The sequence below is a fragment of the Miniopterus natalensis genome, chromosome 22 (genome assembly GCF_054644295.1).
Source record: "Miniopterus natalensis isolate mMinNat1 chromosome 22, mMinNat1.hap1, whole genome shotgun sequence".
In the NCBI taxonomy this organism is placed as follows: domain Eukaryota; kingdom Metazoa; phylum Chordata; class Mammalia; order Chiroptera; family Miniopteridae; genus Miniopterus; species Miniopterus natalensis.
Window position 1 is genome coordinate 2,432,612 of NC_142102.1, and position 242,531 is coordinate 2,675,142.

The following is a 242,531-nucleotide window of genomic DNA, read 5'->3' on the forward strand; positions in this document are numbered from 1 at the left end:
AAACGGATCATTATGAGTTGTTCAAAACAAATTATTGTTTGGGCTAGGACTAGAGGGGCAGTTTTTAAAAGGTGTACGTTGGCATTTTTCAGGTTATGGGGGTTGAGGTAAGTACCCATAGAAGGAAAAGCAGAAACCAGAATTCCTTTCCAAGCACGCCCTTCCCCACCTTGGCTGTGGCTTTGTCTTTGGTCTCACTTGGGTTTGGGAGTCAGGGTCAAAGGCAGCTCTGCCAGCTTTTTGTTTTTGTTTTTATTGTTACCCAAGGATATTTTTTCCATTGATTTTCAGAGAGAATGGAAGGGACAGAAGGAGGGAGAGAGAGAGAAACATCGATGTGAGAGAGACACATCGATTGCTTGCCTCCCTCATGCACCCTGATCAGATTGAACCTGCAACCCAAGTATGTGCCCTTGACCGGGAATTGAACCCATGAAACTTTGGTGCTCGGGCTGATGCTCTAACCACTGAGCAACACCGGCCAGGGTGAACCACTGGATATTTCTATTAAAATAAAAATCCATGCTGTGTCGAAGCTCATTATTACTACGGCTGAGCCGCCAGCTATTTTGATTAGATCTTCGTGAAGCTTAATACTTTTCAGAGCAGACTAGGTTCTTACCTTGGTAATACCGGAAACAGCAGGCGAGCAGGTAAGGGCAGAGCTCCTCCAGGTGGGGGCAAAACGTGCAGAAAGCCTTGGGCCCCTTGGAGCAAAGCTTCAGAATAAAACCCTCCAGTCTCTTCCCACCGCAATCCCAGGACTCGGGCTCGCGGTGCTCCCACAAGGAGAACACACCACCGTATAGCAAGTGTGCGAGCCCCTGGCTCCCGGTGAGTTCCTTCAGGAGCTTCTCCGTACAGGGCAGGGGCATTTCCAAGAGCCGCCTGCTCCCCCGCTCCTTCCTCTCTGTGCCACTGCCTCACAGGAACAGCACCACGGCCTGTTCTCAGCCATGTCGCCTCGTGGGGAGCTGGTGAGGTCTCCCCTCTGGGCCTCAGTGGTCAGCATCTGCACCACATGGACATCTGGAGGCAGCCTCCCCTGCCTTCTGCAATTGCCACAGATCTGCAGGGAGAGGGAGAGCCTGGGATTAGACACGAGGAGCTGACCATTGTAGCCTGAGAGGATTGTGCTGCACAAATTAGCCCCTTGGGGCTGTTAATTTTCAAAGATGAAAATGAGACTCAATTGGCAGCTTCCTGTTTGGTTGCAATTCTTTTTTCTTTTTGTCAATCCTCACCTGGAATTTTTTTCATTGATTTTTGTGTGTTTTTGATAGAGAATGGAAGGGGGGGGGGAGAAGCATTATTGTGAGACACATTGATTGGTTGCCTCCTGCAGGCCTGGGAGCCCTTGACCTGGAATCGAACCTGTGACCCTTTGGTGCTTGGGCCCACGCTCCAGCCCCTGAGCCACACTGGCCGGGGCTAACAGTGTTTAAGTTTTATTAAACTGCCTACTGAGCGCTATTTCTTGGTGGAATTGTCCCTTTTAGAAATTTGAACACTGCGCGATCGCCTGGTTACATGATTCAACCGTGTAAGTGACCCTCTCCTCCGATCCGGCCCGGTGTCCACTTAATGAAGCCAGATTAGAAGAAAAGATTATCGCTGGCTCAGGCGGGGCCTCGATGGCGCGGATATAACACGATAGCTCCGAACCAGCCTCTGTGGGCCACCTGCCAGGGACCTCCCAGGCCCTGGAGCAGCCTCAGGACACTCCTGGCTGGCTCTGCCATCGCTGCTCTCCCGGGGTGCTCTCCATCCTGTTCCCCGCCGTGTGCCCACGCGAGTGCCCATGGCCTCGGGGGCCTTCTGCCACTCACACCATAGTGTCCCCTCTCTAAGGGCCACCCCGAGGCCACGCGCAGGCCGCAGCCATGAGTTCAGGAAGGCCCAACACTTCTTACTTTTTTCCAGTTAGCAGATTAACCAAAAGATCTGTGCTCATTGTAAGACTCTTGCCAGTTTGGTTTATAGGAACAATTAGATATTTGTCCACCGCCTTTGGGTGGAAGATTTATTGTTCAGAAACCAAACCTCCCCTGGGGTGGTCTGAGGATCCCGAGCCCGCACCCTAACCGCCTCCTGTGTCAGGGCCTCGGGCTTGGGGCCACCATGGCCCTGCCCTAATCGCCCCTCAGCCAGATGCCGGACAAGTGGGGCAGCCCCTGTCCCCCAGAGTGCGGAATTCAACCCAGCGCATCCTAAGCCTGCCTACCCTGCCTGCCTGCTCCTCCCCACAGAGACTGATATCCAGGCTCTTACACATCTAAACGTTTCCCCCACCCTGCCTCCTGACCCCCCGCGACGCTCCCGGGGTGCCCAGCCCCCCCTTGGGAACCATGAGTAAACAGTCTTCCCAATGGCAGTGGTCTCCCGTTCTGTCGGCCCCGCCACACGTTAACAACAATGAAGCTACGTTTTAGAGCCGTCCCCGGGGAGCCCACGCCCGGGGCCGGCGGGGACAACAGTGTGAAGCGCACTGACCGCGGGAGGACCGGCCAGGCCGCCCAGACCCCGCCCCGCGGTCACCGGGCCGGCCGCGAATTCTGAGGGAGACGGTGCCACCTGGTGGCGCTTTGCAGTATCACAGGCCGTTTTCTCCTTAAGAGTATTTGTGAAGCGCTTAGACGCGTCTGCCACATTCTAATCCCTAAGAATGTGAGGAAAACCCCATCTTTGCTCCTCCTGCGGGGGTCGGTGCTCCTGGTCCTGAGAGACGGCGCAGGCGCGGGGCCTCTGCTCCGGCCGGAGGACGGGGACCGCCGCTCAGGTTTAAACGCCGCGGGGCTCTCCTTGCGGCCGGGCCAGCGGCGCCCGCACCCGGCCCGCGGGCCCGAGGGGGCTGCTCTCAGCGGCAGCCGCTACGAACCTCGGGGAAGCTGAGGGGAGGAGAGCGGGGCTCTCGGGCTCAGACAGGAGGCTTCGGGAACGGGCTGTCAGCCTTCCCGGTTGTGGGCGCTTTGCGGTCAAAACCCACGGACGGCGGCGACAAACGCACAGTCCTAAAAGTGCCCTGCGCTCACTCCGGCCCCTGGGCACGCTCGGCGCCGAGGCCACTGTGAGGTCCCTCACCCAGGGACGCGCCAAAACCCGGCGACGAGCCTCAGCTCCGCCCCTGCGTTCTACTTACCCGTCGCCCCGCCTCTCCGATCCCATAGCCCCGCCCTTACGTCGTACGTACACGCAGCCCTGCCTCTCAGTACCCATAGCCCCGCCCCTGCGTTATACGTAACCGTCGCCCAGCCTCTCCGTTCCCATAGGCCCGCCCTGGGGTGCACGTACCCGCAGCCCCGCCTCTACCTGTCGCTCCGCCTCTCCCTTTCCCAAGGCCCGCCCCTGCCGTGTACGTAACTGCAGCACCGCCTCTTCCGTTCCCATAGTCCCGCCCTTCAATGTACGTACCGAAGACCCGCCCCTAAGTTGTAAATGCCCGCAGCCCCGCCTCACCCTTTCCCATAGCCCCGCCCCTGCCGTGTACGTACCCGCAGCCCCGCCTCTCCCGTTCCCATAGCCCCGCCCTGCGGTGTACGTACCGGCTGCCCCGCCTCTCCCCGTCGCCCCGCCTCTCCCTTTCCCAAGGCCCGCCCCTGCCGTGTACGTAACTGCAGCCCCGCCTCTTCCGTTCCCATAGTCCCGCCCCTACGTTGTACCTACCCGCAGCCCCGCCTCTACTTGTCGCCCCGCCTCTCCCTTTCCCAAGGCCCGCCCCTGCCGTGTACGTAACTGCAGCCCCGCCTCACCCTTTCCCATAGCCCCGCCCCTGCCATGTACGTACCGCAGCCAAGCCTCTTCCGTTTCCATAGCCCCGCCTCTCCCCATCGCCCCGCCTCTCCGTCCTCATAGCCCCGCCCCTGCATTGTACGTACCGCATTTCCGCCTCTCCCCTTCCCATAATCCCGCTCCTGCGGTGTATGTACCGCAGCCCCGCCTCTCCCAGTCGCCCCGCCTCTCCGTTCCCATAGCCCCGTCCCTGCGGTGTACGTACCCGCAGCCCCGCCTCTCCCCGCAGCCCCGCCTCTTCCGTTCCCATACATACCCGCTGCCCCGCCTCTTCCGTTTCCATAGCCCCGCCTCTCCCCGTCGCCCCGCCTCTCCCGTTCCCATAGCCCCGCCCTTCCGTGTACGTACCCGCAGCCCCGCCTCTTCCGTTCCCATAGCCCCGCCCTGCGGTGTACGTACCCGCAGCCCCGCCTCTCCCGTTCCCATAGCCCCGCCCCCGTGGTGTACGTACCGCAGCCCCGCCTCTCCCGTCCCTATATCTCCGCCCCTGCGTTGTACGTACCCGCAGCCCCGCCTCTCCCGTTCCTATAGCCCCGCCCTGCCGTTACGTAACGCAGCCCCGCCTCTCCGGTACCCATAGCCCCGCCCCCGTGGTGTACGTACCGCAGCCCCGCCTCCCCCGTCGCCCAGCCCGGGGCCGTGGTCCCGTCGCCTCTCCCTCTACCTACCGCCCCGCGCGGCGTCTCCTGCGGCGGGAGCGGGGGCCATGGCGGCAGAGGCGGTGGCTTCGCGCCTGGAGCGGCAGGAGGAGGACGTCCGCCGGCTGTGGGCGGAGGTCCAGCGCCTGAGGGCCGAGCAGCTGAGCGCGCCCGAGCGGTGCCCGGCGGAGGGGCCGAGCGTCACGCGGGCGGTGGCGCAGCTGCGGGCGGAGAACCGGGACCTGCGCCGCCACCTGCAGCGCCTGCGGCTGAGCCTCGCCGCGGAGCCGAGCCGGCGGGCGGCGCGGGGCGCGCAGGTAGCGGGCGGCGGGACCCCGGGGGCGCGGGGGGCGCCCCCTCGGCGCCGGGCGGCGTGCGCGCGACTCTGCGCGTTTCCCCCCGAAGGACAGGTGCCCCGTGGGGTGCGCGGGGCCGCTGCCTCCCCAGCCATCGCCAGGCCCCTCGGGGGCACTCGCTCAGCTCTCCCTTCAAACCGCTGCCACGCATTTTCTTTAGGGGCAGAAATAGCATTTTCCTTTGTTTGGAAAAAGCGCTGGAGTGTTTAGAGCCCTGTTCTGTACTTGGGCAGGTTGGGGTTTTGCCCTGAATACGGGATTTTACTATTTTAATGAAATTGAGCCTTTAAAGCCTCTGGGGGCAGCTGCACAACCGTTTCCAGCGACCTGTGTCTCAAGTTTAGGGGGAATCTTTAAAATACAGTAAATGCATTGATATTTAAAATGCATTAAGTATATTAAGAGGTATTAGTACCGTTCTTGGCAAGGAGGTATGAAAACGCACAGACAGGAAGGACCGAACCTCAGAAAACAGCTTGCCCATGGAGGGCTGTGCCCAGGGGAGCCCAGCCAAGAGCCTCGAAAGGGGGACCCTCGCTGCCTGCTGGCATGTCCCCCTCCCTCCGCGCGTTTCGGGTGTGTTGCTCTTTCTTGTCATGGGTATGAGTTGTTTACAGTTTTACCTTTATTATTTCTCAGTCTCCTTCCAGTCAAATCGAAGAAAAAGACATTAAAAAGCAGGAGGAATGGGAGCCGGACAGTGAGGTAAGCCGTTGCTATGGAAACAGCATAAAACACTGCCTGTCATTGAAATGTGCTCGTATAGTTAATTACCCAGGGTTTTCCAATTAAAGCATAATTACTAATTACATTACCATGTGGGGCACAACTGTATATTTAAAACTTTCCAGTCCTTAGATTCAGGATGCCTTCTCTTAGAGATGAGCTAGCCACGCAGCTATGAACTGCACCTTAATTCAGATAGTAGAGCTCTTTGTGTTAAGTAAACTGGCTACTTCGACTTTTTTATGTAAATTAGCATTGAGCATGGGCCTATGATCCCCGAGATCATGTTGGATTTCCCCTGGTCAGGGCACATGCCCAAGTTTCGGGGATGATTCCCAGTAGGGGGCGTGCAGGAGGCAGTCAATCAATGACTCTCATCATTGATGTTTCTCTTTCTTTTCCTCTCTCTGAAATCAATAAAGATATATTTTTAAAAAAATAAATAAATAAAAATAAAATAAAATAAAACAGTATCGAGTGTCACCCTTTGGTAGGAGCAAAGGAGAGATATGTGGCCTCAGAGGGCTCCCTCTCATTGAGTTCAAGCAAAAGCTGGAGTAACAACTAGAGAACAAAGGAAGATGGTATATAAGTGTGTTGAATTATATGCCTACGTGCATGTGTGTTAGGTGTGTGGAAAAGGGAGATGCCAGTGGGTGTAGTAGTTGGAGGCTCTGGGCTCTGAGCTGGACCTCGAGAGCTGGGAAGGAGATAAGAAAAGTCTCCTGGAGGTGACAGTGGGAAGTGGAGTGATAGAGACTGGTGCTGGCAATGACCTAGGGCTGCTGAGAAGGGGACGGGACTTTTTTACAGCTGAGCAGTTAGAAAAAAGTGGGCTGTGTATGCTAACCGTAATGTATTCTCATGATTTTCAGGCGAAAAGTCAACCAGACTACGTAAAGGAAAGATTGAAGCTTTTTGAAATATTGAAGAAAGATCATCTACTTGCCATTTATGAAAAAAAGGGGACTCCAAGCAATGTAATCACAGTAAGAGTGGCTGATGGGAAAACAGTGGAAGGGGAAGCCTGGAAAACAACACCTTACCAAGTGGCCGCTGATATTAGGTAAAGCATAGTTTGGAGGAGAAATTCAGGATTGTGTTGTGCCAGAGCTTGTTGAAAACGTGGTGTTCTTAGGGACTGCGAAAATCTTTTTTTTCTTACTCATTGAATAAATGAAATGAAGTCAGTTAATTTTTTCCCTCTGGCTTCTAACGAGGCCATTTAAATAAATAGTTAAATATCAGAACACTATCTCCTCTTCTTGAAACATCCAAACTTAAAGATTCTAGTAGAAAGTTATAGTAGAGGGAAAGGTATAGTCCTCGACAGGCCACACACACACACACACACGGAAAAGTAACACCTCAATAGAAAATAGGCCAAAGAATGGACAGTTCATAAAAGTAAGAACAACCAGTAAATATTTACTGAAGTTAATAATTGAGTAAGTCGAATTAAAACGATCTTCAGCAGCACATCGGAAAAGATTTAAAAAACCTTTTAGGATATGTAGAAGCGTGCCCTCAGACAGTATGCGTCGGAAATCTTTCAAAGGCACGTGTCCTGTGACCTGGCAGTTTCACTTCCGAGGGCTCATTCCCAGAAAACAGCCCCAGAGGACACAAAGCGGCCTGTGCCCAGGTGTCTGGGAGCAGTGGAAGCTCACCTAACCGAGTGTGATGCTTCTAGACTCTTGGAAGTCTATCTGATCACATGGCTGTCAAAAAGCAGGCTATAAAATTATCATGGCAATTATGTATTAAAAAAAGAGGTGTGTGTGTGTGTGTGTGTGAAGGAGGGGTGGGTATAGAAAAAGACTGTGACCAAAATGGTATAAGTAGTTATCTCTGGGTGGGCAGATGTATATGTGATCTTAATTTTATTCTCTGTTCATTCTCAGGAGCATATATTACTCTTAAATGGTACAAAATAAAAGTTTTCGGTCCCATTTAGTTTGCATTCGTCCTTTCTACCTGCTTAAAAAAAGAAACAACCCCTTGCAGTTATTTTAATCTTTTGTTTTAATGGATCGTGATAGCCTGTGATGAGATTAACTGCCAAGTGACTTTTCTGTCCTAGCCGAGACCTGGCTGAAAGCACAGTAGTAGCCAAAGTCAATGGGGAGCTGTGGGACTTGGACCGTCCCCTGGAAGGGGATTCCACTCTTGAGCTGCTGACGTTTGATACCGAGGAGGCTCAGGCTGTAAGTATTGAGCAAGCAAGGACCAGACTTTGGGTATTTAATTTGTAAACAACATGTGCAAAGTCACATATTAAAGTCAAGAATGAGGAGTTGTGTGGCCACCTAAGGTTTAAAATGTGTACATCGCCGTTTAATAAGTAAGCATTCAATACGTTTTTATGACACCAGCACCAAGCGAATGGCTCTGATGCAGTTGCAGAGAGGGCTCGGAAAATATTCTCTTCTGGGTGGCATCAGAGATTTTCTCCTCAAATTGACGTTGCCCTGTGTCCTGGTGTTTGTCCCCGTTAGCTCAGTTTACTAATACGTTTGCGTGACGTGATGTGATAGCGAGCGGCTTGTGCCCTGTGCCCTGCAGGTGTACTGGCACTCCAGCGCTCACATCCTGGGGGAGGCCATGGAGCTCTACTACGGAGGCCACTTGTGTTACGGTCCGCCCATCGAAAATGGATTCTATTATGACATGTTCATCGAAGACAGGTAACACCACTGAGGATCCACTTCGGAGTGCCTGTGTTTTGGGCTCATTGTTTTATAACGGTTACATGTCAGTTTAGCAACTATGTGTTGTATAATATAATTATAGGTTGGTTCATTGTTTTTGAAAAAAAATTTTAACAGGTTTAGGTTTAAGGGTACCTTGTCACATTTTTTTCTTTATTTTCCTAGAAGGAAGTGATATACTATTTAATCTGGGACTTGATAGAGCATGGCACTAATTAACACCAGAATTTCAAGGTTAATTAATCCCTAGAGAACAGTTAGTTCAGTTTCTCTCCGTGATGACTGAGGGCACTGTCCACCTTGGTCAGACATCTCACACGGATGAATATCAGATGGAGTGGTTCACAGAGGCCTCACGTTCAGCAGGTCTGTGTGTGAAATCAGCAGTAGGGCCAGTCCCAGCCTGCCTCCGTCCCTGTATTCCTTACACATAGTTCTTAAGGACACTCCCAGCTGCCAAAACTGAAACCTGAGGGTCCTTTCAATCCCCACCCTGCTCTTCACCCCACCCCACCCCACCACCCAGTCTTCAATCCACTTCTGCCAGTTTTATTTCCGAACTAGTTCTCCCACCCACCTCTCCTCTCTCTTCCTGCCTTCATTTAGACCCGTAGCATCTCTTGCCTTTGCCTGTAACCTCCACGCTGTTTAAATGATCCCTCTGACCAAGCATTTAGTCCTTTGTAGCTCCTGCTTATGGGCTCATCCAGTTTCATCTGTTACCACCAACCCAAGATTCAATCCACAAAATTTTGACTGCCTACTATGTGCTCTGTGCTTGGTTGTGGTGATTGAGCAGGGAACAGATCAGTGTGTCCTTATGGAGCTGACTGTCAGTTGGGGGAGACAGACAGTAAACAAAGAGCCATCTGCTGTCAGTGGGGTGAGTGCTATGAAGGGAAACTCGCCAGGTATGGGGAGGTCCGTGCCAGGGCAGGCAGAGGGGTCAGGAAGTGGGACAGTGACACTGAAGGGGGGCCAGAATGAAGGGAGGGAGCGAGCTCTGAGGCTAATGGGGGGATATTTATGGACAGTTAGGGGGAGAACATTACAGGCTCTGTGAGGCAGCCAGCGTAGGAACATGTGTGGCTTGCTTGAGGAATGGCAAGGAAGCCAGTGTGGCTGGAGGGGGTGGGTGTAAACCAGGCAGCAACAACAGGGAAGTCAGTCGTTGCCTAGCAGAGGCCGCTCGCCCCTGAGCCCCTCACCCTGCGCGGCGCTCCCCAGAGCTGCCTCCCAACCTCGACTCCCCAGTCAGCGAGGGCGGGACATGGGAGCACCGAGTACCACTCATATTTGTACAAAATGTAACCCTGTGAAAGATCGAGAAGATAGCACAGAACAGGCTTCAGAGGAGCTCACAGTCTGACCAGGGAGTCTCCCAACAGGGCTTTCAGACCGCAGGCCGCGCCTCGGGGACTGAAGGCAGATCACTCCATGCATTACTGCCTGTCTCCCTCTCTGGGAATAGGATCACCTGCTGCGGATGAATGTGTGACTTTCTGAAGTCCTGGTGCAACCAAACACCCATTTCCTCCATTGAGAAAGCGTGTCGATTGGTGGCAAAGGCCACAGGACCACGGTCCACGCAGGGAACGTTGTGTCTGAGGGGTCCGTGTTGACTGCCGCCTGGTCTTTTTCAGAGCAGTGTCCAGCACGGAGCTGTCGGCGCTGGAGAACATCTGCAAGGCGATCATGAAGGAGAAGCAGCCGTTTGAAAGACTGGAAGTCAGCAAGGACGTCCTCCTGGAAATGTTTAAGGTAGTTCCTGGGAGCTGTTGAGAAGAGAACTGGTGCTAGGAATGTTCAAAATAACTAACATAGACAAACTTTTTTTTTTTTTTAACAAATAATTGGCAGTTGCTCACCACATTGTTCCAAACGGTTCTCACCAGTCACTCCATGTGATATTTTTCTACTGTTTGTTAAAATTTTTAATGCAGATATAGGTAGGTAAAGGGCCACATGAATAGTTTCTATATTTTACATTCCCACCAGCAATGCACAAGTCTTCCAGTTTCTCCACATACTCGCCAACACTTCTTTTCTAGGTTGTGTGTTGTTTTTTTAATACTAGCCATCCTAATGGTGTGATACAGTATCTCCCTGTGGTTCTGCTTTGCATCTCTAATAACTAGTGATGTTGAGCATCTTTTTATGTGCTTGTTGACATTTACATATCCTGTGTGGAGAAATGTCTAGTCAAGCCCTTTTCCCATTTCAAAATGAGTGGTGGCTTTTTGTGGCCGCGTGGTAGTTCTTTATATATGCTGGATATTAATCCCGTTTCAAGGATTATTTTATTCCATTCTGTGGGTTGGGAACTAAAACCAATCACACCTTTGTAAAGAAAAATGTTTTGATTTGAACATATCACTATGAAACAGCTGAATCACGCAGATCTATTGTTTTTTTCTTTCCAATAACTACTTTCTCTAAGAAGTTATTTAATATAAGGAACCTGGCACCATGATAATAGTAATGAAAGCAAAAAAGAAAGGAGTGTCTGTTAAGTGTTTAAATGGAACGATGTGATCCTTTAATATAAACTTTGTTTTTATACAAATCAATAGTGTAGCTATTTCCTCAGGATTTTGTATATTTCATGTCATTAAAGTTGGAATCTTCTAGAACAGTGCTGTCCAAAAAGAAATATAATGTGATCCACAAATCTGACCCACATATGTAAGCTTAAATTTCCTGGTAGTCCCCTTTTAAAAGTAAAAGAAAGGTGAAATTGATTTTTATAGCATTTTATTTAACTTAACATTATCAAAATACTACTTGAGTATGTAACCAACATAAAAAATAATGAGTGAGCTCTTTTACGTTCATTTTCTCACGTTATGCCTCTGAGATCCAGTGTATTTTGCACTCAGAACATTTCTCATTTCACTTTAGTTGCAATTCGAGTGCTCAGTAGCCACTTGGGCCCATGGCTCCTGTACCAGGCAGCACAGCTCTAGGCTGCAAGTTCGTATCCCCAGGATCTCGGCACCTAGAACATAGTAAACACCCATTCAATGCTTGTTGGAAAAAGTAAATTTTCCCCACTTGGACATTTTATGTAATAATACGTCAATTTGTTTTTCTCTGTAGTACAATAAATTTAAATGCCGCATTTTGAATGAGAAGGTTAACACTCCAACTACCACAGTTTACAGGTAGGTAACGTGCATGAATTTTTAAACTGCACAGTGGCTCCCTTGAAGGCGTGAGCAGGAGGAGCAGATTGTCTCTGGGTGGCTGTCTGTCTGTAACTTTGCATCATGATATGCTCCTTTAGGTAGGGACTCTGAAATGTTATCTCCAAAGGGGAGTTACAGTTTCTCCTTTGTATTTATTGGAATGGTGCCGAAGCCCGCATTCTGTTTCCTGAATGTTCGCTGTGACACAGCATCTTTTCCGATGCGGGTGAGAGCGTCCGCCCAGGGCCTTACACTTTGGGGGCTCTTAGGGAAAGGGCTCCCTGTTCATTTTCCCACGCTCTTACTAAGGTGGCAGTGGGAGCCGTTGTGGGCCATCCCCTCTGGTTCTCTGCCTCTTGTTCTACACGCCACTGCCCAGAGTCCAAAAGCATCCACCTTCCTATGTTTGGAAATTCACGATGCAATAAAACAGAAAATAGTTGGAAGCAAAGGCCCAGTGATGGTAAGAAATGGCAAGTGAAAGCAGCACCACAGCTACTTAGTTCTGTTAAGCACTAGGCTTCGGCGCCCCTGTTCATTCATCCAGTTTTTATGGGTCTGCTGTTCCCGTTTCTGTGTGTTCTAGCTCTCTGGCTGCTGCTGTGACCTGCATGGTCCCATAGTAGAGGATCCGGCATCTATATAGTTAATGATCATAAATATTCTCTGCCAGGGCACTTACTTTCCACTGTCAGGTACTTACTGTCCTCTGGCTCTTGTTGTTAATGCTCACCTGAGGATGTTTTTTTGCATTGATTTTTAGAGAGAGTGGAAGGGAGGGAGAGGGAGGGGGTGAAAGAGAGAGGGAGAGAGAGAGAGAAACATCTATGTGAAAGAGACACATCGATTGGTTGCCTCCCTCACATGCCCTGACCAGGGCCGGGGATCAGACCTGCAGCCCAGCTACGTGCCCTTGACTGGGAATCGAACCAGCAACCCTTTGGTGCGGCTGATGCTCTAACCGCTGAGCCACAGCGGCCAGGGCCAGTCCTGCATGTTTTAATGGTGGTGTCATCTCATAAAAACTTTTGCCTGAGAGTTGCATTCTAAGTCAGTGCTCTATTTTTAAAGACTGACAGTTAGGCTTTTTGTCATAAACCCAGAGGGCCTGAAAACAAACAAACAAGAAAACATTGAAGCTTGTTTCTTTATTTTTAATAGACTATTTCTTAGAGCAGTTTTAAGTTCACAGCCAAATTGCAAGGATTTCAAGAGATTTCGCATTTGCCCCCACCCCACACATACACAGCTCCCCACTGCCAGCATCCCCCATCGGAGTGGTGCATTCATTACAGTTGATGAACCTGCGTTGACATGTCATTATCCAGAGTCCAGGGTTTACACCAGGGCTCACTCTTGGGTTGTACATTTTGTGGGTTTGGTAAGGTCAATCCACCAAATTAATGCCCCTGTGTTTATTTCAGATGACTGTGGTTTTGAAAATTAGTGCCAAGCAAGGGAATGGATTTTTTTTTTTTTGGGGGGGAATGGATTTTTGATTATACAACAACAGGAGGTTTTTAAGAGCCTTGGGGTGTCACAATTAAAATGGTGTCTCTGTATGCGGTTTCTTTTTCCAGAAGATTCTATAGCTTTTGAATTTGAGCAAAAGGGGGAGAAGACTGGAGTCTGAAGCTGGATGAATTGCCTCTTTCCTTTACCCTAAATCAAAACTTAAGTTAAATTAATTTAAACTGCCCCTGAATTAAAAATTGCTCCAAGACATGCAGTTAAGTGAAGTCCTTCACTTAAAACATGAGAACATGGTTTATAATGACTAGTCCGAAGATAACAGGGCATATCCTAAATATCTCATTACAGGTGTGGTCCACTAATTGACCTTTGTAAAGGCCCCCATGTAAGACACACTGGAAAAATCAAAACCATAAAAATTTTCAAGGTAAGAATTTATTACTTTTAACATAACAAACTTGCCCGGCTGGTGTGGCTCAGCAGTTGAGCATTGACCTAGAATCCAGGAGGTGGTGGTTCGATTCCCGGTCAGGGCACAGGCCTGGGTTGCGGGCTCCTCGATCCCCAGCAGGGGGCGCGCAGGGGGCAGCCGATCAATGACTCTCCTCATTGATGTTTCTCTCTCTCTCCCTCTCCCTTCCTCTCTCTGAAATTAATCAAGATATTTTAAAAATTGAGAAAAAAACATATGACAAACTTAAGGTAAACAAAATACTTAGGAATTTCAGTCATATCTTTCATAATCTGAGCAACATGCTATTTTTAAAAAACATTTCATTATTTGATTTTTTTCATGGGCTTCTAAAAAGAATATGTATATTTTTTGAATTTGGATATTTAGGACAGCATATGTAGCTTTTAATGATCATTTAACCTTACTCTAAGTGTTACAGTGCATTTCTTTCTCACATGCTGTTTTACGATACCGTGGTACACGCTGGTTTTCTTTTTGTTGTTGTTGCTAACCCTCACCCGAGGATATATTTCCTGTTGATTTTTAGAGAGAGTGGAACGGAGGGGGAGAGAGAGACATTGATTGATTGCCTCCCACATGCACCCCAACTGGAGCCGGAGAACAAACCTGCAACCCAGGTACGTGCCCTTGCCTGGGAATTGAGCCCGTGCCCCTTGGGTGCGCAGGCCGATGCTCTAACCACTGAGCCACACCGGCCGGGGCGTACACTGGTTTTCTTGAATCACCCTAATGTGAGCACAAACATTTATGTGCATGTGGAATATGGACTGTAGGAAAAAAACAAAAAGGGGTCATGGTGGTATAAGGAGAAAACGTTGCCCTGGGAATCGCGAGGCGTGAGACTGAGCTTGCAGTCCTGACTTTGGCTCTCTGGGCCTTGGCTTTCTCCCGGGTGGATGGGGGTTGATGACAGCACAGGCCTCAAGCATCAGCATTAGCCTGACGTCAGCGGGGGGTCGGCCAGGTGGAGCTTTATTTCCGGTGCCACCTTCCTCCGCTGCTCCCCTCTCCCTGATCGCAGCTGCTGGTTAGCCCTCCCTTCTTTCCACTGCTCTCGCTTTTCTTTCCCGGAGCCCACAGCAGACTCTGCGTAATTTACTGGTGGGTTTGGACTGGGAGGGTTTAGTTAGAACCAACTTAGAGTCTTCCCAGCGCTATCAGAAGTCGCCGTATAGTGAGCTGTATCAATGCTATATTAGGAAATTGTGTCTGTATTTAAAACTGACTTATTTATAACCAGATGTTCGGTCTGCTTACCAAGATGTGGTTTGATGTTTAGAATTCCTCAACATATTGGGAAGGCAATCCCGAAATGGAAACACTGCAGAGGGTCTATGGGATATCCTTTCCTGAGAAGCAGATGATGAGAACCTGGGAGAAGGCCCAGGAGGAGGCCAAGAACCGAGACCACAGGAAGATCGGGAAGGTAGGCCGTGCACCCGAATCACTGCCGTCGAGGCATGGTCCTTTGGCGGCCTACGATTATGTCTCAGAGCTAAACGGCATGAAAAATAGTATCTTTTCTTCTGTGCTCTCTTTTGCCGGCACTCGGTTTGCTGTTGAGTTGTTTCATACTAACACCCCAGCGTCTTCTAACCTCTTTCCTTCCTGTATCGTCCATTAGATTTTAAAAATTGCACCCTTCTCTCATTTTTATCATGACATAAAAATAACATTGTTTTAAAAACGTATGTTTACTTTGAGAATATACTGTGTATTTGGGAAGCAGAGCAGAAAGAATGAAATTTGAAAGCAGGTAGACATGGGTTTTATTTTATTTTTAAAGTATATTTTATTGATTTCAGAGAGAGGAAGGGAGAGGGAGAGGGAGAGAGAGACATCAATGATGAGAGAATCATTGATCGGCTGCCTTCTGCACGCCCCCTGCAGGGGATCAAGCCCGCAGCCCGGGCCTGTGCCCTGACCGGGACTCGAACCGGTGACCTCCTGGATCCTAGGTCGATGTTCAGCTGCTGAGCCACACTGGCCCGGCTAGACCTGGGTTTTACTCTCGATTGTGCCACTTACGAGCTGTGTTCCATGCTGAGCCTGACATTCTCCTCTGGAACTCCATGTCCCCGACTCTTGCGGGCGGCCAGGAAGACTGATGAGAGGCCAGTGGCCACATGGGCTAGGCTCTCAGTGCATGAGAACTGTGACGATGGTCACCATCACTCACCGCCTCGCCAGCAGTGAGCATTTCTGATCCTTTTGTAGTGTTTTCTCCCCATGACATCCGTCCTCATAGATGCCAAGTAAGGGATCTGGGTGGAGGAGGGCAATGGGGGGGTGGGGAAAGGGGGACGTCTGTAATACTCTCAACAATAAAGATTAAAAAAGTCACATGTCCTCAGGTGAGGATTAAAATAAAAGTAGCAGTCAATAAAAGGTGAAATAAAAGGGAAGTTCAACACTTGGCGGCCATAAATACGAACTGTAATTTCCCATGTGCTCTTACATGTAGCTAGACCTGAGTATCGGAGGCCTTTGGAAGGTCAATGATTAGAAAATGAGAATGATGACTGAGTATATATTTTATTTCTGGCATATCGTGTGAACAGTAAATGTTAAGCAGCAACAGTAAAATTTGAAACCCAGTTACTGCTTCTTCCTAGGATCAAGAACTTTTCTTTTTTCACGACCTGAGTCCTGGCAGCTGCTTTTTCTGTCCCAGAGGCGCCTTCATTTATAACACGCTTATGGAGTTCATCCGCGTAAGTTAATTCCTAAACTGTTGGACTCACTCAACTCTGTTGTGCATGTTACTGTTTCCTCTCATGGTAAAATGGTCCAGCATTTCCACTGATTCTGTTTTAGTCATATTAAGAATTTTGAACCTAACAGAAATACTGGATTGTGCCTTCTAATAAAAACACTGAGATAATTTGCATTTTATCCTAAATTAAATGCACCCTTGGATTTTATTAAATGCCTCGATTGTGCATGTAAGTTTCTAGAGCACGTTCAAAACGAAGATGAGATTAGGCCCCCTGTGGAGCTCTGTGAGAGAGGAAAGGAGGAGGGGTCGGATCCGGCACAGGAGGCTACACTGTGAAGCCCTGACTCTCAGACTGGCCCATGGGCCCCTGGTGCCCCTTCCTTGTCTGGTGTGTGACTCCAGGTGACCTGGCAGCTCCAGGGCAGAGTGAAAGGACTGCTCCGTAAAATACTCACTTGTAGTAGAAGCTCATAGGCTAGAAAGTCTCTGACAGGGCCGAGTGCTGTGGATACGGTTGAGAGGTGATCCTCGGAGACTGTAGGGTTGCATTCCCTTCCTTGTGCCCTTCTGTCGTTCTGATCATTAATGATCACCTGCAAGTTCCGTTTCCTCAGTGTCCTGAGTGCCTGCCACTAGTGCAGCCTCTGCTTCCTGTCAAGCCTGAAGCTCCTTGCGGCGTGTCTGAGGAGTCGGGCGGCCTCTCCGTCAGTTTTCAAGTTTGGTCTTGCTCCAGAACTGCGCCCGAGGCTTCCTTCCCTCGTCGTCGTGGCTGCTCCCCGGCTCTTTCCTGTGCTCACCCTCTGCTCTCCCGATACCCTGGGTCCTCTTCCTGCTCATCCCTCTCATCTGGGGACGCCCTTCAAGAACTTCCGAGGAAAGAGTGCGTGGCATATGCTGGAAAATACCATGCTCGTTTTTCCCCTTCTCTTCTTGCGCTCTCTGTGCTCCTGGAAGCTCACCTCTGTGGACTCTCTTACCTGGGCGACGTGCCTTTCCTGGGGCTTGGCCAGTGTGGAGCTGTGGAAGGAGATGGGAGGGCAGGGGGTGAGACTGCTGTCAGAGACTCCAGCAGGGGTGACGGCGATCATAACTGCCGTTTCCAATGTGCTCTCTTTGCTGGAAAGCCAACACAGCCCCGGCACCTTGAACTCTCCAGGCTGGGGCAGAGTGCGCGGAGAAGAAACAGAAAGCCCCTGGGGTGGCCTTAAAGGGATCTCTTATGTCTTGTAGATGCAACACAGACATGGCTGACGGTCAGGCCCGAGGTCTGATCGTGTGAGGTGCAGAGGTGCATGTAGACACACAGCCCCGTGGTCTCTTATGCTGAGGTAAGGGCTGGTGGGAAGGGCTGGGCCCTGAGCCTTGGAATGGGAGTGTTTGGCAAGCACAGCTGAGGTGATAACTGAGCTCCCAGATACCCTTGTCTGAAGAAGCTGGCCTTTCCGCGCAAAATACACACGCACGCACACGCACGCTCCTTACAGGAGCATTTACTGCTCTTTTTCTTCGTTTTCTGTCATGTGGTCTTACCTCTTCCCATAGCTAGCGATTTGTTATTGATATGCTAGGTGTTGTGTATAAAACAGCTGCAGAGGCTCTAGGGTCAGAACTGCCGGATGCCGAGGACCCTGCTCTCTTCTGCCTGGGCTCCGGCTCTGCCCTGTCGGTCAGCTTTCCTTGCAGGAAACGGCCCACGTGTACCTCGGAGAAGCTTTCTCAGGGCACTCAGTACAGGTTTTCTGTGACATGGTGATCTCCCTGTGTCTTCGCGTCAGCTTTCCTCTACGTGTGTCTCTCTCTCTCTCCAGATGTCCTCTTTATAAGGACTCAGTCACATTGGATTAAGACCCACTCTAATGGTCTCCTCTCAACCTCATCACCTCGATAAAGACTGTTTTCAGATAAGGTCGCATTCTGAGTTTTTCTGGGGGCTAGGACTCCAACATACCTTTTTTGGGGGGATACAACTCAACCCGTAATTGTGGGTGACCTAAATCTTCTTCCCGGAGGATCCACTTTCTTAGTGATCCCGTCTTTAGTGCGCTGCTAGGGTTCTGCACTGACTGTCGTTCGACATGGAAGTGCTCGAGGCTCCTCCCTGCATCCCAGATGTCCTCTTACAGCAGCTCAGTCTCTCCCAAGGATTGGGGTCAGTCATCCTGGCCAGAGGAGTAGGCCATTCTCTGCCCATTTGTTCAGTAGCATAGGGAGCCCCACACAGGCCAGGGACAGCCTCAGCTCCCTTCGGAGGTGCGTCTGGGTGTTTTGGTGAAAGGGTTTTTTCCCTGGGCACATTATTGAGAGATTCGAAAGCTTTAGAGATAAAGAAAAGATTCTAAAAGTTTCCCGAGAGAGAGCCACAGACATAGCACTAGGTATTGGAATGGCAGTGAAATTTGCAGTGCAAACACTGAAAAACAGAAGGCAGAACCAGTGCCTTAAAAACGTGGGCCCTAGAAGTCTCTACCAGCTGAAGTGGGCTTGCTTCTGGGTCCTCCTGTTTGGTGTCAGCTTTCCCAGGTCTGCCAGGCATCCTTCCCCTGCTTTCCTGATTCCAAAGAAAGTATAACTGCCCTCCTCTCCTTTCTCTGGCTTTGTACATGTATGCTTTTATAAATACTACACACACATATATAGTATTTCACTTGCTGACTTTTAAAGAATTAAAGCATTATATGCTATTGTATACTATAAAATAAATATACTTAATGTAAAAATTATACTGAGCGTACATTAATCTTGCACGATCCTGAAGGCACCACACCTAAAACTGAGGGCGTTAATCACAGATTAATATAAGATAATCCCGAGTTTCAGCTGTTTGCTCACGGTGTTACTTTGCATGGCCGTGACCTGTCAGAGCGATTTGAACTTGAACGCGTTTCTCTCAAGGAGGAATATCACCGCCGTAACTTCATGGAAGTGCTGTCCCCCAACGTGTACAACAGCAAACTCTGGGAAGCCTCGGGCCACTGGCAGCATTACAGCGAGAACATGTTTACCTTTGACGTCGAGAAAGACACTTTTGCCCTTAAACCCATGAATTGTCCAGGGCACTGGTGAGTAGTAAAAGTTGAGCAGCCCTGGTCGGTGTCGCTCAGTGGGTTGGGTGTCGTCCTTTGCGCCGGGGGGTTGCTGGTTTGATTCCCTGTCAGGGCACATGTCTGGGTTGCGGGCTCCATCCCTGGTAGGGGCGTGCAGGAGGCAGCCGATCCATGTTACACCCTCACATCGATGTTTTTCTCTCTCTCGTCCTCTCTCTTAATATCTCTCTAAAAATCAGTAAACTATTCTTTTTTTTTAAAAAAAAAGGCAGCCTTTGAAATGAATTGTAAACGGTAAGTGGAAATTCCCTGGGTGAGTGGGAACAGAGCAGCATTGCTGGGAGAGATGGTAGGCAGGGTTCTTAGGGCGCTGTAGTCACACAAATTCAAGGCTCAGTAACTCCTAGGAAAAGAACTTTTTTTAAAACTCGTGATCTAAGAACCAGAATAAACTGTTGACAAATCTTGAGGCTTAACTGTAATTTGTTACTGTTTCGCTAACTACTTGGTCTTCTCTCTGCTGAGTAAAAGCTGTGTGCGATCACCTCTTTTCTAGCCTAATGTTTGCGCACCGTCCACGATCGTGGAGGGAAATGCCTGTCAGATTTGCCGATTTTGGAGTTCTGCACAGAAATGAGCTGTCGGGAACTCTGAGTGGCCTGACCCGAGTCAGACGCTTTCAGCAGGATGACGCTCACATCTTCTGCATGGTGGAGCAGGTGAGCAGCTGGGTTAACTGCAGGCCCGGGGTGCCGGCTCCTCGACCCCAGCAGGGGGTGTGCGGGAGGCAGCCGGTCAATCTCTCTCGTCATTGATGTTTCTCTCTCCCTCTCTCTGAAATCAATAAGAAGCTATATTTAAAATATACATATTTCATTTGCTCTAATTTCAGATTGAAGACGAGATCGAGGGGTGTTTGCAGTTTTTGCAGTCTGTTTACTCCACACTTGGCTTCTCCTTTCAATTAAATTTGTCAACAAGGCCTGAAAACTTCTTAGGAGAGATTGAGTTATGGGACGAAGCTGAAAAGGTAGGAACAAAGTGCTTGCCCTTTGTCGTCGGGACTACGGAACACATCGAGTGCCCGGTCCCCTTGTGTGAAGGTGCTGCGCTTTGCAGTGGAATCTTAAATGGGAAGCTCTGGGATAAATATGCCAATTGCAGAATGCAGTTACCCCATTTTCTTCCTAACAGTGATAACAGCAACACCGTACATTGGTTTCACACTTCGAAGTTTATATAAAGGTTCATTTACACTCCTTTCAGTGTCGGTCACCAATAGCCAGTGTCGTCATTTTTGAAGAAATCCTCTGGCTCCTCCTTCAGCTGCTCTGGTCTGTCCTCTGCCACTGGAACCGATGTAAATTCATCTGCTCCTTGGAGCTGCGTTAACCACACTCCAGCTGCTCCTGTGTCCCCTGTTTCCAGAGCTGCAATGAGCCATAAGGTCCCTAAGAACATGGCAATCCTGGCCCGCACAGTTTTGAGCACGTGGACGTGTCTTAGCCCAGCACATGCACAGTCCGACCTCCAGTGCTGTGGGGAGCCAGAGACCTGGCTTACTTGGGGAAGGGGGCAGACAGCAGGGGACACACACCCAGAGCCATCTTAGCCACCCTTGGCTACTCCCATCCGGCCTTCCTATCCCTGTGTCCTCAGTCCCAGTGACAAGCAGTGGCCACTGCCTTATGCTCTTCCCCCAGGCCTGACCTCTGTGTGGCTTTTAATTCCCTGAGAGACCCCCGAATTTCTCCCATCACTTAGTTATCTGCTGTGGTGAACACATACCAGGGTCTTTTCATTCAAACAGTAAAGGAGGGAGGTGGCCTTCCAGTCTGTGAAGTGCATCCGTGGTGCTGGCCTTCTCAGTCATAGGTAGAAAGGACGCTGCTTGTGGGGGTTGGGCTCAGGAGGGAGCCTCCCGGGATCTCGGCCAGCCCAGCCCCTGACCCACTGACCCAGACCCTGGGAGAGCCAGCTGGGACCCCAGACTCAGCTTTCTCGCTAACTCTGGCTTCAGCTCCAAGACACCACCACTGTTTGACTTCCCATCAGGCACTTTACCGCCAAATGTCAACCCCTTCATGGGCATCAGTGTCTCCTGTGATGACAGGAATCTGAGTGGCGTTTTGGCAGTATTCTGGCCAGGGACTCCGGAATGCCTACACGCTTCCCAGAGAAGCTGTGTTCACAGGTAATAGCCAGGAGACTCCAAGAACCCATTTATTCCCACTTCTGTGTGCCCCAGTCACCCAGGTGAGCGCCTTCACTGCACACGAATGAATGAGAGAATTCACGAGGCTTAGGCCCTCCTCCCGCACCCGCATACAGCCCACCTACCTGTGCAGAGTGGAGGAAACGCCACGGAGAGGCGGCGGCGCCCTGGGTCCTGCCCCCCTAAACAGAGTGGAGGAGGGGCAACACCAACGCTTCCACGCCTCTTCATGTGTGGAGGGCCCACCTGCAGGAGCTGGTCTGGGAGCTCGCGCTAGAAGATGGGAGCTGAGAGATGGGGAAGGCAGAGAGGGGACCTGCAGTGGCGCGAGGGCCGAGGCGTCCCTCCTAGATGCTTACCTGGAGGTCACTGGACCAGTTTAGCAAATCGTCATCTTTCCCCACCAGATAAAATGTGTTCCCTGAAAGCAAGTGCCATCTTTATCCCCTTTATGTAGTCTTTGCTCAGTGGCTTATTGAGTGCAAAAGATGCTCAATAAATATCTGTTGAACTAAAATAGAACATAATTAAGATTTATAAGAACTTTTTAAGTCAGTGACCAAAAAAAGTAGAAATTTTAAATGTTCTTTTTTTTTTTAAAAAGCAACTGCAGAATAGCTTGATGAAATTTGGAAAACCGTGGAAGATGAACCCAGGAGATGGAGCATTTTATGGCCCTAAAGTAAGTAAACCATATGCTTCCAAAAGAGTACAGTTTAAAAGAAAAGCAGACACCGTGTCTAAGCAGAGCTCATTTAATTTGCAGATTGATATCAAAATCAAGGATGCTCTTGGCAGATACCATCAATGTGCTACAATCCAGCTGGACTTCCAGCTCCCTATTAGATTTAATCTCACGTATGTGAGGTAAGTGATTAGATGTGATAAGTAATGCAGTACTGACGTCCTAATTGTTTGTCACCGTGGAGTGTTGAGAGTTCTTTATATATTCTAGATTAAAGGCCTTTGATTTATATATATATATATGATTTTGAATCTAGAGATCAGTTTGGATAGGTTTTACTTAACTATATGAGTCTTCCAACCCATGAACTTCTCTGATTTCTTTCATCAGTTTTTATAGATATTCAGCAAACAAGTCCTAGACATGCCTTGTTAGATTTATACCTAAGTATTTCATTTGGGGAAGACACTGTAAATGGTATTAGATTCTTAATTTTGGCATCCATATATTCATTGCTAGTATTGAAAAATATAATGATTTTTATGTGTTGATGTTGTATCCTGAGACTTTGATGAACTAACTTATCAGTTCTAGGAAGGGTTTTTCTTCCTTGTAAAATGTTGGGGATTTTCTGTGTAGACAGTTACTCCACCTGCACACAGGGATTTTTTTTCCTGTCTCTCTGCCTTTTATTGCCTCCTCTTGCCCGTGGCCCTGGCTCGAGCTCCCAGTGCCGTGTCGAATGCACTGGGTGAGGTGGGCGCGCTTGCCTTGTCCCGGTCTTAGGCGGAAGGCGTACGGCTGCTTCACCTCTAAGCACCATGTTGGCTCTAGGGCTTCGTAGATGCTGTTCATCAGGCTGAGGAAGGTCCCCTCTATTTCTGGCTTTCTGAGGGTTTTTAAGTCATTAATGGGTGTTGAATTCTTTTACCGCATCAATTGATACGACCCTGTGACAGTTCTTCTTTAGCCTGTTCGTGGTGGATCACGTTAAGATTACTGAGTCTCACGTTGCTGGAATAAATCCCCAGGCCATGCATTGTTTTGACATTAAACCCCCAAGAGTTTGTTGAGAACTTCTGCGTGTGTGTTCATGTGGGATGCTGGTTTGTCTTGCCTCGTGCTGTCTTTGACTGGGTTTAGTATCTGGGTAGCGCTGGCCTCATAAAGTGACTTGGGAAGTGGTCCGCCCTTTTCTGTCTTCTCAAAGGGATTGGTGGATTGGTGTCGGAGCATCTCATACGCTATTTGGAATTCTCTGTAAGGAAGATTGGCCTCTTCATTTGTTTCTTTATCCGATTATTTATATCAGTGTAGACTTATGACTATTAACTTTATGCTTTGGGTTATAACAAAATACAAGAAGTATATCTTGCCCAAATCGTGCCAGCCTTTGCCATGGGTAGTTCTTTTGTGTGGCTCCTGTGTCTCTGACATGCCCCATCCTTTCTTTCTCTTTATTTTAAAAAATAGCACATCTTTGCTTGCTGGCTCTACGAGATGCTGCAGGCTTGTGTGTATTTTTCCCCAACCTAGCTTTCGAATCAGCCATTTTTTCCCATGAGAAATGGAATTTTTAGAACTGAAAACTACAATCAACATTGGAGAGTGATCCATAGAAATCAAGATCTGGGTCCTGCTGAGACTTACCTTGTTTTTTCCTGGATAATGGGTTTCATTTCTGTTTGACTTATAAACAGTACTATAATTAGAGGGAAATGTTATTTCTAATAAAGAGCACATTTTAGGCTTAAAGATGTATGAGAAACTTGTTGTTTTACATAGTTTGGGAAAATAACTGAATCTTAAGGAAACACTTAAGTGTGTAATCTTCATTTTTAGTAAGGAAGGGGATGATAGCAAGCCTGTGATCATTCATCGGGCCATTTTGGGGTCAGTGGAGAGAGTGATAGCCATCCTGTCGGAGAACTACGGGGGGAAATGGTAAGTGATGCGGAAAGGAAAATGTGTCTGTTCTTAGAAATCATGACTAACAGATCAAATTAACAGGAAAAAATTGCTGCTCCTGCCTTACAATTAGCAAATAACCAAACAGCAAATAAATTTCTGCCAAATCAGAAAACAAAGGCAGAGTGACATGAAACTGTCTCATTTCCTTTTTGGGGAACCTGGTAGAATTGTAGAGTTATCTTCTCACCATTTCAAGCCCTTCAAAGTTGCTGTCTGGAAAACATACGGTCCATACTCCCAGGGTACCACCTCCTGCCACCCTGCCGCCCCTCCTTCAACCTGTGTTGTTTACGTCCTGGGGTGCCCTGTGACCACTGACCTTGGAGGAAACCCTGATGCGCAAATCCAAAGGGAGTTGCTACCGTAGCGCAGCCCCCTTAGGGATGAAGTGGTGAAGGTAAATGCCCTCAAATGCAGACTCTGAGTGGACTGTCTTGTAGTCAGTCCTCTTTGCCTGGAAGGAAAATGGCCCCGACTATGGAGTGACATTGATGTAGGCTTTGGCTACAAGGTCAGAGACGTAAGAAACAATTAGATTGGAAACTAGATGACAGGTAGGTTTGGGGGAGAAGAATGTGGACGGTGGCTCAGTGGGTCGTGAGGGAGGTGGTGCCCACGCAGAGGCCCCCACCTCGAGGAGCTTTTCAGTGCTGACATCCAAGGGCCACTCTGTTACCATCTGCTGCTCGGCGGCTGATGAACAAAGTGGCCCCTAGAGGGCACCCACGAGCTCAACAGCACGCCCCTCGCCCTGTCACCTGCTGGGCCTCTCCTGAGGACTCAGTCCGCCCTCAGGTGACACCATAACCCCAAGGGAGCAGCCAACTCTCTTGGGGCAGGGTGATGATGTGGGTCCCTGTCACCATGCAAGGGCCAGTGACCTGTCCCCACTAGTAAGTAGCACAATAGTCCTGACCATGGAAGTAATTTAGCAAAGGAAGTAAGGCATTGGGCCGGCATTGTGGGGTTCACTAGTGTGGTTAAGGGGTGTTTAGCTTCTCCACCTATCCGCCAACCCATTCTCCCCTCCCTTTCCTATCAAAATACCCAGTTTTACCTCTTGTCCACTCTACTGCCTTTTAATTCTTAATATAATTTGGTTTGCTTGCACACCACTCTACAGAACCTGCTCTCTTGTAAAATCTTACTTTAAAAAAAATCTTTGGTTATTTTTTAATCATTTAATAAATGGTCATTCTGACAATACATATTTTTTCTATTTCCCAGGCCTTTCTGGCTCTCTCCTCGTCAGGTAATGGTCATCCCTGTGGGGCCAGCTTGTGACAAATACGCACTTCAGGTAAAATCGGAGACATGAAAGTACATGATAATCTTGGCATCTAGTGTGTGAAGGTTTGATTTGAAATGGATGCATGCCTTAAAATACTGCATAACTAGCATATTCATTTACCAACCCATGTTTTCAGTCATTGGAAGTAACACCTCAATTGTGCCTATTTACTGCATCAGAACTATTTTATTTCTTAATTTTTTTGAGAAATTGCTATTTTAAAGCATCTCACATTTAAGTTATTCTTTTCCATGTGGTTCGATTAGGGGAGAATACTTATATATCTATTGCTGTGTAACAAACTACCCCAAAACTTAGCAGCTTAAAACAACAAATCCTCGTCATCTCACAGTTCCTGTGAGTCGGGATCTGGCAGCGGCTTGGCTGGGCGATCCTGGCCCAGGGCGCCTTGTGAGGCTGCAGGGACTGACAGCCGCCTCTTTAGAGGCCTCAGCTCCTCACTGCACTTCACAGAAGTGGCCTGAGTGTCCTCCCAGTGTGACAGCTGGTTTCCTCCAGAGGGAGTGATGCGGAAGACGTGGCAGCTGCAGGGTGTCTCAGGAGTGACGCCATCACTCCCACCCCTCTCTGTGGCCATGCAGACCTTCATACAGAGTGGAGGGAGCGACACAGAGCTGTGGGTCATCTCGGAGGCTGGTAGTATGCATAATGTAATAATAGAGTGTTTTATATTCTTGCAGGTCTCCAGTGCATTTTTTGAAGAAGGATTCATGGCCGACGTTGATTTAGATCATAGTTGTACACTAAATAAGAAAATCCGAAATGCACAGCTGGCTCAGTATAATTTTATTTTGGGTAATTTAAATTTGTATCTATTCTCCTAAATGCTTCTTTTTTTGCACTTTAATTCTAAAAGCCAAAATAAAGACTATGGTATAACTGCTCGATTATACCATATCAGTTTAACTGTTGAATTACTTATATGCAAAGGAGAGTGTGTGGTGTTCCTGGGAAGGCTTTTTGAAGAGTTATAAAGCTTCATATGAACCCTGTAGTCTAGTAATACCAGCAAGAATTAATATCTCAGATCAATGATGGAAAAAATTGTGAAAATGATCACATCAGTAGAATTAGATTCCTTACATTTCAGCATGTAACAGGCCTAAAATATTCTCCTTTGCTTTTCTGGTTTATTAGAAATCTTTAGGATTAAACTAAGGAGTGGAAAAAGTTCCAAATTTAAGATGATGAAAAGAAATTAAGTGAAATGAATGATTGAATGAACAAACTGAAGTTTTGACTGTAAAAATGATTCAAAATCAAGAAAAATTGATACTGCTATACCTGTAGGCCCGATACTATCTCCTGAAAGTTGAAAGATTCTGTGGAAGGGAAAATAAATATGCATCGAGTTGTCCTGTCAGTTTGTCATCAAAAGTGTTTGACTCTGTAGTAGGCACGGTGATGTTTCAGGCTTCTTGTGGCGACAGAAATTTCATACAGCTTAGATGAAGACAGAGTTTATTGGAACACTCATTTACATGGAATGTAGAATTAAACAGCCAGACCGTTAGAAGGGTAACTGGATGGAGGAGCGCAACTCTTACCAGGACTGTTACTCCCCATTTCTGGTCCCTGTTTTGGTCTGGTTCTCTTATTTTTTTAAAATTTATCTTTACTGTTAAAAGTATTATAGCTGTCCCCCTTTTTTCCCCCCATTGACCCCCTCCACCCTGCTCCCCACCCCTCCCCAGGCCTTCCCCACACTATTGTCTGTGTCCGTGGATTAAGCATATATGCGTGTAAATTCTTTGGTTAATCTCTTCCTGTCCCCACCCCTTTGCTCTGAAATTGGTCAGTCTGTTGCATGCTTCAGTGTCTCTGGGTCTATTTTGTTTGTTAGTTTATTTTGTTCATTAGATTCCACTTACGCTCTGATTCTTTATGCTTCCCTTGGAGAGCTGCACTGTTCCCCTTACTTGACGACAAATTTGTTCCTTCCAGATAGTGAGAAACATGGTGACAGATTCCTGAATCATCTCCCAGTATGGGTCACTAGAGAGGACACATTTTTTTACCTGCATTCCAGAAAATTTTGGGTGGCTGGGTGGGCCACCCCTTGGTGCGCCAGGGTAGGGTGTCCGTAAGAGCTCCCTGCTCCCATTTGTACCCCAGGACCACAGTCGGTGTTCACTCAAGAGGACAGGAGAGATGGGATTGGAAGTCCTTCCTTCCCTCAAGAAAGTTTCTGTCAGATGCCCACTTACTGGTCATCAGGTGGCTTTGTAGTGATTAACACTGCAGAAAACTCAATTAGATGCATGTTGTGTGACTGCCCACTTGATAGTATTTAAATTCTTGATTTTAAAATGTTATTTCCCTCTCTGTTCTACAGTGGTTGGAGAAAAAGAAAAGGCAAACAACGCTGTAAACGTTCGAATGAGGGACAACAGAATCCATGGAGAGATTTCACTGACTTCCGCCATCGATAAATTGAAGAGTCTCAAGGAATCACGTACACTAAACGCTGAGGAAGAATTTTGAAGTCCTTCCTTGTAGTCCCTTCTATGCAGCCTTGTTTTGACCCCCCGAAGATGCATTTTTCTTAAGTAATGTTAGTACTTCTGAGAATTTTGGACCCACTGATGGTTCCTCTGCTGGGAGCAGTGAGAGGAGACAATGAATGAATAGCTGATATGGACAAAGTTTAATTCACTAATGTGTCTGAGGACAATACGGGGACAGGCCTGGGAAATTTTTTATTTCCCAAATGTCTTGAGAGTCTAAATGGGCAAATGTTATTCATTGAAAAACGGAAATACTGGGAAATGAGGATTATGAGACGTTATTGCTGAGAGTTATGATTTTCAAAAGATAGGTTTCAAATAAAAGTCTGCAAAGCTTTTTGGAATATGGAAGAAAATCTTATTTTCTAATAACATTATGTTCTCATTTGTTTTACCTAAACAACGACCACAAGAGAAGAAGCTAATACTGAATATTGGGTTATTGACAACGGACTCAAATTCAGTACCATGGAATCTACTCCTGTTTGCACCGCAGTTTAAGAGTTGCTGTTTTAAATCTTCTGACAATTAAGCCTTGTTCATCTTTTAAAAATATAAATTTCCAAATACAATTCATTACAGTGTTTCAGCTGTGGGTTTATCCACAATATCTGCTTCCCTAGAGTTAAATGACTTATCTGATGGGATGACAGTGCACTGATTTCTGTGCTCAAATGGATTTCTGATTTTAACTCACAAATTCCTTACTAGTTGGGACACAATTAAATTGGCTTTATACCAATAAAGGATTTAGCTACCAGTCAAGAAGTATTTTTTAAGTGTTTGTTGGGCTACGTACTGTGAAATTCAAACCAAGTTTAAGACATGCTCTCTCAACACCTTATCCTTTCATTTCCTGAACAGTTGGCAAACAAAACAGTATTTGATATGTATCAGCCCTTACAGTGCTCTGAGGTGTAAATTGTATCATTTTCAAGCTAGTATTTATTGAGGCCAAACACTACTTGATAATGTATTTTTTTTCAGTCTCCGGCCTGCGAGTGAGGCAGCGGGAGGTCAGGTGGGTGGGGAGAGCATGTCAACAGCCCGGGACGAAGGGTGCTGCTGGGGACGAAGGGTGCTGGGGAGGGGCGCAGGTCCCAGGAGGCGCAGGAAGCCTGGGGCCTGGGGACAGGTGCGGGTCCCAGGAGGCGCAGGAAGCCTGGGGCCTGGGGGGCATCGGGGAGGGGCCGGGCCGTAGACCCTCGTCTTACAGCCAGGGCTCCTGTCCCCGTGCCTGGGGCCTGCAGACAGCCGGCCGTGCCCAGTGTCCGGCCCGTCCGCCTTGGAGGGACCCCGGGAAGCCGCCGGGGCCCTGGAGGGGCTGCGAGCGGGACCGCGCAGGCTGCGGGGCGATGCTGGCCCGGCCCCGGCCCCGGCCCCGGCCCCGGCCCCAGGATCGCGGGGCCCCCGGCACACCCGGGGGCCGCAGTCGCTTCCCTGCCAGCTCGGGCCGCAGTTCCCTCGTCTGAAAACCAGCCTGACATTAAACGTAACGCCATCGAAACCCGCGCACATCCCTGGCGCACCAGGGTTTTCCCCTAAACGTACTGATCCGGCCACACACCGATGGCGGCCAACTCCCCCGTCTGCCCGCCTCTGCTCCAGCCGCGTCAGGGGCGCATGTCGGTCGCGGTGACCTTTCCCGGCCGCTGCCCGGTCCCAGGGCACAGGCGCCACCTGTCAGCTCCCGGAGCCCCACGCGCCTGCGTCCTGGATTTCCCTGGAGCAAGGGGGGCGGAAACGCGCCCGGCTCCGCCCCTTCCGGCGCGCACGCCGGAGCCCCGCCCCCGGAAGGACCCTAGCCCGGGGCCCGGAAGTGCGTCGCGCCGGCAAGATGGCGGCTGTGGCGTGCCCGCTGGGGGTGCTGCGCCGCCTCTGCCGTGGGCTGCTCTTCCTCTCCCAGTTCTATATCTTGTCGGGCGGTGGTGAGTGAAAGGCCGGGGGCCACGCCGGGTCTGGCTGGGTGGCGGGGGGACCCCTCCGCGACCTACGGGAAGCGTCCGGGAGCGCGAAGGCCGAGTGCGGGGCGGAGGGGGGGCGGGGCGCTGCGGCCCAAGCCCAGCGCGTCCGGGCCTCGGGTCCGGGGACGACCCCCCACCCCCCGCGCACGGGGACCCCCGAGCCGCAGGTTCAGCTGCAGAGCTCGGGAGCGAGGGGGCGCGGCCCGGCGGCGGGACTGTCCCCCTCACCTCGCTTTGTCCCCCAGTCGCCCGGGGATGCCCATGGGTGTCGGCGCCGTTAGCGGTTCCTTTTTCTCGCTTCCTGGGCAGTCGAGCTGTGAGGGTTTCACGCGCCGTCCCTGCGTGGCGTGGGCCCTGCCTGCTCACCGCACACCGGGGTCTTCCTGCCCCGGGATAACACGTTTCTCTGATTGTAGGATCCTTAAATTTAGAGCATGCGCAGCCGCTGGCGCAGGCAATCAGGGATCCGGGCCCAACACGCACTTTCACAGTAGTTCCCAGGGCAGCAGGTACTAGACGTTTTCTCTTCTAGTAAATGTGTATGCTTCTATCTGCTGGGTTCTCCCTCTCGATTTTGGATAAAGCTCCTTTTAGTATATGAAATCACCCTTTTTTTTTTTTTTTAAATACTTCTTGTATTTTAGATTACATGAATTTAGGGCAGATAGACATTTTCTGTAGACAGGCTTGATATTTCCGTCCCTTTTGACAGCCCCACGGTCTCTTCATTTCCATCCCTTTATTTCTGTTATTTATTTATTTTTTTTTTACTTCATCAAGACAACCCTCAACCAGCGCTGCTTTCCCTGCAGAACATTTCTTCCACTTCTTGACCCCCCCGATGTTGGCTAGGAAAGGCTGTTTGAAGTGGAAGGATCACAGAGGGACAGGTGGAGCTTGGAGTCTAGGTCCCCTGGTGCTCCTGGGAGCTGGAACAAATTACTCACCCCCCTGGGCTTTGGTTTTCTTATCTTTAAGGTGGTGAGGTCCACCTGGCCTTCTAGTCATTCTGGCTTTGTGATGCTAAAGTGTCCGGCTTCCAGCCACAATAGTAATAGGAACAAAAGGCAAGAAAAAAATGGTATTTTGTAGAATTGCCTACCTGCTACAGCGACTTAAAGTAAGATCAGTTTTAAATATTAGTGTGTTTTGCTAAATGGAACCTTTGTTTCTGTAGTTTCATTCCTTGAGAGGTACTTTGGGACCACTAGAAGACAGCAGCATACTTGAATTTAAAACAGAGATTATTTTATAGTGGTAGTGCAAGAATTGTTTTACCCTTTGCACCTTTTTGAAAGCTCAAAGAACAGAAAAGAAAAAGGCTTACTTGCAATTTTGATCCCCTCTTAACTGATAGAAATACATTGTACTCTGGGCTAGGTTGGCTGGGAAAAAACCTGCAACCTACTGAACAACTTGTGAACATAGAAAACTATTTTGAACTTTGGTAGTATAAAACTGTAAATGTTATTAGCAAATTATGGCTTATTGATGAGCGGTGTGGGATAATGACAGTGAATATTTTCTAGAGTTGGTCCCCTTTTGTACTGATGGATTCAGTTAGAGGGTCACTGGCTTCATTTCCAAATCAGTGAGTGCACGTAAAAAGAACAGTGGATTGGAAACTGAGATTCAGGTTCCGGTTCTGGTTCTGGTTTGCCACTCCCTCTGTGATCTTGCACAAACCCTCCCATCCCTGAGACTTAGTTTTTCATCTTGTTATATGGTAGATTTTTTTGAGGCCCTAACTTATACCTAGCATTAGCAATATATCACATATACGTAAGCACCTTTGATTTTTGTGGTCATTTGGGGGACAGTAATGAAATACTTCTTTCTTAGCTGTTGAGCTGTCCACCAAGTCACACAGCTGTCTGGCGGCAGAGCCCTGCTTTAAATGCAGGTAGCTCTGACTCCAGCTCTGCTTTTTCCATTCCAGCCTATTCTCTAATTGCTAATGATCATGCTCCGTAAACTTAGAAAATTGTGAGTTTTTTTATCAGTATTACAAGAGCATAAGCTTCTCTCTCACCTCTCGCAGAAAGTACCGATATCCCACCCTATGTGATGAAGTGTCCAAGCAATGGTCTGTGCAGCAAACTCCCTGCAGACTGTGTAGAATGCAAGACAAATTTCTCCTGTGTCTATGGGAAGCCTGTCACTTTTGACTGCACAGTCAAACCTTCTGTTACCTGTGTTGTAAGTACTGCAACTTACTCTAAATAAACTCACTGTAAACCTGGTGCTATCAGGAGAGTTTAGACCTGACTCGGGGGGAAATTCTGAAAGTGCTCTGCCTTTTTTATAAGTAATATTTTAGGATGAAAGTCAGTTTTATCCAAAGACTGGAGCTTCCATTTCCAAGTGAGGTTTGGTTACAGGGGTTCAGATGGTAATTTTTTGATATATGGATAAGTGATTATCAGGCTTCTTACAGAAAGTCGTAAATAGAAAAAATTCAAGCGTACCAACTTGCCCATCAGAAATGACCCTGTTACAATCATCATACCTATGTCCCGTCTTTGATATTTTGAGGGCCAGGAAGGAGCATAGAAAGGCTTTTGTAGTTGGTGTTTCTTACAGTGCTCTAGGGATACTGGCTTCCGAGCTGCTTCACCTCGGCTCCTGTTTAAATCACAGACTCCTACAGGCAGCCCCAGACCTGCTGAATGAGAATAGGTCAGGGAGACCTAGGTATCAAGTGGACCAGGTAGTTACTGCACACTGCATTTAGGTAGTAAAAATGGGAAAACTTTGCTAAAGGGAACTTTTCCAGAATTCGCTTCTTCTGTTGTTTCCCTCAGCTTCTTTGATCTTTAGTTCCCAAACCTCGCTACTTAGTGAGATAGTTCTCCATTTCTTGATTCTTTCGGTGTTCCAAAAGCCAGCTGTTTTATTTAGTGGAAAAGAGCAGAGAAGAAAAATTAGGAAGGTAGAGAAATGACAAAGCGGAGGGAAGTTTCTGGTCCCCAGTAGAGTCCTCACCCCTGCCTGTGATGGGCCCCCAGTTGGGTTCTTTCTGTCTTCCTCTTCCAGGTGCTTCCATCTCATCTGCTCCCTGTTCTAGCCAGTAGTAGGGAGTCCTATCAAGTAGCAGGTGCCTGTCCTTAGATGTGGGATTTGAAGTCTGCCCCAGGAGAGTCTGGTGGTCCATTCCTCCTTCAGAAAGTAGGACAGTGAAATCCATGAATTGGCTGTCAAGAGCCATAGGGTCTAGGACCACTGTAGCCAGGTCATCCGGGTTAAACCACATTTTCTCTCATTATTTGTTTAATGACAACCTGTAGGGTCCCTTCTTGGTAAATAAGGGAGCATTTCAGGAAGAAATAATCCATGACCATCATGCACATGTGCAAATACTCATTCTCTCGGACCTGCACTCAGACTCTCTTCCTCTCTCCCCTTTTAGTTTGAACTAAGATTAATGAAAAAGTATAAACTCTTTCAGTCCTTCTCTGTGCATATTACTAGGGACTCACAGTCTAAGGGATTCTCACCCAGATTACACTAGTCAAGGACATTATTTAATAAGGACCCTGCTAAGTGTGTAAATATAAATAAATGTAAAAAAACCTGCAGCCTCTTCCTTATCAGGGGCTCCTGTTCCCATTATAATGGCAGCTGTCAGGCCAGTTGATGTGAGCTGGAAGTTGCTCAACAGAGAGGTTGTTTGTGTTACTTGGAGAAGACACCTGTCTGCTAGTGTGCCTGCAGCGGGTGTGATCCCTTCAGATGGTTCTGTGTTTTTAATAAGAACAGCTATTTCACAGAGGGAAAGGGAACAGACCTGTTTACTCTAGACGAGGTTTTGAAGGGGTCTGTACTTCTCTGTGTAAGTAGAAGGATTCAGTAAATGCTGGGGTGTCTGGGTAGCTATTTGTAAAAAGTGGAATCCTTGTCTTGCTCAAAATAAATTACAGACGGGTCAGATATTTAATGTGAATAAATTAAACCACAAAGTGCCAGAGAAAGCATGAGATATGTTTAGTTAAAATCTCAAGGAAGGAAATATTTTTCTAAGTGTAAAATAAAATTTAGAAGCCATCAAAGAAAGAATTGATGTATTTGACTACTAAAAATTAGAGATTTCTACATGACCTAAAAAAACCATAAAGACAGCCCTAGCCAGTGTGGCTAAGTGGTTAAAGTGTCAGCCTGTGGACTGAAGGGTCCCAGGTTCAGTTCTGGCCAAGGGCACAGACCTTTGTTGCAGACTCAATCCTCGGCCCCAGTTGGGGCACATGTGCGAGGCAACTAGTCGATGTGTCTCTCACATCGATGTTTCTCTCCCCCCACACTGTTTCTGAAAAGCAATGGAAAAAGTGTCCTCAGGTGAGGATTAAAAAAACACCCAGAAAGGCAAAAGATAAATGACAAACTAGGAAAAAGGATTTCTAAGACATTACAAATAATGCACTAATATCCATACTATGTAAAGATTTCCTAAGAGCCAATGAGGAAAAGATGACAGTCCTCTAGAAAAATGGTCTTAGGACTGGAGCAGATGGTTCCTAAAGAAGCAAGTACAAACGGACTTCCAACAGGTTTAATTCTTCTCATAACTGAAGAGATACACATAACTGTGGTTTTTACCTATTAGCTTGGCAAAAAAAAAAGATAACTGATTTTTGTGAGGATGTAAGTGACACTCTTATGTCTTGTTAGTGGGTGGGCAGATTGGTCGTCCTCGCCTAGGCAGTTTGTCATACCTGTGAAGCTTACAGATGCATGTAGCCTTTGGCCCAGCAATTCCATACCCAGGACTGTATCTTCCAGGTACTGCACATGGATGCATGTAAATATGCCCAAGGGTGTTACACTCAGCTGCATTGTTCACCTAAGCAAGAGATCCAAAGCAAGCTTAATGTTCAAGAGAGAACTGTTTAATTTATGGCTCACTGTGTAATGAGATAAATACATTGCCACTCTTAACAAAGAACTAGGCGGCTCTGGAGACGTTTACGGATAGCTGCAGAATTAAGCGAAAGTATCAGTGGGAAAGTTAGATTTTAGAAAAGAAATGTACCTGGGCATAGAATAGACTCCCTTGAAGGCCAGTGGATAAGAGTGGATAAGCAGGGCTCAGTGCTGGGGGGGGCTGGCTTCCTCCACTCTCCAGTCCTGTCTGGGAGTTTGTACATGTATTAACTAATTTAAAAAACAGTTGCTAAGAAAGGTGTGTTATAAACGCATCACTAGGAATATGCAGACATTTAAAACAGTATCACCTAAATCAGGTGGTGTCTTTCAGTTTGGGATGCTGTCCAAAACAGCTTTGCATAGATGAAAAAAATTAACAAATATGATAACTTCCAGAGGTGATTGTATGATCATTAAAGATGGTTTTGAAAAATATGTATTACAATCTAATGTCAAGTGGGAGTAAGAAAGGATGCAAAATGCTTTCAGTATAATTCTGCTTCTGTAAATCTATATTAAAAAGGAAAAAAGTGAAAGAAGATTAAAAATGGGTCTCTGGAGAGCATACAGGGTTTTTTTCTTTCATTCCCAGATCTGCAACTTACAAAGAGCATGTGCTACTTTTATAAGCAGAAAACAAAATACTGATTTCTAAACGCTAAATGAAAAAGTCTGGTCTCAAAGTTAAGGGCCACCGCTGAGCACGTGCTGAGTCTCTACCCTTGGTTCTTCTAAGTTGAGTGATTCTCTGGGGCTGCCTGGGGGTGGATCGTGCCACGTGCCGTGTTGGCAGCGGCAGCAAAACCAGCCCTGGACTGTGGTGGGGATATGAGGGAGGATTTGAGACTGGTGGGTCTTGGCTTCTACTCCGAACTTGCAGCTCAGTGACCTTGAACAGATGTGCTTATCTGTCTTTCCAGCTATTCGTGACTCTCCTGCTTTATAAAACAAAGTTTTCTCTTTTTTGTACAAAAGTACACATGCTTATTATTACAGATTTAGCCTGGTAAAAAGGATGACGTAAACCTACCACCCTGAAATAACCTTACTGATTTTCATGTGAATTTCTCGAGATATTTTTTTCTTAGGTTTATATTTTTGGGTGTATATTTTTATGATTATAGGATCATATCATGTATATTTGTTTTGCATACAATGGTTTGCTACCTATTTTCCTGCCACTTCCTGCAAGATCATAAAGTATTTTGCAATCTTTATGGCATTAGACTGTGTAGTTTTATCGACATATTAACAAGCTACTATATCATGATTGATGAGTTCTGTGTCCTTTGCTGCACAGGATCAGGACTTCAGAGCCCAAAAGCACTTTGTCATCAACATGACTTGCCGATTTTGCTGGCAGCTCCCAGAAACTGACTACGAGTGCTCCAATTCCACCAGCTGCATGACTGTGTCCTGCCCGCGGCAGCGCTACACCGCCAACTGCACGGTGCGGGACCACGTGCACTGCTTGGGTGAGTCGGAGATCAGCGACTTGGGAGCAAGCTATTTTGCTCTAAGCTTGCTTGTGGAATTTGAATCAGAAACTTGAGAAATAAAGTTAAATTATTTCATCAGAAGCATTTCTTAGCACTTTGGAGTTATGCCAAGCCTCATTAATATACTCAGTGAGCTTAAAAAAAAAATCCACAAATTTTGCAATGTTTTTATCTTTTAAAAGGTAGTATTTGATAAAACCATTCACTGTGGTGAGCATTATTGTAAGGAGGGTCGACTTTTTAGATTTTTAATTACAAGGCCCTAGTTACAGTTAGTTTCTGTGTAGGAGTATTTTTATGCCCGTGTTTCTAAGTAGAGAGCATTCTTTATTTCTTTTTTTTTTAAAGGTAATCGAACATTTCCAAAAATGCTGTATTGCAATTGGACTGGAGGTTATAAGTGGTCTACTGCTCTGGCTCTCAGGTAAGCCTTGTTACCAATAAGCTAGAGGGGCCATTTGGATTTTGTTGGGATCCGTGGAATTTCCATACATTGAGCTCAGACAGACTACTCCACTCAGATCCCACCACCTGCCAGACAGATGCAAAGAAATGTAGCTGTGGGACACATCCTTAGGTAGTCAGACCAACACCTTTAGGAATTAAATTGCAGAAAGTTAGCTTTTCTCCCAAGAAGCCTGCATAGGACTTACTGAGGCATGATTATAGATCATTAAACCAGTCAGGGTTCCCCATCCTGAACGTACCGTGAATCAGTGTATACTGTGTACTGTTTAAAATAGGTAGATTTATGATGTGTATTTTTAATTTTTAATAACTGTCATCTTTATTATAAAAAAATACTACATGCTCAATACCGAACACTGGAAAAGTGAAAATGACCAAGAAAAGCAGTAAAAATCACCTATAATTCCACCATCTGGAAATGATTGTAGACTTAGAATTTTTACATGCTTGTATTTATTAAACTTCTGAACAGTTTGAAAAAAAATTGTACCCATTCTTCCTGCCAGAGGGAAAACTGGTTAAACGATTCACTAACTACAAAGTTGTGCCACCTCCAGTTGAAGTTTTAGAGTTAGAGCCTGAAACCCTGTGGCCTTGCAGCATGGCACGGGGCAGGGGCGTGCAACCTCGCATATAGATGAGCCAGGGCTGGCCGAGTGTTGGTTTTTTTGGAGCTGGGTCATGGGTACTGTTCTCTTTACTTTTTACTTTTATATGCTCTGAAATTTTCTGTCATAAAAACTTGAAAAGTCCAATTAGAAGTTATCCAAATAGTGTTAGATCTTAGCATTGGAAGGAACCTTAAAAGTCATTTATTCCTAACTCTAAATTCAGGCACACAGGTGAGTGACTGAAACAGACAGCCTGCCCCGGGGCAGCCAGATGGCAGTGGGCTGCCCCACGGTGCCAACTCCTGACTCCATGTTCGTGCTTCGTTCTCAGGGATGTGCCATTTTCAAGATTAAAATGCAAAGAGGTCCATTACTTTTCTTTAAAAGAGAAACCTTAGATTTAGGCCAGATAAAGACCATGTGTCTGCTTTGGACATTTTAACAGTCTTCTCGCCTGTGATTACAGCTGACCCTTGAACAACATGGGGGTAGGGATTCCAATCACCCGCACAGCCAAAAATCTGGGTGTAACTTAAAAGCCCTCCGCATACGCTGATTCCCACCAAGGATGAAGGATTGAAAATATGTATTTGGCATTGTGAAATGTGAAATAACCGTTGTGATCTAACAGGGTTAGGATCATTTATTTGAGAGCCTTTCCCAGGTGTGACTTAGCGGGGCTGTGGAGCCTCACCTGACGGGGTGGTGGGGGGACGTCTGGTGGATCGAGTCCGTTTGGTGTTGCAGCATCACCCTCGGCGGGTTTGGAGCGGACCGCTTCTACCTGGGCCAGTGGAGAGAGGGCCTCGGCAAGCTCTTCAGCTTCGGGGGCCTGGGCATCTGGACGCTGATAGACGTCTTGTTGATTGGAGTTGGCTACGTGGGACCAGCAGATGGCTCTCTGTACATTTAGCTGTGGCTGTGTGCTTCAGAGAGGAGCGATGCTTGGAAAAAGTCCTTTGCCTGTAGGAACTGATGTGCTGCGAGTGTATTTGCCGCATTTGTATGTTTTTAATGTACAGCATCTGTACTTTGCCTGCCTTGATAAAGGTACAATAAAAAACACTGAACCGTGCTTCTCTGGAATTTGGTTTCATTTGCTTGAAATATATTTTTTTCTGTGAAAAAACTTGGACTTAAACTGGAGGAACAAGCTGCAGTTATTGGAAATCAAATTAATTCCTCTGACTTTTCGTTTTATGTTGCTTAAGTCGAAGTGTATTGCTCGGATCTCGGCCTGAACGTGATCTGCCCAGAAAAGCTCTTCAGCTGTGATGCAGAAAATGGGAAAGTTTTACTCTTTAGCTGAATAAATTGTCTACACTCCAGTGCTCTGTGAGTTTTGCATTGTGTGCATGTATTTGTATGCGGGTGTTTAAACTAGAACTTTCATGTCTAGCTGCTGTGGTCTGAGTTTTATTAGTAACATAAAATTGTAAGAGTACTGAAAAGTCAATAAAGTTACACCTTGCTTAAGAAACATTGTAGACCTGTTTTCTGTATTAACCGATAATCTTGAGTAATCCTAACAGCTGTTACCATTATGAGGTAAAATGTGTATTTTTTGGGACATTGCTCCATTCCAACAGGTAGACATTGGCCCTTAAACAGCATTGGGGTGAGGGGCATGGATGCCAAGCAGTCAATCTGCACGTAGGTTAAGTCAGCCTTGCAAATATGGGATTCCCAATTGTGGGTTGAAAACACAGTTGACCCTTGAACAACACGACTTTGAGCTGCGTGGGTCCACCTGAAATCTGCATAGAAGTGGACCCGCACAGTTCGGGTCTTTGTTCAAGGGTCAGCTGTATTCACAGTTGGCTGGTTGTTGACATACCGTGTAGTGTTCATTGTGTTTTAGCATGAGGAGTGTTTTTGAGTCTACAGTTCCTTTATTGGAAAGAAAAACCAGTATAAATCCTAAATGGGTTTTACAAAGGTTTCTTTTAAAACATTACAACTCTTAGCATTTCTCTTTCAAATTGGGTTTCTCTTAATAGCCAGAAGATTTAACCAGCCTGTCAGATCTGGAAGCTATAAAATAGTTTTGGAAAATATCTCCATAAATTCCATGCAACAAAATGTATTTTCTTCATGAGATTATTAATCGCAGTTTACCTGGAAGGGGACGTGAATCCCTCTGGTGATGCCTCGCCCTTGAAGGTCCGCTCAGGTGTTTTTGGTGTAGCTGAGTGGCAGCTCCAGCTCTGGCCACTGGGTGGCGTTTCCCCTTCACATTTGCTTGCACGTTGTGTTTCCAGAACCTGTCCATCCGAACATGATCTTTCCTCGGAACATGAGCGTGGGCACAACACGCCAGCACTTCTGGCTGGGAGTAGCCTAGTTTGCATGGACCTTTCTTCTCTGGGGAAAACACACTTTCTTACCCATCGTGGGTACATGACACTTGGTGGAGCTGGTATGTCTTTAGATGAAGACCTGTTCCTGCAAGGAACCTGCAAGGAAACAGCCCCTTTGCTAACTTTAATAAAATGTTTTCTGGAATATCTTCCATAGTTAGCTCTGTGCAGAAGAGACTCTCTAGCATTTCCCTGTTGAGCTACCATATGAGGAGCCAGGGAAGCTGTGGGAACTGCTGGCTGTGCACAGACTCTGAGGAAGTAGGTAGCAGATAGTTGACCATGGCTTGGAAGGTGAAAGCTGAAAGATTCTGGATCTGTGAAAGGAGATGAATGCATAGATTTGCTTCCAAATCCTAAAAGCCTTTTACAAGGAATACAAGTCTTTGGAACCTAAGGGATGTGAGCAGATGAGGGATGCTTCCTTTCAAGGATTTGATGGCGTTGTGGCTGCTGAGATGGGACTAACAGGAAAAGGAAGATTTCCAAATACAGTTCAAACAAACTTAGGAATGATGAACTCCTACATGGGTCCCTACAAGAAACTTAGAACTACCCTTTAAAGGCACCAGAAAGAGAGTGTATGATCTCTCCAGCAAATTCCATGGGCCTCTGCTGGCAGCCAAATGTCCTGTTTGGGTCTGACCTTTACGCTTTGTTCCTGTGAGCTGGTGGCTTTGCCGAGGGGCTGTTAGGTGGGGGACCTTTTCAGCATATCAGTCCCCAACCTCTATTGACGGAAATCAGGAAATTCAGAATTTATCACTGCAACAAGCCATATGTCATTACTTCATCGTAAGAATCTCTGCCTTGCTTTGTCTGCTGTCCCACTTGCCCCAATAATTCCTCCCGGGCAGGTGCTGTGTTATTTATTTCTGGCTTCCTGGTGTCCCCAGCATGATGTCTTACACACAGTGGCTCATATATTTGCAGAGTGAGTCAGTGCCATGGGTGTCGGAAAGATTGAAGCACTCGAGTGGAATTCTAGAAACTGGCAGTTGAGGTGGCTGCAGGGAGATAATACAAAGAAATTGGCTTCAAGTAAATATTGGCCATAGCACTGTGTTAATGGGATTCCTGCAAATTGCTGTGGAACAGCTCTGGTTAATGGTGTTTCTAGAAAGATTTTTAAAAGCTCTCATGCTTGAAGATTTAAAAATGCCTTCTCTGTGCCTTACAACTTGATTTTCCTATACGTTTTTAGATACTTTGTGCCAGAATTGCATTTATTTTGGGTACATCATCAGCTAAGGATCTTAGGAATGATTTGAATTCATCCCATAGCAATGAGTGCAGAACAAGCTGTGTCTGAGGCAGCTTTTCCAGTAGCAGGAGAGCTGAGGATGAAGGATTGCTTCACTCCTGCTCTGAAGCTTCCCCTCCGCCCACCCCGTATCTGATGAAAGCACCTTTGATAGAGTGAAGTGTCACGGGAATGTTAGAGGGTGTGTATGTTAATTATAACCCAGGCAAATTTCGTGTCAACTCTCAGATTCGAAGTATTGGAATTGACTTCTATAAACACACTTTATGCAAACTGAGGAAGCTTTGATTGAGACTCGCGGACATGATTAACTAAGGCTCCATGAGAGCAAGATCTGGTTCTCTTCAAGAGCCCTCCCTGGCACATAGTGAGCATTTGTTTAATGAATGAATGAGGGGGACTCTCCAGGCCTAAGCTAAACACCTGAAAGTATTGCCAAGAATTTTTTCGGTAGAATGGTAGAGTATGGCTGGATCACAACGTCTTTTCAAATACTTATTGACATGAACCCAATGTAGTAAAAACTGGCAGCTCCTTCCCACAAAAAACAAAACCAGCAGCAAATAAAGAAAAAGACAAATGTCAAAAGCATCCAAAAATAGTAAGAGAAGGAAAATATTGCTCAGGTGTGCAAGACTACTACTGCAACATGGTCCTGGTGAATCAGAAAACTCAGGCACTCTCACTTGCAAGAGAAACACAGTAATAACTGGGAGGGAGGGGATATGCTCATCTTTTCCCTGTTTTTGCAGGGGAAGTGAAAAGGCTTAGGGGAGAGACCCATGAGAGAGGCCAGTGGACAGCGCACTGATTCTCTGATGGATGGGGTAGGTGTCACACTGAACCAGAAAAAGGATCCAGAGCCCAAGATGACCCCCATGGGTTATGAGATCCACCTCCTAATCGGGAAGGAAACAGTTGGAGGCATCAAGAAAAATCTCCGAAAAGAGACCAGATATTCTAGAAAAGATATTCTAGAAAAGTCTCAGCTGAGTTGTTCCCTGCCTCACTTTGGCTATGAGGCTACTGAACACTAAATAGAACACAAAATACAAAGTTCAAACTTCTCAGAGGAAAAATAGAGGAAATTATTCACTTAATATCACAAAGTTGCCCACATTACACAAGAAGACAAAAAATGACAATTCCTGCCCACTAGACTGACAGACAATAGCAGGTATCAGTGAGGAGGTGGAGAAATGGGAACCATCATACACTGGTGGCAGGAATGTAAAGTGATTACAGCCACTTTGGAAAACTTTAAGAACTTAAAATTTTTAAAGTTACCATGTTACTCAGCAATTCTAGATATGTAATAAAAATAAAAATATATACATATAAAAGCTTGTTCATAGCATTGTTCATAATAGTCAAAAAGTGGAAACAACCCAAACGTCCATCAACTGGTGAGTAATGCATAAAAAAAGTATATCCATACAATGGAATGTTATTTGGTCATAAAAAGGAATGAAGTACCAACATGCTACAACGTGGATAAACCTCAGAAACACTGTGCTAAGTGAAAAAAGTCAGTTATATATTAAGCTGGAAAACTTTATGGTATATAAATTATCACAGTAAGGCAGTTTTTTAAAAAAATGACAGAGCAACTGCATATATATATTATAACAGGGAAAACAAATGAACACAGAAGAAAGGGAGGAAGGAACACAGTCTGTGAAATTAGATGAAGAGCCCATCGGGAAGAAAACGTAACCCAAGAAACAGAAGAAAAATCCCTATAAATTGTGCTATAGAACACAAGTGTATCCCTTCAGTGAATAAATACTGATCCCCTAATATGCGCCATGCACCTTTCTAGGCACTGGAGATAGAGCAGTAAACAAGTTCTTTATCTCATGTGTACAACACTGTAATCACGGAGAGATTAATTCCATTGGCCCCCTTCAGTCATGGAGACGACATTGATTTATTGTCACTGGAATAGACACATATTGTGCCCTGTGGGTGGGAGGATTTGGTGCCCTTCCCTCGGTGTGTCAGGTCTTGCTTTGTAGGAGGGATGGATCCAGGGCAGTGGTAGGGCTTTGTGTCCTCCGACAGCAGCTGGGGTCTTCCTGCGCATGCACAGGCCTGTCCCTCCCCAGTTTTCCCAGCTGGTCCTGATACTTCTTTTCAGAGCACTCAGAGATCTTGCGAGTACAAACTCCCTAAGTCTGGATTCTCAGCTATTCCAGACTTGCATCCTGGCCCACACTTGACCACTAGTGATCTGCTAAAACCTAAGGTGATGGCTTCGTACCTCTTGGTGGCCATGTGTTTCTCCTGTCTTCTCCAAAGGGCAAATAGATTGTGTGCTGTGTTTCTCCTCGGAGCACCTGCTCTTTTGGAATTCAGCTCACTTGGTTGCCTTACAACCTCACGTCTCTGACAGACTCAAGAAAAATGATAACTTTTATAGATTATCCAGGTTTTCTCATTGTTCTGTGCAGCTCTCTACATTCTCCATGGAAGCAGGAATTAGGTGTTTTAAATCACAAATACTCACTTTCATTTGCCTGCAGTCATCCATCAGGGACATGACATGACCTTGTTTTTCAAATGGCTTTAGAAGAGTTTTTCAGCCATACTTAAAAGTTAAAAAGCTGTGAATTATCGGCTTTTCTTCTTTTGTAACGTAGTAGCCAAGGTCATTAATGAATATCACAGTTAAAGGTTTTGCCTTTGAGAAAAGTTGAACAATCACCACATAATTAGAAGGTCAAGATTCTTCTCTTTGGAAGTTCTCGAATTATCTTTTAAATATGTATGAACTCTCTCTAACCAATTAGAAGAGCAACTTTTGTGGATCGTTAAGAGATCAGAGTCTGATTTCTTTTTCTGTTGTGTTAGGTCTGCAATGTGGACATGACAGAACATTTTTGTGATTACTTAATGTTCCAACTTCGATGGCTGTGTAACGGATCACCCCAAAGCTTAGTCGCATAAAACAACCACTTATTCCCACAGATACTGTGGATCAGCACTTTGGACATGGCACAGCAGAATGGTTTGTCTCTGTTTTATGCCTGTGGCCACAGCTGGAAAACTCAGAGGATGGGGGCCAGAATCACCTGGAGGCTGTCTTTACATACCTGGCGGTTCCTCTCCCCATGTGGGCCTCTCCATGTGGTCTCTGCGCAGGTCTGGTTGGGCTTCTTTACAGCATGGCGGTTGGCTACCTGGGAGCTGGATGGTCTATTCTTACCTGGCTCCAGAAGTCACACAGCCTCACTTCTACCACAACCTACTGATCGAATCAGTTACAAAGGCCCACTCAAGTTCAAGGGGAATGGACGTGAACTCCGTCTCTCATTGGGGGAGTAGGAAGATCGAAGAAGAGCATATGAAACTAGAAATATCGCAGTGACCATTTTTAGAAAATACATCCTACTACAATCAATCTCCAAAGTCTTTTAAGAGATGGAGAAAAGGGAACAGAGAGAGAAAAGAATAGAAGAGGGAGCTGACTAGTCTCCCTTGGAGCCCCTTCAGGGTACCTCAGAACTTTAGTTCCTGTGTCTTTAAGGCTAGGATGGGACAATTTTCAATTACTTGGTTTGCAATATTGACAGGTGTCCCTGTTAAAAGAGTTTCTACTTTGTGTTTTTCAGGATTCGTTAGCCCTGTGTCCCTTTTAGGGTCATGCTAATTGGCTTTTCTCATCCCAGGCTTTGCATCTCCTGGCCCCACCACACATGGGCTGGTTGAAGGAGGTTGGAAAAGCCCAGAGTATATATGCTGAGCACAAGTCTGAATTTGTCTCTGAACTTCCTTTCTGACCTGGGATTTGGGAAATCTTCTAGGGAGACGATTTTAGAATTTGAATCGACTTTGGAGGTCTCATGTCAAGAGAAGAGCAGAAACCATTGGGTATTCGGGATTTCTTTGTCTGTGTTCAGATGCCCATCACAATAATCCTGTCCATGTCAGAAGTTCCCCAAAGGGGCCATCATGACTTCAGGATGTCCTTGGTGAACTAACGTTACATGAGTTAGACGTGTACTGTGGAAACATGGAGTAAGCAGGCATTTGGCTGAGATGATCCCCCGAGAACTGTGGTGTTTGGTAGAACAGTGTGGTGACAATCCCGTGTCTCCAGAACCTGGTCCAGAGCCAGCAGTCATCAACTGTGGGGCCGAGGGCCCTGCTATTCTCAGCTTGTCTGTGTCTTGAGTGTTACTCATCTATAAGAAAACATTTATAGGGAGAAGGCAGGCGTAGCCCTTGGAGCTGGCTTGAGGAGGGACATGTTGGATCTACATCTGCGCTCTCCCTGTACCAGCCTCCTACAGACAACACTCAACTCACTGAAGGGCTGAGTGTAATCTTTGGAGCTCAGACTCATACTTACCTTATCATTGCAGGCACGGTGGCCTCAAACAGCTGGTGACTCAAGGGGTCTCAGATGTGCATGCAATCACCAAGTCGGGCCTGGTCTGCAGGACTGAGAGTCTCAGCTGGCTCATGCTAGAGTCACTCCACTTACTGCAGCCACCTACCTGAGACTGCTGGGGACACACCAGTCATCTGAAAGGTAAGCTCCTTTAGCTGACTGCAGGAAGAACTGTATTTCTGAGGCAGCTGAGCCCTCTGCGGTTCTGCCTACACGGGGTTGCTGTAACTTTGCACGAAACGCATGGAATTTTTGGGCATGGACGTACAGGTCTTGATGCCCCAGTGCACCCCTGTTGCTCTGGGAACAGCCACGGCCTTGGCTCCTTTGGGCAGAGCCAGCCTCAGCCACGCTGCCCCCTCGGAGGAACAGGTAGCCCTCTTCTGAGCTGCTGCTGCTGGCCGCGCCATCTCCTCTCTTGTCCCCCAGCCCTGGGTATCGGTGCTGCTTCCTGCAGCTCCATATCCTGGTTACCTGGGAGTTTGCTCTTCTTTTCTACACCTTCCAGCTACCTGTGATCACCTCCTTTGGTTGGATGCCCCAAGTGTGGTTTTGGAGTGTTGGGTTTTTGGCCCAGACCCTGAGAAGCAACCCCTTGAGAAAGAGCATCTGTCCTTTCTGCCTGTCCCTCTGTCCTCCTTCGTCTGGCTGGGATAGAAGTGCAGCGGCCTCAGTGACAAAACCACACACTGAGTACACAGAGAAGAAAGGTGGGAGGGCCATGAGGACACAGTGGAGTGCCCACCACAGCTCTGCCCTCACGCTGAGGGCTGTTCCTAGGGGCCAAATTCCACTCCCACTGTCCTGCCCCTGCGTCTACTGGAAGAGGGGACTGCTGACGTCCCAGGTGCATAAGAAAAGCCATCCTTTGAGGAAGGAAATAACTCTGCTAATTTTTAATGTAACAGTCATTTTATAAGTAGATGATTAAACCAGATTTAAAAGTCATTGCTGGCCCTGGCCGGTGTGGCTCAGTTGGTTTGGCGTCATCCCGTGCACCGAAACGTTGCCAGTTGAATTCCAGGTCAGGGCACGTGTCTGGGTTGTGGGCTTCATCCCGAGTAGGGGCCGTGCAGGAGGCAACCTATTGATGTTTCACTCTCATGTCGATGTTTCTCTCTCTCCTCCTCTCCCTTCTTTCTCTGAAAATCAATTTTTCAAAAAGGCTTTGCTGGTTTGTGACACTCAGGTGGGAGGCTACGGGTTACAGACAGGTCAGTGGGCCAGCCGTTACTCTGTCCCTGATGTGACAAATATGCTGGGACAGTTAGGCTTGACAAGGAGGCAGGCAGCAAAGTGGTGAAAAGCTTAGTCTCCAGGTTCTCAGTGTGATCTTTAACCGCTCAAGGTCTCAGTTTCCTCATTTGTGAAATGGGACTTTTATTAGTTGCTACCTCATTGGGTTGCTGTGGACGCCAAATGAAACAGTCAATGTAAAACAGCACAATATGTGCTCTCCACATGTATTTATAATCCACTCTAATCTGTAAACAAAAATGACAAGCTTTTGAGTTTTTACTCTTGTCAGTAGCAGTGACTTGTGACTATTCTCAGCAGCTTGTGGTGCCCTTAGGGTGACAGTCACCCACGAGTTTGGGCCTCAGCTCTGCCACTCCTGTCCCTCAGTTGAATCGTAGCCCCTAAAGGGGAAGCAGGGGCTGAACCCAGAGCCAGCCCAGGAGACTTGCAGAAACAGAATGATGCACGGTGCTGGGAACACCGCCTACCTGCTGCAGGTGGCAGGCGGAGGCTGCCTGGTGGGCAAGGGTCCGAGCACGGGGACGAGTAGTTGCGCCCTCAAGTCCTTCATGGAATATGTCCAACCAGTAACTCTAAGAGGCGGGAGATCAGAGCTCAGAGATCGGCCCCACAACACAGACCTGCTGCCCAGAGTGCTCTGGGTCCTGGCTCCCAACTCCCTGGGGCTCTAAGATGGGTGAGTGGTCCTGTTTCCCTGAACCCCAACTCCACCCCTCTCTCCCCTTCTGCAGACTCTTAACTCCATTGGCTGGCAATGCCATCGATTATGTGTTAGCGCAGCCAAAGTGTTTCAATGGATAATGCTGATGTTAACCGTGGCCATTTTGCTGTAATTGATCCCCATGGGCCTTTGTAAATTGCTGTGGGTATGAGGCTAGAAGATGCAGGACCTGGAGCTGTTTTCTGTAGGGTCCCAACGGTCACACTCACTGCTGGAGTCCTCCCGATGGCAGCGCATACAGTGGCCCATCTTCCACCGGGAGGCCAGGAGTTACCAAGGGAAAATTAAATGGTGTTTGGAATGCTGTGGCTAAGGTTGAAATTGTTCCTGATAAAATGTTAATTTGTAAGTTTGAGTGATTACAGTTATCTGGAAAATTAGATTTCGTCGTTTCCTGCCAGGGCTGAATTAATGAGATGTCACTTCTGTGAGCTCACTCTTTTATCAAGATCTCCTTTATGATGTCTAATCTGAGCTTGATAGACATGCAGCGCCCAGAGCCATTTATCCTGCAATTAACATGTTTGTCTGTTTCTACAAATCGCATCCTCCCTGGTGCAGGACAAGAGACCACCTACTGCTTCACCCTGAGACCCCAAGTCATCACCATAACACACTCACACACACACAAATACACTCACACCTGCTCACACACTCATACGCTCAGTTACACATACACACTCACACCTGCTCCCTCACACTCACACAGTCACACACACACAGACAGAACTTTCAGTCAGTAACTGCTCTCATCAGCCAAACACCCCAGAAAAACTATGGCACCAGCCCTCCCCATGCTGAGCAGGAGAGCCTAGACTCGCAGCCTTGCCAGCTAGCAAAGCTCTCCAATGCCCCTGCTGGGATGGTGCCTGAGAAGGCTGGTTAGGGACTGGGACAAGCGATAGGAATTCTTCCTGACAATTCCAGATGGAGATGGGACCCCAATGCAAGTGTGCATGAGTTGTTTGGTGTATGCGCCAAACAGGTGCAGAAAACCTTTAAAAGTAAAATTCCAAGTACTGAGGATGGGCACTGGCCTGGCATCGTATCCTGGTTCTGTCTCAAGCCAGCTGGGCAACCGAGAGCTTAGTAGTTGGTTTCTTTGAGCAGCAAGTAACAGAATATAATACTGTCGCAGGCAATACTCAAATTTCTGTCCAGTCTATCAGGGTGGGTGGAAGTTGCATGGTGGACCGGTGCCTCTAAATCGGCCTTTCTGAGATATTCTGGTCTGAGCTGGGTGCAGCAGCTCAAGGCAGCACCGCCCATTACCATGTGTCCAAAGTCAGAGAAGAGGGGACCCCAGAAAGGAACTTTCTGCCACGCCTGTCTCTAACGGGGGTCCCCCAGCTTGCTAGCTGACTTCTCTCTACCTCATTGCTGGAACTGATCACATGACCTCCTCTACCACCAATCGCTGGTGGAGGGTCTCGTGATTGATTCCTTGTTGCTGGCCGCATTGCCCCCCAGAAATAACTGGAGTTCTGTGAGCAGGAGAGAATGGAAAAGAGCTGTTGGCTGGGTGAGCAACAGGTCGGCCATACTGGGAAGTTGGCTTCTGCCCCATGGATGCTCTGAGCCTTCTGGGCCAAGGATCCAGGCTGCTCCTGGTCCTCTCTCTGCGACCTTGAGGGGCTCTCCGCGGGGACGGGTGTTACGGGCAGCCCTAACCATGCTCGGCCCCTTTTCCATCCAGTGAGAGGAGAATGGTCGCCTCAAAAATAATGGGGCATTCTCTCAAGACGTGTGGCCCAGAGACCTGCCACACCGCCTATGTCTCTAAGATAGAGAAACAGAAGTCCTCTGGCTTCCTCAGAACTTTCTATGACAGTGACGGGCCAGCCACAGTGGTGTATGGACCCCGTAATGGATGAGCCTCAGTGAGATGAGCAGAAATGAGGAGGCGATGAGCCGATTGTGGGCAAGTACACCTTAGCTCTCTGTCCCCAGCAACGTCCCTGATACATTCTTCATCCATTCCCCGGGGGACTGGAAAGTGGCCAGACTCCCCCCAGTTGCGTGTGGTTAAATATAAGTGCCCGTTAAGCTTCCCCTGCAATCCGGGGGACCATATCTGGTTGGCTGTCTTGGTCAGCTTGAGGATATTGGTTTGGAAAAGGGTCATAAATTTTCTTTTCAATTTTGTTTCTGTGGCTTTTATACGGTAATGTGCCCCTGCAGACTCTCCGCGACTGATGGTCAGGTTGAGGGGAGAGATGGGTGGCAGGGACGAGTCCTCCACTCAGGAGGGGTTTCAGCCGCAGAAAGAGTTCCCCTCTCTCTTTGTGGGTGTCAGGCTAATTTGGGGCTTAAATTAGCGTATGGTGTATATTGAGGTGCACGTGTTTTGCCTGGCCAGCTCCTGAAGACGCTACCTTTCCTTCCTTTGCTCGGTTGGGGGTGAGAGGCGGGCAGAGGGCATCGGTGTGGCTGCTGTGGGTTGTGGCTGGGAGCCCAGAGGCCCGTGAGCTTCCTCAGCAAAGGCACTGTGCTCGGAGCCAGAGGCTGGCCTCCCCGCCCCCAGCTCCTGAAGGTGCCAGAGGAGGCAGCTGTGTTCTCCGTGGGAGGACCAGTCCCGAAGCCACACCTCTAGCCCGGATGATGTGTGCACCCCTAACCCCTCTATTACCTCCTGTGTGTCAACCAGCACGGTGGTTTCTTTGATTGCACATGAGCCCTGACTCTCACGGGGGCCTGGGAAAGACCATGCGGAAGTCATCAGACTTGAGGGAGCCCTGTGCCTCTGTGTGACAAAGAAGGGGAGCAGGTTTGGGGCTTCGTATGTAATGCTGATGGGGAGGGGTGCATGGTGCAGGCTCTCTAAGTGGGCAGCTCTAGGGAGGCGCCTGGACAGCAGCGTTCTGGGCGCAGCTCCAGGATGTGTGGACCCTTCCTCCTGCCCCTTGAACTTGGGGAAGACAGCAGCCCTCCCCAAGGAGGCAGTCTCGCATGGGGAGCCTGGGGGGACCTCAGACTTGTTTAGAACAAAGAGTGGAAAGAGACTCTAGAGAACAGGTTGAGGAGAGAAGGGAGGTGGTTTGCTAAAGAGCAAGGCTTGTCCAAGCCAGAGAGGAGGGTTTGTGGATGGGCGCTGAGCGCTGGGTTCGGGGCACCCCGACGGTTCAGCTAGAGGCTAGGACGGGAATGAGGGCAGGTGGCACCATCTGCCCCTGGGATGACCCTCACCCTTCTCTCCTCATTGCTGGATTACAGATCAGCTGTGGGGCTGGGAAGAAGCCCAGCCACCCATAATTTGAATAAAGAAGCCCTCAGCTAAATGGAAAAGCAAACGGTTTCACTTGCTGTGCTTCTGTGATTCATTATAGATTATTAAATTAGCCCATCTTTTTCCATTTGTTGTGAATTATTTTTTCCTGATGAATTTCCACTAGCTGATTTTTTTTAAAAAGTCTTCAGCAGGGTGACACGTGGCAGAGAGAAATGGTACTGCTCCCCGGCCATCTCTCTTTACTCCATCTGCTGCTGCTCTGGCAGAGGTGTGGGGGGTGGAGACCCCATCAGGGACCAGGAGAGCTGGGGTGCAGCTGGGGGGGCTTCTCTGCCTCTGGGGGGGTGATGGGCTGTGTGAGGAGGGCCGAGAGGGAAGAAGACCAGACTGCTTCTTGTTCTAACCAACCTTTGTCATCCCCCTCACTTGGTTGATTCTTGCTTAGGACGTCCTTCCCGATCCCAAAATTATAAAAATATCCTTCTGTATTTTCCTCTGATACTTTAGTGGGTTTGATTTTTACATTTAGGGCTTTGATCTCCCTGCAATATACTTCTGGGTGTCATGTGTCTTCGAAGTCGGGACCTAAGTTACTTTTTTCTCCCAAACTTCCGAACACTGTTTATTGATCCATCTTTCTCCGTTATTATTCAATATTGGAAACCTATGAATGTCATTAACTTCCATTCACACATAACGTCATGAACTTATTAAATCTGTTGTGATGAACCTGCAAGGGGAGGAGACACATTCATCTTGGTGCATTTCTGAAATTTAAAAGTTGACACCCAGCCTGATAAAAATCAAGATGATAATATCAGGAAATTTCCTCAACCTAGAAAAACAAGCGCAGCGCCATTGGCTCATCGGCTATAATAAATGTCCCGCACGAATGCTAGAGGTTAAAAATAGGGGACATTGGTGAGGGGCGAGGCGGTTATGGGAACCTTCTGTACTTTGCACTCAATTTTTTTCTGTAACCCTAAAACTGCTCAAAAACAAAAAGATAAAAAATAAGCAGATAGGCCACGCCAAACGTGCTAGTTACTGGTGAAACTGTAAGTATTGCCGTTAGAATCAGAGCAGACATCTAAATGATGTAGCTATCTTGTCCGTATTTTTGTCACCGTTTGTCCTAGCCGCTGGAGTCCCATTTCTGGATTCCTTACTCTGGGGAATGAGAACATTATGCCTCCCCTTGCTCAGACGGAGCGGACAGCACACCTCCGCCCTTATCCCGTCCAACCGATAAAGCTTGTCTGTGGCTTCGTTTGTAGATTGTTGCTCAAAGGTGAAAGTCACCAGGCGAGCGACGCTCCCAGGTGACGCGGTTTTGACCTTGCGCGTTGTATCCCTGCTGAGCCCGGTCACCTGCTGGAATGACGCTCCCTCCTCGTGGGGCTGTTGTCAGTGTCTCCAGGTCACTAAAAGAAAGTTTCCTGTGGGCTGTGTTTCACACTGCCCATCGCTGAAAATCATGATACATGTTAGGTTTGGTTCATATTTGGATCGTATCTTATGTTCAGTTTGCCTTTTTTTGGAGAAGAAACATACACACATTTGGCAAACACCTCCAGTGTCCAGCGTCCTGTAATTCTGGATTCTCGAATCCCGCCGGAATCTTCTTCTAGCTTGGGTCAGGTGAGTCATATGTAGGTTGTGACTGGACCTCCTACTGCTTTTCAGGGGGTACCTTGATGGCTCTCTGTCCTACACGCTCCGTCTTTGTCACAGCTTCAGGGGTCTGGAGCATGCTGTACCCCATGGAGCCCATTTTGCACAGGTCCTGCCCCCCAGTCTGTTCCAGTGCAGAGCTTGCTGCTCAGATAGTCCTGGGACTTCTTCTGGCTAAAATTCTGGGTTTGGAGCCACTGTTCCTAGAATCCCTTTTTCTTGGTTCCTTCTCTTATTTCGCTGGAGGATTCTCTTTGGTTACTTCCTAAGGAAAAAAAAATGCATGAGGGGTTAGCTTTCTGAAATCCCAGGAATCCAACAATCTCTTTGCTGTGTCCTCACAAGTGATGGTCACTTAGGTGGACTTTCAGGTTGGAGCTGCCATCCTTGCGTGTCAGCGGCTCTGGTGCAGAGCAGTCGAGCATCCTGCAGGCTCTCAGCCCTTGACAGCCTCTGTCTGTTTCCACCCTGGATGCTTTACGGGATCCTCTCTTGATCCTGGCTACTCTGAAAATCCATCACCCGTGTTTAGATATAGATCTTTGTATCACTCAGGATGCGTTCAGCTGCTGTAGAACTCCCAACACATGGCACCGTCAAAGATAAGGAGATTTATTGGCTCAGTAATAAATAGTCCCATAGGGGGGCAGTTCCAGAGTTGGCCCAGCCTTGCCATCAGCGCCCCACCTTCTCTCTGTCTTCTCTCTCTGCTGACCTCACGTGTCACCCAGCTCCCAAGGGCTGCTTGACTCCAAGTTCCCATTCCTGCCCTGCTGTGCTCAGAGAAGGAGAGGGAACCATCTTGTCTTTGTGTCTTATTTTAAGAACTAAGAAATCCATCACAGACTCACACCTGAGTGGCTTTTCCTTTATCTCATCGACTAGAATGGGGTTATGTGGCTCTCTTATGCCTGTGACTAGAATTGCCACATTTGAATGAGACCAATACGGTGCCAGTCGCTGGGGCTGGGGCTGGGGCTTCACATAGGAACATGAAAACTTAAAAAAAAATAATTAGGAGTTCTGTTATAAGGACGAAAGAGGGAGGAATAGCTGTTGAATAGCAGGCCCTTTGATATTTTTAAATTTTTATTTCATGCTTTCAAATAAGAGAATTTAAAATGCTTACACCAATCATTGCACAACTGTGCAAAGCAACTAAACATGCTTGTGAGAATTTCTCTCTAGTTTTTCATCTTTAAACAATGGTGTGACCAATGTAACACGGTTTTCTTGCGGCGGGAGGGTATATAGACAGACAGACAGGCAGGCAGGTAGATGACAGAACCAGAACCAACTCATTAGTAAGCGTATCACAATTTGTTCAACCCATCCTCTGCCCTCTTAACAGGAAAAGAGTGTGACAGTGGCCCAAGGGGAAGAGTTTTCTGCTTTCAAATTATGCAGAAAATGAATTTCTGCTTCATGCCCACAAGTTGCAGTCGTCTCCAATCAGTGCTCTACGTCTCATTCCTAGTTTTTATCTCATGTTCTAAAAGCTTGACCGTGGGTGGTTTGGGGTGGGGGTGCTGAAAATTGAGTTCGACTCCCCTGTGGTTCACCTGTGCCCCCTGATGCCCTTGCAAGGAGAAAGGCCCCATTGTACACACAACCCGAAAGGTGGGGCACATTTTCCAGCTTTTTCAGTTGTTCTTGATGGGAGGTTTGGAGACAAGCTACTCCAGTGCTGTTGGAAGTACAAATTGGTTTGCATATTTTTAAGGCTGGTGAAAATATTTCCAAAGGCCCCCTAGAAAGATGGCAGCAATCTTTGCCCTTAGTCATGGACGAGAAAGCCTGTTTCTCCACATGCCACTAACACCGGGAGTCACCATCTAGACCAGCGACACCTTATCTTTGTATCTTTGCAACGTGCTCCCTTTAGAATGGCACGGAGTTTTAAATTTATCTTTCTTTGACCCCAGTGAGGTGGAGCCTGATTTCTTATGCTTATTGGCCACTGGTATGTACTTAACAATGTCTTTAGCCCAGCCGGGTGTGGCTCAGCGGTTGAGCATCGACCTAGGATCCAGGCGATCGGGGTTCGATGCCTGGTCAGGGCACATGCCCGGGTTGCGGGCTCAATCCCCGGTCGGGGGCGTGCAGGAGGCAGCCGATCAATGACTCTCTCATCATTGCTGTTTCTATCTCTTTCTTTCCCTCTCCTTTCCTCTCCCTGAAATCAGTAAAGATATATATTTTTTTTTTTAAAAAAAGAGTGTTTTTAGAGTAAACCCTCACTTGGGCCATATACAGTGAACACTGGCGAACAGATCTGATGATGGAAACTGGGAAGGCGTTGATGAGTTTATGGGCAGCAGTCCTCTGTCACAAGTTCACCCACTGACTTGGTCTGTGAAAACATTTTCAAGCCGTGAGTGTTCACTTCTTTTTTTAAAAGTCTGTTTTTATTTATTTTTGAGAGAGAGAGAGAGAGAGAGAGAGAGAGAGAAACATCAATGGGAGAGCAAAACATTGATCAGCTGCCTCCTGCACGCCCCCTACTGGGGGCTGAGTCCCCAGCCCAGGCCTGTGCCCTGACCGGGAATCGAATTGGCGACCTTTCAGTGCACAGGACGACCCAGCCAGGGTAGTGCTCACTTCTTATTAAGGACTCCATGCCTTAGGACGTGATGGCAGGCGCTTCATATTTAAGCCTCTCGCACCCAGTGGAAATTCTGCCCACAAAGACTGGGTCCTGCCGGGAGGCAGTGCCGGGTTCCCGAGGGCCGAGGACTCTGTGGTGAATGCGGTGGGTTAAGAAACAAGGTCAGTACTCAGGTGTCCTGTAGGAAGAGAAACAGGTCGGGCTCAGAGTGGGCAGGCAGCTCTCATTTCCAGCGTTCCTCCTGTTTCAGTGACTGTCAGCACAGTGGGCAGCGGAGAGCCCTGCTTTTGCAAGACTGCTTGGACCCTGGCCACATCTTTGCCAAGCATCCCACCTGGGGTAAACTGCCTCAGAAGCCCCCCCTTCTCCCAGTCCATCTCCTGCAAAGGGTGGTACCCAGGCAGCATCTTCGCTGCAGGGTGGAGTTCGCGTCTGGGCTTATTTTAGGTCTTCGCTTTCTAAATAATTTCCTTGCCTGTGCCAAAGCAGCTGGTGTACTTGGGCGTTTAATTAGTAATTTTAAAAATAAGGGGGTGTGAGAGGAGAGAAAGAAACCTTCATGTCTTCCTCAGTCCCACAGCTATTGTCTTCAGGGTCCCTTGTGGTCCTAGAGATGGCAGCCTTGGGAACACATCTGGGTACCCACAATGGGAGGCTCAAGGAGGGATTCTCACAGGTCACAACCCCAGGAACCCCATACGTTTATCCAGTAAATGTGTAATTGGGGACTGGAGTCTCTGTGGACAAGAACTTGCAGTCCAGCTTCCCACTGGTTCTAAATGGGCTTTTATAGCCGACACCGGGTCCAGGGCTCTTTTCAAAGGCTGTCCACAGCGATTAATGGCTTCGAGCAAACACCCAAACCTCAGATCCTGACCGAGGGCCAAATGCGCCCCTGCTCAGGAGGCTCTAACAGCGGTCTTAGTTAAGCTGCTCTAAACAGGGAATATTTGACACCTATAAATAACTGCCTTCGGGGGGAGGGACAGGTGAGCCACAGGAAGATATTTTTTTTTTAGGAAGAGGAACAGTAAACTTATTATGCCTCAAGAAATTTCCAAGGATGTCCCATATATTCCTCACAGGAAATACCCTGTAATTTTCCTCGCCCCCTGCCAATTTTCCGTACTCTTTCTTTTAATAAAGGAGGCTTGCAGGGATATGTGCTCGTCTCTGTAACATTTTTTCCATATTGTTATTTGGAGACTGGCTTTCCCTGCTGACTCCTTTCCACCAACCATATGGTTTCTTGAAACTGGCCGTGCACACAGCCTCCAGGGGGCACCTAGAGCAGCACAGACCCCGTGGGCTGAAGTCACCCAGACAGGCGAGGGTGGGGGAGGCAGAGGGCTTCAGACCCTCAGAGTCTCCCATTACCGTGCTAGACGTGGAGAATGTCCTGTGTCACCCACTGTCAGCCTGCACGAGGGCCATCAGAGCACAGGCGCTGGGGAGGTGGCATGGGTAGGGGAGCAGTAAAGCAACCGTTCGTGTTAACTGAGAGCTTCAGTGGAAACCCTCTGGCCTCAGGTGCTGCTGTGCAAACCTCTAAAGTGAACCTCACCCGATTTTCCAGGGAAGTGAACGTGACTGTGAGCTTTTTCCAGGACCAAGTGTTTCCGGGCTCCAGGTCACGGCTAGAAGCCTCCGTCCTTTGAACACTGAACTCTGCTGGCCCAGTGCTAAGGGCTCCAGGGGACAGTCCACCCGGGGCCACCTGGAAATAGAGAGGCTCCTTGTCATGACCTCTAGACCTTCCTCTTTTCTGAGCAAAATAGGAACAGAAGCGCTGAGCTCTAGGAGCGAGAGTCTTGGGTGGTGTGTGGACGTGAGTGAGCCCCTCCTCTGCTGGTGGGTCACTCTCCTCCCGTGCCCGTGCCCCAGCCGTCTCTCCTGTCTGAGGACAGCGATAGCTCTGACCTCACTGTGAGGACTCACTAACGGTTCAGAAAAGGGCCCAGTCCACGTGGCAGGTGCTCAGTGGGTGTTAGCTGTTGCTAGTATTTTCCTTTCCAGATAAGAACGCAGCACGCGGTGCTCGATCTGGCACATACACCAGAGGAGGGAACTGAGGAGGGAGTGAGGGTTGGGGGCAGGCCCAGCAGGAGGGGCCAGGAGGGGCGGGGAAGGTGACCACATAAAGGGGGCCTGAGGGTGTGCAGAGAGGACAGTGATGGGAGGAAGGGGCCAGATGAACCAGAACTTGGCCGCTGGCCTCAGCCCACCCTTCCCTGGCCCTACATATGCGCCATGCCTGACCGTCCCCGGGCACTGTGTGCTCGGGGTGGGGTTTCACATCCTGTCCAGAGGCCTGATAACCCCTGCAAAGACTCTCAGACCCCTCAGTGCTGCCTCCTGTAGGATTTAACCACATGTGGCACTGAGCCCTTGAGGGACTTTGTGGCCGTGTGTCATTTGTCCACCCATCATTAGCACCCACCCTGGGGCCTGAGTCACTCACTTGCCCACCCTTCCCTGAAACAGGGTGGTGTGAGCCCTGCCAGGCAGCGGGCACAGAGCCGGGCTGCCAGACAGTGGCGCCGGCCAGCAGGGCCCCATCCTTGCCAAGCTGCCATCCTTGGGGAGACAGACGGCAGCAGACACGTAGACTAGATAATTTGAGAGTGTGGGCAGAGCCACAGGAATGATAAACAGGACAGTAAACAGGAGGGACAGCAGGGTGAAGGGGCATGTTGGCCTGAGCATCATTATTTCACGGCCAGGGATGTGCCGAACTCAGTGTATTTGTGTCGAGGTCTGTTTGTCTTATCACCTGGCGATTGCATTCCTAAAGCTCCAAATGCAGGCGTTTGTATGAATATTTTAATACTGTTCTCAGACACAGCATCTGAGGCGAAGCCCCTTAATTAACTTGGTTTTTGGGAAGGTGTTTGGAGAGAAGTGTAGCCAGGAATGTGCTCTTGGCCCAGGAGGGGCCCCTCCCGCCGCCTCCATGCGCATGGGCGTGCACGGTCCCCTCCAGCGAAGGCTGACAGCCATCCAGCAAGCGCAGGTGCACAGGCCACTCCTGCTGGAGCCGGAGCCCGAGCCGGAGCCGAGGCCGCCCAGCGTCTCCTCTGGGCGCCCCTGCCCCCGACTCGGCTGTGGGCCTGCCCCGGAGCTGGCCTGGCACAGACGCCCGAATACACGCCACAGGCCTGTTCCCATTTGAGAAATTCACCTGCGTTGTTTAGTTTTATTTGCGTCACGTGGATAATGCCAGCTTATTGTAGAAATGACGGGAAAACAGTAAACAAATAGCAAGAATGAACTGTTTCACACACTCAAAACTGTGAGCCCACTTTTGCCCCGCCCTGTGTGTTACACTGTGTGTTGCTGTTCCCTTTTCACACGTGCCCCACTGCGCCTTTCTGCCGCCTCTTGGCGGGTGGCATTTCCACTGCCCGTGTCATGTTCAGGACGCCTAAGTTGAAATGTGCTTTGTAAGGAAGTAGCGTCAGCTTGCTGTACAGACTTTCACGGTCTGAGAGCTCTTCTGATTCCAGGAGGGGTCCTCTTACTTGTCCACAATCATCCAAGAAGATGAGTGGGCCTTGGCCAGTGTGGTTCAGTGGTTAGAGCATCGGCAGGAGCACTGTCGGGATGCGTGTGGGAGGCAACCAACTGATGTGTCATCAATGTTTCGCATGCTCTCTCTCTCTCTCTCCCCCTCCTTGCCTCCCTTTCACTCTCTCTAAAAATTAATGGAAAAAATATCCTCAAGTGAGGATTAACACACACAAAAAGCTGTTGAATGGCGGGCTAGGAGAGGACTGAAGAGGGAATAGGGGAGGCTGGCAGGAGGCAGAGAGGACCATCATTCAGGTTTTGCCGGGAGGGAGGTGCGGGTGTGTGGGGTCATATCCCCACGTTGAGTTTACAAATAAGGACACCAGAGGCCACTGGTGTTCAAACACAGGATGTAGACTCTCTGTCTGCAAGTGGTGTTTTCTAAGGAAAATGAAATTCCAAAAATATTTGCACAGACTTAGAAAAAAACGAGTTTCTCTTTGCAGCTCCCGTTTTTAGCTACATTCCTCATTCGTGTTCGAGTCTGAACTCCTTTTTTAAAAGTTTAACTAGGAACGGACGCTGTCCACTGCAGCCGAGGCCAAGATTGGAGAAAACGTTGTATAAGTGGAAAGAAGATGCTAACTGAGGACAGAAAGGACAGATTCCCATCCTGACCCGGCCCTGGCGGGTTTGCAGGAAGGAAGCAGCGGGCAGTGCCTTCTAGAAGCATGGCTTCTAGTTACCTTCCGGAGCTGGGGATAAGAGCACAGAAGATGCCTTGTGAGGCCAGGGACTGGAACAGCTGACTTGCTAGGTGGCCTTGGGCCTTCGCCTGCCCTCTGAGCCATTGTCCCATCAGGAGTGATTGCAGTCGTCAGCAGGGCCACGGTGCTGCCGGACAGGACCCACCATCCCTTCCCCCACTTCTGCCACAAGGATCCGTCACTACATCCCTGGCCTTGCGGGAGATGCACAGTGTGGGCACACCTGCTGCCCTATCCTTGCTCAGCACAGGAGAGGCTGGCTCAGGAGCCCACAAAGGCATCTCTCTCGGCCAGTTACAGGACAGCTCCCGGGAGGGGCCTGGGACAGCACAGAGCTGGACGGAACCTGCCTGCTGGGCCTGGACCCTCCACTCCCCAGTCCAGGCCCACAGACTCCTCTTCCCTGTGGCTGGAGACATGCTGTCCATCCTTGGAGCAGAGGCCAGCGCCCCCTCTTGGCCCCGATCCCCCAGGACAGCCCTCCAGCAGGCCTCCCTCGCCAGCCCGTGATTTTTAACTCTCTCCTGGATCATGTTCTCGTGCCTTAAAGACCAACTTCAAAGAATCCCTTTGCCTCACTTTCTCTCTGGGTACTGCCCCCTCTCTTCCTTTTTCCAGAAAACTCCTTGAGGAGTTGTCTACACCCACTATTCTTCCATTTTCTCTAGAAGAGCAAGGGGCGCTGTCCTCCATGCATGTGGCCCACCACTCAGTCCCGTCACCCTGCGCTCTCAGCGGCATCAGGCCCAGCTCATCCTTGGTTCCCCAGGCCCTTTGTTCCCAGCCCTCGCCGAATCCCTGCTCTGCCTCCATGGCTGGGCCCTCTCTTCTCCCCAGGACATCCTGAGCTCCTTCCCTTTGTAATCAGCACCCCTCTTTTGCTGAACCCATTGGCCTCCCAGCCTTGAATGCCATGACCCCTTGCCCCTCCCACCCCCGGCCTCTGCAGCACCCACAGGGCCACTCAGATCTCCAGCATGAACTCAAAGCAACTCCAACCTGGCGTCTCCAGAACTGACCCTTGGTGCCCTGCTCCTCCTCAGTCGCCATCACAGAGGCCACATGCTTGAGTCCTCGTGAATCCCCTTCTTTCGTTCTTAGTTCCTCCCAAGTGCACTCACCGTGGGACCTCTGGCCCCACCATCATTGCCACTCCACTGGTCCCTGTTATCACTGCCTCATGCCTGGATTATTGCAGACAGCCTGCACCTGGCATCCCGCGTACCCCTCAGCACACAGAGACCCTGTCACAAACAGATGGATGTGTCCCTTTGCTACCAAGTCCCTCACGGCTCCCTGGCTCCCAGAGACAGAGCCGCAGCCCCTACAGTGGTGAGAGACCGAAAGGACCCAGCTCTGCTCTCCAGGGACATCATCTCCCTGGCGCTGCTCCCCACTTGGCTACCCCTCCAACTTCAGTGGCCTCCTGGCACTTCCCCACCACAGGGCCTTGCTGTCCCTTCAGGGCTCTGGACCTCATTTCCTTCCCGATTCTCAGATTCCAGCATGGGGCGAGCCCCCCAACCAGCTGCCGCCAGCCCATTTAATTGCAGTCTCCCAGGGGGCCCTTCCACCCTCTTTCCTGTTTCATTTTCCTGTCCATCACATCTCTGTGCGTGTGTGTTTTATTTAAGTGTCCTGTTTATGTCTGCCTCCTCCGTTAGAGTGTAACAAAATGTCCCCTCTGTGAAAACAGGGCGTCGTGTCTGGGTTGCTCACTGCTTGCTCCGGCGTCCTCAGGGCCCAGGTCGGAGCCGCCACAGCAAGGCTGAGCCAGGGAACACACAGCTCAGAAGGGCTGCCCCCCTGCGGTGTCGCCGGCCCTCTCCCTGCCGGGTGATCGCGTTTCAGGGGCTCCGTCTGGACGACGTGGAAACACACACTCAGGGAGCATCCACGGAAGAGTAAAGGTGCCGCGTGTGCGGAGCTCCTGAGTCACACGGAAAGCCGTCCACAGTGAGGCCACAAGGTGGGCCAGTCAGCATCCGGGAGAGCTGACGGAGGGAGGGATGGCCCCCAAGCATGTGCACATGTTCCCCTCAGAGGCACTGCCTTCAAAGAGGCCCTTGGGGAAGCCGGGGTGGCCCTCAGGGTTGTGTAAGGCTGACCCTGTCCACGATCAGAGGGGAAGTGGAGGGTGCAACAGAGCCCAGCGGGGACAGGCTGGGACTTCAGTTCTTCTGACACTGGCTGTGTGCGCCGGCAAGTCACTTAACCTCTCTGCACCTCAATTTTCTCATCTGTAAAATGGTTTGTCTCCTAGGACTGTTGTGAGTATATATAGATATAAATGGATATATAAGATCCATACTTGTATATACATAGCTGTAGACATATGCTGTGCTGTAGACACATATTTATATCTGTATCAATATTTATATATCTATCTACATCTATAGTTGAGAACAGTTCCTGGCACACAGTAAATGCCATAGAAGTATTGGCTATTAATATTGTACAAGCTTATAAAATCATGCCAGAAAACTAATTAACAATAGATTCCTTCATCTTTCATTCTAAATAGCTCACAGATGCATATAGGTAATTTTTTTAAAATATAGGACAAAATGAACTTTTCATAAATGACTATACATTGTCACAGTTGTTTCATTTTTAAAGAATGTTTCAGTCAAGTCCCCCCCCCCTTTTTTTTTACTAGTGATTGTGAAACGTGGTTTACCTTTAAGTGACTTTGGTCTGGTGGCTCGAGACTGTTGGGAAAGTGTGTTCTCAGGAGAAGACACAGCCTGGGACGGGCAGTGGGGAGGCCCAGTTCATGAGGCTCTAGAATGATTGAGGGCCGAAGGGGGGTCCCCGAGGCGCCCATCCACTGCCCCCGACGTTTGCGTGAGTTCCCTGTGGGCTGGAATCCTTGGCTGAGGGAGACAAGGACAGACAGCAGGCTTCTGGGTCCAGGCAGGAGGGAGGACAAGCTGGAGCTGCCTTCACCCCCTCCCCAGCATCAACTCATATAGATAAACCATAAAGACCCCAATAGTGTGTTACACATGAACACACAAATACAAGGACACACAGGAGATGTGTTGCGGGCGTGAACGGAAGGAAGAGGCAGTGAGCCCAGTGCCAGTAGCCAGTGGCCCTCAGCTCCCCCGGAGATGCGCGGGGCCGAGGGTGGGGCTCCCACCACTCCGTCCAAACTTCAGTTCCCATGAACGCTGCTGGGGGTGACTGCTGCTGGGGTCCCCTGCTCTGCCTGGAGCCAGACACCAGCTGTGCCCATGCTCGTCCCAGCCTCGCCCGCCCAGCCACACCGCTCCCGCACCCAGGACCACGGACAGCGCAGCTTCCTCCCGCGGCCCGGTGCTCTGCCGGCTGCCGCTCAGTGAGGAAGCGTGATGGACCTACAGAAGGGGACCTCTCTCGACCTGGAAAGTGACCAGCTTTTCCCTTTGGGACCCCTGAACCTGGCGGGATAAACCTCACTCCAGACTCAGCAGCACAGAGTCGCCACCTTCTCAGTTTCTCAAGGACTGAGCTTGGTTCTGATTTTCAACCTTCGTTCTGCCCAGTGATGGGGCTTCGCCTCAGCCAGTGCAGGGCTCACGCTGTGGGGCTGACCCAAGCCTTCTCCGTGTTGCTTCTTCCTCTGGCCTGGTTCTCTGTGGTGCCAGGCTCAGCTGGGGACAGGGTTGCCCTGTGGTAAACACTCAACTCAGCCCGAAGGCTGCTGCTCCTGGGGGCCGTGCAGCCTGGCCTCTGGCTCTGACTCGGCCTTCAGAAAAGGAAAGTGGGAAAGCCGTTTGCGTGCGGGAGTTTGCTGTAGACCTGTCAGGCTTGCAGTCCCATTTCCAACCCACTGTGACAGACAGGGTGCCACCCACCCTCACGAGCATGCTTCCAAGTTGTTTTATTAAAGATGTCTTTATTGAATTTTAGAGAGGGAGAGAGAGGTAGAAATATGGATCTGTTGCTTCCCACATGCCCCCTCCTGGGGATCAAGCCCTCAACCCGGGCATGTGCCCTGACCGAGAATCAAACTGGCGACCTCTCGGTGCACGGGACAACGCTCAGCCAACTGACCCATACCGGCGAGGGCATGCTACCAAGCTTTGGTTGATGTGTGCAGTTTTTGAAACAACTGAGTAGTCAGGATGCCCAAGGGGGAGGGTGTGAGGAGGTGCAGGGAAGAGGGAGGAGCTGGGCCTTACACCTGGCAGTCCTGATGGCCTGGAACAAGAACAGCGCCTGGACAGGAGGGGTCCTACCCTGAGAGTAGCGTAGGCGGAACTGTGACTACTGATCAGGGCTCCTGGTGGCAGAACAACCCTGGGTAATCACTGAGCGAGGCGTTTATTAAAAGGAGAAGTAGCTGGAGAATCGCTTTGGGGAAATGGTCAGGAACCCAGAGGTGCTGAGTGGCCATGACCTCAGTGCACGTCCCACCCCAGGACGTGTGATTGGCATGTGGTTGGTGCTGAGCGCTCTGCTGCTCCCTGGGGCCCAGGCACTGACGTGGTTGCCCAGCCACCTGGTGATGGAAGGTGGCATCCCTGACACCTGTCAGGCGTCTGTCTGCTGAGCCCTGCTTCTTGTCCCAGGGGCCAGGGAGAGCTCAGTTCTGGCCTTTTAGGTCCTTGTACAGGGAAGCAAGGTCTTACCTCCCACGAGGATGGCTGATTCCCCCAGAGTGAGGCCATTCAGATGCTGGATGCATATAAAATAAAAGCTGTCCACAAGAATGACCGAGCGACTGCTCAGTGTCCATGGATGTTTCTGGACCCTGTGGCCTCGCTTTTGCTGGGCTAGAAGAATTGCTGGCTGTTGTAGTGTCGTGTTGTTTTCTTGTTATTACCTGCAAGTGTTCTTTCAGATTTCTTGTTTTCAGAGCTATGCTTTGCACACAGAGAAGTTTCTTCAAATACTTTAGACAGCCTTGTGCTGTTTGTTCTCAGAATATAAAGAGATATTTATGTCATGAATCCCAGAGCTAAATATCCACCCAAACACTGCTCTAATGAACTAGAAATTATTTTAACAGAGATTAATGTGCCAGGCTTACTTGTGGTAGTGAGTCCTCATAGGGGGACCCTGTTGGGCATGTTGTCCATTCTAATGAGTGGCCAGGTGTGCAAACAGCTTTGGGAGCGTGGTCTGGGAGTCAGGGTCAGCTGTGGTTTGGGCAGGATGAATATTGACATGCCAGGAGGTGCCCAGGGCTTCAGGTCTGCGGTTGGGCAACTTCACAGTCACTGTCTTGGGTGGTGAGACAGGGAGTGTGCTTCTCAGAGTCACATCGGCCTCCCCACGGCACCCTGGAGACCAACTCCGAGGTCAAGGCGGCAGCACTCCTGGTCTCGAACTAGACATGCATGTCCGGTTGAACTTGACAGTGACCCTTGTGTCAGGCGGCGCTCCGTGAAACCTGTGCAGAGGGTGCTGGGGATCATTGAGTGGTGAAAAAGAGGCACTGGGAACAAGGTGAGGTAAGAGGGTTACCCTTCACTCCAGCCTGATTTATGCAGACTGGGTAATGGTGGTCAGGTTCCCCGGGGCCTGGCACACAGCAGGTGGGAGCTGTCATGGAAAAGACTCCTATCCCAGAGTCCCTGAAAACAGGCAAGCATGCCACCTCTGGGAACAGTTTGTCCTGGTGTCCCTGCAGGCCCCAGTGTGACCTGGAGGACCTTCAGACAAGCTTGTGACTCTCCCCACCTGCCTGGGCTGTCGGGAGTCCTCCTGGGACAGTGGAGGGACCACAGGACAGCCCAGCCAGGGGCTGCAGGATGCAGCTGCCCAGCGAGGGCCTGGCTGACTAGCCAGGAGCCACCTCCCAGGCCCAGCTGCAGGGCTGGGTTTCCTGCAAACCACGATGCTGGAGCAGGGCTGCCAACCCTGTGACCCGTGTTTACAGTTTGCACCAACCCCAGGGACGGCTGTGGGCCTCCCCACCCCGTGGCCTCGAGGTCTCGAGCTGCTGTGATCTAGAAACACCAGCAGCTGCGAGTCCCCTAACGGTTCCCCCAGCTCTGAGCAGTCCGCGCTGTTTGCTTGCTAATCTCTCCTGTAAACAGTTGTTTCCCAGTGTTAAATATTAACAAAGCGCTGCCTCCACAGCCGCTCACAGGGCTCTGCTTTAAATATTTAAGTCATTACCATTCTGTCCCTAAGCGACCACTCGCACTGCTCCATGACGCCTCCTGCTCCCCGGTTACTGACTGTGTGGTGAGAAATGGCAACATTTCCACCCCCTCCTCTCGCTTCCTCCATACTCACTTTCTCTCTCCCCCCTTCTCTCATCGTCTCTCTGGCACACATTTCACAGACAGAAGATTCACTCCTACTGTAGATCTCAGCATCCTCAGCGCAAGATTTTTCTTCATTTATTAAGTTGGGAATTCTCACTTTTTCACTTAAAGGAAACACTTTCAGGCTTCTCTTTGGCATATCCGAATTGTCGGCAGCACCACTACTCTTACAGTTTGGGACCATTATTAAGAAAAATAAGGGTGACTTGAACACAAGCCCTGTGGCACCAGAAGAGTGGATTTGATAACCTATTAAGTGACCAATGGGCAGGCAGGGTCTGTAGCATGCTGGGCAAAGGGATGATTAACATCCTGGGCAGGCTGGAGTGAGGTGGCACAGGATACCATCATTCTTCTCAGAACCTCAAACAATGTAAAGCTTAATGCGTTGTTTATTTCTCCAATTTTCCATTTAACATTTTCAGACTGTGGTTGACCGTGGGTAACAGAAACCGTGGAAAGCGAAACCGCGGATAAGGGGGGCCGCTGTGTGGCACAGTGCACAAGCCTGTGTGGGAGTCGTGGGCCCTCAGCACCTCACCGTCCTTGTTTCTAAGTGGAGACAAGCACAGTACCTGCCTCATAGTGGTGTAAGGCGTTTCCTCAGACCCCGTCGGTGACCCTGTCAGGGACACAATATGCCAGTACCCTGTGCGAAAGCCACAGTGTGCTGCAGGCTCTCACCTGGGGAGAGCGGGGAAGCATCCATTACACACACAGGGTCAGCCTTCTGGGCAGGCCAGCTGGAGACAGGGTCAATAGCTGTCAAAAGATTTGCAAAAACAGTTTGCAAGCCGAAAAGCAAATGGTGGGTCTGCGGGGAGGAGAAAGGCCAAGCCCGCAGCTCAGAACGTTGTCAGAGGTTGGCTTTCTGGGGTCGGGGCAATCCCGCCCTGAACCCCAGAGGGACATGGGCTGCGAGCTGGCAGGCTCGGAGGGGTGAGAGGAGTGTGACAGTGGCAGGACTGATTGGAAACCTGTTTAGGATCAATCGGCCTCCCGGGCCCCGGGAAGGCACAGAGCAATGACAGCCTCAGGCCCCAAACAGACTCTTTCTGAGAGAAATCGAACCAGCTTGTGCTCTAAAGCTGCGCTTCTCAAAATGCGTTTCTCCACCAGCGGCCCCGGCAGCAGCCGGGGGATTTATTAGAAATGCAGATTCTCAGGCCCACCCAGACTGCTGAACCAGAAACTCTTGGCATTCAAGGTGCCCCAGGAGCCTCTGAGGCAGAGGGGAAGTGGGATTAGGGCCAACAAGTGAAATTCCCTTTTTTGATTAGTGCACAATCAGTAGGAATTATTTAAAGATGCCAACAGAAGTAAAGATATGAGCATATCACCAAGAGTGTGCTGGTAAATAAGCAGATTGCTTTTAAGAATGGAAACAATGACTGGCTGGTGTGGCTCAGTTGGTTGAGCTTTGCCCCCTGCACCAGGAGGTCACAGGTTCGATTCCTGGTCAGGGCACATGGCCGGGTTGCAGGTTCGATCCCCAGTCGGGGGCGCGCTGGAGGCAGCCTATTGATGGTTATCTCTCATTGATGTTTCTCTCTCCCTCTCCCTTCCTCTCTCTGAAATCAATAAAAACATTTAAACAAAAAAGAATGGAAACAAGACCAGGAGCTGTAGAGCTGTGTCACAGCCATCATTTGGTAGAGTCCCCAGAGGGGCTGGTTGTCCCCTCACCTCTAGACAGTTTTTCCCCGTTGTCGTTTGCCTCCGAAAGTATTTCCGCCGGTTTCTATGTTTCCTTGAGCTGTGGGAGCTTGCTAGGGATTCTCCTGGGCCTGTTTTTCTCCCAGTAACTACCACAAGGCTGTGTGGATCTTCACAGATTAAATGCCGTTTGTTTAACTTTTCAGATTCACACTTTGGGCCAAAGTCACGTTTGGCCCTGTTGCTCAGGGCAGGAGAGTGAGGCTGGGTGCAGCTTTGGGTGCCTACAGAGGGGCGAGCTGGCTGTCACTCAGGCCTGTGGCGGCTCTGCTGGGCCATGGCCAATATGTGCATTCAGGGTGCCCCCAGCAGCCAGTCTCAGGTCTGCAGACACCAGCAGGCTAGGACAGCCAGCCATTGCCTAGGACTCCCCTCTCTGGTGGCCAGTGGCTGTGTGACCCAGGGCACATTTCTCCACCTTCCAAGTGTCCAGCCTGGTGGGGGTTAATGGTCCCACGTCCTGCACAGGGACCTAGTAGGCAGTGGCTACCTCACCACTCCTTCCTTGGGGTGTCTCTAAGGGCCACCTCGGTCATCAAGGACCACATTCACCCCCAGTGGGGAGCTGGCTGCTGGGCTCCCCCTCTGCCTGCCTCCAGGTCCTGCTCGCCAGGGCTTGCCGGTGCCTGTTCTGTCCTCTGATGTCTGTGTTCCAGCCCGTCCACCAGCATCCCCAGCATGTCGCTCAGTGTGCACACTTACTCTGCACAAACTTTGCTGTTGGTTTTTCTTGCCTGGCTTCAATTCCTGACCCTGCTCTGACTCCAGGTACTGGCCTGATCCTCCCAGCCCTGTGTCCGCCCATTTTTGCTTTAATAGACGCCATTAAGTGACCCACAGTAGCCCTGCTATAAACAAGGGGCCGGACAAGATGTCAACAGGTAGGACACCTTTGTTCTTAGCAAGCACTTACCATGCACCAGATACTGGGCCAGGCGGTTTATATACGTTAACTCACTTATTCCTCATAGCAACCCAATTTTATCTCCTTTCTATAGATGAGGCTGTTGAGGAACAGAGAGGTTAAGTGACTTGCCCAAGGTCAGACAGCAGGAAAAAGCAAAGAAGGAATTTGAATTCAGGCTCCAGAGTCTAGCCTCTTAACTCCTAGACTCTATTTCCTCTCCTGTGTGTCGTTGGTGAACTTGACATACAGTAAAGACAAATGCCATTAGGTTGCTCTGATGCCCAACATCCAGAGGAGGGTCAGACACCCTCAGAGTCTCTGCTGAGGCCTGGATATTTAACTGGTATTATCCATGTTCATTTCCTGGGGCTGCTATAACAAAGGACCACAGACTGGCTTAGAACAGCAGAAATGTGTCATCTCACAGTTGCGGAGGCCAGAAGTGCAAAATCAAGGTGTCAGTAGGGCCATGCTTCTAGTAGCTTCTTCTAGCACTTCAATCTCCGCCTCCTTTGTCGCCTGGCATTCTCCCTGTGCGTGTCCGTCTCATATTTTTTCTGTTGATTTTTAGAGGGTGTGGGCGGGACGGGGAGACAGAGAGGAAGAGAGAAACATCGATGTGAGTGAGACACATCAATTGGTTGCCTCCTGCACGCGGCAAACGGGGCCGGGGATCGACCCTGTGACCTTGACCGGGAATCAAACCTGAGGCCCTGCAGTGCGTGGGCCAGGGCTCAACGTATCTTTTGCAGGGACTCAACTGAATACACAGTACAGATATCTCTGCGCTGTGCTGTTCTTTGTGTGTGAAAACAAACAATTTGCAGAGTGGGCAGCAGTGTGCCGCCTCCAGCATATAACCCCAAAACGGGGTTAGAAAAACCCCAGTTTCCTCCCAGACTTTTCGTTTGTGACACAAACTAGCACAGTCCGCCTGGGGCATCGCGCCGGGGAGGGTGGAACAGACAGACTCAGCCACGACTTTCCTGGCCAGCAAGGGGGGGGCACCTACAGGTTTTGCCGGAACAGAGAGGGTCAGCATCTCGTGTGACCTGCCCAAGGTCACACAGCAAGTCCTGGACCTCGGGCTCCTGTTTTCTTCACTGACCGGTCCACACTGGAGGGTGATGGGCCATAGTCAGAGCTTCCAGGCGCATCTCACAGGGTGATGGTGGCATCGAAGCCCCTCTTGTTGGCCGCCCAGGTGCCTGGCTTAGCCTAGTGTCCCCTCCCCCACCCAGTCCCTTCCACAAGGGTCCGCTTTCTCTCGAGGGCTCTGCCCCTCCCCGCCACAGTGCCTCCACCTGATCCTGGGGGACATCACTCCTTGTCATGTGCGGGTCCTGCGTCCTCAATTCAAATACGTTGGCAGAAAGTTGCACCTAGTGTATTCCAATTAATTGTGAAATTTCAGTCCCCATTGGGAATATATGTGGAATAGGCCCAGAGAGAGGTTCCCTGCAGGGGCCCGGGGCATGGTGACTGTAAGGGACGGGGGGGGGGGGGGGGGTGCTGCTAATGTTCTGCTCTCCATCTGGGTGCTGTTTATAGGGTTGGACTGAGTTTGTAAAAGGTCATCAAACTGCACATCTGGGGTATACACTCTTCCAGAAACATGTAACATGTGAGGGAAAGATGTTCGTGGGCGCAATGGGTGAAGGGGGTCGAAATGTACACACTTGCGGCAAATGAAGTCACGGGGATGGAAGGCACAGCATGGTGACCGCGGTTCGTCATCCTGTAGCGTGTGTCTGAAAGGTGCCGAGAGGGTACATCTTAAAAGTCCTCATTCAAGAAAACGAGGGTTTGTAACTATGAATGGCGATGGGTATTAAGTAGGCTTTTGGGGGTGATCATTTGCAGTGTATCCAAATAGTGGCTCAATACGCTGTGCACCTGGGACTCACATGGTACATGTCAGTTATATCTCAGTTTTAAAAAGTGCTTTGTTTAAATAAAGGGAGCACCCAGATTAGCACTGGGCTTGGTGAACAGAGAGGCACGATCTTATCCGTCCCTTTGTCCATCTGGAGCGCCTTCCGCGGAGCCCCTGGTCCCAGCCCCTCTCTGAAGGGTGTCTGTCCCATGGCCCAGCCAGGTTCCCGTGGCAGCCGCTTGCGGGACCCGTGGGGCCCAGATGCCTGGGCCACTGTCCTCGACTTTCTCCCCCCAGCTGCCTTTGGGGACTGTCGAGGATCCCAGTTCTGCCTGTTTACTGCTGTGGAATTTCCACTTGGACGGTTGTGGGGGGGGTTGTGGGGCCCGGGCTGGGGGACACGGGGGTCACCAAGCACGGCAATGTTTCTGTCCACAGTTCTGCAGCTTTTATATGAAGAGAATAAAAACCAAAGTTACTGCCACCATCAAGGTCGAGACCCTTGGCTCCTCCCAGACCCTGTGGGAGCTGGAGCCTGGCCCCGTCCCAGGAAGGATAAGCTTAATATTAATGATGATAAGATTTTGCACTTGGTGTAGTAAAAATATTTTGAATTCAGAGGCAAGGATCTGCATGTTTGCTTGGCGCTGTTTATCCGGAAATGCTTCTGCTTGTTGATTACGTTAGGCCTTTGTATACAGAGACTGTTTTCCTCTCGCCCGGGGCCGGATTTCTGGCTGGAGACTGGGCCCGGGGCTGGCCGGGAGGCTGCGCTCCGCTCGGGCTGAACCGTGTTTCCAAGGCCTCTGCAGGAGGGGGGCAGGCGGCTGCAGGTGCAGAGCAGGGGCGCGCTCTCCCTGACAGATTTGCGCCCTGGAAATTACATCCTGCAGTTGTGAGACAGGAAATTGAGCAGCACCAAGCCCAGAGACTGCGACATTTCAGTGCTACCCATCTTCGCATCTGCGGAGCTTCACAATGCTCAGGGAGTGAGGGTTTTTTATAATTGGAGGGTGGATCTGAAGCATTACTTAGTTCCAGCCAAACATAATACGCGAGAGCAGGTGAGAACCTGGGAGATGCCAGGAGAGCAGCAGTATTCCCTCCTAGATGGTGGGGCGGGGAGCGGAGGGGGGACGTTTTTATGCAGCGTGGTAGCTGTCTTTCTCCAGGAACTGTGCAGAGTTTTCTCCAAGAGCTTTCCTCCTGATGTGTGATCCGTCGCCTGTGAGGGCTCCGGCATCAATAAAACATCAGCACTGGATGGTGGGGCAGAGTGGTACCCATCCGTGCAGCAGGCCCGTCGGGTGGGCACTCAGCATCTGCTGCAGCACGGGGCCTCGGTCATGCAGCATTCACCGGAAGGGACCACCCGAGGACCACCACGCTCAGGCTTTAACTCAGTTTAGTTCCAGGACGCAGCCTCGGGTTGCTTACTGGGTCCATACTGCAGGCATTCAGTATTCTGCTTGGAGCCACAAATCTTGCTGCAGCAAATTTGGCGTCACTCAGATCCCTCTGCAGTGACCATGCCCCCTCCAACCCCCACATCAGTGGACAGGAAGTTCGAGCAGCTCAGACACAGGGCACCACCCGGCTCAGAACTTGAAAGGTCCGACGACTCCCACTTAGACATTCCTCTAAGTTAAGGCAAAACCAATTATGTGCTTATCCTGCAGAAGCTTAAGGGCTCATCCAACTCGGGGGAAACAGACTTCTGGTTTAAGATGGTGGATTTCGCAACGGGTTTTTCTTTTTCCTTCCAAATCCCAATAAAGAGGTACAAAAGGAAAACAAAATCTCCCAAAACAGGACAGGGGGTAGGAGGAGGGCTTATAGGCAAACAAGACACTAAGACGGATACATAGAGATGCAGAGCAGAGGGCACAGGTGACAGAGGGGACAGAGCCAGGTGAGGTCTCAGAGGACACCAGCGATGGGTCACACAGGGGCCACCTCCCAAAAGAACACAGAGAGGGAAGCAGGGCGTTAAACGGGATGTTTAACGAAAGGTCTCTTAACAGAACTGCTGTGCCCATCAGTCTCTTGCCTGAACCCGTCCCACTTCACAGGGAGAGAGCACAATCAGATATTTACCTCCCGGCCCATTGACACACGAACAAGCCAGAAAGCTCTTCCGAACCCATCTGACCAAGGAGATCCAAGTTCGGGCCTCCCTCTGAAAGGGAAGCACACTGGCCAGGCTCACCCAGCAGGCGAGGAAAATCTGCAACGGGAACCACACGGACCATATTTAAGTACTGAAAGGGGAAAAAATTGTCAAACTAGAATTCTATACCTGGTAAAAATATACTTGGAAGGCAAAGGCTAAAGGATGACTTGTTTGGATATACCAAAGCAGAAAGAGTTTATCACCAGCAGACACACACTACAAGAGTTCTTAAAAGAAGTTGTAGAAAAGGCGGAAAGAGGGCACTAGACTTAAATCTGGATCTGCACAAAGGAATGGTATGGATGTGAATACAGGTGGCTTCTTTCCTATTCTTAAAAAACCTTCATTTTCTCCCTGGCTGGTTTTCTCAGTGGTTAGAGCATCGGCCCGTGGACAGAAGGTTCCTGGGTTCACTTCTGGCCAAGGACACATACCTCGGATGCAGGCTTGGTCCCTGGCCCTGGTTGGGGTGCGTGCGGGAGGCAACCAGTCGAAGTGTCTCTCTCACATCAATGTTCCTCTCTCTCCCTTCCTCTCTGTGCAAAAAGCAATGGAAAAAATATCCTCAGGTGAGGATTCAAAACAAAACAAAACAAAAAACTAATTTTCAAGTATAAAAATAGTGACTGTAGAGGGTAAAGTTTATAACATGTAACATGTAGAACAATAGAGTAAAGCCCAGGAGAGGAGGAATGGAAATATACTGTTGTAAAGCTCTTAGACTGTACATAAAACGGATATTACTTTAAGTTAGACTGTGATAAGTTGAAGATATATGTATACGACAAATCTTAAAACAACCACTAAAATAAGAAAGCAAAGAGTTATAGCAAATAAGCCCACAAAGGAGATAAAATTAATTTATAAAAATAACCTCTCTTTCCTGATCACTGTAATACAACATTGCATGACTAGGTTATGAAGACTGTGACTCGTCCTGTTAACAGACTCGCCCCTCACTGGCTTTGATGAAGCAAGTTGCCATATTGGAGAGGAGCTAACAGGGTCTCCAGCCAGCATGCAACAGAGAACCAAGACCCTCAGTCCAGCAACCTCAAGGAAGCAAATTCTTCCAGCAGCCGCATGAGCGAGCGTGGAAGGGGATCCTTCCTCAGTGAGCCTTCAGACGCAAGCTCCGGTCTGCTGGCCAACCCCTTGACCGCACTCAGCGAAACGGTGCTTGTGTTCCTGCCCCACAGGCCTTTGGAGACAACGGATGTGTGTTGCTGTAAACCAGTGTGTCTGGGGGTCACTGGTCATGCAGTCATAGCTTATGAACACTGGCAGGTCCCTACCAAATTAAACACATCTCCCGCGTGAAGCAGCCATTCTACTCTTAGAAAAGTAAGTGTTGGACGTGAATGTTCACGGCAGCTTTATTTGTAATAGCCCCAAACCGCAAACAACCGAAATGTCTATCCACAGCTAACTGGATAAACAGATTGTGGTGTGAGCACGACACAGCGGAATGTATGCAGCGATCCGAAAGGATGAACTGTCGATACATGGAACGTGGGGGAGCCTCGGAGGCATTATGCCAAGTGAAAGAAGCCGACAGAAAGAGTGTATTCTGTGTGATTCCATTTGTAGAAAGTCCTAGAAAATGTAAACCAGTCTACAGAGACAGGAAGCAAATCAGTGGCCATCTGATGAGGGAACAGAAAGAGAGGGTGGGAGGGATATAAAAAAGCATAAGAAATGTTGGGGGGCGGTGGATGGATATGCTTATTATATTGATTGTGATGGTGGCGTCATGGGTATATTCATATACCAGAATATCAAATTGTACGCTTTACATGTGGACAATTACATATTCATTATACTTCAGTAAGACTGATAATATTGCTATGGAAAGGAAAACTTAGAAAACAAAAATAATTTTGCAACTTGCAAAAGCAGAAATGAAAACTTTAGTAGACATCTAGGGAGAAAGTTGAGGAATTGTCCCAATAATTGGAAGTTCCACCAAAGGAATGGAAAAGAGAAGCTAAAAAGTGAGAAAATTAGACTAGACAGCAGAAGAGCTTAAATAAGAGCACTTACAAAGCCAGAGGAGAAAGGAAATGCAGGGGAGCAATTAACCTGAGAAACGATTCGGGAAAATTTCCTGGACCCGAAGGACATCGATTTCTCCACTGAGAGGCTCAGCAAGTGCCGACACAATGGGCGAAAACAAAGCCCCCCGAACACACCGGGGAAAGTTTCAAAACCCTGGGGACCAAGGCAGGCACTAAAGCCCCCGGAGAGAAAGAACAGGTCACGGAAAGGCCTAGTGTTCTGTCCACGTCAGACTTGCCGGCAGCAGTGCCAAAGGCCCCTGACGATGGAGCAGGGCCTGCAGAAGTCTGTCGAAAATGACTTGCACCTTCGGGTTCAGCGCCCGCAGCCAGCCTCCCAATGCTGTGAGGAGACAGGAGAGGCTATCAGACCTTCTCAGACATGCTGTGTCTCAAAAAATTCTTAATTGCTCACGTTTTCTTTCTCAGGAAAGAGTGTGGGGATGCGTTTATGATAGATACATAAAAATAAAATAAAACAGCCCTGGCTGGGTAGCTCAGTTGGTTAGAGAATCGTCCTCCTATGCCAAGGTTGCAGGTTCAATCCCTGGCCAGGGCACATCCAAGAGGCAACCAACGGCCTAGTGGGTCCAGCTTTGTGATTCGAGTGTCGGCCCACAGACCGAAGGGTCCCGGGTTTGATTCCTGCCAAGGGCACGTATCTCGGTTGCAGGCTCGATCCCCGGGCCGTGGTTGGGGCACGTGCAGGAGGCAACCAACTGATGTAGCTCTCTCCCTTCCTCTCTCTAAGATCAGTCAGTAAAAAATACAAAAAAGAAAACTAACAAATGGAAAAAAACCACATCGACTCCAGTGAAAACACACAATTGTGTGAGAAAGGAAAGGGAATCGTAATCTGCTACATGGCCACAGTCTCAAATAACATTAACATAGTCATAATAGTATAAATGCTAAATATCGATTTGTCCAAAAATTATGATACCAGTCTTTTAGAAGCCTGGGAAGGGAAATAAATATATTTAAGGGTGTGGGGAGTGGAGTAAGAGAGCTAAAACCTTATTGTCCACTGCCTGAAGTAAATATATTTAAAACAACAACAACAAAAAATCAATAAATAGGAATTTAAGCATGCTACGTAGAAATATAGAGGCAAATACCAGAAGACTAAAAGCACTGAAAGCAGTGACTCCTAGGAAGTGGGAAGGAGGCTGCTAACTTCATTTTAAGACTATTTAATTTTTTCAACCATGTAAATGTACAACTTTGATCAAAATTTAAAAAATAAAGGCACAATAGAAGAAAGCTTCCCAGAACCAAAGAAAACTAGTTATGTCCAGAGTAAAAGACCAAGTTCCAAGTAGGACAAAGAATAAAAGGCTCGTGTGTTGATAGAGACTCAAGATATTTCAGACCATCCACATATAGAGCTTCCAGGAGAAATGAAAATGTTCCCCTTAAAAGAGCAAAAATAATACTGGCCTCAGACAGCTTATTAGGAACATTGGGTGCCAGAAGGAAAAAACCTGGGAAATGTCATTTAAAACCCAACGTTCTGTACCCAAAGAACTACTATGGACGTGAGCAAAATAAAGTTTCACGCTTGTAAATATTCAGAAAATTTATCTCCAAAGCACTTTTTCTGTTACCGTGGGATATATCCCAGCAAAAGGCTTCAAGAAATAGTATGATTAAGAGGTTTGGTGATTATGAAGATCTTGCAAAGGCACATTTCTCTTATTAACACAGAAAAAGTAATGCAATTAAAAATCCCAAGGAAAACAAAAAGCTAGGTCAGAAACTCACGTCTGTGTCAAAATACGAAGGAAACGAAAATGTGACATGAACCTATCCAGGGACCCTTCATGTGGCTTGTAGTTAATGACACTGGACCCACTGAGAAGGAGATAAAATCCTAACACACTGATTGACTTTGCAGGATCGCTGTTTGCAAAGTCATAGTAAATAAACTGTGCTTACTGGTTTTTAAAATCTACCCGTGGACAGAATATGAAAGAACTGTGCATATAAAATTACCAACCCTGACAGTGTAAAAGGTATCAAGGTACAGTTTACAGAAATTGATGTGTTGTCTGGAAATTGTAGATCAAGAGATGAGATTTAGGTGTGAGATTGAAGGTTCTGAAGGTAACCCACAGAAAAACTAAAAATAACTCAGAACTTAGGGGAGGGTGCAGTGTGAGTTGGCTAAAGCTTTGCATTTCACAGCGAGGAGCCCATAGGCCCTGCCCAAGTTCAGGATCAAGACAGAGACATGATGATGCCATTTAGGGTCCGGCTGTGACCACCAGAGGAGAGAGATGCAGAAATGGTCAGAGGCGGTGGCGTCTGGGCCTGTGGTGGGCAAGGGGACGGAGCGGGCGACTTCTTTTCATTGCCTGCCTTCCCCCGTGCATCCCCCGAACAGCATCGGAAATGCTTTAAATAAGTCAGCTGCACTGAACTGCGATGACATCCAGGTCCTGAGAACTGGATGTGAAAACATGTTGATGGGGAAAATTCGTGGACCGCCGGGGCACAAGGGTATTCAGCATCTGTCCTGCGCTTGTCATCGGCTCCAGGATGGTGGCCTTGCCAGCGGTGCGGGTGAGTCAGCAGCGAGGGGCCCTTCCTCACTGGTATTTCCGACCCCGATATTCAGGATAAGCTTCCAGTGGACGTGAGGTATTGTTTGGCTCGCGTGTGTGCCTGGGGATTACTAGAAAAACAGTGAGTTATGAATCAAAACAGCCAAGTTATTTTTGCACAGTGTGATTCAGACGCCCTAAAAAAGGCTTAAGTGTCAGTGAAAGTCCATTATTAGGACCTTTAGTGACAAAGCCAGCTGCCAGTGGGGACCCTCCATTCAGATTTAATTCTATAGTGACCTCTGGCCGCAGCGGGAGGCCCAGGTGCTGGTCTTATGAGAGAGTCACATAAGGAGTTTAGCTCTGGGGACTTGGAGACCCTTTTTGGTTCCTGTTCACATCTAGTCACCTCTGGGTCCCCACAGACAGACCCCCGTTGAGCTGGTCAGTTGACTTTCCACCTGGCAGGTGCAAATGGGTCCCTGTTCTCCAAGTTCTCCCTCCCCTCTAGCTGTGGGAGGAGGTCCCCATTCTGCATGATTTCTTACGTGCCCAGCAGAACCTTCCAGGGACCACGTCTGACAGCCCAGGTCACGGGCATGGTGTCCCATGGGCTCTGAAAGAGTAGGTGTGTGGGCACAGGCCCTGGAGCGATCTAAATCCCTGTGTTCACACCTGCCACCCTAATCGCCAGGTTGCCCAAGGATGCCGTAGGCGGCCTGGGGACCTGCACGTTTTAGCATCAGTGAATGCTCTGACCTTTATTTTTTATTATTTTTTTAATCCTCACTCGAGGGTAATTTTTCCATTGCTTTTTAGAGAGAGTGGAAGGGAAGGAGGGGGAGGGAGAGAGAGACACACACAGACATCGATGTGAGAGAGACACATCAATTGGTTGCCTCCTGCACGTGCCCTGACCAGGGGCTGGGATCGAACCTGCAGCCCAGGTACATGCCCTTGACCAGGAATCGAACCCGTGGCCCTTTTGTGCGCAGGCTGATGGAAGTCTAACCACTGAGCAACACTGGCCAGGCTCTGACCTTTAAATCAAGTCTGGTGGCCAGGGTGATGGCAGAACCCCGCAGATCACTTGCATATTTCACATGGAAAAGATTCTCACCTGGCCAGAAATTCAGGTCATCTCACCAACTCCTTCAGGCTGTTTTCAGTTTCATCGTCTTCTCCACTGACACTTGGAATTTCACTGTGATTGCATTTTTCTTAGTTTTAATGAGCACTTGGTTAGCTGTCCCTCTGGGGCTGTGGGTTACACCCTTCGCCCAGCATCTGTGGGAAAAGCTCCAAGGGAAGCACATTTGCACGGAGGTCAAGGTGCTCGGCCGCGTCCTTCAAAATGAGAGGCCGCACCACCTCCAGGCACAGCACGCCGGGGACATAAGAGCAGAATCGTGCCTGTGTGACACTCACTGGGGCCAGGATGGGCTGTCCATGCTCCATCTAACAGGTGCCCTGTCACCCGCTGACATGACACATCCGGACTGCTCCTCGGACGCTGGGAATGATCCACCTGGCACAGCGTGGCCCACGTCCCCGGGTCTGTCGGCAGGGAGGTCCCCTTGCCAGATGGAGCTGAGGAGAGAAGAATGTCACCGCAGACATGCTCGGCTGGTAGCAAAAGTTTGTGATATGGCCCAGCCAGCGTGGCTCAGCGGTTGAGCATCAACCTGTGATCCAGGAGATCTCCAGTTTAATTCCCGGTCAGGGCAAGGCCTGGATTGCAGGCTGGATCCCCGGAAGGGGGGCGCGTACAGGAGGCAGCCGATCAGTGACTCTCTCATCATGGATGTTTCTCTCTCTCCCTCTCCCTTCCTCTCTCTGACATCAATAACGATGTATTAAAAAAAAAAAGTTTGTGATATTTCGATAGCTCTTTGCCTTTTAACGTGCTCATTTGGGAACAGCCTGTTACCCGCTTCTCTGCCTCGATCCATGATTTTTCTCTGGGCCAAAGCACAAAATAACACAGAAGAGGAAGAATTCTGGATCCAGAGGTGGCAGGAACAGCCAGCTCTCTGTTAACTCGACAAAGTGTAGATTGGTCCAAACCTGTGTATGGCAGATGTGGTTGAGCAATTAGGAGGCAGTTAGATAAAATACTCTCTCGCTCTGTCCATTCACGGTGACTCAGACAGCCCTGGGACTGCTCACGACCTTGTCGCGATGGTCTGAGCATTGCTACTATTCTACAGGCCCCAGAAGGGCTCGTTAACACACAGCTAACAGCCCTGCACCCAGCCCTTTCCCCCTTTACCTGCACAAGGTGGTACTTGGAGCTGGAAGGCAGCGCCGATGTTTTCTCCGCTGTGCTGGGCTCCCCTTTGCAAAGGGCAGCGTGTGTCCCCAAGGCCTCCTGCCTGGTGTCTGAGCTGCCCCACGAATCGATTCGCTTCCCGCACGCCGAGTGTATCTCGCCGTGGGCACCGCAGAGCAGAAAACCCCTTTCTGTTCTTACCTGTGCCGTGCACACAACACTGGCAGAGTTCACGTGCATCTACTTCTCACGGGGGGAGGGCTACCGATGGGAATTCACTTTGGGTTACATATAAGGGGCATATGTCTTGCTGACCATCAGAAAAACATTGGTGGGGGCGGCCCCTGCCATTTCTTTTTAAAATATTAGCAATCCATTGACCTCCCCAATTCCAGCTCGAGCATTTGACCCATCTAGGGTTTCCAGATTTAGCAAATCAAAATACAGGACAGCCCTGGCCGGGTTTGCTCAGTGGTTAGAGCATCAGCCTGTGGACTGAAGAGCACTGGGTTCAATTCCGGCCAAGGGCACATAGCTCAGTTGCAGGCTCGATCCCTGGCCCTGGTCAGGGTGCGGGCGGGAGACAATCAATCAATGCGTCTCTCACATCGATGTCTCTCTCTCTCTCTCTCTCTCGCATCGATGTTTCTCTCTCTCTTTCCCACTCTCTCTGGAAAGCAATGGAAAATATTTCCTTGGGTGAAGATTAAAAATAATAATAATTATAGTAATAATAATAGTAAAATACAAGACAGCCAGGGAAGTGTGAATTGCAGAAAAGTAACCAATCATGTTACTAGTGTTTTTCTCATGTCAGAAAGGACATGTGTCAGAAGGGACATGTGTGCCGAGATGTGATTAGAGCTGGTGCAAGCATGCGTGCGTGGGTGGGGGGTGAGCCCCGAGACGTGGAGTGGGGCAGCACCCTCGGGCTGCGGGCGCATGACTCGGGACCCTGCCCGAGGCCTGGCACAGGGGGAGCGCGGCGACTGACAAGCCTCACCCCCTCCCGGGAGAGTGGTGCATCATTCAAGCCCGCGGAGCCAGCTCCCTGCACGTCTCAGACTTGCCTCTTTGTCGACAGTAATAAATTGTCTTACCACCAGTGAGGGCCTAACACGCTCCTCTCTAACTGCACCATCATTTCTGTCTTTAAGAGAATATTCATATTTGATGGTGGAGCTCACAGCATCCAAATGCTGCCCCAGAGAGACTTTGTCTCTTCCTTTTTTTTAAAGAAAGTATAATTCGATTTCCAAGTGCCACTGGCTCGACTTTAAACAGACACTGGGGCCAGAAAGATGCTTCTAGACCCTCCACAGACAGAGTGACTTGTCCTTAGGCAGGGAGGCATCAAAGGGTGGAAGCAGGACACTTTTGAGAGTTTGATTCCCGCCCCATCAGAAAGTGCTCTGAAGAGCCCTGGCCAGTTTGGCTCAGTGGTTAGAGCATCGGCCTGCGGACTGAAGGGTCCTGAGTTCGATTCTGGCCAAGGGCACGTACCTCAGTTGCAGGCTCAATCCCCAGCCCCAGTCGGACCACATGCAGGAGGCAACCGATCCATGTGTCTCTCTCACATCAATGTCTCTCTCTCTCTCTCTCTCCTTTCCACTCTCTCTGAAAAGCAATGGAAAAAATATCCTCAGGTGAGCATTAAAAAAAAAAAAAGTGTTCTGAACTATTAAACCAAAACCTTAGCCTGGGGCTTCTTTTTACAATTATTAATGATCCATTGCCCTCCCCAATTCCAGCTTGAGTATTTGACCCCCTTCTGGGGTTTCCAGATTTAGCAAATAAAAATACAGGACATGCCCTGGCCGGGTCACTCAGTTGGTTAGAGCGTCGACCCGATACGCTGAGGTTGTAGGTTCCATCCCTGGTCAGGGCACATATAAGAAGCAACCAATGAATGCATAGATGGGTGGAACAACAAATCCCTGTCTCTCTTTCTCTACCGCTTCCTCTCTCTCTAAAAAAAATCAATTTTTTTTAAAGACACAAAATACAGAACAGCCAGGTAAGTTTGAGTTTCAGATAAGTAACCAATCATGTTATTAGTATAAGTATATCCTAACTATTGTGTGGGATATACTTATACTGAATTTTTGCCCCATTATTTATCAGAAATTCACATTTAACTGGGCTTCTAGTATTTATCTGGCAACCCTACCAACTAACCCTTCAACCATCTATGAAGACATTTGCCCCTTGCCTCACAGACAATGAAATGTGGCTCCTTGCGGCTTCCGGAAGAAGGGAATAAGGGAATTGCTGTCCTCTAGGGGGCGACAGTGAGGCCTGCTGATCCCCCAGAGAGCAGTGCCCAGGAGCATAGACAGCTGTGGTCACTGATGACCAGCAGCTCCCCCAGGCCTGACCCCTGTTACTTCTGACCCTCGTGAATAGACCAGCCAGAGAGTCCTACCTCCCCTCACCTCAAGGCCTGTCCTGCCTTGTCATCCAAGGATCTCCCTCACTGTTGGGCAGGAAGAGCCAGGGACCTGCGGGCATTTCTCAGCTTCCTCCCTCTGCCTTTTGTCTTCACGACACCCAGTCGGCCCCTACTAGGACCTTCATTCCACCTCAAGGGGGCCAGAGGCCTTAGGCAAGGCCCTTCCTCCCTCTGCGCCTTGTCTCTTTCATCTGTAAAACAGGAGAAACGAGAACCTCTACACGGCATAGTTTGTTTCCTTTATTTTATTTAAGTATAACTGGGATACAGTCTTATATTAGTTATATTGGTTTCAGGTGTACAATATAGTGATTTGACATTTTTATACCTTACCGTGTGTTCACCCCACTAATTCTAGTCATCATCTGTCACAGCACAAACTTACCACAATGACACACGTGTACATGAAAGCCATACAGAGGCCTCAGTCAACGTGTGATTTTCTTTCTCAGCCCCTCCCCCCTCCCCCCTCTCCCTCCCCTCATTCCCTCCTCCTTATCAGGCACATATCTAGGCCTGGAATGTGGAGGGTCTCTTTTAGTGGAGATGCAGGCTGACCCCAAGGGCCAGAGGCACAGAGGCACTTCTAGCACCATCTGTATCTCTAAGTAACAATCAGATATCGCTAAACTCCTGGCCTCATAATAATAGCCTTTGCATAATACTAAGCGCAGGGCACAAGTCAGAGCACTTATTTACACAACTCATGTAAAACGAGCACCAATGTTATGCTCATTTTATGCTTAGTTGGGAAAACCGAGGCCCAGAGAGGTCAACTGACTTGCCTGAGATCACACAGCTAGGAAGTGGCAGAGCTGGAATGAGAACCCAGCTGGTCAGTTCAAGACTCTGTGCTCTGACCACGGGCTTATGCTGACTCTCCTATCTCTGCCTGAACATCCCACTCCTTTTGGACCATTTCCTGCCGCCCCAGGGCCCGAGCATCGCTTCCCGACATGCTGTCTCGGGGCTCTGCTGTGTGCTGCGGCAAGTTGTCCCTGAGCTTCCGCCCGAGAGGCGAGGCGCAGCTCCTTTGCCGTGAGTGAGACGGTTCCCCGGGGGAGGACTGTAGTAGGTTTTCTTCCTAATGACGCTGACCCCCCCCGTGCCCCGTGTGCTCAGGAGGGAGCACGATGCTTTATCCGGCCGTTTTCTAATGAAAGATCAATTTTACAGGATGGGGGGAGAAAGGGCTCCGAAGAGAAAAGCCAAAGAATAAGGGATCTGGCCCCAGCGCACACGAAGAGAGCCAGACACAAAATCGTTTGAGCCGCAGAAATGTTCCGTTACCAAATTTTCAACCTTTTACAAATGACGGTATCGAATGGCAGAAATTGCCAGCCTCGCTGGAGTTCCGACCGTGGGGGGAACTGGACCCGATGGCGGCAGCCCTGAGGCTCCCACGTGGCAGAGCCTACAAAGGGCTGAGGAATTCTGGGTCCCATTCTCAGAGGGAAAAGAGTGGGGGGCTTGTGGGGGGCCCCAGGTCTCGCAGCCCTTTCTCTGCTGCTGGTGAGTTTGGGTGGAGAGCAAACAGCAGGGATGGTTTTGGCTGCAGGGACTGTCATTTCAGATTTGGGGGCGTTTAGACTGTGAATAGTGAGGACTATATAAAAAGCATCGAGTGGATTTTTGGAAGCCCTAAATCCACCACGTAGATCCAGGCGAGATCATGGGAACCGTTTAGGTTTCAGGGACGTCTCAGTGTAACTGGCTCAGCATGGCGCCCCACCGCCCAAGCTCAGCTGTCGCCACAACCCCTGCCAGCACCCGCCAAACCACGGACACTCGCGGCCGTCTCGGGAGGTCTGCTGGCAGCCTGCTAGCTGCAGGCACCACCCTTGTCCTGTCTGGGTGAGTCACTCACACTCCTCAAGATGCTGCATCTGAAGTCTCATCCAAGGCAGGGGAAACTGAGGCACAGGGCAGTAAGTGACAGCTGGCAGGGGCTGGGCTGGATTCCACGCAGCCCAGAGCCCACACCCCTCACATGGCCCCACCTGCCTCGGAGCCCGGGCTGCAGAGGCCCAAGCGGAGGCGATCCTGCAAGGGACTCGAATGCCTTACTGTCCGGCTTCTTGGGACCTTAGGGTCACCAGCCTTCTCTCATCTACTGGGCTCTTGTTTCATGTGATGCAGTGACTGTCATTAAGCCCTTTTGGCCCCAGCTCAGCATAAACTGAGACCCAGGCCTTACTCCCTTGGCCCTGGGTCTGCTCCCGGCTGCAGGAAACCTACAATCAGGTCTGTTCTTGACTCTTTTAGGAAAACCCTTGTCCCCTAATAGTGAGGGAAGGATAACCTAGAAAGGGTGATATTTGGGATTATAGCTGCCCCCACATTTATTTAAAAAAACAACAACTAAGGCTCTGATGGATTTTTTAAAAATGTCTTTATTGACAGAGAGGGAGAGAGAGAGAGAGAAACATTGATGAGAGAGAGACGTGGGAAGGCCCTCCCCTGCACACCCCCTGCTGGGGATCCAGCCAGAAGCCCAGACATGTGCCCCATTGGGAATCAAACCACCTCTTGGTTCATGGGTCAACACTCGACCACTGAGACACACCGGCTGGGCCTCTAATGGATTTTTTTTTAACTGATTGGGTTCCCTTCATAGTCCCGGCTGCCCACATCAACTAGCCAATCCCTGCCCCAAGGTTGTGGAAGATTCTAGATCAGAAGCTCTAGCTTGTTGAAACGGGGAGGGCAAGACCACCGGGTCTGAGGCTTTGTCTTACCAGTGAGGGAAGGGGGCCCAGGGAGCCCCCTGAGAGCAGCGGGTGAGACCCCAGCCCTAGGTGGCCACTGTGCTGGGCGGGAGAGACCCCATGAAGCACAGGGTAGTAAGGCCAGGGTGAGTGGTTCTGCCCGGGGCGGAGAGGGAGGGCTGAGGTGTGGAAGGGGCTTGGGAATAAGGAAGGCTTCACGGAGGAGGCGGCCTGGGGCGTGGTCCCGCAGGATGAGCTGAGCGTGCGGGAGAAGAGCGGAGGAAGGCAAGGCGGGGAGGACAGGGGAAGGCCGAGCTGCCCGGGCAGGAATGGCCAGTCCACCCGGGAGCAGCACATGGCCCCAGGGCGGGCAGGACGAGCAGGAAAGACGGCCCGGCTTGCTGGGGACCGCAACGGCTGTGCCCGAGCTTGGTCTCCGCCCTGTTGGCGGCAAAGACTCGGGGTGGTGCAAGTGGGTTCACAGAGTCCTCGGGAACAAGACTCAGGACAGGATGAGGGCCAGTGGGCTGGAGCCAGGCAGACCATGTGGGGAGCTGCTCGGCTGGGACGGAGCCATGGTGATGGGGAGGGGACGCCGGGTCAGGGAGGGAGCCCGTGTAGGTCACCTGGGGTGTGACGCGAGAGACTGATATTGAGTAAAGGGCTGAGGATGTGGAGCCAAGGTGTGGCCTCCCGAAGACAGAGGAAGGTGGCAGGTACAGGTTTGAGGGCCACTGAGGCCAGGCTGGTTGGAACAGCGGGCGTTCCCCTCCTCTGCCTCCCACTCCTCTTGGGATCAAGTCCAAACTCCTGCCAAGACTGACGAAGCTGCCACAGCCGGGCCTCTGCCTGTCCCTCCTGCCCCCTCCCATGCCACCCTCCTGTCGCTGTTAGTGCCCCTGCCCCTGTGCCTCTCCTGCAGCTCTTCCACCACACACCTTCCTCCTGCCTCAGGGCCTTTGCACATGCCAGTCCCCTGCTGGGCACTCTGTCAGGAGCCAGGTGACGCCTGGGTAACCTGTCTAGAGATGGGGAGGCTGTGCTAGGCTCCGGTTGTTCCTACACCTCCCATCTCAGCTCCTCAGTCGCCTGTGTCACCAACTCCCTCTTCTGTAAACACTGGGTGTGCTTTCTGTTTTCCCACCGAGACCTGACTCGGTACTTCCTGACTATTTCCTTAGGGTCAGCCTGAGAGTCGCTTCCTCCAGGAAGCCTGACCCCCCCGCTCCCCACTCTTTGGAGAGACCTGACTGTATAGTGGGGTGGGGGTAGATCACTGGGATGCTCGGGGCCTTGTAAGGACTTGGGGTTTTGCTGTGCGGAGGCTGGGAGCTGTGGGAGAATCCTGAGCTGAGGGGCGCCCCGAGCTGTTTTCACACGAGGATGCTCTGTGTTGACTCAAGTGGGCAAGGACAGCGCTGGCCAGAGTTGCTCAGTGGTTAGAGCCTGTGCACCGGAGGGTTGTGAGTTCGATCCCCAGCCAGGGGCACATACCTGGGTTGCAGGTTTGATCCCTGGCCCTGGTCAGGGCACATGCAGGAGGCAACAATTGATGTGTGTCTCTCACATGGATATTTCTCTCTCCCTGCCCATCCCTCCCACTCACTCTAAAAATCTATAGAAAAAATATCCTCACTTCTCAGGGTTCGTAGGACAACTAGGACACCAGGACAGTGTGCGTGTGTGCGTGCATGTGTGTGTGTGTGTGTGTGTGTGTGTGTGTGTGTCCTGGAGGCCGAGGGGACCTGCTTCAAGGACAGGGCTTCTCAGGCGTGTCAGATGCCTCCGGAGGGGCTCCTAAGACAAGGACTGACCACTGGATTTAGCACCTCAGGGCTGCTGGTGACGGTGACGAGAGCCATGGGGTGAGTAGTCGGAGGTGGTCTGATTGAAGTGGGATTAAGAGAGAGCGGGAGAGAAATTGAAAGTGCTTGGAGACATGAAAGTTTTTGAGGGTTTTGTTTGGCTGTAAGGGGAAGAAGAGACATGGGAGAGGGGCTGGCGAGAGAGTTTTTTCCAGCTGCTTGGAACGGTGTTTGTAAGGGTACAGAGATGCTCCGGCAGTGGGCAGGGACTCTCCTGAGTGACTGAGGTGGGGTGGGGACCAGCGCAGGGCCGGGAGGGTGGGCCCGGGTAGGGGCTGGGCGCCCCCACCTACAGCGTCCCACCTCATTCGAGCCCCATCTCAGATGCCTCCCCCCCGCAGAAGCACTTTCCAGAACATTATCCATTTCTACACGCGCCGGTTTCCAAAGCAATTCTTAGAAAGGACCATTTTCTGGCTCTTCTCTCCGCCTTGTGACTGCAACGCTCCCGGACCCTGCCTCCCGTGTCCCTCCATCTGCCTTGACTGTGAGGGAGCCGGGTTCCTAATTCACTGTCACTCGGGAAGACACTTAGGCAATGAGCCTGAGCCTCGCCCTGGACTCTGTGGTGTCTGCCCTGGGGAGTAAGACGTGCAGCCTGCTGTGGGACTTGGGAAAGTGCAGTGTGACCTTGGGGTGCGGGTGGGGGTCCGAGTCACAGCAGCCTAAGGCTGACTGTGTTAACTTATAGACATTCAAAACGTTTGAGCCTCCCTCCTGCTCCCCTCCTCCCTCCCTTTCTTCCTTCCCTCCTTCCTTTCAATAAATATTCATTCGCAGTCTGCCCTGCGCCTGGCAGAATCTCCCTGAAGGGATGCAGACCCTCCGAGGGCCCCCCTGGAGCTGCCTCTTGCTAACAAAACTCCAGTTTTGCAGAATTTGGGGCAGCAATGTGCTCAGGGAACGTTTCCCCAGGAGAAAAGCCATGACTGATAGAAACCTACCTGGGTCACCGCATCGATGTGGTCAGTGATGACTTAGCAGAGGGCTGGGCCTGTGACCCAGTTCTGGTCAGTGGAGGCTTCCTCGCAGGCTATTTAAGGTGCTCCAATCTGTGGCAGGTATCTAGGCACATGAGGAAAAGGCCAGGCAAAGTATAAAAAGCTATCTTGAGCCCTCGTATCACTGAATTAAGAACCCTGGACCCGCCTATCACCAAATTTCTGTTTGTGAAATAATGGCCTCTGTTACTGTTTGTGTTCCTTCGAGTTGGGGACTCTAGTACTTGTAACCAAAGGTATCCTAACTGCCGCCGCAGGGAGGAAATAGACAGTTGTGATTTCCTATCTCATGGGGCCCTGGGCCTCCTGGCAGCCAAGGCAAAAAGGGAAATTGGCTGAATTGCTAAGTTCTCACTCTTAGTTGGCAAGGGCATCTCAGGGAGTTTCGGCTTTTTTGCTCTGAAATTCCTTGTTTGACACTAAGTTTCCATGTGGGAGTCTGTGAAAGGAACACTGAGATACATAATTGCTAGATCCAGGATAACTGTTTAGCAGGAGAAGCAGTTTTGACAAGGCTCTTTCTTAAGACAATGAGGATCCAGATAGAAAGGGAGAGTCTAATCAGAGAGGCAAAGAGTGGGTGGACGTGGAGAGGGCTTTGAGCTGCTCCATGCCCTCCCCACCCCAGATGGCCAGACATCCCCCAGAAAGGGGTAGGGCCCATATGAATCAGAGCCCACAAGGAGGAGGCAAGATGCATGGGCATTAATACAAAGTGGAAGGCAGGGCCCAGAGGGGAGCCACTATGGGTGGGATTGAGGGTGAAAGAAAAAGAGAAAAGCCTGAAAGGCAGAGACATGGAGCCAGTGGGGGACCCCTGGTGTGTAGAACCCCTGGCCCAGGGAAAGGTTTCTCTGGAACTGGTGGAGGGCCCTCCCTCATCTCAGGTCCCCTGCCGAAGGATGCACACGGATTTGCATTAAAAACATCGCACTCTCTGTTCCTTTGCTGTAGGGTGGTAATAGGTGCTACGAGGAAAAAGGTCGGATGCATTTGAGGGAGTGAAACGGGCATCTTTGCTGCAATGTGTCTTGAAGGCATGAACACCATATGGCATCGAATCTCAGGGACACCCCTCATTGGAGGCTGCGTCAGTATTTTATGTATATTACTGAGAAGGGAAAATGTCCAATTTGGGAAGCTCACGGGGGACCCCTCCACAAAGCTGCACCAGTGACGGGCTCTGCCGTCAGTGGAGGAAGCTGTGAGAAATAAACCGCCACACAGAGGGACAGCGGGGAACCCTCGGTCTCTACCTTGCCCAGGTGGGAGGGGTAGACTACCCTGTGCTGGGTATTTGAACCATAAATGGGTGCCCAGTCTGAGATCACACTCCCAGTGGCTCCTGAGCGATCTCAGGAGCTGGCCCCCAGATCACTGGCAGAAACACACACCCTCCCTGGAATTCAATTTCTGTCCAGACCAGTGATTTCAGGGATGTTAAAATGTGAAAAAAGCCCAGCCGGTGTGGCTCGGTGGTTGAGTGGCTCGGTGGCCAAGAGGTCGCCAGTTTAATTCCCAGTCAGGGCACTCGGGCTTGATCCCCAGTAGGGTTGGGCAGGAAGCAGCAGATCGATGACGATCCTCTCGCATAGATGTTTCTTTCTCTCTCCTTCCCCCTTCCTCTCTCTCTAAAATCAGTGAAAAAAATACATACTAAAAAATGTGAAAAAATGTGTAAGGAGCAGAATGTGCAGCCTCGCCCATGCCTCCCGCTGGAGGGCTCCCCGGGTCCCGAGGCAGCAGGGGTCACATTGTCACCACTGTCGGGCACTCACTCTGTGCCAGGTGCTGTGCTGTTCAAGGGGCCTCTCCTGCAGCAGCTCCTGCACGGGGACAGCCCTGTCACTGCCCTTTCCAGCAGAGGGCCTGGGAGCAACTAGCCTGAGGTTGCTCAGGGGCAGTGGAGAAGCTGGGCTAGCGCCTGCTCTCCCCGCATCCCAGAGGTGGTGCCGGCAGACATCCTGTGAGGGATACGCCCGGCCACTGAACCTAGCACGTCTCCCCAAATGCAACTTTTCAGTGAAGTGTCTAAGTGGAGGCAATTTCTGGATCAAGTTCTGTCTCAACACACCCCGAGGGGCTGTGCGAAGTCCTCTGCTGTCCAGCGGACCTGGCAGTACTGGGCATCCCTTGGCCACAGCTGCACGATCCTGTACTTGCTTGTAAAGGGACCAGCTCCGGGCACGAGAACACGCAATTCAGTAGCATCTTCCCAGTGCGTGATCCGGAAAGACGCTGGTATAGATATCGCGGATCTGTATTAGCGTTTTCTACAACTTCTGACGTGCGAGCAGGCTCCTCTCACCTTTCTGGTCCACGCCCTGAGCATCCCCAGGCCTCCTGACCTCCCCCACCCCCAGGGCCACCTGGAGAGCCAGAGCTGAGGGAATATAAGTCCCCTCCCTGCAGGAAGATGGGCCAGGTCTTACTACAGGTCCTCTCACAATGCAAAGGGCTGGTCCTTGTGTGACTGGGCCCGTCCTGTCACCGTGTAAATCAGTAGGAACCCCCGGAGGTGATTTGATACAGGATGTTCATTTGGGGAAGCTGGTCTCCTTGCAACATGGAAGCCAAGACAGTGCCCAGGCACTGCCCCGGTAAATGGAAAGCGCAGCCCAAAAGGACCAGATCCGTGAATAAAATGAATTCAGATCCCTCCAAATCAAAACACAGACTCACGTTAGTCTCCTCTCAGGTCAGTGGGCTCAACCTTCATCTACTAAGTTATTACAGAGAAACCCTATCTGCCGGCCGGAATCACTGCTGTTCGGGGGATACCCTCCTGGGAGGCAGGGGCGGCTCTGTCATACCTTAGGAGATGGCCGCATACTTGAAGAAGGGACAGGGCTGAGAGATGGTCCAGCCAATGGGCCAGACCGGTGACAGGTGTCACCCAGATGCATTGCTGATAAGGGACAGAGCAAGACCTCCAATCCAGCCCCCGGACTCAGTCCAGTGTCCGTCCTCGGTGGGCAGCCAGGGTGCTGTGGGCTCCTTCAGGGCAGCCCCGCTTCCACCGGGGCCTGCATTCCGCAGCGTGGGGCAGGCCTCGAGCGTCTGTCCGGGGAGCTGACCCCACTGCGCCAGTGGAGGGAAGGGGGAGAAGGCGCATCTAGTACAGAAAAGGGAAGCACGTCGGGAAATCCACCCCAGGTCCCAAGAGGGGCCCCGGGAAGCTGGCTCCCAGGCCGTCTCCAGCCTCCCTCAGGAGCCCTTGTGCACAGGGATTTGGCTTGTCCCTGTAGGAGATGGTGGCCACACCATCGCTTTCAGCCCTGTCCCTTCTTCAAGATGACTCACCTCACTTTCCCACGGTAAGTGTAGGGCCTCCCGCCACGCCCACTTCTCTTCCACCTCTATTGGGGTGACTCATGCCTGCAGAATGAATCATGTGGGTTACACAACCCAAGGGCTCCTGAGAGGGAGGCTGGAGACGACCTGGGAGAGCCATCTCCATGGGTCCTGCTCTCTCCCAGGCCTTGCCCATCCCTTGGCACTGTCCATCTGCCAAGCCACTGAGCTCAGCGAGTTCTACACAGCACCCCAAACAAAAGGGGGCGCTCCTGGGGACAGCCTCAGGTCAGCCCTCGCCTCCCCACCTGAAGGCCTCCTGGGCCTATTTTCTGCTGTCCTGTGGGAATCAGGATAAAGGCGGACTTTCCATATGGGGCCAGTTGGGACCAGGATGGGGGGGGGAGAATGGAGATGGGTCCTGAAGCCAGCCCGCCCCTCACCACTTGCTGTGCACCTGTGAGCACTTCTGGCCTTCAGGGGTGCACCAGACCCGCATATGTGGGCTCTGGGCTGCTCCGGGCAGCAGCCGCCGGGTGACTCACTCACTTTCCCACAGCCCAGCCCAGCTCGTGGCAGCTTCTAAGTGTCTCTACACCACCAGGGAACAGCTACCATGTCCCAGGCCCTGCGCTCATGAAAACAAACATTTTTCAACAGCTTATTACATGCCAAAGCTCGTGTCACCTTCCCAGCGGCCCCGCCGGGCTGGTACTGTTGTGTCACGCTTGCACCGGGAGCGTGGGGCGCTACCGGGACGGCTGGGGGACAGCCGCGGCGCCTCCGGGGTGGCTGGAGCCGCGCCGGGCCGCTAGGTGTCTCCCGGACCCTCGGGAGCCCGGCCAGCGCGTCACACGTCTCTGCCCCACTCGAGCGCCCCTTCCAGCGGGTCCCGTGGGGGGGGCAGTGCCATGACCCGTCCTTCCTGGCGGCCTCTTTCCCCTCGAACCCAGCACCCCTGCGAGGCCACGTCTCAGGCTGGGACGAGCAGGGCCACCTGCGAAGGAGCCGCCAGAGCGCCGCCCAACAGGTGGCCCCCCCCGCCGGGACCCGCCTCACCTGGGCGCCTCCGGGCCGCCCCGCGGCTGTGCCCGCGCCCGGGGGCCCCAGAAGGCGGCGGGAAGTTCCCGGGGCGCTGCGGGGCGCGGGCGCGGGCGGTTCCGCGCGGCGGCCGCCTCCCCCCCCCCCGCCCGCGGCGGCGGCGCTTCCCGGCGCGGGGCGGCTTTAAAAGGCGGCACCCCGCCCCCCGGCGCACTCGCCGCTCGGGCCGCCGCCGCTGCCATGCCTCCGCGCGCGCCGCCTGCGCCCGGGCCCCCGCCGCCCCGCGCCGCCGCCCAGGACGCGGGGGGCCCCGCGCGGCCCGCGCCCCGGCCGCGGGCGCTGCGCGCCTGGCGCTGGCTGCTGCTGCTGGCGCTGCCCGCCGCCTGCTCCGCGCCGCCGCGCGCCGTCTACACCAACCACTGGGCGGTGCAAGTGCTGGGCGGCGCGGCCGAGGCGGACCGCGTGGCCGCGGCGCACGGCTACCTCAACTTGGGCCAGGTGAGTGCGCCGCGCCGCGCGCCCCGAACTTTCCCGGCCCCCGGGCGGGGGGGCGGGGCGCCCGCGGGGAGTCGCCGGCGGCGCGGGGCGCGGGGCGCGGGGCGGGCGCCCACGCGGGGCCGCGCGCGGACACCTGCCCGGCCGGGCCGCGGGGCTCTGCCCCCGGGCGCTGCCCCCGGGTCACCCAGCCCTGGGCCGCGCGACCTCTGCCCTCGACGGGCGCCGGCCGCTGGTTGGGCGACAGGCGCGGAGCGTGGCCGGAGTCCCCGGACCCCTGCGCCCCGGCGCCCGGCGGGAGGGCCTCCTGGTGCCCGCCCGGAGCCGCTGTCGGGCGGCTTTCTGGCGGCTCGTGAGGGCGCCTGCAGGTGGGGGGGTGCGTGTTGGGGGGGAGTGTACAGCGGGGGGGGGGGCAGTTTGCTTTGTTTCTAGGCTTCTGCTCCAGGGGCAGCGTCCGCCCGCCAGGTGTGTGACCTTAGCAAGCCCCTTCCCGCTCGTAGGCAGGGACAGGGACTGACCCCGTGCTGACCCGAGCAAAGCCCCAAGCAGGGAATGACCTGGGGGCGGCCAGGAGCCCTCCCTCCTAGGCCTCAGCCGCCACTAGCGCTGTGGCTCAGCAGAGAGGACAAGACGCGGGCATGAGGGCCCATGACCCCAAGGACCACCAGGGCAGGTCCCCTCTTCATGCCCAACCCTGGGTGGTGGCGGCGGGGGCAGGGGCTGGACCTGCTGGGCCCCATGGAGGGAGGGGCACAGCCAAGTGTGCAGGCCCCCAGGGGACCTCCGGTGCAGGTGACAGATGTCCTGCCGACTGCGCACCTGGGGCGTCAGCGGGGTGACGAAGCACAGCTCAGAACCCAGCCCCGAGTGCTCGCTGTGAAATTCAGTTTCGTCATTATCTTGACAGCGGCCGGCAACACGTGGCGGGGCCCTGATCGAAAGGGCGTTTCTTCTACACCCTCTGTCTGTCTGTCCCAGTGCTGCTCCTGTCGGATGTGTGGCCTTCCCGAAAAGTGGCTCCTGTCGTTGGAGCCATACCTGGCACGGCGTGTCAGAGGGGCCTGAAAGAGGCCCCTGAGTGTCTGTGTGTCTGTTTGGATCGCTGGGGTCCCTTCAGACAGCCTGTGTTGAGGAGCCTGCCTTTGGTGGCACTGGCTGCGTTGCTCTGCGCAGTTCCCGCATCTCCCCAGTGGATGGTCCGGACGGAAGGCGGGGTTCCTCGGGCTCCCCGCCCGTCCACTGCGTCTCGCGTTTGCTGGGGCCCCGGGCCGTTGCCACACTTGGCTGCTCTGCCCAGGGGGCCCACCAATTTGTCTTCGGCTCAGAGGGACTTAAACTGCTGGGTAAATTACAAAGCCCTGGGTTTCTGGCTCCTGTAATCAAACGAGCAGAGGGGAACTGAAGTTGAGCTGTGAGCTTCTGGATGCTGCAAGAGAGAGGCACAGCGACCCCCCCCCCCCCCACACACACACATACACACAGTCCTGTCCACAGAATGAACCAAAAATGCTGCGCCTTTGGAACAAGCCCTGTCAGACTCCCTGAGCTGGGTCTGCACCCCTCCACCTGGGACATTCTGGGGGGTCTCTTAGGGTCCCCCAGCTCTGTACAGCAGACTGCACACAGCCTGGTCATTCAGCTTGGCAAGCGTGGCGCCGGGTGACCCTGTGGAGACATTCACAGGCTGAGGGATTAGTTGATGGGGGATCCACGCAGTCTCAGTGGCGTGCGCGCGTGTGTGTGTGAGAGTGTGTGACTGTGTGAGTGTGTGAGTGTGTGTGAGTGTGAGTGTGTGAGTGATTACTCAGGGAGAGCCTACTGCTCTTTAGTCCAAAACCAGCTTTTCTTCCCCCTCCCCCAAGAGCCCTTCTAATGTGGAAAAGGCCCGGAGCGTTCCAGCCTCTACCTACTCAATAAGAACTCTTTAAAAACCTCTCTTGCCTTTTCAGCCAGGAGAATTTGTGACTCATAAATGAGACGTAGATATTCTTAGCTTTGATTTATGGGTGAGTAAACGGAGGTGAGGCCCGGGATGCAAGCTGCCCGTGAGGACACAGGGAGCGTGTGTTACCTCTGACAATTATGGTCCGGGCTCTTTGTCTCCGGCCACATCCTCTGGTCTGAGGTCTCCTTTGTGTGACTTTCCCTGAACTCTTAATGGGCAATTAGTGTTCCTGGTACCTGCCCCGACTCTCAGCCCTGCTTTTGTCGTGGGTCTTGGCTCGCCTGTAAGTTTTCGCCTGGTTCTTCTCAGCCTCCTTCGTTCACCTGATAACCCGATTCCGTCGATGTTACGTGGTGCAAAGGTCATTTAGACTGGTGGTTAGTCACCTTTCTCGAATCCTGGATCCCTTTGAAAGTTTGAAAGTCTAATAAAAGCTCTGGGTCTGCCCTGGCCTGTGTGGTTCAGTGGTTAGAGTGTCAGCCGATGGGCAGAAGGGTCTTTGGTTCGATTCCCGGTCAAGGATCCCCCATAATGCACCATGCCTTTAAAAAAAAAAGCACTGAAACTTTGAAAGAGTCACATGTCACTATTGGCAGATGACAGAACTAACCACATGGGTGATCCAATATAGATTAACTATACAATCTAATAGAGTAGAGCGGGTTGCTGGATCAGCAATAAAATAAATTATAATTCACTCTGACATAAAAGCTATTAGATACATAGGAATAAATCTTTAAAAAGTGAGACTTTCATGGAGAAAAACATATTCAAAGGAGTATTGATAAAAAGGTCTGAGTGTTAGAGGGATAGATTATGTTCATGGATGAGAGGACTTGTTAATCTGTAAATTCAGTGTCACCTAATTGAAGCTGGACAGGATTTTTTGTGGAATTTGAAGTAACACAAACGATTCTAAAATTCAGATGGAAGAGGGAGGGCCTGGAATACCTGCGGCAACCCTGAGCAGGAGCGGGACGGGGAGTGTGCGTGATCTGAGAGTGAAACTTACCACAAAGCCGCGGCAGTCACAGCGGTTTCCCCTTGGCCCAGCGATGGTCCCATCCAGTGTGGCACTGACCCAAAGCCAGGCACCTGCAGTAATTTGTGCATGTGAGCAGAGGAGTTACGGCGGAGGGGGAAGGCCAGGCAGTCCAGTCGGTACTAAAAGAACCGGCCGTTCACGGGGAAACGATCAGATCCTCCCTCCCAGGTGCAGCAGGGAAGCCCAGACAGGACGAAAGACCTGAGTGTGCGTGACACTTTCAGAAATTCCCAGAGTGGGGAGGTACCTTTATGGCATCGGGCAAGGGTTCCTTAAAGTACAAATAGAATAGGTAAAGATTGATACACTCCTGTATAAAAGCCCTGCCCGGTTTGCTCAGTGGTTAGAGCACCAGCCCAAGGACTGAAGGGTCCCGGGTTCGATTCTGGCCAAGGGCACGTACCTCAGTTGCAGGCTCGATCCCCGGCCCCGTTCCGGGCGCGTAGGAGGCAGCCAGTTGATGTGTCTCTCTCACGTCCATGTCGCTCTCTCCCTCTCTCCCTTCCACTGTCTCTGAAAAGCCATGGAAAAAATACCCTCAGGTGGGGATTAAAAATAATAACAGAAAAATCCTGTATAACAAAGATACAACGAGGTTAAAAAGCAAGTACAGACTAGGAAGCGCATAACATGGAACAGACAGATCAGTGTGTGGATTGTTTAAAAAGCTATAAAGCAGTAACTGGGTCAGTAATCAAGATCATTTATCAATAAGAAAAAGAGAAATCCCAGGTAGAAAAAGGGGAGGTACATGAATGGGGACTTGGCTGAGGAAGAAAGCCAAGGGGCCAGTAAACGTGGGAAAGGACGGCCGGCGGGGCTCAGGGGCTGAGCATCGACCTAGGATCCAGGAGATCGCGGTTCGATTCCCGGTCAGGACACAGGCCCGGGGTGCAGGCTCCTTGATCCCCGGCAGGGGGCGTGCAGGAGGCGGCCAATCAATGACTCTCATCATGGATGTTTCTCTCTCTCTCCCTTCCTCTCTCTGAAATCAATAAAGACATATTTTTAAAAAAAAAAGTGAGAAAGGACAGGCAGCCTCCCCGAGAGTTACGGAGTCTAAGGCGATAGTGCCACTTCCCACGTCTCAGATGGGCCCGCGTGGGGGAGCGTTAGTGTCGGGCGTTCCCCAGGATCTAGAGCCGCGGGCGCGCAGAGGCCGCCCGTGGGAGCTCGCGTGGGCATCACGGCTTTGGAGCATAGGCTGGCCGTCCACCGGGAGGTCGGACCGGGCCACGAGCTCACATCCAGGACAGGCGCTAAGCAGACTCGTCTGGGAACGTCCACGGGCCCTTCAGATGGAGGGAGCCGCAAGCTGAAGGCCCACCAGCGGAAGGGTGGAAAGCAGGCCGCAGCGGGGAACAGCGCAGTCGCCAGGAAGGAATTGACCAGATGCCGACCTGCGTAGACGGCTCTCAGGTGACGCTGGGCAGCAAGGCAAAGGTGCAGGCGCCCGGTGTGTGTAGAGGCGGACTTTTGAAAACACGCTAAGCAACGTCTGTATTACTTACGAATGCTTGGGCTTGGAGCAAGGAGTCGCATCGAAGTCTAGTTAGTAGTCTAGTTAGTAGTAGCCTCTGCAGAGATGGGGGGGAGCTAGGGAGAGAAGCTTCAAGCTTTATGTGTGTGTCGTGTTCTAATTCGTGGTGTGCACACGTAGGTATGTATGTGTATATGCACTTTTCTATCAGAATATATTACACATGGTGGTGTATACGGGCGTACACACGTATACACAACACACACATAAACATCTACACACCCAGATACACAGGTTTACATGAAATGTTAACAGGGGAAAAAGGAAATACACACTTCATATACACACATGTTCCTGGACCATCCGAAGTGTATCTGCGGGTAAAAATCCCCGGCTTTGGACCTCCCAGGTGGGCTGGTCCACTTTTAAGGGAATGGTGGCCTCGGAAAACAGGGTGCCCAGCTGAAGATGGGGGGCTGCTGAACAGAGTTGGCCCCAGAGCCCAGGAACCCAGCTCCCAGCCATCACCCTCTGCCTCCACCAGGCTGTGGTCCTCACACTCACCAGCGTCCATTGTTACCTTTGGTGTTGATGACTCTCAGGAAAGACAAGTTGTTTGTGTGAAAGGATGGCAAGATAGTCTCACCCACCGAACCCCAACAGCTGGGTGGCTGCGCTCTTGGGACGGATGTTTACCTTGAGGCTGGCACGTGAGCACCATACTCTCCCCTGCGTTTTTTGCTTTGCCCGAGGTACTGAGCTAATTTGTTGGTTCTGCGTCTGAGCATGAAAGGCAGGCTGGCTGCCAGGGGCCTCAAAGATGTAAGAGCGTTAAATGATTTTCAACTTGCCTGAAATAGTTTTCCCTAAAATAGCTCCTGAGCGGGATGTACCTGGCCCAGAATTTCAGGTGGGCCTGCGGAATTCACTCGTCAGCACAAAAAAATTGTCATCTGCCCACAGCCTGCCTTTCTCAGCTGAAGCTTAGCCAGGTGTTAAAATCATGGACCAGAACTTTCCAGCCAGAGCATCGGGGACTTGGGAGGGACAAGGGGAGCCCAGAATAGCAGTCACCTGTGACCCAGTTCTCTGGTATTGACTTTTGGTCTCCGCCCGTCTTGCTTTTATGCTGTGAGCCAAGGGCCTGGGCTGGCCTGGGAAGCGAGGGGTCCTGGGTGTGAACTGGGCTGGGGGTGTACAGACGAGGCTGGGACTGCGACGTTCATCAGTGTGGTGGTATCGCCCTCTCATTTGGCATCTTTAATCAGAGGGTAAGATTGAAATGGGCAGGGTGTTTTTATGTGAATGGACTGCCCTTGTAAGTCATTGGGGTGGCCGTGGAGAGAGGGGACCGAAGCCGGTTGCAGTGCACGGAGCTGGGAAAACTGTGCCAGGGCCGGGCCAGAGCGGGTGGCCCCGCTGACCACTCCATTGGGAAGGTTTGGATTTCTCTAGGCAGGAGCCAGGGAGCAGGTCAGAAACACACAGCTGCTGATACTGAAGACCCTGTCCGAGGCCTCCTGCCCGGCCTTGGACTTTGGGTGGCCGTAGAGCCACGTGGGACTGTCCACCCTCCGGGGATCATCCCAGGCTCTCTGGTGGTCTGAGCCTCTGCCCAGATCTTGCCTCTGAAAGGTAGTTTCTCGGATCCTCCATGGCCCAGGCCAGGCAGCAGACACGTTCTCCCCCCCCCCCCCGCCCCCCCCGCACGTGGAGGGTCTCTGCATCGTACTTGGCCTTGGCCCTGACCCAAAGCCCATGTTGGTGCTCTCACTGATGGAGCCTCGCACCCATCCTGCAGGCAGGTGTCCCTAGGCCTGTTGACCCGCCAGGAAACCTTGGGTCCGGTTAAGTGTGACTTGCTGCAGGTCACAAACTGTGACTGACAGGCCAGGGCCAAACCCGTGCCCTGCGACGGGCCTGCCACCATCACCGCCTTTGGCAGGTGGACCTTGCCCCTGCTTCTCAGACAAGGGTGGGCCACCCGGTGGGAAGGCCTGTCAGCTCCCTGCTGCCTCTTAGGAGTTGTGTCTGGGGCAGGCAGTCCTGGCTCCTGTTTGTCAGCGTGAGACTTACTCGCATCTCTCGTATCGGACGGAAGACCCCCGCCCTTCTGCTCATCACTGTCAGTAGCTCAGACTCTGCGCATTAGCAACCGGACTGCCCATCCTTTGCCGCAAATCTCCTCCTCTGTGTGGTCCCCAAAAGGGACCATTGTGTCCCTAGTGCCTGAGCTCAAGGCCTGAAAATCACCCCACCTGCCCTGCTCCTGGGCCGCCCATCGGGTTTGTGACTGTGTCCATCCAGTCAGCCCACTGGGTGGCTCCCAGTTCCCCTGCCGCTGCCCGGTGCCCGCTGGGGCCTCCATCAGCTGTGTCCTTTTTGCTACGATGGCTTTCCCTGGCCACCTGGTTAGCCACTCACCCCTCCCAGCCATGTGCAGCCCTGTTCCTCTTCCCCAGCCCATGGACATGCCCCTCCCGCCTCCTGGGCTCCCGAGCACCCCCCTCTCCCAACGTGGCCTGTTGGCTCGTGTGTTTCAGCCTCTGGGCTTCCTGTTAGTCCACAGTGGCCCTCCGGCTGCTCTCTGTGGTCAGTTTTCACTCTGCCACTTATCTGATGGCCCGGAAGTCACACCAGGGTTGCCTGGGGCCAGTGACATGTGCTCATGTTCTCAGCAAGGGCACGTGGTATCCTCTCCCTGGTGCTGGGCCTCAGAGATAAGCCCAGTGTGACTCCTGCCTGGAAGAGCCTGCTCGTGGAGGGAAAGGAGGGAACACGGGGAGGGAGCGGGGCCCCCAGCTCCGCTCAGATACAGGTCCATATCTGAATCCCTTGCTTTTGGAGTCACGCTCAGCCGGCGGGGCCCCTCCTAGGTTTGCGCTCTGGCGTGGGGAGGGCCCTCCCTCCCCTCCCTCCCCTCCCTCCCCTCCCTCCCCTCCCTCCCCTCCCTCCCCTCCCTCCCCTCCCTCCCCTCCCCGGACACTCCAGTTTGTTTCTGGACCGTCAGCTCCTGGACCCCCCGTGGGTGCTTCAGACTCCGTGGGTGCCGTCACCCCTTCCAATCCAGACCTTCCCGATGTCCTTGCGACTCTGCTCTTGGAGGATTCTGAAGACCTGGTGACAGGCGCGGGACCTCCGTCCAGCTCTCTCCGTCCAGCTCTGAGAACGGGTGACTAGCCCTCAGCTGTCGGGAGGCAGCCTCGGGCTCCACAGTTCCCATGGTAACCAGCCCATCAATGCCCGCAGTGTCAAAATAGTGGCACCACGAGAGGAAGAAACAGCCCCATTGTCTCCCCCTTGGCCGCCTGGGCACAAACCAGCTGGGCCCCGGGGGCCCGCCAGCCCCGCCAGCCCGGCCGGCGTGCGGCGCCCTGCTGCTCGCAGACCAGAAAGGGGCCGCCAGCTCCAGCTCCAGCTCCCTGACCCCCTGGGGGCTCTTGAGTCCCTGCCCCTGGCCGATGTCAGTCCCTACGGAGGAGTCCTTGTTGGGTGGGCCGCTCTTCTCAATGGGAAGCAATGGCCCCGCTGGGTCGGGCTCCCAGGGCTCTGAGTGACGCGCCAGACGGCATTCGCCGCGGGGCTAGATAGGCCCGTGTCCAACATCAGTCGGGGCTTTGAAAGAGGCCTCGACTTCCAGACTCTCTCCCTTTTGTTTCAAAACATCGTGCGGACGACTCTCAGAGCTGATCGCCTGTGTTCATTCAGCCAGAGCCGCCTCCTTGCGCTTCAAGGGCCCAAGTCCACCCCCAGGGCCTTTGTCACACTCGCCCAGGTGCGCAGTCCGGGAAAGACGAGGGTGGCTGAGGACAGGGCCTGTAGGTCCCACTGGCTCGGAGGAGGCAAGGCTGTCCGTCTGCTGGCCTTTCTGATCCCCTGTCCTCCGACCTGGCAGCCAGGACGTCACTGGGTTCCCTTCCTTCCCTCGTGTCCTGTTCACTCCGCCTCCTGGTCTGTCCCCCACAGCCCAGCCTGCTCCCGACATACTCACAGTGCCCCCGGTACCGCCTGCCGCCTCCTTCCCAGGCCAGTCCCCACATTGCCACCCAAACCGCAGGCCTCGGGCTTTCCTCCCGCTTTAAATCGGGCGGAGGCTCCTGCCCAGCAGCATTCAGCTCTTCGTTGCCGCTGTTTTAACCGGGTGCCCGTTCCTGGTGTGGCCCCCCTAGAGAACATCCCCTCTTCAGCATCAGCCAAAGTGCTGTTCCCCGGCCTGTCTGCAGCCCAGCAGGGCTGAGCACTGTGCTCCCAAAGCTCCAGGGCCCCGGCCTGGGAGGGTGTCTGCCTCCCCGCCAGGCCGCAGCACCTTGTGATCAGAATCTTGGGTCAGTTTGTTTCCTCGGGCCCACGTCCCGGGCGTGGCTTCTCCCCCGGTCCAGCTCCCTGATGCCCCTTTCATTAGCCGGGGTCACGGGGTTCCAGTGCCCCCACCTTGACCACCACTGGCCGCCTCCGTCATTGTCCTCACTGTTCGCCAAGGTCTGTCGTGATAATCGCCCCGGAGCCCTTGCGTCAACCCCATTCCGCAGGCGAGCAAACTGAGGCACCCAGAGGTTCACCAGGTTGCTACAGCTTAGTGTAAGCGTTCAGCCCGGACAACACTGATCCCTGAGTCTCATGGGCACCGCCTCGGGGACGTGCCCGTGGCCCTGCCCGTGCCCACGTTAGGAACGGCTGGACCTTGGGTGGGGGTTTCTAGCTGGTAAGGCCGAGGGGCCGGAGCAGGCAGAGGTGAGGTGCAGGGGAAGGGGTGTCCTGCGGGGTGCTTCCTGTAGGCAGGCCCCTAACGCTCCCCGTCCTGCCCCTGGCCGGGGTTTCGCTCCAAGGCTTATCTGCGCCCCAGTGGAGGCAGCGGGCAGCGTTCTCGACTTCGGAGTCTGAGGGTGTCAAGGGCAGGGGCACCCCCATGGCGCCCGCCCCCAGCCTGCAGAGCCCTGTGCTTCCTCTCCCCAGGCAAACACCCAGGGGGGCCGGGCCCTTGAGAGGCGAGAAGGGGCTCAAGGGGGACACAAGGGCATGAGGGTGGCACCGCCTGGTTATAAAATTGTGTCGCTACCTAAATTCTTCTTGATATAGTGCAAAAGGAATACGTGTATTTAGAAAACTTCGAAAGCATGGAAAGGACAGTGATAAAAAAAACATACTCGTGTGTATGTGAGTGTGCGTACGTGTATCTGTGTGTGTGTGCACACAGGTATACGTGTATGTGACGGGCACACGCCCACGTGCACACGGATGTCTTACACTGTCTGCAGACAGTTCTGCATCTCGGACCTCCCAGGCCTGGAACTACGCGATGCCATAATTTTTAATGGCCACCCAGCGCCCCAGTTAGTGGCTGGCTCGTAACTTACTGAACCTTTCCTCTGACATTTGGGTCCGTGGAGCCTGTGTGACTCCTTGGGGAAGTGGGCATCCTGCAGCTGCTCTGGAATGTCAGCGCCGGGAGGGGGCACGCCTTGTACCCCTGGTCACGGTGTCCTACGTCCTAGCCTGACACAGGGCTCGGGACTTGATAACGTTCGTTCAGTTTAACTCAAGGATTTTATTGAGCGTTTTTAATTTAATTTTATTGATGGATTGATTTGAGAGGGAGAGACATCGATTTGTTCCACTTACTGACGCATCACTGGTTGATTCTTGGATGTGCCCTGATGGGATCGAACCCGCAACCTTGGCGTATCAGCACGATGCTCTAACCAACTGGGCCTGCCCAGACAGGGCCTCCATTTTTGTCTTATTTCAGAAAATGCCACATTTTATATAAATATTCTCCCATTGTATAGAATTCAAACGGTGCAGATGTAAAAGGGAAAAATCCCCCAACTTGCTTCTTTCCCCGACGTCACCACTGTCCACACTCCAGTGGACACATGTCCTGTTTCAGAAACGCGCACATTTCCACGTGGACCTTGAGTGGCTTGATTTTTTATATAAATGGGATCACGCTGAACACGTCTTCCTGCCCTGGCTTTCTTAGCCTAACAATACATATTGGAAAGCTTCTCACACTAGTATCTGGTTCTTTTAAAATAGTTTTAAACTAGTTTATGGATGTGACCTATTTTGCTACATGGTTACCTATTAATGTTCATTGGATCTGCTTCCAGTATTATTGTATTTTTTGCCTTATAAACAGTGTTGCAGCGATCATACTTAGTCTCTGTGCACATGCACAAGAATTTCCATAGGATACATAACAGCAAAAACAAATTAGTTGTAATAATCCATAATGACCACAGACACCTATTTGGCCCTGATTATGTGCCAGGTAACTTTCTAAGTGCTTTCCTGGAATCAACTCATTTGTTTTCCTTAGTATTGTCCCCATTTGGCAGATGAAGACTCTAGGCACAGAGATGTTAAGTAAGCTGTTCATGGTTGCACAGCTTGTGTCAGTGCCAAGACTGGAACCAAGAAGATTGGGCTCCAGGGATTTGGGAGCCGCCAAGGCAAAGTGTATGCGCGTGTTGTGTTGCGTCAAGTGCTGGCAGGTGGCTTTCCAGCCAGCCGTCCCCAGGGGTGGCCTTCCCCAGTCTTTCTAGAGAATATCAATCATTGTAGCATCTGCCTATTGTTACAGGTCAAAATGAGTTCTCGCTGTTGCTTTTATTTACTTTGCCTTTGAAAACTGTGGAAGTTAAATGCCTCTTCATAAAGTTATTAGTCATTCTAATTCCTCCCTGAATTGCTCATTTATATTCCGAGCCCGTTTTTTCAACTGGGTCGTCGTCTGTCTTAGTAACTCGTAGGTGCTCCTCTGTGCTGTGCATATTAATCTCTCCTTGTAAGTGGGCTGCAGACATTCCCCCCGCCTGTCGCTCTTCTCTGAACGCTGTGCAGGGGGGGTCCGTGTGCTCGCTTGTTTCCTGAAGGAAAACCTGCAGTTCCGTTTGCTTGCAGGGCTTCAGGCCGGTCCCTTGGTGGGATTCAGAGACGAACAAGGCTGGGCGCCTGCCACCGACAGGAACTTAAGGAACTGCCACAAGAAGGGTAGAGACGGGATCCAGATAGATAGCGGAGGCGATGGGGCTGATTTCTCCTGGGAAGTTCAAGGAAGGCTTTTGTGACCGGTGGCGTCTGAGCCAGACCTTGGAGGGGCCACAGGATTTTTCGTAGACGGAGAAACATGCGGGGAATGGTCTCCGGCGGGTCGATCTTTTGCTCACCCTGATGGTGGAGGCAGACGCTCCCGAGAAAGGGCTGCCTGCGGAGCTGAGTGGGGCAGGGCCCGGCTCGGGGCCTCGAGCACCCAGGGCCCAGCAGGGGTGGGAGCTGGGGTGAGGGAGGCAGCCCCCATCGGGGCCTCCCCTTGGCTCAGGCCTCTGGGGACGTGGCCCAGGCGGGATGTCAGGAGCGGGACAGGCAGGGCAGAGAAGGGACAATCGCCAGCAGCAAAGTAAAGACAAGGAGAGAGAAGTTCTGGGCGTGCTAAGAGCTCAGCAAACTCCCTGATGTCATTAGAGGGCAACTTTGCCGCCTCTTTTGTTTGTTTTCGTGGGTGTATTTTTGTTGTTAATCCTACCTGAGGATATTTTCCCATTGATTTTTAGAGGGAATGGAAGGGAGGGAGGGGGAAAGGGAGAGAGAGGGACAGGGAGACACACTGATGGGTGGCCTCCCGCACACGCTCAGATGGAACCTGCAACCCAGGGGCGTGCCCTTGACCGGGAATTGAACCCGCGACCCTCCAGTGTGCGGGCTGACGCTCTAACCACTGGGCCACGCCGGCCAGGGCTCTTCACGGCTTCTTTTATTCACAGGCATTGACTGGGTGCTGGCTCCGGGCCGGCACTGTGCAGGGCATGAATTGAACAGACAGGCCAGGCCGGCTGTGAGCCCGGTGACGCGCGCCCCGACGCCAGGCTTGGCTTTCCGCGTGTCCCCCCCGTGCGGTTTCGTCTCGGGCAGACCCCGCGTCCTTGGACCTACACCTTGTCCCACCCGGAGTTGGCGTAGGCGTGTTTGGCGACAGATTTTCACACGGAAAAACCAGGCCCGCTTCAGGCCACCGTTGCCCTCGGCCTCACACCCACCTTGATCTGCTGTTTTCTGAAACCGAAACAAAAACCCCTGTTTGTGTTCCTCCTGGCGGAGCCTCATTTCTGCAAAAAGAAACCTTGTTTCTGTCTCGCTATCAAAGCAGCGGTTCATGGCCGAGCTCGGTCCCCGTCTCCGAGGCATGTCTCTTAGGTCCCCCTTTGCAGGAATGTGACACTCGGAGCCACGAGCCAGGAGCAGGGTTTGCTTTAGTGGCTGAAGTGTCTGTACCACCACTGTGCCCGTTCAGACCCTCGTAACCCTTCCTCTTGGCACGAGATGCAGGCGCCCGTTTGCGGGAATGGGCGCTGTTGGTTCCTTAGGTGGTTGCGTGGCCTTGCGCAGAATAACTCATTAGCACCTTCTAGGTTTGGGGGGAGGGGGTGCTTTTGCAGGGAGCGGGGTTTATCTACCTTGCTCCGGTGTCTGGCCGCGCCGGGAACATTATAAGCCTGAACTGATTCATCCTCACACTCAATAGGCTTCACACCCAAGCAGGCCTCTGGAGACCGCCTTTGTCGGGGGCTCAGGACCGACCCCCCGACGTAACGACAGGCTGCGTCTTAGCCGCGTCGCTAAGGAGTCCTTCCCCCGCTGATCCTCGCGGACAAAGAGCCCCGGCCGCGCTTCTGTTTCCTGAGTCAGAAGGTCCCTGGCTACTGCGAGCTGCAGGAAACCCTGTGTTCGGGCCAGCTTGTTTGTCCCACGCGGACTTGGTTTGCCTGTCCAGCAATCGGTTCCTTTCCGGAGTCGGTCGCTCACTGCGCTTTGTGCTTGGCCTGTGTGGACGGCTCTGCCAGCCCCGGCTCGTCTCCCTGCCAGGCAGCTGCCCAGCCTCCCCCCTGGGCCTCTTCGGCACAGCGACCCCCCCCCGGGGACGCCTGTCAGTGTCACTGGGAGAGCTTTCTCCCCCCCAAGGCCAAGGGACTGTGTGTATTTGCTGCCACTTTTACCCCCTTGGCGTCTGTTTTATCTAAATCGCGCAGTCGGGATGGGTGCCTTAGGTGGCAGGTCCCGAGGCAGGGCTGCGTTCCCAAGGCACCACGGGCACGAAAGGGATGCTCAGAGATGATTAGGGACAGGGGATGTGGCCTGGAGGGAGTGGCCATCCCACCGCCCTCCCGTCCACTCTACACGGCAGGCCTTTGTCCCGAGCTCTTTCCTGGGGGGTTCATCAGCATCGAGTCGGTTTGATTTCTGCATTAGCCTTTCATGACCGGGCCTCCCGCAGCCAGCAGGAGCCGTGCTGTGGGTCCCCAGGGGTCCCCCGTGGTGCTTTGCTGAGAGAGTCAAGCCAACCAGTGCTTGTGTCTATCAGGACACGTCCCCTGTCCCCTGCTGGTTCTTCAGCAATCCGGGGCCCCCCTCTGTTTGGCTCCCCCTCCCCGCAGAGGATTATGGAGTTTCATGGGTTTTTCAGCTTATTTATTACAAGTTTTGAAGTTTCGTAGGCCCATCGGTAGGGGAGAGAGTGGATAGATGTGACGTTTTCACACAAGAACACGCCATTTATGGGGCACCCAAGAGGAAGCGGCTATGGCCTGCACCGCCGTGTGGATGGATCTTACAGATGCCACTGTGCAGGGGGAAGGAAGCCAACAGGGAGAGCTTTCTGGGTCCATTTATAGAAAGTTCCAGAACGAGCAAAACTGATCTGTGGTAGAATGAAACAGCTGATCTTTGGGGTGGGGACCGACTGGGATGGCACCCAGGGAACCCTCCGGGGTGATGTCTGTGTTCAATCTCGGTAGGGTTTGGGTGACACCGGTGTAGACGTTCATCGAGACTCAACAGGTGTGTCATTAACATTTGCTTATTTCATGACATGTAAATTTTCCCTCAAACGAGGGAATCTGTCAGCAAATATCGACCTCTCCGTTCACAACGATGTGGATGTTGAAGTATTTAGAGGGAATCACACTGACACTGCAACTGACTCTGGAATGTTCCAGAAATAAGACGGACTGACAGATGGGCAGAGGGAGGCAATGGGATCTCTTGTTAACGGCAGGATCGAGGTGGTGGGTATGTGGGTGTCTCCCGTACAAGTCTTTTCAGCTTTGCTGTAGTTGGAAAATTTCCCGTAATAAAATGGTGGGAGAGAAAGATTTTTAGGGTTGTGGTGGGGAGAGGAGGGATCTGAGAGGAATCCCCTGCCGTCCCTGGAGACACCATCCCAAATTTGTGTCTAGAGACGGGGGTTAGAGGCCCCGGGATTTAATGGGGCCAGTGATGTCATCCAAGAAATCCCCGTGGAATCTGGCCTTGGGGGCATGTGCTTTTATAAGGCGTGTTCTGGGGTCAGTCTGGCATCTGGAAGGATTAGCGTGGCTCCCGGAGCCCATAACTCGCTAGTTTCCCGAGGCAGAGGGGCTCGGCCCCGGGAGAAACACCCCAATAAAGGCGAGTCCTGCCCAGGGCCGCAGAGCCCGCAGCGGGCGCCCGGCCTGGCCTGGCGGTGGCGGTGGCTGTCTGGGCTCCTCGGCCTTGCTCTGCGGTGTATTTCTAGTTCCAGATCTGAATTGTTGACTTTTTATAGAATTCCCAGCCTCTCTGGAGTCGCCGAAGGAAGAGCGGGAGCAGCAGCCACTCGGTGCAGAGTCCTAACCGACGGGGCGTCCCTCGTAGGGGAACCTGGCCTGGCGGGGGCGGGGGCGGGAGCGGGAGGAAAATGCCAGCATTATTCTGCGGAGCTGCTTTTATTTATAGATTCCCCTAATTCCATTAAAACCAACGCCGGAGGGATGTAAAACTTGGAACACGTGACGCGGGATGGAAATGAAAGGATGTCAAGCTAAACTAGGGGACAGCGGTGAGAAGAGCGGGGGGGGGGTCTCCGTACCAAGAGGACCGTGTGGCATTTTCCTGGTCACTGTCCCAGAGGACTCTGTGCTGCGGGGAAAGTCGGGGAAACTGAGGCCTCGGCGAGGAGAGAAACGTAAAATACTTCGTAAGGAGATGGAGAAGGTGTTAAGCGGACTCAAGGGGGAAACACGGAGGTTACGCCGATTACATTAGAGAGGGAAATAAATAAAATGGCACCGCTGTCAAAGGAAATGAAGCTAATGAAATGCTTAATGGGCTTTAGGAGGAGCTGGCAGAATAGACCGTATTAAATGTGGTAAGTATGATAAAATATGTAAATAGGCCTAATTTGCCGGGGGCCAGGCTGCCTGCCTAGAAAACCAGGGCTTTCCGGTCCCTGAGCTAACGGGGTGACCGGACAGGACACAAGGGACGATGAAGGCCCCGTGCAAACGATCACCTTCAAAGGAATGAATGGGTAAGTGATCAGGGTTTCTCAGAGGAAGGAAGCGAAAAGCACACTCCAGGGAAGCCACGGGACGGCCTTCTGAGATGAAAAATTTAATGTATGAAGGCGCCGGGCCTCGGCGCCTCCTGCTGAGAAATGGGAGCCACCGGCACCTCCGACGGTCCGATGCTTGGAGCCATCCAGGCCCGAAGTGGACGCTCGGTGCGTGTTAATGTAATATTATTGTCATCATGCTGATTATTAATATCCAAGGGGAGGGACTTCACATGCCTTTTTTTTGTTAATCTTCACCCGAGGATATTTTTTTCCACTGATTTTTAGAGAGAGTGGAAGCGGGGGAGAAAGAGAGAAACGTGGATGTTAGGGAGACACATCGATGGGTTGCCTCCCATATGCTCCCCGACCGGAGCCAGGGATCGAACCTGCAACCCAGGTACATGCCCTTGACCGGGAATCGAACCCATGACCCTTCTGTCCACAGGCCAACATTCTAACCACTGAGCAACACCCGCCAGGGCTAACGTGTCTTTTCCACGGCAGGCATTGGAGTCAGACCAGGAAAGCACTATTTATTTTTATTTTTATTTTTTGGAAAGTACTATTTTTAAAGTAGGAATTGGAAGCTAGTAAAGGGAGCCATGGAGAAGGTTTAAGAGTCATGGTGTCTTTCGCTTTTGTCTGTTTGGGGGAAAGATGAGCTGACATGAAAAGTTTAGGATGGGAGAGGTAGACGCTCAGCTGGACCAAGAAAGAACCAATGAGCCTGATTTACGAAGCCAGGACATCCGCTGTGCGTGCCCCCCGGCTCCGTGGGCGGCGCCTGGTCTGCAGTCACTTCTCCCAGCAGCATGTGGGATGCACCCTCCTTAGCAGACTTGTGCCCACAACCATGGATGCACAAGAGGGCCCTCTGGCTTGGAATGAATTAGTTAAGGGGCCTCTCTTAAGGATAAAAGAAAATGAAACCCGGCATATCAGTCAGCCTACGTGGGCACCTGGGAGAAACCTTATGAGGGATATTGTTTCCTGAACATGGCCAAGTAGCGCCTGGAGCAGCCGTCTGCAATGTGCTTTTGCCCGTTAATTATAATGGACACGTGTCCACTCTCATTCCCCAAGAGAAAGTTGTGCCTGGAGACTCTGTTTTCCGTTTCCCCCGAACTTGCCTTAGCCCGGGCATCACACACAACACCAACTCTTAATTAAACAGCAGGAGTCGTAATGGGTGGGGCTCTCCGGGAACGGGAAGGCCCGAGGTGGGTGGTTTTTTCTTTCGCTGCTCTTCCCGTAATAACCGGCTCTCCCCATGATTCATGAGCCATGCTGTTCATTTTATAGGGCGGTTTTGATCGGGTGGCTCTCTCAGGCAGCGGCAGTGGCAAAACGCAGGCTTTAGAATCAGAAGAGCCGGGTTCTAGTCCCAGGTTTCGTCCACAAATTGGTCGACAGTTGGCGCGCCACTTAACGCCTCTGGATGCCTGCGAAGTATGCTTGTAAGAAGCACGGCCCACTTAGTGCCCCCATCTGGCTGCTGTTTGCAGTGTAGGCTTAAACCTCTTTGTAACTGAAAGGGATGGTTGTTATCCATGCAGATGTGAAGGGGGCGTCTTCTGTGGACACCGGACAGTGGTCCATACCCTGACCACTGGCCCAAGGCCCAGGAGGGTGGGCGGCCATGCTCCCTTCCTGCAGCCCCGTCCCCTACATTTTGCTCGGGTTGGTTCTGGATTGGATTCTGGTGAAGCTGTGTACTGCTGGGTGCTTGTGGAGTCCTGGAGATACAGCCCACCTTCTGGTGTGAGCTGAAATTTGCAGTGATCAAATTGCTCCAATTCAATTGAATCAGTGACCTGAATGCTCCTGCTCTGAGAGTGGACAGTTTTTGCATTCGGCTGGGAATATACCCCGTGCCACCAAATTTCAGAGCACTGTCAAAGAGCATCCGGGAATGCATCCAGATGCAAAACCAGGAGATGGTGGCTTGACCAAAGTGGGGCTCACCTTTCTTACACAGCAAGTCTGGAGACGGACCCTCCAGCGTTGGGGTTGTGCCCCGCGGCATCTCTTTCATCCATTCTGCCACGCTCTGCAGGGAACCCTCTGTCCTCACGGCCATCGCCAAGGCAGCATGGTAGCTAGTGTACCTGTAGGCCTCATGTCCGAGCTCCAGGCAGGAGCTAGGGCTGGGGACCCAAGAGTGCAGGTCTTTCCCTTTTCATTTGGGAAGGGTCACCTCCCCCAGGGTATTGTGCTGACATCCCATGGGACAGGACTCTGTCTGTGGCTACGCTAGCTGCAAGGGAGTCAGAGAAGTCAATATTTTTTTTAGATTCTGTAACCTCTACAGAAGAGGCAAGCGGAGGGAAAAGGGTTGGAAATTGAGGTGCGATCGGCCACCCACACATCACAGTGGCTGTAGTATGCTTCCACCGCCTTATGGATGATCAGGAAGGGCAGAGGAAAGAGAAAGTCGTGTGCAAAGGGGACCGAGACAGGCCAGCTGCGCTCAGGACTTGGGCAAGGGAGATGCCGCACCCGTAACCGGCTACCGCAGGATGTGGTCTCTTGTCTAGGAGGGCTGGGCAGGGGGGCCACTTTCACTCTCCAAAGGAATATCATGAGGACAGAGAGGGGGAGGGAGGCAGTGGTGAGGGGGGTGATAAGGATTGCGATGGTGGCGAAGGTGACAGTGACGATAATGACAGTGCCAATGGCAAATACGGTCAGCTCTTGCTAGGCCAGAAAGTGCCTGATCCCTTTCACGCCTTACAGCCACCCCCTGAAGTAGGCACCGCTCTCTGCCTCCATGTGACAGGCGAGGAACCTGAGGCACGGAGTAGTTAGGGGACTAACCCAGATCAGAAATGGCAAAACCAGAGCCGGTCCCACACTTACCTCTGCTTCGTTACCTTTAAAACGTGCTATTTGATAGACATAAAATATTTCTTGTAACGTACAAAATTACCGACATATGCTGCTCCTGCCTTACCACTGGTAAAAGATAAACCGGGGCGCAGTGAACGTTTTAAGAATGTATTTGAGCAAAAATCGATTTGCGTTGGGCAGCGCGAAACCGGAAGTGGTTAGAAGCGCTCTGCGGACTGGGGCAAGACTTTTAAGAGAAGATACACAAGCGGAGCAGAAACGATGCGATTGGCTGCAGCCTAAGCAGCCGCCTTCTTTGGGAGAGCCTGGTGGGCGGTTTGGGATGGGCCATCCTCGGTTTTGATTATGTAACCTTGAGGCACTTGTGCACGTTGGTTTTGGTTTGCGTAGCCGGGCTGCCGGGACACCAGAGCCTCAGGGTAACGGCCTCCACCCTGCGCCACCTCCCCAGCCCACGGAGCAGCCACCGTCCAAAGGGGCGTGGGGCACAGATGGAGATTTGTGCGGACAATGCATTGCTTGGCTTTGTTCCTGGGCTCTATAAAAATGGTATACTGGGTGTGGTGGTGCGGGCTTTTGTTTTTCTTCCACTCAGCAGCACGTTTCTAAGGCTGAGGCTCAGCCACATTGTAGCTACACTCAGCTGCGGTTCATTTATTTTCGCTGCTACGTAGTATTCATTGGCCAACACATTGTGTCTATCTGCCCATTCTCCTGACAACCAGTGCTTGCCTTTTTTGCTAATAACATTGTTGCTAAAAACATGTGCCCCGAATAGCAACCCTTTGTTAGTCACAAGTGTGGGAAGCAGCTTTTTTCAGCTTGTGAGTTTTTTAAACTTGTGTCTGTGTCTTCCGATTAAACCGAGAGTTAACTTTTATGTAATTACGTACATCAGTCTTTTCAAATAACCACTTTATCAAGATGTAATTCACACAGCATATGACTTATCTATTTAAAGCGTACGATTCAGTGTTTTGTAGTATATTTGTAGAGTTGTGCGATCACTATAATCAATTTTAGACCATTTCATCACCCCAGAAAGAAACCCATCTCCATTAGCAGTCACCCCATTCCGTCCCACTCCCCCAGCCCAAGACAACAACTCACCTTCCTATCTCTATAGACTTGTCTATTCTGGACATTTCCTATAATAGAGTCATACAGTATGTGGCCTTCTTGTGACTGGCTTCTTTCACTTAGCATGTTTTCAAGGTTCATGCTTTTTGTAACATATATCAGTATTTCACTCTTTATATTTCCAAACAATATTCCACTGCATGGATATAGCAACACATGAATATTTTGTTTGTCCCTCAATCAATGAACATTGAAGTTCTTTCCACTTTTTGGTTATTATGAATGATGCTGCTGTGAGCATTCGTGCACATGTTCTTGAGTGGGTGTATGTTTGGACCCCTCTGGGAAGAGATTTGGGATTGGAATTGCCGGCCCATATGGTAACTCTATGTTTGACCTATTGAGAAACTACCAAACTGCTTTCCAAAGTGGCCGCATCATTTTATAATCCCACCAGCAGTGTGCGAGGGCTCCGACTTCTCCACATCCGCATCGCTTGTCAGTATCTGTCTTTTTTTTCCTGGACCCGCCTTAGTGATCATTGTGAGATATGAGGGGCTGGCCAGCCTGGGGGTCCTTAGGCCTCTCCAAAGTCTGGCTTCTCCAGATGCTGAGAGCCAGGTGGCAATGGGGGTAGGATAGTCTGTCAAATAAATTGAGCTTTAGTGTTTTGTTTTAATTTTTTTCTTTTTCCCTGGCTGAGAGAAGCCACAGGAACGTCTATGCTGTTTGAACACGGGGCTCACGGAGCCACAGCTGCAGCCCCATCGGTAGCAAGTAGCCAGGGGCGTGAAAGAATTCTGGAGGGAGGATTATCTGGGCATGCAGGGTAATCAAATGAAATGGAAGGCAATTGGGTTTTTCCAAGGGAGGCGGATATGGGGGGATTATGTAGGAGCCGACAGAGAGATACCGGGAGCTGCCAGCCAGAGCCTGGGTTCAGGAAGGAAACAGGTTGGAGACGTGGTGTTACGATTGGGCCCATTGCTGGGAATCTGAGTGATGGTTTGATGAAGTTTGTGTCTGTAGTTGTCACTGGGGGGAAGGAGAATGGAAGTATTTGAAAGGAGTTGATCTACTGAGAACTCCTCAGCCTTTGGGAAAACAGGCTCTGGGGTGCTGGGGTCTGTTCCCCAAAAAGGAGAGGCCAAGGGGGTTACTCCTCGAGAAATTCAGGGCAGGGTGTGGTCCCCGGAGATGGGAGATAGTGAGTAGATGGGTGAACACAGCCAGGAGCCGAGCTCGGGGCTGCACTGGGGCCCCCAGGGGATCAGGTCACACGTGGCCCAGGCACTGAGTATCGCCCCCAGGCATACTTTATTTAGACTAGGACATTTTTGGAAAATTGGGATCCTTACCAGCATTTAAACCTTGGGCGATTTCAGCTAGGAATTTTAATTCCTCACTTTTCTTGAAAAGCCAGAAGAACAGGCACCTTCCCTACAGGCAGGACACGGGGGAAAGTGACCAGAAAGTGACACCAGGGCACTGGCCCTGTGGGTTCGTGGCAGGCATTCCCTTCACTGCACCCTGCCCCCACCCTCCGGCAACACCCGGCAGACACAGCGCTGGGGAGGGTGGGGGCCAGGCGGCGTCAACTTGCCAGGCGCTGTCTGGGAGCGAACACACAGCGGCCAGCCGCTCAGGTCCCCCCGACCACCCAGCCCACGGAGCTACTAAGCCCTCCGAGAGCGGGTGTGTCACCATGTGGCAGGTCACCCGGAGAGCTGCTGACTCGGTTCCCCCCGTCAAGGGGACCTGCCGATGAGCACCTGCCCGTGAGCGTGTTGGAAATACCAGTTCTCCGCACCAGGAGCGGTGGCCATCCGTCGGACAGAATCTCCCAGAACCAAGTGAGCGCCTCTCTCACTCGGAGTGGATTTGTCTGTCTGCATGGACTTGCGAGCGTAGAGGATGATATACGGCACGAATTCGTTTGACAGAGTCAGGAGTCCAGAGCTTCCGAAAATGTTTCAGCCTGGACGCGGTCGTATGGGGCAGCCTCATTTTACGAGTTGGAAAAAATAAAAGGGGCAAGAAATACGTCGGTTTCAGGGCCCGGGAAACGTGTGGGTGGCCAGGCAGGGAGGACCTCTTGTGCCCTGGAGGGGGTGGCAGGGGCTGCCCCCCGAAGGCCGGCGTGTTCCCGAGCGTGCGGAGCCGAGGGGCCTCCTGCCCCACAGCCCGGGGACGGGCCTGCCAGCAAGGTGGTACTGTGCCCTCTGAACTTTCTGACTCTGTCCCGGTGGGATTGTTTTCTGCACAGGGACCACCGATAAAGACGCCCACTTCTCTTCTTTTCATTGCAAGCAAGGGGCAAATGGGACTTGGTGGCTAACTTTGCACTTAACTTGCAATTCATTGTTTCCTCCAAAAAGAAGATGCATGTTATTACTTTAAGAAATAACATGAAAAAAAGCTACTTGAAGAACAGCCGGCCATGTGCCAGGCCCCATGCTGGCAAGTCCTGATTTACCCTCCCAGCAGCCTGGGGGGGAGGGGGGGGCTCTTATCCCCATTGAAAGGAAATGAAAATAGAGGCTACAGATTTTAAGGAAGTGGCCCAGAGCCTTTTCAGTGAAACGGAGGAGCTGGAATTCCAATCTGGGCAGCCTGGCTCCAAGGGCACAGATCGTAGGTGGAGTCCCTGTGCAGTGTCCTCCAAGGTCCCTGCAGGAAACGAGTGGGGCCCCTTTCTTGCCCCTCCCTCACCTCCTGTGCCCCCCTCCAACTGGCCCTGTCTCTCCTTGGAAGCCTGGCAGAGAGGATGTTCTGTCCAGTGTGGGCACCGGCCTCCGTGAACGTGGCATTGGGCAGACTGTTGCTTCCAGCCTGCTGTCCGAGCACCGGCTGGGCTGAGGGGCTTCCTTCGGGGCTCCCTCACCTGCTCCGGGGACCTCATTCCTGTCGGCCTCTCCCTGGGAGGCAGGTCCTATGCCCGCATGAGCCGGGGTGGGTCCCCCGGGTCTAGGATCACCCCCGGCTCAGATGCCCATTGAGGGACTGAGGGGCTGGACGGACAATGGCCCAGCAGTGGGGGTGGGCGTGGCTGGCAATAAACACAAGAAAGTGACGGCAGAAGAACAGGGGACAGTGGGTGGGCGACCGCCTGGCCCCTCGTTCACAGGACACTGTCACACGCATTGTCAGTGAGCCTTGGGCGGAGGGGACAGGGCAGAGCTAGGGTGATGCTCTCTCCTGCTCTTCTTTCAAACACTGAGTCCTCGCCTGCACGTCCGGGCCTCTGAAGTTCAGCTGTGAATGTGAAATGTCTGTCGAAAGTACTCCACAAACCCTGAGGTTAGCAGGAAAGGGGCCGAGAGGAAAGCGGGCCGGCCCTTCCCCCGAGGCCAGCGAGGGGCAGAGGCAGGCGGCCCCCCGGGTCCCCTGGCCCCTTAGTGCAGCAGCTGGCGTGAAAGCCCCAGATGCCACCGTCGAAGGGCTCATGCGAAAATGACTCCCCCAGGCCGCGCTTTTTCACTCGCAGACCAGGATGCGCTCTGCGGCTGGGAAGGGGCGTCTGTCCCTCAAGGTGTGTTTAGTGGTCTTGACGGCAGCCTCAGCCGTAGCTTCTCTTCTCATGAGCAGCTTGGGTCACAGGAGCCAAGCGACAGCATGTGTTGTCCGAGTGTCATCTGCAGTATTCAGCTTGGGCACTAAGGCGCGGCACTCGCGGTTCCCGTGTGAGCCACCCCCGGGGGTCAGCCTGGGAGGCCGGTCGGGGCACAGCCTGGTCAGCAGACCCCCGGGGCTGTTGCTTGGGGTGGGCGTCGGGCCAAATGAAGCTGGGACGGTGGGGTCAGGTGAACTAGGACACATCCTCTCTGCTGTCCCTGTTCTCTGTAAGAGAAACCACGTAATAAATAGAGAGGGACCCAGGAGGGGACAGGCTGCTCAGAGCCAGGAGCAGTTTGTCATCACCGCCGGGCGCGTGGCCGTGCTCTGGTGCCTGCCTTCTGCTCCTTGGGGCTGGCCGCACCTTCCCCCCGCCAGGCCTCCCAGGGCCACTGTCCCTGGAGCTGAGGTCCCCCGCACCCCGAGTGCCGCAGGAGAGGAGTCCGTTTTAGGGAAGGCGGCGAGAGAGTGAGTGTAGAGGAGCTAGACTTTTTATTTATTGCGGAAAAACATACATAGCAAAATTTACCATCTTAACCTTTCTTTTTAAAAAAAAAAAAAGGTTATTTTTTTTTTCGAGAGAGAGGAAGGGAGAGAGAGAAACATCGACGTGAGAGCGAAACACGGATCGGCTGCCCCCTGCATGGGAACTGAGCCCCCAACCCGGGCCTGTGCCCTGACCCAGAATTGAACCGGCGACCTTTCAGTGCACAAGGTGACGCCGGCCCACTGAGCCACACCGGCCAGGACGCCATCGTAACCATTTTTCAGCCGACAGCCCAGTGGCAGCAAACACATTCACACTGATCCGTCCCCAGAACACTCCTCTGTTCCCAGGGTGGAACTCCGCACGTTCAACACTGAGGCCCCGTCTCCCCTCCCTCGGCCCCGCACCTGCCGCCCTGCTTTCTGTCCTGCGAAGCTGACACTCACGCCAGCGGTCACACGGCATTTGTCTTTCTGTGACGGGCTTTTCAGCGTAATGTCCTCGGGGCTCATCCATGGCAGCGTGTGCCGGGCTCTCCCCCCCCAGGGCTGAGTGACGCCACGCGGTGTGGGTGGCCCGCGCTTTGCGGCCCCTTCATCCGACGTGGCCGTGCGGGCCGTTGCCACCTTTTGGCTGGTGCGCACACACCTACTCAAGCCCCTGCTTTTGCTTCTGTTGGGTATAAAAGTGACTTATTTCTTAAAGTGAAAAATTTGAAGATTAATTTCTAAAATACTTTTTAATTTCCCTTGGGATAGCTGCTTTCAAGTGAGAGCGTTTTAGGCATTTAATTTTGCATTTTTCAAATACTGATTTTTTAGGGAGGGAGGGAGGGAGGGAGAGGGAGACGTTGATGGGCTGCCTCCTGCGTGGCCCCAACCTGGGACTGATCCCCTTACCTGGGCAGGTGCCCTGACCAGGAATCGAACAGGCAAACTTTGGGGGCACAAGACGATGCCCAGCCCACTGAGCCACACTGGCCAGGGCTAAAGTTTGCATTTTGTGAACGTTTTGTTCATGAGGACAATGATCTCTTTCATGTTTTTCAAACTTTGCAGCCTCACGGCCTTCCTCAGTCGGGCAGCCCCAAACTGCAGCCCAGAGCCGGCCCCTCTTGCTGGGGAGCCTCTGGGACCAGACGGGCCCCGCCTGGGTTCCCCGGGCGCTCAGTGGAGCTTTGTCCTCGGACCCGCGGGTGTGCTGTGCCCGGCAGTGGTGCCCAAGGTCACGGTCGTGCTTTGCTCCATTCAAGCTTCCCTTCCCTGGAGAACTTTCCAGGGGAGACCTCTGCGGAGAAGGCCAGCCCCTAGAGGCATGTGTCATGCAGGCTTCACAGGGCGGTTAACGTGATTAAAATCAGTTGCCAATATAAAAACCGTGGGAGAGCTTGTGCAGAATCGGAGTGTCAGCGTCTCAGGAAGAGCCCGGGGCGCCTGGCAGGACTGGGTTACCCCAGGCTCCCGCCCCACCTCCTGCCCATCGCTCACGAGGAAACCCAGCCGCAGGCCAGCACTGCAGAGCTCCTTCCACTTTCCTCCTTCCCTGTGCCACCTCCTTCCCGACGGAGAAATCCGGCGCTCCCTGCCCTGATGTATGAGGCTGTGTCACCATATTTGATCAGGCCCCTGCGGGTGGCCTGTCTGCCGTGGGTTCTGTCTACACCCCCCATGTGACACCCTCCTGGCCCTGCTTGGGCTCCTTCACTGAGAGTAACAGCCCTCACCCAGGACCCCTCCTGGCAGAGACACCCTCTCCTGCTCTGGGCACCCCAGGCGTCCCCTCTGTCCCCTCCTCCCACACTCCAGAAGCCGGGCCGTGTCCCACGTGGTGGCTTGGGGACTGACTTTATTTTTCAGAAGGAGTCTTTATTTTTCAGTTACAATGCAACAAAAACGAATACAAAAGGGGCTTGGGTGTGGAAATCTGGTAAAATGAACTGATTCCAGACAGCCATAAAGAAAGCTTTCACCAGTAAATGATTGATTTGTATTATTTTTTGGTTATTGTTAATTCTGACCCAACGAAATTTTTTCCATTGATTTTTAGAGAGAGTGGATGGAAGGCGGGGAAGGGGGGAGACAGAGAGAGAGAAACATGGATGTGAGGGAGACGCATCGATTGGTTGCCTCCTGCACGCACCCCGACCAGGGCTGAGGTTCAGACCTGCACCCTGGGTATGTGCCTTTGCCCGGGATTCAAACCCAGAACCCTCCGGTGCACAGGCCAACGCTCTAACCGCCGAGCCACGCCGGCCAGGGCTGCCAGTAAGTGATTTAAAAACGAAGATCTTCCAAATGCAAATTGTAGAGTTTGTCACACGGCTCCCTGCGGATGTCAAAGGCAGAGGCGGGGGCCAGGTATCTAACTCAGGGGCCCTCCTCTGAAGCCAGACCCTTGGGCTTCAGGGAAGAGCAAATGAAGTTGACCAAGTAAAACAAGCTTTTTCAGGAACCTGCAGGAAGTCAGGCAGCTTAATTGCACGCTCCGGGTGAGCGCGTGTTGGAGAAAGAAAGTTTAGGAGCCTAGGAAATTGTGCAAGAATCTTAACCTTGGGTCCGAATCGTAATTATTGCAATAACAGAACGTTGCTGTGTGTATGTGACCAAAATGGGAAGCAGGGCTTCTAATTTTTTTTACTACTTTAAAAAATAACAACAAACTGTCCATTCTCTTTCTCTCTCTGGACTTCCTTAATTATAAATACCAGGTAACCCAGGGCTGGCTAAATATAGGTTCAGCGCCCATCTACCGTATATTTATAACTTTCTTCAGGCGGAAGTCAGCAGAGCAAGGCAGAATTAATTTGGTGTGTAGGTTTTTATGGGCTCTAATTAGTTGTGTTTTTCTTAAGCAGACCCACTGGGATCAATAACGTTATATAACTGAACTCCGACGCCTGCAACTTTCAAACAGGCTCCTCCCCGAAAGCCGAGGCCCTCAGAGGACCTAAAGCTGCAGAAGCTGCGAGCAGACAGGGCTCAGAGCATCTGTGGCAGGCCCTGGGCGGGTGGCTCAGTGGGTTAGAGCGTCGTCCCCATACACCAAGGTTGCAGGTTCGATCCCCGGTCAGGGCACATGCAAGAATCAACCAGTGATGCGTAAATAAGTGGAGCAGCAAATCGATGTTTCTCTCTCTCTCTCTCTCTCTCTCTCAAATTACTAAATAGAAAGAAAAATGTTTTATAAAAAAGAAAAAAGAACAGCAACAACAGAAAGAACATCTGTTTCAGCTAAGGGCAGGCTTGGGGAGTGATAAAGCGGATAGTTTTTTGCAGAGTCAGGAGCCCCATCTGCAGCGTGTTCATTCTGAGACCTTGAATTGTGACATCGGCTGCTTATCAGCTGTTCCCCTGAGGCGAGGCTAACCCTGCTGGCCTGGGAGGGAGGCAGGGCAGTCTTTCTGAGGCCTGACCAAAGTGTTCCCATCCCCCACCCCCCCAGCTTGCTGACTCCAGGGCTGACAGAACTGCACCTGCATCTGACTGAGGTCACGTCCATTGGAGGCCTGAGCGGGTGGGTGGACCTTTGGAACGATCGGATGTCGTTTGGGGTGGACTCGGCCTGCTCGTCAGTGACCTTGCTTCAAATCAAACGAGATAAATGAGTCGGGGCTCCCCTCCTCTGTTCCTTGGGATCTCCCCTCCTTTGTGTTCCTTCGGGAAGGCAGGGTGGGACCTCGCCGGCAGCTCCCCCTGATTCATCCCTCCAACCTCACACCCAACCTGTATAAGCAGAGAGGTCGTTTGAAGCTGACTGTGCTCATATTTGCAGGAAAAAACATGACCAGAGAGGTTCTTCCTGTAAACACCCCCAGCCCAGGCCTCTCTCCACCACACTTGGCTTTTGCCCGGTTGGCTTAGCGATTGTTTATACTCATCCCCCCTGGTCCCCGAGGCGCTTCCTCTCTGAGGCTGGTTTGCTGCCCTGAATGAAGGCTTCTGGGCCCTTTGGATGGAATGTAGAGCCATGAGCTATAATAGCCACGTATGGGAGGTCCGGGAGGGCTTCCTGGAGGCAGCGACAGCTGAGGCAATGGTTCAAAATGAAGTGGGAGGTTGCCTTGTTGGTGGGACATTAGCAGCAAGTAAGGGCCGGATCCCTCACACATGGCAGCGTCACTAGAGGACAGAGGTGATGCTGAGGGGGCCAGGCCTGTGGCGGCAGAGGCGTCCTGTCCCAGTTGTGGAGACCTTCACGTGTGCTGGCCTAGGAGGGCCGCTCGGACGTGAGAGACTTGCCTGGTTGCATTTCAGAGCCATTTTCATATATATATAATATATATATATTAATGTCTTTATTGATTTCAGGGAGAGGGAGAGAGAGAGAAACATCCATGATGAGAGAGTCATTGATCAGCTGCCTCCTGCACGCCCCTTACCGGGGATCAGGCCCCAAACCCCCCGGGCCTGTGCCCTGACCGGGAATCGAACCTCGATCTCCCGGCTCCTAGGTCGATGCTCCACCGCTGAGCCACGCCCGGCCGGGCCCAGAGCCGTTTATTTGTGAGCCTCGCACAGACACATGCACACAGATGTACACATACATATATGCACACACATCTGGATACACATATAGACTCTCGCACATCCATGTACATGTATAAGTGCACAAGCACACATCCACCCACACGCACTCGCAGGCGTGATGGAACAGACATGTGCAGGGCAATGATGACCGTCCATGATCGCTGCTTTGGAATGAAGGCCGGTGCGCGTTGGCCCAGCCCCTGGGTGACAGCTTCACAGACCTGCCGCTGTGGACAAGAAACACGAGTGGGCCCCCCACGCAACTAGCGCCGTAACGGTGTCAAAGAGGCCGGCGTGACGGTTAGGAACGCGGACAATGAGTTCGAATCCGGACTCTGCTGTCTTGAGCAAGCTACTTAACCACTCTGTGCCTCAGTTTCCCCATCTGCAAGATGAGGGTAGTCATAGCACCTGCCCCGTGGGGCTGTGGTGGGATCCGAGCTCCCCGCGTCTGCCTGGGGCGGGGAGCAGCCCCTTAGGAGGAGCCAGGAGCCCCGCTGAGAGCTGGGGACCTCAGTGGCGGGGAGACGGCAGGAGGGAGGGACAGGTCCCTGATAACCCTACACTCCTCTGGGCCGTCCGCACAGGCCGGGGCAGAAGTCGGTTTACAGGTTTTCACGTGGGAAGCAACCCAGTGATTAACAAATTAGAATACGGGGTGCCCTGTTCCCCCTTCTCACAGCCGTAAGCCTGTTTGCCCCCCGCATTTCCCAGGGTGTGTACATTATGTAGATATTTTGAGAAACCCCCTACAGCCCTCCTCACTGGGGGCTCTTTGATCTCCTTTCTTCCAATGCTCTGGCCCAGAATATTTAGCAAGGTTTCTAATGATGTTTTAATGACGTAACCAGCTTTATCAACTAATGCGTATAATTTAAAGAGACGCGAGCATTGCGTGTGCGGCCAGCTGCTCGTTTGCTCCGCGATGTGCTAAGAGATGGGCCCCAGTTCTGAAAAGACCATGGGCGAGGAAGGGGGGGAAAGGCACTTAGGGAATTTTATGTTACGACTTAAAAAGAACAACACCTTGCAGGCCAGAGACGGGTTCACTGAGGAGCTGCCCATTGAGGTCCCCAGAGGTGGCAGAGCCGAGCAGGACCCGGGCGATGGCCGGGAGTGTCTCTCACCTTCCCAAGGACAGGGAGGCCCGGGAGGCGGCCAGGCCCCCACACAGCAGGATTCCGCCAAGTCACTGCCCCTGGGCTTATAAGGCAGCTGCTCAGACACCGGCGTGAGACGCGGGGGCCGGAGCGCGTGGGGTGGTGGCCAGGCCCACGTGACTGCCGCCCAGGCCACGGCCGAGGGACCGCAGCCCAGGACGGCCAGGACTCTGCAACTTCAATATCAACGCAGATGTTAAGTCCAAATGAGAATATTTCCTTACTCAGGCCCTGGTCGGTGTGGCTCAGTGGTTGGAGCGTCGGCCCACTCACCACAGGGTCACAGGTTTGATTCCTGGTCAACGGCACGTACCTGGGTTGCAGGTTCGATCCCCGGGCCCCGGCCGGGGTGCGTGCGGGGAGCAACCAATCATTGTGTCTCTTTCTCTCTCTCTCTCCCCCCTCTCCCTCCCTTCCACTCTCTCTAAAAGAAAACAAAAAACAGTCAATGGAAAAAATATCCTTGGGTGACGGTTAACAAACAAACAAAACACAGGAGGTGGCCCAGGTTTGGCCCCTGGGCCATCACTTGCCGGCCCCTGCTCTAAGGAATTAGTGTGTATTAGCCACAGCATATCTACAGGCTTTGAGGGGACAGACAGAGCCCCCACCTTGGGTGTCATATTAATCCCTCTGCAGACAGCGCCTGAGCACCAGGGAGTCAGGGCCTTGAAAGTAGGGTCTAGACGCCCTGCTAGGATGTGGGTCCGTCCTCCGCTCCTTTTCCTACCCAGGGTCAGGCAGCCCTTTCTGTCCTGTGCCCCTGAACCACACTGTCCGGCCTATAGTTGGCCTGACTCTCAAATCTCTGGTCGTGAGGAAGGAATGTGGGGGCTCCCCAGCCCCTCAGGACCCAGGGGATGGCGGGAGAGACCACGTCCAGATTTGTGAACAGCCAGCGACCTGGCCCCTCCCCCCTTTTCTCTGAAACAAATGCCAGCTTCTGTGGGTGGCTCCGTGAGGGCAGGAAGGTGGCCTTGGCTGGTGTTCCCTTCTCCCTGCATCGGGGGTGGCTCTTCCCAGCCCTCAGCCCCCAGGCTGAGCTGGACGCAGTTTCCAAACAGATGTGCCACGTCCCCCTACGGCCCTCCCGACCCCCCCACCCCAGCAGCTTGCTTGGTGAGCACTGTGAGAACCTGCTGCTCTCCCTCGGATTTCTCAGCCATAGCTGGGGATGGTCACAGTGGCCCAGAGGCAGAGGGCGATGGCCTTGGGACTGGCCTCGGACGAGAGGCTTGGCTGCCCTGACCGGCTTCCAGGGCCACCCTGCCGTGAGCCTGCCTAGGGGCAGCTGACCTCTGGCACGTGTCACCCAACTCATTTCCTCCACGGCCCTCCGTTGGAATCGGCTCGCATGCCCGGAGTTAAAAAGACCAAAAGTTGCGCAACGTCTCCCAGGGATGGTGGCGGCGGCCGGGCAGCAAACATGCCGGTTACACCCTGCTGTGGGCTGGACACTGTCACCCTCTCCGTCGCTAAAAGACGGCTCCGGCCTCGCACTGGCAGGAGCCCCCCCCCCCCCCCCCGACATGCAGAGCAGTTCACCGTGTGGAAGAAGCGAGCGAGGCTGACAATGGCAGGAAAAACGTCGCGGGGTAGAAAACGAACCGAGGACCGTGGTTGCGGGAGACCAGTGATGGGGCGCGTGCACCCGCCAGGGCCCTGCCAGCTCTGTCTATATATAAGGCTTGTCTCGGGGCGGCCCTTAGACGTAGTAGTCATTCTCGTAAGCAAACTAAGAGGCAGAGGGAGTCTAAGCCCAGGCCACCCCACAGGAAGGGGTCACGCTGGGGTATATAGATTGGGCCAAACTCTAAAGCATCCCAGACCCAGCGAGGGGGATGGAAGGCCTTGGAGAGGAACCAGACAGACACCCCAGGCTCCCCAAACCGGCCAGCGTCTGCGCAGCATCCACTGGGTTCCAGGCACTAAACCGGGCACCCGCTCAGTCCCCAGGCCTGTCCTGGTATTCGGTGCCCTGTGGTTGTAAGCGACGGAAACACACCGCAGCGAGCTCAAGTGGGAAAGGGAGCGTTTTATTTCAAGGGCAAAGGGGTGTCTCCTGAAGCCCAAGAACAGGAGGCAGCGAGGCTGCCAGGATTGCGGGAGGTGTTGGCCGGGGGGCTCGCTCTGGGCGTTTTCTGCTTTATCTTCTTACGGGAAGATGTAGGGATGGCTACTCAGGGCATCCATGTTCCCCCAGGTACCTGCCTGGGCCGGTCGCCCCTGTGGGGGTCTGGTCACAGCAGACACAGTGGCTGTGAGTGACACGAAGGCAGCCAGAGTCGGTTGTGAGCTGGACAGGCTTACCTCCACGGGGCAAGTGGAGATTTGAGGGGTGAACTATTATTGCCCAAAATGGCATGGCCAGTAATGGTGAAGGGAGTGGGCAGGGATTGAACTAACCTTACCCGATCGAAAACCCACGCTCATATTTAAATTCGTCTTAAATTCACCTATTAATCCCAAGATGGAAAGAAATTGGGGTGGTTGAACCTGAAAAGGGCATCTGGAGAGCCTGCACCATATCTGGTCCATCTTTGTTGAAAAATCCCCCCTTTCCAGGATGGTGACTCACTAGCTATTTTCAACAACCGGTGACAGGGCAAGAAACGGGTCTTCTGAGAACAGTGTCCCGATGCTGAAGCTGAAATGTGTCCTGACAACCTGCCCCTTGCCGGAAGGCGGGACACCCTGGCGTTTGGATGCTCTCAGCTGACCCCTGCACGGTCCCCAGGCAGACGGGTCCGCTGCTTTCCTTGGCCTCCCTGTCGCACTTGAGCACGAATGTTCAGTCTTAGACACTTCAGCTTACCCCTGGGGCGGAAAGGAGAGAGTTTGTTTGTAAATGAATATTTTGGTGTAGACCTGACATGGCACTAACTTAGCAGCTTCAGGGATGCTTGACCCTACGCGAACACTAATTCACGTCCACGGAACTTGGCCAAGAGAGGACAGACGTCCAGGTTTGGTGGGCGCTTCCCCTCTCAGAGAAGGTCCCCGAAGGCTTTAGTGGGATGCAGGGTTTTGGAGCTGTTTGTGGGGCTGTATTAACTAGTGGCATCCGGTTTCTTGTTTTGCAGATCGGAAGCCTGGAAAATTACTACCATTTTTATCACAGCAAGACCTTCAAGAGATCCACCTTGAGTAGCAGAGGCCCTCACACCTTCCTCCGAATGGACCCCCAGGTACAGCTCTGCTCCCCGGGCAGGACACCTTCCTAGAGTGTCATTGGCTGTGTCTTTGGGCCTGTGGTTCTAACAGTGGCCGAGCCTGGATGTGAGTGCGATTCCCGAGAGCTGTTAGTTCCCCATATTCTCTTTGAACGAAGCAAGCCCAACACGTAGCTACGTATCGGACCATCTGAATGTTCCAAATGTTTGGGTCTCTTGTCACACTTGAGAATTTAAGTTATTGATTTTAGGGTGAAGCAACAGTCAAGTAAGTGTAGAATTATTGATTTTTTTAAAAATATGTCTTTATTGATTTCAGAGAGAGGAAGGGAGAGGGAGAGAGAGAGAGAAAAACATCCATGATGAGAGAGTCATTGATCGGCTGCCTCCGGCACACCCCCTGCTGGGGATCGAGCCTGCAACCCGGGCCTGTGCCCTGACCGGGAATCGAACCGCGATCTCCTGGATCCTAGGTATATGCTCAACCGCTGAGCCACGCTGGCTGGGTGATTTATTGATATTTTTAATGTTTAAAAATCAACAACAGAAAGGACCCATGGACATAGATAACAGTGTATTGATTGTGGAGGGGAAAGGGGTGGGTTGAGGGAGAAGAGGGCACAGAGGGATAAATGGTGATAGAAAAACAAAATAAAATAAATTTTTAAAAATAAACAGACATAGTAATTACAGAATTAGATAAATATGTGACTCTTACCCATAAAGGCAAAAAGATGAGGCAATTCAAACGACTATTTTAATAATGAATTTGAGATTGGGTCACTGGATGTTTTTGTGGTTGTCCTAATGGTTATTTAAACACTTAAATGAATTTTAAAATTTGGGCAGTAAGTACAACATTTATTTTTCCGCAAAAAGTTCACGTGATCTTTGATATGAAAATACATGGAATTGGAAAAGAGGCTGACATTTTAAGTTTTAATATAATCCCTATTTATTGGGTGGTTCACTGAACTTTCTGCATAGATTCAAGATTAATATTGGACAAATATCAGTCAACAGATACTCGGTAAGATTAAAAATTTCAGCTGGCCCTGGCCTGTGTGGCTCGGTTTGTTGGGTGTCATCCTGGGCACTGAAATGTCGCCGGTTCGATTCACGGTCAGGGCACATGCCCAGGTTGTGGGTTTGATCCCCAGTAGGGTGCAACAGGAGGCAACCGATCGATGTTTCTCGCTCACACATCGATATTTCTCTCTCTCACTCTCCCTTCTTCTCCCTCGAAAATCAATAAAGGCATTTAAAAACATTAGGATGGCTGAGTGGGCCTTAGATGACTCCCATCATTGGACAGGTGGCTTTGGAATCCCTGCTGCATTTCAGGCTCTGTCCACAGTGGGGCCCCTGGAGGGGGTGGCAGGCTCATAGAAACTGAGGCATTAAATAAAATAAGTATTTGTTGTAGAGCACATGCTGGTGAGAGCTAAGGTGGAAAATGAAGTTCATGGGAGAAGCAGTGGCAATGCCAGCAGAGATGTGGCCTTAGAGCAACGTGCCGAGTGTGCATTTGGGCTCACGCTGGCACGTGGTGCTATTTCAGCTGTTCCCACAGGACACACATAATATAGTTTCCATGGAGAAGTGGGTCCTTGGTGTTGTCCCAAGCCACCCCACTAACAATCACGGCGCCTTTTGTATCTACCACGTTGGGGGTAGGTGGGAGAGAGTTTATCCCTGGACGCTGTCCCTGGAACACCCACGTCCAGGGCATCACCCCATGTGGCTCTGGTTTCTGCACACGAGGAAGGGGTCCCCGGGGAACCCACTCAGGGAATCGGGCTGTGCCGAGGGAGGCGGGTCTCGTGTATATTTCTGAATTCATTTTATGAGGGGTGAGTGGGTGGGAAGATAGAAGGAGATCGATTTCAAACATTAAGCTTGTCCCGTTATTATTTCAGAGCAGGGAGAGGAATTAACGTTTATTGAGGGGTCGCTGTGCTTGGGCCCATGAACATCATGCCTCTCACCCGATCAGGGGAGGCTACGGTTATACCTCCGTGTGTTCATTTCGTGGAACTTGAAGGGATGTTTCTCAGAGGGTCTGGAATTTATTTTTTCTCTTGGAAGCAAAGCCAGCTTGTCTTGGGTCATTCCCGCAGAAGGGGGCCCTGGAGAAGGGCGAGCAGGCCCAGTGCCTGTGCCCGTGTCACCCTCCGGGAGGAAGGGGAACGCTGTGCACAGACTGAGCACCACAGAAGTGGGTTCTTGGAGGCTGCAGGGTGGGGCTGAAGTGCACGGTGGTCCCTCATCGGCCCCGGAGTGGAGACGCTTCCAGAAGGGAGTTGCTGCCGTGCCCGCCCCCCTTTCACTTCGAGCAGGAGCGAGCTGCCTGGTGAAGCTGACACGCGTGGTGTGCACCTGAAGTCCTCGGAGTTGTTCGGTTGTTATCACACGGATGGTTACGAGGGCAGCTGTTTGCAAGGGGAGCCCTGTGCTCCAGCGTAGGCAGGCCACGAGAAAGGCCCGGGGCGTCTGAAAATCAGGCCCTTTCTCAACCGTTAGAACCGAGGCAGAGTCGAGAGAGGCGGCTTAACAGCCTCTTCGTTTTAGCGACTAAGTTTTCCAGCTTTTAAAGATATTCAACTCCAATGCTGTGTCTTCCTTCCAAAAATAGTAATTGTTGTGCCCTGGCCGGTGTGGTTAGAGTGTCAGCCTGGGCACCGAAGGGTCAAGGGCACGTACCTGGGTTGCAGGTTCTCTCCCCGGCCCCTGGCCAGGGCGTGTGGGGGAGGCAACCTGCCAATGTGTCTCTGTCACATTGATGTTTCCCTCCCTCTCTCCCCTCCCTCCCACTCTTCTTCTCTCTCAAAAATCAATGGGGGAAACAAAAGTAATTGTGTACCTGCTGGGTACGGGGCCCTGTGCCCTGGGGGATGCAGAGATGCCCACCCAGTGGGTCCTCATGTTGGCGCAGGGCCTGGAGCCCAGGGGTGCGATCCAGGCCGGAGGGACTAGAAGGATTCCGAGTGGGATGGGAGGGCCCCAGACCTGCCTCAGCAGCATCCGAGCTCCTGGGTTCACTCCTCTCGGTGCGTTTAAAGTCCTATATTCAGTTTGAGTCTGCGGGCAAAACAGTGCCAGTAATCATCTGTGCCCTGGAAGGAAGGAGATGAGAGTAAGGAGAGACTTCCCAGGCGCAGGCTGCGGCACTTAGGTTTCCCCCATAAAACTCTTTTCCGCAGGGCTTCTTAATGAACTCTTGGCAGGGCCGCTGTCAAAGCATCCTGCCAATAAAGAGGAAAGGGGGAAGGGAGCAGGCTGTGCATTCGGGGCCCGCCGGCCGCCTCCCCACTGCTGGCCAGTGTGTCTCGCAGCTCAGTGAAGTGTCCAGCCCCCGGGAGAGCCGAGGGACAGCCTCAGGGTCACGGCCGGACCACCTCTGCCGACGGCGGACCAAACCCACTAGCTGTCCGGGCCACTCGTGTTTACTCGGCCTTGTGGTTCCCATTAACTGTTGGGCAAAATGAGCTCTTTTAGAGAAGTATTTAGCGTTATGTTTTCGTTTTCTTTTTTATGTTAAATGTATTTGTTTATTAATTATTAATTTGTGGGGTTTTTGTTATTGTTAATCTTCACCTGAGGATATTTTTTCCGTTGATTTTTAGAGAGAGTGGAAGGGAGGGAAAGAGGGAGAGAGAAACATCGATGTGACAGAGACACATCGATCAGTTGCCTCCCACACTCGCCCAAACTGGGACAGGGGATCGAACCTGCAACCCAGGTACGTGCCCTTGACCGGCAATCGAACCCGTGACCCTTCAGTGTGTGGACCTTGACTCTAACCATTGAGCCACAGCGGCCAGGACTATTAATTTGTTTTAAACAGTGTTATCTTTTCCACGTCCTTACGAGGCCGTTTTCCTACACTAGCAGAGCCTTTTTGAGACAGCTTAGCATTGGGGGAGCTGTGTCCTTAATAGGATTATGAAAAGGAAAAGATGATTTAATATTATTGGGAGTCTTGGGAACGCCAAGTCGCAATGTGCTGGGATGACCGAACTGGAAATGAATGTTGCAGGGCCTGGGATGAAGCTCGGTCGGATGCAGATAGTATTTCACTTTAATTAGCTCCAGTCCCGCCGTATGGAAGCGCCTTGATAAGGGATGGAATTTGCAGCCCACCCCCACCTCCCATAAACGCCCAAAGCGTGTCCATTTGTTAAAACAAAACACAGGAGGAGGAATTGGATTTCAGGCTGCTGCAGTCACCGGCCCTCCTCCCATCCTTAATTACCTTGACTTGCTTTTTTGTTTGTTTGTTTCTTTTACCATTTTTGGTTTTTAAAAAATGGGGAGGGGGGGAGCATTTTGCTCCAAGTGCTGTGTCAATCAGCCCTTTCCCTAGGAGAGCGCACAGCATCAGTCGCTGGGTTTTCCAAAGGCTGTCATTTAAGCAAACTGAAAGCATTTGTTTTTAACTTGTCCTTGGGCCAAAAGTCTGGAGAAGGGCGGATGCTACAGAAGCCCCGGCCAATAGCGGCAAGGACACGCGAATTTTTCTTAAATTACTTGTTTTGATTGCGCTCCAAGCTGGCGCACGGTCCCCTGTTGCTGCCCTGGCCTCCTGGCCCTCGCCTTTCAGGAGGGCGACCCTGGCTCAGCCCTTCCCCGCCCTGCAGGTCGCAGCCAGATGGGTGACAGAAATAGATAAAGATGTTCCTAGGCGGGCCCTCCGTGGCTCCTCCGGCCCTGGAGCCTGCAGCCGAGGCCTCGCCGTAGCGCTGTGATCTCCAGGACCAGCCGGCGTGCGTCCTGTTCCGTGGGTGGGACCCTGCCCCCCCCCCCCCCCCCCCCCCCCCCCCGAGTTTAATCGGGTTTCTTCCCAGCAGTGATGCGGCCCCGGGGCAGATCTTTCCATCGGCCGCAGCTGGAGGCTTATCTGACCGCGTGTGTGCTAGAACCACCCCAAGTGCAAACGAACAAGCAGTTCCTGCCAAGTCCGGGCTCAGAGACCAAAAGTGACCAGATTGATCTTGGGGTCGACGAACCGGGTCCCGGTCTGGGGGCGGGGGAGGGGAGGGGAGGGCCGCCTCCCGGGGACCGGAGAGGTCTCCAGCTGTCCCTTGGCGTTTCCAGGGTCTAGGGGAACAGTGGCTGTTCCGAATCGGCCAAGAGTTTGGATTTTAAAAGAGGCTTTAAGAGACGGCGCTTGGTTAGCTCATCGGCAGGATTGAGCCACCCAGATGCCATCTCAAAGTGAACGTGTTCCAGGCCCTGCTCGCCACCTCTGACCCCACCTTTGCACCCTGACTTGAGCAGCAGCCCCTCACCCCGCACTTGTCCCACCCCCTGTCAATGTCACCTTGCCTGTGTCCCATACCCTGCCCTACGCCGAGCTCCTGCCTGTCACCTCGACCACTGCCCTGCCCCCTCACCAGCCTGCTGTGGGCTTCCTGGCCCCACAAGTCGACTCTCCACCCTACTTAGGGACCCTATGAAATGACAGTGTGATGGTGCCACTGTCCCTTGGGTGTCCTACCCCGCCTCCCAGTCCCTCCTTGGTCTGGCTTCCCTGTGGCCCCCTGGACCCCCCACCACTCCTGCTTTAAAATCCCCCCGATGCCCTTCACTCCTTCCCCTGTGCAGGCTTCACGGAGACGGCTGTCCCCCCACCGCCCTTCCTCACCCTCCCGTCTCAGCTCCTCTGTCCCCGCACCGGGAAGCTGCCCGCAGCCCTCGACTTGACCTGCTCTTTCTCGCCCTGCATGTTGTACTCTCGGTGGGTGAGATTATTAGCATCTGCCCTCCCGCTGCACCCCAGGAGCGCGGGGGGCCATCTGCGCTCAGCTCTCAGCTGTCACAGGGCGGTGCCGGCGTGTAGAAGGGACCCGGGCGGAGGGTGTCCAGGAAGGGGCGCCCCGCTCAGCACTCGTTCCGAGCAGGCCACGACCGCAGGAGACGCGTCTCAAAGGGTTCAGCGGTGACACAGACCGTTCAAAGTCTCGGCCCTGGTCAAGGCTGTGATTTAATCCTATATTAGGCTCCTAGGCCGCCGTAACAAGTGACCACAACTGGGCGGCTGAAAACTACAGGGATTTGTTGTGTGACAGCTCCGGAGGCTGGAATTCCAAGATCAGGGTGTCGCGGGACCTTGGTCCCTCCTTAGGCCCAGGGGAGGGTCCCTCCTTGCCTCCTCTGGCTCCCGGTGGTTCGAGGCATCCTCGGCTTGTGACAGCACCGCTCCCATCCCCGTTTCCGTCTCCACAAAGGGAGTTTCTCCCTCAGGGCCGCAAACCTCCTCTGAGGACACTCATTGGCTTTAGGTCGCACTCAGATAACCCAGGATGACCTGGTTTTCGGATCCTGAACTTAGTTATATCTACAAAGACCCTTTTTCCAAATAAGGTCACAGTCCCAAGTTCTGGGTGGACATACCTTTTAGGAGGCCACCAGTCAACCCAGTACAAAACCTGGTGAGACGGAACTAGAGCGAACAGGAACTCTCTTGGGAGCAGTCTTGTCCCTTCCTTCAGCCCGGTGATCGGGAGGCCCCCCTTCCTTCAGCCCGGTGATCGGGAGCCCCCCCTTCCTTCAGCCCGGTGATCGGGAGCCCCCCCTTCCTTCAGCCCGGTGATCGGGAGCCCCCCCTTCCTTCAGCCCGGTGATCGGGAGGCCCCCCTTCCTTCAGCCCGGTGATCGGGAGGCCCCCCTTCCTTCAGCCCGGTGATCGGGAGGCCCCCCTTCCTTCAGCCCGGTGATCGGGAGGCCCCCCTTCCTTCAGCCCGGTGATCGGGAGGCCCCCCTTCCTTCAGCCCGGTGATCGGGAGGCCCCCCTTCCTTCAGCCCGGTGATCGGGAGGCCCCCCTTCTCTCAGCCCGGTGATCGGGAGGCCCCCCTTCCTTCAGCCCGGTGATCGGGAGGCCCCCCTTCCTTCAGCCCGGTGATCGGGAGGCCCCCCTTCCTTCAGCCCGGTGATCGGGAGGCCCCCCTTCCTTCAGCCCGGTGATCGGGAGGCCCCCCTTCCTTCAGCCCGGTGATCGGGAGGCCCCCCTTCTCTCAGCCCGGTGATCGGGAGGCCCCCCTTCTCTCAGCCCGGTGATCGGGAGGCCCCCCTTCTCTCAGCCCGGTGATCGGGAGGCCCCCCTTCCTTCAGCCCGGTGATCGGGAGGCCCCCCTTCTCTCAGCCCGGTGATCGGGAGGCCCCCCTTCCTTCAGCCCGGTGATCGGGAGACCCCCCTTCCTTCAGCCCGGTGATCGGGAGGCTTTGAAAGGGGACAGTTCACAAGAACATCAGGGACGCACCTAGAAGACTCCAATTCTTACCACACAGACTTAGCCACGAAACACACGGGGGCGGGCAAACGTAGGTCTACAGTCGCGAGTGCACGAAACACAGCTTGTTCCTGCATGGTTATTTATTAATTGTATTATTTTCCATACAAGCAACTGTAAACCTACGTTTGCCCCACCCTGTATTTTCTTTTGCCCCAGGCTCACTCATTTGCAGGCTGGCTTGGGTTTAGGATTTGTTTTTCAAGTTGTATATCCGTGGCTGGTAGGGTGGATAAATGTGTCCCACTGTCTCTTCCCACGCGTTTCTGACCAAGAGGAAGTCTGAGCATCTCCTGTAGAAAAGTTGTGTTTTTTATACTGATAGAGCAGGGGTGGGGAACCTTTTGTCTGCCAAGGGCCATTTGGATATTTATAACATCATTTGCGGGCCATACAAAATTATCAGTTAAAAGTTAGCCTGCTATATTTGGTCAAACATTTATTTTTTTTTTTAATATATCTTTATTGACTTCACAGAGAGGAAGGGAGAGTTAGAGAGAGAGAAACATCAATGAGGGGAGTCATTGATCGGCAGCCTCCTGCACGCCCCCTGCTGGGGATCGAGGAGCCTGCACCCCAGGCCTGTGCCCTGACCGGGAATCGAACCGGTGACCTCTGGGTTCATGGGTCAACGCTCAACTACTGAGCCACACTGGCTGGGCCATTTGGGCTTTGAGGAGGAGCCTTCACCTCTGTCTCTGTAACTGGAGGTGTTGCCCAGTGGGCAGAGCAGCCGACGGCCCTGGGTGTTAGTAAGACGGATGGGGAGTCAGCTGGCCAGATGGAGGGGCGCATCCCGGAGCTTGGAGTGATCTATGCACCACTCTCTCGTATAATAAGATGTCTAGCAGATTAGGAAATACTGCCTTAGGTGTTTCATGCCAGGGAAAAGCTTTCTGGTTCAGACAGTAATATACAGGGAGCTCGCAAAATGCCATCGGAGGGTGTGATGAGCGAAATCTCTCTTTGAATAGTTTTATTTTCCACGGAAGCATCTGTCTCTCAGTGGCGATTATAAATGATCCAGGGCGTGGGGCTGAGGCTTGTCCAGGTGCCTAACCTCATGGCGTTTCTGAGGAACTCGATCTGCTGGTGTTTTCTAGACACATGGGGGTGGGACACGCTGTGATAGTTCATTCTAAGCATTTTGTCTCGTCCAGGACCAAAAGTGCCATTGGGGTCAGTCCCCACTCTTGACTGTGAGGCTGTGTCTGGAGCTGGTGGGCTTTCTGCCCTCAGGACACTGCGGGGAGGGGAGAAGGGAGCGCTGAGCAAGCTTCTTGCCCCTTTCAGTCCTCGGGTGCCTGTTTTTCTGCCTGAGTCCCTCAGGCGGCTCCCGCAGTGGCTCTTGTGGCCTCGGGCCTTGCTCTGGGCTCGCCAGCCTTGGGTGGCCTCCAGGTCACCCTGGCCCTCACTGCCCCCACCCTTGAGGCTCCCAGCCCCCCCCACCTCCCCCTTCACACTCTGGGCTGCTAGGTGGGGCCCCCGACCAGGCACAAACTCGAGAGCAGGGCCCGGGTGTCCCCATCCTGACCAGCTCAGTCCCAGCGTCCAGCCGAGCCCCAGGGGAATGGAGGTGACTCAGGTGGGACCACAGCAGCAGGACCAAAAAAATGCTTCTGTTCAGGACATGGGGATTCTTTTATCTCTGACCTTTTACAAGTGGAAAAATTTCTTCCAGCTTGAAATTCTCTTACACACACACACACACACACACACACACACATAATAATACAGCCATGTACCAGGCACTGATATGAGCACTTAATACATACCTGTCTATATGCCAGTGTCCCCTGTGACATACCATGGTGATCCATTGTACAGATGAGCAAACTGAGGCTTAGGAGGTTAACTGGCTGCTCTGAGTCACAGCTGGTGAGCATGAAGCTGGGTTTGAAATCCAGGCAGCTTGGCTCCTGGAATCCTGCTGTGAAAAATCCCTCATTTCTTGCTTGGCCGGGCGTGGCTCAGTGGTTGAGCATTTACCTAGGATCCAGGTGATTGGGGTTCGATTCCCGGTCAGGGCACAGGCCTGGGTTGCAGGTTTGATCCCCAGTCAAGGGTGTGTGCAGGAGGCAGCCGGTCAGTGACTCTCATCATTGATGTTTCTATCTCTCTCTCCCCCTCTCCTTTCCTCTCTCTGAAGTCAATAAAGATATGTTTTTTAAAAAAACAAAACCCTCATTCTTGCCCTGATGGGGAATGGAATTAGCAACTGCTTGGTGCACTGGACGACACCCAGCCAACTGAGCCACACTGGCTAGGGCAAGGTCTTTTTTTCTATTTTTAGTAGAGTGATCTCAGAATCTATCAGAATGCTACTATTTTCCCCTCCATGTACACAGACAAGTTCTCATTTTTCAACCGTGGTGACTTTGAAAATGTCTCCTTGAAACTTATCATCGAAGACGTCTAAGATGACACAGACATTCATGAAAAAGGCACCTGTGGCACGCGTGGGGAGAGGCTCCATATCAGGAGATTGCTTTTAAAACGAATCCTAACTGCGTTTCCCCCCCACAGGTGAAGTGGCTCCAGCAGCAAGAAGTCAAGCGCAGGGTGAAGCGACAGGCGCGAGGTGACCCCCAGGGCCCTCATTTCAACGACCCTATTTGGTCCAACATGTGGTACCTGGTGAGTGGGGCGTGACCTCTGTGTCCCCCGGGCATTTGCAGTGGCCGTGTGTCTGGGGACAGGTTCATTTCCCCCAAGGAAGCTAAATCCTCCCAGGAACTCCAAACAGAGGCCCTGCATCCTGAGTGTAAACCCCACTTTCACGCCGGGTGGCCCCAGATCCTTGTGGATTCCGGTTTAAATGACACAAACGTGTCCCAGGGCCTCATTGAGCAGGGGGGCCATGGGATGGAGGCTGTGGGGCTAACTTGGTGGTGACCATGAGCCCCTGGCCAGAGGCCCCAAGGAGAGAGGATGTCCTCGGAAAAGGGCCCAGTGCCAGGGACAGAAGCAGCACGTGGAGCCCCCCACGTTTGCTCTTCTGGAAACCGGGGAGAAAGAGCCCCTCTGCTCTAGGAGGCGAGGGAGCGTTTCCTCCGCTGGGGCCGCCCTTGGGGTCCGCCCCGGGTCAGGAGTGTCCGTGTGTCCCTCCGCATACAGCACTGCGAGGACAGGAACAGCCGCTGCCGCTCGGAAATGAACGTCCAGGCGGCCTGGAAGCGGGGCTTCACGGGCAAGAACGTCGTGGTCACCATCCTGGACGACGGCATCGAGAGGAACCACCCCGACCTGGCCCCAAATTATGTGAGTCACGCCCCGGCGCCCACGTGCCCGGCACGCTTGTCATTAAATGAGCACAGGTGACCCCTGAACAGCGCGGGGTGGAACTGCGGGGGACCCTTACACGCGGATTTCCCCCCCCAATAAATACTGTCACTGTATGATTTCCTTAATAGCTTGCTTTTCTCTGGCTGACTTTATTGTAAGAATACAGCTTATAATATAGCAAATAAAATATGTGTCCATCGACCATGTTATTGGTAAGGCTTCTGGTCAACAGGAACCTATTAGTAGTTAAGTTTTGGGGGCGTCAAAAGCAGTGCATGGATTTTAAACAGCGTGGGGTCAGTGCCCCTGGCCCCCACGTTGTTCAAGAATCAACTGTGCAAATTTAAAAGGCAAAGTGAATTTCCCCTCTTATAAGATTGGACAGTACAGAGAATCGTGCTGGGGGCCTTGGTGACACAAACTCCCACTGGTCGCCCGCCTCCAGGGAGAGTAGTTTTGTCCCTCATTTGTGGAGTTGCACATATTTCCAGGACTGGAATCTAAAGAACTCAGAAACATGTCAGACCCGCATGATCAACGTGGAAGTAACCGTGTTCGAACGTGGGCTCTGGGCCCAGGCTAGCCGGCTGCGTGTTCTGGCTCTGCAGCTTCTTAGCTCTGAGACCCTGCGCAAGGCGCTTCACTTCTCTGGGCCTCAGTGTTGCGATCTGTAAAATGGGCTTAATAATGGCACTGCTGTCTCGTAGGGGCCTTGTGAGGATCAAACGGGTTCTTAAACGTTAGGAAGAGAACCTGGCACGTAGTAAGTACGCTAAGTGCTTTCAATATCCAGCATTTCAATATTCTAAGGAAGCCCGTGTGCCTAACAGCGGTTCATTCGATCACATCAGATCCTTTTGATAAACAGTGAGGCAGCCCTTGAAAATGACAGTTTTAAAGCCTCTGTCAACAACACCAGAGCGCTTTCGTGATATGTTTTAAATGGAAGATGTAAAATTATCTAAATACCGCGATTACAAGTATAAAAACAAAAATATATGTTAAAAATATAAGATCAAGGAAGCTCTGACACGTGCCACAACCTGGATGAACCTTGAGGGCATCGCATTAAGTGAAACAAGCCGGTCACAAAGGGACAAATCCTGTCTGATCCCACTCCTGTGAGGTGTGTAGAGCAGCCACGTCCCCAGAGACCGAGCAGAGAACGGAGGGTGCCGGGGCGGGGAGTGGGGGAAGTTAGTGTTTAATGGGGCAGAGTTTCCGTTTCGCAAGATGCGAGGAGTCCTGCGGATGGGTGGCGGTGACGGCTGCGCAGCAGCGTGAGCGGACTCGGTGTCGGGGAACCGCGCCCTTGAACATGGCCGCCGTGGTCAGCTTTGTTCTGTGTATTTTACCACAATGAAAACACCTCTAAGGCACAATATACAGATGAGATATATAGAATTGTACACCTGAAACCTGTATAACTTTATTAACCGATGTCACCCCAGTGAATTCAATAAAAAAATGAAAGAGGGAAAGAAAACACAGGTAGGGTGACAGCCACAGTGACCGGACCAAGTGCCCAGTTTTCCGTCTTCCAGTGGAGGTGTGATGATAATTTCGTTCAGGTCTCCTCTGTCTGTGCCACTCACTGAAGCTTTATTCCGTAGGATCCCTATGCAAGTTATGACGTCAACGGAAACGATTATGACCCATCCCCGCGATACGATGCCAGCAATGAAAACAAGTATGTCACGCGGTCCCCCCTCTCCTGGCTTCCCCGTCCCGCTCCCTGAAGAACCCCCAGTGGACAGGCCCACAGAAGAGATGGTAGCAAGGGGATGGGGCCGCCTGGCCGGGCCTGGGGCCTACCCAGGAGCCAGAGCCAGGTCCGGCACAGCCCCCAGGTTCAAAGCAGCCTCTGGGAATTTAATTTTAATTTTTTGTTTTTTCCATTTATTTTTAGAGTGGGAGGGAGGGAGCGAGGGGGTGCTGAGAAAGAGAGAGAGAGAAACATCGATGTGAGAGAAGCACGTTGATTGGTTCCCTCCTATACAGGTCCCAGCTGGGGCTGGGGATCGAACCTGCAACCCAGGTACGTGCCCTTGGCCGGGATTCGAACTCATGACCCTTGGGTGTGCGGGCCGACACTCTAACCACTGAGCCACACCAGCCAGGGCAGCCTCTGTGAATTTAGCCTCTGCTGGTCAGCGAGAAATGGATCTTGGATTTTTAAGGGGTTGTCTCTTATTATTTTAAAGTAATAACCCCTTAAATCTATTGGTCCCGCAACCAGCAGCTAAGACATCAGTTGGGGGGGCCTCTTTGAGCCCGTGGGTCACACGCCTGAGCTTTTCTGATGAGGGAGGCAGAGGGGCAGGAGTGATGTTGAGGAAACCTGGGTTCAAGTCCCAGACCAGCCACCCTGGCCACGCGGCTTTGTGTGAGTTGGGTCACCTGGCTGGGTCTCTGTGTCTTAAAGGCTTTCCCATGGACAGGACGCTCCCGCCCTCCCAGGGCTGGGGGTGGGAGCAGAGAGGTGACAGGTGAAGACCACACTGCGGGTGCGCAGTCACCAAGGTTGTCATCACCGCTTTGCAGGTGGTGGTGGGGTCACAAGGGATCAGGCGACTGGGGCGCTGACCACAGCAGCCCCGGGGGTCAGAGTCCAGTTTCTCAAACTTGGTCCTGGGACTTTTTTTTTTTTTTTGTGCTGTGTCCTGCTTGTCCTTTCTCTGTTTGCTTGTCCCATGCCCTGAGCTCTTAGCGTTCCCCCAAAAATATTTACAGGAAAGGAACAAAAGTGCTTTCTTTCTTCCCCACTGCTGACGCGGCGCTGGCCAAGATGCGTCCTCTCAGCGCAGCAGCTCCCCCCGCGGTTGATCGCGTCCTGGGCGCGCTGCTGGTGCCCACACGGCGCGGGGTGGCTGTCGTGGTCAACACCGCGGGCAGCGGGGGCCCAGCCCAGGGCTGCTGGCCCTGCCTCACGTCCCAAGGTGCCCTTCCCTCTCAGCAGCGAGCTCGCCTGGGGTGCAGGGCGCCTCGCTGCCCAGCCCACGTCCACAGGGCAAGGGGCAGTGACCCAGCAACAACGCAGTGACCCTTGAAGGGCGGGAGTAATCCTGGTGAGACCCTGGGCTCCTGGCCTTGGGGCTGCATGCGGCTCCCAGAAGGATGGAGGCCTCCTTGCAGGGCACGCAGGCCCCGGGCTATTTTTAAAGGTGGTTTTAGATTTACATCACTGATTCTGACCCCCTGGGGACACTTCTCAAAGAGGCGCAGTGTAAACCCGCGCGTCCTGGCCTCGGCCGGGGGGGCTGACCGGGCGCAGCACAGCAGTGGGGTCATTACTGAGGAGAGCAATTTGTTTTTCTGGCAATTTCTTCCTAGTCCCTCGGCTGCAGTTGGGCGTTCCACTGAGAGTGTTTTCCTCCGGCTCCTGCGTAAAAGGCGCGGGAATGATGGGAGGGCCGCCCTGGGTGAGCGCGGGGACAGCGGGTACCGGGCACAGGACAGAGGTCCTCATGTTGTTCTTCCTTCCGTCCTGGGGGCCGAGCAGGTGTTGGCGCTGCACCTGTCGGTGCCAAGCAACGTGTCGTTAGTCCCAGGGATGCAGAGTTTGGGGGGCCGGGGCCGGGGCCCTGGGAGCAGCAGCCCTCAGTCTGACATGGGCACAGGAAGAGACGGCCCCTGAGCCACGCTCACCATTTCCAAGGTGCAGGGGACGGGGCTGCCCAGGGCTGCGCAAAGCGTCGCGTGACGCTCCCTCCCGAGTCGTGAGGGTGCGAGACGCCGGAAACCAGCCTCCGTGTCACTGTGTGTCATCCCCAGGCGCGGGGATAACCGGCTCTCCTTGCACCAGGCCTGAGCAACGTGCTGAATTCACTAAAATTGCCGGGCTTCGCCTGGCAGGTGCGGCTCAGTGGTTAGAGCACCGGCCTGGGCACCAAGGGTTGCAGGTTGGATCCCAGGCCAAGGGCACGTACCTGGGTCGCAGGCTGATCCCCGCCTCCGTCAGGGCACGTGCGGGAGGCAGCCACTCGATGAGTCTCTCTCACATCGATGCTTCTCTCTCTCTCCCTCCCTCCTTCCCTTCTATTCTCTCTGGAAATCAATGGAAAAAAAAAAATCTTTGGGTGATAATTAACTTAAAAAAAAGAATAAAACCGCCGGGCTGAGTCCTCCCTCCGTTTCCCCTTCGCTGCAGGCACGGCACACGCTGCGCAGGGGAAGTCGCCGCCTTGGCCAACAACTCCTACTGCATCGTGGGCATCGCGCACAACGCGAAGATCGGGGGTAAGGCCCGGGGCGCGAGGCCGGGAGCCTCGGGGGGCGGGGGGCCGGGGCGCCCTGCTCTGCTGGTCTCAGCAGCTCCCCCTTTGCTGGCCTCGGAGGCCGCCTCAGACCCCCGGGCGTGAAGCCTCACGCCTCCTGAGCCTCAGCCAGGCAGGCCCCGCACACCCGGGGCCGGAGGCAGAGGCATTGCTGACCTTTTTGCCTGAAAAGCTATCACGGGTTTCATAGAGAGTTACCTTCTTTTATACTCTGGTCCTGCGAGCCTGGCCGCTGAGTCACCACCGTCACCCAGACTCGCCCTAAAAGGCACGTGCTCTGCCTCCTCCGCCCGGTCCTGCCCTGGCCCCCAGTTACTTCCCAGCGGGGCCTCTGGTCTGCCTGGGATCGAGGCCTTGCCTTGGCCCCAACCCCTGCTCACGCCTGGCCAGCCCGCTTTTCCCGCCCCCGCCCCTCAGCTCCAGCCAGAGGACTCTTGTCAGAGTCCCCCAGACCTGCCTGGGCTGCTAGCGTTCTCCGTTTGGCTCAGGCCACCCGTGACCGTGGCCGGCTCACCCCGCTGTGCTTCGTGACGCATCCCCGAGCCTAGCTGCCCCATCTCACTCACCCGAGGGGTTCAGCTCTCCCAGGTCCCTGTAAGGGGCCCTGCCTGACCCTGGCCGCCTGGGCACTGTCGTTCAGCTTCTCCACGTGTGAGTGAAGCTCGCCTTGCTTGGACGGGGCTTATGTCAGAGTCCCAGGCCTTCCTGTCCCCCACCCCAGCCTGGCAGCCTGGCAGCCTGGCAGCGAGCGCTCCACAGAGCCTCTTAGGTGCACACGGCTGAGCTGGGAAGTGAGCGGGTGCGTGCTGGGGGCAGGAATGGTCCTCAGCAGGTCCACAGAGCCTTGGGCACTGCTGTCCTCCCCCAGGAATCTGTCTCTCAGCTGGAAATTGCTCCATGCTGGGTGCCACCTGCCCAGGGCATTGCCCTGTCTGCTGCTCTGTTTTGTGGGGTTGCTATAGCCCCCAGCTCTGCTGGGAGCAGTGCAAAGTGGGGAGGTGGGGCCAGGGGTTCCCCGCATCACCCACTCCTTAGAGAACTTGAGTCTTGAAAAGCGGGTTCCCAGCTTTGACGTTATTAGGACTCTGCCCACCCTTTCCCTTGGACATCTCTGAAGTGGCCAGGATTTGTCATTCTGTGACAGCATTAACTGCCAAGGGTGTGTCCCACACAACCAGTCAGGAAGCTGTCACCTGGCCAGGCTCCTTCACGGAAAGTCCTTTTACATTGGATCATGTGAGTTCTTCCTGGAGCTTTCGGTGAGCAGTCTCCCCATGAGCTGTAGGAGCAGGCTGACCTGCGTGCCAGTCTCATTCCCACCATGCTCTGGCTGTGTGTCCTTGGACAACTGACGGAACCTCTCTGAGCCTAGGTTGGCAGTGATGCAGCTGCCTCCCCAGATCAGTTGTGACGGTGATGTCAAGTGCCGTAGGTGAAAGCATCCGCTCAGGGCTGTGTCTGCAGGAGCCTCTGAGCCACTCTGTCCTTCCTGCTGAAACTCTCAGAGGCAAAACAAAAATGATTTATGTTGCTTTGAGTGAGGAGTAGACGCCATCTTTAGGGTTGTCTGAGTCTTGCTCCCCAAGGTCCCCGGCTGGCAGCATTGATGTCACCAGGGAGCTGTTAGAAGGGCAGACTCCTAGCCCCCAGCCCAGCCCCACCAAGTCAGGATCTTTGTTATAACAAGATCCCCAGAGGGTGTGACAACTAAAGCGCTGGCCTAGAGGGCTCTGGAGTCAGGAAGGTGGGTTCCACTTCCGTCATGGACTGTGACAGGGAGTCAGTGGAGTGACGAAGCTGAAGGACCTCCTGAGAAAGCACAGTGTGGTTTGTTCTCGCTGGGTTTGCCCTGTGCTTATTGCAAAATTGTCCACCCAAGTTTCCCAGATTCTGGAGAGAGCACCTCTGCTGCAGGGCCCAGGAAAAGGAATATTCTTAATTAATGCATTTGATGTATTTGAGCATGAACTGCTCGTACAATACTGTGCTCGCCACTGGTGGAGGAGGAGACGACAGGCACAATTTGGGGTCTCCAGCAGCTCAGCATGTCTTTGAGCAGCGCCAACACCAAAGACAACACAGGAGCAAGCCCTGGAATGACAGAGGCAGGCAGGGAGCCTCAGGACAAGCGCTCAGAGGGCAGAAGCACGAGAGCACAGGGTCTGGACATGGGGGGATCCTGCTGGGCATGGAGGAAGAGCTGAGGAAGCCGTAGGAGCAGGACACACGGACAGGGACAGTGCAGTGGCTGGCCAAGGAGAGGCAGGTGTGTGAGGTTGAGGGCGGCTTGACCCCGGGAACCCGTGACAGCTACATGCCCAAAGCTGCTGTGCACAGCTCCATCCTCTCCACAGAGGGGGTCCCCTCCTTCAAGCCCAGCCCTGGACCCTGCAACCTTCAGGCACCCCTGACATAGCCTCCCTCTGGGAGTGTGCAGAGAATTTCTCTGACATACTCCTGGAGCTGACCAGGAGCCATACTGTGTTATATACATTTTTAAGTAGTTGCTCAAGAGATTAAAACGTATATCCTAATTTATCCAATCCAGCTGGATAATAGATGACTGTGTAATGTATGAACCTAAAACATTATTTAAATTCACACTCACTCTCATCCTTTGTGCTCTTGTTTCTGTGTGTTTCCTTTATATGTTGTAAACCCACAATGCATTGTTATTCTTGCTTTGTACAGTGGAGTTTTAAAATGAACATAAGTGTACTTGCCTACATAATTACCATTCCCAGTGCTCTTTGTTACTTTCTAGCCTCAGTTTCCATTTGCTTTCAGTTTTTCTCCAGCCTGAAAATCTCTTTTAGTATTTCTTGAAGTGCAGGTATGCGGTTGAGAAATTATCTCAGCTTTTATCTGAAAGTGTCTTTATTTTATCTTCATTTTGAGGGAAATTTTGCTGGACATAGAATTCTGATGCGATGTGTTTTTCTTTCTGCACTTTAAAAATGTTATTCCCTTGTCTCCTGGCATCCATTGTTTTCGATGACGAGTCAGATGTCACTCTTCTCTTGTTCCCCTTTATGAAATGTGGTTGCTTTTTTTTTTTTTTTTTTTTTTTAATCTTCACCCTAGGATATTTTTTCCATTGCTTTTCAGAGGGGGGAGAGGGGAGGAGGAGAGAGAGACACACACATTGATGTGAGAGAGACTCATGGATTAATTGCCTCCCACATGTGCCCTGACCAGGGCCGGGGATCAAGCCAGCAACCAAGATATGTGCCCTTGACCAGAATTGAACTTGGGCCCCTTCAGTCCGTGGGCCAGTGCTCTAAACACTGAACCAAACTGGTGAGGACTGAGTCCTCTTATAATGTGTTTTTCTATCTGTCCTTGGTGTGATTTTCTTCATTTTTATCTAGCATGAGGTTTGTTGTGCTTCCTAGTATGTTGTTCATTTTTTTTTTTCTAAAAATTTGGAAATGTTTTTGTCAATATTACTTCAAATATTTTTTCAACCCTGTCTTCTCTCCCCTCTCTTTGGGCACCAATTATAGTTGTTAGATCACTTGATCCAGCTCAAAGGTTATTGAGACTGTGTTTAATTTTTAAAATCTTTTCCTTTTCTCTGTGTGATTTGAAGTTCACTGATCCTTTTTATTTTGGATCTCTTAATTTCATCCATTGATTTTTTTTTTTTTTAACTTTCGAATGTTGTGCTTTTATTGTCCTGTGATTTCCATTTGGCTTTTTTTTACTGTTTCCAAATCTTTCCTGAGATTTTCTTTGTCATCACCCAGTATATCTTTTATTTAAGACTCTGACATATTTATGAGCTACTTTAAAATATTTGGTACTAATTCCAATGTCTAGGTCATTTGTAGGTATGTTTCTAATGTTTACTTTTCTTTTCACAGTGAGTTACAGAGTCCTCCTTCTTTGCACATGTCTAGTAATTTTAAAATTATATGCTAGGCATTGTTATGCTACATTATAGACACTCTGGATTCTGTTTGATACTGTTGAGTTTTGTTCTAGCAGTCTGTCCAATTTGAACTTTTGGGGTGTGATTTTTCATTTTTTATGGTTCATCTCTTTCTGATTTGCCCTTTGCCTTAGGGAAAATATTTAGCCCAAGCACATGGTCTTTACTCTTAGGTTGTGACCCCACTGGTATTTCAATGGAAAGAATGAAATGTTTACCAAGATCTCTAACTTGGCAAGACTCAGACTCCAAATTGATTCTCCTTCAGTGGTCAGCAGATGAAATATCTGCTTAGCTCATTCAGCCTCCAGCTGTTCTTTCCCTCCTGGACTTCTTAGAGTCTTGCCCAAACATGTTTGGGTCACGGGGTCAACCAAGTGTTTGAGGGGAGTGTATATGTCCTCTTCTGTAGCTCTCTCCTTTCTGGGATTTCTCTCAGATTCAAGCTGTTCTGGCAGTCCTAAACTCCACCCCATGCCTCCCCAGGAGAACAAGATTTCTCTTTCCCGCTTGAGTTCTAGCCTCTCAGGACCAAGAGAAATGGGGAGAACCCTCAGAGCAAAAGTCCTAGTATCTTTGATCATACCCAGTATGACTCCCTCCTTTCAAGAACCAAATCCCCTGCCTACCTCTGCCTTCTTCTGGTTGCTTTCCAATGGTCTTAAAGTTATGTTTTTTAAAAAGTTTTAAAAGATCAGTATTTTGTCTGGAGTTTGTAATTTTCATCGTTAGAAGAGTTAGTGTGATAGAAGCTACTCTGTCATCATTAGAACTAAAACTTGTGGTTTATATTTCTCTACCAAATAGATGATGTATTAGTTATCTATTGCTACAAGACTGTTATTCCAAAATAGAGCTGCTTAAAACGATAAACATTTGTTTTCTAGCACAGACAGTGGTTCAGCTGAGTGATTCTGGCTCAGGGTTACTCATGAGTCTGCAGTCAAGCTGTTGGGGGTGACTATAGTCTGAAGGCCTGACTGGGGCTAGAGGATCAACTTCCAAGATGGGTCACTTATTTTGGCTGTTGGTTGGAGTCCTCAGTTCCTTGCCGGCTGTTGGCAGGAGGCCTTCATTGCATCTCTACATAGGATGCTTAGAATGGCCCCATCACAGGGTAGTCAACTTCCCTCATTGCTGGAAGTTCAAGGAAGAAGCCAGCAATGTTATGATCTAGTCTTAGAAGTCACAAAACATCACTTCAGTCATACTCCAGTTTTTAGAAATGGATCACTGGGTCTAACATATACTTAAGAGAGACAGAAATTAGGCTACCCCTTTTGAATGGAAAAGTTTCAAAGAACTTATGGAAGTGGCTTGAAATCACCACCGATGGGCTCCTAAAATTGGACTACAGATTTATACAAAGGGAGTTATCATTTTCTATCAACTTTCTACTTTCTTTGTAAAACTGCACATTTTATATGTTTTACCACATAAAATAGTTAAATCAAATGAAAGAAGTGGTGGTACTGTCCAAAATTAGATCTTTTTTCTTTTTTAAATTTTTATCCTCACCAGAGGACATGTTCATTGACTTTTAGAGAGAAGAGAGTGGAGAGAGAGAGAAATGTCAACGTGAGAGAGAAACATCAATCTGTTGCCTCCTGCACCCACCCTGACTAGGGCCAGGGATCAGACCCGCAACCTTTCAGTGTGTGGGACGATGCTCCAACCAACTGAGCCACACGGGCAAGGGCCAAATTAGATCTTTACAATAACTCTAAAATATATGTCATGTTGTTATCAACGTTCAGAAGAGTACAAGGAAGAAGGTAAAATATCATCTAGATCCTGGTGAAAAGAGGACTGACCAGCACTTACTGTTTAGATAATAGGCACTGATCTAAGACCTGTAGGTGAATCACTTCATAGTCTTCAGACAACACTGTGTCAGAGATCCTGCTCTCAGCCCCGTGTTGCAAATGAGGGCCAAAAAGTTAAGTAACTTGCCCAGTATCAAACCTAACTGACTCCAGGCCCCAGCTCTTAACCTCTACTCCCACAGAAATCCTTTTACCATATAGACAGATGAATAGATACTATTTTATTAACATTTGATCATAGTCAACTTGTTTTCGTAAAATATGTTTGTTTAATGTTACGGAAAATTAACACAAAAGAAACTAAGCCAAACTGAATAATTGCCAAATCTCAGATTTGATTACATGTTTAGTTTTATTTGTTTAATGTTTGGTTTTATGCTTAATTTACTTGATTTATGTGACTTTAACTTCAGTAAGTTGAAATGAAGGAATTGTTGAATGTCACATAAATATTTCATTATAATGGGGCATTTTTTCAAATATTCTTTTAAAACCATTTTTTTGAAAAAGATCAGAGATTATGAAAACCATTAAGAGGCCAGGGTTAGTTTTTTTAAAATACATGATTCCCGTATTAGGTAATTAGCACTCTAGTTTCTTCTCTCCTCTTCATTGCCAAACATCAATTTTAGCTTTTTTGTTTGTTTACTTGTTAGTTTTTACATTGTCAGGGTTCAATATTAACCATCTATTAGTGATTCTCACAGCTGTTTAGTCTTGGCTCACTGTCTTTTTTGGCACAACCTTTTCATTCCTGGGTTATTTTGATTCATTTCTTAATTCACTGGATTTCATCACAGATTTTTTTTTTTAAAAACATGTTTTTATTGATTTGGGGGGGAGAGGGGGAGGGAGAGGGAGATAAAAACATCTCTGCCTCCTGCAAGTCCCATTCTGGGAACTGAGCCCACAACCCGGGCATGTGCCCTGACGGGGAATCAAACCAGTGACCTCCGGGTGCCGGGGATGACACCCAACCACTGAGCCACACCAGCCAGGGCACGGAGTAACTTTTTCAAGGAAGGTGCTGTATTTCTTGAGTTCTCTCATCTTTGAAAATTTCCAAAAGTTATCTTTACACTTGAGTGATATCTCTGTTCTGTATGAAAACCTCACAGAGCTTCGTAGACGTTGCCCATTTGTCCCCTGGATGCAATGTTGCTTGGAAAAATTTGAGGCCAGCCTGGCTTCTTTCCCTTGTAGGTGACTTGACTTTTTGGCTTGGATAGAATTTTTCCTATATTCTTGAAGTGGCTGTGCTGGGCCACCTCTGAGTGAGGATTCTTTCATAGCTGCTGTTCTTGGGATTCAGTATATTTGAAAAGATCTGTGTGGAGTGTTTTTTTTTTTCATTTCAGGCAAATTTCCTTCTGTTGTGGTTTTGAATATTTTTGGTTCCATGTGCTCAGTTGTCGTCTTCATGGGTACCACTTATACATATATTGGATTTCTAGTTCCTGATTTCTGTATCTCTATCATATTTAACTTATGGTTTCTTTCCATTTAATTTTTCCTCAGTTTTTCTCAAGCTTGTCCTTCATGTCTCTGACAGTTTCACCAGGGTCTTTTTTCCAAGAGGAGGCAAGGTCTGTCTCTCTAGGCCAGTGAGATGCTAACATATGGGGCAGAGGAGCCGGAGAGCTGGGCTGCAGGTGCCAGGGTTTGTGGACCTGGATTTTCCTCTCCTGCCAGCTGAGTAGCTCCGAGAGATCCCCTCCCCTCCCCAGGGAATTAGCATTCATTCATTTTATGTTGACCACATTGCGGGCGGGAGGAGCAGAGTTGGTTGTCACTCATTTTTCTCCTCCAGCAAACCACGCCATAAAAACTGCCTGTTCTTAGAAAGATGCTGTGTGTGGATAAGTCCTGGTCAGAGCTCCCTGTGTCTCAGATAATGGACACCTAGGTGGCTTTTCATTTTTGCTGTAAAAGCAATGCAGTGCGGCAGGGAAACAGACACCCCAGTCATGTGGCCTGAGGGACATCGCCTACTTTGTGGAGAAATTATTGCGGAGACATGTGCCACCCTCATTACTTCCCGAGAAGAGAGTGGGGTACACCTATGCACTTAGCTGGAAGTCCCTTTCATTTTAGGGAAATTTTAACTTTGTATTAAGTTTTAGAGGTGTCCACTGATGATTTGTGTCCCTTTTCTATATATTTGCATAAAAACCTGTTTAAAATTGCTAATGATATCACCTTTGTTCATGTTCCTTTATGACTCCTGGGTTTAGGACCTTGCTTAGCAAAACCCGAGATAATAAATCCATTCTCCTGCATCTCCTCCAAAAACTTGGTTTTATAAGAATAGCTGTGTTGCCCAGCTGAGTGTGGCTCAGCGGTTGAGCATCGACCTAGGATCCGGGAGATTGCGGTTCGATTCCCGGTCAGGGCACAGGCCTGGGTTGTGGGCTCCTCGATCCCCAGCAGGGGGCGTGCAGGAGGCAGCCGATCAATGACTCTCCTCATTGATGTTTTTATATCTCTCCCCCTCTCCCTTCCTCTCTCTGAAGTCAATAAAAATATATTTTTTTTAAAAAAAGAGTAGTTGTCTTAAAACTTACGGTTTTGTCTTTTGTGTTTAGCTATTTAATCCATATGGAATTTATTTCTGTGAATGACTTGAGGAGAGATCCAACTCTCCCCCCACCCCCAAAAGAATATTTAGTGATTTCCACATGCCACCCTGTCATATACTAAATCCCTGTATGTGCCCTGGATCCTTCGTTATGTTCCATTAGTCCGTTGTTTGTAATCCCTAAGAGATACCGCGCTTTTAAACCTGATAGTTTAAGAGGATTTTTTTGGTTCTTTTGCAAAAATTTCTTGGCTATTCCTGCACATTTTCTCTTTCAGATGAACTTGAGAATCTGCAAGTCAAGTTCCATAGAAATTCCTGTTGGAATTTTGATTGGGATTGCATGGAAATTATAGATTAATTGGGGAGACCTGGCATCTTTACGATATTGAGTCTTCCTGCCCAGGAGCATGGTATGTTTTCATTTATTCGGGTCCTCTTTGACTTCATTTTAAAAAGTTTTATCGCTGTCTTCCTACCGATCTTACACATTTCTTGTTAGGTTGTTCCCTAGGTTGATTTTTAAAAAATATTTCCAATTGGTTGTTACTGAAATGGATGTAGGAAAGCCATTGATTTGTATGTGTTGGTGGTTTTTGTTTATTTGTTTGTTTTTGTACCTGGCCACCTTAATTTACTCTATGGGTGCTATTATTTTTTATTCTCTTGGCTTCTCTAAACAGGTGTAAATTCAGTGGGAGATTTTATCTCTTTAATCATAACTGTTTTCTGTTTCATGTCTTTTTCAACATCTAGGGACTCTTGACAAATATGAAATGGTGATGTGTAGGTTTTGTTTTATTTCTGACTTACGCAAGAATGTCTTTAGTTTTATACCATTTGTAGATGTCTCCTGCGGGTTTCCTGTAGTTACCCCTTATTAAAGTAAGGACATTTTTATACTCCTAAATTTCTAAGAGATTCGTTGTTGAATCATGTGACATGCTTTTTAAAAGCATCCGTGGATGCAGTGATACTATTTTCTCATTTTACCGTTTAATCTGTTCAATGTAGTAAGTGACAGTAATAGATCTCCTAACTTTTGAAATTTTATTCTTCCATTCTTGGAAGAAATTCTATTTTATGATGAGGATTGTTCTGTTAACTCACCGCTGCATTCAGTTGTTCATATCGGATGAATGGCTTTGCCTCTTCTTTATAAGCTAGAGTGAACTATGGGTGTTGTTTTCTGTGATGTCCCTCCCCTGTTTGGATGCTGAAATTAGGCTGGTTTTGTAGGATGAGTTAGGAAACTGTCTGTGTTTGTGCTCTGAAGCCGCTCATATACTGTGGACATCGCCTGTTTTTTAAAATGTTAGTGGAGCGCTCGGCTGGTGTGGCTCAGTTGGTTGAGGGTCATCCTGTACACCGCAAGGTTGCCGGTTCGATTCCCCGTCAGGCCCATGGAAGGCAACCATCGCTGTTTCTCTCTCACATTGATGCCTCCCTTCCCTCCTCCTCTCTTCCTCTCTCTAAGCATGTCCTTGGGTGACAATTAAAATGTTAGTAGAGCAGATTAATTAATGTGACCAGACATGGGGACACTAAAGGGTTAGATCTTTTCAGGTTTTGTATTTCTCCTTGAGTGAATTTTCATAGTTAAATTTTCCTATCAAATCACCCATTTCTCCAGATTTTCAAATGTATAGGTCTTGTACATGTTTGGTTAGATTTTCACCTACCTGTTTCATTTTATTTTAAGCCATTTACATGGCATTTTATTTTTAATTTCTGTGTCCATGTGTTCATTGTTAGTATGTAGAAATGTAATTGATTTCTGTATGTTGATCTTATATCCTGCCACCTTTCTGAACTCACTAGTTCTCGGAGTAGATTTCTTGAGATCTTATTCTTGATAAGGGCAGTTTTATTTTTTCTTCCTGATCTATATGCCTTTTATTTCCTTTTCTTGCCTTATTGCCCTGGCTAGTACTTCCTGCCCAGAGCAGATTTGCGTACCCTGCTCCTGATCTTAGGGAGGCAGCATTCAGACTTTCACCATTAACTATCGCATAACGTGTAGGGTTTTGGGGGTTTTTTTAAGCACAGGTGAGGTCCATAGGACAGAGTCCTCCCTGCTGGCATCTCCAGAAGGGTTCAGGCCCCTGGCACCTCATCAGGTCCTCCCGGGTTCAGGTCATCCCAGCATCCTGTGCGATGGGCTCTCTGGGGAACCAGGTGTCCACACTGGCCTGAGCAGAAACTTGCTCTGTCTGGAGAGCTCATTACCTGCAGGGCTGGTGAGTAAAGCCCTCTCCCCTTTCACTTTAGAAAATGTGTAGTTTTCACAAGTTCCTCAGCTGTGCTGGTGCTTAGCAAGATTCAAACGTGTGCCTCTGACAGGACAGGTGTCACCTAGGACACAGCATTCAGGTACAGCTGGCCCTGCTTCTCGCTTTTTCAAGGGACAGATGCCAAGGCTGCTGGGAGCAGGCAGTGGAGGAGCAGGGCTGCTGGAGGCCGCCAGGACCTCCCCTCCCCAGGCCTGGCAGATGCTTGAAGCAGAAACACTCCCTCGCTCGGGCCTCCCGAAGCGCATGCATCTTCCCAGCCTGTGTTTAGTCTGCTTCTGGGGAGGAAACTCAGAACATCAACAGGCAAACTGCTGTGCGGGGTTTTGTTTCATTTTTTTGATGGGGGGACTGAATCACGTTTCTCTTTTCGTAAACATGGAAACGTTAAGTGCATCACCACGGAGCTCATCCGGGCCCATAAATGAGTTCATTATGTTAATCCCCAGGCACAGGACTCAGTGTCATTAGCGTTTCCCTTCAGCTGCTCGGGCTCGTGAGCGTTTCAGAGGACGGGTTCAGCTACAGATGCATCTCCAAAGGCCCCAAGTGCATCGCTCAGTGGTTAGAGCATCGGCCTGAGCACCAGAGGGTCGCAGTTTCCATTCCCGGTCAGGTGCTTGCAGGAGGCAACCGGTCAATATGCCTCTCCCACATCGAAGTTTCTCTCTCTGTCCCTCCCCCTCCCTCCCACTCTCTCTAAAAATCAATAGTAAAAATATCCTCAGGAGAAGATTAATCAAAAAAAAGGAAAGAAGAAATGGGCAAGCTTCAGCCGTAGCTCCCTCACCCCTGTCTCCTGGTGACCATGCCCTGGCCCCAGGCTGTCCTGCCAAAGCCACCCCCAGAGGACAGGTGGCAGGGCTCTTGAATGCCATAGGCTGCACAGCTGTGGTTCCTCGACTGTCATCACGAACACTGAACGGAGGAGCAGCTTCGCTGTGGGGTCAGACAGGCAGGGAGAGAGCACGTCCGAGCCTAAGTGACCAGCTCGTGGTGGCCTTTGGTCACGGTGGTGCTGCCGTCTTATTTTTATGGTGGTGTGATTGTCCTTTTTACCACCTTCTTGTCTCCTCCGGAGCCCAGTTCAGGCACCTGCTCACTTACTCTGTCACAGGTGCACGTGCTCTCAGGGTTCCTTGCTGTCCCCGCTTGCAGGGTGTACGTTTGGGGGCCCCATCGGGCTCAGAAGCTTGCTGTTCTGTTGGGTGCCCCAAGCTGCCAACTCTTACTGAACCCCAGGAGATTCACTGTTATTCTGTGCCCCCTGTTCAATGATTGGGAGACCAGGGGAGTCCTTCTAGATTTCAAATGTCCAGATCCTTGCCGAGGCTCTCCCAGTTTTCGCCATTCTGTGCAAAATCCGCAGAAGCTGCTTATGAAAGAGTAACCTGAATTCAGATAGAGTTTTCATGATCATTTATTTAGGTATGGTAATACCAGCAGATCCAGAGACAATGGCATTGCACAGAGTTTGTTACCCAGAGTTCTCAAGGAGAGGCCATGGTGGGGAGGGGGGCCACACAGGGAAGCCCCAGGTTGTACAGGAGGCCGAGAGACCGGGAGGGAAGTGGGCAGAAGCCTTCCAGTGGTTTCTGCAGGAGGAACAGGCCAGGCAGGTTAAGCAGGTTTAGGATTGGCCAGTTGGAATAATTTCCAGGTTCTGGGTTAGGAGCTGTCCCTAGTTGTCTGGGGTGATGAGGACAGAGGGTAAGAGCCCCATAAAGGAGGCGGTTAGGGTGTGGGCTCTGGATTGGTTTGCACATGACAGGTGCCCACACTGGGGAGTTTTCTGCCATCTCTAGGAATTGGCCAACTCTGGGGTGCAGGGGTGTCAGTCCCTCCAGACTCAGCCAGGCCCTCAGATGTCAGAGCATCAGAATAGAGATAGCAAAAGCCACGGGTAATGCAAGATCCTGCCTAGCAGGGCCTCGTCCCTGCAACCTGGGCTCACAGGACACCCCTGGCCCAGCCACACCTCCACCCGGGAAGGACATGGAGTGGCTCCAGCAGGAGAGCGGGAACAGAGCAGGAGGCCAAGAGAGGCTCAGCTTGGCTGTCAGTGCTGTCTCCACGCCCTTCATGTGACAGTGACGACTGTCGAGGTGCCTGGGCATCTTGGCCGACCTCAGCTGCCCGGGTCCTAGAACGAGGTTGTCACACGTGGGCACAGTTAGAGACCTGAGAGCCCTGTTCCTGTCTCAGGCAGTCATGAGAGGTGACAGAGACCTTTTAGGTCTGCAGCGTCTCTCGACGGCTGTTGAAACCGAAACCTCGGTTGGCCCGGAGTGGCTGCTGGTAGAATGGAATGTGCTGTATTTTAGGGGGGGGCACTAATCCTCGTGGATTTACTACAGTAAACTCGGGATTAATGAGCAGAATTTGCTGGGAAGGCCTATTTGTCACACTCGGGAAGCTACGATCTGATTTCATTTGCCACTGGCTGTTGCTCTCGCATTGCCACGTATTCGCTGAAGGTGGGATACGTTACTTCCAAGAAACAGCAGTGGGCCTGGTGCGGTCTCCTCGCTGCCTTCCTCCAGCTGTTCGCAACCCGCTGATCCCTGGCATGTTGGTGCGTGTGTACATTAGTGTGTACATGCACGTGTGCATGTGTGTACATTAGTGCGTGTACATGCATGTGCTCTTTTCATTGCATTTTCCTTTTTTTTGCTTACCCAATAGAAATTTATTTTCTCTCAGTTCGGGAGACGGAAGTCCAAGATCAAGGTGTCATTCGATTTGGTTTCTTCTGAGGTCTCTGCCCTGAGCTTGCAGGTGGCTGCCTCTCATTGTGTCCTCACATGCTTGTCCCTCCATCTGTGTGTTGTCTGTGTCTCAGTTTCCTCTTTGTACAAGGACACCAGTCGCAGAGGATCAGGGCCCAAGCATACGACCTCGTTTTAGCTTAATTACCTCTTGAAAGACCGTATCTCCAAGATCACCCCCACCCGGCATTCCCCGTTGCCTTTTAGCATGGAGCTTCCTCGGAAATTTTCAGGGGAAATGCTGAGTCTCTTGCCGCCTTGCAGGGCCCACTTGCCGTCCGCAAGCCTGTCACTGGGAAAGTCACGCTCCACTTAGCAGCAGGGGGAGGGGCTGGAGGACAGGGTCGCTGTGACGATGAGTTGCTGGGTTTTTGAACATTACCTGGAGACTTGGAAAATCATTCGTTTCAGCAGGTCCCCCCAGGGCATTTAAGGTGTGATTGCGCCCTGGCCGGTGTGGCTCAGTGGTTAGAGCATTGGCCCCTGCACCGAAGGGTCGCCGGTTCGATTCCAGGTCACGGGCACATACCTGGGTTGCAGGTTTGATCCCCGGGCCCTGTTGGGGCAGGTGGGGGAGGCAACCAATGGATGTGTCTCTCTCAAATCGATGTTCCTCTCTCTGTCTCTTCCCCCCACTTCCACTCTCTCTAAAAATCAACGGGAAAAAAGTCCTCAGGGGAGGGTTAACAAAAAAAATAATAACAATAAATACAGTGTGATTGGGGTCAGGCAGTTGTGAAGGGCGGCGCCTGTTGTAGAGGGAGCCAGGCCTGTGTCTGGCGTGCGGCTCCTGTGCTGGGTTTGGAGCCCTAACGGCAGCCTCTGAGTTATTTGTCCAAACACAGATTCATCAGGTCCTGCTAAGCGCCACCTCTGTCTGCTCAGGACTCCTCCTGCCTTGAACACACATAGGGGGGACCTGCCACCGGGAGCTGCGAACCCCGAGTGAGCGCGCTAACCGCCCGCAGTTCATTTGCCATCCGAGTGCTTTGTCCGTGTGATTTTTGTACCTGATCGTTTATGGTAAATGGGCCTCTCTTCCCGCATTAGAGAAGCGATTCCTGTCTCTCTTCAATTTGGCATTTCCAGGGAGCCCTTCGCGTTTCAGGCTAATATTGGAACAGCAGGTTTCTACTGAAAATATTTACCTTTTCTCTGCTGGCAACCTGTCAGTGTCTCGGAATTAGATGGTTCATTAAAACTTAAATAGATCCGGCTTTCTCTGCCGCCCGTCAGCCTCCCTTTTTCCGAGGAGAGCATTGTGAGACGTGCGGGAAATCGGCCTGGCCAGTTGCTTCTGCATATTTTGGGACGTGTCCTGGCATCTAGGCCTTTGTGTTCGGAAACAGGCGTTCCCACACCCATGACGTGCTCGAGGAGCCCTAAACAGCGGGTCAGTGTCACCCCCCAGGGCATCCGAGTTGACTTTGGCCACCTGTGTGGCTGGCAGGGTCTCCTGCCCCAGAAAGTCCATCGCCCAAAGTAAGGCCATAGGGATGTTGTTTCTCAGACGGCACCGGGCGCCAGGGCCTCAACGTATATTCAATCCTCTCAGCTGCTCCCCCGCCCCAGGTAAATATTGTGAGAAACAAGGGCTCAGAGAGTTTGAGACCCTGGCCCCAGGTCACACAGCGGAGCTGCCACACCAGGACTCTGTCCCCTGCTGTCTTGGCGCATCTACTGGAATCCAAGCAGGAGGTGTCAATGGCTGTCATTACCCCTGCTCCCCAGTCACATGTCACTGAGCCCCCCTCTCTGGGGGAGGCCCTGGGGCGGGGGTGGGGGGACCACACCTGCTGGATGCAGAGTGAGATCAGTAATGGAGGCAAACACGGGGCAGGGGGACCACCCCCTGGCCGGGAGGTGGGCACTCACCCCTCTCCTTTTGGGTGCTCCTGAGAAAGCTATGCACCCCACCTCCTAAAGACCCCTCCAGGGAACACTCCAAGAGATGACACTGACCCCCCTCCACAGGCTAAGGCGTGGCCTTTCGTCTCGTAGGTTAAGCTCCTAATTATAAATCAGGGATGGAAGCATGTTTTTAAAAACAGAGAAACAAATATAAACTATTCACAGCTAGGAAAGTTGAAAACGGCTTCAAGTTCTACTATAGAAATGTCCCTTTGTAACTGCCAGCGTGGCCGGTGGGAGTGAGGAAGCTGCCTCATGCCTGTTTCCCAAGGGGCTCGGCTTTCTTCGCTGCCCCTGTGCTTGGGGACACTACCACCTTGCCTGGGGTGTCGCTTCAATCCTTTCCCATCGGCCAGCATGGGATGGGCAGAGAGGTGCCCAGAGTGACGCTGGGCAAACCCCCCGAGCTGGTCGGGGCCCCCGGGCGCGCCCCTCCTCCCGGGGTCGCGGCCCCTGTGGGGACAGGCGCGCATGGAGCCCCCTGTGCTTGCAGGCGTCCGCATGCTGGACGGCGACGTGACCGATGTGGTGGAGGCCAAGTCGCTGGGCGTCAGGCCCAACTACATCGACATCTACAGCGCCAGCTGGGGCCCCGACGACGACGGGAAGACGGTGGACGGGCCGGGCCGGCTGGCCAAGCAGGCCTTCGAGCACGGCATTAAAAAGGTGTGAGTAACCCAGGGCTGCGGGGGGCCCCGGGGGGCGGGAGGGTTGTGGAAAACTGTTAGGAATTAAAAATCAGAGCGCCACGGGCCAGAGCCCCCACATGGGGCGGGAAGTCCCCGCTGTGCCAGGACTAGACTAGGGGAGAAGTCACTCCGGGGCTCAGAGCAGCAACAGTGCCCCTTGTTCCAGAAGAGCTGCTTCAGCGACCCCCAGCCACGCGTCCCCCAGCCCCAGACTCTGGGCCTCGGAGCCTGGCTGTCCTGGGGGAGGGGAGGGGACAGGTGGGTGGTGCGGGTCCGACCGCCTGGCCTGCTCTTTGGACTGTGCAGGTGGCACGGGTGTCCTGGCCTCGGCCCAGCTGCCCACAGAAATGCCCGGCGTGGGACGTGCACTAACCCCCGCCTGGGAAGTCTCCGTCTTGCTTGCTGCCCCCCTGCCAACATGCAGCCCAAGATGTTTAGAATTTGGGGGGTGGAACCTCTCCAGGGACTAAACCGAGCAAACATCTGCGTGCTGGTTCTCCGGAGGCAGGCCCAAGGGACACGGAGGGGGCTGCTGGCCCTTCCCAGGAGGCCCATCCCCAGTCACCCCGTGATCGTGCGTTCTGGGTCCGTGTGAGTCAGAGAGGCTGGCGAGGCCCCAGCTCTAACAAGCAGGGTGGCGAGGCGGATTTATGGGCGAGGACAGCTTCTTGGAGCAGGCAGACGGAGCTGTGGTCAGTGTCGAGGTGGCCCTGCGTGGCCCAACAAGCCCCAGCCCAGAGCACAAGGTGTGGCCCGGAGGTGCTGGCAGGGCTTCGGACAGGAAATCCAGGCATCCCTGGGCAGCGTTTATACCCCTGACTTGTCCCACTGGAGAGAGGAGAGCGGTGCCAGGATGGGGGGAGGGGGTGGGCCCATTTTATTCTTTACATATTTTTAAGCCTTTTGAAAAAGTTCTTATCTTACAGTCACCCGTGCACCGTGATTGAAATGTGGTTAGTACAGAGTCAGTGCTCAAATCAGATAGTGCCAGAGGGTTAGATTGCAGGCAGCCAAGCCTCCCCTGCCCTCCCCCAGCCTGCCCCACAGAGGAGCAATCCTCTGAAACCCTGTTCCCGAGTTCCTTTTCTAAATAATAGGATTTTGCCTGCTTCTCTGGGTGTGTTGAGTTTGGTCATTTTTTATGACCTTGTTTTGGGGGCTGAGTACTTATATCTTAGAATGTCCCCAAAGCAGCGCTCCCCCCTTCCTGGGCTCAGGGCCCTCCGCCTCCTGCCCGGGTGCTGGCCTGGGGGTGCCGGGAGATCCAGGCGTGACCAAGTCATCTGTTGCCCTCAAGGGGCTGCCCAATAAAAATGTCTCATCTCCCCCACGCTCAGCTCCCGCCACCCACTACATCACTTGGCTCCCTCTCTTGATGACAAGCAAAACCTCCCAAAATTGAGCTAATTTAAGCTGTAAATTAGAGATGGCGTGTTCTGCATGGAAGTTATTGCTTTGAATGGTGTTGATCCTGCCTGCCTGTCATTTCTATGAGATGATGTCTGAAGATTTGAGACCTCGGGCCCTGGCTGGTGTTGCTCAGTGGTTAGAGCACCAGCCGTGCACTGAAGGATCTCGGGTTCGATTCCCGGTCAGGGCACATGCCCGGGTTGCGGGCTCGATCCCCAGCAGGGGGCGGGCAGGAGGCAGCCGATCAATGACTTTCATCACTGATGTTTCTCTCTCTCTCCCCCCCCTTCCTCTCTCTGAAATCAATAAAGACATATTTTAAAAAATCAATGGAAAAAATTTCCCCAGGTGAAGATTAAGAACAACAAAAAGAGATTCGAGGTGTCAGGACAGGGCCCCCTATTTTGGGGAGCGGTAATTATTGTTTCTAAGCGATCATCTGGGTGCTCAGCTTCCCCTGGGGTTGTGCAGACAGGACTTTGGAGAGCCTGGCGCTCAGAGAGGAGCTCTTTGCACCAGAATTCGGAGCCACGGCAGCTTCATCCAGGTGTCAGGGGAGAGAGGACGTTGCAGAGGGGACCCTGTGGCTCCCCGTCATTCTTGTCACCGTCTTTTGAGTTACTGAGGTCATTTCATATTTTTTGAGTCATCCTGATGTGAAATATGCCACATAGGGAGCCTTAAATCGCAGCTGTCTGAAGTTGTCACGGAAACGCCTCCTGGAAATTTGATGATCTCAACCCGAAGCACACTCCCCATCTGATTTTTTTTTCTCCTCAGCGGCCCATTTGTCACCTGTAGTCTCTTTCTGTCAAGTCTGACTTCATCTCAGGTAGATGTTGTTGCTGGGTGGTGGGAGAGACTTCAGAAACCGTAATCTGGCAGGAAGATCTGCTTAATGTTGGTCTTTGGGAAGCCGCACACATTTACTCCTCAGGTGTCGCCCAGAAGGAAAATGAACATCGCCGTGGCCTCGGTACTCAGCGTGGGGCCTGGAAGTGGCAGCCTGGCTGTACCTGGGAGCTCCCTGGCTAGAAATTCAGAATCTCAGACCCCCAGGGATTTGTGTGCCTGCTCAGCAATAGGACGGGCTGCCCTGGCCCGTGTGGCTCAGTGGTTAGAGTGTCAGCCAGTGCACGAAAGGGTGACGGGTTCGATTCCTGGTTGAGGGCACATACCTGGGTTGCAGGTTTGATCCCGGACCACGTGTGTGGGAGACAACCAATCGATGTGTCTCTCTCACATCCATGTCTCTCCCCGCCGCCACCATTCTCTCTAAAAAACATTAATGGAAAAAAAATCCTTGGGTGAGAATTAATATGAAAAAGACAGAGGGGTGCGGTCTGGGGCCATTCTCTGGGCTGCTGGGCAGTCCCTTGCATGCCCTATTTAGCAAAATGACAGCCTTTTATTAAGTAGTTAGGGGTGGGGTGGGATTTAGGGGTGACAGTGTGTTAGAGGTGGTCGTCATGGAATAAAGTTGGCTCCGGTGGGTTAAATACCTTTCCATTTTGGATTTTAGTTGCTTTGAATGAGGTGCTTTTTTATTTTTTAATTTTTTTGAGTTGATATTTAGAGGGGAAGGGAGAGGGAGAGAAAGTGTGAAACATGGATCGGCTGCCTCTTGCACACCCCCTACCGGGGATCGAGTCCAAAAGCTGGGCATGGGCCCTGATCGGAATCGAACTGGCGACCTTTCAGTACACAGGATGATTCCCAACCCGCTGAGCCACACTGGCCAGGACCGAGTGAGCTTCTGATTGATCTTTTCCTGCAGGTAATTAAATGCCCAGACACACCCACTTCCTTAGTGCTCTGTGCCTTCCTCCCAGAATGCTGATCTAACTGTGGCTGACCTTTCTGTCGCGCCCTTGGCCATTGGTCAGGTCCACGCGGGCAACGTGGACAGCAGGGCGCGTGAGGCAGCTTTGAGCAGCAGAAGGACCTTCCCTTGGGCTCCACTGGAGCTGGAGGAAATGTCAGATTATGACAAATGGGCCCAGAAGTGGGGAAAACTGTGGCCACTTGTTCTGCAAAGCGGAGAGGCCATGGAGCTTCCAGAGCAGGGGGCCCTCTCGGCCCAGAGTGGCCATGAGCTGCAGGGAGAGCGTGACGCGTCCCGTCAGCAGTAGGACTTCCCTGGGGCTCCAAGGGGATTGCAGAACCTTGTTGACGGTTTTCTCCAAATTGGCCAGTCGTCGGGCTTAAGTGTCCATTTCCTGCTGGGCGTTTGGAAAGGAGGGTCTTTGGCAAGGACGCCGGAGTTACCAGCCCCGTGGGCCTAGTTGCACGTGGAGACGGGTGTTGGCTGCGCTCTGGGGCGGGCTGTGCCCACCAACAGGTCCGGCCACCGAACTGAGTGGGTCTTAGATGAGCTCATCTCCAGCTGGTGCCTGTGGCTGGGATGAGCACTGGATTTGGTCACAGATCCTTGATCCTGTGGGTGTGGGATAGAACGGGCACCCACCTGGACCTGCCACGTCTCTCAAAGACTTGCTTTCATGTGGATGTTCTTAAAAATGAACTCCACACACGTGTGAAGCCACTGGCCTGGGCTGGCATGACACCCCGACCGCTTCAGCGCTTACTCAAGTGCCGCCACGGGCACTCAGCACCCCTGCACCCAGAGATCCTGGCCCTGGCCCTCTTGTTAGACGAGGCTCGCTCTCCAAAAAGCGTGCATCTGCAGGTGGGTGTGCAGGAAACGTGGCCCCAACCCACAGGACCAGGTCTCTCCATCCAGAAAAAGTCACCTTATAAATTCAGCCATCATCTGTCATCTCAGTGTTACTGTGGCACCAACTGGTCTGTTTTAGGCAGAGCTCTGAGCGGGACATCTTGTACGAGGGCCCTTGGTTTGCCCACGAAGAACAGAGCAGTCCTTCTGGGTCTTTTCCTCAGTACAACCCCATGATTCAAATCAGAGCCCTCTGCTGAATCAGACCATGTCTGCCCTGCCAGAGTGGCTCAGCTGGCTGAGTGTTGTCCTGTGCACCGAAAGGTTGCTGGTTCCATTCCCAGTTTGGGCACGTGCAGGAGGCAACCCATCAATGTTTCTCTCTTCCATCAATTTTCCTTCTCTCTCTCTCTCTCTCAAACCATGTCTCCAGTGGCATCCGGTTGGCCTGAACACATCCTTCTCGGCCCCCCTTTGAAGGGACATTCCAAAAGAGGGGTTCCAGGCCTCGTGTGAGACCCACCTGCCAGGCTCTGGCTGCCGGGCTGACACCTTTCCTTCCCTTGCAGGGCCGCCAGGGCTTGGGGTCCATTTTCGTCTGGGCCTCCGGGAACGGCGGGAGAGAGGGGGACCACTGCTCCTGCGATGGCTACACCAACAGCATCTACACCATCTCCGTGAGCAGCACCACCGAGAACGGCTACAAGCCCTGGTACCTGGAGGAGTGCGCGTCCACCCTGGCCACCACCTACAGCAGCGGGGCCTTCTACGAGCGGAAAATTGTGAGTGCCCCTGGCACGGTGGCCAGCTCGGGATGGGGGCCTCAGCCCTCTGGGGACGAGTCCCTTTCCCTCTTAACAAAAAGACGAGCCAGGTCCGGGCCAGTCTGTGCCAGGTCCCCGCACCACCCTCACCCACCGGCGAACTAGTTGTGCCTCCGAGTAAACCCCAGTCCCTTGGCAGCCTTCCTCAGGCCCTGCCTCGCTAATTTGTGCGCAGGATGCCAATTAAAACCCTCCCTGGCTTTAGAGATCTAAAAATATCCCTTAAGAAATGAGGGACATTCTCACCACGATGTCTCCTTTTAGCTTTCTCAAATTCTGCGGTCACCCGCTTGGGATCCAGCTGCCCGGTTCAGTTCCATCGTGCAAAACTGGGCAAGAGAGAGCCTCGGTTTTATGTTGAAAGATTGTGGAAATCCAGCTGGTCCCCTGGGCCTTGCGTTCCAAACAAAAGGACTTTTTCTGGACACTGGGCGAGCAGTGGTTTCTGCCCGCCACGCTCACATCTACCAACATAAGTGCGATCTGTCTTTGACGAAATAATTGCTTCCCTTTGATACAGAGACAGGATTTGAGCTTCCTCCGCTCCTACGCGCTTTTGTGCCTCAAAAAGAAAGAACAGGGGTGGGTGTTTGGTTGAAATGAATGCAAAATGCAATGCACAGGCATTACGATGGGTTTTGGATGGTGGGAAAACGAGACCACGGGGCCGGCCAGACGTGGCTTCATCGTAAAGCTGGCTCGCGTCTCTTGGTCCCTCCTGCTGCTCACCGCATCTTGAGAAATGATCTGGGCATTTAGTTTTACGTGTTTCGGTGGGACATGCAGGCTGCCTGTGTCCCCTTTGCTCTGCACCGGCGGACAGGTCGCCCCGATCGCGGCCACCAGCCTGGCAGCGGCTGGGCCGGACCGCAAAGGTATTAATTTAAGTTTTGGGGGTTTTTTCCGCTGGAGCACGCGCCCCGGGGACGGGCGGCCGGGGTCCTGGATGGCGCGTCCTGTTCGCTGAGGACCTGGGCTCTGAGCCGACTGGCTGCAGCCTCGTTAAACAGACGCCTGTCCTGGAACCTGCTGGAGGGAGGGGAGCGTGGGGCCTGTGTCGCTGGACACTTTGTACCGGGGCCCAGGGGACAGTGCTTCCCATCCTGGGAGCAGAGCTTGCAGCTTTGTTTGCTTAATTAATTAGGCTGCGTGTGGGGGTTTGTACGTGTGCATGCGTGTATGCACGCCTTCGCTAGAAAATGCCCTTTTTTTTTAAAGAAAATTTCATCTCTGAGCAATAATATATGGGTAAGAAGAGTGTAGTTGGAACAGGGTACAGAGCAAACACACTCAGCTGTACTCACTGTCCCAGGACTCTTTTCTGGAAATACAGATGGTGGGGGTTTTTGTTTCGTTGACACTCGCCCGAGGATATTTTTTCCATTGATTTTTAGAGAGAGTGGAAGGGAGGGAGGGAGAGAGAAAGAGAGGGAGAGAGAAAGACCCATCCGTTGGTTGGTTGCCTCCAGGACGCACCCCAACCAGGGCCGGGGATCAAACCTGCAACCCACGTACCTGCACTTGACTGGGCTGGGCCGATACTCCAACCACTGAGCCACACCGGCCAAGGATGGGTGGCTTTTTTTGTCTTGTTTTGTTTCAGTTCAATTCGGGCTGAGTCTTTGCTCTGAGTCCCCTTAGAGATCCTGCCAGGGGAGGAGCAGCCATTCAGGACGGTTGGCCGCGTTCAGGCAGGTGTCTGATGGAAGTCACAGCTCTGTCCCCTGGGAGCCCTCCCTTCCTCACTGTTCAGTGGATACCAAGCAGAGTTCTGAAGCGAGGTGTTGTCTGGTGTGGGGCCTGGCTCTCTTTTTTTTTTTTTTTTAATATATCTTTATTGATTTCAGAGAGAGGAAGGGAGAGGGAGAGAGAGAGAAACATCAATGAGAGTCACAGCTCAGCTGCCTCCTGCAGGCTCCCGACCGGGGATTGAGCCCGCAGCCTGGGCATCCTAGGCCGGCGCTCAACCACTGAGCAGCACAGACCGGGCATGGGGCCTGGCTCTTGATAAAAGGGGTGACACCTGCCATGAGCATCTCTCACTTGTTCATTCCTCGGCCTTTCCATTCATCCTCTAAACATGAGCCGTGTTCCACGTTCAGTCTCAGGAGAGGGGCTGTGCCTCTCGGCTCAGCCATCTGCTCCTGGGCCCCACCTGCTCTTGGGAGATTGGCCTCCTGCCCAGACACCCCCAGTCTCCCGCCCTGGGCCCCACTTTCTGAGTGCAGGTATGTGCCAGGGTACAGCCGTGACTTCCCCAGAAGCCCTGGGAAGGACATGTCGCTATGCGCACCTGCAGATGAAGATCCCAGGGTCTGAGAGGCTGCAGCCCCATCCCTGCCCTCTTCTCCTCAGCTGCCCTCCCCAAGATCAAGGTGCCCTGGCCTGCTGAGCAGGGAGGAAGGAGGAAGCTGGTCCTTGCTGGCCTTCCTGCCCAGTCTTCGTGTGTGTGACAGAGAGAGAGAGAGAGAGAGAGAGAGATTTAGGCTGGGCCCCCTCACTGGGATTGTCGGCCCAGCTGGAATGGGAGGAAGATGCTCTGTCTGGAAGAGGGTCTGGAATTGCTGTCACTGGGGAAATTCGTTGTCAGGGGTCACGCAGATCAGCTACTGGAGCCTTGCGCTGGGCGGTGCGTTAGTTTCCTGCTACTGTGCTAACGCGTTATGCCAAACTTAACAGCTCACAAGAGCCCAGATTTATCATCTCGCAGCTCTGCAGCCAGAGCTCGCTGGGTCTCCGTGCTCAGGCTCCCGGGGCCGCGATCCAGGTGTTAGCCGGGCTGCGTTCCATCGCGAGGCCCCAGGGAAGACTGTTCCTGGCTATTCAGGTTGTTGGCAGAATTCAGTTCCTTGTGGTTATAGGACTGAGCTTCCATTTCCTTGCGGGCCGCCCGCCGCGGCAGTTCTCAGCTCGCACGGGCCACCCACATCCCTCGCCTTGTGTCTCCCACCCCCCTCTTCAAAGCCGGCAGTGGTGGCTCATCTCTTAGGCCTACGGCCGCCTGTTCCGACCGCGAAGGGCCCTGTGATTCCATTGCACCCCCCGGATAGTCCAGGGTATGTTCTCTGATGGAAGGCTGGTCTAGTGACCTTCGTTCCGTTTGCATAGTGAACAGAGGTGACACCAGGTGACAACACCCGTCCAGCACAGCAGGTTTCGCACAGCTGAAGCCGCACGTGCTGATCGGGTGGCGGCTGCTTGTCCACATCAGCGAGGTGCAGGATCACCCAGCCTGGAGCCTGCAGCTGGCCCCTCAGCCTGCATAGCCAGTGCCGCCTTCCCGGAGCGAACAGCCGGCTTCGTGCTCTCACATCAGGGGCCCTCTGAGGCCCAGAGAGCTCCAGGGGTATCTGCTGCTGTAGCTGGAACTCAGCGCTTTGGGACATTGTCAGCTACCCCATGAGGACATCCCAAGGCCTAGTGATCTATGACCTTCTTCCTAAAGACATAAGTGCTCTCTGGGCCACCCGGTCACCTCCCAGTGTCTCCAGCTGCTCTGATGTCGGGCGGTGACTGGGGGGTGTTACTGGGGACCCCGGCAGGTGGGAGCTCTGCAGGGAGGGCTCCTCTTTGCTTCATTGTCTTCCTTTCGCGTCTCAGCACGCACGCCGCCTTCCCTCGGCCTCGGCCCCTGTCCTCACCTGTGATCCCACAGTGGTTCCATTTTTTACACGTGAAAGTGAAGCAGATTAGCAGGGAGACCAGACACGTGGGAACCTTGGTTGCCGAGATGTGTCAGGCGGTGCCTTCTCCGTCCCCGGGACCCAGGATCGCACATGCACAGGACCAGGGCCTTGAGCGTCCCCTGAGCTCTCCCGAGAGCTGACCTCACCTCTTGCCGCCCTCCCCCAGGTGACCACGGATCTACGTCAGCGCTGTACTGATGGCCACACGGGGACCTCGGTGTCGGCCCCTATGGTGGCGGGGATCATCGCCTTGGCTTTGGAAGCAAAGTAAGTTCCCACTTGCTTTCCCTTCTGTTTCTTTTCTTTTTTAAGTTTTTATTGCACTAAAATACACATAGCATAAAATTCATCGTTTTAATCATTTTTAAGTGTAAGTTAGTTACTTCATTAAGTACATTCCTGCCGTTGAGTCACCGCCACCACCGTCCAGCTCCAGAGCTTTTCCATCCGCCCAGACTGAAGCCCTGCCCCCGTTGGGCAGCTCCTGGCTCGGTCAGCTCGGCTGCCCCAACGAAATAGCCCGGATTGGGGGCTGAAACGGCAGAAGTCTATTTCCCACAGCTCTGGAGGCCAGAAGGCCGAGACCAAGGTGTCAGCAGGGCTGGTGTCTCCTGAGGCCTCTGTCTTTGGGGGATAAATGGCTGCCCCTCCCCGTCTCTCACGTGGGCCTCCCTCTGTGTGTCCATAATCTCTAGAAGGACACCAGTCGTATTGGATCAGGGCTCATCCTAATGATCCCACTTAAAGTCCCATCTGCAAACACAGTCACATTCTGAGGTCCTGGGGGTTAGGGCTTCAACATATTAATTGGGGTGGGAGGCAAAATTTAACCCGTAACACTCCCCATGCCCCTGCACCAGCCCTGACACCCATCATTGTGTGTTCTGTCTCTGTGGCTCTGACCCCTGTAGGCGCCTCGTGTGGGTGCAGCCAGACAGCATTGTCCCCCCATGTCTGGCTTTTTTCACGGAGCAGTGTCCTCCAGGCTCATCCGTACTGAAGCAGGTGTCAGGATCTGTCTGTTTTTTTAAGGCCATCCCTAAGGGGCATGAAGTGGTTCCTTCCACTTTCCTTTTTTTAATTGATTTTAGAGAGAGGAAGGGAGAGAGAGAGAGAGAGAGAGAGAGAGAAACGTCGATGTGAGAGAGACACATAGATCCATTGCCTCCTGTACACGCCCCAACCGGGGATTGGACCTGCAACCTAAGTATGTGCCCTGACCAGGAATCGAACCCGCCACCTTTTGGTGTACGGGATGACACTCCAACCAACCGATCCACCCAGCCAGGACTCCCCTTTTCTTTTTTAAGACCTTTGTAGGACCATAGGCGGCAGGGTGGGCCCACCCCTAACCCCCCGTCCCAGTCTGCATCACCCAGCAAGATCACACTGCCAGCTGCTGCCATCGCCCTTTATAAACTTAGTTCATAAACTGACAATACAGAGTCGATGCTTTACCTGTCCTAAGGCAAAGAAAAATCCATAGTTATCAGTATGCAGATGGGTCAGTAAGAAAGAGTTTTCGGCGACGCAATCGTTGTGTCCAGAGCAAATTTTAGTTTATGCATCAAAACCGCTCCGGAAGCAGTCATTTGTTGCAGATAAGATTTTAAATGATTTGAAAATCATGTTTTGAGTTGCTTAAATCCATTATTATGTCTGTTCTTTGCATGCTGATTTGCATGAGACAAAAGAGCATAAAGCTCGAATACCACCAACTTAACAAAGGAACGGCTGAACATTTTTGATTTTTAGGCCAAAGCATTAGCTCCCGTGGCCTAAGGCTCTGTTATAAAACTCTAAGTAATTAGTTAAGCGTGTGGAAAGTTGCTTTCACATACTTAGCAATCCATTGTTTTTTATTTTCTTCCATTCCTTATTGGAAACATGCAAGGAATTTGGTTCGCCGAAACTAAATAGAAAACAAACCGTGTTTCGTGCCAGATTGTCCCGTTAAACTTGACCCGTGGACCCAAGAAGCTCCGACAGTCGTGCTCCTCCTCACTTAGCGCATCCTCAGAAGTCTGCGGGCAACAAATCCAGCAAACTTCATGGAAAACACCAACTTAGAGCATTTAAACGTATAGGGCTGGTCAAGGAAGGAGCAGGTTTAAGCAGGGACCCGCAGGCCTGAGCTGACATTTGGAGACTGGGGCAACCCAGGCGTCCCGATGGCGGGCCCACTGACCACGTGGGCAGCATTGGGACTTGCCATCAATCTTTTCTTCATTGAAAAACATTTTCAACATTATTTTCCAGGCAAACTATATTACCCGAGTCATAAATAAAATGGATTTGCTCATCCCGAGCTGGGTTCTAAGATTCTCCCTCCCTGGACCCCTTCTGTCGGAAACCCTGAAGCCCAGGCTCCCCGGCTGGACTCCCAGGACTGGCTCGAGCCATCCTTGAGATGGCCCTGCTGACATGAGCAGTAACCTGCTAGGTCACACAGGCAACAAGGGGCACAGCTGTGCCCTACCTGAACTCCTAAGCCTGTGCGTGTCCACTTCATCAGAATGCAAGGCCTTGGGCCACTCGGGCCGTCAGAATCCTCCTCTAACAGTGAGGTTGGCTATGGGCCCCCAGGAGTAGCAGTGGGTAAGGGGAGGGGAGGAGAGCAAATCAGCCTGTGCCCAGCAAAGGTTTGGAAAGTGGCCATATGGACCTGGTTGGGATGTGGCAGCCGGGAAGCCAGTGACCGGCACAGTGGAAGGAACATGTTGGGGAAATCAGGGGAGGCCAGGGCTTCCACAAGCCCAGACTCGAGCTGGCTCCTGGCGCCCCAGCTCTGAGTGCACCTGTGCAGCCAACATTATTGACCTGTGCGGGCTACAGCGACATGTCCCTTGTGTCATTGCAGCAACCAGTTGACCTGGAGAGACGTGCAGCACCTGCTGGTGAAGACGTCCAGGCCGGCCCACCTGAAGGCGAATGACTGGAAAGTCAACGGTGCTGGTCACAAAGGTGCGGGGCTCCCGGTCCGCGGGGCGGTGGCTGGTCACCCCGTCCTGGTGGGCCCTCTGGGGACCTCCCGGAATCCATATAAGGGGTGACATGAACTCTCAAAAAGAATCGCAGAGAACACTAATTGTGTGTCACAGGAATGAAAGTATATGTCCAGCGGTTTAAGAAAAGTATCCTGGAACCTCAAACCAAGGTCACTGGAGTTCAGGGCGCCCTAAACGTCACAACTTTTGCCACATCCAGGGGCCACCTGTACCAGTACTGACTCAATAGGTGTCTTTCAATTGACTTGCCTCTTTTTTTTTAAACACGAAGAAGCGCATTTGAAAAGAAGCTTTACTACCTCTAGTTAATGGGCTTGATATGTAGTCATACTTTTTCTAATGCACATTAAAGCAAATCCATAATAATTATGATTTTAAAAATGCTTGTTTGCATCTGGCATCTTTAGCCCTGAGTAGCTCTATGATTTCGAAACTGGCCCTCAGTCTCCTCATCTGGACAGTGAGGACATTGAGATAGCTGTGTAAGTTACTTTCTAACTGTGAAACTTCTGCGGGCGAGCCCCCACGCTATAAAAGTAAGTCACAGAGCAGCGAGGCCTCTGCCCCCAGAACAGCCTGGTACAGACCCACGTACCATGAAATCAACCCATGGTCAGGGCTCCTAATGCAGATTTACGGAGCCTCCCGAGCAGGTCGTTACAGGTCTATGTTACCGGCTTTGTTTCTCTGGCTTCTTCCCGGAGGTACTTGAACCAGATTCGCATTCAGCCACGGTGTGTTAGGGAGGATGGGTTGGGCTTTTTTTCTTCTTGTTTTTCCCTCCCCTTTTCTGAAGCTCAAGTCCAATTATTTCAACACCAAGCCTGATACCACTACCTGTAAAATATAGGTCAAGCCTTGTGACCAGGAGCTCCAAGGGACATTCCTTTGCATAAGGAGGCCATTGTTACGCCTCACGCACCTTTGTTTTACAGGAATGCCGGCGGCAGGCTGTGCTGTAACAAGAGCTGACCTACATTTCGATTTGGGCCTAATTAAATAGGAAAATAGATTGTATCTGCCTCCCCACCGTGCCTCTTAAATTAAACTTTGAAACTCTCTTGCACCAGCCAAGTTCAACATTGGACCGGGCCAGTTCACAGGCACTCGTGGCCTGTGCCGCTGTCCCCAGATGCCCTGGAGTTCGGCAGGGGAGGTCAATGGCCAAAGAGAGGAAACGAGGTCAGCCACGGGGGTCTCAGGTTTTTCCCCCTCTGGTGTAAGATGCAGGGAGTGCAGATGCTGACCTGTCCCTTTAAGGCACAGAAACCTGCCCTCATCTCCCCCAAAAGAAAGTTCTAGGCCTTCTACCAGTATGGGACAGTCCCTGGCCAGCTCTCCTGGCCCGAAGGAGTGACACTTAGATTGAGGAGCGCAGAGGGACTTGGGAGCCGTCCTCAGAAGGGTTTGTCCTGCCGCCTGGGGCTCTCAGGAGATGGTCCGGGTCCTTCCAGCCCTGAGTGACACAGGTGGCGTGTCCCAGAACCGTGGAAGCCGTGGGTCAGGTGTGCGCTCCGTGTGCGGGAGCCGGGGGCGGGGGCGCCGGGTCTGAAGGCCCTGTCTTTCCAGTTAGCCATCTGTATGGCTTTGGCTTGGTGGATGCAGAAGCCCTCGTCCTGGAGGCAAAGAAGTGGACAGCCGTCCCCTCGCAGCACACGTGTGTCGCCGTCACCGACAAGAGGCCCAGGTGAGGCTGGGCCCCGGCTCGGCATGGCTTTTCGGGATTTGCCCTTGACCTTGACTCTGCTGTCAGGTGTTTCGGGGCAGGTGTCCACGCCCGCGCTCCCGTGCACATCGGCGGGGACACGCACTTTCTCACGGAGTGTGAAGCTGGAGAAAGAATCGTTTCTTCTTTTTTTTTTTAATCTTCACCTGAGGATATTTTTTCCATTGATTTTTAGAGAGAGTGGAAGGGAGGAGGGAGGGAGGGAGAGAGAGAAACATTGATGTGAGAGACACATCGATTGGTTGCCTCCCGCACGCACCCCAACCAAAACCAGGGCCAGGGATCGAACCTGCAACCCAGGTACGTGTCCTTGACCAGAATCCGATCTGAGACTCTTCCGTGCCCAGGCCGACGCTCTAACCACTGAGCCACACCAGCCAGGGCAAGAATCATGTCTTAACCATGACTGCGTGGAGGCCGTTTGCCGTCAATGGTGGTTCCCCCTTTAGTAGCAAATTCTCTGTTACAGGGAGTCAGTCCTTCAGCCCGAATCCTCAGGCTTTTATTGGAAATTCTTACCCATAGTATTCATCGAGCTGACCTGACCGGGGATCTGTCCTGCCCAGTGGGGTGTAATAACAATGAGTGTCCTCTCTGTCGTCACCCACCAAGGGCTGGAGCCATTGCCCCCGCCCAGCCCTACCTGCCCTGAGAGCACCCAGTCTGACTCCATCAGCCAGGGGCCGGGGTGATAGCCTCTGTCCCTTCCCTGTTGCAGGAGAGGGGTTACTGGGTCACTGGGTCCTGCCCCAGGGTTTCAGCGCCAGGATTTTTTTTTACAGGCCTCGAGCAGGGTGCCTGCAGTGAGACCCTGGCTCCTTTTTTTCTTTCATGGTTAGGACCCCCAGCTTTGCCCTTTGTGTGAAGTTGCTCTACATCAGTGACGCTTGTTGACTGCAATTTTTATTTTTTAAAAATCGGCTGTAAAGTGAATCAGAAAGCAAGAGCCCTGCCCCATTAGGAGAGGAACTCAGCCTTTTGAAGGAGACCAAGGCTTCTCTAGTCTCAGTTCCTGATAAAGAGCAGAGTGCATTTTCTCCTAGCTGTAACTTTATTATTACCCCTGGGAAACGTGTGTTTGGAAAAAGAGGAGATGGAGTGATGAAAAGCGACCTTTGCTTTATCAGTAAGTCTAGATCCTTTCGTCAAATGCATCTACCTCTTATAATAGGATCTTTTGCTAGAAAATGCTGAGAAAAGCGCTTCTCGCTGGTGCCTGGCACATGGGAGGAATTCAGAAAGGCTGTGTTGGGTGAATAGCCATGGGAGAAGCTTTTGAAATATTCCAACCTGCTGCTAACTCTAAGGCCTGGCAGGCTGGCTAGCAAGCAGGCAAGTCTCAGTCTGGGATTTTTAAGGCATTCTCTCCAGGGAGCCATAGACTTGTCAAATTCGGAAGAAAGTGGGGGGTTCTCGGGGATGAACAAGGCCTTTTGCTCTGTTTTGTTTGGTTGGTTGGGAAATGTGTGGGATGTGGGTGATCACAGTCCAGGTGAGGGGGTGCTGGGCTCCCAGGAGCTGGGCCACCCCGAGGGGCTGTGTCTCCCGAGCTGGCCGTGACCCTCCTGCCCGTCACCCGTCAGGGTGGCTCCTGAATGGAGTCTTTTTCTCCTGCCAGAAATAGTTCTAAGATGGTAGAGTGCTGCCTGGGTGGCAAAGGGTTGTTTTGATTTTTATTTTATTTTATTTTTAAATTTTTTTATTGATTTTTAGAGAGAGAGGAAGGGAGAAAGAGAGAGAAACATTGATGTGAGAGAGAAACATTAATCAGTTGCCTCCCATAGACCGGGGATCGAGCCTACAACCTGGGTATGTGCTCTGACCGGGAATTGCACCCGCTACCCTTCGGTGCATGGGACTGGAACCCTCCAGAACTCTCCAGAGCTTTCTCTCCTGCTCCGCATCTGCCACAGCGGGGCCTGCTGACCAGTAAAGCAGACAGTAAAATCTGGGAGCAGGCAGTGAAAGAGGTCAGCCTCTAAATCAATTTATGATGCGTACAAATCATGTTTTCAAATGTTTACGGTCTCCGAGGGAATTGCATCACTGTGTGTAACTGTTTTTGAGTGTTTCTTATGACTCAGGCCCGGCAGAGCCAAGCGATGTAATTCCTTGGAGACGCTGAACCTCGGCTCCCAGCCTCCCCTCCCGAGGAAAGTCGGGCATCACGGGAAAAGCGCTCCCGTAACAGACCGAGTGCTGGCCACTGGGTGGCCCCAGGACCTTTCTTCAGATAACAAAGTCCTCGGGGCATCCGTGGTGGGCCCGGGCAGGCAGGGTGGCCCAGCCCAGATGCGGGCACAGCATGGGGGGCAGGCCCGGGGCTTGGCCCCAGGTCCCATCCCATGTGCTGAGACTGTCCATTCCCATCGGAGGGCGGGAGAGGGAGGGGACCCTGTCTTGATGCGGACAGTCGGGAGCGAACCAGCTTCTGGTCAGCCCCTGGGACCCTGGTCCTGGCCCGATGGCATCAACCAGGCAGTTAGCACAAGGGGCCAGTTCTGGCTCCAGGAGCGTGGCGGCTCCTCTTTCCCGGCATCTTGGACACAAGTGAGGGACAGTGAGGCACAGAGGTGGACGCATGGGCTCTGAGGCCTTCAGTCCCAGCTCTGCTTCTCAGTAGCTGCGTGACCTTGCGCATGACCCTTGACATCTCTGGATTAAATGGGTTAATCCTGGTCAATTCTCAGGCCAGTGCCCGGTGCCAGGCCTGAGGTCAGCCCAGGGAATCTTTGCTGTTATTATTACTCAGCATCGTGACTTAGACTTTCAAGGCAAGTCTTTAACACAGAGTGGTGGGATTTTACAGCCTGTGAACCCCAGGCAGGTGAGGAAATGAGCTGGCCAAAGGCACTGAGCCTCCTCCTGGCCACCGAGGGGCCAATCACGGGATCTGTTAGCTGGGTCTGCACAAGAGGCCACTCTTTTGTTTTTAAACATCACCCGAGGATATGTTTCTAGTGATTTGAGAGAGAGAGGAAGGGAGAGGGAGAGGGAGAGAGAGAGAGAAACATCTATCCGTTGCCTCCTGCACGCACCTCAACTGGGGATCAAACCTGCAACCTGGGTATGTGCCCAGATCAGGAATCGAACTCATGACCCCTCAGGGCGCAGATGACACTTAACCAACTGAGCCACACTGGCCAGGGCAAGAAGCCGTTCTTTAAACCTCTCTAAGCAAATTCCAGAATGACAAATGCCTTGTGCACAGGCGATGTGACTCAAATAGGAACATCTGAGAGTGTCAAGTAAGGGGGCCGAAGGTCTCCCTGGGGGTCCCCGGCACCCAGAGGCCAACTTTGGAACTCATTGCCCTCGCGTGCAACTTAGAGCTTTGGGGGCCGAGAACTGAGCTCGCCCCTCCCCTCCCAGGAGCATCCCCGTGGTGCAGATCCTGCGGACCACCGCCCACACCACCGCCTGCGCCGACCACTCAGACCAGCACGTGGGCTACCTGGAGCACGTGGTGGCCCGCATCTCCATCTCCCACCCGCGCCGAGGGGACCTGCAGATCCACCTGATTTCCCCCTCCGGAACCAAGTCCCAGCTGTTGGCAAAGAGGTAAGGCCGGGCTGGCCTAGCAGGGCCGGGCAGGCAGCCAGTGGCAGGCAGGGGGCAGGGGCCGGGCAGGCAGCCACATGGGCATCGGAGCCCGGATGCTCACAATGACACCCCGCCCCTTCCCCGGGGACCCGGGAGCCGGCCACCCCTCCCCTCTTCATTCCTCATCTCTGCAAATGCCCTTTGACTCCTCTGTCACAATCAGGAAGGTTACCAGAGCGGGATAACATAGGTGAAAATGCCGGGCATGGCCCCTGGCACAGGCAGCCGGCTGCCCTCCCTGTGCCGCTTACATCGTGTACCTGACCTTCCAGAACCTCCCAGTGCCCCCACACCCCCGAATCTGTTCTCCTTCCCTCTAACTTCCATCCTCTGCTCAGGCCCAGCATCTGAGCCCGGGGATTCTTAGAGAGCGGGTCCCCAGGTGCGCTGGGTCACCCCCATGTACTAGGTGACACTGTTCCTGTGCCATCCAGCGCTTTCACCCCGCCGGAGGCCACTTGGCAGCCAGCTGAGTCCGGGGAATTTGCATTTCCCCCCCAAGGCAGATCGTGTGATGAAAGGATCTATTTCCTGACTCGATTTCACATCTTGCTTAATTCGGGAGCCCTTTCAGCTTGCCAGGGTGTTCCTAAGAGCCAGCTCACATTCGTAAGCACGTCAGGCCTTGAAAGACTGTTCTGTTCCCAGTGCCCTGGGATCTGTTTGGCATCACGTGTGAAAACCAGCCCGACCTTTGCAGTTTCTTAGAAGAAAGTAGGGGTGCCCCCTGCCCTCACTGTCCTCCACACAACGAAGGTTTCCCCGGATAAGCATTTTTATACATTGGATGTTCAGAGAGCCCCCCAACTGAGAATCAAACTGAGCATCTGATCTCACATCATAGAAAACATTTATATCTGAATGTCTTTTTTTTTTTTTAAATCCTCACCTAAGGATATTCTTTTCATTGATTTTCAGAGAGAGTGGAAGGGAGAGGGGGAGAGAAAGAGAGAGAGAGAGAAACATCGACGTGAGAGAGACACATGGATCAATTGCCTCCCCCACGTGCCCCGACGGGGGCCAGGGATCGAACCTGCGACCCTGGTACGTGCCCTTGACTGGGAATTGAACCCGTGACCCTTCGGTGCGCCGGCCAACGCTCTAACCACTGAGCACACCAGCCAAGGGCTGAGTTTCTGATGAACAGTTGAGCCCCTATGTTAAAAATTGTTCCAAAGTCGAGCTAGAAACTTAGACTGGGACACAATAGTAAGACAAGCACCTGAACTTGTTTCTTCTAAGACGGGGAGGCCGCGGGTGCCCGGGAGCTGCTTCCTGCTTCTGCTCAAACCACACATGGGACTGTGCCCGGGGCTGAAGGCCCATCCAGGAGGGACCTTTGCTTCTGGACGGACCATGGGAGGCCGGCTGGGAGGAGGGAGCGCCCGGGCCTCCCCACACTGCGCCCAGGGGCGCCTCCCACCCCCCTGGGAAACAGCCAGGCCTGTTAGGTGATCCCCCCAAATGCAACTCTGGAAACACGTGAAGCCCTGGAGAGGCAGGGACAGCCCTGTTCCCGCACTTGGAGTAGCTGTACATTGTGCGTTCCGTCTCTTCTGGAGAGCAGCACGCAAGAGCGGCTCTGAGACCAGCGAGAGTCTCACTCATTCCGAGAACCAGCCTGTTAGACGGGCCTCCTGGTGGGGCCCGTGGGGCTGCGGCCCTGCTGTCGAGCATTCCCGCCCTGGTCTCGCGGGCTCCAGAGGATGCGCCTGGGGTGGGTAAGGACCGAGCACCTCCTGAAGGACACATTGAGGGCGTTTGTTAGTGACCCGCAGGTGATGGAAGGACAGGGCCAGGAGTCACAGTGCCCCCCAGCGAGGCCAGCAGGTCACTGCACCTGGGCTGGCTCCTCAAAAATCGGGAGGGAGGTGACCTTGCAGACAGAGTTCCTGTCTCCTGCTGGGCGCCTGCGAGGCCCGGGCCTGCCTCTCGGTGTCTTGAGACCCAGAGAGACAGTGGAGAGACCACTGCTTAGGGTTGTGTCGTGAACACGGCTGGGACAGTGGCCAGCGTCTCGCCTGCACCTTCGCCGGCAGAGGGCTGTGCTCACACCTGCAGCCCTCGAGGGGCCTGGGGACAGAGCCCTCCGTGGACGGGTCCCCCCGTGTTCTGACCGCCAGTCTCCCATTGCAGGCTGCTGGACCACTCCAACGAAGGCTTTTCAAACTGGGAGTTCATGACCGTGCACTGCTGGGGAGAAAAGGCCGAGGGGGAGTGGACCCTGGATATCCAAGACGTGCCGTCCCAGGTCCGCAACCCGGAGAAGCAAGGTCAGAGGCGCTGGGGGCTTCATGGCTTTTGTGTCTCCACCCTTTCAGCTCTAGGGCTTTGATTTAACTACAGTGTCTCCAGTCATTTTTTTATTTTTATTTTTTTTTATGAAGGTAAAATTCACGTGATGCAAACGTCACCGTTTTCATCACTTTACAGGCTGTGATTAAATGGCTTCGGTACATTCACAGGATTCTGCAGCCGTCCCCACCGTCTAGTTCCAGGACTTTTTCATCACAGGATTCCCTGTGCCCATTAAGCAGTCACCCCCATTCGGCAGCCCCTCCCAGCCCCTGGGGCCCCCGATCCCCTGCCTGTCTCTATGGATTCACTTCCCCTGGGGCATTCTTTGGGAGTGGAATCATACCACATGTGGGCTTTCGTGTCTGGCTTTTCTGACTTAGCATAATGTTTCCAGGGTTCATCCACGCTGTAGCATTTATGCTTCATTCCTTCTGACTGGACTCCGTTCCGCTGTGGCCTGGGCCACCTTCCTATGCTCTTTCGTCAGCTGATGGCAGCTGGATTGCTGTACTTGGTGGCCGTTAGGAATGCTGATGCTTTGACTGTCCCTGTGCACACTGTTCCGTGGACATGTTTTCCATTCTCTCCATGCAGAATGGCTGAGCCACAGGGTAATTCCATGTTTAACCCTTTGGGAAGCTGTCAGACTGTTTTCCCACAGTGGCTAGACAGTTTTCCATGTCTCCCAGCAAAATAGGAGGATGTTAGTTTCACGAGATCCTCGCCAACACTTGTCTTATTTCCGTTTGTTTGTTATTGGAGCCACCCTAGTGGGGGTGAGGTGGCACTTCGCTGTGGCTTTGGGCTGCATTTCCCTGGGAACTGATGATGCTGAGCATCTTTCCACGGGTTTGTTTACTGGCCATAAATCTTCTTGGGAGAAATGTCTGTTCAGGTCTTCTGCCCATTTTACAATTGGGCCGTTTGTCTTTTCGTATTGAATTGTAAGAGTTCTTTACCTATTCTGGATACTAGGTCAGTATCAGAAAAGCTATTTGGAAATTTTTCTCTCTCAATCTGTGGATTGTGATACAAGGGATACTGTCTAGGGGTCACCCTGAATTAAGTCCTGAACAGGCCGGTGTCCATCTGTCGGCATGGTTAGCATTGGGGTCTTTGGCTGGTTGAGGCAGGAACGGAATAAACATCTCCTGGTAGCTCCTGGCTCTGACCTTCTGGGACTTACTGGAGTTTGGGGACCGGGACTCACGCTTCAATGTTTTCACAGCCTGCACATCCCTGCGGCAGTGTCCGGGGTATGACTGTTTGTGCAAGCTTTGCCCTGCAGGGAACTATTGCCCCTGAGGGGGGCTTTGCAGAAACAAGTGCCTGCAAGTGGCCCACTACTCTGGACATGCCACAGGCCCCTCTGTGCATGGTGAGGACGGTTCCCCTGTCCCAGTGCACGCTCAGCACAGCCGGGCATGAGCGCTACCTCCCCGAGCACAAGGTGGAGTCTGCGTTGCTTCTTTCAGAGTCGAGGGAGGAGACAAAGAGTGAGAACCATCTTAACAGCCAGGCTGCCTTTCGAAGCAGGTCGAGCCCCAACCTTGTTCAGGTCAGGATGGTGTCATCTGTTGGGGACTTCAGCCTGGGACTGTGACACTGGGTGACCAAGGTGACTCCAGCTTTCCGGAACCAGGAGAAACAGGGCCTGGGAGCTGCCCTGCAGATGTTACTGGGGCTCAGGGAGCAGTTAATCCCACCGGTCCGGGTGGCCTCTCGGTGCCGGGGGTGACACAGCCAAGAGGAAGACAGCATTGGGAGAGGGAGCGCCGTTCTCTCCGAGAACGTCCTGACGAGGTGCTGCATGTCTGTGATGCCCATTTCTATCTCCCTCAGACTTTACAACTTAATTGTTTTGTTTCTTTTAAGCCAACTCAGTTCCGATGGCTCTAGGCCATTCCATTGAGTTTTATGTTCTCTATTTTACTTACTAAATATCTTACTGTTAGATTTACCAAAAAAAAAAAAAAAAGAGCCAGCTCAGTTCCAATGGTGTGCTGAGTAAAATGCTTTCAAATCTCAGATAAGACCTGCGGTTTATGAAGTAATTAGGGCAGCTGAGTGATGTGCTAGCTCAAATAATGCTCACCCCTGGCACACTGAGCTTGGTGTACGTCATTGGATTTACAGCTTTGTTTAAAAAGCTGAATAGTCCATGAGTCATCTCTCTACCTCGCCGGTTCCTGGCCAAGGAAGGTGTGTCGTCTCCCAGGATCACTGTCCTGTGGGAGACAAGTTAGGGATGGAACTGAGGGCAAATCCTGCTTCGTGTTGTGTGTCCTAGTGGCTTTTCACTGGGGCGTGGTGGCAATCCTATCAGTAGAGGACTAGCTTTGGGGCTCAAGGGGGATGCATTCAATGTAGGATCTTCCAATGGCTCTTTCTCCCCCCCCCCCCCAAAACCAACTCTTATTTATCCCAACAGAGCTATCCCATCTCTGAGAGGAGCTTTGGTCCCCTTACCTGAGGGTGATGCCTTATTTCATTAGTTTATTTCTTTCTTTCCAGGACCCACTCACAGGAGTAAAGGTCTAGTTGCCATTGGTTTTAACCACTTATTTAATAAATCAAACTATTTTTCAGACTCAATATTGCTACTCATTAAACAGTTATCACTGAATTCTGAATATGCTCAAGAGTCATTTTCTAAGATGGAAAATTAAAAAACAACATTTGGTATTAAAATATTTTAATACACAGGCAGACGCCTTCTTAGGCATTCCTGACTTCTCAGTCCCCGTAGTTAGATGATCGCAGACAGAGCTTTATTCTATGTTGTAGCCTTAATATGTAAAGAGTGCTCACAAATCACTAAGAAATCTGAAAAGCACCCTCACTAGAAAAATAGTCAAAAAGCCTAAAAAGGCAATTCATGAAGAAAAATATATAAAGAACCAATAAACAAAATATAGTTAATCTTTGTAGCAATCAAAAGAAAATATAAATTGGAACACAAGGTAAATAGGTCAGCAAGCCAACAGGCAGAGGTTCCAGGGGTTGCAAAACAACCCCAGAATGTGCCTGGTGTTCTGCACCTGGGGTCACCATGTGATCTCGTGAAAAGAGCCTGAATGTAGAGGTAGGAAGGCCTGGCTCCCAGCACTGGCTCCACCTGTTCCTGTCTGGGAGACCTTGTGAGTAATTATTCCCTCGTGGGCGTGTTATGTGCACTTGACGGGCGTGAACATTTCTGGCACATAGTAGGTTGTCACGGAAGCTCAAGTTTCTCTTCCCCCCTCTTCTGACCTGCCCACTGCGAGTGTAGCGGGCTTCAGGAACCGGTCCATTGCCCTCTGGGCAAGTCCCAGCCCGAGGTCAGCGGTAGAGACCTGCCCCAGAGCCTTTGAGGAAGTTTAAACTGGCTGTGGATCTGGAGAGCTCCAAAGTTTGGAAGCAACCGCATATCCAGAGTTGCGCTCAGGGCCAGCTAGATTGCCATCTACTCAGTGGACTGAAATGGGAAATGCTTTCAAGTCTCAACCTCAGGAGGTACATTTCTAGTCTTTTTTTTTCTTTCTTACGCAACACTCTTCCAAACCAAAGAAACAAACAAACAAAAAAATTGCTAACCCGCATCTTGGTTTTGAAATGCATTGGCTTTCAGCGGCTTCCTTGTGCACACAGGTGTGTCCCGGGTCAGAGTCGTTTCAGTTCCCACACAGCTTGGCTTTCTTTGGAGCTCAGCCCAGCACACCTGAGTCCACCCGCTCGCTTCTGTGGGACCCCATCCTTCAGTCCATCCTCCCCACAGACCTGAGAGTGGAGGCTGGGCGAGTTCCCAGCGGTCCAGGCAGAATCGAGTGCATTTGTCAAAGCTCATGGAGTCAACTCCAGGGGCGCAGATGAGTGGCGAAGGTCCAGCCTGACCCGCGTGCAAGTCAACTTGACCGGGAAGTGTCTGTGGGAAGGTGGGTGGGAAGGTGAGGGGAAGACCAGGTTGCCACACACATTGGAGTTGGGACACAGGATTAAGACCTTGGGACCCTGTTTTGTTTTGTTTTTAATGTTTTTATTGATTTCAGAGAGAGGAAGGGAGAGGGAGAGAGAGAGAGAGAGAAACATCAATGAGAGAGAAACATCAGTCGGCTGCCTCCTGCACGCCCCCTACTGGGGATCAAGCCCACAACCCGGGCATGTGCCCGGACCAGGAATTGAACCAGCAACCACATGGTGCACGGGACAGCGCTCAACCGCTGAGCCACACCAGCCTGGAAATAACGGTTTCTTGATGTTAAGCTTCCTGGGACACTGTCCCAAGTTTATAAACCAAACTCTGCATTGCTGCCTCAAACTATTAAACAGTGTCCCACGAACTTGCTACCCTGGAATGGAAGGCTTTCCAAAGAAAGCTCAGGGAATTCACTTCTTCTCAAACATCGCTCTGATCACTTTTTACTCGATGGATATTACATTGGACTTGCTGTGTGGCTCCCCAGGCGGACCCCACCCCTGCCCTTGAGCCTCACCTGTTCCCACACATGTGGGAGCTGCGGTGGCCCCAGGGGACAGTCGGGCCCAGTGAAACCCAGCAGACCCTGGGGAGCTGCAGCTTTTCTCTCCACGCAGCCTCCCCAGCATCTAGCTGCCTGGACAGAGCAGGTTAACGTAAAAGGAAGGACTCTCCTGAATCCCCTTCTCAGGTCGACTTTATTACTTTCGGAAACATGGCCTGGTCAGCCCTGGCCAGTGTGGCTCAGTTGGTTGGGCGTGGGCCCCGGGCACTGAAAGGTTGCGGGTTTGATCCACGGTTGGGGCACGTGCAGGAGGCGGCCAGTTTCTGCTCTCACGCTGCTGTTTCTCCCTCCCTCCCTCTTCCTCTCTCTCTCAAAATCAGTAATAAAAAGAAACGGGTCATGATAAACAATATGTCTGTATTTCCATGTGGCCTTTTTTCCTGACATTTTACAGAGCTCCGTCCAACCATGCTGCAGGCATCACTTTCTGTTTCTTTCTGTTACTTGCATATCAGCAGCTTTTAATATCATGGTATATCCATTGTAAGCGGCACTTTTTAACTTGTTTTTTTTTTTAATTTGTCTTTACTGATTTCAGAGAGAGGAAGAGAGAGGGAGAGAGAGAGAAACATTAATGATGAGAGTCATTGACCGGCTGCCTCCTGCCCGCCCCCTGCTGGGGATCGTGGAGCCCGCACCCCAGGCCTGTGCCCTGACCGGGAATCGAACCGGGATCTCTTGGAACCTAAGTCAGTGCTCAGCCACTGAGCGACGCCGGCTGGGCATAAGCAGCTTTTTATATATTTTTTATAATACATCACCAAGGGAAAATGCCATCATTTACATCCCTCTCTCGTTGGACATGTAGATTGCCTCCTGTGGTTTTGCCACTATAAATAGACAGCATCGTGGAGAAAGCTTTCTCCTAAATTTAAAATTATCTCTATAGGATCATTCACCAGAAATCAGACGCCTGGGACAAATAAGAAGTGGAAACCACAGATATTTCTGCTGTGGATACATATCACCGATTTGCTTTTCAAAACAGTTGAGGTGCTTTACGGTCTCTGGAGGCGCAGGTCTGCGTCACTCTTTCCCCGGGTGCAGAGGGGAGAGAGCTGATGTATCTCCCTAATTTGCGTTGTGATCACACGGGAGAGGGTGCCACTTTCCAAGTGTGTAAAAGCTGTGTTTTCCCTTTTAAAAGCTGCCCTTCCCGCTTTTGTCCTCAGTGCTGCTGTTATCAAGCTAATAAACACTCCGTGTGACACACATGCTCGGGGGCACACGCGTGTGCACGCCTGGCCTTCCCAGGCCAGTCCCAGCCTCCCTCCGCCTCCCCCCCTTGCTTCCCGTAATGTGGCCGTAACGTGCATTTTTAGCCGTGTGTTAAATTTACTGAGTGAAGGTTGGCGTTTCTGTATGTGTGTGTTTGTAAAGTATTTCATAGAGCAGCTTTATTGAAATCCAGCTCACAGACTATAAAACTCACCCTTTCAAAGTGTTCGTGTATATTTTTATATTTTTATACATACACGGAACTTTTTTTATTCCTTCCACCCAAACCGCTGCGTTCAACTCGGTAAACTTGGTAACTCGGGGTCACTGGACCTCAGCAGGGAAAACATCCACTGAGTGTTAGCCTGAGACAGATTCCTTCATTTTCTGGGCCTCTCTCTCTCTCTCTTTTTGAAGATGGCTTTTTCTTTTCTTTTTTTAAAATCCTCACCTGATGACATGTTTCCATTGATTTTAGAGAGAGAGGAAGGGAGAGGGGGAGAGAGAGATCGATTGGAGGCAGCCAACCGATGTTTCTCTCTCTCTCCCCCTCTCCCTTCCTCTCTGACTGGGGACTGATCAGGGATCGAACCCGGAACCCAGGTATGTGGATTCATAGCTTTTTTGAAAACTTTTATTGACTTTTGATTGATTTTAGAGAGAGAGGAAGGGACAGAGAGAGAGGCAGAGAGATTCGTTGCTCCAAGTATTTATGGATCATTGGTTGATTCTTGCATGTGCCCTGACCGGGGATCGAACCTGCAACGTTGGTGTATCCGGTCGATGCTGTAACCAGCTGAGCTACCCGGCCAGGGCCCATAGCGTTTTTAAATTAAACATATTTTCTTTAAAAAAATTATGTGTGTGAAAAGTAATATACGCTGTGGCTTTTAAAATAAAAATCAAGTGTCTCTTCCACTCCTGAACCCCTTCCTGCCTTCCAGCCCCCTCCTGGTGTCTTAGAATAAATCTTTCCCCGGTTTTACTGAGATAAAATGGGCAGATGGCGCTGAACCCACTTGAGGTGTTCAGCGTAATTATTTGACTTGTGTATATTGTGAAGTGATCACCACAATAAGTTGAGTTACATCCATGATCTCAGGTAGACACACACACACAAAAAGAAAAAAAATGTTTGTTTTTTTCCTTCTGATGAGAACTCTTAGGATCTACAATTCTGGTTTCTTGGGATTCTTCCTGCTCTCTCTCCCTGGTCCTGAGCTCGGAGCGGCCCCTCTGGTTTGTCTTACCAAAAGCGCATCCGAAAATAAGAATCTAATTTTAGTGAGGAGGCGTTTGGTGCGGGTTTTCGGCGACATCGTATAAGTCTGAAAGAAATCTCGACTCAAATTGCAGCTTACGGGGCCCTTGGTCCCTTCGTGTAGTCATCCTGCTCCCGCCCTAATTACAGTTCGTCACTCAGTAGTTAAAATGCCCAGATTCCTCGGCGGTTTGGAAATAGAGCTGCACTGGACCCTAAGGGATTGAGGGTGGATGGAGATCCATAAGCAGGGACCGGGTTTCTGCACCTGCACCCTCGAGCGCTGCTTCTGTGTCGCTGTCATCAACTGCGGAGCCTGTTAGGGATGTTTTAGGGAAATGGCCCCAGAGTGTCTAAAATAACCCTTCGGAAGGCTGGATCCCAGGAAATGGGTAGCTCGGGAGTGTTTTTATTCAAAGGCAAGGACCTCCAACCTCCAAAGCTGGCCCAGCCAGAAGTCTAGGCCGTCCTACGCCTGACTTAGGGAGGTTTGGGACGTCCTACCCCGGCCTCTGCGCACATCTGGGCTGCAGCGGCACTGCCATCCCCCCAGATGTCCCCACCTGCCCCGCTAGCTGTGAAGGAAGGAGCCCAGGCCCCAGCAGTCTTGCTGTGGTCCAGGGTTAAGGACTGAAACTGCAGGACTCCTTGGTGTAGCCCAGTTGGCACATCTGGAGGCACTTGGGGCAAAGCTCAGGGCCAGGCCCGCCCCGGCTCGGCCCGCTGGGCAAGAGAAAGAAGCTGTCGCTGCCACCGATGGGGGTGGGGGCCTTGAGGGAGGCTGCAGGGAGGCCCTGGGGCAGAGACAGGGCCTGGGCAGTAGGTGCCTCCCTGGTCCTTGGGTGACTAGGAAGCGAAGGTAGGGGCCCCAGAACCCTGCCCTGGGATGGGGTTTGGGGGCGTGGCACCTCTGTGAGTGACAGATGCCATCGGCCAGGCCGGGGGGCCAGAGTTCATCCGGAGCTTCCCCAGGGAGGTTCCCTGACTCCGTGGGTTTGGTGCTTGGCAGGGAAGCTGAAGGAATGGAGCCTGATCTTTTACGGGACGGCCGAGCACCCGTACAACACCTTCAGCTCCCACCAGTCCCGCTCCCGGATGCTGGAGCTCTCCACCCCGGAGCTGGAGCCCCCCAAGACCGCTCTGTCGCTGTCGCACACCGAGGGTCCCGAGGACGAAGAGGACTACACAGGTAATGAGCCCGGATCCAGAGGACACGCCGGCCTCGGCGCGTTCTGGGTTTTCGCCCTTTAAACGCGGGCCGTTCCTGGCTCAGGTGGGGTTAGGATTGTCTGCCTTCGTGTCCCGAAGTCGTAATAACGATGCTAATTTGCACTCACAGCTCCTTCCTCCTACGGCTCTCCTAATATTTTACAGACCAGTAAGTATGCTTCAAACTAGTAAGTATTTCCAATCTTCCCAGGCCGGGAAATCGAGGTTGTATGTGCCCAACCAGAACTGGGCCCTGCCCCATGGTTAATGAGGCTCCCATCTCATGTCCCAGCCCCGTCAGATCCACCCACTGTCAGTCCTTGGTGACAGACTGTGGGAAGGACCAGGGCCCCAATGGGGGCCCGGGATGGTTGGGTCGAATGAGTGCAGCCAGGAAGGGACCTGGCGTGGAGATCTTGACCGGCCTCAGGGGCTGCGATAAAGACCCAGGATTGGGTCTCAAGATCCTGTGTCAGTAGATGCTAATGCTACACGAGGCAGCTGCAGAATCTCCCAGGAGGAAAAGATGCCGTTGCAGATACTTTTCTCTCCCCAACAATTTTTTATTTTTAGAGAGAGAGAGAGAGAGAGAGAGACATCAGTGTGAGAGCAAAGCATCAGTGGGCTGCCTCCCACACACCCCACACTGGGGATCGAGCTCAAAACCCCGGCATGTGCCCTGACCAGGAATCGAACTGGCAGCCTTTCAGACGCCCAATCCACTGAGCCACACCGGCCAGAGACTTTTCTTCCATTCGTTGCCAGGGGGCCTTCGGCTCTGGGCCTGTGGCTCACTCCATGAAGCCAGCGGCAGGGAGAGGGCCTCGGACACTGCCCATCTCGATTAGCACGTCACACAGAAGGCTGTTCCTTCCCCTCCGCACCATCCCGTAGTGATCTGTGCGAAACCCAGCATTTCTGGTTGGGCATATGACCCTTGGCTAAGTGTTCCAGCTACGTGATGAACGATGGGTGCTCCCTAAGCCTGTTGAGGCTGTGAGTTTTCTAATAGCTTCTGGGGGGGAAAGGAGGTAACACTGGCAATTCCCCGAGTGCGTATCGGGCATAAATGATGGGCAATTCCATTTTAAATTCCTTCTTCCTTTCCTTTGAAATGGACTGGTGAATTATGGATGGGCCAATCTGCTCTGGTTCCCCCTGTGATTTACAGACCGCGGCGAGATTCAGTGATTACTCATAAATGACTGATTTTATTTTAATCTGCTAGCGGCTCTGCCTTTCCGCTGTCCGGGGATCTCACGGTCAGGCCGGTGCGCAGCCCGGGTCACTCAGCCTTCCCCGCGTGTGGCCTGGCTGGCTGGGGGGGGGACCCTGTGGGGTTAGGGCGTCTTTCTGATGCTGAGGGACCAGGCGACTCCGGACCAGGATGTGCAGCCCGGCACATCCCCAGGGACAAGCCCCGCTCAGAAAGGGGTTCACAGTGGGACCCACAATGCCAACCTTGGAAATCTCAACAACATCAAACCTTCGGGGAGGGAAGCAAAATAAACCGGCCTAACACTGGGAAGGTCAGGAGGCTCTCGAAGGGGGAATGAAGAGGGCTTTGTGCGCTCAGCAAAGACCCATTGTGGGCACCGAGAATGGGACTTCTGTCCTGCCCTCCCGTCCCGGGAAACGCTGGTGGCCAGCAAATCACGTCCTCTGTGCTTCTGAGCGCACCCCCGCCCCCTGCAATAACTAGAGCCTTACAGAGGGGGTTGTTTTTTCTTTCTTTCTAAAGGCTCAGAAGGCCTCATAATGGCCCCCGGGGCTCCTCCCTGCGCACGGGCTTTCCTGAGCCACTTCCTAGAGGGGGGGACAGGGAGGCAGTCAGAAGGACGGTCCCCCCACAGGGCGGCTTTGGCAGCTGTGGTCACGTTCATCGGGCCGGGGAAAGAGGCCACGTGCGGACACGCTGCACCCCAGCCTGAGGGCGAGGCTTGCCGGTGTCCCTTAAGCTCCCCGTATCTCGCCCTGTCGCTTTTGCAACAGGATACAGGCCCCCAGAGTTAAACTGAGGGGACATAGGGCCCCAGAGGAGAGACAGTGGTGGCCCGCTGCTGAGGGCGAGAGGGAGGGAAGCCAAAAAGGAGGGGGGCATATGAAGCCGCCCCCACCCCCCCCCAGGCCCACCAGGGACAGCCACACCCCGTGGTCCTGGCACATGGAAATCCCCCCGTCTTTCCTGGTCATTTCCGGCGCGATCGCCACTGTCCGTCAGCAGCTGCCCTAATGCCCCCGACACCCCATATTCCGTTGTTTTTTCCTTCAGAAATCAAAACTGCTGGCTGGTCCCGGCACCACGGTGCAGGGAATTCACGGGCACAGTTGTTACCCGCCTCATCTGTCCCCATCCCAGCCGCTCTTCCAGGCTCTCACAGTGTCCCTCTTGTCACAGATCTGTGTCCCCACCCGCCACTGCTGTTCTCCTGTCTCGGGCTGTCCCTGTCTAGAGCATCAGACCCTCTGACACTGGCCCCCTGACCAGGGTCACCGCTCCCCTGCGGCCAGATTGCCATGGGGGTGGACGCCCAGGTTTGGCCTGGCCGTCCAGACCCTCACTCCCGCCCCCCTCCTGGGAAGCTTCTCTGGACCCCAACACAGGGTCCCAGGGGTCCGGATTGGGCTGAGCAAGTGTGTCTATGGGTGAATGGAAATGCTTGTTTCTTTAAGGTATGTGCCACCCGGAGTGTGGGGACAAGGGCTGTGACGGCCCCAACGCAGACCAGTGCCTGAACTGCGTCCACTTCAGCCTGGGCAGTGCCAAGACCAGCAGGTAAGGGCTGGGGTGTCGCCTGCATGTGGGCAGCACACGATCGAGGGGCCCTGGTTTCTTGTTTTTTGTTTGTTTTATATTTTTATTGTTGTGGGGTTTTCTTAGAGAGAGACAGAGAGAGAAACATCAACATTGATCGGCTGCCTCCTGCTCGCCCCTCCTGGGGATTGAGCCCCAAACCCGGGCATGGGCCCTGACCGGGAATTGAACTGTGACCTCCCTGTGCGTAGGTTGACACTCAACCACTGAGCCACACCGGCCAGGGCAAGGAGGCCTGTGTTCAGCTGTGTTCTCACCCCCACACCTGGTACCCTACTTAAGAATCCATGTGATGCCCAAAAAGGAAATCCCACCGATGTTCACCAGTTTGGACTTGCATACGTTTTAGTAATTTGGGGTTCTCAACACACAAGGAATTTGGGTCCCTGACAGAATCTGGAAGCTGTCCCGGCGGCTCACTGCCTCCGTGGCCTGACTTTGGCAGAGGTGCCTGTGCTGTGGGTCGTGAGCGTGGGGCTGGGCGGGTTGGAAAGGTCCTCTCTCTGCCTCTCTCCCCCCCAGGAAGTGCGTGAGCCTGTGCCCCTTGGGCTACTTTGGGGACACAGCAGCAAGACGCTGTCGCCGGTGCCACAGGGGGTGTGAGACCTGCTCAGGCAGGAGCCCCACCCAGTGCCTGTCCTGCCGCCGCGGGTTCTACCACCACCAGGAGATGAACACGTGCGTGAGCTTCTGTCCTGCCGGGTTTTACGCTTTGGAAAGTAAGTGCATGTCGCAGGGCTTAGAAATGACGAGGCAGGCGGTCCCTCCTGGGCTGGGGGCCCCTCTCCTGGTTGAATTTCCCTCCCTGTGCTTCCAGGTGCTCTCAGTCCTTCTGAGAAAGCACCCCGAGCAGGGGAGGGAGAGGGGGAGGGAGAAATCGGAGCCTTTGGACCTGTTGGTTCACAGCCAGTCACTCACATGTGTGGCCAGAAGAGTTCACAGTGACGCTGAAGTGAACCCCAGAGTGTGCCCCACAGTGTGAGGAATCTCCCACCCGCAAGTCAGGGCCCATTACTGAGGGTGGGCAGAGAAGCGGCCTGGGCAGGTGGCTCTCAGACATCGAAAGAGAAAGGCCTTTGAGGATGTCCTGCTGTTGGCCCTGAACTTTCTCTAGGAGAGGCCGCGTGGCCGTCCCTGTAGCTCTGGATGTCCCCATGGGCAGCCTGGGGTGGGCCCTGGGGAGCTGGCACCAGCTCACGGGCTTGGTGGTCAAAACTGGCTGAAGTCCCTCCTAGGAAGGGCTCCTGAGCAGAAAGTGGGGTGTAAGTGTGGACAGAAAGTTTGCGGTCCCCCACAGAGGAAGAGCAGCCTATTGGCCAGAGAGGCAGCTTAGTCTTTGCGGTTCTCACAGTGACCGCCCCCCTTAGAGGTGGGCGATGCGCTCCTCCCGCGCCTCCCAGCTGGGAAACAAAGCAAGGCCCGCAACTGGTGGTGGCACAGTGGGACTTGGACTCAGGGCGGCGAAGCCAGGCCCCAGGAAGGTGGGGGGATGGGCCCAGGACCCCATGACGGCGTTTCACCACCTCAGCCCCCCAGGGAACAGGCAAAGAGAGGGTTGGGTTAGACTGATGGAGGGTCGTCCTCAGGTTCAAAGGAGGTGCCAGTTTGAGGCTGGCGATCATGCGGGTGGCAGGCCTTCTGTGGGCCCCCTGCTCTCACAGCACTGCCATTACCCCTGTGGACAAGTAGCCAGGAAACCCTTAGAGACAGAGAAAGCCACTGAGTAGCCAGGCTCTCGAAAGGAAACACGCTGTCATTCAAGATGCGTTTCACAGCCTCTGCGACCTGCCCTGAGCTGCCCCCAGGCCGGTTCTCATGGTGGAGGCTCCTTCCGCTCCAACCCCACCTGATCTCAAGGCAAGAAGCAGCCACCCTCACTGACCCTGCGGGTCCTCCTGTGACGTGTGTGTCATGCCTGCGGGCCCTGAGCAAGTAGCCCTTAGCTCCCAGGCCCGGAACACCAGATAGTAGTGATGAGACGCCAGAAGCAGTGACCTAGGTACTGACTTGTGCAAATGCAGGCGGGGGCCTGGTGACCCAGAACTTCCCCAGGAGGTAGGAGGGGTGGGTGTCTAGATTCCTGTCTCTGCCCACGACTGCCAAGCCTTCAGTAAAGACCCCCGGAGGGCACTCGGGGGAGCAAGAGGCTCAGGGCTCCACCCTGCCACCTGCACGAAGGCACCTGAGTCATTTCTGCTTGTTGGCCAGGAATCGGCTTCAGTTTTGTGGAAATAAGCAGAACCCAGGCCCGTCTTCTCTGGACAGGGCCCTCCAAGGTTGTTCGAGGACTTTCATTTACTCCAGGAAAAAAGAGGTGGGAGACCCAGCACCTGACCCCTGGGCACGGGGTCTCATGTGGCCTCTGGCTGTTGCATTATGACATCTGGGGAGCGGCGCTGGTAACAAGCAGCTCTGTCAGCTTGTCTTAGGAACACCAGGCTCATCGCCCAGACGTGATTGCATTGATTCCACCCCTTCTCTCTTCGCCATCTTTTCCCCCAGGCCAGAAAAAATGCCTTAAGTGCCACCCGAGCTGTAAGAAGTGCGTGGATGAGCCCGAGAGATGTACCGTCTGTAAGGAAGGGTTCAGGTAAAGCCCCGTCTTCCGACCTCAAGACCAGCGCCGTGTTTCTGCTGGTTTTTGTTTCTGTCATCGATTTGCCACGTTTCTGCCCATTTGCACTGAAAGCTAAATTTTCAGAAGCCTTTCGGGGTAAAGGTTAAGTGTCTATAAAATCAGACTCACGTTTTCTCTCTTCTCTCAAGCTCAACACACATCTCCTTTAAAAATATTTTACTGGGTGAATGATTTTTATGGGAATATTTTGAAATGTTTGTGCAGCCCGCTGTCAGCTGGACAAGGCAGGGTTAGAGGTAAAAGGACAAAGGGGCACTGAGCTGGCCCCAGTTGGGGGCCTAGGAGACGTGGCTGTGATGTCAGCTCCAACTAGGCTCCTGGACCCCAGGCTGGAACTGCAGGTGTCGGGAGGGCTCCAGGGTTTCAGGTGGAGCCTGTCTCCCAGTGGGGGGCTGCGGAGGGACCCAGGGAGCTGCTCTCTGTGTCCTCTGGGTCCTGGGGGAGAGAGGAAGTCAGCTGCCCACATAGGAAAATGGTCTCGCAGGGAGAAACACAGCAGCCACACAATCGGAAGCAGGGTTTTATCGTCGGCCTTAAGCCGCAGAAAGCTCCCCTTTATTGCCCAATATCCTCTTAAGCTGCGGCTGCAAATCACCACTGTCACGTTCACACTGTGCACAGCAAGCCCGTCCCTGCCATCTCACTGGCGGGAACAAATGCAGGAGGAATCTGCATTTGAGGACTTGATTTAAAGCCCAGCCAGTCGCAGCAACCCTGGCTCCACAGTGAGAAAGAGCCCTGGGTGCCCCTATCCATGGGGCCCCACCGGCATCTCCCCCTAAGTGCAGGACCCTGTGGGTCCCACCCCCCCCAGAGCACTAGGGGCAGGCGCATTCCCAACATGCGCATCAAACACCGAGTAACCCTGGGAGCGGAGGAAGTCACAGTCCCTGACATTTACTCTCACTGCCAGACACCTGTCCAACATTTTGCAAGTATTTGCTCATTTAGACCCCAAAGCAGCCCTGCCATGCAGGAGCTACAGTTGTCCCAGTGAACAGGAGAGGAGACGAGGTTCAGAGAGGTTAGCAAGCGCTGGGTAGGGTTGCACAGCCAGGAAGTGGCGGAGGCAGGACCCCGGAGTGCACGGTCCAGCCTCCTCCATGCACCCAGGAGGCGAGGGAGGAAGGCAGGAGGCCCCATCAGGCAGGGCCTGCTAGGTCCCAGGGGTGCATTTGATTTCAAGGTCATCGTGAAGGGCGGAGGCAGGAGCCGGTGCAGGTTTCAGGATCAGTCTTGCTAACACTTTGCAAAGGGCTCGGACTCAGTGAGGCTGAGCCACCCCGCCCCCACACATGCTCGGTTCTCCTCTTGGGGTTTGGGTTCAAGTTTGATTAATGTCAGTGGAGAGAAGCCATCCCAGCCCAGGAGAGAACGGGCTTTGGAGATGGAGCCTGGTCCCACTGGCCACGTGCAGGTAGAGGTTCTGCCTTAAGGCCCAGGACGACCTTCCCAGGGCACCTGCAGCTTCAGGACAGCTTCTCCGGCCCAGAACCTCCACCCACACAAAGAGCTGTGCTTTTGCAAATTTCATTTCCCCTCGTGAAAGACATTGGAGGGCAAATCATCATTTCATTAGGATCTGGAAGGGATGTCAAAATCTGCCGCCTTTTTCTTCCCACAGCCTCGCCCGAGGCAGCTGCATTCCGGACTGTGAGCCAGGCACCTACTTCGATTCGGAGCTGATCACCTGTGGGAAGTGCCACCAGACCTGCAAGACCTGTGTGGGTGAGTCCACCACCTGCACGGGCTTCGGTTCCATCGGGCCACACGGGCCTGGGACCTGGGCTACCCAGATGGGCGACTTCCCTCTCTTGAAACCGAGAAAGCCCAAGGACTGCTTGGGCTGCCATGGGTTTTGTGGCATTAAATCACTGTGCCTGGCTCAGTGCTTGGAGCATTGGCCCTCGCAGCAAAGGGCTGCAGGTTCGAACCCCAACCCCATTCGGGGTGTGTGCGGGAGGCAGCCAGTCAGTGTTTCTCTCTCCCTCTCCCTCTCCCTGCCTCTCTCTCTAGCATCATGAAAAACATATCCTCGAGTGTAAAACATTACCTTCATTCTTTGTGCCTATTTTCACTTACTTTGAACACTTTTTGCAAGGAGGGAAAGAGTTTCATAAACAGCTTTATGTTCTATTGTCATTTCCCACCGCGATTGCAGCGCAGATGTCTTCCAGGCACGGTTTTTATGCGGAGCAGCCAACGTCGCATTCGTTCCGCTGGCTTTCACGCTGCGTCATTTGCGCTCGGAGGTGGGAGCACATTAGGAACCTGTAGGCTCAGCTGCATTTCCAGGGAAGTGTCCTCCTGCCGCTCCCTCCTGACCCAGCAGCTTGGGCCTTATTGTAAGAAGGCCACGTTGGATGGAGTGTTTTGCTGCAGTAACTGTTAAGAATTAGGTCTCTGCCAAATCACAGTTGCCATAATCTGGGTCCTGGGAAATGGGGCGTGTTGGGCACTCCCTGTGGAGGTGGCTGTGTGACCCCACGTGGCATCAGCTGTGCTTCCCAGGGATGGACATGCATGAGCCCTCAAGGCCCATGAGAAGTGCCTTCGTGGGCGCTCCTCCTGGGACAGCCACCAAGGAGCTGGGCTCAGGGTTCAGGAGTGTTCTCAGCTGCTGACGTCACAGCAGCTTCTTTCAGCTGTCCGCCCTGTCGCCTTTTTATCTTTTAAAAAATATATTTTTATTGATTTTTACAGAGGGAGGGAGAGGGAGAGAGAGCGAGCGAAACATCGATTGGCTGCCTCCTGCACGCCCCCTACCTGGGATGGAGCCTGCAACCCCTGGCATGTGCCCTGACCGGGAATCGAACCACGACCTCTCGGTGCCCAGGATGCCTCTCTAACCAACTGAGCCGTACTGGCCGGGGCCCAGACAATGTTTTAAAAAGCCTCCTTCCCTTCACCTCCGGAATCCACCTCACGTCTCTGAGTCTTCCTCACTTTGCACCTATGACTGTGCCTTTTCGAGCTGTTAGCAGCCTGCTCAGCCAGAGGGCCCCCGCTGCGGGGTCGGTCCAGCCACCTTTTGAGTGTGCAAAGCCTGCTGGGAAAGGAAGCATTTGGAATCGGGGCCCACAAACTTGGCCCGGGGTGTGGGGAGCTGTGCTGAGCTGGGCTCCTGTCTCCATGCCCCGTGTATATGAAATGGGGGTGTGATGTTCCCCTCCCAGCAGTGGGCGAGGGGGGCCCAGTGCAGACACACGGTGGTGGCGGCCTTGAGACACCTGAACAGCAGCCCGGCTGTCACAGGCCCTGCAGCAGGCCTGGGCCACAGGGTGGGCGGGCAGTCCTGATACCTGCTTCCCCCCCACCCCCACCCCCGCACCCTCAGGGCCCAGCAAAGAAGAATGTATCCACTGTGCCGCCAACTTCCACTTCCAGGAATGGACGTGTGTGCCAGCCTGCGGCGAGGGCTACTACCCCGAGGACATGCCGGGCTTGCCCCACAAAGTGTGCCGCAGGTACATGCCCGTCGGACGGCTTCCTGGCCCAGATGATGCGGCCGCCTGGGGCACAGTGACTGCCTGTGCCAGCTAAGGGGTGGCGGGCCGGCCCAGTCTGGTGTGCCAGGCGCTGTGTAGCTGGGACAGGGCAGGACACAGATCGCAAGGTGCCACCTGGTGGTACTCACACCCCAGGAGCGACTCCATGGGAGCCCCACAAGTCGGTGCATTTGTGCAGCCGGACTTGAAGAGGTGGGCGGCAGATGGGAGCCATGGACACCCAGTCCCTGGGAGCTGGCCTCAGACAGGCAGCTGGTGCAGTCCAGGTCCGTACGTGGCCCAGAGCAGGACAGGTGCCGATCCAAGCCCCAGGGCAGCGTCAGCCGCTCTTTCTGCAAAGGGCTTGACAGTTAGTAGCTTGCACTTTGCAGTCCAGTCTCTGCCACGGATATTCAGGCCACCACCATGAGAGCAGACACAGCACACAGATAAAAGTGTGGCTGTTCCAATAAACCGCAAGAGGTGTGCCAACCCTTGCTGAGGTCATGGTGCTCTGTCTTAGAAATAGCCCTGGGTCGGATCTCCGGGGCAAGATTGGGAGCCCCCCCGACCCCAAGGGACAGGCCATTGTCACCACGAGAAAGCTGAGCCTGGTGCGCAGCAAGATTCTGAGGGCCAGGCTCCGGGATCAGGGTTGTCATATCCCGGGTAGAGTCCACAGGTGATCAGAGTGGAGTCTTGAGGACAGGGCTTGTCCTCCGCTCTAGACGTGGTCTTGCTATCGACCAGGACCATCTGTGTCCTCCGGGGACAGCAGTGCAGTCAGATGGGAGGAAGGACATGCAAACGCTTGGCCAGGCTTTCAGGCCATCGTGGGGCACGGTCACAGTGAGGGGCATAGGGCAAGAGGGGAGGGGCTGGAGCGGACAGGCCCCTTCCCCACGCAGCAGTGGAACCCGTGTCCCCGCACAGGTGCGACGAGAGCTGCTTGAGCTGTGAGGGCTCCAGCAGGAACTGTAGCCGCTGCAAGACGGGCTTCATGCAGCTGGGGACCTCGTGCATCACCAACCACACCTGCAGCAACGGTGAGCCCTAGTGGCCCGGCTCCTGCCCTTGGAGGAGCTCAGCCCGCTGGCCTCTGGTCACAGGGAACAGAGAAGAAAATTTGGGGAGGGGGGCTCTCTGAGCAGGCGCACTGTGCACCCTTGGCTGGACCATCCTGGGACTCCTCTAGTCTCCCTCCCATCCCTTTAGCCCGCTCACATTGACCAGAGACACATGCCGGCCACAGCCCAGCTCCTGCTGGTCGGTTTGTTGAGCGACTCTTAAAAATGATTTTGTTTTTACACTGTTCCCACTCATGCCATCCCCCCCAGGTGGCCTGTGTGTGGTTCTTCCATCAGGAGGGTCCTGACCTTGGAGGTGAAAGTCAGGAGGCCTGAAGGGCCTCAGCCTCACAGAGCCCACAGTCAGGGCCCACGTGTCCCACGGGGAAGACCCACATCTGTGCCGCAGGAGAGCCCTGGTTCTCTCAGGAGATCGGGAGACAGGGCAGGTTGTGAAAACAGGAACTGAACGGATACCAAAGATCAGTTTGGGGGAGTCCTTTAGAAGCCAGGAACCCCTTCTTGAGAAAGTCACACACTCAGGTTATTAGGGATCCCGCCCAGGACAGTGAGGTGGTCCCAGGCGGGTCCCAGGAATGGCAGCACGTCCTCAAAAGCCAAGGGGAGGGCAGGTCTGCATGGCTCTCCTGTCCCTGCCCCTTCTAGGCCTGTCCCTGCCTCCCCAAGGCTCCCTCCTAAGTTTTCCCTTAGCAGAGCTGCCTGGACAGAGGTGCATGTGAGCACTGAGACCTCACTGGCAGCCCAGATGTTCTCCTGGACCCTGCCCCCTCCGCACTCAGCAGGAGCCCCTGAACTCCATATGCCATCTGTGCCACCCTGGGCTCCCCACGTCACAGGGATGGCTGCGAGGGCTGCCCCGGTTGCCACCCTCGCTCCCTGTACGTCCCCCACCCCCATCAGGGGCGGCACAGTGGGATGAACGGGCACCCAGCTCTGACCCGTCTCCCTTCTCTCTCCTGGGACCCCAGCCGACGAGACCTTCTGCGAGATGGTGAAGTCCAACCGGCTCTGCGAGCGCAAGCTCTTCATCCAGTTCTGCTGCCGCACGTGCCTCCGGGCCGGGTAGGGGCCCCCGGCCGCCCGCAGAGGGCAAGGCCGCTCCCGTCCGTCCGTCTGTCCGCCTGTCTCCAGACTGCGAGCCAGAGCCCGTTTCCGGGGCGGCGCCCTGCCTCCGACAGCTTTATCTCCCCGGGAGCGAGGTCCCCAGGGGGCATCTGTAGCACCCCGGCCGGGGGGTGGGCCCCCAGGAGGCGTCCGTAAGGCAGCGATGTCCCCTCCAACTCCGCTTGCTGGCTGCACTCTCCTGGCAGACTCCAGACGGGAGCCCGGGGAGCCCACGGTGTCGGAGCAGCTTCTGGGACCTCAGTTTACTGAATCTTCAAGACCAAAGCAGAAAGTCAAGCCACTTGGCCTCACACGTCACCCTTTCCCTGGGCTTTCGAGCGTCTCCATAGTCAGTGCCAGTCATGTCCAGCCGCAGAACCTGCTGTCCCCGGGCGCTGAAGGGCCGAGCCCCTCCCCTGGTCCTGCCGCTCCCACGGCAGTGAGGGACACGGCTTGGTCAGGCTGCAAGTAAGATAGATTTGGAGGCAGAAAATGTCTGGCCACTTGGGACAGAGCATCTGTTTCTATGTAGTCAGTGACTTTTTAAACCGCTGCGATGGCCGAGAAAGTCAGATTCCAAACCCTCTCCTTTGAGGGAGCCAAGCGCCCCTTGTCACCACCCTCTGTCTGTGTCTCCGGGAGTCTCATGGCCCGAATGTCCCCTCCACCCGATGCAGAGCTGTCTCAGGAGGGTCCTCAGGTGGAGTCCCGGAGGCCAGCCCAAAGGTAGCCCGTGGCCGAGCAGTTCCCGACCAGGGTGTAAGGCCAGCCCGGGAATTGTTAACCCCCCGTGTCCCGTTTCGTGGAATTGCTGTTCAAACACATGTGGCCTCTGCTCCCCAGGGACTTGTCCAGGTGGCTGTCCATGTCCGCGTGGACTGCGGGCCTGACGACTCGTTCTGCCGAACCTGTGTAGGCATTTTATAAGCTACATGTTCTGATTTTTACCGATGTTAATTATTTTGACAGATAGTTCATATATTTTCATTGAGATGCACAGATCTGCTTGATCGACTCCCTGTAACACGGGAGCAACATTTGCCTTAAATTTTGTCGAGCTTGCACTTCTCCATTGGTCCTGCTCCCCCGCTGACTGTCACGCATCCGACTCGTCCCTGTGAGCTGGGGGAACCCCGCGGGTGTTGATCGAAGCCACACCTCCGAAGACGAAATCCACAGAGCAGAACAGTGTTAACCCTAAATTAATAAAAGAGTTAACAGCCCACAGCTAAGGAGCCTGTATTTCTTTCCAGGGCACAGCGATTAAACGTGGGTGCCGAGCAGTGTGCAAAGTGGCTTTATTTGTGGTCTCCGGATCCATCCCATCTCATTATGTGGGAAATCTCTTTTTTTTTTTTTTTAATCTTCACTCGAGGATATTTTTTTCCATTGATTTTTAGAGAGAGTGGAGGGGGGAGAGGCAAGAAAACCCACATCGATGTGAGAGAGACACGTGGATTGGTTGCCTCCCGCACACGCCCCAGCCAGGGCCGGGTATCAAACCTGCAGCCCGGGTACATGCCCTTGACCAGGAGTTGAACCTGCAGCCCTTTGGTGTGTGTGCCGATGCTGTTAACCACTAAGGCACCCCGGCCAGGGCTGCATGCGTTTTTTTACCTCGGCCTCTGCAAGGGCGGGAACTTGTACTTGCTGGGAATCCTTTGGCTGCAAATAAAAGAAATGCACCAACTAGAAGTGATTTAGGAAAAGAAACCAAAGCTGGTGAAGGTCGTTGTGTTGGGATTTCAGGGTTGACTTGGAATTTCTGGGAAAGGTGCAGCTAGCTGGGCCTTGGGAGCCCTGGGACCAGCAATAAATGTCACCCAGACCCTCTTTGCACTGGAGCAGTGTCCTCCTTTCTCCAGGGGATGGGACAAATGACAAGACCACCACCATCTCCCAGGTGAAATTGGTCCAAATCCAACCCCCTAAACAAGTTTTCTGGATCTGCTGCTCTGCCATGGTTGGCCTGCCCTGCATCTGTGCTCACCTCGTCCCACTAAGGGTGATCGGATCGCCCCTAGGCTCACTGTTGAGCAAATAGAAACCCAAGTGCCCAGAACAGAGACGTTGCCAAAAACTGGTCCTCGATGGGGTAATTTTTGTCTCCCTGGGAACATTTGACAATAATGTCTGGAGATATTTTGCGGTGACAACTGGAGGAAGGTACTGACATCTAGTGGGTTAAGGCCAGGGATGGTGACGAATATCCTGGAATGCACAGGACAGCCCCCACAACAAAGACTTATCCAGCCAAAGAATTTCAACTGTGCCCATGTTGAGAAACCCCAGCCAAAAGAAATGAAATCAGAAAATGTTCTCAACCTCATAGAGATACCCTAAAATTAAACTGCCCAAGTTTGATTTATCTACCTGTCCATGTGCTGAAGCAACAGAAACCTATACTAATTTCCATTTTAAAAGTAAAGCTTTTTTAAAATCCAGCAAGCTAAAGGGCAAGTAAAACCAGCTCTGTGGTCTAAGCGCGCCACCCTGTGGTCCTCTCTGGAATTATGTGAAGTTTCGACTGTTTCAACTTTTTTTTTTTAATATGTTTTGTGTGTGTGTGTGTTTTTAATTTTATTTTTGTTTAAAATATTACAGATGTCCCTTTTTCTCCCCAATGACCCACTCCACCCCGTCCCTTCCCCCTCCCCAGTCCCTCTCCCCACCATTGTCTGTGTCCTTGGGTTGTGCATATATGCATATAAATTATTTGGTTACTCTCTCCCCCTCCCCCTCCCCCTCCCCCTCCCCGCCCTCCTCCACCCCTCTGACATTCGTCAGTCTCATCTATGTTTTTATTGATTTCCAAGACAGGAAGGGAGAAGGAGAGAGAGAGAGAGAAGCGTCAATGATGAGAGAGGGTCATCGATCAGCCGCCTCCTGCACACCCCCTGCTGGGGATCCAGCCGGCTGGGCTTAACTTTTTCTAAATTTGGAAACAATCACAAAGCAAAATTACAGAAAAGTTCCTAGTACAGAGAAATCTTTTCATGAACAGTTTGAATGCACATTGCCAGTGTGATACCATGTTACCTCCCAGATACTTTAGAGGCTATTTCCTATCAACAAGAACCTTCTCCTGAACAGTCGTCAGCATCAGGGAACTCACACGCATGCATCACTACGACCCGATCCTTTGACTGGATTCAAATTTTGCCCGCTGTCCCAGGAGCGCCCTTAGCAAAAAGACCCAGTTTAGACCACACTTGCCATTTAGAATCACACTTAGCATTTCAGTCTTCATGTCTCTCTAAGTCTTCTTCCTTGATTTTCATGACCTTGAGCCTTTCTTTTAACGACTATAGGCCCGTTAGTTGCAGTGATCGTGTGTTTGAGGTTTCCTGGTATTTCTCTTCAGTTCATGTGTCCTTGGCAGGAATCTTACAGATGCCGTGTTCTTTTCATTGCATCCTAGCAGGTGATACAGGCTTTTTCTTTAGTCTATTATTGGCGATATTAACTTTGATCACTTGATTGGGGCCTCTCCCCTTCCCCACCCCACCCCTTAGACTATGAAGTCATGCCTGCTAGCGGATGCCCACTACCAACTACTGTCCAACATTGTGCTTAAGATCCCAGCCAAGCCTGCCGGTGTGGCTTAGCGGTTGAGCATCCACCTAGGATCCAGGAGATTGCGGTTCGATTCGGGGTCACGGCACATGCCCTGGGGTGCAGGCCCCTCCATCCCCAGCAGGGGGCGCCCAGGAGGCAGCCGATCAGTGATTCTCATCATTGATGCTTCTCTCTCCCTTCCTGTCTCTAAAATCAAAGATATATTAAAAAATAATAATAAATAACATCTCAGGCAATGCACCAGAGCAAAAAATACGGAACTGGTACAAGAAGATGCAAAAGAAGAAATAAAACGGTGAGCTCGGAGGCTGCGGGAACGGCGCTCGTCTCCTGGACCCGGCGGCAGGGGCAGGTGTGGTCGCTCGTCCCGTTGCAGGCTCCTGATCCGTGCGCTTTTCTCTATGTCCTGCGTCAATATAAATATTGCATCGTCTGAAGACTAGCGGAGGAGCCATAAATCCGACCGTGCCCGGGGCCTGGCCGGGAGCGGGTGGCGCACGTGGTAGCCCGGGGCCCGGAGCCCGGAACCGGGCAGGGATCGGGAGCCCTGGACCCCGCGGTTGCCCCAGTCCCAGGTGGAGTGAGGACAGTGACAGCTTTCCTGTCCCCCGCAGGGCGCGGGGACGTGACATTCTCCTTAACTAGCGCATACCAATGGCTGGGATCGGGGGCCCTCCAGGTTCCAGATGCGCCCCGGGAAGGCAGCCGGGACCCGGGGGACCCGGGCCCAGGCGCGCGCGGACCGCCGAGCTGAGCGCGAGCGCGGCGCTTCGATTGCTTCGGCCTGGGCGGCGCGCGCATGCGCCGGCTCGATTGGCGCTGCCTGGCGGCGCGCGGGGCACGCCGGGACGGCCGTGTGGCGGGAGGCGGCCGGAGGCGGCGGGAGCGGGCGCGGGAGGCGGCAGGATGGTGAAGCTGACGGCGGAGCTGATCGAGCAGGCGGCGCAGTACACCAACGCCGTGCGGGACCGCGAGCTGGACCTGCGGGGTGAGCCCGGCCCCGGCCCCGGCCCCGGCCCCGGCCCCGCCGCGTGCGCGAGGCCCGCTCGGAGGGCCCGCCCCGCCCACGCCTGGCCCGCGGGGCCTGAGGAGCGTCCGGGCGGCTCCACGCGCGGCCCACGGGGGGGAGGGGGGCCTGAGGAGCGTCCCGGCGGCTCCACGCGCGGCCGACGGGGGGTGGGGGAGCCTGGGTTCGACCCCGGATCCGAGTCCGTGGGCCGCTGTTACTCAGCGTGCTCCGTGTGAGGGCCGCGAATACAGTCGGTGGTCGTCACGCCGGTGGAGGCGGTCACGTGACCCCGGGAGCGTGTGGCGGGGCCGCGTGGGAATTGCCTCTGCCCGGTCGGGGAGGACGCGGAGGGCGACGTGCGCGCGCGTTTCCCCGAGTGTCCCTCTTGCCCCGACTGTCCGCTGTGCCCCTGTCGTGGGGGCCTTGATGGAGGGCGCCGTTCCACCAGTGTACGCGGTGCAGGCGCCCTGTTCAGGAGCCTGTAGCTGTTTCAGCCGGAGTGAAGCTGGGCAGGGCGTCGGGGGACCAGCCCGGCCGGTGGGCTCAGTGGTCAGGGCGCCGGCCGCGCGCCGCGGGGTCTCGGGGTCAGTTCCCGTCCGGGACACGTAGCTGGGCCGCAGGTCGATCCCCGACCCCTTCCCCCGTCGATGGATCTCTGTCACTTCGCTGTTTTTCTTTTTTTTTTTTTTTTTTAATATGTCTTTATTGATTTCAGAGAGAGGAAGGGAGAGAGAGAGAAACATCAATGATGAGAGTCATTGATCCGCTGCCTCCTGCTCGCCCCCTGCTGGGGATCCAGGAGCCCACAACCCGGGCCTGTGCCCTGACTGGGAATCGAACCGCGATCTCCTGCATCCTAGGTCTATGCTCAGCCGCTGAAACAACCCCCCCTCCCAGCACTTCGCTGTTTTTCTCTCTCTCTTCCTCTCCCCCTCCCTTACACTCTCTCTAAAAAAAAAAAAAAAAAAAAAAATCAATGGAAAAAATATTGTCCGGTTCGGATTAAAAAAATGAAACAAATGTTCGCTGCCAGTATTACTATGGGCCAGTGTCCCCATCGTCGGTGCCCTGGACCTTGTTGGCATCACCGTTTTGGTGACCGCTGCTGAACCTTAGAGCTCAGGCAGCGGGGGCTTGAGTCTCTCCTGTTCCTCACTGTCTGCGCCAGTGCCTTGCAGGGTCTGGCAGAGGTGCTGGGTGAACAGTTTCTGAGCCAATGGAAGCTTTGAGCCCAGTTCCCGGGAAATACTGCTAATGTTTTGAGATACGTCTTAATTCTGTTAACACTTGTGTGGTTTTATCTGCCACCTTTTCACAGGATATAAAATTCCTGTCATTGAAAATCTCGGTGCCACCTTAGACCAATTTGATGCCATTGATTTTTCCGACAATGAAATCAGGAAACTGGATGGTTTTCCTTTGTTGAGAAGACTGAAGACGTTACTGGTAAACAACAATAGAATATGGTAAGTGTCTGTTAGTGGAAAGTATTGTTCTTTCCTCGTGTAAGTGTTGCAGTTCCCTGAAAACGTTGTGGTGCCCGCTGCCGGTTACGCCTTCACGTTTCCTCTTAAAATGAGAAAATAGCTGTCCTTTTCTCATACAGATCAGAGCTTAACTTGGCATTGGTCTAGACCAGGGGTTTTCAACCTTCCTCATCTCATGGTGCACACAAACTAATCACTAAAATTCTGCAGCACACAGAATCTGACCCCCAAAAATAGGTATAATTTTGGTTCAGTCTCATTGGACGGCTATTGTGTTGGCTGATGTCATTTCTTTAATTTGACAGAAAAGGGGAAAAGAGGTCAGTGCCACTGACTAAATAGTCAGGTACTTCATGTTTTAAGAATTCTTGCAGCACCCCGGTTGAAAATTGCTAGTCTAGATTTGTTTGCATCTCCTGGGAAATTTGGTGTGTTTATATATTCACGGTAAGCTTCTCATTTAAATGAAAACCATGCTGCTTTGTACACATTTGGGAAAAGGCCTATTTCTCATGCATTAACCATTCACATCATTGTTGTATGTGTTATACTTGAGCCGCGAGTGCCGCCTGCACAGAAGCCGTGATGGGAGGCAGGTGGTTTGTTATACACAGAGTTTCTTCTTTTCTTAGGTTTCATTAGACAGTGTGGTAGCAGGAAGAGCCCCCGACAGCCTTCAGCAAGCATGGGTCCTAAAGTCACGCCGCTTCTGTCACTCACCCCGTGACCCCAGACAAGGTTTCCTCGGTGCCCGTCATATAGGGCGTTGGCAGAAAAATTTCTCCAGTTCTTGCCACTTGGAAGTCTGACATCCTCGGAGCAAGGACTTAGATAAAATTGTCAGCTTACTGAATTGTCACTTTTACTAAGAGCCCATCTGTTTTGATTTCAGCCGCATAGGTGAGGGGCTGGATCAGGCTCTGCCCTGCCTAACAGAGCTCATCCTCACCAACAACAGTCTTGTGGAGCTGGTAAGTCGAGCAAGGGGAACAGTGTGTTTAGAGGGAGGAGTTCAAGGTTCTACATTCTTTTAGAAAACTTGGAAAATCCAGAAAATCACCGTCCTTTTTATCTTTTTCTTAACTCTCTTGAAAACAGCATGGGACAGGATTATTTTTTTAAATCCAGTCTGAAATCTTTTAAATGACATATTCAACCTGTTTACATTTGGTGTAATTATTGGTGCATTTGAGGTCCCCTTTTCTTTTTTTTAGAACTTATTTGTCCCGCTCATTTGTTCTCTCCTCATTGTTTCCTTACACTCTCTTTTTGTTCATTCCATTTTTCCTTCAATAGTTTAGAAATTATTAATGCTACGATTTTGTTCTTAGCATTCTATGAATTAAAACATACATATTTATCAATTTTTTCTTTATTTTTATTGTTGACACTATTACAGGTGTCCCCATTGGCCCCCTACCCAGCCTCCCTCCCCTTCTCTCTGACCATCGCCATACTGTTGTCTGTGTGTATTTATCAAAGTTTAAAGTTAACCAATATTACCTTTACCCTCCTAAACAGCACAGGGCCCTTAAACATTCCAATCCTCCCTCCACCGCCACCAGCAACTTGTTGTGTATTTATGAAGTGTTTTCAGAAAGCACCAAGACATCATCGCTGCTAAGCTAGAAGCTGTTATGGCCAAGATTTAAGCTTAAGAAACTCAGATCCATCAGTTTCTTCATTAGAAGTGTATTAGGTGCCAGAGCAGGAAGGAAAATAGGACAAGGCCTTGCTCCAAAGGCATCACCATTTCAGTGTATCAAAACAGGGTGTGGGGTGTGTGTTCTCACCCGAGGCTGTTGTTTTACAGGGTGACCTGGACCCTTTGGCATCTCTCAAATCACTGACTTACCTAAGGTAAGGAAACTATCTGTGGTGGTGACAATGAAGTCCTTTAACAGCCTTACAAGCCTTGACCTTAAAACAGTCGGTTACTAAAAAGCACCTTGTAGTTTGCTGTACACCTGCACCTGAAAGGCATGCAAAATAATATTGAATGTCAAGTGGAATTGAAAAAAGTTTAAAGGTTTTTTTAAAAGATTTATTTTAAACCTCATAAATAAACCTTTTAATTTTGTTTATACCAGTAAAGAAAAGAAAAAGCACATTTTAAAAATAAATATTGCAGCCCTGGCTAACGTGGGTCAGTTGGTTGAGCGTCGTCCGGTGCACCAAATGTCGCCTGTTTGATTCCTGGTCAGGGTATGTGCCCAAGTTGTGGGCTCGATCCCTGATGGGGGGCACGCAGGAGGCAGCCAATTGATGTTTCTCTCTGTGTCTCTCTCTCTTCCTCTCTAGAATCAATAAAAACATAAAAACAACCAATATTGCAAATATTCTCTCTGGGCCCAGTACTCTGTTAACATTTCCCTAATGCTACTTAAGTTATTATGACACTGAAGTTAAATATGAAGACTAGTGGCTTTTCCTTAATTTACGGACTCATTAGATGTTATGAAAATGAACCTCTGAAGGCTGTGCTGTGAACAGGGTTGGCATGATGTTGCTCCTTTCCTCGTAGTATTCTGAGAAACCCTGTAACAAACAAGAAGCATTACAGGCTGTATGTCATTTACAAAGTCCCGCAAGTCCGGGTGCTGGATTTCCAGAAGGTGAAACTAAAAGTAAGTATCATTCTGTTCATCATAAGGCATTCATGATTTGTAGTTTTGATATTGGATATGTGTTCCTGATTTTTTTTTTTTAGTTGCCTAATGAATTTTACTGTTGCTTTGTAATAAAAACGTGGGAAAGAAACTGTCAAGTCAAATTTTTTTCCGCAGCAGAGTGTATGGTGGGGCTCGGAGGTAAAGCTGTCTTATGTAGTATTGCTCATCCCAGCGGTAGCTTAGCCTAGGAGCCACAGTGAGCACTGGCCACAGGAGACCGCTCCCTGTGGGGAGCTTGATAGTATCGTCTTCAGCAGCTTTAGTTATTGCAATGAGTTCCCTTTATTGGAAGGTTTTTTTCTTTTGAACCTTCTTAGTTCTTTGGGAGCCCCTCCTTGAGAGGAGGAGAGGGGTCTTCAGTGAGCTTCACCAGAGAAGGCAAGACCACTGTGTCTCCTTTACCGTGACACTGGCCTTCGGCATTTTCACCAGGCTGGTAGATTTCAGAAGCGTTTCCTTCCATGTTTTCTGAGGAATGCATCTAAGTGCATGTGGTGTTCCTGTTTCCATTAACTCTGTGTGTGGTATTGCTGTAGGAGCGTCAGGAGGCAGAGAAAATGTTCAAGGGCAAACGGGGTGCACAGCTTGCAAAGGATATTGCCAGGAGGAGCAAAACGTAAGAGACGGACGCCCGACTTCACTCCACTGCACCTTCAGAAACACTCTGGTTGGCTTTTTGCCTCCCGCAAAAGTAAACAAAACGCCTGTGGCTTATCCAGCATTACATTTGCGTGATGCGAGTCCATGGCCATCAGCGGTCCACGTGTCACATGAGATTTCTACCCGATCAGGAGGGAGACATCTCAGTATTTAGTCTCAATGTCATACTGTATGTGTCCTGCTTTCTCTAGAAAGATGATCTCAATGGTGTTTCTGAAGGAGACAGTTTCTTGTATCAGTTTGTTAACAAAGATAAGATACTACACTGGTTGAGTTACTTTCAAAAGCTTTTGAAAGTAAGAGAAGCAATTTCTGCTGGTCTGGGTTTGACAGTTCTTTTCTTCCCTCCCAAGTTTCAACCCAGGTGCTGGTTTGCCAACTGACAAAAAGAAAGGTGGCCCATCTCCAGGGGATGTAGAGGCGATCAAGGTAATGAGGTGTTAGGTCTCGGGCTCAAGAGAGCCGCCGTGGGTCTAGGACACAGATTTATGGAACGAATCCAATTCTCAACGTTGCAGATTTTTCCCGTGGTTGTTAAAACTAGCTTGAAGTTAATTATTGGACCAGACTTTTACTAGAATTAATTACATGAGCCATTGGAAGTGGAGGCAGCTCTGGTCTTTCTCATTTTCGCAGGAGGTGTGTATTTGAACAGTTATTCGCTTTGTGTATCGTGTCAGTGTCTGCCTTAGTTTTTACTTCTAAAGATTTCCTCCTTGGTGATCAGTGAGAAATCCTAATTTTATAACATTGCCTCTTAAATTATCCAGCAACATAATCCCAATAAGCAATTCCATTTGTAACATTTTAGGATATTTTCTCTACTATAAGAGAGTCTGCGTTTCTTAACCAATTTTGGAAATTTATGAATCATTTTTTGGGTTGATTTCAACGTGCCAATAAAATTCTCCCCCCAACACAGAACTATTTAATGTTCCAACTTAAAAAGTTGCTGGGAATTTCTGTGGGTGTTGTCTGGGTGATTGATGGGTTTCGGTGAAATTGACTGTCCGTCTCCACTGTGTGTCCCCCAGAACGCCATAGCAAATGCGTCGACGCTGGCGGAGGTGGAGCGGCTGAAGGGCTTGCTGCAGTCGGGCCAGATACCTGGCCGGGAACGCCGAGCAGGTTGGGAAAGTGTGTTCTGTCTAATTCCAAATTCATGTCACACCCAAAGGATTCCCAAAGAGTTTGGATGCTGTGGCCCAAGAATCCTGGAATAGCGCCTCAGTGCCATCGAATCTGAGGTTCACGGGATCCCTTTAGATGCTCTTTGAAGATGAGTGGTTAGATATGGACTATGTCAGAGGACCCTGGGGTTTTCTGTGGAAAAGCTGATGCAGTCATTATTTTATAGCCATGGAGTGAGACCAAGCCCTAGAGGAAACCACGTGGACTTGCCCCGTGTGTGTAATATATAGGCTTAGCAGTTGGCAACATGGGTTCGAGAGTCAAACAGCCCGAGGCTCAGATCTTAGCCTCCCCAGCTCTGTCCTCGGGTAAATTTCTTAGTCCCCCACTTAACCTTAAATCCATTTCCTCATCTTTAAATCCGAGATAATAGCCTGGCTGCTGTGGCTCAGTGGTTGAGCATCTACCCATGAACCAGGAGGTCAGGATTCAGTTCCCGGTCAGGGCATATGCCCCGGTTGTGGGTTTGATCCTCAGTAGGAGGCAGCCGATCAGTGACTCTCATCGATGTTTCTCTCTCTCTCCCTGTCCCTTCCTCTCTGAAATCGAGAAAAAAAAAAGGCAGACCTGAGAGGGCAGAGGCTGCTGTTGGGCTTCCTCCGTGTCCAGGGCCTGCCCGCAGGAGCCTCCGCCCCCGGGCTCACACACTGAGGGAGCTCATTCTCTGAAATCGATTTGACTCTGGCTTTGCACTTCTCTTCAGGCCCCACCAATGATGGCGAAGAGGAGATGGAAGAAGACACAGTCACAAACGGGTCCTGAGCTGCGCGGCTGGAGTATCCACCGGATGTGTAACGTGTCCGCTTGGGACAAAGTCCTGCCTTTTGAATATGAATAATAGTCCTGTTTGTGTCAGTAGAGAGGAGTCCATAAGCGTTGTTGAAATGCTCCAAACTGCTGCTGGTCATTTTTCAATATACACTTTGAAATCTAAATGCCTTGTTTTTTACAAATAGTAACAATAAAGGACACTCACTGCGCCGCCAGGTTGCATGTTGCTGGGCTGTGTGCGCAGTGAGGTGTGTGGACACCTTTAAGCCAGAGGTGCAGGAGGGCAGCGTTTCTAACTGGGCTTCCATCCTCTCTGAATTGTTTAGGATTTTAAATCTTTAATAAAACTCAAGGTTATCAGTGTGCCACCAGTGATTGTCTGTAGACTTTGCCACCTCTGGTGCATGTTTTCCGGCACAAATAACAAAAGCTGCGTTACAGGCAGCCAGGCTTAGGGCTTCGCAGGAATCAGCGGCGTTTGAAGGTTTTATTTGATAAACATGCCAACGATGAGTGATTGATTTGAAAAATCGGGGGCAGTGCAGCTTCCACTTGTCAGCTGATGGAGTTCACAGGGTGACACGTTGCAATGTGGAGGCACCACGAGGGGACACAGCTGTCCCAGTGCGCAGGCCAAGGTAGGGTTCCTCACGATTCCTGGATGCCGTGTTACACTCTCACCCTCTTATGGCCAAGTTAGGCCACTGGGAAGGCAATGGGGGCAAGTCCCTCAAAACCAGCCCAGAACTCAGGTTGTCTGCAGCAACCACTGTTTACTCTCACAGCTGGCTCTGCTTTTCCCTGCAGGTCTGTGAGCTCGGTTCACATATTTCACTGTCCCTGGACAGGGTGGTTAACTGGGGAAAGGCAGAAGAAGGAAACAGGCCTCTAGACCTGCACTCACTGTTGGTACCCTGCCTGCCTGCCTGCCCTTAACTAAAGCCGGCCACCAGCCACGCCCCAAACCTAAGGCTAGGAGTACACTTCTGCCGCCTGGAGGCTACAGTGAGGGGAGGGTTGCCAAGAATGACAAATTGAGGCCAATCAGTTTACCGAGGGCGGTGACGTGCTCTGCATACCACCTTTTGTCCAGTTTTTGCAAACAACACCTGAGCAGTTGTATTGAGCAATTGCTGAAGTAACTATGGTTCTAGGCAGGTGAGGTGAGATGACACACCTGGGTAAAGGGACAAAGGTAACAGTGTGGCTAAAAAGAAGGGGACCATAAGAAGAGCCATATGCTAGGAACTGAACCAAGACACCACTATCCATGCATTCTAATAACATGTATTTTAGTTGAATTAGCCATCTGTCGTCATACTGTGTATACATGTGCACACAGATGCACTGCAGTTCACAGTATAGTATACAAAGGTACTTATTCTTGTATATGTTTAAAATGTGCCTTATTTTCATGAGTTGTGCTCATTTCTATTTTATATGGTAAAGTCCTGAGTAACAGGAAGTGTTCACTATCCGTGGTAGAAACGAAATCTTACCATTTATTTCATCTTCATGATTACAGACATTACAGGGCAGGTGGTAAGCAAGGCAAATGTATGTATAGCTCACATTTATTTCCATGTTTAATATTTGAGCTGTTTTGGGTCTTTATTTAGATGTTTGGTGACCAGAAATATGCCATTGGAACTTAGCTCTTGTCTATATCAATGAGCCTCGGGTAAACTTTCCTATGGTAATCTGACACCTCTTTTTTCATTTTAATTTTTTCAATTGATTTTTTTAGAGAGAGAGAAATACTGGTTTTTGTTGTTTCAGTTATTTATGCATCAAAGAAAGGTATAATTTTGGTTGATTCACAAATAATAATCACAGTAGTAGTAGTAATAGTAATTATCTACCCTTTTTGCTCTAAAGTGACTTTTTAAAAAAATCAGCTGCCTAAACTTGTACATAGGATTTCCGGTACCAAGAATTAAGCAGTCAGACGAGACCTTATGCGACGTGACCAATAAGATGCAGCTCCATTATATGATGTATATGTTTATGACTCAAGACAGGGCGTTCACACCGGACGGCTACTGTGTTGGCTGTTGACTTATTTGACAATCTGGGGGAAGAGAGGTCCCATGCCCCTGACTAAGTAGGTATTGGCATGTTTTAAAAATTCTTGCAGCTCACTGGTTGAAAGTCACCGATTGAAACTTGTACCGGGTCCCTTTTCAGGCACATGCTCGGGTTGCGGGCTGCAGCCGATCAATGACTCTCTCATCATTGATGTTTCTCTCTCTCTCTCTCCCTCTCCTTTCCTCTCTCTGAAATCAATAAAGATATATTAAAAAACAAACAAAAAAAAATCTTCAGCCCCGCCAGTGTGGCTCAGTGGTTGAGCGTTAACCTCGAGCCAAGTCAGTCACCCGTTCGATTTCCAGTCAGAGCACACGCGCAGGTGGCGGGCTCCATTCCCCAGTAGGGGGTGTGCCTGAGGCGGCCAATGGATGTTTCTCATTGATGCTTCTATCCTGTCTCCCTCTCTAAAATAAAAAAAACTTAATAAAACACAGGCCCTGGCTCAGTTGGTTAGTCGTCCCAATATGCCAAGGTCATGGGTTTGATCCCCCGTCAGGGCACACAAGAATCAACCAATGGAAATAAGTGGAACAGCAAATCAATATTTTCTCTAAAAATCAATAAAGATCTAATTGACTATATGAACCAATTCATGAGTCGGGCAGCACCTGTTGAGCTACTAGATGGGTGCTCCAATAGCTGTGCAAGGTGGGAGGTTTTTATAAGCAGCAAGGTGGGGTGGGGGAGGTGAAAAGGGATTATTTCAGGCGAACAGACCACCCACCTCCCCCGAGGGGAAGGCGGGGGGGTTTTATCAGGCAGGTTACTTGCCTAGTGTTGATCTGAAAGTTGATTGGTTTAAAATTCCACCTGCAGTTAGCTTAGCTGTTAAATTTTGGTTAATTGCCAGATCCTGAGTCCTCAATTTCTGGATTTGAGGAGCCCATTGTCAAGGGGAAGAGCTTTCAGGGTTTTCTAGGCCGGGGTGGAGAACTGCAGTCAGCCCTTCAGGAATATCCTCTCATTCACTGCTTTGTAAACACATAGCTGGGGTCAGCGGGGTGTCCCCAGAGCTGCCCCCTTGAGGAACTTCTAGGCAAAGCAAGGCTGGAAGCCCTGGGGGTATCAAAGCTTCCAGAGGGTGGCCAGCCGGTGTGGCTCAGTGGTTGAGTGTCGACCTCTGAACCAGGAGGTCAGGGTTCGATTCCCAGTCAGGGTTTCGGGCTCCATCCCCAGTTTTTCACAGTTACGCTAAATAAAATTCAAGTAAATATGAAAATGGAATTATCTTTATTGACTCATCCATCGGGCATCTCATCCAGCCACTAGACGGGCACTGGGAGGGGTTGTAAAAAATGGAAGGTTTTGAGAGGAAGGGAGCTGTTGACAAAGGGGAGCTTTTGAGATCTATATGTTGTCAGTTTGACTGAAACTCAGAAAATGTATTTTTAAAAGAAGGGAGAGGATTATTTTTCAATGGGCGCATCTTCGGGGCGAGGGTTTTATGCAGATTGCCTCTTCTTCCTACCTGGGAGTGCAGAGATTGCGACCATCAGCTTGTCACCGGGGAGACAGGTCCAGGGGTAAGCCCCAGAGGAGCTGCTGCCCATTGCTCCCCTGCCTGCAAGTCTGGGGTCCGTCCTGGAGGGGGCGCTGGGACGTTCATTTTCAGCGGTTTTAAAGGCTGGGCGTTTAGGGGACGTCTTAGGGGCGGATAACAGAATATTCCCGAGCTTTTTGCTGCTGACCCAAAATGAGATTTATTCCCTCAGTTTGCCCGGCCTTGGGTGTGGTTGGCAAATGGCACTACTTGGGTGTCTGTTATCTGCCCCCCTGGGTGGGGTGACTGAAGCTGTTCGCCTCTGGCCAGGGAGGAGCCATGCAAACCATTTACCCCCAAGTGTCCTGGGTTCAAGGAGGTGGGACTGACTAGGCGGCCACAGAGCTGCGGTTTATGTCTCTTAGTTCCCCGATCCCGCTCGTGCTGGACTTTCCCTGGCTGCAAACTGCTGATGACAACCTTCTGGTGCCTGATCGGAACAGTCCCGGTTGGTCTTTGTTTCTGGGAGAGGCGGGCACAGCAATCCGGTCGGGTATTAAAACTAGGTTTGGAATCCGGGGGGTCTCTTTAAAAACCCGGCTATTAATTGTCTAGCAGCGTTTGAGACAGCTCCGTACGTTCACTTTAAAACCTTCTGCAAAAAAAAGCCCAAGTGGAATCTCAGACAGGCAGCCTCGGAGAGGCGCCGGGGGCGAGGGTGGAGGGGGGCGCAGGGCGCTGCGGCGGCGGGTCCCCGAGAGCACGAAGGTCCGACAGCGGAGCCGCGCGGGTGCTGCAGCCGCCGCTCATCCCCAAGAGGTTCCGACTCCGGAGGGGCGGAGAAGCCCGGGGGTCAGCGGGGTTTCTGAGCCCAGACGGGAACCGCGGCGGCCGGAGCGCGCTGCCCCGCGGGGAGGACGACGGTCGCGCGGCCAAACCCAGGCGGGCGAGGCGGACGCTGGGCTGCGGCCCCGGAGGCTCCGCCCCGCCGCTCCCGCTGCGCCGCGATTGGCTGGGCCTGCGAGGCCACGCCCCCGAGGCCGTGCACGTAGGGGCGGGCCGGAAGCCGGAAGCCGGGGCTGCGCAGACGCGGCGCTGACGCGGCGCTGCCTGGCCGCGCTCCAGCCGCCATGGAGCGGGACGGGGAGCATTTGTCAGCGCGTCCGGCGCTGGAGTCCGAGGGGCTGCGTTTTCTGCACGTTACCGGTGAGTCGCCGCGGGCCGCGGGGCCGAGGGGCTGGATCTGAGGGACTGGGGGGTGGCGCGGCCATGTTCGGAGCGTCCTCCGCGGCGCGCCGGGCCGGGCCGGGCCGGGGGAGGCCTTTTCCTCCCGGAGCCGCGCTTCCCAGGGCGGCGGCGGCCCGTTTTGGGTGTTTTTGGGAAGGAAGCTCTGGACCCGGGTTCCCTGAGCCCTTGGCGGGCGCCTCCGGGCCCCGCTGCGCCCCTCGCCCGCGTTTCTAACAGCCGGCGCCGCCCCCGCCCGCACGGCCACCCCTGCCCGGGGCTCCCGGGATGTGGGGGCCGCTGCCCTCCCGCGTCGGATACACTCCTCGGTGTCGCCGCTCGAGTCCTGTTTGGTGCCTGGCAAAGTGTTTTCTTTTTTCCAGTGGGCTCCCTGCTGGCCTCCTACGGCTGGTACATCGTGCTCAGCTGCGTCCTGTTGTTCGTGGTCTTTCAGAAGCTTTCCACCCGCCTGCGGGCCGCGAGGCAGAGGCAGCTGGACGGCGCCGCAGCTGCCGCGGGTTAGTAGCCGGGGCGGATCCAGGCTGCGGCGGGTTAGTAGCCGGGGCGGACCCAGGCTGCTGCGGGTTAGTAGCCGGGGCGGACCCAGGCTGCTGCGGGTTAGTTGCCGGGGGCGGATCCAGGCTGCGGCGGGTTAGTAGCCGGGGGCGGATCCAGGGCTGCCGTTGAGCAAGAGGCGCGGGATTGTGATCAGTATGGAAGGGAAACCGTTTTCTGCTTCTTAGGATGATTGTGGTGAATGCAATAGATTTATTTCAGAGGTTTTTCAGAGGTGTTTAATTGTCCTGTATTTTTCTTTTTTTTAAATATCTTTATTATTCCAAGAGATAGAGAAAAACGTCAGTGATGAGAGAGTCATTGCTGGGCTGCCTCCTGAGGCCTGGGCTGGGGATTGGGCCTACCCTGTATTCTCAAAGCCCCTAATATTTCTTTGGATATGTCCTCAGGAACTGTAGCTTCTAAGTAGTGAAAGGGCCGCCATTTCAGAGGGACTGATTTGTAAAACCCCCAAGTGGAGTTTGCAGTTAGGCCTGATGAGTAAATTGTGATCTCATACACCTGGGAGAGAACTCAGGGTCAACAGGCAGACCAGTGAAAAGTTTTCACTTTAATCTGTTTTATGGATGATTTTCCAGCCCCAGGAGTCACCATTTACTGAGGTTGGGGAGGAAAGCAGTTGTCGCAATGCAAAACCTCAAGCATTCCTCTCCTCTCCCGGGAAGCCCTCAGTCTCTCGGATTCTTGGCTCTAGGGCAACAGCAGACTGTGAAGTACAGTTGTAAGTCTTGCCTGTAGATTGCAGGGTTTCCCGAAGCAGATGACAGTGGTGTCTGGGGACAGCGTCAGTCACCTGCTACAGCCACCTGCACGAGTGAAGTGCTGGCGGCGAGGATGAGCAGTCACATCCCACGTGGTGCTTTAGGAAGCACCATGGAAAGTACCTGCAGTGAGAGGCGGTGTTTTGTGCTATTCAGTTTTGTGTGGAAAAGTAGGTTGAAAAACTACGCTTAGATTGATTGTATTCTAAGAATGACTCGACAGAAATGTTCCTGGAATTCACACTTGTAGAGAAAGTGGAAGTATATTTTTGTTTCTGTTTCAAAGCTTCACTCATCTCTACCAACCCCACCCACACACACGTGTACTATTTGATCATGAGATTTGGCTCCCATCGTCTGTGGATTTACTTCAGTGGCCTCGTTCCCCTACTGTCTGTAGGTAGTGATGATCGCCTATACTTTGAGTGGTACAGGTGTGAGTATAGAAATTCTAACCTTCCCTTTAAAAACTAGTTGCCTGGCCCGGTGGGGCGTGGCTCAGCGGTTGAGCATGGACCTGGGATCCAGGAGATCGGGGTTTGATTCCCCGTCAGGGGCGTGTAGGGGGCAGCTGATCAATGACTCTCATCATTGAAGTTTCTCTTTCTCCCTTTCCCTGGAAGCAATAAAGATATTTTTTTAAAAAGCAAAAGAAAACCCTAGTTGCCCCTCAGTGGTCCTTAGCATGGTGGTTGGTCTGAAGAGATGAGCAGGTAGAGTTCGCCATGGTGTATTGCTATAACTGTGCTCTAGGCCAGAGAAAAGCAGAGGTCAAGCTGGGGTGCTGGTTTCTATTAATGCGAGCAGGAGAGATTTTTCTCTGTTCTGTAGAAACAAGGATAAATACCTAAGGGCCTTTAGCTTTTTCTGTATAGGCCTGGGCTAATCAAGTGATGCCTAATACGGGAGATTTCTGGCTGGATGTTGGGAGGTGTCCAGGTCATGGAACAAAATCTCTGTGTGTTTGTGCCAGGCTTTCTGAACTGGAATTGCTGAGGGAGGCCAGAACTCATCATTTCTAAGAGGTTTTTGGTGCTGTAGATATTTCACTAGGGCTCAGAACAATGGCTGTGGGACAGTCTCCTACCCCCAGAAGCAGCCACATGTAGAGGGGTAAACTTATTTGTGTAGAAATATATTTTTACATTGTCTTTTATGTACTCTCAAGAGTACATTTTCTATGAGGGTGTTTTACCTTTTTTTTTTCATTGTAGAACCTGATGATGTTGTAAAACGACAAGAGGCTTTGGCAGCGGCCCGCTTGAGAATGCAAGAAGAATTAAATGCACAAGTTGAGAGGCATAAGGAAAAACTAAGACAGGTAGGATTCCTTTGTATACATGGCGCTAAGAAATTAGGGTTTGAGGCTGAGGTCAGAAGTGGTCAGTGCTTTCCTTGTGCAATTTCTTCCTACCAGGCACATGTGACAACCCACCAGATCTGACCCAATCTGAGACAGAAGTGTAGATTCTGCTTTTAGTCTTTTTTTTTTTAATTTTAATTTTGTATTGGTTTCAGGTATATAGCATAGTGGTTAGGTAATCATCTACTCTTTTTTTGAAATATATCTTTATTGATTTCAGAGAGAGGAAGGGAGAGGGAGAGAGAGAGAAACATCAATGATGAGAGTCATTGATGGGCTGCCTCCCGCACGCCCTCGACTGGGGATTGAGCCCACAACCCAGGCCTGTGCCCTGACCAGGAATCGAACCCCGATCGCCTGGATCCTAGGTCGACGCTCAACCCCTGCGCCAGGCTTGGCCGGGCTAGTCTATCTTCTTGGTGGCTCCTGCTGGTCATCCATTATGCAGCTGGTCTCCCCAGAACACACGACCACAAGGTGGTAGGGTGTGGTCTCTAGGGTACCAGGGACCAGTAGGAAATTGTACACGGAAAGCACAATTAGTTATGACATCTGGTCGACCCCTTAAAGGGCCTTCCTTTCTAAGCTAGTTCACAAAGTGGATGGATCTAGGGTTTTAGACTCCACCCTCTAAAAAGAGGCAAGGTTTTTTAAATGGATATAAAACTTTCACATGTCCCTCCAGCTTTCCTTCCGCGCAGCGGGGTCCCTTTTATCTTTACAACCAAGACCCCCTTTTATAAACACCAATTACAGCACAAACCCACATGAAGAAGGGGGGCACAGTTGGTTTTAGAAGCGGTTCTCTTTAAATGAAACACACATACATAGGTCGGTCCCCTTTTCCTCAACAGCTTGAAGAAGAGAAAAGGAGAAGGAAGATTGAAATGTGGGACAGCATGCAGGAAGGAAGGAGTTACAGAGGAAACACAAGAAAGCCCCAGGTGAGGTTTAAAGTAAACCCCCCAAAAGTCAGTCCCCCCCCTCCTCCCCCAATACCCAGTAGTTTCCTCAGTAGGATCAAGTTTTACACCAACATCTCTCCCCTGAAAATAGGAAGAAGACAGGACCCCAGAGCCTTCTACTTCCTCAACCCTCCCAAAACGGAAATCGGACAAAAAGCCTTTGCGGGGAAGTGGTAAGTACCCCAAACCACTGCCTTAAAAAGAACACAAGGTCCTCTTGAGAGTGTCCTTATATTGAGAGTGTCCTTATACAGGCATTACCCCCCCCCCCCCCATATATCTCAATGGGAAACAGGGAAGGTATTATATGTAACTACAAGTTTTTGCTCATTTCCAGGTTATAACCCTTTGTCTGGGGAAGGAGGTGGAGCTTGCTCCTGGAGACCTGGCCGCAGAGGCCCATCCTCCGGCGGATGAGGCTAAGGAACCTTGCTCAGCGTCACCCCTTTGACACTAAGCAAGCACACTACTCTCCCCTCCCCCTTTTCAATTGCCTTACGCACTTTTTCACAGTGACCAGCCCAGGGGCCATGGGGTTTTCATTTCTGTTAACTACACACCTATAAGGCTTGAAAGGTCATCCTTTCAAGTGAAGCCAACTATTTAAAAAACCTCTGATTCATGGGTAATTGGATAGATAAAAAAACAGCAAGACCTAAACTAGTGGTCCTTCAACAAACCTTGTGGGGGGGTCGCTGTGACAGGCTGCGTGGAATGATGTCTTCCTTGTAAATGGTGAAACCCACCACCAAGGATCACTGAGGCCGACAGTTGATAGGGTTTTTCTGTATGTCTTCTGTACAGGACACTTTGTAAACTCCCTGAAAATAACCACTTTTCAAGGAACCATCTCTCTCCTTCATTTCTGTCTAAAGCATTAAAAAAAAAAAAACGGGGGGTCCTTTAAAAAGCCAAGAAACATTGAGGACTTCACTTTGCTTTAAACTCAAAAAAAATCTGACTGCCCCCAAGAGGCTCAAGAACCTGCCCAGGTAGGCAGGCGAATCACAGCCCAGGGGGCACAACAGCAACTGCAGCCATCAGAACTGATGGGATGTTATAGGGGCTGCGACTCCCCCCCAAACATTAAGAGCCAACTTGGTGCAGATGCCCTTCCTGGGGAACACGAGGGTGGGGAGGCCAAGTGGCCTAGTCCACCTGGACAGTCCTACTTCCAAGAAACTGACACGTGATGACATGGGGGAGCTGCGAAAAAACACCAGGGGCTTAAATTGACAGCTGCACCAACTGGAAAACCCAAGGGGGGAAAAAGGGCCACAGTCTCGGGAGGCTCCAGCCTCCAAGAATTGAGACCACACTTCCGGGTACTCCCAGCACCCACCAAAGAGACAACACTGAGGCCTGATTTTGCTAGGCCCTGGCCCCATGCAAGTAGCGGTTTCATCACACTGGTTCCTAAACACGGAAGAACGAGGGACCAGCCGGGGCTTCACTAGATGGTCTCTGCCTCAAACACAGAGCAGGCAGCCCCTTCAGAAGCCAGAGCCCCACAGCTCCTGGTACAGAGCAAGCAGCAGCGGCAACACCCCGAGGGTTGGGACCCTCCATGTGTGAGGCTGGCTTCTTGCCACACAAAAAGCCCTTGGTCCCACCTTCCCGCATAAGCATTTTCAATTAAAACGCAACAGGAACAGAGTACATGCAACCAAATACGCAAAACCCCTTGCAAAGACGGAGCTTTGGGGCCGGCGCAGCCGCCACTGCATCAGAACACACTACACACACTCCAGCGCCTCCCCCAGCAACTGGGCCCACTGTTCAGAAAGTGCAGCAGTGACCCAAGGCAGTAAAGGGACAGTCACGTCTCCCCCTTCAGGCACCTGCGTGACAGGTGCAGGGCCCCGCCGGCATCACAGCAGGCCCAGCTCTGGTGCACAAGCTCCGCTGTGGGGAGAAAGCAGCTCAAGAGCCCCTTCAGCACAAACATCGCGAACGTGTTTGCCTCTCAAGGCCACGAAGCACAAGAACCAGCCTGGGATGCTCCAGAGCAGGGCCCAGGAGGTCAGCAACCAAGGTGAAGTCAACCGACCCACCACACCAGGTGTCTGAGGCACACAACAGGTGAGAATCGCACCCGGTATAGCTTCGCACATTGTGCCCATCACAGCTCTGGGAGCCCACAAAGGGCAGTCACCACAACCACACCGAGCGGCTGAGGCGCGCAACAGGCGAGAGCCACACCCACCGCCTTTGGGTGCTGGAGCCTATAAACGGCTGGCGCTGAGGCCACAACATTCTCCCGCAGACTCAGTCACGCATCCCCCTGCAGCCAGGGCAGGGCGAGGCATCACGTTGCAGCGAGACCTAGAAACAGCTTCAGCAGCCACCTCCCCGAAGGCGGCTACTAATCTGGTGGCACAAAACACCCCCTTCAGGTTTTTTCAAATGGCGGCACTGGTTAGCGGGGCTGAGCCACAGGTCATGGGATGTTCTGGAGCTGTGGCCCGGTCACCAATCCCATCACCCCGTAACTACCACTGGGGGGCCCACGCAGCCAACTGGTCAACCCTACGGGCGTCAGGACAGCAACAGGAGCCTGCGCAGCCCAGGGCGGGCCGTCTGAGTTTCACGTCCTCGAAGGCCCCGACAATGGACCGTTTGTGGCCGCCCTACTCAGCTCCCGCCTCCTGACAGCTGCCCGCACCGCGGCACCCGCCTGGTTTGCACCCCGGCCAAATCCTGTGCTCTGGGCGCAAAAAAACAATATGAAAAAGCAGCCGCCAGACGCCGTTAGGCATCGTTTTTTATGGGGCTGTGGGCCACGCACCGCTCCCGTTTGGTTCCTCGCCTGGCTCCCCTCAGAAGTTCCCTCTGCATGGATGTGGCTCCCAGACTGGAACCAACGCGCGCGGGCCCGCGACACGCCCCGAGGTTGAACGTACGATTCAGCTCCATCCATCCGATGTTCGCACTGGTGATCAGGCAACACAAAGCCCGGGGAGTGGGGTCACTTGGGCACTGAATGGACGGCCTTGGCACGCCCCCTTTCCCATCGCTCTCAGGCTTTGGAGTCCGGGGATCAGGGAGGTCGTGCCCCTGGGCGCAGGAGAGCAGGCGCCTGGGACCAGGTAGGTGGGCAGCTCTGGCAGCGGGTCCTCAAACCTGGAGAACCAATGTCTCCAGGCTCCAACCACTGCAGAGCACGCAGCACCTATTATGGGCACCAGAGCAGGGGATCCTCAGGCTGGTCCAGAGCTCGCCAGGCCACGGATTTCCCCCACCTCTCCATTGCTGCCTCCAGGGAGCCTCCGGGGTGAGGAAGCAGAGAGGGCGGAAGTTGTGCGGGCTGTCTGCCTCCGGAGGCACCTTGTATGAGCGACCCCAACCAGGGACCCTCACCCCCGTAACACGTATTTCACATACAATCCCCCCAAGGGGTTGCCCACTTGAGTGCCCCAGGAACTGAGAAGCCCAAAAAAGCTTGCCCGTGGCCAGCCCATTAACGCCCATCCCCGCACACGCTCCTCTGCGGCCCCTAGGCCGCAAGCCGGCCTGCCTCGGGGGTGGAACACCTTGTCCTGTTCCCCAGGGGTGCTGGTCTACCCATGCAGGTGGCTACATACCTTGTCTGGAAGCTGCAGCAAACGTCCACGTCCCCCTGTGATCCTGCAGGTACAAATATGTGGTAAGAGTGAATTCCCCCCACCAACCACACCTGACCCTGAAGGACCACCCCACAACACCCTGGAGATTCTCTGCTGGAAAACTCCCCCTCCTTCCCCAGGCACCAGACTCCCTCCCTCCCATTCTCCAATGGAGCCCCACAGTATCCAGGCAGGGAACTAAACACCAACAACCCTGACGGTACAAATTCTCCAGCACCGAATGCATCACCCACAAACCTGGGGGTGACCCAGAGGACTAACATCCGGAGCCCACAAGGCACCTCCCCACCCCCACCTCCACGCACAAAAAATTCCACGGCAAGTGCCTGAGGAATGGGCCTACCAGGGCCACCGCCGTCTCCTACCTGGTTGCTCCACGCGTGTGGTCTGGCTCGGTCCCCACAGCCTGGGGAGCGGGCCCCCCCAGGAACACTGGGGGGAAAGCCGACGTGAGAATGGGATACGGGAGCGCCTGTAGCCTAACCTAGCCCGTCACGCCCTCTTACCTGCCTCCCTGCAAGACCCACATGTGCTGGCTGCTCCACCTCTGGAGAGTGTTTCAGCAGGTTCTGGAGAGCAATGGGGGCTACCCTTTCCCTCCCCACTCAGCCCTCCCCCCCCACGGGTGGGAGGCAGTGGGAGAGGCCGCCGCTGGGAAGGGCGAGCCCACCTCACACTCACCTTGGATAACGCCGCCCGACCTCTGGAAGGCGCTGTGTGGGCGCTGCGGTTACAACATATCTCCGTGTGTCCGCGAGGGCTCGGAAAACCCACGGAGGCACTTCGCACACGGACGATCCTGGGCCAGGTACCCTCCGGAACGAGGCCCCCCGTAGCGTCTAATCCGATGGCCGACACCCCACGTGGTTCCTGTGGGCGAGCCCCCTTCATGCCCTCCTGCCACCCGCGCACCGGCCTCACCTCCGGGGAAGGTGTCTCAGGCACCCGGCACCCACCTTCTGTGCCCCCCACGGCGCTGTTCAGCTCTGGCGGAGGGAAGGAGCACCCACAGGTGCTGGTCTTACTGGTTTGGGCGGCCCGCACTTAGGGCCCAGCACTGCGTTGCCAGGCCCCCGTTAATACTGCAGGTACAATCTACAGCGAAGAAACACAGCAGCGTCAAATGCTTGTGCGTGACCGACCAGCCCTGAGAGCGACGCGGGCCCCGGGCACTCTCCCCCCCCCAGCACTGTGGTCGCGTATTCCACCCCTTTGCCGTGTTTCTTCGGGTGTGGAATGAGAGCCACGGAACGGCACCAACCCGGCACCAGGGACCGAGATCCTCCTTACCCTCCCCCTTCTTCCTACCACCCGTGGCTCCCACTTACAAACCGGAGACACGGTCCCCAAAACCTCAGGAGTGAGTCCCAAAAAGCATGAAAACAACCCAAAGAGCGGGTCTTCCCACGCATGTCTACGGCCACGCCCATCACGGTCTCTTGTCAGCCGGTATCCAGGTGCCGGTTCTCCACGGAGCCACATTCAGCTCCCGAGGATGCTAGTTCACTGGGAATTTTGAAAATCACACCCCCAACGAACCACATTCTCCAGCCACAAGTGCATCGCGGATGCCTGGGCCAGGCCGGAAGGGCCCTCGCAGTACCGTGGCCTCCTGGGGGGCTCCCCTTGGGCACCGCGGCTGCACCGCAAACCCGTACACAACCCCCACACACACACACATTTACCCTCAAACTTCTTTGCCCTCATTGTGTCTGGGGGTCAGGAGCGTGCTCTGCGCAGCACTGGGACGCCCGAGTCCGCAGATGAGCCCTTTTCTCTCCCCCACTTCCCCCCTTCCCCTCTTGGAAAGATCGGCGTTGGGAGCACCAGGTACCCGCTCCTGCTTCCCCGCGGGGCACTGGCTGGGCCCCGTGGGCAGAGGGCGCCGGCAGGCGCTGGTCTCACTGGTTCAGGCAGCCCCACACTTCGGCCGGGACTTCGGTCGGCAGTCACGCCCCACAGTCCTGCAGGTACAATCTACAGAGAACAAAGGCAGCGCCGAGCGTGGGCGCGGGACCAGAGCACCCCTCACAAGCGATGCGGGCCCCTGGCACTCTCCCTCGGGCACTGCGGCCACTTTCCACCCGTTACACCTATAACCGCCGTTTCCTCAGATGCGGAATTAAAAACCGAAGAGCGCACCTTCCCCCCAAGCGCCACGGATCCTCCCCCCCTTTTCGTTTCCCTCCGGCCATGGCGGCTCCCACTTACCAGCCGCCGGACCAATCCCCCATTCTCTGATGAATCACGGAAGAAGCGAGAAAAAAACAAAGGAGAGATCCCCCCACGCGTGTCCGCAGCCGAGCCCTCCCCACAGAAGCCCTTCATCAAAAAGGCGGAGACTACCCTTTTCACATTCCCCGCAAAACCCCAGTCGGCTCCCGCAGGCAGAGAAGCACTGGCAGGCGCTGGGGTCTTACACCTGTTTGGACGGGCAGCAGGCCCCCCACGCGTGTCTGGTCCAGACTAATGCGGCTGAACCCGTCGCACCATCCGCAGCAGCGTCTGGGCGAAGAGGACCCTCTCACAGTTTCCCCGCGGGGGCTGGTCGGGTCCCACACGGGTGGAGCCCTGGCCGGCAGGTTCTGGTCTTACTGGTTTGGGCAGCCCCACGTTTATGCCGGAAAGTTGGGCCGAGGGTCAAAGCCCCGCAACCCTGCAGGTACAGTCCACAGTGACCCAGCGCAGCACTGAGCGTCCGCTGTGGGACCGGAACCCCCTCAGCCATGCGGGCCCCTGGAGCTCTCCCTCCGGCACTGCGGCCACTTTCCCTCCCTTACGCCCTAATTGCGGCTTCCCCGGGTGCGGAATTAACCAAAGGGGACGCTTCGCCTTCCCAAGGACCGCGTGATCCTCCCCCCCTTCGCTTCCCTCCAGCCGTGGGGCTTCCGCTTACGAGACGGACGGATGCCCACCCTCCGGGGAGTCTTGGGAAAGACCACCACACGAAGCAAGTCCCTCACGCGTGCCTGTGGGTCGAGCCCTCCGCGGCCAAGCCCATCGCCTCATCCCCGGGGAAGCATCTGGGAGGAGCAAACCCCTTCACGTCCCCCGCAGGGCGCCGAGTCGGGTCCCACGGGCACCCAGCAGGCGCTGGTCTTACCGGTTCCGGCAGCTCCACGCTTGGGCTGGGAGTCGGGCCGACCGTCTGGCCCCACAAACCCGGCAGGTACAATCTGCAGCGAACAAAGGCAGCGCCGAGCGTGGGGCGGGAGCAGAGCGCCCCTCACAGCGATGCCGGCCCCTGGAGCTCTCCCTCGGGCGCTGAGGCCACTTCCCACCCGTTACCTAACTCCATTTTATCCGGATGCGGAAATAACCAAAGAACGCGCGCCCCTTTGCGCCAAGGGCCGTGGGTCCCTCCCCTCGGACAGCTCCCACTTAAGGCTGACCACCCACCATGTTCCCACCATCAAGACCCCGGAAAATGGGAGAAAACCAGCGCAAGGAGCGGATCCCCCACGTGTGTCCGTGCCCGAGCCCGCCGCGCACTCCCCGGGAGGCGTCCAGGCGAAGCACCCGCTCTCTTACGTTCCATGGAGTCCCAGTCGGCTTCCGTGGGCAGAAGGGCGCGCAGGCAGCACTGGCCTCGCACAGTTGGGGCAGCCCCACGCTTGGGTGGGTAAGTCACGCCACACAGCCCTGCAGGTTTCACAATCTACAGCAAACAGAACAAATGCAGTGGTCGAACGTATGGTGCGTGCCCGCGGCGCCCTCAATAGCGGTGCGGACGCCCCGGAGCCCTCTCTCGGTACTGCGGCCACTTTCCACCCCTTAACACGCCCCAACTGCCGTTTCCCCCTGGGGCGGAATTAGCCGAAGGACGCGCCTTCCCAAGAACCGTGTGATCCTCCCCCTCCTCGCTTCCCTCCAGCCATGGGGCTTCCCACTTACTAGCCGGACGGATCCCCGCGCCTCCGGGGAGTCTTGGAGAAAAACAAGGCAAAGAGCAAGTCCCCCACTCGTGGCCGAGTCCACCGCACTCTCCCCGGGAAGCGTCCAGGCGGAGAGCACCCGCTCACTTTCCCCACGAAGCCCCAAGTCAGCTCCCGCGGTAGAGGCAGCACCGGCAGGCACCGGTCTTATGCCTATTCAGGCAGGCAACAAGTACCCCACCCACGCGCGCCCGTGGGTCGAGCCCACCTCGGCTGAGCCCATCGCCTCATCCCCGGGGAGGCACCCGGGTGAAGAAAACCCCTTCAACGTCCCCCGCAGGGCGCCGAGTCGGGTCCCACGGGAGCCCAGCAGGCGCTGGTCTTACCGGTTCCGGCAGCTCCGCGCTTGGGCCGGGAGTCGGGCCGACCATCTCTCGCCCCACAAACCCGGCAGATGCAATCTGCAGCGAACAAGGCAGCGCCGAGCGTGGGTGCGGGACCGGAGCCCCCCTCAGGGCAATGCGGGCGCCCTGGAGCTCTCCCTCGGGCGCTGCGGCCACTTCCCACCCGTTACCTACTCTGTTCTCTTAGGATGCGGAAGTAACCAAAGAACGGGCGCCCCTCTGCCAAGGGCCGTGGATCCTCCCCCCTTCGCTTTCCTCCAGCCCTGACAGCTCCCACTCTTAAGCCGGACCCAGTTCCCACCATCGAAGGCCCCAGAAAATGGGAGAAAACCAACGCAAGAAACAGATCCCTCACGCGTGTCCGTGGTGGAGCCCGCTGCGCACTCCGCGGGAGGCGTCCAGGCGAAGAACCCGCTTTCTCTTACGTTCCCTGGAGCCCCACTCGGCTTCCGCGTGCAGAGGGGCGCGCAGGCAGCGTGGGGGGGATACCCGGGGCACCCCCATAGCGGTGCGTGTGCCCTGAAGCCCTCCCTCGGGCAACTACGGCCACTTTCCAACCCCCTTACACTCCCCAAATGCCGTTTCCCCCGGTGTGGAATTAGCCAAAGGACGCGCCTTCCCAAGAACCGTGTGATCCTCCCACTCTCTTCACTTCCCTCCAGCCGTGGGGCTCCCACTTACGAACCGGACGGATCCCCAGCTCCGGGGAGTCGGGGAAAAAAACAAGGCAAGGAACAAGTCCCCCACGCGTGTCCACGGCCGAGTCCACCGCGCTCTCCTCTCCCCGGGAGGCGTCCAGGCGGAGAGCACCCGCTCACTTTCCCCACGAAGCCCCAGTCAGCTCCCGGCGTAGAAGCAGCACCGGCAAGCGCTAGTCTTACGCCTATTCAGGCAGACACAGGTCCCCACGCGTGTCCGCGAATCGAGCCCACCGCGGCCGAGCCGAAGCCCATCGCCTCACCCCCGGGGAGGCACCCGGGTGGAGAAAACCCCACGTCCCACCCGCGGGGCTCCGGGCCGGGTCCCACGGGCACCCAGCAGGCGCTGGTCTTACCGGTTCCGGCAGCTCCGCGCTGGGGCCGGGAGTTGGGCCGACAGTCACGCCCCACAAACCTGCAGGTACAATCTGCAGCGAACAACGGCAGCGCCGAGCATGGGGCGGGACCGGAGTTCCCCTCACAGCGACGCGGGCCCCTGGAGCCCTCTCTCGGGCGCTGCCACCACATTGCACCCCTTAGCCTATTGCCCCGCTTCCTCGGGTGCGGAATTGAAAACCGAAGAACGCGCCTTACCTAGGCCGTGGGACCGCGACCCTTCCCTCCTTCCCTCCACCACCCGCGGCTCCCGCTTACAAGCCGGACCCGATCCCCCTCTCTCCAGAGGGTCCCGGAAAAAGTGAGGAAAGAAACCAATGCAAGGAGCGGGTCTCCCCACGAGTGTCCGCGGCAGAGCCCGGGCGGCGGGCACCCTCTCCAGTTCCCCGTGGATTCAACTCCACTCGGCTCCCGCGGGTGCTGGTCAACCGGCCCCGACGACCCCCACACCGCGGCCAGAAGTTGAGGCCAAGCTTGCCCCCCGCCCCCCGGTAACCCTGCAGACACAATTTTCTGGAAACAAACAAATCGCCGACACTTTGGCATAACCGGGACGAGCCTGATAGCGCTGCCGGCTTCCCCAAACTCTCTCCTGCGCATGGAGATCAATTCTCACCCCTTACCTATGCTCCGGAGCTCCGGAGGAAGGAAACAATATAAAAGCGGCCACCGGGTGGCGCCCGACAACCGGCGCAAACGTCGGCTGGACGGATGGGATGGGGGGCTGGCAAGGGAGCACCGCCGCCCCCCACCCGCCGATGCCCAGCCTCGTTTCGTTCGCCTAGGAGCGCGTCTCTTGCCCGGCTCCCAGCGGGTGCAAAGCGTCGGGCACGGCCCGGGGCGTCCAGCGCGGAGCCCCCGCCCGGCACTACGAGAACCTTGGCAACAAAAGGAGGGATTTGAAAATATTTTATTTTCGGGAGGGGCACAAAATCCCCACGTGGCTTCTCGGTGGCAGACCGGGACGTGGAGACCCCCCGGGAGACGCGGGCACCGGCTTCCAGGAGCCGCGCGAAGGCTTCCCTGGCTCCCAGGAAGACTCATCTGCAGCGCGTGGGCTGTAAAACCGAAGCCTTTCAAGTCCTCTTGACAGCAAGGACGAGTTGTTTTCATTCGATATCTGAAACCCGGCCCTAACACAGAAACCAGACCCCAATAGAAGTTTTTTTTCTTCCCCCGTAGGTTTTTGTCTCGTGCCTTTCGGGAGATCACAGCCGGCCTGGCCTCTTCATGCAGAGACCAGCAGAGGAGTCGGGGTCAGACTAGTCCCAGGGACCTGTACAGATGCAGAAAGCTAAGGAATGAACCACTAACCCCGAGATGTGGGCAGACCCAGACAGTATTTGGAAGCGGGGAGTGCCTAGTGATTGTGCCGGGCACCTAGGTGCCACCAATCAGACCCTGCCAACCTGGAATTCCTTGTGCTTTCTCCCACCTTTCCAATTCCTGCCTCACATGACAGCTCCAAGACGGACCCATCAACACTCCTGAATTACAATGAATGAATGTGTCTACATTCTCCCTTAAAAAGTGCCTTGGCATTTTTACTGGGTTCATAGTCATGTTTTAAAGGTAATTTTGCACCAGCATGTTTATGCCAGAGAATCTTTGCGTCGAAGGACAAAATTGATAAATGGAGCCACGTAAGAGGGAAATGTGTCTGCCCAGCCGAAACCACCACCTAGTGAAACGACAAACTTGCAAACGATACTTACAAACCAATACAAAGACTAAGAAGTCCACACAAAAGGGTACTGAGAACACAAATAGTAAGCTCCATTTGACTCTCTGTCAGTTTTGCTCTCTGGTTTGGGCTGCAAAGATCCCCCAAGCAAGTGTCCTGGCAGCTCCCTTGTCTGAACCGAAGTAACAGAGCTCACCCGGCTTCTGACGTCCACCCCGTCGTAACTGGAGCAGTTGACTTTAACGATACCGAACATCTAGAAATGAAATATATTTCTCAATGGCATACGTACATTATGCAAAGTACCAAGACGACTGGCTGTGAAAGACATGGGTTTATTAGGACTTATGTGCACGCCAGTGGCAGCCAACTGGTGGACGTTTCCAGAAGTCCCTCCTGGCCAGTGCCATTGCTTTATTGCAGTTCAGACTTCCCCAGTGCACGGTTTCATAGGATTCAGAAAACACAGCAAAGCAGGGCGCGCAGGGAGAGGAGGGCGCGCCCTCGCCCAAGCTGTGCGAGATGAAAACACTGCTTACGAGCCGGGCTCACATCTAGAAGGAGTTTCTCTTGGCCTTTCTTAGACTGAGGAGCTGGACAGGCTCCCAGGGCCTCACAGTCCCCTTACAGATGGCCTTTGCTATATTTCCACGGGGTGGGAGAGCATGGGAAGGGGCCCATGTTCCCATTTACCAGACAGCGTACGTGTTCATTTCTCACTGAACCAAATAAAACATTTATTGGAAACTGTGGTGAACCCCGGGAACTGTCGAGAAGAAAACAAACGATGTTAGCTGGGTACAGTTTCCTCCAGTTGCACCATTGTGGACAGCGGCGGCTGACACCAGGGCCAGCTGGACCGTAAGGCCGCTGCATGGAAATAAAAGCACGTCACCTTTGAAACACGCTTCCCTTCCATTTGCTGGGCAGGAGCGCACATTTTCAGACTGGCCTCTGAGCTCAGGTGTGACTGGGGACTGAGGTCTTTCTTAGGGGGACATGAGCAAGGCAAACCTTGTGTGCAGACAGCCTCACCACTGACAGTTCGGAGGAATGCAAACAGATTAAAGGGAGCATTTGGAGAACTGCAAAGAAAACATTTGGACCTCAAACCACCATATACAACCAGTTTACACTGGCTGATATTTTTCACCTGTTAGCAAAGTTGATCCATTTCCCACCTGAGAGCAGGGAGCCACGGCTCTGAAATCTTGGGTGTCAGACTCACCTGGGCTGCTTGTTGCACCTACAGGCTCTAGCCCACGTTCCCCGGTTTCTCATTCAGTTTCAAGATTCCAGCTGAGCAGTTTCAGTTCAAAGTCTCCCCATCTAACAGTGTCACTAACTAGTCAGCCAAAAACCCAGGACCACAGTGTCACCTTGGAAAATGCTGGTAAAGGCGGTAATTAGAAATAGGTTATTATTAACCAGGAAATACAGTATCTGATCATTACAGTCTTTGGGCCCGAGAAGAGAGACCTCCACTTAACAGGAACAGCGACTAACCACAAGAGGGCGCCATTGCCACAAAGTTTTAGCAGCTTGAGCCCTCTGTTTAACACAGTCTAAGAACCTGTTGAAAAGGGTTGTATTTTTGTATGTGAGTGTGTTTTTAATATATATCTTTATTGATTTCAGAGAGAGGAAGGGGGAGGGAGAGAGAGAAAGAAACATCAATGATGATAAAATCTCATCACGCCTCCTGAGTGCCCTCTGCTGGGGATCCAGGAGCCCGCAACCCGGGGCCTGTGCCCTGACCGGGAATCGAACCGCGATCTCCTGGATCCTAGGTCAATGCTCAACCCCTGAGCCATGCCCGGCTGGGCAGGATTGTTTCTTTTATATATTTAAGGTGTTTTTTTTTTAAAAAATACATGGTACGAGGCCCTAAGATGATGAAAGCTCCAAGAATGAATTTCAGGGAGTATAAAACAAATTGATTCTGAAGGACCTATAAGAATTTTGATGGTTTGAACAGGCTCTTACTATTTCCAGGAGGGAGGAACACGTACGAGCCCCCGTGTCCACTTCTCCTAAACAAGACCAGTTGCACCAAATAAGCTATCAGGTTGAATCTATGGTCTCAGTGACCAATATCCTGCCCATCATTTTAGGGCTTCAACTTATGGGCAAACTGGTGCTTTCTGGGGAGGGTTAGGTCGATAAAACAATCACATAATTAAAAAAAAAATTCTGGTGGGTATTTTAAGTTATCCACTGGGAAATCTCGCTCACTGGTTTCTGAATGCAGGCATTTCATTCTGGGACGGATACTCCAGCTTTTGCTCCCTTCCTCTATAAATGGACACTTGGGGCTAACCTTTTTACTGTCACAAGCAACACGGCAAAGAATAGCCTTGTCAAAGTGTCCTTTTGTACTGGTAAGACAGGAGGACAATTCCCAGAAGTGAGATTGCTGGGTCAAAAGTAAATGCACTTGTAATTTGCAATTGTGACAAAGCTGCCTTCCAAGTGGGTTGTAGGACTTGGCTTTCCTACCAGCAGCTGGAGGGGGAGGGGGGGCACTAAAAGGCAACAGTAGCATGGGGGGGGCTGGTATTGTAGCTGCCTTTATTGCTTCTTGTGAAATCCTGCACAAACCACACAACGGCAACAATAACGGAAATACTTGGGGCACTTAATGTCTTGATGACATTGTGACGTTGTTTGTGCAATTTTTAAAAATGGCTGGGTTGCTTTTAGGGGAAGTCGGGCATCAAGGCACTAGTTGCCATCGTCCAAGAAAATAGTATCGGGGATCACAGGGGACCTGATTCCTTCATAAAGTAGCTGAAGAGCATGTTGGAAATCACAGTGGAGGTTTGGAGTTTGCAACAAACTTTTCCTTCCTTCCTTCCTTCCTTCCTTCCTTCCTTCCTTCCTTCCTTCCTTCCTTCCTTCCTCCCTCCCTCCCTCCCTCCCTCCCTCCCTCCCTCCCTCCCTCCCTCCCTTCCTTCCTTCCTTCCTTCCTCCCTCCCTCCCTCCCTCCCTCCCTCCCTCCGTCCCCCTTCCTTCCTGACCAAAACTTTTCAAAATCCCTCTCAAAAACTAATCCACATCACTAAACATCCTGCAAAGCCAAGCCCCGGCATTCAAGGGCCTCGTCTCTCCCCACTGGTACCCGGGAGCCCTTCCCTTTGACTCAGCCCCTGCACAATTCATGAAGCAGCCTGGAGGCCTGGCTCCCAGGAGCCGAGGGGCCGGCTTCCCCTCCGCCAGGTGCAGGCGGAACAAAGGCCGGAATCCATCGCTGTGGCGTGTGGCCCAGGCTGGCCAGGTGCTGTGGCCCCAGGGACACGTATTTTGTGGCCGGCTGTCTTTGCTCCTGGCTAAGATCTCTCAACGATTAGCCAGGCCCGGCAGGAACAGCTTGGGAGTATCCGGAGCTGCGAGGGGAGGCCCCCCGGCTCCGCAGCAGCTGCTCCGAGGCCCCTTGGGCGCTGGGTGGGGCGGCGAGCCCTGGGCCCAGCTCGCCCACAGGATGCTGAAGGACATGGCTGTTTATAAAAACCGGGGGGCTGCACCTGGTCATTTGCTGGGTCCTAACCGCAGGGGATAGTGTCACCTGTAATCCTTTACCTGCAGCCTAAAATGCCAGCTCTTGTGTCCTGCCTCCCCCAAGATTCTCCCTCTGCCTCTGACTTCTACACTCTTTGTATCTCTTTGTCCCTGAGCTCTTCCAGAACCTTCCAGAACCTTTGTATCCCTTTGTCCCTGAGCTCTTCCAGCCCAGCTCAATTCCCATCCGCATCATGAGCTCCCACAACGGGCCTGCTGGGCTCCCGCCTCTCCTGGTGCATGTGTCTGGGGTGCAGGAAGACCCACAGTTGTAGAGATTATTACCTGCCACCCCGCTGGTGACCCTTCCGTTGCCGTGGAGGCCGTTATTCTAGAAATAGCCGCTTTCCTGTAAACGGGGTGAGTGGACGGGTCGCCCCCATGTTGTGGTTTCAGCTGAGGGCCTCTGCCCTGCACAGCCCTTCTCCAGGCCCCGGTGACTCAACTCCTGGAGCCAACAGTTATCAGCAGGCTCAGTGGCTGCCTGCAGCCCAGCCGGACCCCAGGGGCCACCTGCAGTCTGGCAGCCGCAAGGCCCAGCCCCGTGGGGGGCCCCCTGTTGGCTTCCATCTGGGCCTGCTTCTGCCCTGCAACAAACGCCCTGAGAATGATGCTCTGGAAGGATCTGGAATCCTGGACCTCTGGGGGGCTCTCCATCTCCTTCCACCTCCCACATAGCTGAGGAGCCAGCCCCTCCCCTCCACACCTCTCTCGCTCCTCAGAAGAACCAAGAGGGAAGGGTCAGGCGCTGTCTCTAAAGCCCTCCCCTCACACTTTCCCCTCTGCTCTCGGCCCTGCCCAGCATATCCCTCAGGGAACACGGGCCTCTCTGGCCCCCAAATGAAGCTCTGGCTCCTCGCAAAGGGGAGGGCAGGTGTCCCTCACTCTCACTCCATCAGCCCCTCTCCCCCACCCCATGGATGGAGCTGTACCCCAAGGGGACAGGCGGCTGGGATGCACCACTTCCCTTGCCTCACCCCCCAGTTGCTGGTCTGTCTGGTTGCTCAATGGGAGCCTGGGGTCTGGTGGTGAGACCTGCAGGCTCCACGGGGAAGGGAGAAGGGGCCCAGCGGGCACCAGGGAGTGGCCTAGGCCAGGACAACCACCTCGAGGACCCCAACCAGGCAAGGGTCCCAGGAAAGCTTTGTGGCTAAGGAAGCGGCCATCCTTCCTAGGGGCCCGTGGGGGCCCGTTGTGTGTGGCCTGGGCCTCCGATGAGGCTGGCTCCCCCACTGTGAGGCCACCATCGTGAGGGCCACCCCGCTCAGCTGAGGTTCTGGGGGGCCTGACTACTCAGTGTTTCCTCCAGGGTGCTGGGAGCCAGACCCCCCACTGTCGGGTGCTCTGAGCTGGAGTGCCCCCCTGTGGTCAGAGCCAGAGTCACAGCCCAGAGCCAGAGTGCTGAGCCCCTGCCTCTCCTGCTCATAATGACAGGGACACCTTGGGAATAGCCCTGTGCTAGACAAGGGGGGGTCCCAGGCACCACAAGCAAGCTCTCCAGCCTGCACAAGGCTGCCTGACTGAGCAGTCGGTGGGCCGAGGTCTTCAGCCTGTGACCAGTTCCTATCAGGCAGCAGCTCCACTTCCAGAGGGATACACAAGGCTCAGAAAGGCTGGCCAGACAGCTCAAGGCTGTGCAAGGCCCTGACTCTGAGCCTCTGACCTCTGTAGTCTCCTGGGGCCCAGCATCTCGAGGCCTCCACGCTCATCCAGGTCAGCCGTCTGCAAACTTTCATTGAAAAATCTTTGTCCTGGCTGGTGTGGCTCAGTGGTTGACAGTCATCCCCCAGTGCACCAGGGGGTCAACGGCTCAATTCCTGCTCAGAGAATATGCCAGGGTTGTGGGCTCGATCCTACGGGTGAGGAAACTGAAGCCACAGAGGCAGAGGGGGCTGACCCACCACCCGGCCGCCTCCCAGCCTCAAGCGCACTGGAAATGCACTTACACCGGCCTCTGGCCGCTGCCGCCGGAACCCCGATGCATCCCCCGTTTCTGGTCTGACAGCCAGTAAAACCCAGCCTCCTTGTCAGGGCCAATCCGTTTCCCGTTGGAGGAGCTGACTTTGAACTTCCAGGGAACAAAGACCCCTTTGTGAATCGCTTCGGGGAAGGGCGATGGGGGAGAATCGCATTCAGGCTATGAGAAGCGGCAACCCCAATTATATTTGGGAACTTGTCCGGTGAATATGAAATAGAACCACTTTATTTTGAAAGCCTGCGGGGAGCCAAGGCTCTCAGGCCTGGACCCGGAGGCCGGGGGCCCAGGGGCAGCCAGGCCATCTGGGAGCACACGGGCCGCTCTGACCCTGCTCAGCCCAGACGGGCCATCGTAAAACATGGCATTCGTGTATTTTTTTTTCCAGCTGCAGGAAGTCCCACGTGTGCAGGAGGAGAGTCACTCCTTTACCATTCAGAGCTGGAAAGAAACGGCTTGATCTCTCCTTTCCCTGCTGTTCTCAACCAGGTGTCTTCCCAAAGTTCCCTTCAGTCTCCTCCCACCAATGCCCCAGGCGGGGACAGAGTCAGAAGGGCCGGCCTGGGACCCCAGCAGGAAATATGAATGGCTTTCCAAAGCGTTTAAGCCAAGCCAAGCTCACAGTCCTGTGCTGCTCCCAGAGCAGCCAGGGCCTCCTGACCTGAGCCGAGGTCACAGAGGTCAGTGCGTGCCCCCAGGAGACCCGGGCGCAGAGTCCTGGCCACCAGCCCACCAGCCTCTGAGGGGCCCACGTGGGGCAGGTGAGCCGGGCACCGGGGGACCTGGGAGGCTGGGCAGAGAAGGGCTGTGGTTTGGAGCTGCGGTCGCCCGCCGGCCTGGCTCCCCGCAGGGCCCTCGGATCCCGGGCCTCACTGCTCGCCCGGGACATCAGGGACACCAGGGACACCAGGCCCACGGTCCACCCAGCAGGCGCTGGTAGGAGTTACTGACAAGGCACAGATAGGATTTATTTTTACTCTTCAGGGCTTGCCCCTACCAGAGCGAAGGCTGCTATTTATTTAACCAGCGGCCACTAAAAATAAATATTTAAACACTACATTTGGGCAGCCGAGCCAGGCCACGAGGCAGGCTCTCTCCTCAGCTGGCTGGGACAATGGTGCCCTGGTGCCGCCAGCATTGGAGGGGCCGAGCCCGGCTCAGGAGGAAGACAAGCCCTGTGATGTCCACACGCACCCACGCTCCCCAGCGTCCGAGCAGGAGAGTAGCCAAGTAGTTAGAGAGGGAGGCCCGGAGGAGAGCAAAGGAGGAACCACCCCTCCAGAACATCTTCCCCAGGCTAGAGAGGGGGCAGCCCCAGCAGACAGCCCCCCTGTTCACGTGGCCTGGCTTTGTTCCAGCCAGGAGGGTCCCACGAGACACCAGACACCTCGGCTCTGGCCACAGTGAGGTCAGGGACTACACATGACAGGGGGTCCGGGGTTGGGGCCCACTGAGCCTTGCAGCTGAGAGTCGGGGAGAGAGCCAGCCTGCAGGGAAGGAAGTCCCCACCCGCCTGTGACCTCCTGCTGTTTCCCAGCCCTGAGATGTTCACATGCAGCTTCGTTGTTAGGGGGCCAGGCAGTGTGTGTGTGGGGGGAGAGGGTGGGGAGGCCCTACTCCAGCATCTGGAGAGATAGAGAAAAAGGGAGAGAAAATTAAGACACACATAGAAAGAGAGAGACAGCGAGAGGGGAATGGAGAGAGACGATTAGGAGAGAAACAGAGAGAGAGACAGACAAAGAGGGGAGACAGGCACACCCAGAGGAGAAAGACACAGAAACAGGGGAGGCTGGGGGGTCTCTAACCCTCAGATAAGCCAAGTGAGGCCCCTTCTTGATCCCCCAGCCCCTGAGCTGCTGGACCCCTGTGTGAACAGAGCTCCCACTACCTCGGGCCCCTCCCCTGGCTGACGAGGCTCAGGAGGCCTCCTGGGTGACCTTCCAGGCGGGACTGAGAGAAGCTGCCACCTGCCAGGTGCCGGCAACTGTGGGCTATGTTAGGAAATGAGGCTCAGTAAGTCCAGGACTGTGTTGTGAAGAGCACAGATACCACCCCACACACTGTATTTTGTGCATTAAAACACTATAAATTTATTAAGATTTGAAAAGGCACCTCAACGTTTGCAATCCTGTTTTGTCTGCCTCCCCTCCCTTCCTCCCTCCCTTCCCTCCTTTCTTTTTCTTTTAAAATATACTGAAAGACTCCAAAAGCAAAAGTAGCCAGGACGGGCCTCTGCCTGAGGTCACCTCGTAGGCCAGGGTGGCTCCACCACCCTGGCTCAGAGCACAAGCCCAGAACTCAGAGCAGCCCTCAGGGGCAAGCTCCGCACCCCTCAACACTCAGACCCTTGAAGCCTCTTGCCCCTCAGGAATCATGGGAACCAAGAACCCTGAATGCCTCCAAGAGCACATGGAGTAACAACTACATGACACCACCCGGCTGCTATGGCTCAGCGGTCGAGCATCGACCTAGGATCCAGGAGATCGCAGTTTGATTCCTGGTCAGGGCACATGCCCGGGTTTCAGGCTCGATTCATAGCAAGGGGCGTGCAGGAGGCAGCCGATCAATGACTCTCTCCCATCATTGATGTTTCTGTCTTTCTCCCCCCTCCCTTCCTCTCTCTGAAATCAATAAAAACGTATTTAAATACATAAATAAATAAACGACACCTTCCCATGCTTTGTGTCTGGTGACGTGGGGCCACAGAAATCGAGTCCCTCCCTGACCATTTAGCCTCCGCGGAGCACAGATAGCCTTGCCGGGGCCCGGGAGGAGGGGTGAGAAGGCAGGAGCTCATAAACTCCAGAAGTGGTCCTTTCCTTCTCATGTTCTCAGAAACTTCACCTCCGGAGTGATCAGGTTTACCAGGCTTAAAAAGGGCCCGTTCCTCACCAGCCTCCGGGACCTCAGGACTCATTCAAATGCTCCGCACACACGGACCAGGGAACAGGCCTGAGAAAAATGTCTATGGGCTTAAAAAAAAAAAAATGGTCACAGGTTTCAGATTGCACTTTATATCAGACAGGGTTTAGTTACAGGAAACAGAAACCACTCTAACAATTTTGAGCAAAAAGGAGCTGAGACAGGAAATTAGGGGCTTACGATTTTATTGAGAGGGCTGGAGGCGCAGGCGTGGGCCAGGCCTATTGGAATGATGCCCAGAACGACGCCTGGGGACCGGCTGCCTCTCCACCTGCCTCTTGACCCCATGAGGGGACTGAATGGTCACTGGAACACTGCTATAAGACAACCCACCACCATAACTTGCAGCAAGAGGAAGCTTTTGGCTTTGAGTAGCAGTGGCCTGCAACTAACTGTCAGAGCTGGGCATGCACTGGAGCTGGCTCATCCCAGCGAGAGTCATCGGTGTACGGCAATTTCAACTCCACGTTCAGTGACGGCCTATGAAGAGCCTGGTTGACGTGGACCACGGTGGGAGTATTGACATCGTGAAAACCAACAAGCACTAAAAGTCAGGGTGCACTTTAAAAAAAAAAAAAAGAGCTGGTTGTTACATATTAATCGGCACACCCGTGGGCGGAACCCAGCTCACATCCGGAATCTAGCTGCAAGGGAAGCAGGCAATGCAGTTGTTCACGGTGCAGCGTTTGAAGAGATGTGAGAAGCAAGGTGGAAAAGACGCTGGCCGTGGAGCCAGCATCCATTACACACGGCCCTGGGGATGTGTGTAGAGAACCCTGCACATGTGGGAAATGATGCATAGCTGATAATGATGCAGGATTGCCAGTCATTGCACCGAAGCGAAATTTCTTAACACGAACTGCTTCTGAGCATATGCTGAAGTTTATTAATCCTCTAGCCAGAAAATGGGCAGGATGACAAAACACTGTGTTGGTGTCGAAGAGGGTTTGGAAACAGTCGATGTGTCTCTCCAGCGGGAAACACATGCTTGCCGAAGCAGCTCGTTAAGAAAAGAGGCGGCTAATAAGGTCAAGGTTACAGTTGCATTTACCATGATCATTTAATGTCATTTCTGTATCGGCTGCAGCAAATGAGATTTTTTGGGGAGGCAATTTCCGGAGAGGCCAACTGTTCACCAGAAACACCGTGAAACGCATCCAAGACGCACTGCATCTGTGGCTATTAATTAGACAGAAGAAGTTACACGGTTTCATGCCCCAGAAGAGCTGGACCAGGGCCAGTCGATCCGGAGCAGCAGGCGTGTCGAGCGGAAGCCAGATCAGAGCGCAAAGCAACCAGGTCCTGCTGGGTCTCCACGGCCAGCACGTGGTGCCGGTTCAAAGGTGTTGACCGTGCAGGGGGCCTAATCCTTGGTTTGGTGTCTTTATTTGCCAATAGCCAAATATGAAAACAAGCTGCAACGGACTGAATTGTGGTCTTCCCCAAATCCAGGTGTTGGAGCCCTAAATCCCAAAGTCATTGTGTTTGGAGATGGGTCCTTTAAGGAAGGAATTTAGGGTAACTAAGGTCATAAGGGTGAGGCCCTGATCCAACACGAGTGGTGTCTTTTTTTATTTTATACTCATCTGAGGATATGTTTTTATTGATTTTAGAGAGAAGGGAAGGGAGAGAGAAAGAGAGACACTTTGATGTGAGAGAGAAACATTGATGGGTTGCCTCCCGTATGCTCCCCAATCGGGGATCAAACGCACAACCTTGGTATGTGCCCTGGCCCACCCCCACTGTCACTGTCCACCTTAACCTTGGCCCAAGGGACAAGCCTGTTCCGCTCTGAGAGGTGCTGTGGGGACAGGAGGGGACAGAGCCAACAGAGTGGGTGGCCTGGGGCCGCACAGGGAGCTCATAAATGCTGACCTACATCCTCAGAGCTCCCTCCGGCTGGGAGAGGCCAGCACCGCTGCTCTGTGGCATCCCTGTGACTCAAATGTCCTACAAACCTAAAGGCTTGTTCAAAGGAGCAGATGGCTGGACAATTAGGAGCGGGCAGGTCCCCGTGAAGCTGGTACAGAGGCGCCCGTGGCTGGCCCTGCTGGGCCGTCAGGGAGGCGGGCCAGCCCGCCCTGGGGTGCTCTGCGAGAAAGCAGCCAGGGGGCCCCGGCCATCCCTCCTCGGCACCAAGGAGGCCCTGGTTGGCCATCAGAAATTCTTCATGTTATTCACGAAACGGTCTCCATTTGCTCTTTAAATAGTCCTCCTGCTGCACTGGCTGGTGTGGCTCAGTTGGCTGACCGCTGGTCTACGCATAAGAGGTCACGGGTTCGATTCCCAGTCAGGGCACATGCGTGGGTTGAGGGCTCAATCCCCAGCAAGGGGCATGCAGGAGGCATCAGATGATTGTTTTCCTCTCACATCAATATGTTTCTCTCTTTTTCTCCCTCCTCCTTACTCTCTCTCTAAAAATCCTCACGCCCACAGACGGTTCACTTCCAGAACCCGGACCCTCCTCCGCCCCAGCCCCACGCGCCTGCGTTCGTTCCCTGAGCTTGGCAGGACCCCAGCACCTCAGGGCCCGAGTCTGGCCTGGCCACAGCTGCCCGGTGCCTCTCACACCTCCCCCATCCGTCAGGGCCTCTCAGCCATATGTTTCTAATTCTCTCACACTCGGGCTGTGAGGTCGGAGGGGCGGCTCATGCGGGCGACTGCAGGCTCCCAGGTGGCCTCGGTGGGAACGGGGGGGGTCTGCCCGCCCCCAGGGAGCTCCTGCCAGGGTGCCCAGCGCCACCCGGAGAGCAGCGAGTGGCAGCAGGGTCGGGGCCGAAAGGGGCCTTCTCTAGGACGGTGTTTCTCTGGCCTTGAAAGGTCCCGACAGGGTCCCTCTGTAGAGATGGACCTGCTCAGGGCTCCTTAAGCAAACCCAGATGACAAAGGCCTCGGCCCGTGTGGCTCAGCTGGCTGGGCGAGCTCCCATGCACTGAATGTTCGATCCCCGGTAGGGGGCAGCTGATGGATGTTTCCCCTCCCACATTGATGTTTCTCTCTCTCTCTAAGAATCAATAAAATATATATATATATTAAAAAAAGAGAAAGTTCTGGGTTTGTGTTTTGGTTGTGGCCCTAAAAGGCCTGAGGACAAAGGTTAGACCATAAACAGCGGGGTCAGAAAGAAGAAACGCAGAGCCGGTGCTCCGCAGGGGGACACCAGGCTGTCTAGGACTCGGGAGGAGGGGACGGCAGGAAGGCCGAGGGGTGGCTGCCCTCTGGGCCCCTCAGCCCGGCCTGGGCCATGCATGAGCCGGAGGGAGAGAGAACAGAAGAGACTCAGGCCTGGCAAGCCTCGATCAACCAAGATTTTGCACCAGGGCGGGTGAACTGGTTATGCTTCGATGTGGCACCCGGGTCACCTCCAGATGACCCCTCCCCTGTCGCCGGGGTGTCCCTGGTGCTCGTGACTGCTCCAAGAAGCAGGACGAAGGAACAGGAGGCCAAGTTCATTCATTCCACAGACATGTCTCGGGGCATTTCCCAGTCGCTGCCTCACAGCACTTTTGACCAAAACAAAGTCACTCGGCCACAGCCCGGTGCCAGGGCAAGTGGCAGCCCAGCCGGGAGTTCTGGGAGGTGGCGGAGGGACCTGGGCAGTTGACCAGCGATCTGGGCTGCCCTGTGTCCAGGCAGGAGGTGCTCAGGGCCAGCTCTGAAAGCCCAGCAATGTCTCTGCTCTGATGACATCTCCTCTGATGACATTCATTCTGGGTTCTCGGATGTAGGAGAAAGGTGCTGGTTTGTTGGCCCACCGGAGCTGTGCCGCCCAAAACAGTGGTCGCTACTCATCTGTGGCTATTGAAACATAACCTTGGATTAATTAAAATGAAATAGATTTTAAATCAGCTCCTCTGTTATATTATTCATACTTCAGTGGTTGATGGCCATGTGGGGCTAGTGGCTACCACACTGGACAGCAGACACAGAACAGTCCATCCCAGCAGAATGGTCTATTGGTGACACTGCCCCAGGAGGGGGACGGTGGCAGTGGCCCCATTCAGTGGTCTGGCTCCTCCTCTCACCTCAATCCCTACTTCTTGTGACCAATGCCACATCCAGGCCCTATCGCAACAGTCATTAGGATGGAGACTCTGCCTGAGGCTGGGTCCAAAGGCCAGCCAGTCACGTGTCCCACAGTGTGGGAGAGACCAGTCGAAACAAGAGGAAGACAGAAAACCCAGGGTGAAAAAGACTGGGGTGCTGTTGGCTTCTATGAAAGCAGACTGGGCACCCATCCATCCATTCATTCATCCACTCACCCACCCATCCATCTATCCATTCATCCGCCCACACATCCATCCACCTGTCCATCCATCCATCCACCCACCCACCCACCCATCCATCTGTCCATCCATCCATCCATCCACCCGCCCACCCACCCATCCATCCACTCACTCACCTACACCCATCCATCTGTCCATCCATCCACCTGCCCACCCACCCATCTGTCCATCCATCCATCCACCCACCTACCCACCTATCCACCCATTCCTCCACTCATCCATCCACTCACCCATCCATCCCATATTCATGCCTTCTAGGCATTGTGGGTACCCCCCAAAAGAGAGCTAGCTACAGTCTCCCCCATCAATATGAAAACAACCTTCATAAAAATAACAACGGCAGTAATTAGCACAGTGGTGTGGTCAGTGCTCGGACAGGTGTGGAGTGACTGCCCCACAGGGCAGGGTAAACAGGGGCGAGCGCCGGAGCCCCCCCCCCCGGCCCTCCTCCTCCAGGTGCCTAAGCTTCCCAAGGCAGGCTGAGGTTGTCACCCACATGCTGGGACTGGCCCCAAAATCCTGAGGGAGGCTTGTGGGAGGCTGAGCGGCACCCCCGGGCCTGCTCTGGCTAGGCCAAGAAGCCAAGGTGAGCCCAGGCCTGCCCCCCACCTGCCTTCCCTGTGGCCCCACATCTCCAGGCTGCCAAGGCTCTGCCCCCACACGAGGAACAAACCCAGGAACCCCCAGAGCGTGACCTCACATGCAGAGCCGCCAGGCCAAGGCTGCCTGTGTGGTTTGGGCTCCCCTTCAGAGCCGTAAGGGCGCCGTCGGGGGGCCTGGCCGCAGTCCCAGCTCTTCACTCCTGAGCTGAACCGCGGGGCTGCTCCGAGCTCAGGAGCCCCGCCTGGGGGGTGCAGACCCCACTGCCTTGCAGAGCTGGGTGGGGGGCTACAGACGACGTGAATAAAGGCCCCCCATGCAGCCGGGGCCCCCTAAATGCTGCCACGATACAACGCGTCCCCTTTCTCCTCTGGTGAGTGAACCAGAGCCCCGAGGTGCGCAGAATTATTCCTGCGACTTCACAGGTCTCAACAAAGCCCCCCTGTCCGTGGGCTCCGGCTTCTGCTCAACGGGCCAGGGCAACACCTTGTAAATGAAAGCGCCTTTGACCTGCCTGGGGGGTCGGCTCCCCCACACAGTCCCCAGGAGTCTCTGGAGAATTGTCATCACACATGTCAACGCACCAGGCAGCCGGGAGGCGTGGGGCCTCCGGGGAGCCACCAGCTACAAGCATGTAGATGACACGGGGACACGGGTCACGGCGGGCAGCAGACGGTCTCACACACCCGAGGGTGAGCGGGTCGGCTGCGTTTCACTTCTGGCCGTTAAAGGATCAGATTAACTCGTTGGAAAGAGCTTGAGAGCCACGTGGGCCACGCAAAACCCTTTCTCCCCGCAAGGCAGCATTTGCCGGCTGCTCAGTACAGGTTTCTGAAGCACCAGGTACTGGGCCACGTTTGATGGAGGGACAGGTAAGTCACTCAAACACCGTTTATTTACAGATTGCTGACCCTTCCTGGTCCCCTGCTAGTCAGTGAATAAGACGGGTGTGGTCCCTGCCCTCGTGCGCCTTGTATTTGAGCGGAGGATCCGATAAACACCCCAATAAACAGAACAATTGCAGGTCAGTAAGTGTTCAAGTGTTGACAGAACCCAGGAGGAGCTGATCTTCTAAGAGTTATACCCAGTCTGAGAAACACCACAGTCTGAGAAACACCACTTCAGGCAATAGGGAGCCATGGGAGGTGTTGGAGCAGGGTGGCGCAGGATGCGAGCGGAAGGTTAGGTGGCGTGTTCAGAAAGGGGGTCTGGGGCCATCCTGTCCATATGGCTAAGAGGAGGTGGGGGGAGGAAGAGGGAGGGCCAAGTCACAAAGGGGACAGGGTGACCGATCTCCAGAGAAGTACTGAGGAGAAGCTGCTGACGTCAAAGCGGTTTGCAGTTCGGCCAGCAGCCCCCTCTCCAAGGAAGGGGAACTTCAGCTCACTCGGGCCTGTCCTCCCAGGTCCACCCCGACGGAGGTGGCTTGCACCAGGACCGTCGGCAGACACAAAAACAGCAGCTCCTTCCGCCAGAGGAAACCAGCTGGTGTCTCTGGGGCCTGGCCAGGGACCGAGTCCAAGCTTCGGGGCGACCAGCGGGGACAAAAGCATCTGTGCTGTCCCAGCCAACACCCGTGGGGAAGTAACGAGAAACCTTCTCCAGGGACTGCAAGGCTCTGCTCTGACCCTCTGGCCACAGATGACCACTTATCATTCAAGTGGACAGTCCGGGCAGGGAGAGGACCCTGAGGCTGGCCTCCCGGCCACTTCCGCTGCCACCGGAGCAGCAAGGCTGTTCTTGTCCCAGACGGCTGCGGGAGGAAGGCCAGGGAGGAAGGCCAGATCGAGAGATGAACTTCTCACGGGCCTCCCCCTGCTCGAAGCTCTCCAAGGCCCAGAGCCAGCTGCGCCCAGAATGAAGGGGCGTGGGAGCCCCGAGCCCCAGGCACCGGCTCCCTCCTGCCCACCCCAGGTGAGCCCAGCCAGGTGGCAGCTGGATGCCTGCAGGGAAGGTCAAGGGGAGGGGGACAGGCAGGGGGCGCAGGAGGCAGAGGGTTTTTACGTTTGTCCGGGGCCCCTGCTGCCAACACCGTGACCAATCTCAGAAGGTCGAGGTCTGTGTACTTGGTGCGGACCTTTGGCCTTGGACGTGCTCCCCTGTGGCGGCGCCAGGCCCTTCCCGGCAAAGCGCGCGGTCAAAGGGCCCAGGAGTTACCGGCGACGAATCTTAGGTTTCCTCTTTTCCCCCATTTACGTGTTGGTTTGTTTTTTTGTAAAAAACCTAGAACAATACCGCTATCAGTTATATTCAGTCCTTCCCAAGTTCCTATGTTGAAGTCTCAATCCCCAGGATCTCAGAATGTGACCTTATAGGAAAACAGAGCCAATGCAGCCCGGCCGGTGTGGCTCAGCGGCTGGGCATCGACCTGGGATCCAGGAGATTGTAGTTCGATTCCCGATCTGGGCACATGCCCAGGTTGCGGGCTCCTCGATCCCCAGCAGGGGGTGTGCAGGACGCAGCCGATCAATGACTCCCTCATCATTGATGTTTCTCTCTCTCCCCCTCTCCCTTCCTCTCTGAAATCAATAAAGATATATTTTAAAAAAATGATTCCATTTGATATTCTCTTTAAAAGAAAAAGAAAGTCATCGCAGATGTAATTAGAATGAGGTCATAATGAAGGAGGGTGGCCCCCAATCCAATATGACTGATGTCCTCAGAGAAGGGAAATTTGGACACAGAGATACACACGGGGGAAGGCAATATGCAGACACAGGGAGAGAGGCCTGGTTCCCACAGCTCAGAAGAAACCAGCTCTTCCGATCTTGGACTTCCAGCCTCCAGAACGGCGAGACGACACATGTCTGTTGTTTAAGCCCCCTAGGGGGGCAACCAGACAACCAGCAGGTGGAGACAGGAAGCCCCTCGTGAGGACCTAGAACCCACAAGAATGAGTGGAGAAGAGGTGGAGGTGGGGTGAGGGGACACGTGGAAACTCGGCCTAAGGGGCCTGGGAAGGCTTGACTGAGAGGGTGAAAAGGCCACAGAGCTTCGTCTGTGCACTCCAGGCACAGGGTGCCACTTGGGCCAAAGCTTGGAGTTTCAGGAGGGATTCCCTGTCTCCTCTTGGGCAGGGAGGTGTGGATTTGGGGGTACGGGTTACTGAGCTCAGAGGAGGCTGGAACGGCAGGAGGGAGCTTGGCCAAGCAGAGCCTTGGAGCAGCAAGGCCAGGACATCTGGGCTTGGACCAGGGTCCTGTCTAGCAGGAGAGTCCAGATAAGGTTTGTCTTTTTTAGGAAGAATTGGGTGGCTGAGAAGAGGCTGGACTGAAGGAGCAGGAAATGGGCAGGGCCTACAGCTCTGTGGGGAAGGGCCATCCTGCTGACTTTATCCAGAGGGATCATGGGAGTTGATGACTCACCGGATATGGTCTCTTAGGAGTTTCAGGCAACTGAAATTTCTAGGTGGGGGAGACGGTGTGGAGGCGACACGTGAACTGAAAGTGACAGAGGAGAGCCAGGTTCTCTGAATTCTCCCATCAGTCTCGTGAGATAATCAGAACTGTGCCCATTTGAGAGGGGGAAGCCGAGCTCTGGCACAGGGAACTTGTCCAAGGTCACAGTGACTGGCAGGCTGGGACCAGGCCTTGGCCTGTCATCTGGGGAGTTCATTCAAACCTGTGCAAACCACCTTTGTGCTTGTAAATCCAAGTCCAAAATAAAAGAAAAAAGGCTGGTTTGAAGTTTACCACTTCCTGTAGTGTAAATACTCCCACCTCGCCCGACTTCAGGCACCCAGCCTGAACCTGGAGTTGGAAAGAGCTGTGCACAAGCGGTCGTGAGCCAGGACTAGCCAGGCCAGCCTGCCACTGACTCCAACCCAGATCCTCCTGCACTGAGGCCCCTTCTCCCTCCACGGCGACATACCAAACACCCACAATGCACCCAAGTCTTTGTGCTTTTACTCACTGCCCTCCCCCCCTGAACTCTCACGGGTTTATAGAACCACAGATTGGTGTATCCAATTGGATATGGGGCAATACCTAACAGTACACAGAATCAGTCTCCCTCCTCCTGTCCCCAAGCCCAGGCCCTGCTCTCTCAGGATGCCGTATCGCGGCAAATGTCACGAGAGGGACGTTTCGCTGAGCCTGCGCAGGGAACACCAGCACTCTGCTGTTTCTGGTTTCCACGCTCGCCTAAGGAGCGGCCCTTGGCAGCCTCCCCACATCAGTGGATCGGATCGGATACCCGCTTGCCACTCAGAACCCGACACAGCGATTTCTGTCCCCGGTGGGTATCGTGTTTCTGCAGTCACAGTCTGCAGAGGATGCCATTTGTCCTGCATCTGTCTCCAGCGCTGGCAAAGCTGCCGCCTCTCAGACAACTCATGGAGGACAGTGCAGCCTTGTAGCCGGAGCCCATGAAAGTCCAGGCGAGTCCCATTTTCTCCCAAATCTTGTGATGTGTGGATATTTTCCTTCCAATTTGGGACCGACTTGCAAGAGGCAGAAGAAAGGCAAACGAGGAGCCAGGAATTAGGGTGAGCGGGACCCAACTGGCTGCACCTCTGTGGGTGAAGGGGGGTAGGCCTTGGGTCAAATGGAGCGATTTGGTGATAAACTCATTTCCTGAAGCGACAAGGGGGCACCGCCAGGCCCTCAGCCGGTAGGCGAGGGGGTGACACAGCACCACAAAGCATAAGCTAACTGGATGGCCCCCAGGGGGCGGGAAGTGGAAGCCAAGTGTCCTCTTAGCTGGGGGAGACCTGGCAGTGGAGACCCAGCTCTTGGGCAGGCTCAGTGGCCAAGGCCGTCTGGCGACTCCCCACAGACCCATGGGACCGGGCTGGGCCAGACAGGGCCATAAA

The 242,531-nt window shown here is 52.7% G+C and overlaps 5 protein-coding genes across 12 annotated transcripts; all 5 read left to right on the top strand.

Moving 5' to 3' along the window:
* Positions 1 to 4,413: 4,413 nt before the first annotated feature.
* Positions 4,414 to 28,153, top strand: TARS3 (threonyl-tRNA synthetase 3). Of its 3 annotated transcripts, XM_087829156.1 has the most exons (19): positions 4,414 to 4,744; positions 5,423 to 5,488; positions 6,385 to 6,575; positions 7,593 to 7,716; positions 8,075 to 8,196; positions 9,864 to 9,981; positions 11,320 to 11,384; positions 13,230 to 13,308; positions 14,636 to 14,782; positions 15,972 to 16,070; positions 18,968 to 19,134; positions 19,676 to 19,838; positions 20,012 to 20,149; positions 21,939 to 22,016; positions 22,101 to 22,201; positions 23,862 to 23,963; positions 25,218 to 25,290; positions 25,983 to 26,097; positions 27,638 to 28,153. In XM_087829156.1, the coding sequence occupies exons 1-19, from the start codon at positions 4,496 to 4,498 to the stop codon at positions 27,784 to 27,786; spliced, it is 2,346 nt and encodes a 781-aa protein (XP_087685282.1). In that variant the 5' UTR covers positions 4,414 to 4,495; the 3' UTR covers positions 27,787 to 28,153. The 3 variants fall into 3 exon arrangements, with proteins under 3 accessions (XP_087685282.1, XP_087685283.1, XP_087685284.1); XM_087829157.1 differs by lacking the exon at positions 23,862 to 23,963; XM_087829158.1 differs by lacking the exons at positions 25,218 to 25,290; positions 25,983 to 26,097; positions 27,638 to 28,153 and having other exon boundaries at positions 23,866 to 23,958.
* A 1,485-nt stretch (positions 28,154 to 29,638) lies between these two features.
* TM2D3 (TM2 domain containing 3) lies at positions 29,639 to 45,651 on the top strand. 3 transcript variants are annotated; one of them, XM_087829112.1, is made up of 6 exons: positions 29,639 to 29,737; positions 30,190 to 30,282; positions 31,815 to 31,972; positions 35,994 to 36,168; positions 36,541 to 36,616; positions 45,263 to 45,651. In XM_087829112.1, exons 1-6 carry the CDS (start codon positions 29,647 to 29,649, stop codon positions 45,399 to 45,401), a joined length of 732 nt encoding a protein of 243 aa, XP_087685238.1. In that variant the 5' UTR covers positions 29,639 to 29,646; the 3' UTR covers positions 45,402 to 45,651. The 3 variants fall into 3 exon arrangements, with proteins under 3 accessions (XP_087685238.1, XP_087685237.1, XP_087685239.1); XM_087829111.1 differs by lacking the exon at positions 45,263 to 45,651 and adding an exon at positions 38,019 to 38,751; XM_087829113.1 differs by lacking the exons at positions 30,190 to 30,282; positions 45,263 to 45,651 and adding an exon at positions 38,019 to 38,751.
* Positions 45,652 to 91,474: 45,823 nt separating this feature from the next.
* On the top strand, positions 91,475 to 194,159 carry PCSK6 (proprotein convertase subtilisin/kexin type 6). Of its 3 annotated transcripts, XM_087829109.1 has the most exons (22): positions 91,475 to 91,732; positions 124,351 to 124,455; positions 134,260 to 134,370; positions 134,851 to 134,994; positions 136,632 to 136,708; positions 139,169 to 139,257; positions 155,097 to 155,269; positions 159,949 to 160,161; positions 164,056 to 164,156; positions 166,750 to 166,853; positions 168,467 to 168,584; positions 171,996 to 172,184; positions 174,363 to 174,499; positions 182,533 to 182,712; positions 182,863 to 182,901; positions 185,406 to 185,508; positions 186,070 to 186,266; positions 188,050 to 188,137; positions 189,810 to 189,913; positions 191,523 to 191,652; positions 192,607 to 192,719; positions 193,730 to 194,159. In XM_087829109.1, exons 1-22 carry the CDS (start codon positions 91,475 to 91,477, stop codon positions 193,825 to 193,827), a joined length of 2,871 nt encoding a protein of 956 aa, XP_087685235.1. In that variant the 3' UTR covers positions 193,828 to 194,159. The 3 variants fall into 3 exon arrangements, 2 of the variants coding, with proteins under 2 accessions (XP_087685235.1, XP_087685236.1); XM_087829110.1 differs by lacking the exon at positions 182,863 to 182,901; XR_015716360.1 differs by lacking the exons at positions 191,523 to 191,652; positions 192,607 to 192,719; positions 193,730 to 194,159 and having other exon boundaries at positions 186,070 to 186,225; positions 189,810 to 189,895.
* Positions 194,160 to 198,324: 4,165 nt separating this feature from the next.
* SNRPA1 (small nuclear ribonucleoprotein polypeptide A') lies at positions 198,325 to 205,600 on the top strand. Of its 2 annotated transcripts, XM_087829079.1 has the most exons (9): positions 198,325 to 198,432; positions 199,772 to 199,919; positions 200,833 to 200,911; positions 201,754 to 201,800; positions 202,465 to 202,567; positions 203,149 to 203,228; positions 203,626 to 203,701; positions 204,307 to 204,400; positions 205,167 to 205,600. In XM_087829079.1, the coding sequence occupies exons 1-9, from the start codon at positions 198,351 to 198,353 to the stop codon at positions 205,223 to 205,225; spliced, it is 768 nt and encodes a 255-aa protein (XP_087685205.1). In that variant the 5' UTR covers positions 198,325 to 198,350; the 3' UTR covers positions 205,226 to 205,600. The 2 variants fall into 2 exon arrangements, with proteins under 2 accessions (XP_087685205.1, XP_087685206.1); XM_087829080.1 differs by lacking the exon at positions 203,149 to 203,228 and having other exon boundaries at positions 203,606 to 203,701.
* Positions 205,601 to 209,910: 4,310 nt separating this feature from the next.
* Positions 209,911 to 214,540, top strand: SELENOS (selenoprotein S). The gene is made up of 6 exons (XM_087829089.1): positions 209,911 to 210,011; positions 210,413 to 210,547; positions 212,581 to 212,687; positions 213,584 to 213,673; positions 213,786 to 213,867; positions 214,032 to 214,540. Exons 1-6 carry the CDS (start codon positions 209,936 to 209,938, stop codon positions 214,115 to 214,117), a joined length of 576 nt encoding a protein of 191 aa, XP_087685215.1. The 5' UTR covers positions 209,911 to 209,935; the 3' UTR covers positions 214,118 to 214,540.
* Positions 214,541 to 242,531: the final 27,991 nt, after the last annotated feature.

Excerpts from the sequence above, each read along its gene's own strand:
- TARS3 (XM_087829156.1), top strand. The coding sequence starts at position 4,496 with ATGGCGGCAGAGGCGGTGGCTTCGCGCCTGGAGCGGCAGGAGGAGGAC. Across the intron at positions 7,717-8,074 it reads ATACCGAGGAGGCTCAGGCT|GTGTACTGGCACTCCAGCGC; the intron begins GTAAGTATTGAG and ends TGTGCCCTGCAG. Across the intron at positions 26,098-27,637 it reads TCAGTATAATTTTATTTTGG|TGGTTGGAGAAAAAGAAAAG; the intron begins GTAATTTAAATT and ends TCTGTTCTACAG.
- TM2D3 (XM_087829111.1), top strand. The coding sequence starts at position 29,647 with ATGGCGGCTGTGGCGTGCCCGCTGGGGGTGCTGCGCCGCCTCTGCCGT. Across the intron at positions 36,169-36,540 it reads GGACCACGTGCACTGCTTGG|GTAATCGAACATTTCCAAAA; the intron begins GTGAGTCGGAGA and ends TTTTTTTTAAAG. Across the intron at positions 36,617-38,018 it reads TCTACTGCTCTGGCTCTCAG|CATCACCCTCGGCGGGTTTG; the intron begins GTAAGCCTTGTT and ends TTGGTGTTGCAG.
- PCSK6 (XM_087829109.1), top strand. The coding sequence starts at position 91,475 with ATGCCTCCGCGCGCGCCGCCTGCGCCCGGGCCCCCGCCGCCCCGCGCC. Across the intron at positions 91,733-124,350 it reads GCTACCTCAACTTGGGCCAG|ATCGGAAGCCTGGAAAATTA; the intron begins GTGAGTGCGCCG and ends CTTGTTTTGCAG. Across the intron at positions 189,914-191,522 it reads GACCTGCAAGACCTGTGTGG|GGCCCAGCAAAGAAGAATGT; the intron begins GTGAGTCCACCA and ends CCGCACCCTCAG.
- SNRPA1 (XM_087829079.1), top strand. The coding sequence starts at position 198,351 with ATGGTGAAGCTGACGGCGGAGCTGATCGAGCAGGCGGCGCAGTACACC. Across the intron at positions 198,433-199,771 it reads CCGCGAGCTGGACCTGCGGG|GATATAAAATTCCTGTCATT; the intron begins GTGAGCCCGGCC and ends ACCTTTTCACAG. Across the intron at positions 199,920-200,832 it reads GTAAACAACAATAGAATATG|CCGCATAGGTGAGGGGCTGG; the intron begins GTAAGTGTCTGT and ends TTTTGATTTCAG.